The sequence below is a fragment of the Macaca nemestrina genome, chromosome 3 (genome assembly GCF_043159975.1).
Source record: "Macaca nemestrina isolate mMacNem1 chromosome 3, mMacNem.hap1, whole genome shotgun sequence".
Lineage (NCBI taxonomy): Eukaryota > Metazoa > Chordata > Mammalia > Primates > Cercopithecidae > Macaca > Macaca nemestrina.
This window is the reverse complement of record NC_092127.1, coordinates 38,347,650-38,636,007: the sequence shown is the minus strand read 5'-3', so window position 1 is coordinate 38,636,007 and position 288,358 is coordinate 38,347,650. Positions and strand designations below refer to the sequence as shown.

Genomic DNA, 288,358 nt, shown 5'->3' with positions numbered 1-288,358 from the left:
TAGAGATGGGGTCTTGCTATGTTGCCCACGCTGGTCTTGAACTCCTGGTCTCAAGCAATCTGCCTGTCTTGGCCTCCCAAAGTGCTGGGATTACAGGCATGAGCCACTGTGCCCAGCCTGTAATACTTCTATATTCAGAAAAATAAGTGGCTTTTTTTAAGCCCTTGAAATACTCAACGCTTCTAAATTATAATACGTAGACACACACAAAAAAATATGATGATTAACTTAAAAAACTGAGTACAGTCATGTGCTGCATAATAATTGTTCAACGATGGACCACATATACTGTGGTGGTCCTATAAGATTATAATACCAGGCCAGGTGAGGTGGCTCAAATCTGTAATCTCAGCACTTAAGGAGGCAGAGGCAGGAGGATCGCCTGAACCAAGGAGTTCTAGACGAGCCTGGGTGGCATAGTGAGACCTCATCTTTATTTATTTAAAAAATTTAAATTAAAAATTTTAAAGATTATATCATATTTTTATGTGGTAAAGTTGTCGACAGTATTCAGTACAGTAATATGCTGCTTAGGTGTACAGCCCAGGTGCAATAGGCTATATACCATGTAGCCTAGGTGTGCAGTAGGCTCTACCATCTAGGTTCGTTTGAGTGCACTCTGTGATGTTCCCACAACAAGAAAATCACCTAATGATGCCTTTCTCAGAACATATCCTGGTCATTAAGAACACAGGACTGTACACATAATCCAAGAATGCTTCCTGCCCAAATTCAGTACCTGCAGGATTTTTCCACACCCAGTTGAGGCCACTTATTCACTTGTTTATTCATCAATAAAATACTGTCAGGCCAGGGCTAATAGTTACAGAACTCTGGGGGAGGGTCGGGGTGTAGGGCCCATTCACAAAGAATACAGTGTGAATGCACCCTCTGGAGCTGTGTAACACTTAAGCACTAAGCAGGTACTGTTCAGGCACGGTGCAAACTCTGGAAATAAAACAATGGATAAAGCAGTTCTCACATTGTGTTACAAAGACATGTTTAATTATCTGTCTCTCCCAGTGTGAGGCCAGGAACCAGGTAGATGTTAAGTCAGATTTCTTTTCTTTTCTTTTGAGACAGAGTCTCCGCTCTGTCACCCAGGCTGGAGTGTAGTGGCACAATCTTGGCTCACTGCAACCTCCACCTCCCAGGTTCAAGCAATTCTTGTGCCTCAGTCTCCCGAGTAGCCCACCACCATACCAGGCTAATTTTTGTATTTTTAGTAGAGATGGGGTTTCACCATGTTGGCCAGGCTGGTCTCAAACTCCTGACCTCAAGTGATCCGCCCACCCTGGCCTCCCAAAGTGCTGGGATTACAGACGTGAGGCCACATGTAACATGTATGTACAGGTTACAGGCCACTGCACCCGGCCATGAACAGATTTCTGAAGGAGGTGATGACTGAGGCAGAGAAGGGATAGAGTCAAAGAGGTTTCCAATCAGAAAATGCTGCGAGTGAGAAGGCAAAACAGGATTCTGTTTGACAAGTTCTGTTTGGGAAAAAGAGGAGGAGTAAGGGAGTGGAAAGAGACTTATACTGAAGTCTCTTACATTCCCAAACTAGACAACTGGACAACTGGAATAGAGGTACATCTGACTGAAGGCAGGAAGCCCTGTTTAGAAACTATAACCTAAAACCAGGGGGTCATAACCTGGGATCTATGGTAGATTGAACTTGGATGCAAAAAATAAAAACAAACAAAACTCAGTTTACGAATCTCTAATCGAAATTTAAGATTTCCTCCTATTATGAATATAGGCAATAAACTCTAGTATTATTAACAACAGCTGTGACTCTACAACCAACAGAAGTCATTTTCGCAAGACATCCCAGTTCTTGAAACTTTTTTTTTTTTTTTTTTTTGAGATGGAATTTTGCTTTTGTTGCCCAGGCTGGAGTGCAACGGCACAATCTCGGCTCACCGCAACCTCCATCTCCCAGGTTCAAGCGATTCTCCTGCCTCAGCCTCCCAAGTAGCTGGGATTACAGGCACGCGCCATCACGCCCGGCTAATTTTGTATTTTTAGTAGAGATGGTGTTTCGCCATGTTGGTCAGGCTGGTCTCGACCTCCCGACCTCAGGTGATTCACCCGCCTCAGCCTCCCAAAGTGCTGAGATTACAGGCGTGAGCCACTGCGCCCGGCCAAAGACATCTTTAAAAAAAAATTTTTTTTTTTTAACTTTTACAGACAGGGTCTCACAAGGTTGCCCAGGCTGGAGTGCAGTGGCTTTTCACAGGCATGATCATAGCACACTACAGCCACAAGCTCCTGGATGCAAATGATCCTCCTGCCTCAGCCTGAGTAGCTGGGAATACATGTGCACTCCACCACACCTGGTTACTACAAATATCTTAAAACGTTATTTATCTTCATCGTTACTGTGAAATTATAGTAGTTATACCCACTGCTAGACCTTCTTATTAATGGGTTGACAAATACATAGATATATTGCACTTGTATTTTAAATATTCTGGTAACTGCACTGCAATATAATAGCTTCCTACTTTATACATTTAAAGCCATTATTCTGAGACAAGTGCGTAGGTTTTACCAGATGGACAAAGTAGACTGTGACACCAAAAAGGTTCAAAGTCCCTTCTCAGGCGCTAGTTCTACTGAAATACCTGTGGCTCCTCTAAAGCAGCAAGTTTCCCGGCCGGGCGCGGTGGCTCACGCCTGTAATCCCAGCATTTTAGGAGGCCGAGGCGGGCGGATTACGAGGTCAGGAGATCGAGACCATCCTGGCTAACACAGTGAAACCCCGTCTCTACTAAAGAATACCAAAAATTAGCCAGGCGTAGTGCCGAGCGCCTATAGTGCCAGCTACTCGGGAGGCTGAGACAGGAGAATGGCGTGAACCCAGGAGGTGGAGGTTGCGGTGAGCCGAGATTGGGCCACTGCACTCCAGCCTGGGGCAAAGCAAGACTCCGTCTCAAAAAAAAAAAAAAAAAAAAAAAAAAAAAAACCACAAAAGAAGCAAGCTTCCCTCTCTAACCTTCTCCTACTTGCCCAATCTCTTCTGCTTTGTTTTTGTTTGTTTGTCTATTTTGAGACCTCCCCCAGGAGGGTGTCCTTCCAATGTGCTCTCATGACAGCCTGTTTTTACCCCAAACATAGTGCTTACCAGAGAGATCCAGCATCCCGTAATTTAACATTTGAGCTTTTAAATATCACAAGTCGCCCTGAAACTCCAGGAAATGCAGTAATTTGCCAGTCCACTAAGGCATGATGTCGGATTGCTACCGCTGGGATGGAGTTACAGCTTCCGAGGCCCCAGGGGGCGGTGTTACCGTGTGCTGTTTCACTTTAGCTATCCGCAGGCGGCTTGTGTTAGCTCACTTAGACCCCTGCCTTATTGCGAGGAGAGCTTTCTGTGTCGCGGAGTTTCTCGCCATGGTGTAGCGGAAGAATCAGAGGACACGTTAGATTGGGGAATGAGTGTAAGGTTTTACTTAGCGGAAGTAGCTTTCAGCAGAGAGGAGAGCCAGAAGGGAGGTGGAGTGGGAAGTGGTTTTCTCCTGGAGTCGGGCCTCTCCTCCAACCATCTTGGCCAAACTCTCCGTGGTCCCACTGGAGGACTGCCTGCTGGAGGACGGCCTGCCGCAGTCTCTTCGGAATGGCGGAAGTAGGTGTGCTCTTCCGCCAGGGCCCAGCCGCTTGTGTGTTTTCCCGCCTGTGTGTTCCTCTCCAAGTGGAGCCGCTCCTGCTGGCTTGCCAGGGTCTCGGGTGCTTTTACAGGCACAGGATGGGGGCATGGCGGACCAGAATGGTCTTGAGAAATGCAACGTTTAGACAGGAAAACAAAAATGCCCGTCCTCACCTAGGTTCGTGGGCACAGGCCTGGTGGTGGAGCCCTAGCCAGGGACCCCTCTCTTCTCTACCTAGCACTTCCCTGCCCCGCTTTCGTGTCAGTGCTAGCCCCAGGGGCCTTATGGGGCCTGACGATAGGTGCTCAATAAATGGTTTCCTGGTTAAGGAGAGGAAGAATCCCAAGAATCTTGCCTTTTCTTACCCACAGGGAATCTCCTGGAGGTCATGGCCTCCATCTTGATCTTACTGAATTTCTAGCTCCTAGAACACTGCCTGGCTCATAAAAAGCACTCTCACTTTATTCACTGATTGCTTGCGTAAGTCTAATTTGTGTTTATCTGATACACATTTTCTTTCATTCATTTCATTCTATAAATATCTTTGAATTTTTTTTTTTTTTTTTTTTGAGACTCTGAGTAGCTGGGATTACGGGCGTGCACCACCACGCCCTGCTAACTTTTTGCTTTTTTTTTTTTTTTTTTTTTTTTGAGACAGAGTCTTGCTCTGTAGCCCGGGCTGGAGTGCAGTGGCCGGATCTCAGCTCACTGCAAGCTCCGCCTCCCGGGTTTACGCCATTCTCCTGCCTCAGCCTCCGGAGTAGCTGGGACTACAGGCGCCCGCCACCTCGCCCGGCTACTTTTTTGTATTTTTAGTAGAGACGGGGTTTCACGGTGTTAGCCAGGATGGTCTCGATCTCCTGACCTCGTGATCCGCCCGTCTCGGCCTCCCAAAGTGCTGGGATTACAGGCTTGAGCCACCGCGCCCGGCCACTTTTTGTATTCTTAATAGAGAAGGGGTTTCACCATGTTGGCCAGGCTGGTCTCCAAATCCTGACTTCAGGCGATCCTCCTGCCTTGGCGTCCCAAAGTGCTGGGATTACAGGTATGAGCCACCGTGCCCGGCCTGAGTATATTTCTTTTTATTTCTAAATATATTTCTTTTCTTTTTTTTTTTTTAATAATTGAGACGGGATCTCACCATATTGCCCAGGCTGGTCTTGAACTCCCGGCCTCAAGCAATCTGCCCACCTTGGCCTCCCAAAATGCTAGGATTACAGGCATGAGCCACCACACCTGGCCATATAAATGTCTCTGAATAGCAAAACAATGTACAAAAATATTAAAAATGGCTAATTTAACAGATAATCTGCAGTTCTTTTCAGCTTTCAACTTTTATATTCATTGAAATAACTGCAGTGAGCCGAAATCGTGCCATTGCACTCCAGCCATGGTGACAGAGCAAGACTCTGTCTAGGGGAAAAAAAAAAAAAATCAAAACATTTAGGTCTGGGTGCGGTGGTCCACGCCTGTAATCCCAACACTTTGGGAGGCCAAGGCAGGTGGATCACTTGAGCTCAGGAGTTCGAGACTAGCCTGGGCAACATGGCAAAAACCCGTCTCTACAAAAAATACAAAACTTAGCCTGGCATGGTGGCACCAGTCTCTTTCTTAGTCCCATCTACTCAGAAGCTGACGCAGGTTGAGGCTGCAGTGAGACTGCAGTGAGAGATTGCACTACTGCATTCCAGCATAGGCGACAGAGTGAGATCCTGTATCAAAAAAATACTGTGGAAAAAATAAATATAATTAGGGGAAACTCTTAGTGAAAATCTTTATTAAACTGTAGGACCTTTTTTTTTTTTTTTTTTTTTTTTTTTTTTGAGACAGGTTCTGGCTCTGTTACCCAGGCTGGAGGGCAGTGGCAGGATCTCGGCTCACTACAACCTCTGCCTTCTGGCTCAAGCAATTCTCCAGCCTCAAACTCCTGAGTAGCTGGGACTACAGGCGTGCCACACCCGGCTGATGTTCTGTATTTTTAGTAGACTGGGTTTCACTATGTTGGCCAGGCTGGTCTCAAACTCCTGACCTGAAGTGATCCGCCTACCTTGGCCTACCAAAGTGTTGGGATTACAGGCATGAACCACCGTAACCAGCCTAAATTATTTCTTCACGCAAAAAGAAAACTATTTTAAAAATGAAAAAAAAATTGTTTCTGAGGGGGATGAAATTTGATGATACTAAGTCAAAGAAAGTACTAAGTTAAAGAAAGAAGGGTGTATCTTTTTCCATGTCTAGAATGTGTTAAGTATAAACAGTATCCTATCTCAAAATGCTTCTCTTCCTGATGGATCCAGAAATAAAACCCAAAAGTGAAAGGTACAAATTTCCACTTAACAGCTCCTTGCCCTTTTCCCTCATTAGCTTTGGCTGAACTGAGTCAGACAGTCACTAATAACTATGTGTCCCATGTATATTTAGAAGCCACCTTGCAGAGGCATTTGTCTTTGCCTCTAAGTGCAGTTTCAGTAAACCTTTCAGTTACTGTTTCTTACATATCACAAAAGCCCAGCTTTGTGAAATTGGCCACTTTCATTTTTTAAAAATAATGAGTGTTCATGTGGTGAGGGATGACAAAAACATTTGTAACTATTTCTTTATATGTTTTGTGATAAAAAATACATTTACTAATGATTTTTCGATTATATAGGATAAACTATAATAAAAGAGAAAGTTTCAGGTTTGTGTGTGTGTAAAATTTGGGGATACTTTGACACATCTCAACATTTTATTGAATCTTATACATACTGAACCTACGCATAAGTGATGTGATAAAATGGGACAAAAATCATCTCCCCATCAGTGTTCTACCACACCTTCAAAGTCAACAGTGGGATTAGTCATTAAAGGCTTTCTTAGCATGCAAACACTTTAACTGTATTATGTCACTCTTGATAATTTTACCTATGAATTGTTACTACTCATGTCACCACGGTCCCAAAGAAATGGCACATATAACAGGTAAGTTTTTATGAAGAAAAAGTTTGCTAGAGACAATGGCCCACTTCTTGATATACCAAAGGAGGGACCCACCAGAGCCCTTAGCATAGGAATGAATGCTTCACCATCCTTCTCCACTGCTAGTTCTGATCTCAAGAATAAGTGACTTCGAATTAAGAAACAGGTAAAGAGGAGGAGGGTGGTGGCTTACGCCTGTAATCCCAGCACTTTGGGAGGCCAAGGAGGGCAGATCACCTGAGGCCAGGAGTTCTAGACCAGCCTGGTCCAACATGGTGAAACCCTATCTCTACTGAAGATACAAAAATTACCCGGGCGTGGTGGTGAGCGCTTGTAATCCCAGCTACTTGGGAGGCTGAGGCAGGAGAATCTCTTGAACCTGTGAGGCGGAGGTTGCAGTGAGCCGAGATCGCGCCATTGCACTCCAGCCTGGGGGAGGGAGCGAGACTCTGTCTAAAAAAAAAGAAACAGGTAGCCGGGCACGGTGGCTCATGCCTGTAATCCCAGCACTTTGGGAGGCCAAGGTGGGTGGATCACGAGGGCAGGAGATCGAGACCATCCTGGCTAACACGGTGAAACCCCATCTCTGCTAAAAATACAAAAAATTTGCTGGGTGTGGTGGCGGGAGCCGTAGTCCCAGCTACTCCAGAGGCTGAGGCAGGAGAATAGCATGAACGTGGGAGACAGAGCTTGCAGTGAGCCAAGATCACGCCACTGCACTCCAACCTGGGCGACAGAGCAAGGCTCCATCATAAAAATAAAATAAACAGGTAAAGAAATATAGCAAGCAATGTCAAACTTTGCAAACATGTCTAAGTAATAAGACCAGACATTTATTCTCTGATAAAAGTAAAACCAAAAGTCTTCAGACTATGAAAGTTCCCTGCACAGTTGAGTTATAGGTCTTATATCCCAAATAGCGGGACTTAGTGCTTATGTATGTTGAATGTTTACTGCACAGACCTCCCCACTCCTCTCCCCTCACTTATCATCCAGAATGCTAGCAATTAGGCATTTGTCCACCTAGCAGGAGATCGGAAGTTTCTTCCTGGTGAACTTGCCCACTCCAGGCACTCTGTAATGAATTGTAAAGTCAGCAAGCCCCATATGCAAGCCACACCCGGTGGCACAAGCCTGTAGTCTCAGCTACTCTAGAGGCTGAGGTGGGAGGATTGCTTAAGCCCAAGAATTAGAGGCCTAGAGGCCAGCTTGGGCAACATAGCAACACTCTGTCTCTTTAAAAAAAATAAAGCCCCATGTTTTGCACTTCCATTGAGTTTTTACTCTCTCACGCTTAATCATGGGGGTAAATTGCCATGCTTTAATCATATGATTATGTGATCAAGGATTACCAGCTTGGCACGGTGGCTCACGCCTTTAATCCCAGCACTTTGGGAGGCCAAGGTGAGCAGATCACCTGAGGTCAGGAGTTCGAGACCAGCCTGGCCAACATGGTGAAATCTTGTCTCTAGTAAAAATACAAAAATTAGCCAGGTGTGATGACCCATGCCTGTAGTCCCAGCTACTCAGGAGGCTGAGGCAGGAGAATTACTTGAACCTGAGAGGTGAAGGTTGCTGTGAGCCGAGATCATGCCACTGCACTCCAGCCTGGATGACAGAGGGAGACTCCGTCTAAAAAAATAATAATAAAATAAAAGTTTACAAGTCATTGAGAAAGTCTTCTAATATGAAAAATACAGGGAAATACAAACAGAAAGAAGCAATCTGGGCTGGGTGCAGTGGTTCATGTTTGTAATTCCAGCACTTTGGGAGGCCGAGGCAAGAGGGTCACTTGAGGCCAGGAGTTCCAGAACAGCCTGGACAACACAGAAGACCTCATCTCTATTTAAAAAATAAAAATAAAAAAACGAAAAGAAAGAAAGAAAAAGGCAATCAGGAGGAATTAAAGACTATTCAGGGAAAATAAAACTTTAGAAAGAAAAAAAAAGTCATTAATATCCTTAGAGTTATAAAAAAATATATACAGCATCTACAAAACAAGAATAGGATGCCATAGAACAGGAGTTCTCAGAGAAAAAAAGAGTCATTGGGAATTAAAGACAGATAGAAACAAAAAAACAACTCTTAGTAGAGGAGAAGATGAAGTAGTAATAAAAATAGAACAAAACAAAACAGAGGTGGAAATAGGAGAAAACAGATAACAAAACCAAAGGAACAGAAAAAGTAGAACAAAGCAAATAATCAAAATAACTTAAGAAAAATCACCAGTTTAAGAACTTGAGGGTTCCGATTAAAAGGGCCCACCAAGTGCTGAGGAAAACTGACCAAGATAGATTCATAACAAGTCACCCATTTTGAAGCTTCAGAACAACTGGACAAAGAAATTCGAATAACTTCCAGGGGCAAATAAAGGAAACAGTTTGGTTATATACAAAGAATGAAGAAACAAAACAGCTCTGGACTTCCCAACAGCAGGACTGGAAACAAGAAGACAGCTTTTCAAGAAGCAAGAGAAATGCCTTCAAAATCCTGAAAATGATCTCCAACCTAGAATTTTGTCCTTAGAAATTACCAAGCAAGAATGGAGATTGAGGACTTCCAGTTCCAAAATGGCAGCATAGAGGCAAACTGGCTTCACTCACCCCCCTCCTCCTCCGACCAGAAAACCATAAACAAATACATAGCACTGGGATTTTCACCAGCAGCAACTCAGAGGTCAGGTATGAGGATGAGATAGTTCCTGGGACCACAGCGAAATGGAAAAATTCTGAGCAGATGATAGAAAGTCAAATCATCTGTAAGTAATGATGATTTCTTCCTAATATTTATATCTCTTATTTCATTTCCTTGTCTAATAAATTGGCTATTATTTACAAAATGGTGACAGCTACCCACTTTATCTTGTTCTTGGTATTAATAATATTTTCAGGGATGACATTTTAAAAATATGTAAAAACTAGGCGAGGGCCCTGACCAGCCAGAATAGAGGCACAAGTCACAACAGATATCAGGGCCAGGTGCAGTGACCCACACCTGTAATCCCAGCACTTTGGGAGGCTGAAGCAGGAGGATCACTTGAGCGCAGGCGTTCAAGATCAGCCTGGGCAATATAGTGAGACATCATCTCTATAAAAAATTAAAAATTTAGCCGAGCATGGTGGCACACGCCTGTAGTCCCACCTACTTGGGAGGCTGAGGTGGAAGGATCACTTGATCCCAGGCAGCAAAGATTGCAGTGAGCTGAGATTGAGCCATTGCACTCCAGCCTAGGTCATAGAGCAAGACTCTGTCTCAAAAAAAAAAAACCAAAAAAACCCAGATATCAGCTGTAGACAGTCAGTACAGTTAAATCAGTGTGCAATTATGTGCCCATAGTATGCCCTCAGTGTCTTATCATCAGCAATGATGTTGTCTGCTGATTTGTAATAAATTTAATATAGTATTTTACAAAGAGAATGGGCATTGAACAAATATATTTTCAGACATTCAAGGTCTCAAAAATGTTTTCCTGTGTATGTTTTCTTTTTCTTTTTTTTTTTTTTTTTTTTAGACGGAGTATCGCTCTGTCGTTCAGGCTGGAGTGCAGTGGCATGATCCTGGCTCACTGCAACCTCTGTCTCCCAAGTTCAAGTTCAAGCGATTCTCCTGCCTCAGCTTCCTAAGTAGCTGGGACGACAAGCGTGCGCCACCAGGCCCAGCTAACTTTTATATGTTTTAGTAGAGACAGGGTTTCACCATATTGGCCAGGCTGATCTCGAACTCCTGATCTTGTGATCCTCCCGCCTTGGCTCCCAAAGTTCTGGGTTTACAGGCATAAGCCACCGCACCCGGACTGTTAATGCTACTTCTTCACCCAGGTGGTGGTTACATAGATTTATCATGATTATTTAAACTATATCTATACATTTAACACTGTGCTCCATATATATGATGCATTTCAGAATAAAACATCTTGGCTAGGCGCAGTGGTTCATGCCTGTAATCCCAGCAATTTGGGAGGCCAAGGCGGGCGGATCACCTGAGGTCAGGAATTCAAGATCAGCCTGACCAACATGGAGAAATCCCGTCTCTACTAAACATACAAAAATTAGCCAGGCGTGGTGGCGCTTGCCTGTATTCCCAGCTACTTGGGGGGCCAAGGCAGGAGAATCGCTTGAACCTGGGAGGTGGAGGTTGCGGTGAGCCAAGATGACGCCATTGCACTCCAGCTGGGATAAGAGCAAAACTCCATCTCAAAAAAAAAAAAAAAAAAAAAGAATTTAAATAGGCATTTTATTAAATTTATTTAACTGCGTTTTATTAAAAGATGCTTCTGTTTCATTACCAACTTTGATTTCAGATTTTTCTTTCTGTTTTTAAATTTTTTGAGATGGAGTTTTGCTCTTGTTTCCCAGGCTAGAGTGCAATAGCACCATCTCAGCTCATGCAACCTCAGCCTCCCGAGTTCAAGTGATTCTTCTGCCTCAGCCTCCCAAGTAGCTGGGATTACAGGCATGCACCACTATGCCCAACTAATTTTGTATTTTTAGTAGAGACGGGATTTCTCCATGTTGGCCAGGCTGGTCTCGAACTCCCGACCTCAGGTGATCCACCTGCCTTGGCCTTCCAAAGTGCTGGGGTTACAGGCGTGAGCCACCACCCCCGGCCTGATTTCAGATCTTAAAGAAATTCAGGGCCGGGAATCGGCCGTGGTGGCTCACAACTGTAATCCCAGCACTTTGGGAGGCCGAGGCGGGCAGATCACTTAAGCCCAGGAGTTGGAGATCAGCCTGGCCAACATGGTGAAACACCGTCTCTACTAAAAATACAAAATTAGCCGGGCGTGGTGGCACATGCCTGTAATCCCAACTGCTCGGGAGACTGAGTCACAAGTATCGCTTGAACCCGGGAGGTGGAGGTTGCAGTGAGCTGAGATCGCACCACTGTACTCCAGACTGGGTGACAGAGTGAGACTCCATCTCAAAAAAAAAAAAGAAAGAAAGAAAAAGAAAAAGAAATTCAGAGGCCAGAAGGGTGGTGGCTCACGCCTGTAAAACCAGCACTTTTAGCCGGGCATAGTGGCGGGTGCCTGTAATCCCAGCTACTTGGGAGGCTAAGGCAGGAGAATCGCTTGAATCTAGGAGGCGGAGGTTGCAGTGAGCCAGGACTGCGCCATTGCACTCCAGCCTGGGCCACAGGAGCCAGACTCTGTCTCACGAAGGAAAGGGAAGGGAAGGGATGGGCCACAAGAGTGAAACTCTGTCTAAGGGAAGGGAAGGGGAGGGGAGGGGAGGGGAAGGAGAGTGGAGGGGAGGGGAGGGGAAGGAGAGGGGAGGGGAGGGAAGGAGGGAGGGAGAGAGGAGAGGGAGGAAGGAAGGGAGGGAGGAAGGAAGGGAGGGAGGGAGGGAATAAAAGAAAAGAAAAGAAAAAGAAAGAAGGAAAGAAAAGAAAAGGAGGGGAAGGGGAGGGAAGGGGAGGGGAGGGAAGGGGAGGGGAGGGGAGGGGAGGGGAGGGGAGGGGAGGGAAGGGAAGGGAAGGGAAGGGAAGGGAAGGGAAGGGAAGGGAAGGGAAGGGAAGGGAAGGGAAGGGAAGGGAAGGGAAGGGAAGGGAAGGGAAGGGAAGGGAGAAAAGAAAGAAAGAAAGAAAGTTCAAGGCTGCAGTGAGTTATGACTGCACCATGGCACTCTAGCGTGTGTGACAGAGCAAGACCCCATCTCTGGGAAAAGAAAAAAAAAAAAACAGAGAGACAAAGAAAAGAGCTCAAGATCCTCTAGCCGAGTGTGGTGGCTCACGCCTGTAATCCCAGTACTTTGGGAGGCTGAGGTGGGCAGATGGCTTTAGTCTAGGAGTTGGAGACCATCCAGCAGCTGGTTGGCAATATGATGGAAACCTGTCTCTACAAAAAATACCAAAAATTAGCCAGGCATCCTGGTGCATGCCTGTAGTCCCAGCTAGTCGGGAGGATGAGGTGGGAGGATCAACTGAATGTGGGAGGTCGAGGCTGCAGTGAGCTGTGATTGCACCACTGCACTCCAGCCTGGGCAACAGAGTGAGTCCCTGTCTCAAAAAAAAAAAGAAAGAAAGAAAGAAAGAAAGAAACTCAGTGTTTATAAAACCCCTATATCCAGACCATTCCATTCAAAAGAGATACACCAATATTGCTGCTATATAGAAAACAGAAAACTCCAGGTACAGTGCCTCACGCCTGTAATCCCAGTACTTTGGGAGGCTAAGGCAGGTGGATCACCTGAGGTCAGGATTTCGAGACCAGCCTGGCCAACGTAATGAAATCCTATCTCTACTAAAAATACAAAAATTATCCAGGCATGGTGGTGTGCACCTGTAGTCCCAGTTACTCAGGAGGCTGAGGACAGAGAATCGCTTGAACCTGGGAAGCGGAGGTAACAGTCTCCATCTCAAAAAATAAATAAAAATAAAAATAAAAATTAGCTGTGGCAATCTTAAGTGAATCTGCAAATTTTTCAATTTGAGATTAGTTGATGAAATTCTGTGATATGCTGATGTCTGTGTATTGGATTTTGGTTTATTTTTAATCCCTGAATCTTTGCTGAAGTCAGGTAAAGGAAGTTTACGGAGGTTCATAAAACACACAAATATTTTTCTAGTTTCACTAAACTATAGTTAAGAAATTTTTAATTTTTCTCTGTACATATTGGCTTAGGCAAATACCTACTTTTACCTATGCCTAGGGGTTGTCTGGTCCATTACTCATTCAAACTGCAATTCACCTGATACTTGAAATATGCTGAAAAACATGTCACCTTATACTTGAAAAACGCCCCTCCACCGTGGAAGGTCTCGAAGCGCTAGGATTCAGGAGGGCTGCTGGCATATATTTTAAAAGAAATGCTGTGGCTGCTGGATTGAGAATAAAGGTCTGGGGCAAGAGCTAAAGTAGAATGGCTAGCTAGGAAAATCTAGGCAAGAGACGATGATGGCTTTGACCAGGGTTGTAGCAGCGGAAGTGGTGAGAAGCGTTCAGATTCTGAATATATTTTGAAGATGGGTTTTAGGTATGGAAAAGATAAGAGTTGAGAAAAATTCTAAAGTTTTATGCCTGATCAACTGGAAGAATTCAGTTGCCATTACTGAGATGGGGAAGGGCACATCCTGTCATGAATATGAGCCTCCAGGTTTACAAATGTTGTAATTTATTTCTAAATAACGTTTCATTACTGAGCAAAGTACTTTACAGTGAGAAATAATTATTTCTAACTACAAAGCAACTTAAATCAGAATGTGATTTTTTTTTATTCCTGAGGATCTTATAAATGAGAAAACATTCACAATCGTCCTTCTAAACAAACACTTCTAATATAATTGTTAAGTATAGTTTGCAATCTTTGTTCTAGTTGAGCTGCTCAACTCCTTGTTGACTTATTGTATTGTGAGTGATAAAGTAGGGGTGATACATGCTGTTACTGTCAGTATAGCACTTTAATTGCAGGAATTATCTCTTGGCCTATCTTCTGATTTTTTTTTTTTTTTTTTTGAGACGGAGTCTCACGCTGTTGCCCAGGCTGGAGTGCAGTGGCGCGATCTCGGCTCACTGCAAGCTCCGCCTCCCGGGTTCCCGCCATTCTCCTGCCTCAGCCTCCTGAGTAGCTGGGACTACAGGCGCCCGCCACCGCGCCCGGCTAATTTTTTGTATTTTCAGTAGAGACAGGGTTTCACTGTGGTCTCGATCTCCTGACCTTGTGATCCGCCCGCCTCGGCCTCCCAAAGTGCTGGGATTACAGGCTTGAGCCACCGCGCCCGGCCTATCTTCTGATTTTTAAATTACTTTTTTTTTTTTTTTTGAGACAGAGTTTTGCTCTTGTTACCCAGGCTGGAGTGCAATGGCACAATCTCTGGTCACTGGCACCTCCACCTCCTGGGTTCAAGCAATTCTCCAGCCTCAGCCTCCCAAGTAGCTGGGATTACAGAGGCCCACCACCACATTCGGCTAATTTTTGTATTTTTTAGTAGAGACAGGGTTTCACCATGTTGGTCAGGCTGGTCTCCAACTCCCGACCTCTGGTGATCTGCCCACCTCGGCCTCCCAAAGTGCTGGGATTACAGGTGTGAGTCATCGCACCCAGCCTTTATCTTTAAAGAGAATTATACACAGAATTTCTACAGTGACTACCCATTGCTCTATATACGTAATTCTTAAACTTATTAATTATGATGTGAATAGGACAAGAATATGTTCTCTATTGATAATTTCAGAAGGGCATATTTCACTGTAGGATCCCTTTGTATTTCTACAAATAATCTAAATCTAAAAATATATGCTCTTCTCTTCCCTTTTCATTTCCTTTTTTTAAATTTTCTTTTCAATTAGGGCCACCAATCCAGATCTAATCCCTTTTCATTTCTTATTTTTTTATTTTTTTGGAGACAGGGTCTTGGTCTGTTGCCCAGGCTGGAGTGCGTGGTGTGATCTCGGCTCACTGAAACCTCCACCTCCTGGGTTCAAGCAATTCTCCTGCCTCAGCCTCATGAGTAGCTGGGACTACAGGCGTGCACTACCATGCCCGGCTAATAATTTTTTTTTTTTTTTTTTGAGACAGTTTCCCTCTGTCACCCAGGCTGGAGTGCAGTGGCACGATCTCGGCTCACCACAACCTCTGCCTCCTGGGTTGAAGCAATTCTCCTGCCTCAACCTCCAAAGTAGCTGGGATTACAGACGTGAGCCACAGCACCTGGCCTAATTATTGTATTTTTAGTAGAGATGGGGTTTCACCATGTTAGCCAGGCTGGTCTCGAACTCCTGACCTCAGGCAATCCGCCCACCTCGGCCTCCCAAAGTACTAGGATTAAGCCACGGCCGGGCGTGGTGGCTCACACCTGTAATCCCAGCATTTTCGGAGGCCAAGGGGGATGGATCACTTGAGGTCAGGAGTTTGAGACCAGCCTGGCCAACATGGCAAAACCCCGTCTCTACTAAAAATACAAAATTTAGCTGGGCGTGGTGGTACACGTCTGTAATCCCAGCTACTTGGAAAGCTGAGGCAGGAGAATTTCTTGAACCTGGAAGGTGGAGTTTGCGGTGAGCCAAGATCATGCCACTGCACTCTAGCCTGGGCAACAGAGGGAGACTCCATCTCAAAAAAAAAAAAAAAAAAAAAAAAACAAGAAAGAAAGAAAGAAAAAGAAAACTCTTTGCTTTCAGAGATTTACTTTTTTTTTTTTTTTTTTGAGAGGGAGTCTGGCTCTGTCGCCCAGGCTGGAGTGCAGTGGCCGGATCTCAGCTCACTGCAAGCTCCGCCTCCCGGGTTTACGCCATTCTCCTGCCTCAGCCTCCCGAGTAGCTGGGACTACAGGCGCCCGCCACCTCGCCCGGCTAGTTTTTTTTTGTATTTTTTAGTAGAGATGGGGTTTCACCGTGTTAGCCAGGATGGTCTTGATCTCCTGACCTCGTAATCTGCCCGTCTCGGCCTCCCAAAGTGCTGGGATTACAGGCTTGAGCCACCGCGCCCGGCCTACTTTTTTTTTTTTTAAGCAACATGATCTTTGCCACTCAGGCTGGAGTACAGTGGTGTGATCATGGCTTACTGCCACCTTGAACTCCTGGGTTCAAATGATCCTCCTGTCTCAGCCTTCCGAGTAGCTGGGACTACAGGCATGTGTCACCATGCCAAGTTTTTGTTTGTTTGTTTGTTTGTTTGTTTGTTTTGAGACCGAGTTTCACTCAGTTGCCCAGGCTAGAGAGCAATGGCATGATCTCGGCTCACTGCAACCTCTGCCTCCCAGGTTCAAGCGATTCTCCTGCCTCAGCCTCCTGAGTAGCTGGGATTACAGGCATGCGCCACCATACCCGGCTAATTTTGTATATTCAGTAGAGACAGGGTTCCTCTGTGTTGGTCAGGCTGGTCTCAAACTCCTGACCTCAAGTCATCCACTCACCTTGGCTTCCCAAAGTGCTGGGATTACAGGCATGAACCACCACACCCGCCTAGAATTTTGTTTTCAATGACATGAAAAATATTATCTGTTTTACATTCTTTTCAACCTTAAAATTAATATGGAATCACATGTTAGAGTTGATGAGAAGCTTGAAAATAATCTGATGGAATTTAATGTCTAATTACACAGTTACCCAGCTCATTTTCTTTTCTTTTCTTTTTTTTTTTTTAAACAGAGTCTCACTCTCTTGTCCAAGCTGGAGTGTAGCTCACTGCAATCTCTGCCTCCCAGGTTCAAGCGATTCTTCTGCCTCAGCCTCACCAGTAGCGGGGATTACAGGTGTGTGCCACCATGCCTAGTTTGTTTTTGTATTTTTAGTAGAGACAGTGTTTCGCCATGTTGGCCAGACTGGCCACAAACTTGACCTCAGGTGATTCACACGCGTTGGCCTCCCAAAGTGCTGGGATTACAGATGTGAGCCACTGCGCCTGTCCGCAGCTTATTTTTTAAACCATAGAAAGTTATAGGGAGCCCTCTATACCGTATGGCAGTCCATTCATTTCTTTTTTTTTTTTTTTTGAGATGGAGTCTTGTTCTGTCCCAGGCTGGAGTGCAGTGGTGCGATCTCGGCTCACTGCAACTTCTGCCTCCCAGGTTCAAGTGATTCTCCTGCCTCAGCCTCCTGAGAAGCTGGGACTACAGGTGCCCTCCACCACATTGGCTAATTCTTTTTGTATTTTTAGTAGAGACGGGGTTTCACCATTTTCGCCAGGCTGGTCTTGATCTCTTGACCTCATGATCCGCCCACCTCAGCCTCCCAAAGTGCTGGGATTACAGGTGTGAGCCACAGTGCCCAGCCTCATTCATTTCATTTTTAAAGAGATCTAATTGCTAGAAAGTTTCTTCTCACGACTAAAGTTGGCCTTCCTATTGCTTTTCTATTGCTTCTATCAGACATCTAAAATTCGATTCCCAGATTAGCCAGTAACTAACTATGTGACATTAGGTCAGAATCATAATCATGCTGAGTCTCACTTTTCTGGTCTGTAAGACGAAGGGGTTTGGACCATTGGATCCCTCCTCTAGCTCTTAAATTCCATGTATCTAGTAGCCATTCAACAGGATCTTATGATATCAGAAAGTAGTGATTGTGTTCCCAAGTATACTTTTTCCCCACCCTAGTGCCAAAGGTTCCTTTTGTGACATGATTTCTACCTTCCTCTCAATCCTTACTGCGCCCCCCATACTCTCCAAATTGTCAACATGCTTAAAGATAGCACTCAAAACTAAATAAAATAAATAAATGTTCTAGATGTGATGTCCCTGCTGAGTTCCATGTTACTAGTACAGCTGGTCCATCATATCCACAGGTTCCATGTGGCCAGCTGCGGGACTTGAGCATCCCTAGGTTTTGGTATCTGTGGGAGTCCTGGAACCAATCCCTGTCAGATACTGGGCATGACTGTACTTCATTTTCCTTGCATTCATTACCTATTCCTGAGTAACAAATTACCTTAAAAATTAACAATTTAGGTCAACAACAAAACATTTATTTCTCACAAGTCTGTGGGTCAGGAATTCAGGAGAAGCATAACAGCTCAACGTTTCTCACGAGGTTGCACTGAAGTCATCAGCCAGGGCTGTAGTCATCTCAAAACCCAACTGGGCACCAGGCCTCACACCTGTAATCACAGCACTTTGGGAGACTGAGGCGGGCGGATCACTCGAGCCTAGGAGTTCAAGACCAGCCTGGGCAATATGGCGAAACCCTGTCTCTACCAAAAATACAAAAAGTAGCTGGGCGTGGTGGCACATACCTGCAACCCCTGCTACTTGGGAGGCTGAGGCAGGAAAATAGCTTGAACCCAGGAGGCAGAGATTGCAGTGAGCTGAGATAGCACCACTGCACTCCAGCTTGGGCAAAAGAGTGAGACTCCATCTCAAAAAAAAAAAAAAAAAAAAAAGAAAAGAAAAGAAAAGAAAATGAGCTGGGTAACTGTGTAATTAGACATTAAGTTCAATCAGATTATTTTCAAGGCATAGTGGCATGCTCCTGTGGTCCTAGCTATTCGGGGGGCTGAGGCACGAGAATTGCTTGAACCTGAGAGGGGTAAGTTGCAGTGAGCTGAGATAGCACCACTGCACTCTCAGCCTGGGCAATAGAGCAGGACTCTGTCTCAAGAAAAACAAAAACAAAAACTCAATTGGGGTTGAGGATCCTCTTTTAAGCTCACTCATGGGTTGTTGTCAGATTTAACTTTCTCATGGGCTATTAAATTGAGGACCTCAATTACTCACCACGTCACATAGGCCTCTCCATCATGTATCGTGGCAGCTTGCTAATTCTAGATCAAGGGATCCCAGAGCGAGGGAAGGAGGAAAAGAGAGAGAGACACCTAAGACAGAAACCACAGTCTTGTTATAATATAATCTCAGAAGGAGTATCCCTTCACATCTGCCATTTTCTATTTGTTAGAATAGCCACTAGGTCCAGTCCAAAGGATTACACATAGGCAATGACCCATCTTAGATGCTGCCTGCTTCAGTCCTGAATACCATCTTCTATGCATGCAGCCTAAGAGTGCAGAATGATTTTTGTGCCAATGGTTTATATTGAGCTTCTAGTCAACTAAAAGACAAAACGTTTCTACTTGTTTTATTTATTTATTTATGTTGAGACAGAATCTTACTCTGTCACCCAGGTTGCAGTGCAGTAGTGTGATCATGGCTCACTGTAGCCTCGACCTCCTGGTCTCAAGCAATCCTCTCACCTCAGCCTCCCAAGTAGCTGGGACTACAGGCATGCACCACCATGCCTAGATAATTTTTATATTTTTTTGTAGAGACAGGGTTTCCTCTTGTTGCCCAGGGTGGTCTTGCACTCCTGGGCTCAAAGAATCTGCACACCTCGCCTCTCAAAGTGCTGAGATTACAGGCATGTGCCACCGAGCCCGGCCTTCTACTTGTTTAAAAGAGCCATTGATTTAGCAATTAATCCTTTGAAGCTAAATGCAGGATATTATCTCTAATACATTTTACTTAATTTGTCTCTAACTTTTTTTTTTTGAGACAAAGTCTTTCTCTGTCACCCAGGCTGGAATGAAGTGGCGCGATCTTGGCTCACTGCAACCTCTGCCTCCCAGGTTCAAGCGATTCGCCTGCCTTGGCCTCCGAGCAGCTGGGATTACAGACGCACGCCACCACACCCGGATAATTTTTGTATTTTTAGTAGAGATGGGGTTTCACCATGTTGGCCAGGCTGGTCTCAGACTCCTGGCCCGCCCAAGTGATCTGCCCACCTCGGCCTCCCAAAGTGCTGGGATTACAGGTGTGAGCTACCACGCCTGGCTGCTTTCAGTAACTTCTGTAATACTTCCTGAGAGTTGGGAGTTTAAAGTAGTATCACGAGTAAATACAATTCTTATTAAGCCTTCAAAGTCTCTTATAAAACTAGATAAACATTCTTTATTAAATTAATAGAAGATGACTGGACACTATTATATCTGTGTTGGTCTGTAAGGGCCCTTTCAATTTCTGAGTACCCAAGCCTTGTAGGAACAGAACAGTAGTTAATTAAATTTATTTGGGTTACTTAAAATCACTGTTTATTGCGACACAAAATAACCTTACTTTCCTAATCCAGTTGAAATAAAATTAGTGTTAGATATAGTGTCCACTTGGAGATTTATCCTCTACTTGTTTTGCTTTCTAGGTAAAGGGTTTTTAGTGTGCAAAGAGAGCATACAAATAAAAAATGACACAATCATTTTTGGACTAAAAAGACAGCACAATTCACTACATTTTAAAAATCACAACTTAGCCAGGTGTGGCAGCTCATGCCTGTAATCCCAGCATTTTGGGAAGACGAGGCAGGCAGATCACCTGAGGTCAGGAGTTGTAGACCAGCTTGGCCAACATGGTGAAACCCCATCTCTACCAAAAATACAAAAATTAGCTGGGCATGGTGGTGCATGCCTGTAATCCCAATTACTTGGGAGGCTGAGCCAGGAGAATCACTTGAACCCAGGAGGCGGAGGCTGCAGTAAGCCGAGATTATGCCACTGCACTCCAGCCTGGGTGACAGAGTGAGACTTGGTCTCAATAAATAAATAAATAAAATAAAATTCACAACCTGGGCAACATGATGAAACCCTGTCTCTACAAAAAAATACAAATATTAGCCTGCATAGTGGTGTACATCTGTAGTCCCAGCTACTTGGGAGGCTAATGTGGGACAATTGCTTGAGCCTGGGAGGCTGAGGCTGCAGTGAGCTGAGATCATGCTGCTGCACTCCAGCCTGGCTGTCAAAGCAAGATCCTGTCCAAATCTATATACATTTTTCTGAAACACATTTTTTTGAAATGGAAATGCTGAGTCAAAGAGTGTACATATTTAAAATTATAACATTGCAAATTACCACCCAAAATGATCATATATTTTTATCCTCTCATGACCAGTGAAGTGAGAGTGCTTATTCCAAACACTCTCTTCCACACTGAATATTATCAATCTTTTAAATCTTTGCTAATCTGAGAGGGGTAAAATAATTTATTGTTATTATATTAATGTGCACAGCTGGACATGGTGGCTCGTGCCTATAGTCCTAGCTACTCAGGAGGCTGTGGCAGAAGGATCACTTGAGCCCAGGAGTTCGAGGTTTCAGTGAGTTACGATTGCACTGTTGCACTCCAACGTGGATGAGACAGCAAGACCCTGTCTCTAAAAGTAAAAAGAAAAGAAAAAAAAGAAATATAAGAAAAAAGAAAAAAGGCATATTAAGGTACACTTCCTTAATTTTCAGTGAAGTTTAGCATCTTTTCTGAGATTCACTTATACTCTTTTTTTTTTTTTTTTTTTTTTTTTTTTTTTTTTTTTTGAGACGGAGTCTCACGCTGTTGCCCAGGCTGGAGTGCAGTGGCGCGATCTCGGCTCACTGAAAGCTCCGCCTACCGGGTTCCCGCCATTCTCCTGCCTCAGCCTCCTGAGTAGCTGGGACTACAGGCGCCCGCCACCGCGCCCGGCTAATTTTTTTGTATTTTTAGTAGAGACGGGGTTTCACTGTGGTCTCGATCTCCTGACCTTGTGATCCGCCCGCCTCGGCCTCCCAAAGTGCTGGGATTACAGGCTTGAGCCACCGCGCCCGGCCTACTTATACTCTTATAAGTATTCATCATCTATGGGATTCTCATTATATTTATTAAGGAATGGTGGCAAATGTAATAAATGGCAAATTTAATTTGACTCTAAAGTTCCTAAAATAATTCTTTTTAAAAACCGTACTTTATAAAAGAGAAAAATATTGCATTCTGTAGATAACTAGAGACACCTTTTAAATATCTATGAAGGCTTGGAAACAAATTGGATGGAGCAGAGAAAGATGAGTGCTAATTTTGACTTCACCCTTAGTCAGTGGCAATAGATGGTCTATTACTCTAATGGTACCCTTTACCTCCTTTAGGACATTTAGAGAGGTCTCCTGGGGTAGTTACCTTGTTATTTCAATGCAGAGAACAGTAAGTACTTCAGGGAAAACACATGTGAGTATCAATCATGGGGAAAATACTTGAGAGACTAAAATGTGAACTTGTACATGATTCATTGTTGTTGACTATTTTTTTTCCATATACTTCTTATCTCAATTCTGAATATATTTCTAGAATTAAAGTTTTGTTACTGTAACAGAACCTGAATAGATATAAAACAGAACCTGAATAGATATAAATTTAATTTAAGCTTTTTTTTTTTTTAAGAGATGGGGTCTCATTATGTTGCCCAGGCTGGAGTGCTGTGGCTGTTCAAGGCACAATCATTGGCCGGGCGCGGTGGCTCAAGCCTGTAATCCCAGCACTTTGGGAGGCCGAGATGGGCGGATCACGAGGTCAGGAGATCGAGACCATCCTGGCCGACACGGTGAAACCCCGTCTCTACTAAAAAAATACAAAAAACTAGCCGGGCGAGGTGGCGGGCGCCTGTAGTCCCAGCTACTCGGGAGGCTGAGGCAGGAGAATGGCGTGAACCCGGGAGGCGGAGCTTGCAGTGAGCTGAGATCCGGCCACTGCACTCCAGCCTGGGCGGCAGAGCGAGACTCCATCTCAAAAAAAAAAAAAAAAAAAAAAAAAGGCACAATCATTGCACACTGCAGCCTTGAATTGCTGGTCTCAAGCAACCCTCCAGCTCTAGCCTCCCAAGTAGCTGGGACTATAGGCATGTGCCACCATCCCTAGTTAATTCATACTTTTAAGGTATACAATTCAGTGGTTTTTAACATATTCAGAGTTAACCATTTAGTTATTCAGATAATAGTCACTGTTATCTAATTTTAGAACATTTTTATCACCCTAAAAATAATCCTACACCCATTACATCACTCATCATGGCTCCTTCTCCCTCTAACTCCTGGCAACACTAATCTATTTTCAAACTATAGATTTGCCAATTCTGGACAGTTCATATAAATGGAATCATACAATATGTAGCTTTTTGTGTCTGACTTTTTTCACTTAGCATGCTTTCAAGTTTCATCCATGTATAGCATGTATCAGCACTTCATTCCTTTAAATGACAGAAAAATATTCCACTGTTTGTATAATACATACCACCTGTGTTTATCTATTCATCAGTTGACGGACATTTGTTTGTTTCCACTTTTTGGCTATTGTGCATAATGCTGTTATGAACATCTGTGTACAAGTTTTTATGTGGACATATGTTTTCAATTATCTTGGATGTATACCCAGGAGTAGAACTGCTAGGTTATATAATAACTCTACTTAATCACTTGAGGAACTGCCAATCTGATTTTCCCAGTGGCTGCACACCTTTACAATCTCACCAGCAATGTATGAGGGTTCCAATTTCTCCAAATTCTCGATAATTGCTATTGTCTGTCTTTTTTTATTATAACCATCCAGTCTAGTGAGTGTGAAGTGGTATCTCACTGTGGTTTTGATTTTCATTTCCCAGTTACTAATAATACTGAGCACCTTTTCATGTCTTTATTGGACACTTGTATATCTTCTTTGGAGAAATGTCTATTCAGTTCCTCAGCTCACTTTTAATTGGGTTGTTTTGGGGGTTAATTTTTTAAATTGATAACTAATAGATGTAAGTTGGTTTTTTATTTGTTTTGTTCTGTTTTGTTTTGAGTCAGTCTCACTCTGTTGCCCAGGCTGGAGTGCAGTTGTGCGATCTCTGCTCACTGCAACTTCTGCCTTCTGGGTTCAAGCAATTCTCATGCCTCAGCCTCCTAAGTAGCTGGGATTACAGGCCCGGCTAATTTTTGTATTTTGCAATGGAGATGGGCTTTCACCATGTTGGCTAGGCTGGTCTCAAACTCCTGACCTCAAATGATTTACCTGCCTTGGCCTCCCAAAGTTCAGGGATTACAGGCATGAGCCACCATGCCCAGCCTTTCATTTTCTGGATAGTATGATTGGAAGCATAAAAGTTTTTTGTGCCGGGCGCGATGGCTCAAGCCTGTAATCCTAGCGCTTTGGGAGGCTGAGACGGGCGGATCACGAGGTCAGGAGATCGAGACCATCCTGGCTAACACGGTGAAACCCCTTCTCTACTAAATAATACAAAAAACTAGCCCGGCGAGGTGGCCGGCGCCTGTAGTCCCAGCTACTCAGGAGGCTGAGGCAAGAGAATGGCGTAAACCAAGGAGGCGGAGCTTGCAGTGAGCTGAGATCGGGCCACTGCACTCCAGCCTGGGCGACAGAGCGAGACTCTGTCTCCAAAAAAAAAAAAAAAGTGTTTTGTTTGTTTGTTTGTTTGTTTTTTTGAGAAGGAGTCTCGCTCTGTGGCTCAGGCTGGAGTGCAGTGGCGCGATCCCTGCTCACTGCAAGCTTCGCCTGCTGGGTTCACACCATTCTCCCGCCTCATACTCCTGAATAGCTGGGACTACAGGCGCCACCACACCCGGCTAATTTTTTGTATTTTTAGTAGAGACAGGGTAGTAGTCTCTACTACTCACAGTAGTGAGGGCCGGGCATGGTGGCTCAAGCCTGTAGTCCCAGCAGTTTGGGAGGCCGAGGCGGGTGGATCACCTGAGGTCAGGAGATCAAGATCAGCCTGGCCAATATGGTGAAACCCTATCTGTACTAAAATACAAAAAAAAATTAGCCAGGTGTGGTGGCACACACGTGTAGTTCTAGCTACTGAGGAGGCTGAGGCAGGAGAATTGCTTGAACCCAGGAGGCGGAGCTTGCAGTGAGCCAAGATAATGCCATAGCACTCCAGTCTGGGCATCGTAGCAAGACTCTGTCTCAAAAAAAAAGAAAAAAAGGTTTTTTTAAATTTTGATGATAAATTGCTTTTTAAAAATTCCTTTGGAAATCTGGATAGAGGATAGGGTGTCCCTAACACATACTGAATAGTATCATAGAATTTTATAGCAAGTAGGAAAGTAATTCAGGAGTGTATTACAAGAAGAACAAGAGGAACTAATTGACAATTAATTGAAAGGAAAAAAATATATATATATATTTTTTAAGACGGAGTTTCGCTCTTTTTGCCCAGGCTGGAGTGCAATGGCGCGATCTTGGTTCACCGCAACCTCCGCCTCCTGGGTTCAAGCAATTCTCCTGCCTCAGCCTCCCGAGCAGCTGGGATTACAGGCATGCACTACCACCCTAGCTAATTTTGTATTTTTAGTAGAGATGGGGTTTCTCCATGTTGGTCAGGCTAGTCTTGAACTCCTGACCTCAGGTGATCCACCCACCTCAGCCTCCCAAAGTGCTGGGATTACAGGTGTGAGCCCACACACCCGGCAGGAAAAATATTTTAATGGGTAGGAAATTAAATTTCACATAGTCAACATATAAGAATAAAGGCTTGATAATATATTTGGACTTTTTTCATATGTGTAAATGCACATAAAGCAGATTGCAAAAGGTTATTACACAAAACAAAAGCCAGAGAAAAATCCATACTAACCCCTAAACCTGACTAAATGGGACTGAAAGGAAACCAGAGTTGATTATTCAAGTTAAGGGGTTGATGTCTATAAATGACAAATGGCTATATTAAAGAAGTTATTAACTTTATATAATAAGCTATTGCTAGTTATATTTTAATTAATAAAAACAGCTCTTGAGAGAAAACTTTTTTATTAATTTTTCCTCTCTCTTTGGAATATTTAGTAGTTAAAAAAACTACATTCAATTGCATCTGAAACTTTTACAACAGTTCGTGCAGAGCATACGAAGTTAACAGCTTATAAATTCTCCTTATCTTAAGAAAGAAAACAGGCATAAAAACCATGAACCAGTATTGTGGTCACTCCTGCTAAAATATTTCTCCAGTGTACTTTGGGCTATTTATTTCCTTCCCATAAATATGTTCTACTGTGCTTTAAATAAAAATGAAGATATGAAAGTTGGAGAAGGAATGGATCAGGAATTCTGGTAGGCAGGTGAGGGTGAAATAACAGGCGAGCTCTTGAAGGTAACTTTGGAAGCGGTCTCATCAGCTTGGGTCAGCAGCACATGCAAGAAGGGCAATATGGGGATGAGGAACCTATTCAAGAAGTCTAGCCAAAACGATTCGGAACTCAAGCAGACTTAAGTAAAAGATATAAGGCACCAGCAGTAAGCAGGATCTTCACACCTGGGAATTTTTACATGCTTAGGGAAAGCACTGAATTCTCCAACCTGGCCTGAGTTTGCCATGGAGGTCAGTGGAGTATCTGGCTGAAAGGAAGACAGTCGCAGCTTCTGATGTAAACTAATCCTGACAAGATGTTGAGGACTGGGTACCTGATAGAGTTTCTAAAATGTTGGAGCCATGTGTATTCTTCTGAGGGTTCTCTAACTATACTGGAAAATACAGGATGAGTTGAAGAAAGCATTTTACCTGAATCTAGGGAAAATCAGTGTTACCAAGTGGCACTAATGTTCAGCAGATCAGTTAGAATGGTTTGGTTGTAAATAATTAATAAAATCTACTCACACTATGAATAATAAAAAAAAATGAGGAAATTTACTCTGTCATACAACAAGGAAGCTCAGAGAGAGACAGAGTTGACTGATGCAGTTGTATTACAATGTCATGAAGGATCCAGGATTCATCCATCCCTTTACCCTATCCTATTCTTGGTAACAGCTTTATCCTCAGGCAGTAGCAAGATAACTGCAGAAATTATTTTAACTCAGCCATGCCAGTATGCAGAGGAAGAAGAGCACTCTTAGGAGTAAGAAAGTATTTCTTCTTTTTTCTTTTTTTTTGAGTCAGAGTTTCGTTCTTGTTGCCCAGGCTGGAGTGCACTGGTACAATCTTGGCCCACCGTAACCTCCGCCTCCTGGATTCAAGCAATTCTCCTGCTTCAGCCTCCCGAGTAGCTGGGATTACAGGCATGTGCCACCACGCCCGGCTAATTTTGTAGTTTTAGTAGAGACGGGGTTTCTCCATGTTAATCAGGCTGGTGTCAAACTCCTGACCTCAGGTGATCCACCCGCCTCAGCCTCCTAAAGTGCTGGGATTACAGGCGTGAGCCACTGCGCCCGACCACAAGAAAGTATTTCTAAGAATACTGCACAGTTGGCCACACTCCTACTCTAAAACCAATTACTGCCAAGGGGATGATAGAATAACCAGAATTGGATTAGACTAGTTATCTGAGGTGGAATAAATGACAGGGAGTCAACTACGTATACTCAATAAAACTGGCCGGGCGTGGTGGCTCACACCTGTAATGCCAGCACTTTGGGAGGCTAAGGTGGGTGGATCACTTGAGGTCAGGAGTTCAAGACCAGCCTGACCAATGTGGTGAAACTCTGTCTCTAATAAAAATACAAAAATTAGCCAGGCGTGGTAGCACATGCCTGTAATCCCAGCTGCTTGGGAGGCTGAGGCAGGAGAATTGCATGAACCTGGGAGATGGAGGTTGCAGTGAGCCAAGATCACGCCACTGTACCCAGCCTGGGTGACAAAGCAAGACTCCATCTCAAAAAAAAAAATTGAATTTTACTTTTGTTGGGATTTCCTTAAATTTCCCTTAAATTGTCTATAACTTATTAATTATTGACTGATATTACTAGAGATGTCAGCCAATATTCTTTGCTCATCTGTCTTGGTAAAGAACTATTCTTGGCCGGGCATGGTGGCTCACGCCTATAATCCTGCACTTTGGGAGGCCGAAGCGGAAGGATCAAGTGAGCCCAGGAGTTTGAGACTGGCCTAGGCGACATGTTGAGACTCCTCCTCTACCAAAAAAAGGAAAAGAAAATTAGCTGAGCATGGTGGCATGTGCTTGTAGTCCAAGCTGCTCAGGAGGCTGAGGTGGGAGGATCACTTGAGCCCGGGAAGTCAAGGTTGCAGTGAGCTGTGTTCCCTCCACTGCACTCCAGTCTGGGCAACAGAGTGAGACCCGTCTCTAAAAAAACCTCTATTTTTTTCCCCTCCAAGCTCTGAAGTCCTAAGATGCTACTGTCTATAACCTAAAAGGAAACAGATTTCTGAGTCTTTGGCTTGTAAACTAAATTTATAAAGTGATAAAAAACTATCTGGGAGATAAATAAATGAACACGAACTATGGCATACACAGATGAAACAGTCTAGTCACATGTAATCTGGTATGATTAAGATTCAGAATTAATTATTTAAATACTTACTTGTACTTAAGGGGCAGAGGGTGTCAGAGGGGGCATTGTGACAAAGTTAAATTTGTAAAAAAATTTTACATTGTGGCCGGGTGCGGTGGCTCAAGCCTGTAATCCCAGCACTTTGGGAGGCCGAGATGGGCGGATCACGAGGTCAGGAGATCGAGACCATCCTGGCTAACACGGTAAAACCCCGTCTCTACTAAAAAATACAAAAAACTAGCCGGGCGAGGTGGCGGGCGCCTGTAGTCCCAGCTACTCGGGAGGCTGAGGCAGGAGAATGGCATAAACCCGGGAGGCGGAGCTTGCAGTGAGCTGAGATCTGGCCACTGCACTCCAGCTCGGGTGACAGAGCAAGACTCCGTCTCAAACAAAAAAAAAAAAAAAAAAAATTTTACATTGTTAAATTTTCAAAGTTAATCTTTTAAAGTTGTAGTTAAATTATGACATTTGAATTTATAATAAAGACTGCAAACAGGACCAGCCCGGCACAGTGGCTCAAGCCTATAGTCCCAGCACTTTGGGAGGCCAAGGAGGGTGGATCACCTGAGGTCAGGAGTTCGAGACCAGCCTACCAAAAGGATGAAATCCCATCTCCACTAAAAATACAAAAGTTAGCCAGGCATGGTGGTAGATGCCTGTAATCCCAACTACTCGGGAGGCTGAGGCAGGAGAATCTATTGAGCCTGGGAGGCGGATGTTGCAGTGAGCCGAGATCATGCCATTGCACTCCAGCCTGGGTGATAGAGTAAGACTCCATCTCAAAAATATATAGATAATAAGAAAAAGACTACAGAACCAAGAAATTAAGGGGTGATGAGTAGTTGTTCATTGAGAGATTACAAATGGTATCTTTCAGGTGAAGTCACAGTGTCCATCCGTTGGCATGCCTAACTTTCACTCTGGAAGGAAGTCAAGAAGTTAAAGAAGTTTGAGTCCTACCAGAGATCACTATTTCCAGGCACCTAAACTCACTAGCGAATTTGTGTCTTTACTTGGGCAGGCCAAGCCAAAGGCCAAGCTAAAGTGTTGACAGAGCTATGAACTATTAAACAGTGCAAAATTTCTGAATCAAAGCACCAAAAATACTTTTGTAAGGGAGTTTATTTTTTCACAAACTCTGAGTGTACAAATTCTAAAGTGAAAGAAACAATAAAATACAAGGACCTGCCAGGTTCTGTGGCTCACACCTATAATCCCAGCACTTTAGGAGGCCAAGGCAGGCCGATTGCCTGAGGTCAGGAGTTTGAGACCAGCCTGGCTAGCATGGTGAAACCCCATCTCTACTAAAAACACAAAAATTAGCCAGGCATGGTGGCGCACACCTGTAGTCCCAGCTACTTGGGAGGCTGAGGCAGGAGAATTGCTTGAATCTGGGAGGTGGAGGTTGCAGTGAGCCGAGATCATGCCACCGCACTCCAGCCTGGGTGACAGAGCAAGACTGTGTCTCCTAAAAAAAAAATAGATAGATAAGATAGATAGATAGATAGATAGATAGATAGATAGATAGATAGATCGATCGATCGATCTGGCCAGGCGTGGTGGCTCATGCTTGTAATCCCAGCACTTTGGGAGGCCGAGGCAGGCGGATCACTTGAGGTCAGAAGTTTCAGACCAGCCTGACCAACATGGAGAAGCCCCGTCTCTACTAAAAATACAAAATTAGCTGGGCATGGTGGCACGTACCTGTAGTCCCAGCTACTTGGGAGGCTGAGGCAGAATAGCTTGAACCCAGGAGGCAGACGTTGCAGTGAGCCAAGATAGCGCCATTGCACTCCAGCCTGGGCAACAAGAACAAAACTCTGTCATACTAAGACGGACATTTCAGTTATTTCCATCTTTTGCCTATTTCAAATAGTGCTGCTATGAATATTTGTGAACAAGTTTTTGTATGAATACTTATTTTCTTTTTTTCCTTTCCTTTTTCTTTTTTTTCTTTGAGACAGGCTCTCACTCACTGTGTTGCCCAGGCTGGAGTGCGGTGGCACTATCATGGATCACTGTAGCCTTGACTTCCCCTGACTCAGTGATCCTTTCACCCTAACCTCCCGAGTAGCTGGGACTATAGGCATGTGCTAACATGCCCAGCTAATTTTTGTTCTTTTTGTAGAGACACGATTTCACCATGTTGCCCAGGCTGGTCTTGAATTCCTGGGCTCAAGCGATCCCCTGCCTTGGCCTCCCAATGTGCTGGGATTACAGGCATGAGCCATTGTACCTCGCCTTATTTTCAATTCTTTAGGATACATATATCCAGGAGTGGAATTGCTAGGTCATATGGAAATTTTATGTTTAACATTTTGGGAAACCATCAGTCTGTTTTGTAAAGTGGCTGCACCATGGGCTGAGGCGGGTGGATCACTTAAGGTCAGGAGTTTTAGACCAGCCTTGCCAATATGGTGAAACCCCGCCTCTATAACAAAAATAAATTAACTAAAATAAACAAAGTGGCTGCACCATTTTACATTCCCAATAGCAGTGTATAAGTGTTCTGATTTCTCCATATTCTCACCAGCATTTATTATCTGACTTTTTTGTTATAGCCATTCTAGTGGATAAAATGTAAAATGGGTGAAATGTGATTTGCATTTCCCTGAAGACTATCAGGGATCAGTTTTATCTCTGCATATTCATCAATTATATCCCTTTTTTTGTTTTCATTTTTTTGAGACAGGGTCTGGCTCTGTCACCCAGGCTGCAGTGCAGTGGCATGATCGTGGCTCACTGCAGCCTCAACCTCCCAGGCTCAAGCGATTCTCCCACCTCAGCCTCCCCCAAGTAGCTGGTACTACAGGCACGAGCCATCGTACCTGGCTAATTTTTGTATTTTTCATAGAGACAGGGTCTCCCTATGTTGCCCTGCTGGTACCTAACTCCTGGGACTTAGTGATACTGCTACCTTGGCCTCCCAAATTAGTGGATTACAGGCATGAGCCACCATGCCCAGCCCCATTTGTATATCTTGTTTGGAGAAATGTCTACTCAGAGACTTTGCCCATTTTAAAATTCGATTTTCTGTCTTTTATTATTGAGTTGATAGAGTTTTTTTATGTATTCTAGAGATAAGTCCCTTATCAGATACATGATTGCAAATATTTTCTCCCATCCCGTGGGTTGTCTTTTCCCTTTGCCCATAGTATAATTTGAAGCAGAAAAGCTTTTAATTTTGAAGAAGTCTAATTTACCTATTTTTTCCTCTTTTGTTGTGTGTGCTTTTAGCATCACGTCTAAGAATCTATTGCCACTTTTTTCTTTTCATTTTTTTATTTTTTTGGAAATGGAGTCTCCCTCTGTCACCCAGGCTGGAGTGCAGTGGTGCAATCTTGGCTCACTGCAACCTCCACCTCCCTGGTTCAAGTGATTCTCCTGCCTCAGGCAGCTGGTACTACAGGTGCCTGCCACCACACCCAGCTAATTTTTGTATTCTTTTTGGTAGAGACGAGGTTTTGCCATGTTGGCCAGGCTGGAAAAAAAGAGCATTCTTCTGCAGGTGGCTATCAATTTGTCCCAGCACCATTTGCTGAAAAGGCTAGTCTTTCTCATTAGATTGTCGTGGCACCTTTGTCAAAAATCAGTTGGCCGGGTGCAGTAGCTCACGCCTGTAATCCCAGCGCTTTGGGAAGTCGAGGCGGGTGGATCATGAGGTCAGGAGTTCGAGACCAGTCTGACCATCATGGTGAAACCCCGTTTCTACTAAAACACAAAAAATTAGCCGGGCATGGTGGCACACACCTGTAATCCCAGCTACTCAGGAGGCTGAGGCAGGAGAATTGCTTGAACCTGGGAGGCAGAGGTTGCAGTAAGCTGATATTGTGCCACTGCACTCTAGCCTGGGTGACAGAGGGAGACTCCATCTCAAAAAAAAAAAAAAAAAAAAAATCAGTTGATCACATACACATGGGTTTATTTCTGTTTATCTATATATTTTGCACTTCATTTATTAAAGTTATTCCTAAGTTTCTTATTCTTTTTTATGCTATTGTAAATAGAATTATTTCCTTTTTTTTTTTTTTTTTTTGAGATGGAGTCTCACTCTGTGGCCCAGGCTGGAGTGCAGTGGCCGGATCTCAGCTCACTGCAAGCTCTGCCTCCCGAGTCTATGCCATTCTCCTGCCTCAGCCTCCCGAGTAGCTGAGACTACAGGCGCCCGCCATCTCGCCCGGCTAGTTTTTTTTTTTGTATTTTTTTGGTAGAGACGGGGTTTCACTGTGTTAGCCAGGCTGGTCTCGATCTGCTGACCTCGTGATCCGCCCGTCTCGGCCTCCCAAAGTGCTGGGATTACAGGCATGTGCTACTGTGTTCAGTCCCAATTATTTATTTTATTTTACTTTTTTGAGACAAGCTCACCAAGTCACCCAGGCTGCAGTGCAGTTGTGTGATCATGGCTCACTGCAGCCTCAAACTCCCCGGCTCAAGCTATCCTCCCACCTCAGCCTCCCAAGTAGCAGGGCTACAGATGCACACCACCGAGGCTGGCCAGTTTTTTTTTTTGTTTTTTTTTTTAATCTTTGAGACAGAGTTTCACTGTCTTCCATGCTGGGGTGCAATGGCGCTATCTCGGCTCACTGCAACCTCCACCCCCAGGGGTTCAGGGGGTTCTCCTGCCTCAGAGTCCTGAGTAGCTGGAATTACAGGTATGCACCACCATGCCTGGCTAATTTTTGTATTTTCACAAAAGTACAAATTAGCTAAAAATACAAAAAAAAATTAGCTGGGTGTGGTGGCGGGCACCTATAGTCCCAGCTACTCGGGAGGCTGAGGCAGGAAAATGGCATGAACCTGGGAGGCACAGCTTGCAGTGAACTGAGATCGTGCCACTGCACTCCAGCCTGGGCAACAGAGCAAGACTCCATCTCAAAAAAAAAAAAAAAAAAGAAAAGGTTAATCTTTGGCCAGGCACGGTAGCTCACTCCTGTAATCCCAGCACTTCGGGAGGCCAAGGCAGGCACATCACCTGAGGTCAGGAGTTCAAGACCATCCTGGCAAACATGGAAAAACCCTGGTCTTTACCAAAAATACAAAAATTAGCTGAGCATGGTGGTGGGTGCCTGTAATCCCAGCTACTCAAGAGACTGAGTCAGGAGAATCACTTGAACCCAGGAGGAGGTTGCAGCGAGCCATGATCACACCATTGCACTCCAGCCTGGGCAACAGAGTGAGACTCCATCTCAAAAAAAAAAAAAAAAAAAAAAGAGTTAATTTTTGAGGTCAAATTTGGGTTTGAATTCTAGCTCCACACTTTTAACTGTGTGATTCCAGCCAAGTCACTAAACCATTGAGTCTTCTTTCCTCATTTAATAATCCTACCCTGCAGCAGTGTCCTGAGGACTAAAAGAGATTAAATGAGATCATGTAAATAATTCTACTACTGAAACCACCTTTGCAAAATTATGACTGAGACAGTGAAAGAGATCTAACTTAACTGACTCCATCTTGCTTCTAACCTCCAAGTTGTCCTTGTTCATTCCTGAGCTTAGGTTGAACTAACTTTGGAAGAAACTTGGTTTGTAGTTTATAGTTTAAAACAAAGACAGATGCCGGGCATGGAGGCTCACCCCTGTAATCCCAGCACTTTGGGAGGCTGAGGTGGGTAGATTATGAGGTCAGTAGATCCAGACCGTCCTGGCCAACATGGTAAAACCTCGTCTCCACTAAAAATAAAAAATAGCTGGGAATGGTGACGTGCGCCTGTAATCCCAGCTACTCAGGAGGTTGAGGTAGCAGAATCGCTTGAACCAGGGAGTCAGAGGTTGCGGTAAGCTGAGATCACGCCACTGCACTCCAGCCTGGGCAACAAAGCAAGACTTAAAAACAACAACAACAACAACAAACAAAGACAGTAACAGCCCTTTCCCAAAGCACTTCTCCTTCTTGCCTGGATTGCCTTTGTAGGACTAACATTAACCACAAGATTAGAAATTATGGTTTAGGATTCATGCAGCCGGAGACTACAAGATTCTGACCCTCCCTAAACTGCTCCTAAAATCAGTGCTTGAGATACTTTGAAGACGCTGCACTTTATGGATCAGCTGGCACTACCCAGATGGATAAACTGGCTCATCTGATCTTGTGGCCTCCACCCAGGAACAGATTCAGAGACAGAAGACAGCTTCGACTCCCTATGATTTCATCTCTGACCAATCAGAACTCCCAGCTCACTGGATTCCCCCTACCCACCAAGTTGTCCTTAAAGACTCTGCTTCCTGAACGCTCAAATGCTCGGGGACACTGATTTGAGTAATAATAAAACCCCGGTCTGACACTGATTTGAGTAATAATAAAACCCGGTCTCTCACACAGTCGGCTCTGTGTGAATTACTCTTTCTCTATTGCAGTTCTCCTGTCTTGAATCAGCTCTGTCTAGGCAGCGGTCAAGGTGAAACCCATTGGGCGGTTATACTAGTAGGTCAGGATTTCCACAATGTTTTCTTTCCCATTGCCATTGTGAACCCTAAATATGTGAGACAGGTCTCAGTCAATTTAGGAAGTTTATTTTGTCCAAGTTAAGGACATGCGCCCTTGACAGTCTCAGGAAGTCCTAACAACATGTGCCCAAGGTGGTTGGGGCACAGCTTGCTTTCATGCATTTTAGGGAGACATGAGAGACCAATCAATATGTGTAAGACGGCCATTGATTCTGTCTGGAAAGGTGGGACAACTCGAAGAGGGGAGGAGGCTTCCAGGTCATAGGTGTTAAGAAACAAATGGTTGCACTCTTGAGTTTCTGATTAGCCTTTCCGAAGGAGGCAATCAGATATGCATTTATCTCAGTGAGCAAGGGGATGACTTTGAGTTCTGTCTGTCCTTTGTCCACAAGGATATTCCTTGTGAGGGTGGTATGTAGCTTTTTCTTTTTTTTTTTTTTTTTTTTTTTGAGACGGAGTCTTGCTCTGTCGCCCAGGCTGGAGTGCAGTGGCCAGATCTCAGCTCACTGCAAGCTCCGCCTCCCGGGTTTACGCCATTCTCCTGCCTCAGCCTCCTGAGTAGCTGGGACTACAGGCGCCCGCCACCTCGCCCGGCTAGTTTTTTGTATTTTTAGTAGAGACGGGGTCTCACCATGTTAGCCAGGATGGTCTCGATCTCCTGACCTTGTGATCCACCCGTCTCGGCCTCCCAAAGTGCTGGGATTACAGGCTTGAGCCACCGCGCCCCGGCCTGGTATGTAGCTTTTTAATTTTAGTAGCTATACATATTTGTAAGGAATAGAATGAAAGGCAGGTGCTGGGTGGGGTGGCTCATGCCTGTAATCCTAACACAGGAGGCTGAGGTGGGTGGATCACCTGAGGTCAGTAGTTCAAGACCAGCCTGGCCAACATGGAGAAATCTTGTCCTACTAAAAATACAAAAACTAACTAGGTGTGGTGGCATGTGCCTATAGTCCCACCTACTTGGGAGGCTGAGGCAGGAGGATCCCTTGAACCCAGGAGGCGGATGTTGCAGTGAGCAGAAATTGCACCACTGTACTCCAGCCTGGGTGACAGAGCAAGACTCTCAAAAATTTTTAAAAATGAAAATAAAAAGAATGAAAGTCCGGTTTTTAAGTAGTTCCCAGCTTTGACTTAGTGATTTTGGGGTCCCAAGATTTATTCTATTTTCCTATCACACTATATTATAACGAAAGCTTCTACCTGTTTTCTCATTATTTTATTGTAACTACCAGAGGCTTAAATTACTTAAACTACTCATTTTAGCAATTATTGGGAAGGAAAAATGCACAAGCAGGAATAGGAATAGAAAAATGAGGTATGGTATTTTCAAGAAAAAGACAAATTCGGTATGAGATCATTTTTCAAGGTATTCAGAAAAATTAGTTGATATACCACCCTGGATGCTGGTGTATGCTCAAAGCCTGCAATGATAGCAATTTTTTTAAAAAATCACTGAAGGGCCGGGCGCGGTGGCTCAAGCCTGTAATCCCAGCAATTTGGGAGGCCAAGACGGGCGGATCACGAGGTCAGGAGATCGAGACCATCCTGGCTAACACAGTGAAACCCCGTCTCTACTAAAAAAAATGCAAAAAACTAGCTGGGCGAGGTGGTGGACGCCTGTAGTCCCAGGTACTCAGGAGGCTGAGGCAGGAGAATGGCGTGAACCCGGGAGGCGGAGCTTGCAGTGAGCCCAGATCGCACCACTGCCCTCCAGCCTGGGCGACAGAGCGAGGACTCCGTCTCAAAAAATAAAAAAATAAAAAATAAAAAATAAATAAAAATAAAAAAATAAAAAAAATCACTGAAAAGGCCAGGTGCAGTGGCTCACGCCTATAATACCAGCCCTTTGGGGGGCCAAGGCAAGCAGATCACCTGAGGTCAGAAGTTAGGAGAGACCAGCCTGGCCCTCATGGTAAAACCCTGTCTCTAATAAAAATACAAAAAGGCTGGGTGCGATAGCTCACGCCTGTAATCCCAGCACTTTGGGAGGCCAAGGTGGGTGGGTCACGAGGTCAGGAGATGGAGACCATCCTGGCCAACATGGGGAAATCTCGTCTCTACTAAAAATACAAAAAATTAGCTGGGTGTGGTGGCATGTGCCTGTGATCCCAGCTACTCAGGAGGCTGAGGCAGGAGAACCCCTTGAACCAGGGAGTCGGAGGTTGCAGTGAGCTGAGATCATGCCACTGCACTCTAGCCTGGCGACAGAGCGAGACTCCATCTAAAAAAAAAAAAATTGCTGGGCGTGGTGGCATGCACCTGTAGTCCCAGCTACTGGGGAAGCTGAGGTAGGAGAATCACCTGAGCCCAGAGGCAGAGGTTACAGTGAGCCGAGACTGCGCCACTGCACTCCAGCCTAAGCAGCAGAGTAAAACTCTGTCTCAAAAAGTAAATAAATAAAAATAAAAATAACCGAAAAAAAAATCACCATTCTATGTATTTTTTATTTTACTGAGAGAATGCCGATAATCCTTTGAGGTGGGTAGGACAGCCATTATTACCTCCATTTTACAGGGACTTAAAACACAGAGGGATTGAGTGACTTGTCTGTGATTATAAAACTATTTGATGAGGAAGCTGGAATTGAAGTCATGTCAATTAATTACAAATTACATAGTCTTGGAGCTTTTGATAATATCTCAAAATAAAGGTCATACTGAGAGGATAAGGGTCATTATGCACTTATAAATTAGATATTTATTTATTCAATAGCTGAATAATACTATTGTATTATACAATAATACAATAGTATTATTCAGCTATTGAATAAATAAATATCGGATTACAAACAAAAATTTTTTGTTGTTGACATGGAGTCTTCGTCTATTGCCCAGGCTGGTGTGCAGTGATGTGATCTCCGCTCACTGCAACCTCTACCTCCCAGGTTCAAGGAATTCTCGTGCCTCAACCTCCTGAATAGCTGGGACTATAGGCGCTCGCCACCACACCCGGATAATTTTTGTATATATATATATTATTTTTTTCAGTAGACTCAGGTTTTCACTGTGTTGGTGAGGCTGGTCTCAAACTCCTGACCTCAAGTCATCTACCCACCTTGGCCTCCCAAACTGCTGGGATTACAGGTGTGAGCCCCACTTCCAGCCAGTGAAAATCTTATTACAGTGAATACCATTGCATATATACAATGAATGCCATTTGCATAGGAAAGGAAGCAAAGAGGATCTCCATGCTATTTAAGATGAACTTCCTATTTCCAATACAGATTTTAGGAACAGAGAGTAGGAAGCATATGTATGGATATTTATTCTGATCAAAATTTAGCAGCCTGGGCAACATGGTGAAACCTGGTCTCTACAAAACAATACAAAAAATTAGCCAGGCTTATGGTGGTGCATGCCTGTAGTCCCAGCTACCCAGGAGCCTGAGGAAGGAGGATCTCTTGAACCTGGGAGGAAGAGGTTACTGTGAGGATCACCTGTGAGCCCAGAAGGTCGAGGCTGCAGTGAGCCATGATGCCACCACTGCACTCCAGCCTGGGTGACAGACCAAGACTCTGTCTCAAAAAAAGTAAAACAAAATAAAAGTTTAAACCAAATGAGTGAATCTTTTGAAAGCTTTGTAATTTGCCAGGCACTGTGGCTCATGCCTGTTATCCCAGCACTTTGGGAGGCCAAGGCGGGTGGATCACCTGAGGTCAGGAGTTCGAGACCAGCCTAACATGCAGAAACCGCTGTCTCTACTAAAAACACAAAATTAGCCGGGCATGGTGGCTCACGCCTGTAATCCCAGCTACTTGGGAGGCTGAGGCAGGAGAATCGCTTGAACTCAGGAGGCAGAAGTTACTGAAAGCCGAGATCATGCCATTGCACTCCAGCCTGGGCAACAAGAGCGAAACTCCATCTCAAAAAAAAAAAAAAGAAAGCTTTGTAATTTGACTTGACATGGACTTCATGGTAGTGTGTACAGAACATTGCTGTTTTAGTAAACCACGTGAAGGTATCACTGGATATGGGAGTGTGTACGTAAACAGACACACATTATTCAATATCCTTAGATTCCAGACCACAAGATCCCTGAGGATAGAGCCTGATCTCTCTCACATCCACATCACAGTACCTAGCACTAATGAATGAATACATAAATGAGTGAGTGAATAAATTCATTTTCTTTAAAATTATCCTTCTCCAACTCATCTTGTCAAAAGTACCTTTCTCTACTTCTGACCCTTTGGGCCGCTATTCTGTCCTTAGTCAAAAATATTTCCACTCCAGGACGAGACTGAATTCCCTCCAGAAACAAAATCCATTCTTCCCTTTAATCTAGGGGAAGATAAATGACAGATTCAAAGTGACTCTCACAGTCATTTGGCCCCAGACTATGTTGGGGTCTTCTGGACTGCTCACATATATTTGCTCATTACCATTTCCATTATCTTACTCAGTTTGCGTGTGTGTGTGTGTGTGTGTGTGTGTGTTTTCAGACAGGGTCTTGCTCTGTAACCAGGCTGGAGTACAGTGGCGTGATCTTAGCTCACTGCAACCTCTGCCTCCTGGGTTCAAGCGATTCTCGTGCCTCAGCCTCCCGAGTAGCTGGGATTACAGGCACGCGCCACCACACCCAGCTCATTTTTGTATTTTTAGTAGAGACGGGGTTTTACCATGTTGGTCAAGCTGGTCTTGATCTCCTGACCTCGTGATTCACCCGCCTCAGCCTCCCAAAGTGCTGGAATGTATCTTACTCAGTTTTTATAGCCCAAGCTTCTGATCGAAATCAGCACATTCAAGGTTCTTACTGCTTGTTCTATTTTCCAAGCCTTTAATTTCTGCATGTCAATAAAAAGAGTCAAACTCTGCAAAATATTTAAAGAGATTTATTCTGAGCCAAATATGAGTGACCATGGGCCATGACACAGCCCTGGAGATCCTGAGAACCTGTGCCCAACGCAGTCAGGCTACAGCTTGGTTTTATACATTTTAGGGGGACACAGGACATCAATCAATACATGTAAGATGTACAGCCCAGGCGCGGTGGCTCACACCTGTAATCCCAGCACTTTGCGAGGCTGAAGTGGGCAGATCACCTGAGGTCAGGAGTTCAAGACCAGCCTGGCCAACATGGCAAAACTCCGTCTCTACTAAAAATACAAAAAACTTATCTGGGCATGGTGGCGCATGCCTGTAGTCTCAAATACTTGGGAGCCTGAGGCATGAGAACCACTTAAACCCGGGCGGCGGAGGTTGCAGTAGGCAGAGGTTGTAGTAAGCCAAGACCGTGGCACTGCACTCCAGCCTGGGCAACAGAGTGAGACACTGTCTCAATAAAATAAAAGAAAAAGAAAAAAATTCACTCCATACAATTGTTATTGATCTGTTGTAAATGGATTGTTAATCAGCAACTACTGGAAATAAGTTGCCTTTTTTGGTAAAAGGGTAAGGGTAAGAAGAATGGGAAAAAAAATGAAAGGAAGCAACTTTTTTTGAGCATCTACTTTGTGCCAGATATTTTACTATGCATTTAATTTTCACAAAAACCTTATAAGTAAGGGAGACAGATAATAATTGTTCCTAAATATCGGTTCTTCCCTTCTCGGAAAGTAACAGAACTTTTGGTGGGCACATGGTTCTTCTGCTAAGTTCTATGATTACGTTTATCAGCCTGTCTCATAGCTAGGGACACAGGGAAGTGACATGAGCAGAATGGATGTGTATAACTTGTGGATGGTATTGTGTAAGGAAAGGAATGTGCCCTCCTCTTTGCTTCTCCCTCTCCCTGTTGAACTAAATGTCGACTTTTCTTTCTATTTTTTTAGAGACAAGTCAACCAGGCTGGAGTGCAGTGGTAATATCACAGCTCCCTCCAGCCTTGAACTCTGGGGCTCAGGCGATCCTCCTGCTTTGGCCTCCCCAAGTGCTAGAATTGCAGGTATGGGCCACTCCACACCCAGCCTAAATGTTGACTTTTCATTCCAGACCACATGGATGAGAGCACAGCATGAATAGCAGAGTAATAAGACTGATGAAATCACTGTCACCTAGGTAACTAACACTATGGTGCCTACACATCAGCCCTGGGCAGCATCCACTTGGACTGTCACATAAGTGAGAAATAACTTCTACCTTGTTTTTTTTTTTCTGAGCCAGAGTCTCGCCCTGTCACCCAGGCTGGTGTGCAATGGCATGATCTCGGCTCACTGCAACCTCCACCTCCCAGGTTCAAAAGATTCTCTTGCCTCAGCCTCCCGAGTAGCTGGGACTACAGGTGCCCACCACCACGCCCAGGCAATTTTTGTATTTTCAGTAGAGATGGGGTTTCACCACGTTGGCCAGGCTGGTCTCAAATTCCTGACCTCATGATCTGCCTGCCTCGGCCTCCCAAAGTGCTGGGATAACAGGCGTGAGCAACCGTACCCGGCCAACTTCTACTTTGTTGATGCCACTGTTATTTAAGTCTCTGTTACAGCTTCTGAACCAAGTTGTTGTGTAATTCCCTGTGCAATCTATGTGAGTGGCTCTCCTGGAGTTGTCCAACATGGCAGCCTTGACCTGAACTAATATGGCAATGAGAAAACAAGTTCAGAAAGATTAAAAATTTTTCTGAAGTCAAACTGCTACGTGATAATAGCAAAGACATGGAATCAACCTAAATGCCCATCAATGGCAGACTGGATAAGGAAAATGTAGTATATACACACCATGGACTACTATGCAGCCATACAAAAAGAACAAGAAAATGTCTTTTGCAGGAACATGAATTGAGCTTCAGGCCATTATCCAAAGCAAACTAATACAGGAACAGAAAATCAAATACCACGTTCTCACCTATAAAGTGTATAAGTGGGAGCTAAATAATGAGAACACATGGGCACAAAGAGAACACAGACACTGAGGCCTGCTTGAGAATGGAGGGTAGAAGGAAGGAGAGGATCAGAAAAAATAACTAGTGGGTACTAGGCTTAGTACCTGGGTGATAAAATAATCACAACAAACCCCCATGACATGGGTTTACCTATATAACAAACCTGCCCATGTACCCCTGAACCTAAAGTAAATGTTTAAAAACAAAAATGACAACAAAAAAAACTACTATGTGATAAGGTGGGATTGAACCTAGACCTACATGATACCAAATAGTTACTGTACAAGATTCTAGATTCTAGCCCTAGATTTTTACTTTGTGAAATGTTGCTGACCAGAAGGAAAGTTCCAGCACTTGTGCTTTTAGAGTATGAGCAAAGTGTTTTTTATTTATTTTTTTTTTCTGAGACAGAGTCTCTCTGTCACCCACACAGGAGTGCACTGGTTTCAATTCCCACGTTAAAACAGCAACAATGGCAGTGTGGATAGTGAACCAAAAGGAGTGCCCCTGCCCTGGACGTGTGCTGCTCTTAGGAACAGCAATGGTATGAAGAAGGAATCCAGTCTGGTTGCACCTCTGGACTTTTATAATGACACGAATATCACCATGTACAGATTTAATCTCAGCTTTTGTTCTCAATTCTCTTGCTTTATATCCTGGAACGAGTTCTTTCTTCCTACCTGGTAATCACAACAAACTCTGCGGGGGAGGCAGGGATGGGAGATGACTCCAACAAGAGCAACACTCGACGTAAAGTTATCACAGGGCTGAGGACAGGGAGATGCTGATATAAATGTCAGTGGGCAGGGAGAGAAAGCTAGATAATAAATCGGATTATTTATTTTAGGGAACAGAGAAAAGTTAAAGTTACTGAATGTCTACTACAGTTATGTGCCACATAATGACTTCCAGTCAATACCAGTATCCCATAAGATTATAATACTGTACTTTTTTTTTTTTTTAATTTTAGATGGAATCTCGCTCTGTCACCCAGGCTGGAGTGCAGTGGCGCAATCGCGGTTCACTGTAACCTCCGCCTCCCAGGTTCCAGTGATTCTCCTGCCTTAGCCTCCCAAGTAGCTGGGATTACAGGCGTCCATCACCATGCCTGGATCATTTTTGTATTTTTAGTAGAGACGGGGTCTCACCACGTTGGCCAGGCTGGTCTCCAACTTCTGACCTCAGGTGACCCACCCGTCTCGGCCTCCCAAAGTGTTGGGATTACAGGTGTGAGCCACCATGCCCAGCCAATGAAACAACATTGACAGCTTACTAGGTTTGATGTATTCTGACATTTTTCTGTTCCATTTTCTTCTTTTTTTTTCAGAGACAGGGTCTCAGGTAGTGGTGCCATTATGGCTCACTGCTGCCTCAACCTCCTGGGCTCAGGCAATCCTCCCACCTAGCTTCCTAAGTAGCTGGGACCACAAGTCACCACCACACCTGACTAATTTTTGTATTTTTTGTAGAGACAGGGTTTTGCCATGTTGTCCAGGCTGGTCTCCAACTCCTGAGCTCAAAAGATTCACCCATTTCAGCCTCCCTAGACGTGGAGTTGTGAACCACCGTGCCTGGCCTGTTCCATTTTATTCCATCTGAAAATATTAAATGATGGTTGAGACCCAATAAACTGATTTCACACCCCCTAAATTGTATTCAACACACTTACATTAAAACTGCTTATTGCACCATTTAATGTAACAGGGTCAGGAAAATATTAATTAGAAATTTTTTAAAGCGTTTACTACAAAACAGAGTTGAGGATTGAAATACAGACCTCTGACAAATCTCTTAGGTGTTGGTGCTGCTAAAATAAATCAGATGCAGCTGACTTCATTAAGGCCTCTCCCTGTGGCTTTCACTTTTAGGAAGAAAGAGGAATCAGACCAGCAAGAAGGTAAGTTTGGTTTTTATGCTGCAGTAAGCAGACTGGAGGCCCATTTTATCTATCTATCTATCATCTATCTATCTATCTATCTATCTATCTATCTATCTATCTATCTATCTATCTATACACACACACTTTTTTTTTTTTTTTTTTTTTTTGGAGACGGAGTTTCACTCTGTCCAGCCCAGACTGGAGTGCAGTGGCGTGATTTCGGCTCACTGCAGCCTCCACCTCCCAGGTTCAAGCAATTCTCGTGCCTCAGCCTCCCGAGTAGCTGGGACTACAGGTGTGCACCACCAGCTAATTTTTGCATTTTTAGTAGAGATGGAGTTTCACCATGTTGTCCAGGCTGGTCTCGAACTCCTGGCCTCAAGTGATCCATCTGCTTCGGCCTCCCAAAGTGCTGGGATCCTCCTACCTCAGCCTTCCGAGTAGCTGGGACTACAGGCATGAGCCATCATGCCGGGCTAATTTTTTTTGATTTTTAGTTGTGATGAGCTCTTGTAATGTTGCCCAGGCTGGTATCAAACTCCTGAGCTCAAGCAAACCTCCTGCCTTGGCCTCTTAAAGTGCTGGGATTACAGGTGTGAGCCACCACACCTGGCCAAATTTACCATCTTAACCATCTTTTTAAAAAAGAGATGGGGTCTCACTATGTTGCCCAGGCTGGAGTCCAACTCCTAGCCTCAGGTGATCCTCCTACCTCAGCCTTCTGAATACCTGGAACTGCAGGTCCAAGGAACCTGGCAAGGCTACCTTAACCTTTTTCAAGTGTACAGTTCAGTAGTGTTAAGTACATTCATACTATTATGAAACTAAGACTTTGAATTTATCCTCCAGGCAACGGAGATTTATGGAATTACTGAAAGATTTCAGGACCCTACTAGAGGTTTAGGAGGGTTGTCTTAGGGGTGGGCGTAGTGGGAGGTAGGTGATGGAGGCCAGCAGGACTGGAAGGGATTGTAAGTTTAAAAGCTTGCAGCGGGCCTTGTAAGTGAGGGTTGGTTTTTGGCTTGGTCACAGGGTTTTCTGCCAGACAGGAAGTTAGAGAAAGGAACTCAACACACCACTGGCTGAGTACCAAGCCTGTATGGGCCAGACGCTTTCCGAGGGCTGCACACTTGAGCTAGTCAGCCACATCTTGCCAAGATGTGCTCTGTTAACCCTTACAGTTAAAAAAATGGGGAAGGGAGAGGTCGGATTAATTGCAAAAATGGAAAAATTTAGAGATTTCGTTTTTTTTTTTTTTTTTTTTTGACGGACTTTCACTCTTGTTGCCCAGGCAATGGCGTGATCTCGGCTCACTGAAACCTCCGCCTCCCGAGCTCAGATTCTCGTGCCTCAGCCTCCCGAGTAGCTGGGATTACAGGCACCCACCACCACGCCCGGCTAATTTTTTGTATTTTTGGTAGAGATGGGGTTTCACCATGTTGGCCAGGCTGGTCTTGAACTCCTGAACTCAGGCGATCCGCCCACCTCAGCCTCCCAAAGTGCTTGGATTACATGCGTGAGTCACCGCGCCCAGCCAACGCCCTGCTAATTTTATAATTTTCTTGTAGAGACGGGGTCTGGCTGTGTGGTCCAGGCTAGTCTCCAATTCCTGGCTTCAACTGATTCCCCTGCCTCAGCCTCTCAAAGTGCTGGGATTACAGGTGTGAGCCACCGAGTTCGGTCTCACTCCACTTTTAACAAACCTTTTAATCAATATATAACAGACATACAGAAAAGGACACAAATAAGCGTAGAGCTCAGTGAATGTTCACAAAGCAACAACACAAAGCAACAACACCTGAGATGAACCAGCACCCACATGAACAAGCAGAACGTTGCTAGCATCTCTGGAGTGATACTCATTTAACCCTGCGAAACCTCATGAAGCCGACCGTTTTATCACCCCCATTTTACGCATCAGGAAACAAGCGTGGAGAGGTCGGTCTCAAGCAAAGCCCTGTTGAAACCGACATTTGAATCAGATCCGCTGACTGACTCTCGAGAAGAAGCCGGTTTGGGGGTTAGACCGTGAGTTCAGCTTTGAACGATGTTGAGTGGGCGTCTCGTTTTATCTCGTTTTACAGAAACTTACTTCCAGACGTCACAGCCACAGAAACCACAGGTAACCAGACGCCTGCACGTCAGGCCACCAACGCCTTGGTCTACACAGCGCAGCTTCCAGTGCCTCGGCATGCCGCGCGACCTCCCCACACACGAAGGCGCTGTCGCAACGACAGTAGCAGGAGTGGCGCTCTCTACTGTCGCGGAATTCTTGAGGCCGGAAGAATGAGAGCGCAAAGGTCACGTAGACGGCGCGCCCCGCCCCGTACGCCTAAGTTCTCGCGCGACTCCGATTTCCGCCTTTTCGGCTCTCTGATCAGCACCATGGCGGTTGGCAAGAACAAGCGCCTTACGAAAGGCGGCAAAAAGGGAGCCAAGAAGAAAGTGTAAGTGGCGACTGTCGTGGCGTCCTGCTTTTTGGATGTCTGCTGGAATCGGCAGGCTGGTCCTAGATCGCGGCGTAGGCCGGATGGCGAGGATTCCAGTCGGATTGTGCGGGCCCTGGCGGGTTGGTGCACCCAGGAACGCGGCCTGGCGGGTCTGGGTGTTGAGTAGCGGCAGGTCGGCTGCCTTTCCCAGGCCTTCTGGTCCTTGCGCACTTCGCATTTGAGCCGGCTTGCCGCCGCGACTCGGCTGGAATGTTTGTTTTGTGGGCTCACGTGCTGCCTCAATTCCGCGGGTGTTTGATGGCACTGCGACAGCAGGAGTTGAGGAAAGCATCCTCCTATCCATTCAGGACCTGTCAATCCTGCCTTTGCTTGGTCCCGCTGGAATCTGCGAGCTCCTACTAAGCTTTGAGGCCATGCAGGGTCTTAGTTACCAGTACATGCCATTACGTACCAGCAAAGTTAATGAGATTGCATGTTACTCGTACCTGTGTAGTGGAAGGACCGATGGATGTTCCTCGTGTCTGTGTAGTGGAAGGACCGATGAGGGTGGGAAGTGGACATAACCTTTCGAAGTCTGATGCATGCAGTGAAACATAGAGTGGGAAGAGCTAGGTTTATGTTTGTGCCCCTCACCTCACTGTGTGATACACTTTAGTATCAAATTGCCGGTTAGCTTTTTAAAATATTGATGGGAAATAACATTAACAGTGATACTAGAGTGAAGAAAGCACAGAATAAACACAGTAAGAATGATCTGCAATGGAACTTAAGCATTTTCTTAAAATCCAGGGTTGATCCATTTTCTAAGAAAGATTGGTATGATGTGAAAGCACCTGCTATGTTCAATATAAGAAATATTGGAAAGACGCTCGTCACCAGGACCCAAGGAACCAGTAAGTAGCTTAGTTTTGGTTTGTATTTTCCTTAAGTTGGCGCTTGTATATTGTAGCAGGCATCTTGGTCTGTTGTTGGTCCTGTGGTGGGAGACTTTCAGGGAATGTCAGCTCTCGGTTGCAGCCTTGGCTCCTGTGGTGCTTGTTTTTAGTACAGCACTTGGAGAAGCAAGATGGTGCTTTTTGAATTAAGAAAATGTGCCATAGGTAGTTCTGAGCTTCTAATAAGTACTGTCGATAAGTCACTGGTGTCTGGATTTGACCACAAAGGTTAAGGTCTTTACAATTTACCATTAACTTAATTTCTACCCTCAGTTTACAGGCTTGACTTTTGCTTATATGGTTCCTAAATGTTAAGATACTTGTTTTTTCTTTTGTAGAAATTGCATCTGATGGTCTCAAGGGTCGTGTGTTTGAAGTGAGTCTTGCTGATTTGCAGAATGATGAAGTTGCATTTAGAAAATTCAAGCTGATTACTGAAGATGTTCAGGGCAAAAACTGCCTGACTAACTTCCATGGCATGGATCTTACCCGTGACAAAATGTGTTCCATGGTCAAAAAGTGGCAGGTGAGACCCAGAGTTCCTTAGAGTGTGTTGTGCTACGGGTGTTTGACCAAGGATAGCATGGTTTGATATGACAGGAAGGAGCAAGTTCATTTTATTTATTGATTGATTGATTGACTGAGACCAGTGAAATGTCCACAAAGTTCATTTAAAATTTTGTTTTCTTGCCGTTATTGAGTGCTAACTCTGGGGTTGCCACACCATGATACTTTACTTAGTATTTAAATCTAAGATTTAATAGTGGTGTATAATCAAAGTCAGATTTTCTTGCTGCATAGATCAGTGGTTTTTTGAGGAACGTTTAGGTGCAGGTGGACGGTTTTGCCCGTCTTCAGGATATTTTTTGACCTCAGAATTGAGTGAGTGTTGATTAACTGTGGCAATAGAGCATAATTGTGGCAGAGCCTCTGGTGTGAGGTTAAAATCTTGGCTCCATTTCCCTATTGTGTTCTCTTTGGAAAGTAACTTGTTTTCTAAGCCTCAGTTTCTTTATTTGTGAAGTGCAGGTGAGAGTATCATTTTATTGAATTGTGAGGATGAAATGAAAATATTTCAGATATTTTTGGCTAACTATCCAGTTGGAATATTTTGTGGGAGTTTTTTGTTTTTGGGAGATTGAGGCTCCAGGCTGGAGTGCAGCGGCACCATCTCTACTCACTGCAACCTCCTCCTCCTGGGTTCAAGCGATTCTCGTGCCTCAGCCTCCTGAGTAGCTGGGATTACAGGCACCCGCCACCATGCCCAGCTAATTTTTGTATTTTTAGTAGAGATAGGGTTTCACCATATTGGCCAGGCTGGTCTTGAACTCCTGACTTAAAGTGATCCGCCCGCCTCAGCCTCTCAAAAGTGCTGGGATTACAGGTGTAAGCCACTGCACCTGGCATAGTTTGAATATTTTGTATGTGGGAATGAATGATGACAAAATGTTTCAGTCCCAAATGATACATACTGATTATACCGTTACATTTATCCTGACATTCCTCTAAGGCTTCATGGTTTACATTTCTGGAAATATTTTAAGGTCCCTTATCTGTAAATTGTATTTGATGAGTTTTTTTTGTTTTTTGTTTTAATACTAAGGTATAAAATTTACAAAACGCAAACAAGGTAAATCAGTTTTCATCACTACCCAAGATGGTTTTTGTTTTTTCAATGTAGGCAATAATATGACCACTAATTAGGGGTTTTTAATTATATTTTAGCTCTGAAATTGGGTATTTAATCATCAACATGGCTTTAGTTTGGAACATAAAAGACATCTTCCAAGGTGTACATTTAGAGTTATTATAGCAGTCACCCATTCACAACACAGTTTTTTGAAAAATGACATAATCACTGTAGAAGTTCATATCATAAAATACCATGGATCCTCTCAGAATCTGTTTTCCTCTGGCGTAGTTATATACTTGAAGGGGGATGAGCTGTTTAAAGGGGTGTATGTATATGCAGTGGATGCGGGTTTGGGTGCCGTCATAGTAGTAGTGATAGAGGGTAGAAAGGAGGAGGGAGGGCAGTTGAGAGGACCTGGTTATTTAATTGGGTAAGAATTTGGGGGTAACTCTTGGTAGGTTCAAGGAAGTTAATTCTGTAAACTTAAGAGATGTTATTTATATGAGGATACTTTATATTTAATAATGAATGTGACAATCCAGCTTTTTAAAATTAGAACTTCAGGGATAAATGGATAACGTAAAACCTGTTAAACCTGACAGTATCTTTTTTCTCCAGACAATGATTGAAGCTCATGTTGATGTCAAGACTACCGATGGTTACTTGCTTCGTCTGTTCTGTGTTGGTTTTACTAAAAAACGCAACAATCAGATACGGAAGACCTCTTATGCTCAGCACCAACAGGTCCGCCAAATCCGGAAGAAGATGATGGAAATCATGACCCGAGAGGTGCAGACAAATGACTTGAAAGAAGTGGTCAATAAATTGTAAGTGTTTCTTTGCTTCCTCACACAACAGAACCTTGAGTATTGATTATTCCTCAGATAAGGGAAAGCATATGAGACAAGGTAAAGGTCTGTTGAAATCCTGTCTGTGAATCCTTCTAGCTATATCCCTTTACGTGAAAGAGTAAGTACTCAGTAAATATTATTATTTGAGTCAGAGTCTTGCTCTGTTGCCCAGGTTGGAGTGCAGTGGTGCGATCCTCCTTGGCTCATGGCAACCACTGCTTCCTGGGTTCAAGCAGTTCTCGAGCCTCAGCCTCCTGAGTAGCTGGGAATACAGGGGACTGCCACCACGCCCAGCTATTTTTTTTTTTTTTTTTTGATTTTTAGTAGAGATGGGGTTTCACTATGTTGGCCAGGCCGGTCTTGAACTCCTGACTTCAGTTGATCTGCTAGTACTCCGTAAATGGTAATAGTTTTTTTTTTTTTTTTTTTTTTTTGAATGAAGCTGTCTCACAGTAGATGGAGTTGAAGGACAGGAAATGTTTTTCCCCTACTTGGAAAATAGACTGAATAAGCTGGGTGCAGTGGGATGTGCCTGGAGTCCTGGCTACTTAGGAGGCTGAGGCGGTAGGATTGTTTGAGGCCAGCCTGGGCAATATAGGAAGACCCTGTTCCAAAAAATAATAAACATACATATATATATACACACACACACAGAAAATATACTGAACAGACAAAACCTTTCATGATTAATAACACATGGGAATAAGTGATGAAAAAAGTTTCGGTCCCAGATGATGGCCAGTGATAACTTACATTTTTCTGATGTTCCCATGCAATATACAGTTAGCTAAGAGGGTGTAATGGAAAAAGCATAAGACTTGGACTCAGAAGACTCTACTAAGTGTAATTCAGATAGATCATCTATCCTTTACATGTGAAAGGAAAATAATAGCTTAGCTTACAGGAGGATTTATGCAGGTTAAATGAGGTAGGTGTTACATGTGTAAGTTTATTCCAAGGCTTCTCTACATTTAAAGGAAATGACTTATCCCCTTATATCTCATAACTAGGACTTTAAGAAAAAAAATTTACTGTTACTGGTTTGCAGGATTCCAGACAGCATTGGAAAAGACATAGAAAAGGCTTGCCAATCTATTTATCCTCTCCATGATGTCTTCGTTAGAAAAGTAAAAATGCTGAAGAAGCCCAAGTTTGAATGTAAGTGAGAAATCACATGATTCCTGTAGGGCCAAATACATTGTTTTTGGGTGGAGGAGGAGTTTGGGGCTATATCATGGCTCTTTTTCTTCCTGTCATGCTTGCATAGTACTGATGACTATTGTTTCAAGATACACTAACAGGTTTTTTTTTTTTTTGCCTTTTAGTGGGAAAGCTCATGGAGCTTCATGGTGAAGGCAGTAGTTCTGGAAAAGCCACTGGGGACGAGACAGGTGCTAAAGTTGAACGAGCTGATGGATATGAACCACCAGTCCAAGAATCTGTTTAAAGTTCAGACTTCAATTAGTGTCAAATAAAAAGTGCTATTTGTGATGGTTTGCTTCTGAACATTGTTTTTTTAAAAATGATCTGACAGCTTGGTGGATTAGATAGTAAATTTGACAGCTGGTAAACTTTTTTGACCCAGACAAATTGGATATTACTACTATGCACTTTTACTGTGAAGCTGAAATGGGGCGGAGAAGCTGTTACCAAGTGGGCATTTAGTGCTGTCCACCTGCAGTCATTCATTCATTCAGTTTCTACCTCTTCTCAAGGCTTCAGTTTTCTCACTTCTTGCTTAGCTGATAACCTTGCTTTGTATAATCACTAAAAAACTTGTAAAGCAGATGAGAAAAGAACCTCACAAATTTCTGTTACCTATACTTTGCCACCTATGCATGTGTTAAATCATACTACCTTCTGTCATACCACTGGATGGATTGTGCTAAGACATAAGACAGCCTTTTTGTTTTTGCCTAATTGGCCTCATGGCTCCAGCAGTTCACAACTTTATCAATTCCTTGCTGTGCCTTCCATCACCACACAAATACTAGTAATACAAATCCCAGAGCACCTTACTCAGCCCCTTGATAGCAAAGCTCAAAGGAATGTTTTATATATCTACCATATTTTTTTAACAGAATTATATATTTGAGGTCAAGTGTGGTAGCTCATGCCAATAATCCCAGCACTTTGGGAGGCTGAGGTGGGTGGATTGCTTGAGGTCAGAAGTTCAAGACCAGCCTGGCCAACATGGTGAGACACCATCTCTTTTTTTTTTTTTCTTGAGGCAGAGTCTCGCTCTGTCGCCCAGGCTGGAGTGCAGTGGCGCGATCTCGGCTCACTGCAAGCTCCGCTTCCCGCCATTCTCCTGCCTCAGCCTCCCAAGTAGCTGGGACTACAGGCGCCTGCCACCGTGCCCAGCTAATTTTTTGTATTTTTAGTAGAGACGGGGTTTCACTGTGGTCTCCATCTCCTGACCTCGTGATCCGCCCGCCTCGGCCTCCCAAAGTGCTGGGATTACAGGTGTGAGCCTCCGCACCCGGCTGAGACACCATCTCTTAAAAAAAAAATAGCCACCTGTGGTGGTGGTCGCCTGTAATCTCAGCTTTTTGGGAGACTGAGGCATGAAAATCACTTGAACCTGGGAGGTGATGGTTGCAGTGAGCTGAGAACACACCACTGCACTCCAGCCTGGGCTACAAAGTGAGACTGTTTAAAAATTATGTTTGAGAGACGTGATCTTCCTCTCACCCAGGATGGAGTAGAGTGGTGTTCATAGCTCGCTGTAACCCCAAACTCCTGGGCTTAAGCAGCCCTCCCTCTCAGGCCTCCTGAGTAGTTGGGACAGGCCTGTGCCACCACTTTTAAAGACAGCCTCACTCTGTCACCCAGGCTGGAGTGCAGTGGTGCGATCTTGGCTCACTGCAACCTCCATCTCCCAGGTTCGAGCGATGCTTGTGTCTCAGCTTCCCCAGTAGCTAGGATTATAGGCACCCACCACCATGCTGGGCTATTTTTTGCATTTTTTAGTGGAGATGGGGTTTCGCCATGTTGGCCAGGCTCGTCTTGAATTCCTGGCCTCAAGTGATCCTCCCGCCTTGGCCTCCCAAATTGCTGAGGTTACAGGTGTGAACCACTGCACCAGGCCCACCCTGTTAGTTTTTAAGTTCTTTGTAGGGTCTTGGCTGTTATGTCCAGACTGGTCTCAAATTCCTGGCCTCAAGGGATCCTCCTGCCTGAGCCTCCCAAAGTGCTGGGAGTATAGGTGTGAGCCATGGTGCCCAGCCACATTTTTTAGTTTTTATTTTTCTTGGATTTGTTGCAGTTGGGTTTTCCCTCCAACACCACTCCAAGAAATTTCATTGTTAAGATTAGCAGTGATTTTGTTGCTAAGTCCAGTGGTCCATTCTTTTACTCGAGGTCTTTTGACCTCTGTTAGTGACTTTTGCTTGTCACTTCATCCTATTAGTGATTCTTGACAGTTGATTTCTTCCTGATTTTAACTGTCTTCCGGATCCTCGACTCAAGCTTTTCCTCCTACATCATTGGCTACTCCTTTGCTAGTTCCATTTTTTAGACTTTTAGTCAGTTTTATAAGGCCGTAGGGCTGGTCGGGTGCAGTGGCTCACGCCTGTAATCCCAGCACTTTGGGAGGCCGAGGTGGGCAGATCACGAGGTCAGGAGTTAAGAGACCAGGTTGGCAACACAGTGAAACCCTGTCTCTACTGAATATACAAAATTAGCCGGGTATGGTAGTGGGCACTTGTAATCCCAGCTACTCGGGATACTGAGGCAGGAGAATCGCGTGAACCTGGGAAGCAGAGGTTGCAGTGACCTGAGATTGGGCCATTGCACTCCAGCAGGGGTGACAGTGTGAGACTCTGTCTCAAAAAAAAAAAAAAAAAAAAAGGCCCTAGGGCTTGGTCCTTAGACGTTTCTATACTCTCCCTAAGTTCTTGGTTTTAAATTAATGGAGATTTTTATATTTCTAGCCTGTACCTTTCTTTGGGAGATCAAGGTTTGTCTAAGTGCCAACTTGATATCCCCACTTGGATGTCAGACAGGCATTTAACATACAATGTTCTAAAATGGTATCATCTCAATTGTACCCACCCTTTTGGTTGCTTAAGCCAAAATCCTCTGTGGTCATCCTTGACCATTCAGTTGATTCAAACCATATATATCTGGAGTCTAATCAGTTATTACCACCTTTCGCTATTTGAAACTAACCACCATTACTACTTGGATTGTTAACTGCCTACCTTGTCTATGTCCTCTTTTGTAGAAGTCTTTTATTTTTTATAGGCAGGATCTCACTCTGTTGCCCAGAATGGAATGCAGTGATACAATCATAGCTCACTGCAGCTTTGCATTCCTGGGCTCAAGCGATCCTCCTGCCTTAGCCTCCTGAGTAGCTGGAGCTACAGGTGTATGCCACCATGGCTGGCTAATTTCAAAATATTTCTTGCGGAAATGGGGTCTTGATATATTCCCAAGGCTCCAAGGCTGGTCTGGACCTCCTGGCCTCAAGTGATCTTCCCAATTACAGGTGTGAGCCACTATACCAGGCCCTGAAAATCTGTTTTAGATGATTCATTCAAAGATCCATGTGATCTTGCGTCTGACTTGTCTCGTGCTCCTATTCCCCTTGCTCTTTCCTGTGCTTGAAATATTCTCCTTTACGTGGCCATAGTGTTTATTTCACCTCCTTGAAGTCTCTGCTGTTTGTTTATTTTTAAGCAACCTGAATGAGGAATTGAAGTCTGTTCTAATAATGTCTCCTCCGTAGAATCTGGTGCTGCCCTCTGACACTCGTGATTTTTTTCCAGTTTTGTTTACTTGTGTCTATGAGAAAAATTCCATGAGGACAGTGTTTTTGGTGGTGGTGGGGCACTGATTCACTGTCAGATCCTCATTGCCCAGGTGTTCCATTTGTTGAATAAAGGAATGAGTGATATTCCCTATTAATGTTCCTTAGCCAAGAAACAAATGCCTTATTTTCTACTAAAGGCTGGTTTAGACATAGATATGGGTCCCAAATGGTAGGGGCTCCCTCCCCAGGGTAGAAAAAGAGGTCATGGGACCAGTTATTACATAAATGGTGGTTTTCCTCTTGATGCATTGAGGCTGGATATCATTTAGTAAGATAATAGTATAATCCATAATCAAGCTCTAATCTGCTACACCTCGGAAGAGGGGTTGGCATAGTATTCTACTTTTAGAAGGGCTCATTTGAAAAAGGTTCCAAAAATAATGTTTTTTTGTTTTTGTTTTTGTTTGTTTTTTTGAGACAGAGTCTTGCTCTGTTGCCAGGCTGGATGCAGTGGCATGATCTCGGCTCACTGCAACCTCTGCCTCCCGGGTTCAAGTGATTCTCCTGCCTCAGCCTCCCAAGAAGCTAGGACTACAGGCACCCGCCACCAGACCCGACTAATTTATTGTATTTTTAATAGAGACAAGGTTTCATCATGTTAGCCAGGATGGTCTCAATCTCCTGACCTCGTGATCCACCTGCCTCAGCCTCCCAAAGTGCTGGAATTACAGGCGTGAGCCACCACACCTGGCCATATTTTATTTTTAAAAAATGGTTTGGCTTATTTGATGGATTTAATCCAGTTTCCTTCCCAGAGACCAACTCAAAGGTGGTTAACATACCTATCTACTGAAAAACACTGTAAGGGGTATTGCAAATTTCTCATTTTAAGTATCTGGATGGCTTTCCTTTTTTTTTTTAGAGACGGAGTTTCACTCTTGTTGCCCAGGCTGGTGTGCAATGCCATGATCTCGGCTGGATGGCTTTTCTTTATTGATTTTACTTGAACTATTTTCCCTTAGTTTCTCATAGGAAAACTTTTGTGATCAGGGATCCACGACCATTCAAAAACAGATGACTAGCTGGAGTGCAATGGCTCACTGCAAGCTCCACCTCCTGGGTTCACATCATTCTCCTTCCTGAGCCTCCCGAGTAGCTGGGATTATAGGCGCCTGCCACCACGCCCAGCTACTTTTTTGTATTTTTTAGCACAGACGGGGTTTCACCGTGTTAGCTATGATGGTCTCAATCTCCTGACCTTGTGATGTGCCCGCCTCTGCCTCCCAAAGTGCTGGGATTACTGGCTTGAGCCACCGTGCCCAGCCAAGGCATCACTGTTGTTAGCAGCAAACTGAATATTCAATTTGAAATGAGCTTTTGCTTCTTTAATTTGAACAGCTGAGCAGTATCACTAATGAAAGTGCATACTCATGTGAAAAGGGAGAAAAACTGCTAGGGAGAGTATCCTGAATTACCTGGGTGGGGCTAATGTAATGACACCAGTTCTTAAGTGTGGAAGAGTATGGAAGGGGAGATCAAATGATTACTGAAAACAGTTACAATTTTTGGGGGCATGTGCTTGTCCCAATTTCCCCCATGAAGTTTTCATAGTTGCACTGTGTCAGAACTGCTTCAGTGTACAGCCATCACTTGACTACTCTCCCTTTTAGCCTTCATTTAGTCTCAGTGCTACAAGTAACTATGTTTTGTTGTTGTTTTTTCTTTTGAGAAGAAGTCTTGCTCTTGTTCCCCAGGCTGGAGCGCAGCACGTGATCAGGGCTCACTGCAACGTCCACCTCCCCAGTTTGAGAGATTCCCCTGCCTTAGCCTCCCAAGTAGCTGGGATTACAGGCGCCTGCCACCACGCCCAGCTAATTTTTTTGTATTTTTATTTTTATTTATTTATTTTTTTTTTTTATTTTTTTTTTTGAGACGGAGTCTGGCTCTGTCGCCCGGGCTGGAGTGCAGTGGCAGGATCTCAGCTCACTGCAAGTTCCGCCTCCCGGGTTTACGTCATTCTCCTGCCTCAGCCTCCTGAGTAGCTGGGACTACAGGCGCCCGCCACCTCGCCCAGCTAGTTTTTTGTATTTTTTAGTAGAGACGGGGTTTCACCGTGTTAGCCAGGATGGTCTCGATCTTCTGACCTCGTGATCCGCCCATCTCGGCCTCCCAAAGTGCTGGGATTACAGGCTTGAGCCACCGCGCCCGGCCATTTTTGTATTTTTAGTAGACACAGGGTTTCACCATGTTGGCCAGGGTGGTCTCGAACCCCTGACCTTACATGATCTGCCCACCTTGGCCTCCCAAAGTGCTGGGATTACAGGCATGAGCCACCATGCCTGGCCACAAGTAACTATGTTTAATGCCCACCACCAGTCTTTAAATTGATGGCTGTCTAGTTATTCTGGTTGTCTGAAGCATGTTCTTTGGTAGGTTCCTTAGGAAGTTCTTATTCTTCCATGGTGAGTATAATCTGTCAGTGTACTTTCTATCTCAAAAGCACTTTTGCTGCATCCTTAGCTCACTCTGAGCATCTTAAATATGCTACTTCAAATTTTTTTAATAACATAAAGCATTGCTAGTGAAAAGTGTAAGTTTCTTTTAAAAGTCTTTGGTTTTGGGTAGAGGCTCCCCAATTTTTTCTTTTCTTTTTTTTTTTTTTTTTTTTGAGACGAAGTCTCACTCTGTGCCCAGGCTGGAGTGCAGTGGCACGATCTTGGCTCACTGCAAGCTCCACCTCCTGGGTTCACGCCATTCTCCTGCCTCAGCCTCCCGAGTACCTGCGACTTCAGGCACCAGCCACCACGCCCAGCTAATTTTTTTGTATTTTTAGTAGAAGCGTGGTTTCACTGTGCTAGCCAGGATGGTCTCGATCTCCTGACTTTGTGATCTGCCCACCTCGGTCTCCCAAAGTGCTGGGATTACAGGCGCGAGCCAACCGCGCCCAGCCTTTCTGTTTCTTTAAAATCCAGTAATTTTGCTTGAATATGTCTTGCTAGGGTTTTTTTTCTGATTAAGTAGTGTTACGTAGGCAGTATATTCTTTTTTAAATTTTTGATACAGAGTTTCGCTCTTGACACCTAGGCTGGAGTGCAATGGCGCGATTTCAGCTCACTGCAACCTCTGCCTCCCAGGTTCAAGTGATTCTCCTGCGCCAGCCTCCTGAGAGGATGGGATTACAGGCGTGCACCACCATGCCTGACTAATTTTGTATTTTTAGTAGAGATGGGGTTTCACCATGTTGGCCAGGCTGGTAATCCCAGCACTTTGGGAGGCCAAGCTGGGCCAATCACTTGAGGTCAGGAGTTCTAGACCAGCCTGGTCAATGTGGCAAACCCTGTCTCTACTAAAAATACAAAAATTAGCCAGGTTTGGTGGCATGGGCCTGTAACCCCAGCTACCTGGGAGGCTGAGGCAGGAGAATCATTTGAACGTGGGAGGAGGAGGTTGCAGTGAGCCAAGATTGTGCCACCGCACTCCAGCGTGGGAGCCAGAGCCAGAATCTGTCTCAAAAAAAAAAAAAAAAAAAAATGTTGCAGGTAAAGTTTTCCTAAATTGCAGTTTTTATAGATTTGAAAAAATATTTTACTACATGTGAAAATTATACGAAATTCAAAATAAATGTAAATATCCACAAATCAAATTGTATTGGAACACAGTCACACTCATTCAACTTTAAGTATTATCTGTTTCTGCTTTTTAAAATTTTTAATCTACTTCTAAATAGACATGGGGTCTCACTATGTTGCCCAGGCTGGTCTTAAACTCCTGGACTCAAAAGAATCCTATTCCTCAGCCTCCCAAAGTGCTGAATTACAGGCATGAGCCACAGCACCTGGCCTACTTGCTGCTTTTTGCGCTACAACTGCAGTGGTGCGGGTGCAGTTCACACTGAGGTGGTGCACTCATCACTTCATACTGAGGTGCACACTGCAAACTGCAGTGATCCTGCGCTCAAACATTTTGAGCGCCACGTTTTACCTGTGAAAACACATCTTCACAAATGAAATACAGGCGAGGTGCTGTGGCTCATCCCTGTAATCCCACCACTTTGGGAGGCCAAGGTGGGTGGATCACTTGGGGTCAGAAGTTCAAGACCAGCCTGGCCAACATGGTGAAATTCCGTCTCTACTAAAAATACAAAAATTAGGCGTGATGGCATGCTCCTGTAATCCCAGCTACTTGGCTGAGGCAGGAGAATTGCTTGAACCTGGGAGGCAGAGGTTGCAGTGGGTGGAGGCTGCAGTGAGCTGAGATGGCGCCACTGCACTCCAGCTTGGGCGACAGAGTAAGACTTCATCTCAAAAAAAAAAAAAAAAAGGAAAAAAGAAAGAAATACAGAAAATCTTGTTACGAATCACTGTTCACAGATGAAAATTTGCAACTCATTTTTATAATGGGAATCACTAAGCCCTAATTTAATGAAATGTTATTCCCCATCCCAAAAGAAAAAAATTCCATTTTTTTCCTCATTAGTAGATCTGTATTACAAAAAAAAAGTATTCAATTATTATCATCATAGTTTGAACTTCATTAATAATTTTGTGGAAATTGTTTCCTCTTGTTATATGCCTACATCCCAGTTTTGCTTCTTGGCCCACAAGGCCACAATGATTTATCAGGCTTTTCAAGAAAAAAGTTTGCCAATGCCTACTGTAAATAAGGAAATAAAGCATCCAAATTCAACTCAAAGGGTTTGGGCAAAACTTGTAGTGGAGAAAATGGTTTCTTAAATTTATAAAATAATTTTTTTTTTTTTTTTTTTGATACGGAGTTTCACTCTTGTTGCCCAGGCTGGAGTGCAATGGCACGATCTTAGCTCACCGCAATCTCTGCCTCCCAGGTTCAAGTGATTCTCCTCCCTCAGCATCCCCAGTAGCCGGGATTACAGGCATGTGCCACCATGCCTGGCTGATTTTGTATTTTTAGTAGAGATGGGGTTTCTCCATGCTGGTCAGGCTGGTCTTGAACTCCTGACCTCAGGTGATCTGCCCGCCTTGGCCTCCCAAAGTGCTGAGATTACAGGTGTGAGCCACTGTTCCTGGGCAAAAATATTGTTAAATTTAAGTGTGTGAGTCCCTTTGGGCCAATTCAGTGTTCTATTTTCCACTGCTAAATGTGAGATTGATGTGTACATGCTTGTGCACTTCATGTTTCAGAGGAGGATCTCCCATTCAGGGCACTGCTGTATTTAGAAAAGTGTTAATGGAACAAACTCCCCTGCCATTTGCCATGTGTGTGCGAGTGTTAGAATTTAAACACACGTGTTTCTACTCTCTGATGGCCACAGTTTTCACGTGAGAGAGAGGATGCTGTCCAGTTGTTTGACAACTCAGAATTCTCAATCTCATACTTTGTGGTTTTGCCACACCTCCACCAACAGGAGTGTTTGATAAAACTCCAAAAAAATTCAGGAGCCTGTTCACCAAGTAGTTTCTTGGGACTGTGTGGATGGATTCACAGTGCTTAATCCCTCTGGCAGTCGAGGACAAACTGCTATCTCTAACATTTCACTGCTTCTAGGCTTATTGGAGGGCTTTGGGTATTGGAGACCGCATGCCTCACTTAAAAAGCCTTGCTGATAAAAAATAGTGTGTTCTGGGATGCAGCTGTCTTAGGATTGTCTTGGTTTTGCATGAAGTGCTAGTAGAAACTCCTAGAAAACTGTTTATCTCACACTCCACTGCATGAAGCGTACTTGCGCCTGTTGGCTCAATGGGGTCCTTACTTCACATAAGTCTCCTATATGATTGGACCTGATTCACTGATGGCTCTGCAGAATGGCAAGCTGATACTATCCATTGTGCTGCTGTTGGAATCCAGCTTCAGTGATAGCTATGCAACTAAAGTGAATGAAGTCCCTGCTCAGTGGGCGGAACTCAGTTCTCATAGCCAATATTGCTTTTGATTAACCTTGTCCTATTTTAAAAATTATTTTTAGAGACAGGGTCTTGCGCTGTTGTCCAGGCTGAGTGCAGTGGTGTGATTGCAGCTCACTGCAGTCTCAACCTCCTGGACTAAGGGATCCTCCTACCTCAACTTCCTGAGTAGCTGGGGCTACAGGTGTGTGTCTCATGACCTGCTTTTAAAAATTTTTGTAGAGATGGGGGGGGGGGTCTCGCTATGTTGCCCAGGCTGGTCTTGAACTCTTAGACTCAAGGGATTCTCCTGCCTCAGCCTCCCAAAGTTGAGATTACAGGTGTGAGCCACCACACTATTTTTTGCTGACTTGGGCTGTTACTAATGGCCTAGACATCTGGTCTGCCACTTGAAAGGCAGACTAAAGACATCTCTTTAAAGGCTAAACTATGAAAACAAATTGTGGCTGCCAAGCGGAACATCTGGGTCACTCATGTAGATGGCTACGGTTAAGGGCTGATAACACCTAAGACTGATAACACCTTGGAATCAAGCTGCTGAGGAAGTCAGCATCACCTGGATTGTCCTCACAATGGCAACACATCCACCATGGCGGACTAGGCACCCAGTAAAGAACTTTCTCATGCATGCCAGTCTTGGTGACCCCTGCTAAAGTTATCCCATTTGTCTGGAGGTAAATAAGGCCACATTACACAGGTCATGGGCCTACTTGCTCCAAAATGACTGACTACACTGGCCATTTGGCCTCCTCTTAGGGCAACTCATGATGGAGGGGCTGACTGCTGTTGAGACATTCTTAGGCTACAACGTAGCTGTTTCAGCCTTATCAACTGACTCTGACCACACAATTATAGCTATTGAAACTAGTGTGTCATATTCTTAGTCTATCAAACTATTTGCAGTCTGACAATAGGGCTCCTTTTGTCACAAAGGCCACTCAGCAGTGAGCCAAAAGAGATTATTTGATGAATATTTCACACTCCCTACCATCTGCAGATAACTGGCATTGTTGAGCATTAAAGAGGTTACTGAGTATATCACCGTCACCTCCTCCTGTTCCACATACCTGACTATCCAGTATTTGGGTCACAGAATAGGACAGTCCTAGAATCCCAGAAAGGGATTATCTCCATTTCACTGTCTCCTGCATAGTAATCAGGACAAAGGTCTGGCTGAAAGAAGAAGGTGAAAGAAAAGGTCTGGATGAAAGATGGGACGATTGAAGAAAAATGTGTTATAGGTATTAATTTTGGGTCAGTGGAGGGAAGGCAACAACCCTGGCAACTGGGAAGAAAACAGCTCAGACCACACTAAGGAGTAAAGACAGGGTCTCATTCCGTCACTGAGGCTGGAATGCCACGCTGCTATCACAGCTCACTGCAGCCTTGACCTCCCGGGCTCAAGTGACCCTCCCACCTCAGCCTCCTAAGTAGCTGGGACTACTGGCACATGCCACTACGCCTGGCTAATTTTTTATTTTTTGTATTTATTTTTGTATTCACTGTATTTCCCAGGCTAGTCTTAAAACTCCTGGCTCAAGGATCCTCCTGCCTTGGCCTCCCAGAGTGCTGGGATTACAGGTGTGAACCACCATGCCTAGCTGGAAGGGGAATCATTAATGCAATTTGTTCCCTAGGTCAGTTTCTCAACCTTGGCACTATTAATATCTTAGGCCAGGTAATTCGTTGTTTAGCAGTTACACTGGCCTGTACCCATTAGATGCCAGTGGCACCTTCCCTCTAGTTGTGACAAATAAAAATGGCTCAGACATTGCCAAATGTCCCCTGGGGGGGCAAAACTGCCCCCAGCTGGAACCACTGCCCTTGATTCAAAACCGCTACCTGAATCAAGTGGCAGCTGCAGCTAACAGTCTGCCCTGCTGCTGGGTTTGTCCAGACCACTATGAAATGTGCTATGAAAACAGAAAATCTCTGTGGACATGGTCAGTCCTGCGCTGTTCTGCTGTGCCTGATATCATCAACAGCACCCAAATTGGAATGTATACAGACATCAGGACCAACACAACCTTGATTCAATCTGACTGATCATATGCTTTCCATGCCTGAGTGGTGTGGGTAATACTGTATATGGCTATTTGGTGACACTGCCCCTGTGACTTAACCAATGTGATGATAAAAATCAGGTTTAGCAACGAGTCCTGAACCAAAGTGGCTTGTGTCCTTTGGGGTTATATTTTTGTATGTAGGGGAAAAATGGGTCATGAGATGTCTCCCCATTAAGGACAGGGGTCACTTTCTGGCCCATTGATTGTCTAATTATTGCCATGACACCAGAGATTAACAGACCAGTTTAAACTCTCCGTGCATGTCTTAATGAATAAAATACCCTGGCCCTAGAATACCTCATGGCTGCCTAAAATCAGACTGGTACTCCCTGAGATTTATTCACAGTGAGCTGTCGGGACCCTGGAGAGGAAGACTGAGATCAATACTGCAGGTTGGCTTCATCTGCTGCTTTGAGTCTTGATAATAGACTTAATTAAACGTCATATGAGACAAATTGAGTGGATTTGGTTCTGGCTTCTATTGGTTAGATTAATCGAAGTGGTTGGTTATCAGAGAAGCACGCTTGTGTAAAAATTTAAGTTTGGCCAAGAATGTGTCAGGCTGAGGAGTGAATAGTGACAGAGGCAATGTACTGTAGACCCCAAGTGTGTCTGCACATTCTTGCTGAGTGTGCCAAGAATACAATCCCTTGACTGTTCTTTACCCTGGCCACTTCTCAGGGCTGTTTTTGCACCCTTGTGAGCAACCTTGAAGGATGAGGTAATGTCTCCCCCAGGAAAAAAGCAAGCATGCTTCCACTTGCTATAAAAGTAGTAGATCTCAGTGTTCCTCTCCTGTCACACAACTCACTGCATAATGGGCCCTTTGCATCACCTCCTCGGGATGTGGGGGGGTATAGGAAACTGACACATAAGAACATGAAACTCTGGTTCTCACTTTTGCTGTGAGTGATAAAGTCTTTTGTTCCTGGCCCAGAAGTCTTATGTCTTCTGTTAACATCCATGAAACCATGACAGACTAACTTTTTAGCTTACAAGTTGGGTAAAATGGCTAACACTGCACAGTTCCTGTCAATTTCTCCTCCCCAATTATTTGAAGCAAATTGAACATATTAAAAGTAAATATTTCATCATGTATCTCTAAAATGATTTAAAAAGAAATGTAACCACAATCCTATTAACACAACACCAAATTTCAGTAAGAATCTTTAATATCTTTAAATATCCAGTCATACCAATTTAATGAGTCATTAATTCTCTGATGTAATGCTGTGATAGGCAATGCAACTGTGACAGCTATGAAGGGTAATGGGTTGCCATTTGCTAAGATCATTTAAGAAGTCAAGGCGGGGCCGGGTGCGGTGGCTCACACCTGTAATCCCAGCACTTTTGGATGGTGAGGTAGGTGGATCACCTGAGGCCAGGAGATCGAGAACAGCCTGGCCAACATGGCGAAACCCCATCTCTACTAAAAATACAAAAAATTGGCTGGGCACGGTGGCTCATGCCTTTAATTCCAGCAGTTTGGGAGGCCAAGGTGGGTGGATCACCTGAGGTCATGAGTTTGAGATCAGCCTGACCAACATGGTGAAATCCTGTCTCTACTAAAATTATAAAAATTAGCTGGGCATGGTGGTGAGCACCTGTAATCCCAGCTACTTGGGAGGCTGAGGCAGGAGAATTGCTTGAACCCAGGAGGCAGAGGTTGCAGTGAGCCGAGATCACACCATTGCAATCCAGCCTGGGTTGACAAGAGCGAAACTCCATCTCAAAAATAAAAATACAGATACAAAAAATTAGCTGGGCATGGTGGCAGGCACCTCTAATCCCAGCTACTCCAGAGGCTGAGGCACAAGAGTTGCTGGAACCTGGGGACAGAGGCTGCAGTGAGCCAAGATCACACCACTGGACTCCAGCCTGGGCAGCAAGGGTGAAACTCCGCCTCAGGAAAAAAAAAAAAAAAAAAAAAAGAAGTCAAGGTAGAAAAATTATTGCAGGTGGCAATTCCTCGAAGTGTATAACATCCATCCTAGCCCTATTATTTTTTTGATACGTATTATTTTTTGATATATATATGTATATATGTGTATGTGTATACACACGTTTGTGTATACGTGTATGTATATACATATGTATGTGCATATGTGTATGTATATATACACACATATGTATATGTACATGTATATATAAACACACGTGTATACATGTATATATACATATACACATGCATACATATATAAATATACACATACCTACATATATGTATACACACACTTTTTTTTTTTTGAGACAGTGTCTCTGTCGCCCAGGCTGCAGTACAGTGGTGTAATCTCAGCTCACTGCAACTTCCATTTCCCAGGTTCACGCAATTCTCCTGCCTCAGTCTCCCCAGTAGCTGGGATTACAGGCCCGTGTCACCATAGCCCGGCTAATTTTTGTATTTTTAGGAGAGACAGGGTTTCCCCATGTTGGTCAGGCTGGTCTTGAACTCCTGACCTCAGGTGATCCACCCACCTTGGCCTCCCAAAGTGCTGGGATTACAGGTGTGAGTCATAGCGCTCGGCCAGAGGCCAATATTTTGGTATTGTCAGTTAATTTTTGTGAAACACAGACAGACAACCAGGAGGTAATATTCCTGCCAGAATTATGAATGTAAAACATTACTTCTCCTAAACAATATTCAATTACTGCCTAATTTACAGTACTTGAAGATAAACAATCCGTGGTATACACATAATTAGAATGCCTTTAAAAAATCAGAATACGTCTCAGACTCTGAAATATAAATCTGTTAGCTTAACAGTGCTTTGGTTAATCTATTAGACTCCAATATACTTATACAGTATTTTGTGTTATATTTTAATGAAAATCTAGATTTATGATTGCTCTACTGTTACCAAGGGTACAGCTCTACAAAATACAGCTGTACAAGATCTGATGTTCTAAATATTTGAATATTTTCTATTAAAGAGAAAAAGGAATCCCCATTAGTGGATCCATTCATGTTTCAGTTTCTAGGTGACATCAATATAAATTGTCCACATAAAACCGAGAAGCTGACAGGACTTTTCTTCCTGAAGGATAAAACTTCAAGGCTTTAATATATACTGTGTAATTCTTTCTAATCATTAAGTATTAGAGGCTGCAACCATTACAGGCCAATGAAACAGATCAATTCTTCTTGTTTAACTGCTAAAGAGAAATGTATCACGTTGCCATAATAAATGGAAAAAGAACTCGATTGGAAATCCGCAGAGACAGGTTTTACTTTAGGCTCTGCAAGTAACTGTGACCTTAGGCAAATGATTTAACCTCTGCAAGCTGAGCTCTGGTCTCCAAGCGCTCTCTTCTGTGGTGTAACAGGATGAGCTCGCAATTAAGAGAGAGGCCCCTAGATGGTGGTGTTGTTCTGAGTCAGGCTTTCTATTTTTTTTCCTCCTATAATTACAGTGAAGTAAAAAGGCACAAGTTAGAAAATGACTTCACGTTAGTTCTGAAAAAAAATTCAGTTGGCTGGGCAAGGTGGCTCACGCCTGCAAACCCAGCACTTTGAGATGCCGAGGCGAGAAGACTGCTTGAGTCCAGGAGTTCAACACCAGCCTGGGCAACATGGTGAAACTCTGTCTTTACAAAAAATAAAAAATTAGGCTGGACGCGATGGCTCACACCTGTAATCCCAGCACTTTGGGAGGCCGAGGCGGATGGTCACTTGAGGTCAGGAGTTCAAGATCAGTCTGGCCAACATGATGAAACCCGGTCTCTACTAAAAGTACAAAAAAATTAGCCAAGCACGGTGGTGCGTGCCTGTAATCCTAGCTATTCAGGAGGCTGAGGCAGAAGAATCACTTGAACCTGAGAGGCAGAGGTCGCAGTGAGCCCAGATCGTGTCACTGCACTCCAGCCTGGGCAACAGAGCAAGACTCCATCTCAAAAAATAAAATAAAATAAAATAAAATAAAATAAAATAAAATAAAATAAAATAAAATGAAAAACAAAAAGCCAGACATGGTGGCACATGCCTATAGTCCCAGTTACTTGGGAGGCTGAGGTGGGAGGAACACTTGAGGCCAGGAGTCTAAGGCTGCAGTGAGCCGAGATCATGCCATTGCACTCCAACCTGGGCAACAAAGTGAGACCCTGTCTAGAAAAAAAAAAAAAAAATTCACTATGAAGAATTCATTCAATGGCATTCAAAATGACATTAAATCATGAATCATATGGCTCATGTGCATTTTACATTAATTAAAAGAAATAAACCATTAATGATTATACCAAAGTGAACATACTACCTTATAATTAGTCCATATAGTCATCATTATTTTCTCTAGGTATATTTAGGTAAGCTTAAGAAACTGAGTAAAAACTAAGCAATGATTGTTAGGAGTACTGATTTACAACCCTATAGAAAAATGATTTTTTTTCAAATGCCAGTTCTACTAATAAATTCTGATAAGCACACTTTCTTTCATTTTGAATATTACAGACTGAATTCAAGACCTGTATTTCTATGAGCACAATGACAGATATATTCCATTACCCTTCCAGCCATGTAAACAAGGGCATCTTTTAAAGAAAAATGCTTTTAGTGTTCAAAGGATAAGAATAATATATTAAATGGCTTCTCTAGGTTTTTTTTCACCTGAGTCTGCTTGCTAGGAAAGGCTTCTCTAGGTTTAACTTATCAAAGAAAAAGGATTAAGAGATTCTAGTTTGAGGAGGTTTAGATTTTAACCTAAAATTCCTGAAAGGAAACAGAATGCATTCCTATTTCTCTCCCATAAAATTCACTGAGTATAAAAATTATGTTTCTCCTTAACCATGGTCAGTCTTGCCTTGAATTCAATCAATATGCAGAATAAGAAAGTACCTATGAGAGCCCATATATTAGCTTTTTGCTTCCTGTCAGTTGGGTGGGTAATGAGTGGCAAGCACAAAATAGAATATGAGAGTGAAATGACATAAAACTGTGAATTTTGTTTCAGTATAGATTTATGTCAAAAATTAAAGTGGAAAGATATTGAGTGAATCCAAGATGGTATCGCTGTATGTGAAAGTCATCCATCCATCCATCCATCCATCCATCCATCCATCCATCCATCCATGCATCCATCCATCCATCCGTGCATCCATCCACTCCAACCAACCAACCTACCCAACCCACCAACCAACCTTTATTGAGCCTGAATGGTGCAAAAGACTAGAGATACAAAGATAAATAAGATACCACAGGCCAGGTGCAGTAATACCAGCACTTTGGGAGGCTGAGGCAGGCAGATTGCTTGAGCCCAGGAGTTTGAAACCAGCCTGGGCAACATGGTGAAACCCTGTCTCTACAAAAAGAAAAAAAAAAATACAAAAATTAGCTGGGCACGCTGATGTGTGCCTGTAGTCCCAGCTACTCAGGAGGCTGTGGCAGAAGAATCACTTGAGTCCAGGGGGCAGAGGTTGCAGTGAGCCAAGATTGCATTGCACTCCAGCCTGGTCAAAGGGAATGAAACATGAAACCCTGTCTAAAACAAACAAACAAAAAAAAAAACAAAACAAAAAAACCCAAAAAACATATATATATATGCCACCTCTACCACCTCCATTCTCAAAAAACTCAGTCTAGTATGAGAAAGGGACTTTGAAAGTTCAGTTCAGTTTATTACAGTGTCAAGTAGATTTACAACTATTGCACTTATCATTCTGCTGACAGAAGGCCAAAATTTAAGATGGAGATTTTCCTCTAATAAAGATAGGTTTTCAGAATCTTCAATATAAGATGTTAAAATTATAAAGGCAAAGATATACACCTCATGTTCCAGTCCATATCCTTCCTGCTGTTGTACAGTTTGCTGCAAATGATAATTTAATTTGGATAATGCTTTATATAATTGATTTCTCATGAAATTACTTTTGAGTGAAATTTGACAAGAATTTTCTTTATACTCTCTTCTTTACCAAAACGTATTAGAAGTCCCCATAGTCCAAAATAAAATGTAACCACAGAATGGGGAGACAACTTTAGTCAAACACCAAGTAAATATTACCTTCTCTGCAGAACTCCAGGTGGTATTCATGTAAAAGTGTGGTCATTGGTTGCCTAACTTTTTGGACAATGGGGAAAAAAAACAATAAAAGCTAAAATGTGGTCCAGCATATGAAACTCTTCTCAAAAACAGAAGAAGGTCATGAACATCATTGGGAAAATGTTTCACATTTCCAATGAAATTCTATTCCATTGATCTGTTTGGAAGATTGTCTTCAACCTATTTGGCTCTAGTCCATAAACTGTAATTGATTCAGTCATGTAAAGAACCACTTTTGTCTTAAGCTTAGAATTTATAACAATGGAAAGCAGGAAAATGGTTTTTCATTTACTCTAATAATTGTGCAGGGATGAGCTAGGGAAAAAATAAAACAAAAAATTACCAGTCTTCTGTCCTCTTATTTTTCATTCTGATTATATCACAAAGAAATGAGCTGTGGAGGTTTGGCACTGTTTTCCGTCTTAACGGTTGTTCTGTATTCTAAGATTTTATATGTGATTCATAATGTACTACTATAACAAGACACAGTTTTTATATATTACTGAAATAATGCAAAGAAAATGAATTTTCCTTTGGGTCCAGTAATTGTCAAAGGAATGATTGCAGATTCAGAAAATGTGCTTTGTAATAACCCTGTTAACAAAGTATACACTGAGGAAAAAAATAAGTATGGCACATATATGCAAGGATTAGTTGTATTAGCAAGGCATTTCAGGGATGGTTTTGGTTCTTTAGACTAAGTAAGATACATCCAATTTAGACCCCCTTCAAATCCTTAGACAAATGGGAATCACTTGGTAACATAAGGATTGTTTTGGTGGGCAGGGGCTGATTTCGCCATGTGCTTACAAACGCTCCAACTAGTCGGTAAACTCCCACCTGAAGGAAGGATTTGCTCTGGTAATAAGGTTGATATGCTCAAGCTGTAAGAATTAATTTGAATATCAAAAATGAAATTTAGATTGCTAAACATGTCCTGATAGTTACAGCATGTAGAATATTAAATGTTCTCTTTTTAAACTAAAGTAAAAAAAATGAAGAAGCATGGTTAATTCACTTGTGCTGATTAAAACAGATGTCCACGTGCAGCTTCTGCGTGTGAGCTTCCCATGCTGCCATGCATGCCACCAGATGCTTTCCCTTCGCCTTGCTAATCCCACTAGATGTTTTCCTCGGTAGAACCCTAGCTCATGGGTTTCCATGTGCATGCTTCTATTGTAATGAAAACTATCTACAAAATCTAGACGTTTTCTGCTTTCAGAAAATTCTAGTGTACCATGTACGGCTTAGATATTTCTTTTTCAGTTAAAAAAAATAGTGCAAAAACATATCTGATAGTCAAGGTGATAGTTCAAGTGAGTTCTTGTGCCAAGGAACACAGTCAAACTTCTTCTCTAGCTCATCTGTAGAAACTGTATGTAGTTTTTGGGAAATATTCCAGATTTTCCCATTAGTTCTCCACTCATCCAGTCATCATCTACAGATTCCAGCTCTGTTATTATATCTCCAGCCTGTAAGACAAAGGAGTTAGAATTATTGGTTTCTGTTGAGAATAAGCATAGTAAATAGTGGCCTACCTAGGGCAGCATGAATAATCTCTATATAACTCATTTATCTTGATTGCTGAGAGATTAAATGACAAAGATGATCTATACCTAATGATGCCCTTTGCTTGTATGCCTCTATTCCTTAAATCTCATTCCTTTGCCATTGCCACCCTTGCTGCACTTTGATTTTCCTGCTTATATTTTGTGCCTCTCAAATTCACCACTCCTAATCTAAAATCCCTCTTGAACAAATAATACTAGTTACCACACACACACACACGATTATTTATTGAGTACCCACTATGTGTCAGACACTTTTCTGGGCACAATTAATATTCCCTCATTCTACAACGGGAAGGCAAATAAGCTGGCAGAAGAGGACAGAAAGCATGGGATCGCCAACTCATTAGGGCCATCAAGGGAGGGCCTCACTGAAGGTGTCATAAAGGCAAAGACTTGGAGATGAGAGAGAGTCATGTGCTTCCTGTATGCCTTGTCTTATTCTGTGTACTTCACAGGAACTAACTTATGTAAACACCACCACAGTCCTAGAGATGAGTATTGTGTTATCCTCATTTGAGAGATTTTTTTTGTTTTGTTTTGTTTTTTGAGACAAAGTCTTGCTCTGTCACCCAGGCTGGAGTGCAGTGGCGCAATCTAGGCTCACTGCAACTTCCGCCTCCCAGGTTCAAACAATTCTCCTGCCTTAGCCTCCCAAGTAGTTGGGATTACAGGTGCCTGTCACCACGTCCAGCTATTTTTTGTATTTTTAGTACAGACGGGGTTTTACCACGTTGGCCAGGCTGGTCTCAAACTCCTGACCTTGTGATCCGCCTGCCTTAGCCTCGCAAAGTGCTGGGATTACAGGTGTGAGCCACTGCCCCTGGCTGAGATATATTTTTATAGATTTCCTTATTTTAGTGAAAAAGAAACCAAAACTCAGATAGATTATAACTTGCCAGTGTCACATGTCTAGTTAGTGGTAGAACCTGGATTCAAATCTAGTGCGATTCCAGGGCTTGTATTCCTAACCACTAGACTATGTGGCCGCCACATTTTACAATGGTCCTTTTTACTTAGAAAGGCTTTTACTATAATTGCCTTTTATCAATACCCAGAGCATTTTGCACTTTACATTTATTCTTGCACATAATGGCATTTCTCCTCTGCCATTTGGTTTATCGCATTCCTCCTACGGCCCCAGTATCTTTTTTTTTTTTTTTTTTTTTTTTGAGACAAAGTCTCGCTCTGTGGCCGAGGCTGGAGTGCAGTGGCACGATCTCGGCTCACTGCAACCTCCACCTCCCGGGTTCAAGCGATTCTCTTGCCATGGCCCCAATATCGAATTTGCATTTTTTCCCATCTTAAAGAGCTTCACCTTGACTCAGGACACTGATTTATCTTCATCAGGTTAGTCAAAGGGGCTGTGTGTCTTATTCATGTGCAAATTAGAATTCCTTCAGCAGATGAAGACATAATTATTTTGTTCTTTATGGTTTCTAAACATTTCTTAGAATCTGTGTTTAAGATGCTACAATAGTCCAAGATGACTCTGGCTACTGTTAAGAATACCTTTATCAGGCTAACTGGATTTATTTGTAGCCTTAGTATATTACCCTCTGGAAAAAAAAAGTGGCTTGATTTAAGGGTTTTCTTTATGGAAAACGGAAAGGAAACATGCTATCAGATGTTATTAATTTACTCTGCTCTGCTAAAATCTGTAAAACTTCTGGCAATTCAAAGTTTTTGTTATAAATAAGTTCCTTCTGGTTCCTAAATTATAATTTAATAGTTAACTGAAGCTATTTTTTTAGGTCTGGTCCAAACCTACATACCATGTCAGTTTCCTGAGGGCTAGGACTATTTGTTTTTTTTTTGAGACAAAGTTTTGCTCTTGTTGCCCAGGCTGGAGTGCAATGGTGCGATCTTGGCTCTCTGTAACCTCCGCCTCCCAGGTTCAAGCGATTCTCCTGCCTCAGCCTCCCGAGTAGCTGGGACTACAGGCGTGAGCCACCACGCCCGGCTAATTTTGTATTTTTTAGTAGAGACGGGGTTTCTTCATGTTGGACAGGCTGGTCTTGAACTCCCAACCTCAGGTGATCCACCTGCCTTGGCCTCCCAAAGTACTGGGATTATAATAGGCGTGAGCCACTGTGCCCAGCCAGGCTAGGACTATTTTTTTTTTCTTTTTTTTTATTTTGAGTCAGAGTCTTGCTCTGTCGCCCAGGCTGGGGTGCAGTGGCCGGATCTCAGCTCACTGCAAGCTCAGGCTAGGACTATTTTTAAAAATGAGTTTTGGCTGGGCACAGTGGCTCACGCCTGTAATCCTGGCACTTTGGGAGGCCGAGGCAGATGGATTGCCTGAGCTCAGGAATTTGAGACCAGCCCAGCAACACAGTGAAACCCCGTCTCTACTAAAATACAAAAAATTAGCTGGGCATGGTGGCACATGCCTGTAGTCCCAGCTACTCAGGAGGCCGAGGCAGGAGAATTGCTAGAATCCAGGAGGCAGAGGTTGCAGTGAGCTGAGATCGCACCTCTGACTGTATTACAGCCTAGGCAGCAGAGCAAGATTCCTTCTCTTAAAAAAAAAAAAAATCAGTTCTATCTATTAACATTTTGTGGATATTTAATAAAACTGAAAGCAGTGCAGAATCCCTTAATAACAATAACAACAACAACAACAATTCTAGAACTATTTTATGGACAACCATTTGTAAAATGAAATGAAGATAACCTGTTTTCTGGAAGATACTGTGCATTCTGTTATTTATATTGACATAGTTTAAATGAAGACCAAAATAACATCCAAGAAATTTGAATTCAGATTTTCACTTGCAGTAAGTTTATGTAAAGATAAAAGGAATACATTTCGAGCCACTGACTCTCAAGGACTAAGGCAACCGTTTTCTTTCTTCTTTTTTTTTTTTAATTTTATTTTAAAGATCAAGACATTAAAGGAAAAAAAGGGAACTGATAGAAGGTTACGAATTTTTAATTTTGCATAGCTACAGCATAAGAAATACCTATCATTTATAGCTGGGTGCAGAGGCTTATGCCTGTAATCCCAGCTTTTTGGGAGGCTGGGGCGGGTGGATCACTTTGAGCTCAGGAGTTTGAGACCAGCCTGGGCGAGACCCAGTCTCTACAAAATATACGAAAAATTAGCCAGGCATTGGCGGCTTGCACCTGTAGTCCCAGCTACTCAGGAAGCTGAGGCTGGACAATCGCTTGAGCCCAGGAAGCAGAGGCTGCACAGTGAGCTGAGACTGCACCACTGCACTTCAGCCTGGGCAACAGAGTGAGACCCTGTCTCAGAAACAAAACAAAACAAAACAAAACAAAACAAAACAAAAAAAACAAAAAAAAAAAAAAAAAAGGAAGAAGAAAGAAAGAAAGGAACGAAAGGAAAGAAAGAAAGAAAGAGAGGCCGCGCATGGTTGCTCATGCCTGTAATCCCAGCACTTTGGGAGGCCGAGGCAGGCAGATCACGAGGTCAGGAGTTTGAGACCAGCCTGGCCAATATGGTGAAATGCCATCTCTGCTAAAAACACAAAAATTAGTCAGGTGTGGTGGCGCACATCTTTAGTCCCAGCTACTTGGGAGGCTGAGGCAGAAGAATCACTTGAACCCAGGAGGCAGACTGAGATCGTGCCACTGCAATCCAGCCTGGGTGACAGAGCAAGACTCCATCTAAAAAAAAAAAAAAAAGAAAGAAAGAAAAATATCTATTATTTGCTAACAATATATTATAACAGAAATGACATTTAATACAAAAAGATGCAATAACATTTTATTATTCAGAATAAAGTAAAACTCCACCACAAAATAGGAAGCTAGCAACCTTATGCTGACATATTTCAGTCAAGGTATCCCCCCACTTACCCCAACAAAGGCTGCACATACCTGATTCTGGTATGGCCTTGTTTTTCTCTTTTTCTTTGTTGAGATAGGGTCTTGCTATGTTGACCAGGCTGGTCTTTTTATTTTTTATTTTTTGAGACGGAGTCTCGCTCTGTCGTCACCCAGGCTGGAGCGCAGTGGCGCGATCTTGGCTCACTCCAAGCTCTACCTCCTGGGTTTACTTACGCCATTCTCCTGCCTCAGCCTCCCGAGTAGCTGGGACTACATGCGCCTGCCACCACGCCTGGCTAATTTTTTTTTTGTATTTTTAGTAGGGACGGGGTTTCACTGTGTTAGCCAGGATGGTGTCGATCTCCTGACCTTGTGATCTGCCTGCCTCAGCCTCCCAAAGTGCTGGGATTATAGGCATGAGCCACTGCATCCGGCCATTCAGGCCGGTCTTAAACTCCTGGCCTCAAGTGATCCTCCTGCTTTGGCTTCCCAAAAGTGTTGGGATTAGAGGTGTGAGCCACTGTGCTCGGCCTTTTTCTCTTCTTGTTGTAGGCAAGTGAAAACCCTGTTTGGCTGTCCACTGTTTTAAACCACATCTTGTCCAATCATTCCTTGATATTTTAATTCTTTCTACAGCATCCTTGTCTCTGACTGAATATCTTCAATGCTAGAGAATTTACCACTGTCTGACACAGGCTATTTTTACAGCAGTGACTACTAAAACCACCCTCCTTCTTCTAGCACTGTTCCCAAAGTACTTTCCTCTGACCATGGTCCAGTTGTGGATTAGGGAAATAGAATCATGAAAATATCTACTTTTGGCCAGGCGCAGTGGCTCACGCCTGTAATCCCAGCACTTTGGGAGGCCGAGGTGGGTAGATCACAAGGTCAGGAGATCGAGACCATCCTGGCTAACACGGTGAGACCCTGTCTCTACTGAAAATACAAAAAAATTAGCCAGGCATGGTGGCGGGCGCCTGTAGTCCCAGCTACTCAGGAGGCTGAGGCAGGAGAATGGCATGAACCCGGGAGACGGAGCTTGCAGTGAGCCGAGATTGCACCACTGCACTCCAGCCTGGGTGACGCAAGACTCTGTCTCAAAAAAAAAAAAAAAAAAAAAAAAAAAAAAAAAAGAAAGAAAAGAAAATATCTACTTTTACTTTAAGAAAAAATTAGGCATTTCTTCTGTGAAAAAAAAAAAAAAAACAAAAACGAACAAACAAAAAACCTCTGCAAACTAGCTCAACCTTTTGGGACTATTTCCCCAAAGCTCTGGTCACTGCCTTTGTGGACAAGAATTTAGTGTCTTATAAGGCTACTATGCTACTAGCGCAAATTGTAGCAGGTGCTATCTGATTCTCCATCAGTTTCAAAGACATGTCAATGGCAGGCTTGGAAGGCCATGTAGACGGTCATCTGTTACTAATAAAAAGCCTAATATTACTGAGATGTGATGATGTAAGACCAAGGAACAGGGGATTACTTTGGGGATGTATGGGGGTGTAAAGCCAAGGTTTTCTCTAAGTACCTTAATGCCTGGTTGATACTGTAAATTAACAGGCCTATTTGCACTATTCACTTTCTGTAATGTCTTCCCTTATAATTAGGGTCGGAGATCTCTTCATTCTTGAGTAATGATCAATATTCCATCCAAATGTTCCATCCTTCAATGGAAAACATTTCAAAAATTATAGTGCTTTATGTAGTTATGAAGAGATACACATTCTGACCTTGAAGGAAAGCTCATCTTCATTCTCCCCTCGGAAATCATATAAGGCTTTGGCCTTCCTCCCCTTCGGTACTATGGCCGACATACTTTTTGCCTCAGCTGTGAAGACATAAAAAATTTAAATATATAGAAACACAGTGGACTAAAACACAAATCTAACATTAAAAAAAAAAAACCCTTGTCGCTCTAAAAACACAGTATTTTCTCTTCAGAGGTAGTGATATTAGGGATAAAAAACATTTTTAAAAACAATATGTTCAATTAATTTTGAACTTATTTAACTTTCAAGAAGATGAACAATGTCCTCTTAGCAGGGAAAAATTACATAAACTGTTTTTATTACATGGAATATAAACTGTTTTATTAGATGGAATATTAGCCATTATTTAGTGAAGATATTTTTATCTTTTTTTTCTGTAACTCTAACAAAGTATATGAATGTAGTTTGCATAACTTCATGTATCAACTCTTTCAAATATAGACAGACAAACTGAGCATGGCCAGAGGGGAAAGGAATGTATATAGTTTTGAAGGTTTCAGGCTCCCCGTGAGGAGTAGCACTCATGTCTTGCGGTTGTCATACCCGGGCAGGGCCTCACAAACACTGCTGGGAAGATCCCCTCCCTGTCCTGCAGTCTGCCCCTGCACCAGTCAGAATCTAGACGTTCCAGAATCTGGATCCGGTCTCCCCTCTTGAAGGATAAGTCATCACTGGTCTCTGCTGTAAAACTGTGAAGAGCTTCACACCATTCTGCAGAAAGGCTGTTAACCTGTTATCAATTAGAAGTGTGGTCAGAAATGTAAGATTTTATTTGAAATTGAGTTCCACAAAGCTTAAAGAGTAGTGTGGAAAAAAAGCTAAGGGGTCTTAAGATTTCAAAGCCTGAAGACTTCTTTAAATTATCTAATACCTTATGTTGCTATCAAGTTTCAGAAATAAAAGTTTCCAATAATTTTTTCTTAAATTATAACTCTAAATGACAAGTGTGATAGAATTTGTGGCTTTTCTGCTTTTGAGGGATATACAAAGCTTAAGCAAACACTTTTTTCCTTTTCTTTTCTGAGACAAGTTCTTACTTAGTAACCCAGGATGGAGTGCAGTGACAGAATCATAGCTCACACTGCAGCCTTGACTTCCTGGGCTCAGGCAATCCCCCCTCCTCAGCCTCTCCAGTAGCTGGAACTACACGTGCGGCCACCACACCCGGCTATTTAATTTTATTTTTGCAGAGATGAGGTCTCACTATATTGCCCAGGCTGGTCTTGAACTCTTGGCTCAAGTGATCCTCCCAGCCTCCCAAAGTTCTGGGATTATAAGCATGATCCACCTCACTCAGCCAAAAAACTTTTTTCTTACTATGACCTATTATATTGTTATATTAAAGAATTAGGTCAAAGCATAAAATATTTATGCATAGTATTTGACACTATGAAAAAATTCTGATAAAGTAATTATCAGTGAAGCTCTTCTTTATTTAAATTAGGAAGGATCAGAATGGGTGGGTCTATTAATTCCCAGGTCTTTACTTGATTCAGAGACTATTAGATTCCATAGCACAGAACTTCATTAATTCACACTTTTAATTTTATGAGGTGTAGTTAACTCTGAGATTGGCAGGATAACACCCAGATGTGGTGGGCTAGTGTAAGAATGCTTTTATCCCAGGTACATTAGAGAAAGGTTTTGCTCTGTGAAGAGGCAGCTCTGCCAATTTGGGATGGGAACCCTATGTTCAAGATGCTCAAGCAGACAGTAGAGGATAATGAAAAGGCTTTCTTTTTTTTTTTTTTCCTGAAATGGAGTCTCGCTCTGTCGCCCAGGCTGAAGGGCAATGGAGTAATCTTGGCTCAATGCAACCTCCGCCTCCCGGATTCAAGCAATTCTCCTGCCTCAGCCTCCTGATTAGCTAGGACTACAGGCGGGCACCACTACACCCACCTAATTTTTGTACTTTTAGTAGAGACGGGGTTTCACCATGTTGGCCAGGCTGGTCTTGAACTCCTGGCCTGAAGCAATACACCTGCCTCGGCCTCCCAAGGAGCTCGGGCTCCCAAGGAGATTACATGAGTGAGCCACAGCGCCCGGCCAGGACAAAGGCTTGGGAGCTAGCCAGGCAAGGGTTCCAGACCCAGTTCTGCCACTTCTTAACTTCGTGACACTGGGCAAGATGCTTCTCTTTGCTGAGGCTCAGCTTCATCTTGGGGTTACTAAGAGCATTAAATGAGACAATGCATGTCTAACATTTAGCCCAGTGCCTGGCACATCTTAAGTGCTCAATAACTGATGGCTTACAAAACAAAAACAAAAAGCAAGCAAACAACACTAACCTTGCCCTCTTGCTCCTGCACCTGAGTAACCAATCCTAAAGGATGGAACTTATCATTCCTCAGAAATGCAGGCAACAACCATGTGAACATTTCCTTTTGGAGAACTGTAGTCAGTTTCCTTCCTCTTTCACTGTATCAGTGGGTAGGGACGAAATGATAAGGGGACACACAGGCCAACTACAAGTGACATTTTCACAAACACAATCATCCCATCAGGCTTAACTCTTCTAAATTTGTCACAAAAAAACAATGGAAGGCCGGATATGGTGGATCACCCCTGTAATCCTAGCACCTTGGGAGGCTGAGGCAGGTGGATCACTTGAGCCCAGGAGTTTGAGACCAGCCTGGGTAACAAAGTGAGACCCTGTCCACAAAAAAGACAAAAATTAGCTGGGAGTGGTGGTGTGTGCCTGTCATCCCAGCTACTTAGGAGGTTGAGGTGGATTGCTTGAGCCTGGGAAGCAGAGGTTGCAGTGAGCTGAGACCTTGCCACTGCACTTGGCCTAGGCATCACAGTGAGACACTGTCTCAAAAAAAAAACAAAAAAAAAAACCAAAAAAAAAACCAAACCAAAACCAAAAATAAACAAACAACAACAAAAACAACAACAAACTAAAAAACAACAGAAGGTACCACATTCCTAGTACCTTTAAGCACTTCTGGAGTCATGTTACAAAGTGTAAAAATTTTAACCCATTATTTTTCTCTTTGTCACTATACAAATGAAACAATTTTTCCTAAATATTTGGTAAGTTGAGAAATGTATAAAGAAATGGAGGAGGCTGGGCTCAGTGGTTCATGCCTGTAATCCCAGCACTTTGGGAGGCCGAGGTGGATCACGAGGTCAGGAGTTCAAGACCAGCCTGGCCAAGATGGTAAAACCCTGTCTCTGCTAAAACTACAAAAACTAGCGAAGCATGGTGGCAGGCGCCTGTAATCCCAGCTACTCGGGAGGTTGAGGCAGGAGAATCGCTTGAACCCGGGTGGCAGAGGTTGCAGTGAGTCAAGATCACGCCACTGCACTCCAGCCTAGGCAAAAGAGTGAGACTCCATCTCAAAAAAAATAAAAGAAGTTGGGGGGGAAAAAAAAACCTACCCATGTATATAATCTTACTACCTAGATGCAATTTAATACTAATAACTTGAATAATTTCCTTCCTATCTTTTTATGCTATATATTCAATTTTATATCCCCTTTCCCTATATGTTTCCTCTCATGACATTTAAAAAATGATTTTACTTTATAAATCTAGTTTTTCATAGATTTAGTACATTCTCCCAATAATGGTCATATTTAGGTCATTTCCAATTTTTTCTTATTATATTAGCACTATGCTCATCTTTGTGACTCAAACTCTTATTTTTTATCCTTTTCTTTTTTCTTTTTTTTTTGAGACGGAGTCTGGCTCTGTCGCCCAGGCTGGAGTGCAGTGGTGCGATCTCGGCTCACTGCAAGCTCCGCCTCCCAGGTTTACGCCATTCTCCTGCCTCAGCCTCCCGAGTAGCTGGGACTACAGGCGCCCGCCACCTCGCCCAGCTAGTTTTTCGTATTTTTTAGTAGAGACAGGGTTTCACCATGTTAGCCAGGATGGTCTCGATCTCCTGACCTTGTGATCCGCCCGTCTTGGCCTCCCAAAGTGCTGGGATTACAGGCTTGAGCCACCGTGCCCAGCTTTTATCCTTTTCTTAGGGTGATAATAATGTGTACTTTCTCTCTTTTTTGACACTCACATGCGTATAATTGCTTGTTTAGTGTTGAGCTGCACTGAATCTTTGTTAACTGAATAGGTTAAATGGTATTTTATTGCTGTCTTATTATATATTTTCTTGATTACTAGAAAGGTTAAATATTTTTTCAATATTAGCCACTTATTGTACCTCTTTTATGAATTCTCTAATCATGTCTCTTTTTCATTTTCTTTCTTTTTGTTTTGAGACAAAGTCTCGCTCTGTCACCCAGGCTGGAATGCAGTGGTGCTATCTTGGCTCACTGCAACCTCTACCGCCGGGTTCAAGCTATTCTCCTGCTTCAGCCTTCTAAGTAGCTGGGACTTACAGGTGCATGCCACCACACGTGGTTAATTTTTGTATTTTTAGTAGAGACAGTGTTTCACCATGTTGGCCAAGCTGGTCTTGAACTCCTGACTTCAGGTAATCCACCCACCTTGCCTTCCCAAAGTGTTGGGATTACAGGCATGAGCGACTGTACCCAGCATCTGTTTTCATTTTCTATCAGGGTTTGCATGTCTTTGTATGAGCTCTCTATATAAAATATATTAACCATCTAAGTAATTTATTATGAAGATTTGTTGTATGAATTGAAAAACTAATTCATACTATATTCTCTTAATAATTATGATTTTAATAGTCCTCCCAGAGTTTGAACCTGGCTGTCACTATAGTCACCTGTTCAAGCAGCCTACCTGAGAGTTTGAGCCAGAATCTTCTTTTTTGGTTTTCAGTGGTACCTTTGTGCCTACATTAAAAAAAAAAAAACACACACAGGAAGTCAGAACATTAGATGTGAGGGCCATATAGTATTAAAAATAAATGGTTGGGGTGGGAGTGAAGAGTCTGGGATTCCACACCAGGCTCTTCATGTATTGCCTACGTTGCCTTAACCTGTACTACCCTCACTGAGCTTGTTTAGTTAATTGTAAAGTAAGCACAATTATTTATAGTCTACATACATTAGTAACAGTCTATAGTTCATTTCTGTTTAAGAGTCTTTGCTATTTATTTATTTATTTATTTATTTATTAGAAACAGAGTCTGGCTCTGTTGCCCAGGCTGGAGTGCAGTGGTACAGTCATAGCTCACTGTAGCCTCAAACTCCTGGTCTCAGGTGATCCGCCCACCGTTGCCTCTCAAAGTGCTGTGATTACAGGTCTAAGCCACCACACCCAGCCTCTTTGCCATTTCTTGTATGAAGTTATTGTTAATTACCTAAAATACCAAAACTAGCTCTTTGAGAGATGCCCACAAATAATGTCTATCCCACACAAATTCTCATTTTAAAATCAGTTTTCCTTCTACCTTAAAAATATGGCAATATGGATTATTATACAGCTGAAATATAATGCTATTATTTGGTTTATTTGAATTAGGACATGACATAATAAAAAAAAATTCTCTATACTCACTTAAAACATTTGCACCAGAGGTGGGAGAATCCTCAACAGGCTCCACAAAGTTCAGGGGGAAAATCCCAGTTCTGCCTCGAACTTCTCCTCTGGCCCATTCCTCATTCACGTACTCTTTAAGAATAATAATTTCTCCCTCTGAGAAACTCAACTCATCCTTCTGCTCTCCAATATATTCAAACCGAGCAACACATCTTGAGCCTCTGAATGAAGAACACGTTTTGTGGATTAGACTAGAGAGTGCTTTTAAAATGCTTAAAAACCTTAATTCAGTCTTCCAATAAGTATTTATTCTTGGTTTACCATGGAATAAGGTATACTAGGCTAATTTGAAATTATTCCATGAAAAACAGTAAGTTACACTTTTAATTAACAGATATGAACCTATTCACTCAAAAAGGCTAAAGCTCAAGGTCACAGAGTACACGCAGCTGGGTGGTTAGTTTACCCTGCTGTGTCTTTTGATCATCTTACTCCCCAATCTCCATATGTTTGTATCCTTGGGCCACAGCAATCCATGGTCCAGTCTGAACCCTTTCAATCATAAATGCACTGAGTTGAGGAGTGTTAACCCTGAGAATCTCAGGGCAAGTCATCAAATTTCCTGACTACTAATCAGGGCAGAATGCAATGGGCATTAGCTGGGCAAAGTCGATGCTCAATTAATCAGTGAGTTGGCCTTAAAAACTAGGAGAAGGTTTAAAGAAAACAGAAACTCGGCATATCATAACACACAGTCTTGGACCTAACCCTGTTGCCTTTAAGAACGATTTTTGTATCGCCTTTAAAAGGGCTTCATTTCTGACATTTGGGACAATCCTTACATGATCTGCAATTCTGACTGAAAATAAGATAAAAGTAGAGATAAAATCGTGTCTCTAGAAGGTGTGCTTTAATACTAATCCCTAAATTTAAGGGTTTAGAAAGGAAGTTTCAACAGCAACAGGCCAAGGAGAAGCAATTGCCTAAAGAGAAAAGGTTGATTCTAGCTCTAACAGAATTCTGATTTAAGTCAGATCAATGGGTCAATGACTGTAAAAGCCCACTTCAAATTCAACCTGCTGAGACACAGTATATGCTGCTTAAAAATAGAGAAAAACTGAATCTGAAATAGAATTCAACTGCTGTGGATCAGAAGTTTTCTTATTTGTGATAACCTTTCCATTTGTTTTCTAAAGTCCTCTGGGAGCATCTCCTTATGTCTGACCTATTCATAGACAGGTTTACAGTCTTCAGCAGGTAATGAATTCTATTAATTTGCTCATTTAACTGGAATGTAAAGTTGCACTGTGGCAGTGTTTTAAATCACAAAGGAGTTACAACGATGCATAAAAGGGTATATAAATTCAGGGAAAGGTCCTCAACTTAACTCTTCCTTCATTTTCTTCTAGTTCCTCTTAAAAACAAAAAAATACAAAATGTCTAGCAGTTATTGTAGGATTCATATTTCTACAGGATTTAATTATTTCTCATGACAAAAATACTTGAACCTTCTAAAAACTGGGTAGATAACACCAGAAGGCCAAAATAAAATGCAGTAAATGATGAAACTATCTCTGCTCATGCTAAGGCCAGGCTGCAGGAAGCATTGGCATAGACTGTGCTTTGCTGCTTTCTTTATGTTCTGCATTGATGTTGGAGAATTGCTTAGGTAAGCTTCTATCAGCATGTTCATGATGTATTTTCATCAGAATTTTAACCCATTGTCACCTTTTAAACAAGTTTTCTTTGTAATTAAAAAGACACAGTGAGAATCGGAATGATCACCATGTGAAGTGTTTTCTTTTAAAATAAAGAATAAATAAATAATAGAGAGGGGTTCTTGCTATGCGGCCCAGGCTAGTCTTGAACTCCTGGCCTCAAGCAATCCTCCCACCTCAGCCTCCCAAAGTATTGAGATACAGGTCTGAGCCACCATGCCTGGCCTTGGAGTGTTTTAAGCTTGATAATTCTTCACGATATAGATGGTTATCTCCTTTGTATTTTGTGCAAAAGGACACAAATAAAACTTACTTAACACAATGAGATGAAACAGATTCTCTTTTCCCATTTCCTCCTTCTGGAATATCAATCTAGTAAAGACAAAATCAAGGCAACAATTATTTTTTTTTTCAGATTTTCGTAAGATAAATTTAAGGTTAAGTAATTAGAAAGTGCATGATTGAAATGGATTTGTTTAGCTAGGTGTTAATCTTATTAAGAGGAACTACAGGTGCTAACTGGTAAAAAAAAAAATCCTGAATTTGGATTAAAAAAAAGTATAACATGTGAAGTAGCCTTCCTTGAGTAGCCAATCAATTCTCTTATTTGCTGGAATAACCACATTAATATCACTCTAATTCTGACTGAATTTTCTTTATCCCCCCGCTTTTTTTTTTTTTTTTTTTTTTTTTTTTTGAGGCAGGGTCTAACTCTGTCACCCAGGCTGGAGTGCAGCGGCACAATCAGAACTCACTGCAGCCTCGACCTCCCAGGCTCAAGTGATCCTTCTGCTTTAGCTCCCCCAAGTAGCTGGGACTACAGGTATGTACCACCACACCCGGCTAATTTTTGTATTTTTAGCAGAGACGGTTTCACCATTGTTGCCTGGGCTGGTCTTGAACTCTTAGACTCAAGCAATCTGCCTGCCTTAGCCTCCCAAAGTGCTGGTATTATAGGCGTGAGCTGCCACACTCTGCCAGCTCTATCCCATATTCTCCAGGTTGAAAACTGCAGCTGAGAAGGACTTAAGATAGAAATCAGGCATTAGGCATTCACAGTGCCACACATTAGCTCTACCACACCTACTCCAAGTGTTGGTAGAACCCCGCAATACTTCTCTGACCCCAAGATAAAATATTTCAGTAAAACTTTGGATTCTTGGGCCAGGTGCAGTGGCTCAAGCCTGTAATCCCAGCACTTTGGGAGGCTGAGGTGGGTGGATCAGGAGTTCGAGACTAGCCTGGCCCGGGCGACAACTGCGAGACTGTCTCAAAAAACAAAACAAAGCAAAGCAAAGCAAAGCAAACAACTTGTGGATTCTCTTCACATTTAAAACTGGAACATTTTCCCCCTTCAACATGAATAGGGGAGGAAGAAAGGAATCTGTATTTAGCAAACATCTATTAAGTGGCAAGCACTTTATTTTATTTTATTTATTTTTTGAGACAGGGTCTCACTCTGTTGCTCAGGCTGGAGTGCAGTGGCATGATTATGGCTCACTGCAGCCTTGCCCTCCCATGCTCACACCATCCTCCCACTTCAGCCTCCCAAGTAGCTGGAGTTGCAGACACCTGACATCATGCCCAGCTAATTTTTCAATTTTTTGTGGGGACAGGGTCTCACTATGTTGCCCAGCCTGGTCTTGAACTCCTGAGCTCAAGTGATCCTACCGCCTCAGCCTCCCAAAGTGTTGGAATTACAGGCATAAGCCACTGTGCCCAGCCAAGCACTTAATGTAATATCTTATTTACAAGGCTCAGTAGAGGAGGGCTGGGTTGTGATAAAATATTTGGCTATAATGCATGCAATCTAAAACTACTTAAAGCTTGAGGTTTATATTAAATAAATCAGTGCCTTCTTGATGAATTTTAAAGGTTTGAAGTTTTAAAACAATTTTTTAAACTTGTGGGCTTAGAAATAACACACTAATAATGTGGCAGATTCTGTGTGATTGATTTCAGTGTGGTAATTGTGCTTTTTAAAGTACTGCTACATCGGGCAGAAGAAAAATGAGGAAGAGTGCTAAAACAAACATTATTCTTAATATTAATTTAGAGAACATAGTTGAACTTCTCCAAAGAATCAAGGCATAGATAAACTGGACAATTTTTAATGCCTACCCTTCATAATCCAAGAGATTCAAATTCATTTCTATTTGAAGAATTCAGATTTTCTGTTAGTCTTGTTTTCTAATTTTGTGATGTAATGGAATTTTTTACTTTTTCCTTCCAAATAAGCTGTTAATGCAGTTAGGCTAGATTTTTTTGATATTTCATAGTATCATAAGTTATATCAGGGACGGAGTCATCCTCTTCCAATGACACGAATGTGTGAGGGCTGTCTGATTTTATCCCCATATTTCACAGCCATCTGGGCTTACACACAGCTCTCACACACAAGAATGCTTTCACAAGTTAGGCTGTGAGGGTATATAAAATTCTGGTGCTTTAATATAATTATTCTAATCAGATTAGAAATTATTTTGTGGGCACAACCATTAATGAACCACTATCTACAATACAAATACTTCTGTATTCCCAAATAGATTTTTTTTTAAAAGACAGAGATAAATAAGAATGGAAAAGATGAAAGAAACCCAAACCAAAATGTACTCCAAAGAAAAGAAGTGGTACCATAACCTCAGAGGACACCTCTACAGGATAATCTAGTATCATTCAATTCATGTTCACTAAATGTCTCAAAGAATTACCATATATCCTTAAGTGCTTAACAACCCTCCAAGAACAGCTGATTCACCAGTTGACCTGTGGTGGTCTTTCACTTTAGGATTTCAGATAGCATTTAGGCATTAAGTTCTAACACCCCATAATATAATAATTAACCATCATCTAGTTGACCAAATCTTTATTTTTGAGTTTTCCAAATGCCAAATGAAAAAGAGAGAACTAGAATCTGGGTTTCTAGTTATTTTTTCCAACCTACAAGTCACATAGAACCCACTGAGTATATGACTAAATTAAAGCAAATACAACCCACTTACAATCACTTTGACATAGTTGGCAGGAAATATGCCAATCTGGTTTCTACAGTTCCCTCTGTACCAGTCTGTATCTATCTTCTCCAGAAGATAAACAGTTTCTCCAGAAGTGAGGTTCAAATCATCAACTTGCTCTGTAATATAAAATTATGGTTATGTATGATGAATTATCCTGGTTGCAGATTTGATAAAGCCACAAAGTAGCATTTAGTTGTGTCCACTGAGGCAGTTATGTTCCACCGATTCTGAGAACATATTATACTAATCAAATTGACTTAAAAAATGCTATTCTTTTTTTTGGATATTGTTATGAGCTCCCTTTTTAAAGACCAAACTAGTTACATTTACCATGCTTTGATTGATGGGAAATGGTTGAATAAAAACACTATTGTGTTAGCAAATGTTTCCTACTGTGCCAATATAAACCCATGCTGAGTACACACTGAACAATGAAAAAAGTTTATAGACATGGTATAATATTCTTATTATTCTCAATCATGCTTGCAAATCATTTTAATTTCAAATGTTAACTAAGGGAGTACTATAACTCTATAGCAAATAAGTATACCCATACCAAAATAAAAATCAGCCTATCAAGTGGATAAAAAGAGATTGCAAGTAAATCGGGAGTTTATTTGTAGCCTTGGGTATGAGGGTATTTTAAAAATTATTACAAAAGTACTTATATTATGGGTGGGCATGGGTGGCTCATGCCTGTTATCCCAGCACTTTAAGAAGCTAAGGTGGGAGGATCACTTGAGGCCAGGAGTTCAATACCAGCCTGGGCAACATAGCGAGACCATGTCCCTAAAAAAAAAAAAAAAAAAAAAAAAAAAAAAAATTAGCCAGGTGTAGTGGCACCCCTGTAGTCCTAGCTACTGGGGAAGCTGAGGGAGGAGGATCACTTGAGTCCAGGAGTTCAAGGTTACAGTGACTGCACCACTGCACTCCAGCCTGGGCCACAGAGCAAGATCTCGTCTCAAAAAAATATATATATATTTTGCTCTCATAGGTAAGTAGCAGCTGAGACAACTTTGAGGGCAAAAGAACTTCAGTTATTATGTTAGAATTAACTTTATTACGATTCTTTTTTTTTTTTTTTTTTTTTTGAGACAGGGTTTTGCTCTTGTTGCCCAGGGTGCAATGGTACTATGTCAGCTCACTGCAACCTCTGCCTCCGAGGTTCAAGCGATTCTCCTGACTCAGCCTCCCAAGTAGCTGGGATTACAGGCATGCATCACCACGCCCAGCTGCTTTTTTGTATTTATAGAGATGGGGTTTCAACATGTTGGTCAGACTGGTCTGGACTTCTGACCTCAGGTGATCCATCTGCCTTGGCCTCACAAAGTGCGGGGATCACAGGTGTGAGCCACCATGTCCAGTCATATTGCAATTGTTAATTAGTACCCACTATTTTGAAAGAGTTAAAAAGTTTGTGACTGGTAGGCAATTTGCAATGTTCATCTGTAAGGGAAAGCCTCTCTCTCTCTCTCTCTTTCTCAGGGAGCTTCAAAGGCAAGGGTATACAACTAAGCTTTCTGGAATGGCTGGTACAATCGACCCTTCTTGAAGTGGAGTCCCGGATAAGATGACCTCTCTAGTCTAGGACTCTACAGGCACAGAAAATGAAGAAGGATGCCCTTGAGAGGCTAACCCCAGGGCAGGGAGAAAGACTTACTCCTGGATCCTGTGGTTCTCCTACTGTATTATTTACATCCTTACCTGCTGGGAAATCATGAAGAACGACAGCATGAGGAGCACCACTGTCAACAGGCTTCTGAGCGTGGCTTGGATCCTTAGGGGGGAAAACAGGGCTGTGAATGAAGTGTGCAGGATAGATGGTGGATTTATTATTCACTCTGAGACCAATTTCTTTTTTTCTCATTAGAGTCCTCTTGACACAATTACATTATGAGTACAAGATGCAAACCACACAGTTGAGCCAAACAAGGGAATTATTATCAAGTTGAAGAAGAATGTGTCCTTGCCAAGGGAGGACGAAAATCTCAATTAAAATATCCCCCAGTGTGTTTTGTTTTTGCTTTTTTCAACTGAGAGAGCAAAGCAAAAGGGAACTGTTTGTTTACTTTTAAACAGTGCCTATTCTACCCTGAAGTAGTGGTTTTTGACCTCTTTCCCTTTCAAGGGTAGCTTTTTCCTTAAAACTGTGATCAAGACAGAGTCTTAAAAGTTGTGTCTTTATTAGGATGGGAAAAGGAAGAAAGTTCTATGATTTATGCTCTTGCCTTTTGTAATGAAAGGAGCTAATGACTTTCCACAAAAGTATAATTCACAAAAAGTAAAATCCATTTCATTTATTACCTTAACTAAGTGCTTTTTCTATTTTGAAAGCAATGCTACCTCCCATGCCTGGTCTGCATTTTGTATTTAATCTGAATGGTTTATTACAACAGTAGTTCTAAATAAATTAGCAAAAATAATCTAACATTCTCTATCCATCTAGCCAATTGCCTAGATTGGCCAGAGGAGAAGGCAAAGCTGAAGAGTGACCTCTTCTTATTGACTAGCAATTGTTATTCTTAGTTTCTTTACATGAAGAGACAGGCTTATCCTCCTCATCATCAAATCCCACTGAAGGATATTATTTGGAGTTATAACTTAACACTCTTCAACACTGGCAAGCCCGTGAAATAAATAAAGGCAGATTTTTGTGCCCTTTCTTGTCTCTTCACCTCCTCTAATAACTCTTGTCCCCTTAGAGACATCCTGACACTTCAATACCTCTGCCCTTCCCCTGGCCATGATGCACCAGGCTGATCAGAGTGCACGGTGAATGATGGTCCACTCCATTTCAACCCTGCAGCACCTTTGCTGAGATCTTTTCTAAATCTCACCTGCTCTTTCAACCAAAATGCCCCTGCAAAACAAAACTTACATTCTCTCAACTTAGGTAAACTGAAATATAATTTAAGTCAAGACTCTAATGGCTAATGTAGCTTACTATAGTGGCTTACCAAGATGACCCTAACATTTTTTCATGGACTGCTTAATGCTTTTCTCTAAATAAATGAACAGTGGAAATTTCATGAATTCTGAGATATTTTAGTTCTGACATGGCTTTTTTTTCTTTGGCACAGGGTCTTGCTCTGTCACCTAGGCTGTAGTGTAGTGGCGCAATCACAGCTCACTGCAGCCTTGACCTCCAGGGCTTAAGTTATCCTCCCACTTCAGTCCCCCAAGTAGCTGCGACTACAGGTGTGCACTACCATGCCTGGCTAATTTCTGTATATTCTGTGAGATGGGGTCTCGCCATGTTGGCCAGGCTGGTCTCAAACTCCTGGGTTCAGGTGATCCACCTGTCTTGGCCTCCCAAAGTGCTAGGATTACAGGCGTGAGCCACCGTGCCCAGCCTGGAGTGGCTTTTAATAATAATTCAGCATGGACAACATAGCGATATGCCATGTCTACAACAAAATAAAAAATTAGCCAGGCATGGTGATACATCCCTGTGTTCCAGCTATTAGAGATGCAGAGGTGTGAAGATCTCTTGAGCCCAGGAACTCAAGGCTGCAGTGAGCTATGACTGTGCCACTATACTCTGACTTGGATGACTGAGTGACTCTCTCTAAAAAAAAACTTTAAAAAATTAATTATTATTTACATAATGTATTACACATGTGCATGTGTGATTTTCATTTTCTTCTGATTTACATCTGTGGAGAAAAAGGAATTACTATTCAATAAGTGGTATTAGGCTAGATGGCTATCCATTTGGAAAAAATGATGTCAGAGACCTACCACACACCAAACACAAACATGAAATCTCCAAATGAACCAGAGGCCTAAACATAAACCAAGCCTTGGAGGGAGGGGATAATTTGTGCCTCCCGATCACACATTTTCCCTTCTCTGCCTTCAATGTATGGATATCACCGGCAATGCTGCTCATTAACCCAGCCTAGCAGGTGAAGGGCAAGAGGAACAGGCTAGACAGGGTTGACAACAAGGGGACCATACAATTCAGACCACACCACTGGGGTAGGTATCTGGTAGACAGATATAATATAATGCAAAGGTCTTTCTAATAGGACTATAACTGCTAATGCAAATGGTTTTGTAATATTAAGAATAACTAATATTTACTGCTCATTCACTATGTGCTACTCACTGTGTTAAATACCTTATACGCATCAGCTCAATGAATTTGTTAAAACATCTTTGAGATACAACCCACATATGATAAAATTCACCCACTGAAAGTGAACATGGCTGTAGGATATTCATAGAATTATCCAACCATCACCATAACCCAAGTGCAGAACATTTGTATCACTCCCCAAAGAAACCTCCTACTAATTAGGTGTCACTCCCCATTTACCCTCCCCTCAGTCCTAGGAAAACCAGTAGTCTACTTTCTGTTTCTAGGGATTTATCTATTCTGGACTTTTACACAAAATCATATAATCTGTCAACTCTGAAGACAACTCTGTGGGCAGTTATCTCACACATTAAAAAAATAAAGTTTAGAGAAGTTAAATAACCACTGAAGAAGGTGGAAGGGGAACCAAATCCCACCTCCCTGAAACCCAGGTCTAGGGTCTCAACCACGTACCAGGCAACAACCTTCCACTGTTCCCATGATCTCTCTGATTCAACCACAAATGGTCATGTTCATTCAATATTTTCTGTTTGCCAAGTTAGGGGGAAAGTACAACATATTCGTGGAGATATTACCTTAAAACTAGGCTTTCAAATAGGTAAGTTTTATTTTAAAAAAAAGTAACAATAGCCATTACCCCAGAAGCATAAAGAAGGATTCATTTCATTATCACCAATAGCTGCCTATCAGAGGCCAACTCTCTGCAAATCTATAGTAAAAGATGAGAAGGTGGTATTTAAGGTGGGAAGAACTTTGCACTGTTATAAAAGACTAACTTTTGGCTGGGCATGGTGACCCATACCTGTAATCCGAACACTTCGGGAGGCCCATGCAGGCAGATGGCTTAGCCCAGGAGTTTCAGACTAGCTCTGACAACATAGTGAGACCCTGTCTCTACAAAAAATTTTTAAAATTAGCCAGGCATGGTGGCGCACGCCTGTAGTCCCAGCTACTCAGGAGGCTGAGGTGGGAGGATTGCTTGAGCCGGGAAGGTCAAGGCTGTAGTGATCATACCACTTTATTTCAGCCTGCCAATGGAGTGAGACCTTGTCTCAAAAACAAAAAAACAAACAAAAAATCTACTTGCTTTTAGCTTCTATTTTTCACAAAGGAAAGCTTTTTGGCAGTATAACTCCCACTGTTGCCATGAGTGTGTTCTGAAAAGAGGAAGGACAGCTATGACAGATGGATAACGCTGTACCAAAACAGACAAAAAGAATCAGAGGAGAACTTTCCCTGTGGGAGCTAAAGGAAGGATTTTCATATGCCAACAGAAGCTACCTTAACACATATCTCCTCTGCTCTCCAAATACAATTTTTTAGTTTCTTAGCAAACTTCAAAAGATAAACTGCCTTCTAAGAAGAAAAAATTGGAAAAGATTATGAAAACTGGGATAAATGGCAAACCAAGTATTTTACTTGATTACTATTATTTTTCATATTTACTCCATTTTTTATTTGTATTTTTTTCAAGACAGAGTCTTGCTCTATGGCCCAGGCTGGAGCGCAGTGGTACAATCATGGCTCACTTGCGGCCTCGATCTCTTGGGCTCAAGTGATCTTCCCACCTCAGTCTCCTGAGTAGCTGAGACTACAGGCATGCACCACCATGCCAGACTAATTTTTGTATTTTTACCAGGGACATGGTTGTGCCATGTTGCCCAGGCTGGTCTTGAACTTCTGGGCTCAAGCGATCTGCTGCCTTGGCCTCCCAGAGTGGTGGGATTACAGGCATGAACCACTGTGCCTGGCCTATTTTTCATATTTACTACGTTAACAGATAGTGAAATTTTACCTGGATAACTTAAGAAGCTCTTTAAAAAATATACTCCTACAAATTGTTCAACATCACTTTTCTTGCTAAACAAATGACTTTCAATAACCATTGCATCTTTCCAGGTTCCACTAAATCGGGACTTGAGGTTGTTGGATTATATTTCATTGTTTTATGAGCTATAATCAGAGAAATTAGGTTTATATTAAGCTTAAATCTTAAAGGGAAGTGCTTTTTAGTGTCAGACTTCCATTCTGCTAGAAAACTATTCTCTGACACGTTGGTAAACAGGTTTACATTACTTAAAAAACAAACAGCTCTTACAGTTGAAAATTAATGACCGAGTATTCTGGTTGTTGTAAGTCAGCACATTATGAAGAAAGCAAAACACAGGGTAGTCACTCTGTATCGAAGTGATTAGTATGGCAGCGGCAAGTCTCTTAGTAGTAATTTATTCTAAAAGTGGAATAGAATGCTGCTGTAATTTTTACTCTGGTTACAATAAATGTGCTAATAAAAATCTGAAGATGAGATGTAATTAATAGTTCCATGAAATGTGCTGCTACGTGTGATATGAGGGCTGTAACAATATTAATCCCTTACGTGTGGTCTGCTTCTAAGATGTTCATCAAGTGGAGTGATAATCTTCATTTGAGACAGGTGAACTCTGCCAGTGTCTTCTCCCTTTTGGCACTCCAAGTAATTATTTTCCGTCTGCTTCAGCATCACAAGTACATCCCCACGCTGTAAGGTACAATACCACTCTCTGAAGCAATTATTATTTAATAAAACATTATTACTTTTTCACATTTTAATCTTTGGAGCCTAAAGCATTTAATAACGTGTAATAGTAGGATTAATTTTTTTTTTTTTTACATTAACCAGTAAAGAAAGAGCTCTACTTTACCTTACAAGAGAGTTCTCCAGGGTTTTGTGAGACAATATCTTCACTGGCAATTCCATGAGGCACAGACAGCTTAAATGTAAACCAATAAAAGGCTTATTCACAATCAAATAACCTCCTCTTACGTTACTGATCGTTTAGGAATTTGGCATGTGTGTGCCTAAAGAGCACCTTCTCCAGCAGCTACACTCACCCGGCTTCATCATGCTCTAGATCAACGAGGCCTGTCATTTCTCATAGATGTTAAGAGGCTCTTGGGAGTTGGAGTTGGGCCCATAGAACCACAAGAGCTGAACATGGCCTAACATTCCCTTAAAGACCATAACCAGGAAGTTCCATTCTACAGGATAAGATCCACCAAGTCCCCTGGGTTTTGAAGGAGAAATACCCAGCACTTGACCTCACAGCCAGTTCTTTAATTCAGGGTTCTTACAATGGTGGCCTCCGAGGCTGATCAGTGATTGGAGCCCTCCGTGTCCTGCCTGCCTGCCTGCCTGCTTGTTTCCATAGGCCTTGAAGCTCTTCTTCTCCTAGAGTCTCTCTCTGATACCAAGTGTCTACTTAAATCCATTTCATGGCCTGATCCCAGCCACTTCCTGGTCCACTCAACTCTGTCTGATCTTAGAATGGTTTTTACATCTGTACTGGACCTTGTCCAAGGGGCTCTGTTCCCTGCTTTGGAAAATTTTAGCTGATGAGTGCACACCAGAGGGTCTGTACTATATAAAAGGCATACCCCGGAAATGTAACCACACAAGCTCATATCCAACATGGGAAGAAGGCTGCCTGGGCCTTGGGTCACCCAGGAGCAAAGATCCACAGTGCAAGGATGTGGCCGTGTACCGCTGGCTTGGTGGTGCCGTTTCCCAGCATCTTTGTCAGATTCCTAGGGCTTCCAGTGTACCCAGATTCCTAGGGCTTCCAGTGTACCCAGATTCCTGGCTAGCAATTTAATGGTACTATAGGCAGGCAATAAATGAAAGATTTAAAGAATTATTTTGTAATGAGACATTCAGCTCTAGATGTACCATCATTTTGAATGTATTGAGTTTTTAAAAATGCTTTATTGACATTATACGACTATGCTGAGAACTGTCAGGCCTCTGAGCCCAAGTTAAGCCATTGTGACCTGCACATGTACATCCAGATGGTATGGAGCAACTGAAGAACCATAAAAGATGACGTTCCACCATTGTGATTTGTTTCTGCCCCACCCCAACTAATCAATCAACCTTGTTATGTTCCTCCCACGGAAAATGAGTCTCCTGATCTCCCTACCCTGCACCTTGTGACCCCTGCCCCTGCCCACAAGAGAACAACCCCCTTTAACTGTAATTTTCCACTACCTACCCAAATCCTATAAAACTGCCCCACTCCTGTCTCCCTTTGCTGACTCCTTTTTCATACTCAGCTTGCCTGCACCCAGGTGAAATAAACAGCCTTGTTGCTCACACAAAGCCTGTTTGGTGGTCTCTTCACACAGACGTGCGTGACAAGAACCAAACGTGAAATCTGGTTCCCCTTGAAAAAGGGCTCTTGACACAGAATGGCCAAATCAAGTAGAGGCTACAATTGGCATGATGGTCAGGAGCAGGTGTCAGAGCCAGCTGACCTGTTCTCAAATCTTGCTCCCACCATTAATTAACTGGATTTGCAACCCTGGGCATGTTACTTTATGTCTCTGTTTCTTATTTTTCTCACTTGTTCAAGGATAATAATATCTACCTCACAAGGTTGGTGTGAGGAGTAAGTGAGTTATGTAATACACACATAAAGTGCTTCAAACAGCACCTGGCTCATAATTAGTACTCAATATAATATACATCAACTACTGTTTTTATTTATTAATTAAGTAATCTATCCCAAAGAACACTCTTGGGTTTTAGCAATTAAAGTTTTGTCAGTTTAAATGAATATTAATATATATGAATATACTGCCTCCTTCTTATTTGTCTATACCCTTCTCTAAAGAGGATTTTTAAAAAACTCTGAACAGCTTAAAGAAAAAATAATTCCTGGCTTGATGATGGAAATATAGTAACACAATATAGAATTATTAATTGCTGTTCTTGTTACAAGCTACTCTGTCATTCAATTGGTAAAAAGTGTAAGCAGTCCTGCTGTCCTGATCATTTTTATTTTTTATTTTTTTAAAAAAAGAGTCTCACTCTGTCACTCAGGCTGGAGTGCAGTGGCATGATCTTGGCTCACTGAAACCTCCACTTCCTGGGTTCAAGCAGTTGGCTTCCCAAAGTGCTGGGATTATAGGTGTGAGCTACTGCTCCTGGCCTCTTTATCATTTTTATTTGTTTTACATCCTTCAGGTTAACCTGATCAATGTAGAGAACACATCAACTTTTTGTTGTTGTTGTTGTTTTGTTTTTTTGAGATGGAGTCTCACTGTTGCCCAGGCTGGAGTACAGTGGCACAATCTCGGCTCAGTGCAACCTCTGCCTCCTGGGTTCAAGTGATTCTCCTGCCTCAGCCTCCAGAGTAGCTGGGATTACAGGCATGTACCAACACGCCCAGCTAATTTTTGTATTTTTAGTAGAGACAGAGGTTTCACCATGTTGGCCAGGCTGGTCTCGAACTCCTGACCTCAACTGATCCACCCGCCTTGGCCTCCCAAAGAGCTGGGATTACAGGTATGAGCCACTACCCAGCAACTCTGTTTTTCAACTGTGGCAAACGCAGACAAAAGTTTAGGTCATTTGATGAGAAAAACATTAAAAGAGAACAAAATCAGTATCTCAACTATTGATGAAAACTTCTAACTGGTAACTATTAAATGGACCATGATAATTATTAGGCTTACAAAAGGGGAAAATGAGGGAAAAACCATCCATCTTAGTAAGAACTTTCTATTTCATTTTAAAATTTACTCAATGGGAAAAGGAGTTATTAGATATAAACTACATCAAGATATAAACCATAAGCCTGGAGGGGAGGCATGTTCCCATAGCCCCAGCTACTCAGGAGTGTGAAGCAGGAGGATCCCTGAGCTCAGGAGGTCGAGACTGCAGTGTACTATGACTGCATCACTGCACTCCAGCCTGGGTGATACGGCGACACTCCATCTCTTAAATGAAAGGAAAAACAAAAGATATAAACTATAGTATCTATCAGAGTTCTCCCATTAGTATTACCCACAGGGTCAGGTTTTTCAGAATTTCTGTTTGGTCCAGCCAGGCAGCAAGTTATAAGCCTGGCCTGCCCGGCTTTCTCTCCCCTTTCCCTACATTTCTCCTAATAATGAAACCCTGCTTTAAGACCTAGGTGTTTCGTTTGTTTTGAGACAGAGTCTTGCTCTGTTGCCTAGGCTGGAGTGCAGTGGCGCGATCTTGGCTCACAGCAACCTCTGCCTCCTGGGCTCAAGCAATTCTCATGCCTCAGCCTCCTGAGTAGCCAGGATTACAGGATTGTACCATCACGCCTGGGTAATTTTTTGTAATTTTAGTAGAGACGGAGTTTCACCACGTTGGCCAGTTGGTCTCAAACTTTTGGCCTCAAGTTGATGCACCAGCCTCGGCTTCCCAAAGTGCTGGGATTATAGGCATGAGCCACCGTGCCCAAGACCTAGAATTTATTATGGCTACTGAACTAAAGCACTCTTGGCGTCAAGGGACAATTCCACATTTGTTCCATCATCTTTTTCTAAGGAATAAATGAATCTTATATATACTTTAGGGCACATCTCTTGACCACGAACATTTTTAAAAGCTAAATTTACCATGTATTTACTGTAGAGAGGGTGTCCTGGTTTGGGGCGAGGGGGTAGCACCGGATCTTGATTTTTAAAAACTTGACTCTTGGCTTTTGAGAGTCCAGTTGCCAAGTTACTTTGTTTTTTCTGAAGATCCATGTCAGAAGAGGATCGATTAAAAGGCAGTTTCTTATTAGATCTTCTGGTTGCAGAAAGCTTTGGGGGAGGTGGTCTCTCAGGGGGCACCTTGGTTGGAGGCTGTTGAGTTGGAATGGTTTTTCCATTCACAGGTCTGAAAATCAATGTAGTAGCCATGAGTCAGTGTTTTGATCAGTATTAAATTCTGTTCTGTCCTGTCTTACACACACACACACACACACACACACACACACACACACACACACACACACACAGCTTTCTGCTAGTGGAATACAATTTACTGAAACATGCAGTGTATGCTATTTTTGAACAAACGACTGCTGCTGCATTAAACATTATATTATTAGAGGAAATGCCATGATGTTCCAGCTTCCTCTTATCTTGCACTAGAGATTCATTAGTTCAAGACAAACAAGCATTTACTATCATGAGCTCTCTAAGGTCCCATTTGCTCTTAAACACATCATGACTATTTCTGGAAACTAGGCACTTTCCACCAAAGTCTGAGATGAAAAGCCTGTAAGATATGATGTATGTGTGCTGGGGTCTTGTACATGATTAGAAAAGGAACATCAAAATCCCCTAATATTCATGTTATAGGTGTTACTATTAAAACTTTAATTTAGATTAATATAAAGAAAGCTAGTTCTGAAAGGATAGGACAACTATTACTTTGAAAGTCTTTCCTTAATCTCTATGATAGAAATAATTTTCATCCGGGCATGGTGGCTCACGCCTGTAATCCCAGCACTTTGGGAGGCCCAAGCAGCCAGATCACGAGGTCAAGAGATCGAGAACATCCTGGCCAACATGATGAAACCCCATCTCTACTAAAAATACAAAAATTAGCTGCACATGATGGCTCACGCCTGTAGTCCCAGGCCTGTAGCCTACTCGGGAGGCTGAGGCAGGAGGATCGCTTGAACCCGGGAGGCAGAGGTTGCAGTGAGCTGAGATCGTGCCACTGCACTCCAGCTTGGAGACAGAGCGAGACTACGTCTCAAAAAATAAATAAATAAATAAATTTCAACATAGTAATAATGTCTTCTGATAGCATTACAGCCCTTTATTTGAATAGCTCTGGAACTCAGACGGCAGTCACCTCTGAGCTCACAAAGCCAGTCCCCTTTGGAAATGCCAAAAACCAGTCTCTTAACCAGGAGGGTGTTAGTGGGCATGTATATGTATATTCTAGAAGTGGAGCTGTTTTAAGTTCAGAAATGAGTCTTGTTCATTTATTTGAGGAAATAAATGCTCTATGAGTTGAACTGTGTTAAAAAGAGAGCAGAGATTCCCACCACCTACCATTATAAGCAGACTGTGGATTAGGGGCCTGGGTGAACTGGTGAGATTATTTCATTGCTAAAAAAAGATCCAAGGCCAACAACACTCAATTGTGGTGGTAAAAAAGAGAGCTGGGTCTCTGAATCATTAATTTTTCTCTAACTTTTCCCACATTTACTTACCTCGGTGGCAACCTTGGGGGTCCTCGCACAAAACCTCCTGTTTGACCCGGGTGGTTGGATTCCTGCAAGTAGCAGAGAATGCTTTTTAGTTAAGGTTAATCTGAAACAAGAATCTGTCAAGAGAAATTCTGGACAACCTTTTGGCTGGATCTACAAGCAGAAATGCAGTTGAGTTATAGAAAGTAGCTTAAAAGAGTTTTCAGCATTAAACAATATTAACTTACTTCTGCCTAAATTATTCATGTCCTAATACAAGTCAAAATACTGACAGGAAAAAACCAGTCTCCTATTGTGGACCACAGCTTGAGCAATTGCACTGTATGGTCATGCACTCAGTGGATTCACGAGATATTAAGGGAAAATTTAAGCAGGCCCTAAAGAGAACTGAAAAATGTATGTTCTTGGCCAGGTGTGGTGGCTCCGCCTGTAATCCCAGCACTTTGGGAGGCTGACGCGAGTGGATCATGAGGTCAGGAGATCAAGACCATCCTGGCTAACATGGTGAAACCCCATCTCTACTAAAAATACAAAAAATTAGCCAGGCATGGTGGTGGGCACCTGTAATCCCAGCTACTCGGGAGGCTGAGGCAGGAGAATGGCATGAACCCGGGAAGCAAATGTTGCAGTGAGCCGAGACCACGCCACTGCACTTCAGTCTGGGCAACAGAGCGACACTCCGTCTCAAAAAAAACAAAAAAAAACAAAAAAAACCTATCTATCTATCTATCTATCTATCTATCTATCTATCTATCTAATCTAGATAGATATATATGGTCTTTATTCATTCCTCTTTATTCATTCCGTGATCACACATAAGAAACATACTGCTCCTAAGTTTAAACACACAGTAAGTGGGGTGGTTACTAGTTGGTTTTGCTTTGAATAGGGAGATCTTATCTCACCACTGTTTGGTTTCAACAATTTGCAGTGGGTTTTGAACTAGAAGGAGGTGGGAACGTAAAAGAAGCTTGCAGGATGGTCTGAGAGGAAGGCATGTGAGGAGAAATAGTTAAGGTCCAAGAATGCAGTGTGCTTGTACCACTCCAGCAAAGGGGCTGGATGGGGTAAAAGAGTTTTGTAGAAAAAAGGAAAAGGAGAATAATGTGAAAAGTAAAAGGTACAGGTGGAATGTTTTATTCTAATGGTAGATGAGAGAAATTGGAAGTGTGGAGATTAATAGGAAGATTTCTGTAGGGGAAGGGATTCAAACTGTTCCATTTAAACAGGTTTTCTGAACATGTTATAGCCCAAGGATTGGGAAATGAGGGTGATACATGGAGAATATTTTCAGATTCTCTGTGAGTGGGAAGCCAAAGGATCTCAAAGCCAAAATTTCTGTTTTTTTGGGAGGGGGAAAAAGCCTTCACAAAATTCTTTTTTTTTTTTTTTTTTGAGACAGAGTCTCGCTCTGTCCCCCAGGCTGGAGTGCAGTGACGCAATCTCAGCTCAATGCAACCTCTGCCTCCCAAGTTCAAGTGATTCTCCTGCCTCAGCCTCCCGAGTGGCTGACTACAGGTGTGCACCACCACATCTGGCTAATTTTTGTATTTTTAGTAGAGATGAGGTTTCACCATGTTGGCCAGGATGGTCTTGAACTCCTGACCTCAAGTGATCCACCTGCCTTGGCCTCCCAAAGTGCTGGGATTACAGGCGTGAGCCACCACCCCCAGTCCCTCACTAAATTCTTCTAATTTTGTCTTTTTTTTACCCCACTTTTCCTACTTTCTAAGTCCCCAACACTAACACTCAGGAAATAATATTTCTCCAAAACTTCATAAGAAAAAAAATGCTGACCCTTTAAATTACACTTTTTTTTTTGTAAAGGAGGTTTAATTAAAGCTTGGGATTCTTTGGGCTACTTCAGACTGTTTTCCTCCTTCTTATAAATGAGCCAAAACTCACTTTCATGATTTTTAAATTATACTGAATATTTATAACCTTTTCCTTAAATACCAAATGATTAATTGCCAATAACTGTGATCATTTAAACATGTTTCAATGTTATAAAATCCCATTTTAAAAAACAAATTAAGCTTGCCCTTAAAACTTGGTTTCACTAATGAGTTCAGTTAATGTAGTGAGGCAAGTAACCAGCTCATAAACCCTGCAATATTCCAGAATATAATCCATGCCTTATAATTACACTGCTGCCTATATTTTTCCTGACAAATATTGCTAAGATGCTTGAAAAATGCATTTATTTCTGTGGCTACCTTTAAAATTAAAACAAACTCTAGCAGATAGGAAGAAACTTTAATTGCTTTTATCAAAGCTGTAATTATTAGATACCTTGATAAAGAAAATTTAAAAAATAGATGTATAAATTTGACATGGAAAGATGCAGATGATGTACTGTAATAAATGCATAGCATATGACCCTAATTTTGTACCAAATGTTAGCTGTAGTTTTTCCTCGGTGGTGGTATTTTTATGGGAAATCTTAAACATCTTTTTAATTTCTTAATTTGCAACAGTAAGAAAATTTTAAATCAGAAAAAAAGAGTAGCACATTCAAATTCCTTTTTTTTTTGAGACGGAGTCTCGCTCTGTTGCCCAGGCTGGAGTTCAGTGGCACAATCTCGGCTCACTGCAAGCTCTGCCTCCCGGGTTCATGCCATTTTCCTGCCTCAGCCTCCCAAGTAGCTGGGACTACAGGCACCCGTCACCACACCTGGCTAATTTTTTTTGTATTTTTAGTAGAGACGGGGTTTCACTATGTTAGCCAGGATGGTCTCGATCTCCTGATCTCGTGATTTGCCCGCCTCGGCTTCCCAAAGTGCTGGGATTACAGGTGTGAGTCACCGCACCCGGCCACATCCAAATTCTTTAGGGATGTTAGGCACATTCCTAAAGGCACTTCTGTATCTGACATACTCCAAATATTGAGAGAAGGAGACAGTTCTTGCAGGAGCCATTGTCTTAGTGTTTGCTCAAGTCTGGGTTTATGTCCAGGTTCTGCTGAGTCTTTGCAAGATAACTGATTAGGGACTTCCTCCTCGTGGGTATTCCACAAATAACCTGAAGGCTCTCTGCATTTGCTTTTTGGTACTTTTTCTCTAGCTCTGATATCCCTGAACTCTGGCTTTTAATGTGTTTGGACAAGCATTTTAGTTTCTGGTGAAGTTGGTTTCCCTGCTTGTATTGTCTCCGCAGATTCCATCTTTTTGTTCAAGATGGAATAATCTTGGAACATTTTGGAATATTATTCCATTGGAATAATAATAGCTGGGACTATAGGTGTGTGCCACCACACCTGGCTCATTTTTGTATAATACTATTTCTTTTTTTGTTTTGGAGACGAGTCTTGCTCTGTTGCTCAGGCTAGAGTGCAGTGGTGCAATCTCGGCCCACTGCAACCTCCACCTCCTAAGTTCAAACGATTCTCCTGTCTCAGCCTCCCAAGTAGATGGTATTACAGGTGTGCATCACTATGCCCGGCTTTTGTACTTTAAGTAGAGATGAGGTTTCACACCATGTTGGCCACACTGATCTCAAACTCCTGATCTCAAGTGATCCACCCACTTTGGACTTCCAAAGTGCTGGGATTACAAGTGTGAGCCACCGTGCACCCCAATATTATTTCAATAGAGCTTTATAGTTTACGAAGTCCATTAAGTATGATGGACATTACACATGATGGATATTAACGAATGATGTTTTACTTACTTATCACCCTCTCACTCCTTTTTATAACTATTTCAGAGTAGAAGCCAGTAACCTTCTCAGGCAACTTTTCCTCCACGGGAATTTGGGATTTTCCTATTTAACATTAGTGTGGTAGGAACCCTACTATCCTCTTTTGGGCTTTCTTGGCCCAGATTTAATAAAAATTTATTACCAGCTACTTTGAAAATCACAAGTGATCACTAAATTTTAATTCATTCTTCAGGAAAATCTCATTAACTAGATATTGGCTAATTTAATTTAATGTCTCCTTCAAAGAAATTTTTCTTTGCCAGATGATTAGGTGGGCTTGCCTGTATAATAAACATAGTTAATGCACAATGTAAAACCATTATGAAATTTGAACTGCAAATTTGGTTCAAAGACTTTAAAAGTTAATTTCTCTTAAAACAAGCCTTAAAGATCATATGCCATATGGACATCTAACAAAAATGAGTGTGGTCCAGCGTGGTTGCTCATGCCTGTAATCCTGAAACTCTGACAGGCCAAGGTGGATGGGTCACTTGAGGTCAGGAGCTCAAGATCAGCCTAGCCAACATGATAAAACCCTGTCTCTAATAAAAATACAAAAAAAATTAGCTGGACATGGTGGTGCACGCCTGTAGTCCCAGCTACTTGGGAGGCTGAGGCAGGAGAACTGTTTGAACTCAGGAGGTAGAGGTTGCAGTGAGCCGAGATCATGTCACTGCACTCCAGCCCAGGCGACAGAGCGAGACTCCATCTCAAAAAAAAAAAAAAAAAAAAAGTGTGATCTCATATCTAGAAAAACCTAAAGACTCTACCAAAAAATCCCTCTTAGAATTGATAAATGATTTCATTAAAGTTGCAGGATACAAAATTAATATACAAAAATCAGTAACATTTCGATACATGACAAAGAACTAGCTAAAAAAAGAAATTGAGAAGGCAATCCCATTTACGATAGCTACAAAAAGAAATACTTCGTAATAAATTTAACTAAGGAAGTGAAAGACCTCTACAAGGAAAACTACAAAACACTGATGAAAAAATGGAAGATACAAAGGATACAAACAAATAGACATTCTATGCTCATGGATTAGAAGGATTAATACTGTTAAAATGAGAATATTACCCAAAGAAATCTACAGATTCAATGCAATCCCTATCAAAATACAAATGACATCTTTACAAACATAGAAAAAAAAAATCCTAAAACTTGTACGGAACCACAAAAGACCCTGAATAGTCAAAACAATCCTGAGCCAAAAGAACAAAGGTGGAGGCATCACACTACCAACTTTAAAATACACTGCACAAAGATGTAGTAGCAAAAACAGCATGGACCTAGCATAATAACAGACACATAGGCCAATGGAACAGAATAGAGAATCCAAAAATTAATCCACGTATCTACAGCCAATTGATTTTTGATAAAAGTGTCAAGGTCAGTCATTGGGGAAAGCACAGTCTCTTCAATAAAGGCTCTGGGGAAAACTAGATATTCATATGCAGACGAATGAAACTAAACCCTCCCACTCACTCAACTCAGAGACCTAAGAGACTCAACTCAGAGACCTAAATCTAAGACCTGAAACAATACAACGACTAGAAGAAAGCTGGGAAAACGCCTCAGTACATTGGTCTTAAAAAAGGTTTTATGAATAAGACCTCAAAAGCACAGGCAACAAAAGTAAAAATAAACAAATGGGTTTATATCAACCAAAAATCTTTTGCACAGTAAAGGAAAAAATCAAGAGTGAAAAGACAACCTACAGAATGGCAAGAAATATTTGCAAACTACTCATCTGATAGGGGATTAGTATCTAGAATACAAAAGAAACTCAAACATCATAACAGCAAAAAACCCAAACAATCTGATTTTAAAGTGGGCAAATAAACTTTGGGAGGTGGAGGCCGGATGACTGCTTGAATCCAGGAGTTCAAGAACGGCCTGGGCAATGTGGCAAAACTTGTCGCTACAAAAAACACAAAAAATTAGCTGAGTGTGGTGGCATGCGCCTAAAGTTCCAGCTACTTAGGAGGCTGAGGTGGGAGGATCCCCTGCGCCCAGGTCAAGGCTGCAGTGAGCTGTGATCATATCACTGCACTCCAGCCCAGGAGACAGAGTAAGACCCTATCTCAAAAAAAGAAAAAGAAAAAAAAAAAAAAAAAAGCAAATGATCTGGATATTTCTCAAAAGAAGACACACAAATGGCCAACAAATACATTAAAAAATGCTCAACTTCACTAATCATCAGGGAAATTCACAACAAAATGGCAATGAGGTATCATTTCACCCCAGTTGGGATGGCTATTATCTAAAAGATTAAAAAAAAAAAAATGCTGGCAAGAATGCAGAGGAAGGGGAATTCTTATACACTGTTAGTGGGAATGTAACCCAGTACAATCACTGTAGAAAACAGGATGGAAGCTCCTCAGAAAACTACAAATAGAACTACCATATGATCCAGCAAGCCCACTACTGGGAATTTATTCAAAGGAAAGGAAATTACATTGAAGAGACATCTGCACATCCATGTTTACTGTAGCACTACTCACAATAGCCAAGATACGGAATCAACCTAGGTGTCCAACAACAGATAAATGGATAAAGAAAATGTGGCATGTGTACACCATGGAATACTATCTAGTCATAATAAAGAATGGAATCCTGTCATTTGTGGCAACATAAATGGAACCGGAGGATATTATGTTAAGTGAAATAAGCCAGAAACAGAAAGTTAAACACTGCATCTTCTCATTCATATATGGAAGCTAAAAATAAGTTGATCTCATAGAAATAAAAAGTAGAACAGAGGATACTAGAGGCTGGGAAGGGTAGAAAGAAGGGAGAGAGAAGGAGCTTTGTTAAAGAATACAAAATTACAGCCAGACAGGAGGAATAAATTCTAGTGTTCTATACCACTATAGGATGACTATAGTTAACAATAATATATAGCTTCAAATGACTGGAAGGAAGATATTGAGCATTCCAAACAGAAGTGGTGAAAAATGTTTGAGATGACAGATATGCTAATTACCCTGATCTGATCCCTATACAGTATATGTACTGAAACATCACTATGTACCCCAAGAATATGTATGATTATTATTTGTCAATTTAAAAAAGAGGAAATAATCAGGATTCCCATAAAGTCCTCTGAAAGCCATTATTCTTTCTCTCTCTCTCTCTCTCTTGCCCGAGGCTGGAGTGCAATGGATCTTGGATCACTGCAACCTCTGCCTTCCGGGTTCAAGCGATTCTCCTGCTTCAGCCTGCTGAGTAGCTGGGATTACAGGCACACGACACCACGTACAGCTAATTTTTGTATTTTTAGTAGAAACGAGGTTTCACCATGTTAACTAGGCTGGTGTCGAACTCCTGACCTCAGGTGATCCACCTGCCTCGGCCTCCCAAAGTGCTGGAATTACATGTGGGGGCCATCGCGTCCAGCCAACTTTATTCTTTTTCTTAAATCACTTCTCTAATTACTTGTTGCATATCTGTTTCCCCAAGAAACCACAAAAGTTGGAAGACCAAAAAAAAAAAAAAGTATGAGGATATTGAGGTTGAAATGAAAAATATATATATTTACTGAAAAAAATCTTTGACCACCATCTTAACAAGTGCACAGTAAAACACTATTTTTTAAATTAAAAAAATACATTTTTCTTAAATTTCAGATTTAAAAATTCTTATGGTAATTATCTTAAATTTTGGTCACTAATTGGATATTTTAAATAAAAACCAACAAGTTGAATAAAGTTATTTCCCTGAATATTAAAGGTGTTTAGAGATTTTAATAACCTTCTCATTATTAGTTTCATTTATAAGACAGTGTCATTAAGTTGGTATACAAATTATTTTATAGTGAAGTACAATGAATTGGCCTAATCTCTCTATAGGGACTTTTAACATATTGAACACTACATTATGTAAGTACATGGGGCTTAGAGACTGGTCTCTAATAGAGGGTTCTTGTTTTTAATTTGACCAGTAATAAAATAATTTAGATATTAGCTGACTATTCAAAATTAAAGCATAACTATGTCTTCAATCTAATACAATCTATAATGACCACTTACCAAGTTTTTAGTTCTGTCAACATTACTGGGTTTTCCAGATACTGTACTGAAAGTGTTTCCAATAGGTTTTTCAGCAGGGAGAGGAGGTGGGCTTTGTGGATCCTCATGTAAACCTGGAAAAAGTAGCAGTAATTCATCAATAATTTCTAGTTTTTAGGATTCCAAAGAACGAAATGATTGCTGCTTAGTTTATTAGAAAAATGGCTATCATAAAAGATACACACAAATAGTTAAGAAAATGAGAAAGAGCTCCCAGCAAACTTCAGAAAATTGATGTGCTAGTCAACATCAGTTAATTTCACTATATGTTTTATAGAGAATGAAAATAATACTAAATAATTACAACAGCAGCCAGCATTGTTGAGAACCTTTTATGTGACAGGCATTAAGTTAGGCTCTATATTTACATACATTTCACCAACCAAGATCTATGTGCTAGATTTGTCCAGTCCACTAGCTAGTAGCTACATCTAATGATTGTCTTAAATCTTAATTAAAATTAAATTAAAATTTCAGTTCCTTAGTTTCACTAGCCACATTTCAAATACTAGCCACTGTGACTAGTGACTACTAGCACAGTTAAAGAACATTTCTATCTTTGCAGAAAAGTTCTATTGCACAGTGCTACACTAGATAATATCCTACCTGTTTTACAGATAAAGAAACTGAAGCTAAGAAAATAAATGCGCTAACCAAGGTCTTACTGCTAGTAATTGTCAGATCCATTGTTTTGAACCTAAAAGTCCATGTTCATTTTGATAAGACATGCTCCTTCTTAATAGGTGGTGTATTCAACACTCTCTCATCCAAAAATAATTCAATGTGTTTTCTTTCTTTTTTTTTTCTTTGAGATGGAGTCTCGCTCTGTCACCCAGGCTAGAGTGCAGTGGTGTGATCTCAGTTCACTGCAAGCTCCGCCTCCCGGGTTCACACCATTCTCCTGCCTTAGCCTCCGGAGAAGCTGTGACTACAGGTGCCTGCCACTACGCCCAGCTAATTTTTTTTGTATTTTTAGTAGAGACGGGGTTTCACCGTGTTAGCCAGGATGGTCTCGATCTCCTGACCTCGTGATCTGCCCGCCTCCGCCTCCCAAAGTGCTGGGATTACAGGCGTGAGCCACTGCGCCCGGCCAATGTGTTTTCTAATTCATTAGCTTCTGATTAATGAACATAACTGCCCTCAATTAAACAATACCTTTACATCCAAACCACAGCCATATCAGTGATAATTTACCCCCAACTTATTTTAAAAAGAAGGAAACAAAGATGACCAGATTTAATTAGTGACAGTTAATTAAAATGAGTGCGCAAAAACAACTGGAGAGTGGATGACTGTAACATACTGAAGGACGCTAAAGCCACCTTTTACAGTTTGGTTTAGGCATTAAAAGGAGATGAGCAGATAAGCATTCTCTCTCTTTTCTTTCTTTCTTTTTTTTTTTTTTCAAATGTACACTCTCTACTTCCATTTCATGTGATAAACCTATAACAAGAAGATGATTTGTCAGGTTTCTGTTTTATCTGCAGACAGGAAAACATTCTTAAAGGGAGGAAAATACCCAGGCCAGCAACTAGGAAAACAATGATTTAGAGCGAGGCAAACATTCTTAGTGAGAGGCAAGGCTGCTCTGGGAGTTAAGACATATATAATAAAAACATCCAACTCAGTCACCATCTTGAAGATATTTTCTGTGCTGTGGTTTCCGTATTCTTACAAGGAAATAGTTGATCATTTAGAATATAATACTGTTGTGACAAATATTTAAGAGTATATGCCAGTAATATGAAAGTAGAAAGGAGATAGCTTACTGGAAGGAGGAACACAGGGAGTATCTGGTGTGAGTATGTGTGGGATGTGGAGGAAGATTTCCAATTTTAAATAATGTGGTCAGGGAAGGTCTCTGAGAAAAAGTGGCATTACGCAAAGATCTGAAGGTTTGGTGAGGGAGGGAGCCTTGCAGACATCTGGGAAAAGGACAACCTGGTCAGAAGAAACAGGCCCCAGAGGAAAGGAGCTGACAGGTTCAAGTAAGATCAAGGACATTTGCACCATGAAGCTATCCCCTTTTTCCCAAATTCTTCAGACACCAAAGTTTAATTCTTTTCCCTCCACAGAATATATGCATTGCTTATTAACAAAATTCTGAGGAACTGATTTTTGACATAAATAGAAATAACTCTCTAGAAATCATTCTGTCATTTCAGTTCTCCTACATTTAGCAGTATAGAATTCAACTTTCTTTTTGTTTTTTTTAGACGAGGTCTTGCTTTGTTGCCCAGGCTGGAATGTGGTGGCATGATCTTGGCTCACTGCAACCCCTGCCTCCTGGGTTCAAGTGATTTTCCTGCCTCAGCCTCCCAAGTAGCTGGGATTACAGGCATGTGCCACCATGCCTGGCTAATTTTTTTTTAATTGAGCCTTTATTTTTATTTATTCATTTTTTTAAAATAATTTTTTAAAAAAATTTTACCTTAAGTTCTGGGATACATGTGCTAAACATACAGGTTTGTTATATAGGTATACATATGCCATGGTGGTTTGCTTCACCTATCAACCTGTCATCCAGGTTTTAAGCCCCACATGCATTAGGTATTTGTCCTAACGCTCTCCCTCCCCTAGCCCCTAACTCCCCAATGGGCCCGGTGTATATTGTTCCCCTCCCTGTGTCCATGTGTTCTCATTGTTCAGCTCCCACTTGTGAGTAAGAACATGGGGTGTTTAGTTTTGTTTCTGTGTTAGTTTGCTGAGAATGATGGCTTCCAGCGTCATCCATGTCCCTGCAAAGGACATGAAATCATTCTTTTTTTATGGCTGCAGCCTGGCTAATTTTTATATTTTTAGAACAGACGGGGTTTCACCATGTTGGCCAGGCTGGTCTCGAACTCCTAGAATTCAATTTTCTACCAGTTCTTGGAGCTTTGTCAAGATAATAATTAAAGTTGCTTCCTCAGCATATCCTTTTCAGGATTTCAGAGCTTATTAATGCAGTTTACGAGTGTGCAGAAAAAGTAAACATAGCAGGCCTGAGACTTCATCCCTAGGAAGTACTACTTACAAGATTGGTCCCTTTTTGTGAGTTTCGCTCTTGTTGCCCAAGCTGGAGGGCAATGGCATGATCTCAGCCCACTACAACCTCCACCTGCCAGGTTTAGGCAAGTCTCCTGCATCAGCCAGGCACACACTACCACGCCCGGCTTATTTTTGTATTTTTAGTAGAGATGGGTTTTCACCATGTTGGCCAGGCTGGTCTTGAACTCCTGACCTCAGGTGATCCACTTGCCTCTGCCTCCCAAAGTGCTGGGATTATAGGCATGAGCCACCATACCCAGCCACAGGATTGGTCCTTGACTGGCATATAGGAACTTGGACTTTGGGACAGTTCTCACCATCCTCAAAACTGATAAAACAGAATATGTGGTTTATGCTGAACATCTGCTTTCCTCCTGGAAATCTGGAATTTTGCTATGTGCCAAAATTTCTAGGAGTGCCTACATAACCAGCCCCTAATAAAAACCCTGGGCACTGAATCAGTAGTGAGCTTCTCTGGTTGACATTTCACACGTGTTGTCACAACTCATTGCTGGAGGAGTTACATATGTCCTCTGACTCCACCAGGAGAAGACTCTTGGAAGCTTGCATCTGGTTTCCTCCAGACTTCACATTTGCCTTTTCTCTTTGCTGATTGTACCTCTTATACTTTTGCTATAATAAATAATAGCCATAAATACAACTATATGTTGAGTCCTGTGAGTCCTCCTAGTGAATCATCAACCCTGTGGGTGGTCTTAGGGACAATGACACAACAGATGAATAAATTTAAAAATTTGTATTTATTACTAATTTCTGTAAAAGTTGTATTACTTAAAATCCAGGCAATATTTCTCATCATTATATGTTAGTATACCTGTTAAAATCCAGAATATATTTAACAAAGTAATAGCAAACAGGCAGACAACCCAATAAGCTATCATTTTACTGATTTGTGGGCTATATAATACTGTCAAAAGAAACATACTGCCAGTTTTTTCTTTTCTGTTTTTTTTTTTTGGAGATGGAGTCTTGCTCTATTGCCCAGGTTGGAGTGCAGTGGCATGATCTCGGCTCACTGCAACCTCCGCCTCCCGGGTTCAAGCAATTCTTGTGCCTCAGCCTCCCGAGTAGCTGGGATTACAGGTGTGTGCCACCACGCCTGGCTTTTTCGTATTTTTGATAGAGACGGGGTTTCATCAAGTGATCCGCCCACCTCAGCTTCCCAAAGTGCAGGGATTACAGGTGTGAGCCACCATGCCTGGCTACCACTGGTTTTTAAATCTAACATTAAAATATTACCTCTAAAAAATAAAATATAACTTCCTAAGAAACTAGAACCAGAATTTGATACCTCTGATTTTTTTTTCTCCTCCACATTCTTCATAGCAACTCAGTTCAATTTTCTTGCTACCTGGCTGAGATCCATCAGTTAGTAACAGAATCATCAAGAAGACACTGAAACCAAGAGACTGATCCTTCTGGGTAGTGCTTTATGGAAAAACCAAACTCCTAAAATAAAGGGAAAATGCCTGCAGTACAATCCCGGGTGCTACAGGTGAAAGAGTGGGATGCTTGTTCTGCTTTAGGAGGAATGAAGTGGGCAGAATCTCTTGTTAGACAAAGGCAAGAATGCATGTGGGCTATAATATAAAGGCATTGCAGGCATAAATGAAATTAGAGGCCCACAGAGAAAGCTGTGTGATCACTCCAAGCAGTGCCATGAACTGCTCTGGAACCCACTGTGTGTGTGTGTACACATACAAATACACATTTTTAATCACACTTTATAATAATCTGGTGCCTAAAATAAATAGTACTGGCCCTTGTGGCTTTCCCATTATAATAAATATCAGATTTCTTTTTGAAGTACTTATTAAAGCTCCTACCGAATTTCGTATGTTATACTATTAAAAAATCAAGTAAGGAAAAAAAAAAGTAAGGAAGTAAACCAAAATGTAACGTTACACTAATTTAAGAAGTTTTCTTTTTTGAGAAGGATTCTTACTCTGTCACCAGGCTGGAATGCAGTGGCCCAATCTCGGCTCACTGCAACCTCCGCCTCCCAGGTTCAAGTGATTCTCCTGTCACAGCCTCCCAAGTAGTTGGGACTACAGGTGCGCAGCACCACGCCCAGCTAATTTTTGTATTTTTAGTAGAGGCAGGGTTTCACCATGTTGGCCAGGATAGTCTTGATCTCTTGACCTCGTGATCCGCCTGCCTTGGCCTCCCAAAGTGCTGGGATTACAGGCGTGAACAACTGTGCCTGGCCAATTTAAGAAGTATTTTTATAAACTATTATTTCAAGCTTTTGGTTACTGCTCTTCACAGAATTCACACATAGCCATATTTGAGATTATGCTGATTGGAATAATATACTCGTGACTGATAGATATATACAACCTTTATTTGCTATTAGTTTAGATTACTTTCCCACCAAATTTGTACCAGAGGTGTTAACATGGGATATACTAATTGTTCTAAATTCAGTCTCCCTCTATTCTCTGTCTAAAGAAAACATTAAAGAAAAAAGAAATCCCCAGCCTGACCAAAGAGGTGAAACCCCGTCTCTACTAAAAATACAAAAATTAGCCAGGTGTGGTGGTGTGTGCCTGTAGTCCCAGCTACTTGGGAGGCTGAGACAGAATTGCTTGAAACCGGGAGGCAGAGGGTGCAGTGAGCTGAGATCGCGCCACTGCACTCCAGCCTGGGTGACAGAGTGAGACTCCCAAAAAAAAAAGGGGAAAGGGAAAGAGTAAGGTAATCCAAATTTACTGAACTAATTCTTCAAAGAATTGTGAAAAAACAACTTGCTTTTAAATAGCTTTGACTATGAATGAGAGATTATACATAATTTCAAAAGCAGACATTGATAAATTGGCATATATTTCTCCCAGGCTCTTGAAGAAGCAAATTGAAGAAAGCAGAGAAGTGCTTACATTTTCCTGGTTTGGCTGGAATTCGAATTACAGTGGGCTTCCTGGTGGGTGCTGGTTGAACTGCTCGTTCTTTCATTGGTTCTGTTTTTGCAGGGAGCTGAAAGGGATCTAATGAAAAACATAGTTTTATTTTGCATGTTTTAGTTAACATGGACTGAAACAAAAAACCTCATTCATAATTTAAAAGTCATACTTTTCATGCCCCTAGGGAAACTATTCATGGATAAACAAAATCTCAGTTTGCAGAGACAAAAACAAAGTTGGAACTCATAAAAGGAAATAACTTAGTGTTCTGTAAATAATTCATGTGGCTTTTCTTCCTCTCTGATGAAAGAAATCGAGGATGATCTTGAATTATGTAGAAGCTGATCTTTCAGGGGAGTGTAATCATTTCATACACGTCTGCCTGAAAATGAGGGGCAATTGAGATGAGGAGACCATCTTTCCCACATCCTAAAGCCTCCCAGACGCCACAGAGAGGAAAGACTCTTTCCCTGTACACCCCCTGTGCCTGTCCCAGAATATTTACTCCCAGGGCCCTCATCCTACCCAGTGCTGTGCCTGGCACAGGGAAGGTGCTTAGCAGTCTCAGATTTAGTAGTTCCGTAAAACTACACTTCAGTAACCTGAAAATGAAAAACTTTCTATCCCAGAAATAAAATAAGGCATATCCCTTCAAATATTTAATTTTGGGGCAAGGATATATGACTCGGCATTCCTCTATCTTAACCAATTTATTAAGTAATTGCAGTTTTTGCCATTAAAAGTAATGCACCAACCCAATATTTTAAATGGATAGTATATACTTAGGAGAAATACTTTAAACAAAAGCATAGTTGTAAACCTTTTTACTGAAACAGTCTTTAACATAAATGTCCTTTTTAGTGGTTTGGAAAAATGACTATAACTTTTTTTAAAAAATGGGAAATCTACAAGTAAAAAGATTAGCAAAAACAAAAGAAAATGCTCTATAATGGATATTCTACTCAGCACCCAGGATCACATGAGGCTGTCTTTGCTTTTATTTAACAAGAGGCGAAATGAGTATATGCTGTAATTCTGCACCTGTTCTATGGATCTTGCCTGTGGGGAGATACTCTCTATAAAACTATGCACTCCATAGCTCCTGTGATGAACAGCGTTCAAATTCTGCCTGTTATGAGGTGTAATTCAATAAGCACCTTTTGCTGACCAGCTCTTTGCAGGATACACGAATGGCTGAGCTAAGAATAAAAGCCCTTTTGGCAATCTGTACTTCGCCTTCTCTTCCACTCAGTTTTCAGTCAACCTCACCATCAGATGCCCTGCCAGAGGCATCACTCTCTCACTAGCCACTTGCTCATATATTTATGCCAGTAACAGTGCTGGGTGGGGAAATATGATGGTAAAGTACAATCCTAGTTTAAGTTTCTTATCTACCACTTAGGAAGGGTCCCCAGCTGGCAAGCTAGCTAAAATTATTATTATGCCACTGAGGAAAAAAGAAATAGATGACTCCTCCGTGGAATCTTACCAGCTCACAGTGAGTGAGGCGAGTCTAATGTTAAAAACACCAACTCAAGATTATCAAAAGAATGGCATCAAACTTTTAAAAAAAAAGACTACTATATTAATAATATAACTTTCTTCCACTCTGACCTGTGTCACCCATAAAACCACAAAGCTCCTGTTTTCAGATTCAACCAAATTCCTTAATTATTTAATTTTATTATAACAAATATATATTAACAAGTATAATAGTACATTTTTTACTTCACAGTAATATTTGTTGTAAAAGAAACAGTAAGAATTATATAAAATAGAAAAAGAAAACCTCTTGTAATCTCATCTCTCTAAAATCAATTATCGTCTAAAATTTGGTATATCTCTGTCCATGTATTTTCTATAAATATTACATGTATCATTATTATATAAATATTTTGAAAAACAAACCCAGGATCATTTTATATCAATTTCTTTGTAGTTTTATATCAATTTCTTAGCACTTTTATATCAATTTCTTTGTAGCACTTTTGTTCATTCAATATTGACTGGGTGCCTGCTATGCATTAAATACTGGGAATATAGCAGTGAACACAGCACGGAACTCTGCCTTCATGGAGTCTGCATTCCAGCAAGGAGATGGAGACAAGAAACAATACATGTAATAGACAAGGAATTTACGTGGTATATTAGAAGGTGAGAAGTATATTGAAAAATGAAAAAGGTGAGGAACTTCAGGTGTGGGCAGAAGGGAAACAGGCTGCAGAAGGAAACAGGAGTGCAGTAGGTGAGGCAGGTGACATTGTCTTTCCAAAAACTGGATTTTACATATTTCAATAGTTCTTCCAATAATCATTCACGGTGTCCTACCTTTCAAGTAGTATTTCTTTTTTTATTGAGACTCGGTCTCACTCTGTCCCCCAGGCTGGAGCGCAGTGGTGCAATCATGGCTCATTGTAGACTTGACCTCCTGGGCTCAAGCAATCCTCCCACCTCAGCCTCCTGAGTATCTGGGACTACAGAAATGTGCCAGCATGCCTGGCTAATTTTCATTTTCTGTAGAGATGAGGTTTCACTGTGTTGTCCAGGCTGGTCTGGACCTCTTGGGCTCAAGTGATCCTCCCATCTTGGCCTCTCAAAGTGCTGGGATTATAGGTGTGAGCCACCGTGCCTGGCCTGAAGTGCTATTTCTTAAACAGCTGCTTTTGGTACCAATAACCTGTTGGTTATTAGTTTAAAATTTTAGTTAATGATGCTTTTGGGGTGGGTGTGAAGGGGGAAGAAAATCTTGAGCATGTAATGACTTAAATTGTTTCCCAAATCAAATTAAATTCTGGGCTAGTATAAGACCTACACCTCACATTTCACAGGTAAGGGCATGGATGGGGGTAGGGGCGGGCAGGGAAAGGAGAAAAGAGGACAATCAGCACCTCTGAGGGGCTGAACACAGGAGGCGTCCAAAATGTGCTTGCTGTGGGAAGAATGGCCTCAGGAAATCCTGACCCAAATCCTGCACACAGTGTGGGCAGATCTCACCTATCGTGTTAAAGGGTCCAATCATTTTTTGTTTTAACCTGAAGGATTTAAATTGAAGTAGCATAGGTATAACTTATGAAGTATTCAAAGTGTCCTAGCTTACTCTCTCTCGTTTTTTCATTTTTAATACCGTTAGCTGTTTTTTAATAATTGGCACTCAGATCGTGTGTAATCATTCTACTATACATGTCTCCGGAAAAAAAAAAAAAATTCTTTTTCCATGTAGCGAGGCAAGGAAGTCTTCGTGTTCCATCACCGCAGGCTGTCTGGCAGGAGTGGTCTGTTTAATGATCTCCCCCAGCTGTGCTCACTGAGTCAGTGAGCTCTGCATCTGCCTCTCTGTCTGCATGTTGTCTGGGCTGTGATCCATGCGAGGAGTGCAGATTAGTGGGGAGGATAAACAGCATTACTTCAATGAGAAGGTGGAGCCAGAGGCCTGTTTTTTATCTTATGATGGTGTGCAAGCTTCTCTCTAGCAACATAAGTTCACTTTTTATGTCTTTTCATAAGAGGGCTATTTTTTTCCCAACAGAAGTTATAAGTGCGCAACCTACAAAGCAAGGCTGGCACTTCATATTGGGGTACTCCAGACACCACCAGGTAAGAAACTGGATCATTAGTACTAGTTAAAATGTTTAACGTTCATAACCTTTGACTAGTAGTCCCACTTTCAGAAATTTATTCTTCAGAAATAAAAGCCTCAGCAGAAGTGAACATGCTTATGAGGGTATTTACTACAGCATTTTTTGTAGTGGCAAAAACCAACAAGGAACAAAACAAAATAACCTCCCCCCCAACCCACCAAATAAAAAACAAACGAAACAACCTGAATGTCCATCAACAGGGGAAATACTGAAGCAGCTATGATACACTATGAGGTATCAGGTGGGTATAAGGAGACAATGAATTAGAATTAGACCTATTATCCTGAAGAGAAGTGATAAATGTCATTGTTTAATAAAGCACTCTGCTGAGTAACAGGTGTAGGATGGTAAAAATTTCTGGAAAAAGTCCATTATGTATATATGTGTAAGCTTTGGTTTGGCATGCCCAAAGGCACAGAAGGCTGCATACTTTGTTCGCACTGGTTACTGTGGGGAGATTACATTTTTTTTAAATCCAAAATCTCTGAATTGTTTGACTTGTTACAATGAATATATTTTACTTTTCTAACAGAAACAAATCCAATAAAATAAATTCAATCATAAGGAAAAAGTTACAAGACTAAGCTGAGTTAACACCTCTGCCAAACAAACCAGAACAAAACCACTTAAAAATAAGAGAACAAAAGAGGAAACTTCTGGTTTCTTTCGTTGCTTTTTCAAGGCAATAATGGCCATAAAATTTTCCATAAAGCAACTAGAAAAATAAAAACTCTTTTTTTTGGATTTAATTTAAAAGGAAATAATGCAGATATAAAATTTTGAATTTATCTAATTTAGACGTATTTAGTTCATAACAATTAGCTTCTATTTTGTAACCTTGAATAATATAACCATTTAGATAAATCACTGTTTTGTTATTTTAAAAATTTCTACTTATCAGAATCTGAGAGTCAGTGGGGGAAGCAGTTCTTCAGAAGTGGCAAAGACGACAAGAGATAATTCTCCCAGTTTCTTTCAGCCTTATTATGCTTATGTTCAGCTATTTTAAAAAGATTACTGATTAAATACCTTGTTAAAGGTAATGCCTCCACATGGTCTGAAATTCAAAAGGGATCAAAATGCTTACAGTGAAAGCCAAATTCCCTGTTCTCTTCTATCCAGTTCCTTCATAAAAGACAACCTTTGTACCACCTTTTCATACATCACTGTACATTGCATTTGAAATTTAACACAAACAATAGCTAAAATAACACAAAAAGTATCCTGTATCTTGCATTTTTCATCTAATAATATCTTGGAGGTTGGTCCAAAGTAGGGGATAACAGGTCTCTCTCCCTTTTAATTATCACACAATACTCCATTGTTATGGATGTACCATAATTTATTTAAGCAGTCCATTGACATTTATTTCCAATATTCTATAGTAGAAGTCCTTAATTCTAGAGCCCAAATGGGCCCTCGAAGCTCTGGATATTGTACCTTGAATTGTGTACACATGACTAATGGCTATTTTCTTTTTTTTTTTCTTCCCTCACAGCTCCAGTCATTGAATTAATGGCTATTTTCAAGGCGAGAAAAGCCTCTCAGGCTACCTCAGATTCTCAGAGTTTGGCAGTCTGGAAAGGGTTAAGAACTTGCTGCCATAATTCTATCACAGACTGCTCTTGCTTCTACAGAAAAACAGAACACAAAAAACACGGAGCATCTCAAGAAGAATCTCCTATCTGAATCTAAGACAAGAAAATGGCATTTTTGTCTACTTTTATTTGCAGTGATGGCATTTTTGTCTACTTATATGTGCAGTGTTTATTCTGTCTTCCCTCTACCCCTCACACCAGCACCAGGTATTCCACACCTGCTGGTGAACAAGCAGAGGCCTCTTTACACCTATACCCGCACAGTCTTCATTACCGGACTGAGAAAAACACTGACGATAAAGTAGTTTTCCACCCATTAACTGTCTCTAATAATATGCTTGTCATCACAATTAGTTTCACCATCCCTGGCTTGCTTTTCTGTCATTTCTTTCCCTTGAGTTCTGTTAACAGCAGAAATTGGCTGCTAAACTATTATTCTGGTCTGTGCAATGGGGCTGCCGGCAGAAACATTCTCCTTCTTCTGACAGCTGGGTATGATTTGTAAAGGTGTGAAGAAGAATTGCTCATACTTCTGGGCTCCATTACATTAACCTGGAAGGCATTCTACCCAAGAAATGAATCCAATATTAAATTGCCTGTTTTATGAGTTTTCCTTTAATAATTTTTCTAATCTTTACGATGTTTTCATAGCTTCAGTATTTGCGGATCTCTATTTCCTGAGATTAATATGGCAACTTCATTTTATGAATGCTACTTTATTAGATTTTCTTTAATTTTGAGGTAAGAGAAAGGGAAGGGAAGACTTATTTGTAAGTTTCTCTTCTTTCTCCTGTGTTCCTCTCCCAGTTTCTGCCTGGTGTCTGGATGATTAGGCAAGGTTTCCCAGGACCATAAACCTTTATTTACAATGACAATGCTACCAAAATACCACCAAAAAGTCACAAAGCCCCAAATCGAAAAGCAAACAAAAACCCCTCCACAGGTCAAGGCATTCAGAGGTGATCCTGAAGGCCTCTGGAGGGCGTAAGCAGGGAGGCAACAAGGGCCAGTGTGCAGTACAGAAACTCCCCCTGGGTAGCCACAGTATGGAGTGTGATAGGCTTGTCTGAGTGGGCTCAATTTAGGAGGCCACTGCAGCCATCAGAGCATAAAGGCCTAAAGTGGGGCAGAACAGGGAAGGACGAAAAGGAGAGGCAGAGTCAAGAACTATTTGGAAGGTAAAACCAGCAGGAGTTGGTAACTAATTAGATGTGAAGGCAGAGAAGTAGCAATCATAAAACTACTACTTAATGATCATCATATTTCACACAATGTGATAGCGCTTTCCTATATGATCACATTTAACCCTTGCAATATCCTAGGTGAGGAGTAGTATTATATCTTACAAATGAGGAAACAGAGGCACTGTGAGGGTAAGAAAATTGCCCAAGGTCACATAACAAATGTGGTAGACCCTGGCAGACTCCAAATCTGAACAGTTAGTCACTGCGTGACACAGTGAGAAGACTCAAGGATGATCTCTGGGTTTCTCCAGGGAAGGCTGGTGTGTGTGATGGTGTCACTAGTGAGTTGCAAAATATAGGAAGAAAGAAAGGTTTAGAAAGAAGATAGTATTCAGCTCAGTATAACTCCATAGTCAAGAGCAATGGTTAAAGTCAGATAGCACAAGCAAATTACACACTTTGCTAAAAGACGCCCCAATAATTAAATGTTGTGCAATGAAGTGGTAGAAATCAAGAAACAGAAAAGGCTGAGTATGAAGCATGAGACTGTATTTATGTTGAAAGTATATTGTTGACCTTCCTTTTTGAAGATGACTATAATCATCTGCTAGATGATACAAAATAAATTCTCAGCAATTATTAGTCAAGTTGCCATCCCCATAGAAACTAGCAAGTTCTACAAAAGGTAATATTTCTTCAGCTTGCTGCTGTTGGGTTTATCTATCCCTGTCCTTCTCTGAATCTTGTTAATACCAAAAAGGCTTATACAAGAAAATGGTTATCAAAGACTTGAAAAGTTTTTAAAGTGTTGCCTGGTTAAGGATTCATGAAAATATTGGGTAGCAACATTATACAGTGAAAAATAAACTAGACTTAGAATAAAAACACTAAGTTTGAATCCTGACTTGGACAATCGTTTTATGACACTGGGCAAATGATCCATAGATCTCCCTCAGTCTCACTGTCTTCATCTGCAAACGTAGGCAGTGATATCTCACAGAGGGTTGTTGCAATTATTAAATAAAATAATGTATGTCTCGGTATTTAGGAGAGCATTAGGTACACTGCAGAAGCTTAATATATTCAAATGTTTTTCCTTCCACCCTTTATGGACAAAAGCCATGTATGTCTTTTAGTTTATATGCTAAAATGTTGTGTGTCAGTTACAATGTTCTGTGCGTGATGAATATTTAATAATGTGTTATGTTTGCTTTCATTTTAAATACACCTGTGTTATGCAGAATTTGGTTTTGAAATCACAGAGCCTGTACTATTTTGATGCATGTTAAACATTTATACAGTGACAGTTAACCTTTTGAAAATTCTATTAAGTTTATACGTTCACAAATTCCATGCAAATAAGTAAACAGCAGTAAAATAAATCTTATCAATGACAAGTAGAGCAGCTTAGTTTGACAAATCAAAGACAAGCTTTACCATCACACTCTCCAATGGAGCAGTGAGAAGAAAGAAAACATACTCTCTACCTTCTGGGATATTTAATTGTACTGATCTTGGCAGCTACCTTACAACTGTTGTATTTTATTTACAAAATTTTTCACTCTCAAGGGAAGATGTTCTATGAAGATTAAAGGAACAATTTTGCAACATGTGGCTGGGTCTTCATTCTGTACATTTTTGAGTCCTCCCCTGGAGCTGGCCCCTCGCCCAGCACTCCCAGCTGAGGCCCATTTCATCTGAGGAGCCCCTCTGGGGCCAGGGCATGACTTCCCATCTATGAAAAGCCTCCTCTGCATCCTTCTACACATTCCCTAACCTCCCTGGATCCTTTCAATGCGAAGCCTGAACTTCCAACTGTCAAGAGTCAGGGAAGCCAGCCCCACAAGCTATTATAGTTTAGCCCCTAGCCCCTGTCTGCTTACTTCTGGCTCATATCATAGTAATTGATGCATGTGTCTCCCCCTTTCTGACTCCATCACCCCCATCCTGTATTTCCCCTTCCCTCCCTGTCTCCATTCCCCACTTAGCTCTGTGTTTTGTGATCTCTCTGTTCATTCCTGTCTGTTTCTACACACACACATGCATGTGCACATACTTGCATACACACATCTCAGTAACTTACGTACTAGAAACTAAAACAGCAAGTGCCATTTAAAATACCCTATCATGAGTTTAGATTCCCTTCCACTGCTGATTTTTCACTTACCTAGAACCATCTCTGAACCAACAGATTCTTCAGCCAGGTTCCCCGATGGGGTGGGCAAAACATCATCATCAAAGCTGATGAGATCGATGTCCCCCAAGGGCTTGCTCTGCAGAACTGGAACTGGGGGGTTGGCTGGGGGCCCTTCTCCCAGTGACTTGTATGCTTTGGCTTGTGATGCCCCTGCGAGTCGGGGAGGAACAGTGACAGGTTTCAGTGGAGCTGAAGGGTCGGTGGGATTTTCTGAGGAAACAGATTTCTTCAGCAGCAAAGGCCGCGGGGCAGGAGTTGGCACTTTCTTCCCACTGTCAGAGCTCTCAGCCAGGGGCCCTCTTCCTGGAATCTCAGGATTAACACTTCGTATAAGGCCAGGGTTTGGTTTCTTTGGCAATTCAGGTTTGGTAACTGGGAGGCTTCCTGCTTCTTGCAGGGGAGGGCATGGGGTGAGTCCTTCCTTGGAGGTCACCTTGAGTCTGTTCTCAGTCCCAGAGTCCCACTCTCCAGAAGCTCTGCTAGCAGCTGGTTTGGGAGCTACAGAAGGTTTCCCTGAGGAAACAGTAGGCTTTGGAGGAAGTGAACGTGGAGTAATTTCTGGTTTCTTGGGCAGTCCTGAGGTTTCTATATTTGCCTGACCCTCAAACACTTTAATTCTGGAAACAATACTATTTTGGCTTTGTTCCGTGTTCATAATGTTCATCACTGTCTGACTGTCTGAGGTGCTAGCGTTGTCCAGCAGAGACTGGGGCTGGCCTGGGGATGACTCCTCTCCTATGGCTGCTGGGCTGATTTTCTGGTGACTTTGCTCTTTACTGTGAGAATCTCTGAGTATTGGTCTGAGGTTGCTTTTTGATCTTGGTTTTGGCACTGGACATCTTGTAGCACTGGGGTTTTCTGGACAATTCTGTTCTTCAGAAATATCAAAGACTATTAAAGGTGCCACATTCGTTGGAAGATTGCCAGATGAGACTGTCGGGAAAGGCTGAAGAGGCTTGAGAGGTGCCTGTAGTGCTGATGAGACCAAAACAAAACCAAAACAAATAAAAACAAGCCGTAATGTTAACAATTTATAAGAAAAAAACACAGAAGATACACAGATTTAAAATTACATACCTGGAATATCAAGAGATTTTGGTTTCTTTAATTAGTTAAAAGTGATTCAAAAATGGAAATGTTTATTCTGTTTCCTGTAGGAGTGCTCTTCATATAACACATTTTTTTTTTTTTTTGAGACAGGGTCTTGCTCTGTTGCCCTGGCTGGCGTACAGTGGCTCTAACACAGCTCACTGCAGCCTCACCCTCCAGTGCTCAAGCGATCCACTCACTTCAGCTTCCCTAGTAGCTGGGACTACAGGCACACCCCACCACACTCAGCGAATTTTTGCTTTTTTTTTTGTAGAGACGGGGTTTCACCATGTTGCCCAGGCTGGTCTCTTTTTTTTTTTTTGAGACTGAGTTTCGCTCTTGTTGCCTAGGCTAGAGCGCAGTGGCGCGATCTCGGCTCACCTCAACCTCCACCTCCTGGGTTCAAGTGATTCTCCTGCCTCAGCCTTCCTGAGTAGCAGCGATTACAGGTGTGCGCCACCATGTCCGGCTAATTTTGTATTTTCAGTAGAGACAGGGTTTCTCCATGTTGATCAGGCTGGTCTCGAACTCCCGACCTCAGATGATCCGCCCGCCTTGGCCTCCCAAAGTGCTGGCATTACAGGCGTGAGCCACTGCGCCCGGCCATCAGGCTAGTCTCAAACTCCTGTGCTCAAGGAATCCACCCACCTTAGTCTCCCAAAGTGCTGGGATTGAGCCACATGAACCACTGTGCAACACTTTAAAAAAGCCTAACAGGACAACCACCCTTAGCATCCTATCAAGTATAAGTTGCTAAATATAAGATACTTCTCAGTGGGAATGAATGGAATCAGCGGTAATACCCACCATGAATTATACGGATAATGTTTTTGTGATATAAACTAGGGTAAGCACAAGAGATTGGGGCTGCAGTTTGTAAGAATGATCTATTACAATAATCACCGCATACCCAAAAAAAGCAAGCACACAGTGATCACACTGACTGGGCAGCAGACCTCAATGAATTATACACAAATTGCAAATTATTTTAAAGGCTGGAAGCCTACAGATTACTTCCCTAGAACTAGGTCAGAGTTAGGGAAGACAAATTACTTGCATTACTTTGAGGCAGATCGTTGTCTACTTCTGAAAAGTCAGTCTGAGTTGCAGAAGTAATAGTGTGCCTTGGAGTAGCAGCAGCATTATTATTATTTGTAGTATTAACTTGAACTTGGTTGATTTCTTTTATAACTTGTTCATAAGATGGTGGGAGCTGAAAAGTAAAGAATGAAGATTTTAGACATCTAAGGGCAATAGCTAAGGTGTTGACAGTCTCACTGTTCTTAGCTTCGAATTTCATTTAAAAAATAAAATGCAAAGAGATAATGTAATGTTTATTCACCTCAGCAGGAACCAGCTCATTAGGCCTCCAAGAGCCAGCTGCAGATGATGTAGGAAATCCCAATCCTGGGGGTGGGGTTCCTGGAAACCACGAGGCTGGCCTCAGCGGCTCAGCTGCCACAATGGTGATCTCTGGGCGCCTAGTGGACAGAAGCCTCAGTGAGGTTTTGCAGGATGGTAACAAGCTACGGTCTATCTGTAAATGTCCAAAGATTCATGAAAACCACCACCACCCAAAAAGTTATAAGAACTAACACAGTCACAGAAATGACCTGTCCGGCCTGGGCTGTCTCTGACAGTACACCCAGACAGGCTTCAAGGGAGCACACGACAATCATCCTCTATGACTTTGGCCTCAAAAAGTTAGAGCTGGACCCTGGGCACACTTGGCTCTGTCTTGGTTGATAAAAACTAAGTAAGGCCTATACAATCTCTTCAATCCAGAGCTATCTAGCCTTAGGGCAGACATATAGCATAAGGTATAAAAGCCCACCAGTCAAATGGAATTGTTTTTCTGTTGTTATTATTATTATTATTTGAGACAGAGTCTCACTCTGTTGCCCAGGCTGGAGTGCAGTGATGTGATCTCGATCTTGGCTCCCTGCAACCTCCACCTGTCAGGTTCAAGCAATTCTCGTACCTCAGCCTCCCAAGCAGCTGGGATTACAGAAGTGTGCCACCATACACGGCTAATTTTTGTATTTTTAGTAGAGATGGAGTTTCACCATATTGGCCAGGCTGGTCTCGAACTCCTGACCTCAAGCAATCTGCCCACCTCAGCCTCCCAAAGTGCTGAGATTAGAGGCGTGAGCCACCACGCCCAGCTTGGTTTTCTGTTATTATAAAGCGCATACTCTGAAATGAAAACTACTATTTAAAAAGAATATCCTCTTCTGCCTTACTTCATCTCTGTTACAGTTCACAGTTATGTTTAAGTGTTTTGGGTTTACATGTTCACTTCTAGACTCTGGGATGTGTCTCTGGGTTCATGGTCAGTTTTGTATATGATTTGATGATTAATCTTTAATACTGGAGAGCTGTAGTGATTTAGCATGGCTCCTTTTATCTTTTTCTTAATCTGATTCTACCTTCTCATGTTTAAAGTAATTAATTAATTTTGCAGAGACAGGGCCTTGCTCTGTTGCCCAGGTTGGACTGCAGTGGTGCAATCACAGCTCACTGCAGCCTTGAGCTCCCCTCCCCTCAGCTTCCTGAGTAGCTGGGACTACAGGCACATGCCACCATGCCTGGTTAATTTTTAAAAATTTTTTTGTAGAGAGATGAGGGCTCGCTATCTTGCCCAGGCTGGTTTCAAACTCCTGGCCTCAAACAATCCTTCCAAAGTGTTGGGATTAAAGGTGTAAGGCACTATGCCTGGAGCATGTTTACATTTTCTCTTCAACCTGATTTCCTAACAAACACCAACTGTGTGACCCTGAACAAATCAATCAACAGTTTTGATTGGAAAACTCAGTTTTCTCACGGGACATATATGGATGATAATACCTGCTCTGCCTTTCTCTAGCACTCTATGGAAAATAAAAACAAAAAAACCACTGTCATTATCAAAATTATGCATTACATACACACTCATGCTACATTGTGAAACAGTAGAAGCTGATCATTGATTAAATTTGAACTGCACTCCCTAAAAACCTCTGCTTATAGCTTCTGTCTAAACAGTAAGAGTTATTAGTTAATAAATGTTAAGCATTGTATGTACATTAATTCTTATGACAACCTTGTGATGTAGGTATGATTAGCACCATTTTAAAGATGGGACAAAGAAGCTAGCGAGATTAAGCAGCTTGTCATCCAAGGTCATATGGTAGAAAGTGGTGGTCAGGATTTGAACTTGGTTCTGACTCTAAAGTCCTTGTCCTTCATTATTCTATACCATACTGTAAGAAATTTGACAGCTGGGACCATGACTTATAAAAACCTCTCTATCTGATTGAATATTATGATGTAATGTAAAAAAAAAATCTATCCATTCATTTAGCCATTTGTCCACTTCTCCCATTCTTTTATTTGTCCATCCATCCTTCCATCCATTCTATTGTCCATCTGTCCACTGGTCCTTCCTCCTATCTACCCAAATATTATCTCTTCTTCCTTCTCTTTTCCCTTCCTTTTTCCAAAAAGCCGTCCAGCCTTTATTCATCGTGCCTATCCCCTCTTTTCCTTTCTTTATCCTTTCATTCAATTTTCTATCCTGTCATCCATCCATTTGGTTAGGCAACAAGTACTACTATGTAGCATGAGGTACAAAGCATTTCTCTGAAGCAGTTACAATGCTTTACATGTAGCAGTTGTTTAACAAACATTTAAAAAATCAACTTCAGCAAATAATTACACTCAAAAGAACATTTTCAAGCCTGTATCACTCATTCTCTCAAGCAAAATCATCTCTCAAACTTACAAGTTAATTCAGGAGATATACTGATGATGCAGAATATAAGAATACATTGCTTATGAAAGCAAAACATTTAACTTGCTACCTGATAACACACTTTTATTTCAGTTATTAGCCTAATATATGTTCTCCATTATAAATATAACCATACCTTCTGTCTCGATGAAGTTCACTCTGAATAGAAGTCCGAGAAGCTGTTGAAGAAGGAATAAACTGGTATAGTACAAAATTAGTACGTTTGGTAAGGGTTTAAATTTTTACAGATTACACAATTGGAAAAAGCTTATACTTGACATCATATAGAATGTATGAATTTTAATATCCTTAAATAAAAAAGTAAATCAAAATAATCATTTTACTGGCATAAAGTTAATTATGGTTATATATTGGAGATTGCATAATATATAGATTTCAAAAACTCCCCAAAGAACATTCTGTAGTTGTGAAAATAATTTGAAGAATGAACAGAGAAAAGAAGACACCTATTAAATATAAATTGCATGGTTGGAGCATTAAGTGATGACATGAAGTAACAATGGGCAGAAAAAATTTTAAATGTCTATTCCAATCTATATGACTATGCTTTTGTGATGTTTGTTTATAAATCTATTGTAGAATGAAACTGGTCAAATTTTCATTTTTAGTCTAACTTATCTGAAATTTTATAACCTTTAAGTTGTTTTATTATTTATTTTGAGACAGGGTCTCACTCTGTTGCTCAGGCTGGAGTGCAGTGGCATGATGTTCAGGGCTCAATGCAGCCTCAAGTTCCCAGACTCAAGTGATCCTCCTGCCTCAGTCTCCTAAGTAGCTGGGACTACAGGCATATGACACCATGCCCAGGTAATTTTTTGTATGTTTTGTAGAGATGAGGTGCCGCCATGTTGCTGGTCTCAAACTCCTGGGTTCAAGCGATCCTCCTGCCTGGGCTTCCCAAAGTGCTGGGATTACAGGCATGAGCCACTATGCCAAGCCTTTTATTATTTAAATTAAGATATAATAATAAATGTAAAAGGTGTTCAGATCACTTTTATAAACGTGTTTATAGCATATGTTATTATATATGCAGCACTGATTTTTTTCCTTAAGTCTCAAACTCAAGTCCTTAAGCTTCATAGTTTAAATTTTTCCCCAAATTTTACTTCATAAAGTAAACCAAGTCTTAATCAGATAATCTGGAACATATCACATATGGCGTCATTTTTCTTTTTTTTTTTTTTTTTTTTTTTGAGACGGAGTCTCGCTCTGTCACCAGGCTGGAATGCAGTTGCATGATCTCGGCTCACTGCAAGCTCTGCCTCCCGGGTTCATGTCATTCTCCTGCCTCAGCCTCCCGAGTGGCTGGGACTACAGGCAACTGCTACCATGCCTGGCTAATTTTTTGTATTTTTAGTAGATATGGGGTTTCACCATGTTAGCCAGGATGGTCTTGATCTCCTGACCTTGTGATCCACCCGCCTCGGCCTCCCAAAGTGCTGGGATTACAGGTGTGAGCCACCCGCCCGGCCCATATGGGGTCAATTTTTATGTAATAGAGACTATTACCTCTATTTTTCAAGGAACATATTCTAAAGATCTCTTTGGGGAAAAAAAATCTTCAAATACTATACTGTAAAGATTCGTGGCCGGGCGCGGTGGCTCAAGCCTGTAATCCCAGCACTTTGGGAGGCCGAGGCGGGTGGATCACGAGGTCAGGAGATCGAGACTATCCTGGCTAACATGGTGAAACCCCGTCTCTACTAAAAATACAAAAAACTAGCCGGGCGTGGTGGCGGGCGCCTGTAGTCTCAGCTACTTGGGAGGCTGAGGCGGGAGAATGGCGTGAACCCGGGAGGCGGAGCTTGCAGTGAGCCGAGATCACGCCACTGCACTCCAGCCTGGGAGACACAGCGAGACTCCATCTCAAAAAAAAAAAAAAAAAAAAAAAGATTCGCGCACAAAGGAAATTTGTTTCAGATATAAACTATTTTAACCATTTGCTTTCATACCTCTGTAATACTCAACTTGTTCAATTCTTCCTATTTGAAAAGATTGGAAGCATAGATCTTTCCCCTCTCCTATTAACTTCTGCTTCTCTCTGAACAAGGAGGCTGTCAAAACTGGGGGAGGCAGGGGTGGAGGTGGAAGGTGGGAATGAAATTTAGGCCGGATTGGAGCCGTGACAGGTAAACCTCTGCTGGGTTGGCAAAGCAAACCTCTAACATCTGAAACCAAAACCCCGGGTCTACTTGGAGGATGTCCTCATATTCATACCATCAACTGGTTTGACTGACCATTAACTTTTTTTTTTTTTTTTTGAGATGGAGTCTTGCTCTGTCGCCCAGGCTGGAGTGCAGTGGCGCGATCTCAGTTCACTGCAAGCTCCACCTCCCGGGTTCACACCATTCTCCTGCCTCAGCCTCCCGAGTAGCTGGGACTACAGGCGCCCACCACTATGCCCAGCTAATTTTTTTTTGTATTTTTAGTAGAGATGGGCTTTCACCATGTTAACCAGGATGGTCTTGATCTCCTGACCTCGTGATCCGCCCGTCTCAGCCTCCCAAAGTGCTGGGATTACAGGCGTGAGCCACCGCACCCGGCCCATTAACATTTTTATCAGGAGCTAAACCAAGCTGACAGGGAGGCTGGAGATCTGCATGGTGTGTCTGATTGGTAAGAATGGTTTCATTAAGTCAGAGGCCCACTCAAGTTTGCTACAATCACATCACCACCATCACTAACACTGAAATCAGCAGGGATAACACTTCTAAAGACTTCATGTTATCGTCACAAACATACCTCTTCCACGGGGCATTTTTGCTGTGTACTATTCATGAGTGCTAAGGGAAAAAAAGAAGGGGTTATAGAAGAGGAAAGGAAGAGCAAAGAGTGAATCTAGTTGTCTAATCATTAAAAGGAATTCAGGAGCATGACTGTCTTGCCATACCACTGTTTACCCCTGCTATGCACACTTAAATGGAAAAGGAAAGTTGATGATCCACAGTTTCAAAGAGTAAAGAAATATTGCTGCAAAGATTTGTCTGTGCAGACCAGGATAACCCGCTGGTAGGTTTTTGTTTTGTTTTGCTTTGTTTTGTTTTTTTGAGACAAGGTCTTGCTCTGTCACCCAGGCTGGAGTGCAGTGGCGCAATATTGGCTCACTGCAGCCTCGACTTCCCTGGCTCAAGCAATCTTCCTTCCTCAGCCCCCCTAAGTAGCTGGGACTTCAGGCATGCACCACCACACCTGGCTACTTTTTCTATTTTTTGTAGAAACGGGGTTTTGCTATGTTGTCCAGGCTGGTCTTGACTTCCTGACCTCAAGTGACCGCCCACCTTGGCCTCCTAAAGTGCTAGGATTACAGGCATGAGCCACTGTGCCTGGCCTCTCTGCAGTTTTTAACAACAGTTTTAAAAAATCTAAAAACTATTTTGCAAAATCAGTTTGCTACTTCAATAAGAATTGATTTTAAAGTATGAATAGTACTTAAAAAAGGTAATTCAGTAGTCGATTTACATTGTTTCAAATCAGCAATTTTAACTTGATTCTGCTGGTTCACACCAGAGGTCATTCGTAGCAGGCCCCCTGGCGGCAGAGTGGCGCTGCTGCTGCGGAACACAGAGCGGTTTTGCAGTCGTACTTACAGATCTCCTTCTGCACATCCTTCGAGAATCACTGCTTTCCCCTCTCCTCTGATTTTTTTCACACTCACTCATCTATGAAATCTTTCTTTTCTCTCCTGATCCTTCTGGAAAAACTGACACCTTCTGTCAGTGCTGAACAAGCTTAATAGCTATAAACACTTTCGGTTTTTACCGCAGATTTTCATGTGTTGTCTTACGCTCTTTCTGCTAATTTCTCAACTATCCGGTTATATATATCATTTTCACTTCCCCAGATTAAACAAATTTGTTGTAGTTGCCAGGAAAATCGAATTTGCCAGAGTGCTCATTTAGACAAGCATGTCCCATTTTACCTTTCTGCCATAAGCTGCTAGTCTTGTACGTTTTGGGTTAATGCCACAGAATAAAGGCAGTATTTTCAGTAAAAGTTATCCTATCATTTCACAGAATTATTTTCAAACTTTTCTTTTTTTTTTTGAAATGGGGTCTCACTCTGTCGCCCACACTGGAGTGCAGTGGCGCGACCTCAGCTCACTGGAACCTCCGCCTTCCAGATTCAAGAGATTCTCCTGCCTCATCCTCCCTAGTGGCTGGGATTACAGGTGTCCACTACCGCGCTGGGTTAATTTTTGCATTTGTAGTAGAGATGGGGTTTCACCATGTTGGCTAGGCTGGTCTCAAATTCCTGACCTCAGGTGATCCGCCCGCCTCAGCCTCCCAAAGTGCTGGGATTATAGGTATGAGCCACTGTGCTCGGCCTATTGTCAAACTTTTCTAGTTCAAGTGGTTAAATTCTAAATACAAAACATATTCATGTTAGAGTTGAGATGTAGATGTGCAGTATTATCACCAATAAAGAATCTTCTTGAATTCCAGCAGGATCTCAAGCCTGGAAAGGCCCTCAGCGATCGACCTACTCAAACTTCACAGAGGAGGACACTGAGATACAGAGGGGTTAAATGAATTATCCTAGGTCCAACAGCCCTTTAGGAGCAAGGCTAGGAGCGGTTTGTTTCTTGAAGCAGTTTAACTCTATGTGGAGCCAGGAGAGTGGGATGCTAGCTAGTCTTGATCTAAATAATTCAAAATTATCAATTAAATGATGTCAGAAGAAATAAACACATAGAAAGATTATTGATTACACATACCCTTGCCATAGAACTATGAATGAATGATCAATGAACTATGAATGAAAGATCAATGCAAATCACAATAATATAAGAAACTTACTGACTACATTTGTTTGGGACAGGGTATGAGAGTTAGATGCATTTGACATGATAACAAGAACATCTGTGAAGTGGAAAGGTGAATGGCCTTGAAGTCAGGAAGCCAGGTTCATATCTCAGCTCTACCTTGTGAAGCCACTTAACCTTTCTGAGACTCAGTTTCACTACCACATGTAAAATGGGTCAACACCTACCATGCAGAGTGCTATTCTATAATGTATGGAAACAGTGCCTGACTTATAGTAGGTAAGCAATATTAACTAAGTCTGAATTTCAGAAAACAGTTTTCTCTTAAAAAGTTAATGAAAGGAAGAACGTAAAATTCTAGATGTATCCAATTAGGATACATCAAAACACTTTACCAAAAATATTCAGGACTCATAAGAATACATGCAAAGAAAAGGACCCCAATGCTTGACTGGAACCAGAATGATTATGAAATAAGTTGAACTACTACCAGTTAAGGAATATCACTTTAAAATGGGATAAAGTCTTTCTGCTTGCCAGGGTTAGATGACTGAGTATGGGATAGTAACATATACATTTTAATGGGCTGGCTGAGATAAAAATTATTTACAGCTTTTTCTTACAGAATAGGCAAAAAGAAGAAAACAAAAGGGAAAGGCGCAATTGTTCCTCATTCTGTATTTATATGTTATCATAAAAGGATCTGTTTGGCCTTCCTGCCTAAACATCAGGAATACAAGTTTACTTTAGTGTTTACAAAGTGACTGACAGAAGAATTAAAAGACAACTGAGTTAAAACCCAAAAAACACCAGCTACTTCAAAGAAAGGGTTTTCCCTTTGTTTCATATTCTCCTTCCTCTCTCTGCTAGGGCCCTGTTTCATCGTTTTCTCTTCTTTCATGGCTCCAGTCTGATCCCTCCACTGACTGTTTCCCCGCTGCCTACAAATGTCTTCATGCTTCCTCATCCTAAGCAAGGTCAGATCTCCTCTTTCCTTAATTCTGCCTCCTCCTCAAACTACAGCCCATATCCTTCCTGTTCACCACCAAATTTCACAAAAGAGTAGGCTACCCTAGCCGTCCCAACTTCCACATATTCTATTCATGGTTGAAACTGCAGTGTGGCTTCCAACTTCAATATTTACTGAAACTGCTCTCTCATGGGTCTGCACTGACCTCCTAAGCGCCAGACACAAGAACCTGTTCTCAGCACCTTTTGCTTGGCCTGGCTGTAGTATTAAGAGCTACTGGTGATTCGCCTGTTCCTTTTAAAATCTCCTTTGACCTCTAAAACACAGCTGTCTCTTGTTATTTATTTATCTATCTATTTATTTATTTACTTACTTACTTACTCTGACCATCCCTTTTCAGCTTTTATTGCCCATGTCTTAGCTGCGCCTTGCACAGCATAGGGGTCTCTAGGTAAGCAAGATCCATCTTAGGACATCCATGGGAAGTCAGGCACAGGTTGTGATTCCCTAACAAAAAAGTCCTGAAATCCAAGGGAGTTAAGGTAAGAAGCCAGGGAACAAAGGCAGGAGCCCTATGACTCAGTGAAAGGGGGCCTTTCACAGCAGGGCTGGGGTCATTGGGTCACGCATTTTTGCCTTACGCCCCTTGAAGGCATAGCTTGTCCTCAGATGTCAGTGTCTCCAAGATTCTATCCCTTCTCATCTTTCCTATCCTGTGTACTTTCTCCCTACATGTTTGGCTACTTCCAGGATTTTGCTTATAACCGTGATTACTCTAAGTTATATCTCCAGCCAATAAATTCTTACCTAAGTTCTAGACCCTAATTTTGTATTTAAATTATCTCTCTGCCCGTCATCACCTACCACCCCCAACCCAAGGGTTATAGGCATGAAAGGCTATCAAGAAATTTTCATTTTTCATTTTTATATCTGAATTCTTTTCATCCTATACCATAGCATTCCCACATATTTATAGTTCACCAATGAAGCAAAAAAACGGAGTGGGGAAACATGGCATATTTTTCTGTATTGTCACCTTGTAAAATTTTCACTGGAATTGTTCAAATGCATGTTCTTCATGACCTGTGAATATCCTAAATTCATAGTAAATATTACAAATTATGGACCGGGCATGGTGGCTCACGCCTGTAATCCTAGCACTTTGGGAGGCCAAGGCGGACAAATCACTTGAGGTCAGGAGACCAGCCTGACCAACGTGGTGAAACCCCATCTCTACTAAAAATACAAAAATTAGCTGGGCATGGTGGTGGGTGCCTGTAATTCCAGCTACTCAAGAGGCTGAGGCAGGAGAATTGCTTGAGCCTAGGAGGTGGAGGTTGCAGTGAGCCGAGATCGCGCCACTGCAGTCCAGCCTGGGCGACAGTGAGAGACTCTGTCTCGGGGGAAGAGAGAAAAAAAAAAAACCAAGTTATGCTTCTAAAAATAGGGCACATTCTCCTCAGGGCAGTAACCTCAGTTCAAATAATGTGAAGAACATCTAAAATCCTATCTTTATCCTTTTCTAACACAGGCAATCCATGTTCTATTTTTAAAGAGACCTTTCCAGAGCTTTTTATTTAAAAAAGTGTTAAAATACCACACTAATAGCAAGTTTTGAAGTTTTAACCAAGAGATAAGGACAGAAAATAGAAATGTTCCTTTCTGATGGGAATTCTACTCTTAGCACTTCTATCTTGATGTGGCAGTATAAGCCCATCTTTATAGGCACTTATACAGTTAAAAAATAAATTGTAAAGAGGACCTGTAGAAACAAATGAACCACAAAGATTAATATTTCTTTTTTCTTTTCTTCTCTTTTTTGTTTTTTTTTTGAGACAGTTTCGCTCTTGTTGCCCAGGCTGTGAGTGCAGTGGCACGATCTTGGCTCACTGCAACCTCCGCCTCCTGGATTCAAGCGATTCTCCTGCCTCAGCCTCCCGAGTAGCTGGGATTACAGGCATGCGCCACCACATCCAGCTAATTTTTGTATTTTTAGTAGACAGGGTTTCACCATGTTGGTTGGGATGGTCTTGAACTCCTGACCTCAGGTGATCCACCTGCCTTGGCCCCCAAAAAGGTGCTGGGATTACAGGCATGAACCACCGCACCTGGCCAGGGTTTAATATTTCTTAAACCTGTAAGATACCTCTAACTCTAGAAAATAGTTACATAAAATTTATATTAGATCACAGAAACTAACTAGATAGGCAAATTAAAAAAAAAAAACAGATTTATACTATCACACTTGGGATTAAGAAAAAAAAAACCCAGCTTTGTTCTGTAAGAGAAAAACACAGTTCTGAGAAACTGGCTTATCAATAAATACAAGCTAAAAAGTAGCTGTTTGTCTGAAATGCTTTAATACTTCTTAGGAGAAGCTACTCTTGGGTTCTTTGTAGATCTGTTAGATACAATCACCTGCTGGAAATCTAAATCATCACTTAAAATTATTACAGAGGAAAATACAGAGAAGGAAAAAACAAACTTACATCTCTTGATTACCGCTCTAATGGATGACAAGGGTCCTTGGCTAGAAAAAGAAAGAAAACTTATTATACATTCATTAATCCTTTTGAAAAGAGTCATTCATAAGGCCAAGTCATTTCTGGGATTCAATATGGTGCCAAGCCACAAGTTTGATACATTATTTACTGGCCTATCCTCTTTACAAATCAAAAATTAAGGAAATTTTAAAAATTACCTTTAATTTGTTTTATGGGAAATATATTTGCGGTGTAAGTAAAATTTTGCCTTAAAATTGCTTTCATAGCTGCTTACATATCTTCCAGTGAAAACCTGGATACCACTCGTAATTAGACAGCATTACATTGTGCTCAAAATAACTTTATTCCTTATAGCTCTTTTGTGTTTGACACTGAAATTCCTGTCTTCACATATCACATCAAAGTACATAATCTATATAGTCAATTTGACCTAAGGACCAACAGCATTTCTTCTTAAGATCAGAATTTAAAACATCACCACCTAAAAATAAAATAATCTTGTGAGACTTTCCCCTCTCCCTCCCAGACTCCCTGTCTCTCTCTCCCGCTTCTTTCTCTCCCTTTCTCCCCTCCCATACAACACCCTGCTTCCTCTCTTGCTCTTCCGCCTTTCACCATAGGATGACATGGCAACAAGAAGACCCTCTCCAGATACCAGCCTCTCAATCTTGGAATTCCCAGCCTCCATACCCATGAACCAATAAATTTCTGTTCATTATAAATTACTCATTTTGTGGTATTATAGAAGCACAAAATTGACTAAAACAATACTATTGTGCTATACAGGGGGAAAGATTAAGCTCTAGGAGGTCTCTGATACCATAGAGGACTGTAATATAAAGATACAACTGTTTACAGTAATACTGATTTTTTAAAGAGTGCTTGAAGACTTTCTGTAAAACAGAACTTGAAAAAAAGAATTGGTATAAGGTACAGGTGGAATGTCCCTCATCCAAAATACTTGGGACCAGAATTATTTAAGATTTCTTCTTATTTTGGAATATTTGCATTATATACTTACCAGTTAAATATCCCTAATCCAAAAATCTGAAATCTGAAATGATCTAATGAGCATTTCCTTTGAACATTATGTTACTGCTCAAAAAATTTCAAATTTTGAAGCATTCTGGATTTTGGATTAGGGATACTCAATCTGTAATACGGAAGGGGTAACAGCCCTCTTAGTGAATACATCACAATCTCCTTGCTCACTACCACTGATTTGGCAGGGATAATATTATGAATTTAAAACATCCTTTGTTTCTTTTGTTGAGAAGGAAGACGTACTGATATGGATGGAACATGGAAGGTGTTACGGGTTGAAGCATATCCTCCCTCAAAAAGAAATGTTGGTGTCCTTACCAGTAGGACTTCAGAATGTGATCTTATTTGAAAATAGAGTCATTACAGATGTAAATAGTTAAGATAAGGTCATACTGGAGTTGGATGGGCCCCAATCCAACTTAACTGGTTCCTCAGAAGATGGCCATCTGAAGAGCCAAACCAAGGTACACCAAAGACTGTACCTCATGCTGGTCAACCTCCATAAGCTAATAAGCAAGGAAGAATTTGCCTATGAGTTTCAGAGGGGGCATAGCACTGCTGACACCTGATTTCAGACTTCAAGCTTCCAAGACTGTGAGATGGAGTCTCGCTCTGTCACCCAGACTGGAGTGTGGTGGCACGATCTCGGCTCACTGTAAGCTCCACCTCCCGGGTTCACGTCATTCTCCTGCCTCAGCCTCCCGAGTAGCTGGGACTACAGGTGCCCGCCACCACGCCTGGCTAATTTTTTGTATTTTTAGTAGAGACGGGGTTTCACCGGGTTAGCCAGGATGCTCTGGATCTCCTGACCTCGTGATCCGCCTCCCTTGGCCTCCTAAAGTGCTGGGATTACAGGCGTGAGCCACTGCACCCGGCCTAAAGGCATTCAGTTTTATAAGGGAAGCAGAGCATAAAAGTTCGGCAAATTTGCAGCCTGACAATGTGATAAAAGAGAAAATCTCGTTTTCTGAGGAGAAATTCGAACCAGCTGCAGAATTTGCATAAGTAACAAAGAGTCCAATGTTAATCTCCAAGACACTATGGGGAGAATGTCTCCAGGGCATGTCACAGGTCTTCATGGGGCTCCTCCCATCATAGGCCCTGAGACCTAGGAGAAAAAAATGGTTTCATAGGCTGGGCCCAGGGTCCCTCTGCTGTGTGCAGTCTAGGGAATTGGTGCCCTGCCTCCCAGCTACTCCAGCTGTGGCTAAAAGGGGCCAACATAGAGCTTGGGCTGTGGCTTCAGAGGGTGCAAGCCCCAAGCCTTGGCAGCTTCCATGTGGTATTGAGCGTGCAAGTGCACAGAAGTCAATAATTGAGTTTGGGAACCTCCACTTAGATTTCAGGGGATTTATGGAAACACCTGGATGTCCAGGCAGAATTTTGCTGCAGAAGTGGGGCTCTCAAGGAGAACCTATGGTAGGGCAGCACGGAAGGGAAATGTGGGGTCGGAGCCCAACACGGAGTCCCTACTGAGGCACTGCCTAGTGGAGCTGGGAGAAGAGGGCCACCATCCTCCAGATCCCAGAACAGTAGATCCACTGACAGCTTGCACTGTGCTCCTGGAAAAGCTGCAGACACTCAATGCCAGCCATGAAAACAGCTGGGAGGGAGGCGATACCCTGCAAAGCCACAGGGGTGGAGCTGCCCAAGACCATGGGAACACACCTCTTGCATCAGCATGACTTGGATGTGAGTCAAAGGAGATAATTTTGGAGCTTCAAAATCATTTTGGAGCTTTAACATTTGACCTGCCTCGCTGGATTTCAGACTTGCATGGGGCGTGTAGCCCCTTTGCTTTGGCCAATGTCTCCCATTTGGAATGGCTGTATTTACCCAATGCCTGTACCCACATTGTATCTAGGAAGTACCTAACTTGCTTTTGATTTTACAGGCTCATAGGTGGAAGGGACATGCCTTGTCTCAGATGAGACACTGGACTGTGGACTTCTGAGTTAATACTGAAATGAATTAAGACTTTGGGGAACTCTTACGAAGGCATGATTGGTTTTAAAATGTGAGGACATGACATTTGGGAGGGGCCAGGGGTGACATGATATGGCTTGGCTGTGTCCCCACCCAAATCTCATCTTGAATTTTAACTGCCACAATTCCCAAGTGTCATGGGAGGAACTTGGTGGGAGGTGATTGAATTATGGGGGTGGGTCTTTCCTGTGCTGTTCTCGTGACAGTGAACAAGCCTGGAAGATCTGCTGGTTTTAAAAAGAGGTGTTCTCCTGCACAAGGCACATAAGTAGAAAGCATGATATATCCACTGTGGCAGTACAACTGTCGGAAGAGCAGGGAATCTGTTCTTTTTTATTTATTTATTTATTTTTGAGATGGAGTCTCGCTCTGTTACCCAGGCTGGAGCGCAGTGGTGCGATCTCGGCTCACTGCAAGCTCTGCCTCCTGGGTTCACGCCATTCTCCTGCCTCAGTCTCCCCAGCAGCTGGGACTACAGGCGCCTGCCACCACGCCCGGGTTATTTTTTTGTATTTTTAGTAGAGACGGGGTTTCACCATTTAGCCAGGATGGTCTCGATCTCCTGACCTCATGATCCACACACCTCAGCCTCCCAAAGTGCTGGGATTACAGGCGTGAGCCATCGCGCCCGACAAGAGTACAGAATCTGTAGTCATTTAGAGGTGTTTTCTTATTTGTGTGAGCTGGCCAATTTACTTACTTGCTGGAATTGTTTCCTTGTCTGTAATATGAGGATACTAGTGCCTATCTTTTGGCTTGTTGCTAAGACTGAATAAGAAAACTCTGTGAAATATATATCATAGTACCAGGCACATATTAGAGTCTCAAGGTATGTTAAATTTCCTACCCTATTTTCCAATATAAACATTTCTGTGGTTCACAATACATATGGCTGAAATTTTTGGGACTATCCTGCCATCACCAGTGAGTTAACCTATAGTTATTATAACCCTACCTTATAAATTTAAATGATCTGCATTTCTGCAGAATTATTATTTACCATTTACAATCATTCTGAGTTTCACAACACATACTTCTCATATACCCAATCTCCTATGAAGCCAAAGCAATAACAAAACCAAGAGAACAAAACAAACCTACAAGCTTTTGTGAACACTATATTTCCCCCATTGAAAACACAGACCTCTGTTCCTTTAGGTCATCCTTCTCAGGATGTTTCCCAGAAAATGGGCATGCTGATCAAGTAGCTGTGTATATTTAGTTTCATATTTAACTCTATTAAAAAGAAATTCCACAAAAAAGTTCAAAGATCTTGGAAAAGACTTTCAATTATGTTATTTATAACTACAGCCAGTTTAAAAATCAGAATATGTTGCCCCGTCCTTCTCAATTCTTCTTCTTTTTTTTAATCACACATTCCTGTCTTGACTCTCTAATTAGGCTGCAAGCTTCTCAAGGAGAAAGAATGTATCACGTAACATGTGCCCACTACTGGACTAATGTGAACTCAACTCTGCTCACAGAGAGAAAGAAATATTATAATTTAAATAGTACTAGTTATTCCACCTATAATCCACTTAATAAGCAAATCCCCAGGGATAATTTTGCTGCTGGTTTTGTTTTGTTGGACTCAATGCCAGTTACATCTCACTGTATGCACGTCTTATCAAAAGTGTTTGGTCTAATGTTTAAAATAGTTTTTTGTTTGTTTGTTTGTTTGTTTTTTAAATACAAAATGTCATCTTGATGAGCATTTGGTGTTAACTAAAGAACAGCACTCACTTCTAATGGAAAACTGGCCAGGTTGACCTTATTTAGAGATGGTACAGTAGACTTCACCAAGGCACTTAAATTGGCAATAAATCTTGTACTTTTAGTATCAATTAACAGAATTTTGGAAGTAATTCTGCATATTTGGTTTTCTCATTGTACACTTTCTTTAGAACCTGTCTCTTCATAAGTTAACACTCTGGTAGTTCCCAAGCAACAAGCAGCACAAACTCTTCACTGGTATGCTGCTAAATTTCAAACCATGTGTAATATACAGTAACATACAGTGATGTTAATCAGATGGAACTTGTCTGAGTGGGTTATGTTACATGACGTGGAACAGACACAACTTGGTTTGGGAAGAGGTATGGTGCATGTCAACCTAGCACCTAACAAATGTGGCATTTACTGCAACATATGAGCACAGAACCTAACCCTTTCAAATGTGAACACAGAAAGGTTAAGAACTGTGGGTTTGATGTATAACTGTGTTCAATGAACACCTGTTCAATGAACCAAGGAATTAATAACCAGAATAAACCTTTTCTGGGGTTATATCTTTCCTCCACAGTCAACCTAAGTGATCTATAGAAAGAGTTTATACAGAAAACCTAAAAAGACAAAAAAGGCTAAAATCTAATCCTCTCTTTTCTAGATGTGTAGCAGTATAGTAGGATTAATTTTTTTTTTTTTGTCACTCAGCTCTGTCACCCAGGCTGGAGTGCAGTGGCATGATCTCGGCTTACTGCAACCTCTGCCTCCTGGGTTTAAGTGATTCTCCTGCCTCAGCCTCCCAAGTAGCTTGGATTACAGGCGCCCACCACCACGCCTGGCTAATTTTTTTGTATTTTTAGTAGACGTGGCGTTTCACCATGTTGGCCAGGCTGGTCTTACACTCCTGACCTCAAGTGATCCACCCACCATGGCCTCCCAAAGTGCTGGGATTACAGGCATGAGCCACCACCCCCAGTCAGTAGGATTAATTTTTATGATTAGGAGTTATTTGTTGGTAAAAGGCATAAAAAGGATAGCACAGGTCTAAAGAGGTGTCTATTAAATGCCAGGAAAAAAATAAGAGATAAAATATAGACAAATATATGGTAGTTTCAGTTTGAAGCATCCACAACATCTACAGACTGATTTTTCAAACTTTTGTCTTTTTCAATTCTCCTGCCTCAGTCTCCCAAGTAGCTGGGATTACAGGCACCTGCCACAACGCCCAGCTAATTTTTTGTCAATTTAGTAGAGATGGGGTTTCACCATGTTGGCCAGGCTGGTCTCGAACTCCGGACCTCAGGTGATCCGCCTACCTCAGCCTCCCAAAGTGCTGGGATCACAGGCATGAGCCACTCTGCCCGGCTAAACTTTTGTCTTATTAGCTGATGATTTATTTATTTTTCATCAAACGAGTAATGTGCATTTAACTGTTAAGAGTTAACTTTAATTTTCAGCTGGGCATGGAGGCTCACACCTTTAATCCCAGCACTTTGGGAGGCTGAGGCGGGTGGATCACCTCACGTCAGGAGTTCGAGACCAGCCTAGCCAATGTGGTGAAACTAAAAATACAAAAATTAGCCAGGAGTGGTGGCACATGCCTGTAATCCCAGCTACCCGGGAGGCTGAGGCATGAGAATCACTTGAACCTGGGAGGCGGAGGTTGCAGTGAGCCAAGATCGTGCACTGCACTCCAGCCTGGGCGACAGAGGAAGATTGTCTTTAAAAAAAAAAAAAAGGCCAGGCATGGCAGTGGCTCACGCCTATAATCCCTATAATCCCAGCACTTTGGGAGGCTGAGGTGGGCGGATCACGAGGTCAGGAGATCGAGGCCATCCTGGCTAACATGGTGAAATTCCGTCTCTATTAAATATTAAAAAAAAAAAAAAATTAGCCAGGCGTGGTGGCGGGTGCCTGTAGTCCCATCTACTAGGGAGGCTGAGGCAGGAGAATGGTGTGAACCCTGCAGGCGGAGCTTGCAGTGAGCCCAGATCGTGCCACTGTACTCCAGCCTGGGCGACAGAGTGAGACTCTGTCTCAAAAAAACAGAAAAGAAAAAAAGAGTTAATCTTAATTTTCAACCAAGAAACCTAATGCCTATGCTATTCCGGGCATTGTGCTGGGCACCAAAGAACGAAGATTAACTAGGACATGGACCCTGCCCATTGGTGCTCATGGTCTAGTGAGAAGCCTGTAGATAAGAAAAGAGCTTATGATTTGAATTTCTGCTTTTCTTAAAATTAGAACATTTATATATGTTTTTTATCTTTTATCAGAGAGGTATTTTTACATATTAGTTCCTCTACTAGAATATAATCTCCTTCTCAGGCCATATACATGTTGGAATGATGTTGCACATAAATCCTAAATTAAAAAAATAATTACAGCAAATTTTAAAAAATTGAGGCAATTTAAGAAGTCCTCTTGACATGCCCAGATTCCGTGCCATAAAATACTTTAGATCATATGTAAAGAAAAACTTTCTGAAAAACAACTGACTCATCCAGTTACACCCTACTCCCTACTTAACAATGACTTTAAAATATGTGAAGAGAAGTTCTTAAAAAAAAAAAGAAAAAAGAATTTTCTCAAACCTGTCATCCTGGTTTCAAAAACTATACATATGCAAAGGGGTGACACATCCCTTCGGACACTTCCTTAGAACGTTTGGGGAAAACCTAGTATAAGCTGCTGCCACAGACATGAGACTGGCAAGGGAACACTGCCTGGCAAGAGAAAGTAGGACACAGGAAGCTGGGTGGAAATTCAAACAGGAATCATTTGGTCATATCAAAAAAGGAACATCAAAGGCAGATGTTTTCTACATCACAGTCCATATTTAGAGTCTTAACATCTATACATACAATAAGAAACAAATCTGGGCAACATAGTGAGACCCCTATCTCTACAAAAAAAAAAAAATTAACTGGATGTGGTGGTGCGTGCCTACCCGTAGTCCCAGTTACTTGGGAGGCTGAGGCAAGGGGAAGGCTTGAGCATGGGAATTCGAGGCTGCAGTGGGCCAGGATGGCACCACCACAGCCCAGCCTGGGCAGCAGAGAAAGATCCTGTCTCAAAAACAAACAAACAAAACATAAAACACAAAGTAAAAGCCCTCTGTCCAGGGACGAAAAGGGAAGGAGAAAAGATACTAGCTTATCACTACCTAGAAAAATCTGCTATTTATAGTATTAGTTTTTTTTTTTTAATTAAACATATACTGAATACTCCAATATGCTGGTTCTCATCAGAACATAAAATCTATTTTTCTTGATGGGACTTAATTAAATTAAAAAGCTTCTGCACAGCAAAAGAAATAATCAGCAGAGTAAACAACCCACAGAATGGGAGAAACTCTTCACCATCTATACATCCAACAAAGGACTAATATCCAGAATTTACAAGGAACTCAAACAAGTCAGTAAGTAAAAAACAAACAATCCCATCAAAAAGTCGGCTAAGGGCATGAATAGACAATTCTCAAAGGAAGATATACAAATGGCCAACAAACATATGAAAAATGCCCAACGACATTAATTATCAGGGAAATACAAATAAAAACCACAATGTGATACTCCCTTACTCTGCAAGAATAGCCATAATCAAAAAATCAAAAAACAATAATAGATATTGGCATGGATGCAGTGAAAAGGGAACACTTTGACACTGCTAGTGGGAGTGTAAACTAGTATAGCCACTATGGAAAACAGTGTGGAGATTCCTTAAAGAACTAAAAGTAGAACTACCTTTGATCCAGCAATCCCACTCCTGGGTATCTACCCAGGTATCGTGCACTGCACAGCCTGGGTGACAGAGTGAGATGATCTCAAAAAAAAAAAAAAAGAAAAAAAAAAAGAGTTAACCTTAATTTTCAACCAAGAAATCTAACGCCTATGCTATTCTGGGCATTGTGCTGGGCACCTTAGAGTAAAATAAGTCATTATACCAAAAAGATAACTGCACATGCATGTTTATAGCAGCACAATTCACCACGCCCAGCCTTCTAATTTACTTTGAATTCGTCAGAAGGGATAGTTGCATGGCCTGGGTGTCTAATATCTACTGATGATGTGGCAATCAAAATCAGCAGGAAAATTCAAATGTTCCAGAAGCAGCTAATATTTGGAACTAGGTTAGCAACAAATGTTACAAACAAAGGGGTGCGTGCATGCATGTGACTATTTGGGAAGATGTCTTAACCTTAACATGTGATATTTTCAAATGAGAGCATATTCATCTCACTTAACCAGTGCAATATTCTGTAAAAAATAAAACCCTACTATTAATTCTAAAACATATGAAAAATCAGTGTGTTTAGAAGGCAGAAGGGAACGAAAAAAGGTGAGAACCACGATTTTGTTTCTCTCCATTCTTTACAAGATTAAAATAAAACTACTGTAAGGGATAATAGTGGTCATTTTAAAATGTAAAAACAAATACATATTTTAAGCATCTGAAAATGATCAAAACATTAATTAAATGACACTTCTAAAAACTTAGAAATTAGGTCAGTTTGAAGCCAAGGCTTTATGTGAAATAGTGAGGCAGATACTTTTTTAAAAAGCAAAATTTAAATGTTATTAATAAAAATGCATAAATTATTTAAATTGTTGTGACACTGTAAGATTTTTTCCACATCACATAACTTTAAAAAATATATCTTTCAGGCCAGGTGCGGTGGCTCATGCCTGTAATCCCAGCACTTTGGGGGGCCGAGGTGGGTGGATCATGAGGTTAGCAGATTGAGACCATCCTGGCTAACAAGGTGAAACCCCATCTCTACTAAAAATACAAAAAATGAGCCAGGCCTGGTGGCACATGCCTGTAGTCCCAGCTACTTGGGAGGCTGAGGCAGAAGAATCACTTGAACCCAAGAGGTGGAGGTAACAGTGAGCTGAGATCATACCACTGTACTCCGCCTGGGTGACAGAACAAGACTCTGTCTCAAAAAATATATATATAAATATATATATATTTCTCTATATATGATATAATATATATTTCTTTATATATTATATAAATATATATAATATAATTCTTTATATATTATAAATATATATAATTCTTTATATATTATATAAATATAATATATTTCTTTATATATTATATAAATATATATAACATATTTATATATTATATATAAATATATATAACATATTTCTTTATATATTATATATTTATCATTATATATTATATATATATTTATCTTTATATATATTTTATATATATATATATATTTCAAATGTGAATGCCCTAGTCACCCATTTCTTAGTTTGTATCACTTGATCAAAGGTTTTAGGTTAGCTAAGCCTTCCTTTGACCTTTTAGAGGCTCGTACATCATTACATTTCTAGCTTTTCACCAAATATCTAGTGATGTCTAAGCCAAAATAAAATACGTTCAATCAACGGTTGAGAAAATAATGAAGCAAAAAATATATACATAACAGCAAAACTTAAATTCATAAAAATGCATAAATTATTTAATTACCAATAAAAACAAACACATTTTAAACATTCATTTAATTGAGTCTTTCAAAAATAGGCAGCTCTTAGGGAGTTACTGTTATAAAGCTGAAGCCTTTAACCAAGAATATAAACACAACGTGGAAACAGCTGAATTCATTCTTAACAATCAAAGATTTGTTCTCCTCTGGAAATTGCAACAGAAACTTCAGCAGTGGGTAGGCACAAAACCTTTACTCTAAATATTCAACAATTTCTCCATGACACAAGCAGGGCTAGCAGCCTTCCCACTAGCTAGTATCTCTTTTTTTTTTTTTTTTGCAAAGTCACTGGAGAACTTTCCCATTAGATACCAAGAACATATTTGGTAGCCCAAGGACATTAAAGTGATTTAAAATTATAAATACCAATAGTTACATGAAATTACCCAAAAGATACAGTAAACTTCTAGATTTGGGAGCTCACAAATAAGTATGTTTTAGGATATTATTAATATATGATGTATCTGAGGATACCATCATTTAAGGGGAATGACTGACTGTTCATTAGGACTATAGACACTGAGTCTGAGTACATCTGTCCCCAAACAAGCAGTTCTCTTTTCAGGATATTTAAAAAGATTCACAGAGAGGAAATGTGCCTTTTATCAGCCTCAGTTTAAAGAAGCAGACAGGAGAGACGCAAGAAGGTACAGCAGAGAATGTAGTAGAGAACGGCAGGTATCGAGTTCAGCAGAATAAAGGATGGGGCACAATATTGTGGGTGGACAGAGCAAGGTTCCAGATATTCTCAAAGTAAGGACTCTGCCTGAGAAATGACAAAGTTCATTTGGCAGCATACTTTGAAATAACTGGCCTGCTGCACAGGGGGGCATATGCTGTCCCATCCCCACTCATTCCCTCTTCTTTCCTGCCACACTGGAAGCATTTCATTCAGCTATTCTCATCTAACCTCCCCTTGTGACCAGCTCCAACCACTGTGAAATGGCCTGAAGTGCAGACTGTGCCAAAGCACAAGAGTATGCATGACCAAATGACACCGGAATCCATGTCTACAAGGTAGATAAACAAGTCCCCAAACTACGAAACAGTATAATCCCAATATTATTTGTAAAATCTTACTTTAAAAAATATATATTTCTTTTGCTGTGGTCTGAATGTTTGTGTACCCATCAAATTCATATATTGAAATCCTAACCCCCAAGGTTTTGGTACTAGGAGATGTGACCTTTGGGAGGTGATTAGGTCACAAGGGTAGAGCCCTCATGAATGGGATTAATGTTGTCATAAAAGAGGCCCCAGAGAGATCCCTTGCCCTTTCTGCCACAAGAGGAAACAGTAAGAAGATACTGTCTATGAACCAGACTGCAAGACCTCATTAGACAGGGAGGGAGTCTGCTGGTGTCTTATCTGGAACTTCCCAGCCTCCAGAAGTCTGGATTTTTTTGTTTGTCATTTATAAGCCACCTGGTCTATAGTATTTTGTTACAGCAGCCTGAATGGACTAACACATACATACACACATACACACACACACACACACACACGCACACACATGCACACACACCCCCCACACACATACTTGTATAATTACATTTATACAAAAAAAGTGAGAATGCATCTACCCAGTGATGTGCTGGAGCCAGCTCATACTGGCTCATGTGAGCTGACAATTGAATTTTCAGAAATTTTGCAAACCAGTTGTTAAATATAACCATTATGAAAAATTAAGTTATATACACTTACAATTAAAACAAAGCTAATATTAAAGGTTCATCATTTCCTACTTATTTTCTTAAACTTTACTACTGCTAATGATGTGCTACTGTGCATCTCGTCCCAATCCATCACCAGCGGTATCATATTGGTAGCTTTAAATTGGCCATGGTGGTAATATTTATACCACAAAACTGGCAAATTAGGGCTTAATTTATCATTTTATTGACTGTCTAAATTTAAGAAAGTGACAAAGAAAATGTGAGTAATAATAATGCACGTTCAACCTAAAATATGTGGCGCTGTTACATTATGACAAGAACAAAAAAACTGAGGGAACATTCTTCCAGTATTTGAAAACTATCATCTGAGACAGAAAAGAGGTTGCTAATGCAATTGACAAATGAATAGAAACCTTGACTTATATTTTGGTTTTGGTTTTTGTTGACACATATTTTGTTTCACATTTATCTTACTCATTAATATAAACAAACATATCAACTAACATTCATACTGGAATTACACTCACAGAGCAAGTTGCTCACATTTATCACCATACCACTGCACAGGCCCCAGATGTTAACAATAGTTGATTCTAAGAGGTAGAGAATTAGGAATGATTTGTCATCTACCTGTGTCTCTGAATTTTTCAAGCTTTATAATTACTTTAATAATTTGTATGCTATTTTTAAAAATTGCTATAGCAAAAAAAAAAGCAAAATAAATTCACTGGTTCATGTCAAATTCATGACCTCTAAATAATGAAGATTACAGCCAAACCACCAGCCAATCAATCACTTTCTGGAAATAGCAGGCTGAGTTCAAAGTCACATGTAGATGCCATTATAGGGCTGAAAATCCCCCAGAATCCTGATGTGAATAACAAAAATGAATTAGAGCCTGCACACAACTTCAAATCTCTGTATTTCCCATACCCCTAACGCTCTAACATACAATAAAAATACAGGGCGTTAATAATCCAATTAAATCCATATAGACATTTAGAAATTTAAAAGCATCAATTTAGATATTATTTCCCAAGTGTTTTCTATGTTCCAGCAATTTTCCTAGGTGCTGAGAACAAAAGTAAAACAAGATGAGTCCCTCTATTCAATGAGATTACACTTAAGTACAGAAGACAGAGAAGTAAACAACTTTTTTTAAACAGGTAATTTTAATACAGATTAGAAAATGTGGAACCACCTAGGAATATCTGGAGTGTTTAAAAAATAGTATCACAAATATAGAACTAACCATGAATGCCAATTTCAATGAAATACAATTAAAGGAGAGGGTAAAGTATAATCAAACTTTAAAAAATAATAAATTAGGCTGGGCGTGGTGGCTCATGCCTATAATCTCAGCACTTTGGGAGGCCGAGGCAGGAGGATCACCTGAGGTCAGGAGTTCCTGACCAGCCTGGGCCAACATGGCGAAATCCCGTCTCTACTAAAAATACAAAAATCGGCTGGGCATGGTGGCGGCCACCTGTAATCCCAGCTAATGGGGAGGCTGAGACAGGAGATTCGCTTGAACCTGGGAGGCAGAGGTTACAGTAAGCTGAGACTACCCCATTGCACTCCAGCCTGGGCTATAAGAGCAAAACTCCAACTCAAAAAAAACAAAACAAAACAAAAAAAGATAACAATAAGGCCGGGCGCTGTGGTTCATGCCTGTAATCCCAGCACTTTGGGAGGCCGAGGTGGGTGGATAATGAGGTCAGGAGATTGAGACCATCCTGGCTAACACAGTGAAACCCCATCTCTACTACAAATACAAAAAATTAGTGGGGTGTGGTGGTGGGCGCCTGTAGTCCTAGCTACTTGGGAAGCTGAGGCAGGAGAATTGCTTGAACCCAGGAGGTGGAGGTTGCTGTGAGGCACCTCACAGTGACACTGCACTCCAGCCTAGGCGATAGAGCAAGACTCCATTTCAAAATAATAATAATAATAATAATAAAATAGATTCTTAGTGGCAAGACTATGCATACATGAATAGTAACATCTGCTTCTCTATAGCAGCCAAAGCCAGAGTTGCTCCTCAAACTCCCAGCTAGTCCAGTGCTGGCATTTTTAGAATTGACGTGGCACTACAGTCCAGTACTAATTCCAACTTTTAGTTGTACTAAAGATGATCCTCCTCACACCTGTAACCAATATCTGTGTCACCATAAGAATGTCTATAAGATATGCCAACTGTCTCTTGTGTCATGGCCCTTCATGTTGGAAAAATTCCTAATGATAGAAATCAACCGAAATGAAGGTGTGAATGGATAGATGGAGGGACAGGTACGTAGGCAGACAGAAAGACTTCTTTTTAACCACCTTACTTTCAAAACACAAGATACAGTCGTTAGTAATTTCCACTACCTTTAGGTTCCATCTATTTAGGTATCAAGTATTTATGTTTTATTAATGGAGTAACAGAGCATGAGGGCCCTTCTAAACACCCAAAACTAGTGTGATAAAGTTGTACGTTTTGCTTCCAAATACTCTGACGATTAAAACCGGGGCTTCAATTTTCCCAGGAGAGATTATAAAACTGTTTCGGTCTAAGTTGAACTATGTCAGAGGCTATTTGGAATTCTGCCTAAAATTTCAAGAATGCTGGGGGGTTGAAGGGGGAGAGGAGATGGAGACAAATGAGTAAAGAGAAACATGACTGTTGGTGGTGGGGTTAGGATCTAAGACTCACTTCCAAGCTTTACTCCTAATCCCACCTCATTCCCACAGGCCACAGCCCTAACACCAAAGGCCTGAAAAAGACAGGTGGAATTCCCATGACAGGACCCCAAGCAATCGCAGCGTCAGTGCCACTGGCCCCGTCATCGCCACCAGCCCTTTTCCAGGAAGAGTCAGCTGACGCGGAACAATCCTTGGCAGTGGGGATCGGGGCTACTGGATGACTTCAGCAGCCTGAGAAGACAAACAGTGTGAAGATCACCAATGCACAGATCCTAACCAGACAGGTTTTCTTTAGCTTATTTATTTTTGCAAGTAGCTTCAAAAAGGAATAAACTTCTAGAGGTCCTCAGATTCTCTGTTGTTTTTATTTCATGTGAAAATGTTTCCTCTCCACTCAGTTCAGGAAACATTCACTGATCGCTGATAACCTCATGGTGTCGGACCACAGCTGGAGATACAAAGATGAACCACTGCCCTCAGGTGGGGATGCGAGCCCCACCAACTTATGACGGTCATTTGTGCTCTAGATAAAAGTATGCCAAGGAACTGTCTTTGGTTTGTTTTTGACCCTGAGGCATCAAAATGTTTCAAATAATAATTTTAATCTCAGTTTTAAAATTTTAACACCAAGACTTTGTACTTGTATTCCCTTCTAATTCTATTCTGCTGTTAGAGATGTTTGTTTTCAAATGAGGACTTTCTAAAGAATAATGACCTTTCTCTTACTGAAATAATTCAGCCTTGATCATTTTATTTTATATTATTTGGGGAAACAGAATAAAAGCTGGTCACCATACTAATACTAAATTGCTGCAATTTATTTCATCGTAGTAATTTTGTGTGTATGTTTTTGGGGGAGGATTTTTTTTAAATAAACTTTTAATTGTAAATTAGTTTTAGATTTCCAGAATAGTTGTGAAGAAAGTTCTCATATACCCCACACTGTTTTCCCTACTATTCTCATCTTACATTAATATGTTACATTTGTCACAATATGTTTTTAAACTAGTCTGGTATAAATTCTACTTTTCCATGTTTTATCTGTAAGAGGTTTATAGAAAGTAATAGAAAAAAGTCCTACACGAATTAGCATAACACTGAGTGACAGTATTGTTAGCAAAAATGATGTCAAAACCTAAATATTTTCTTAAGGTAAAGTCATGTCCAAATTGAGGAGTGAGGTCAAGTAGGCCCATTCACAGGACTTACCACTTTGACTAGCTAGCTCCATACAAAGATAGACTATCTGGGTTGGTATTTTACAAAGAAGTACTAGTAAAAGGAAGAAAAAAATCAGGAGGCAGGAAGACTGCTAACCCTTAATAGGGTTTATATAGTAAATCAGGGTGAAGCGAAAATTTCTGTAGATTTATTTTTTAGGGTTCCAAGTCTTTACATTTAGTATAAACTACCTCAGTGCCTAGCAAAATGCTATTCACACATGATAAATATCTTTTGAATATAAGTGAATCTCACTTTCAAAACATATCATAGCACAGAAACTCTAGTATATCTGCTGTTTGATGTCAAATACAGATTCATCAATGTTTCATGGAGATGTTATTTTTAAAATCATGATCTTTCCCACATCAGGCTTACATAAATTAAGTTGCGGTTTTGCCTCAGGCTTAAGCAGAACAAATCTATGGGAAACTCAAAGGTGGTATTTTTAACAATCATTATCTAAAGAAATATAGCAGTACCTTATTTAAATACTGAGATCAAGTCTGTTCTTTTTTTATTTTTATTTTTTGAGACACAGTCTCACTTTGTCGCCCAAGCTGGAGTGCAGTAGTGTGATCTCCGCTCACTGCAACCTGTGCCTCCTGGGTTCAAGTGATTCTCCTGCCTCAGTCTCTCAAGTAGCTGGGATTACAGGTGCGCACCACCACACCTGGCTAATTTTTACATTTTTAATAGAGACGGGGTTTCACCATGTTGGCCAGGCTGGTCTCGAACTCCTGACTTCAGGTGATCTGCCCACCTCAGCCTCCCTAAGTACTGGGATTACAGGCATGAGTTACTGAGGCCACCCGGCCAAGTCTGTTCTTTATGCAAACCGAAGGCCAAAGAGAAGAGGGAAGAGGTGAGCATATAAAGGTATCCTGGGAATTTGTACAAACAGGAAGTACAGCTTAACTTTGTGCAGTGCTGGGAAACACGGCAGCTTTTCATGCAAGCTCTCATTCTTCCTCACTTTCTCTCTGAAAACACATAATTTCTGCTTCAGTCTTCACATCTTCTGCTACACTTGAACTCTTCTTGATTGTTTGCTGGCATTCCTGTCTTTGTACATAAACCATCTGTTTGTTTTAGGCTATCAGTGAATTCTTGGAGACACAGAGAATGTAGGACCATCCCCGTGATGGTTGTCAGACACAGCATGAACTGTGTGAGGAGTCTGGGGGTCTGACAAGCCCAATTTCAGCTCTGCCTTTACTCACTCCATGAGTATAATCACATGTCAGTTTCCTTATCTGTAACATGACATTATTGGATTGGATGATCTCTATTCTACCTACTAGGTCTAAAATTTTTAAAATATGAAACTTAAAACACTCCAAGATTCCAATTTAAATTCATTTAATAAGAACCAATTACTTAATCCAACTGCAGTAAAGGGAGCTGGACTTGATATTTAATCCATTCCAATAGTAATAAAGAAATAACTAATCTAATTGACCTATGCTAATGGTTTTACATCTCTTAACTCACTTAATCCACATATCCACCCTTACAAGAAGGTACTGTTATTATCCCAGTTTTAGAGATGAGAAAAGAGTTTACATAATTTAAAAGTCAAAGGACTCACAGCTGGTAAATGGTGAAGTCAGGATTGGGACTTGGACAGTCTGGCTCCAGGCAGGGCCAGAGTTCTTTGCCACTGCGCTTTACTATCTCACAAAAAGTTCACATACAGTTGAATGCTGAGAGGAAAACACACACACACACACACACACACAACACATTAAGTGAGAGTTGTGATTTAATTACCAAAGAATCTTAAGTACTGTCTTCTTTCACTGAACATCCCATGGCTGGAAGATTTAAATCAGAGGCAATGGTGGAGGAAAGGGGACAGAATCTTCAATAGTATCAGAAAATGATCTAAAACTTTTATCACTCCTGGGATTTATTCATAAAATATAACATGTCAGGGAGTATATACAAATAAATGATTGGATATTTACAGGTCTGGCTGTATTTTGTGTTGTTTTAGAAAATCCTACATTAAAGAAGGGTTTTGTGTGTGTGTGTGTGTTTGTGTCTGTGTGTGTGTTTTGCCTTTTGTTGATGAAAAAAGACAAAACAATAAAGTCTTCTATTGCTCACTGGCATAGATCTGATGTCATTGTTCATAAGACAAGCAATACACTTCCCTCTTCACACAACATATTATATGGCATGGCTTTTGTTTCTCCATAAATACTGTAAAGTACTACCCTACTCTATTTTCTCAATATATTCATGGCATCCTAATCTATATGGAAATAAATTCTAGAATCAAGGCTATAGTTTTGGTAGTCCTAAAACCAATGTGAGTATGTTAGGTATGTGACTTTCAATTACAGTAATTTTATCATTATTTCTTCTAATGGTATTGCATTGTCTTATGAGGTTAAAACAACCAAAACCCCTTTAAATTTGAATTAAATTAAAGGAGTTTTTATTATGAGCACACAAAGGTATCCTGGGAATGGGTATGAACAGGAAGTACAGCTAAACTTTGGGCAGTGCTGGGAAACAAGGCAGCTTCTCGTGCACGCTCTCATTCTTCCTCACTTCCTCTCTGGGACCACATCATCTCTGCTTCAGTTTTCGCAGTCTTCTTCACTTGAACTCCCTGTTCATTCACTGGCATCCCTGGCCGGTGTTCATCAGCATGCATATCCTACCAACCCCAAATCTAAATAATTTTAAAGCTCCAGAAACCATGGCTGTCAGCTCTGTCTTTTAGTTTAAACTTTCAAGAGAAAAAACTTGATTAGCACACCCTATAGGATAGAGTTCTATCAACTATGGCCAAATGGGGTAGGACCATGTGGAAACCTGGCCACAGGTGCCTTTCCTTCAGCTGAGATTGGAGGCTTGGGAGGCAGTTCTCAGGGATGCAGTGCAACCACCACTACTGCATGAGATACGATTTAGTAGTAGTGCATCACCATCTTATCGTTCAAAACTATGGAAAAAAACTAACACTGAAATGCAGGCCTAGAGAATCTACAAGAGGAGCAATTACAGGGGTTGTTTCCTGAGTGACTGGTAAAAGCTTTGAAACCCAAGGCCACCGGGAAGTAGCCTAACAGTTTATCATGCTTTTTCCATTAGCTGTTTTACTTCTGAGTGGTCTATCTTTTCCTACGTTGAGTGAGAGGGCAAAGATGACATCCTACATTCAGAATGAGAGGAGGTTAGGTTATGCTCAAAGAAATGCAATGAGCTTCCCAAAAGGAAGTTGATCACTGTGTGGAAAAATTAGCACTAGTGAAAAGAGAGGACCAAATCTGTATCTTTTCTTCAGGTAGCCAAAGGTAATATTTTGCCACTATGTCAGAGGCCTGCGGGACTCTCAACAGTTCCTATCAACTCCAGACTTTACCAGTGCATATAAAGCAGGCATGTGTAACAGTGTGCTTATCCAAGCACGAAGGGATGGCACAAATGTATAAGAGCAAATAGCGCCTGGATCAAGGTGTTTATGCAGATGCTGGCTTATGTTCCTTCACAGAATCCCATCATGACCACACACCCTGGCTTGAGTTGAGAATCCTTGAGGACAATAATAATGCAATTGTAGTTTCTTATGACAAAACTAACAAACATCAAACTGATATGTCAGAAAGAACTTCTGGGTTACAGAGACTTGAAGAGCCCCGACCTTGAAAAGCAGAGATAACACTGAAAATCATTTCCAAGTGGGTTTAGTCTGCTTAACTGAGGTCCAAAGCAACTATGATAATCAATGTTATGTGTCAACTTGGCTAAGCTACAGTCTCCAATTATTTAATGAAGCATTAATTTACATGTCGCTACAAAGGCATTATGTCAGTGTGATGAAAGTCTATCAGTTGATGGGGCTTTATCAGGGTATGGGAGATTGTCCTACCAAATCTCTGTGGGCCTGATTTAATCAGTTGAAAAGCCTGAAGAGCAGAGCTGAGGCTTCCCTAACGAAAAGAAATTTCACCTGTGGATGGCGGCGTCCATCCATGGACGAGAGTTCCAGCCTGCCCTTCCTGGGGGCCTGCCTTACGAAATGCTGACTTGCTTAAATCAGCTCCAACAATCACATAAATATTTCCCTGCAATAAATCTTTCTCTCTCTCTTTTTTTTAAAAGATGGAGTTTTGCTCTTGTTGCCCAGGTTGGAGTGCAATGGTGCCATCCTGGCTCACTGCAACCTCTGCCTCCCGGGTTCAAGCGACTCTCCTGCCTCAACCTCCCAGGTAGCTGGGATTACAGGCATGTGGCACCACACCTGGCTAATTTTTTGTATTTAGTAGAGACGAGGTTTCACCATGTTTATCAGGCTGGTCTCCAATTCCTGACCTCAGGTGATCCACCCACTTTGGCATCCCAAAGTGCTTGGATTACAGGCGTGCACCACTGCTCCCGGCCCCAGTAAATCTCTTAATATACATCTCCTACTGGTTCTGTTTCTCTGGTTGAACCCTGACTGATAAAGCAACTAAATAATTATAATAACCCCAAGAGATCGGTACTTTAATTAGCTCCATTTATAGATGAGGAAACTGAGGTAAAGAAAGATTAAGAAACTTGCCCAGGGAACCCAGCTCCCAAGTGGTGAAACTGGGATTCTAACCCAGTCAGCCTGATGCCTGGACCTAAGTACTTCACACACTGTTCCACAGCTTCTCTGAGTAGTTCTACCAATGCAGGCAGAAACCAAACAGCTGAAAAAGTATTTCTTTTTTTTTTTTTTTTGAGAGAAAGCCTCACTCTGTCACCTAAGCTGGAGTGCAGTGGCGCAATCTTGGCTCACTGCAACTTCTGCCTCCCGGGTTCAAGTGATTCTCCTGCCTCAGCCTCCTGAATAGCTGGGATTACAGGTGCCCACCACCACAGCCAGCTAATTTTTTGGTATTTTTAGTAGACATGGGGTTTCACCATGTTGGCCAGGCTGGTCCCAAACTCCTGACCTCAAGTGATCTGCCCACCTTGGCCTCCCAAAGTGCTGGGATTACAGGCATGGGCCACCGCACCCAGCCTAAAAAAGGATTTCTTAAAAATCATTTTGGATTGCCCTAAAAAGCCTCCAAACTTGGACATGACCTGAGAGTATTTTTAAAATTCATTTTAGATCACCCTAAAAGTTCCCCAAATTTGAGCACAGACAGTCCAGATTTCAAATACAGGCTTAAGGGTTATGCACTGGTGTCTATGCCTTGAATCCAGGTGATCTGACTCCTGAATGGCTTCAGAAAGGCCTCTGAAAAGCTCCGAGCATACAGATTTCCAGAGGCTGTGGATTAGCACAAGACCCCTTTTGGAAAGCACTCTTTTGGGATCAGAAATAAAAATAACAGAAATGGGTTAAAAAAATCTGAGCATTCTAACATAAAAATATGAGTTACACTGGAAGAAACACTAGTCTTATTGGACACCTTCTAGAACAGAGTTCTATTAGCTATGGCCAAATGGCATAGGACCATTTTCTTCTGGTTCATACATAAACAACACAGGGAAAGGGAAGAACCTCAAAGAATGTTACAGAGGTAAGAATGCAACCCTTCATTAAGACAATTTGGTAGTATATATGAAAAGCCTTAAAATGTTTATATATTTTTTGTTCCATTAATTCTACTGCTAGGAATTTATCACAAGGAGACAATCAGTGATGGTCCATAAAAATACAGGCATAAGAATCTGATTACAGGATTATTTATAATAGTAAAATCTTGAAATAACCTAAACGTCTGATAATAGAAAAATAAAGTTTGGTATACTGCATGATGAAATGCCATGAAAATCATGTTATGGGAAAATGTTTATATAAACTATTGTTTTATGAAAATAAGTTTATACATCCCATCCCGAGTTTTGTTTTGTTTTGTTTTGTTTTGTTTTGAGACAAGTCTCACTCTGTCGCCCAGGCTGGAGTGCGGTGGCATGCATCTTGGCTCACTGCAAGCTCCGCCTCCCGGGTTCATGCCATTGTCCTTCCTCAGCCTCCCGAGTAGCTGGGATTACAGGTGCCCGCCACCACGCCCGGCTAATTTTTTGTATTTTTAGTAGAGACGGGGTTTCACCGTGTTAGCCAGGATGGTCTCGATCTCCTGACCTCGTGATCCGCCCGCCTCCGCCTCCCAAAGTGTTGGGATTACAGGCGTGAGCCACCGTGTCTGGCCACCCAATTTTTTTTTTAAAGTACACCAGGGATGCACAAAAGAAAGACTGAACCACCAATATACTAATAGCAATTATCATTGACTATTAGTGATTTTTTTCCCTTTTTTGTATTTTTACAAACTTTCTATAATAGGCATGTTTTATTTTGTTTTTTGTAGTAACAAAATTTAATTGTTTGTTGCTGCTGCTGTTGTTTTTTCTACTGAAACTGGGTCTTGCTCTGTCACCCAGGCTGGAGTATAGATCATAGCTTACTGCAGCCTTGTGACCTCCCAGGCTCAACCCACCCTCTCATCTCAGCCGTCAGGAGTTCAAGAAAAGCCTGACTATCTCTACTAAAAATACAAAATTAGCCGGGCATGGTGGCACATGCCTGTAATCCCAGCTACTCGGGAGGCTGAGGCAGGAGAATCACTTGAACCCAGGAGGCAGAAGTTGCAGTGAGCCAAGATTGCACCATTGCACTCCAGCCTGGGCAACAAGAGCAAAACTCTGTTTCAAAAAAAAAAAAAAAAAAATAGTGAACTTAATGGATAAATGTTGTGTGTGTTCTGACTGTTCCCCTGGCAGTTCCCCCATCTTTTCCCCTCTCCTTGGGTCTCCTTATTCCTTGAAACAATATTGAAATTAGGGCAATTCATAATCCTACAGTGGCCTCTAAGTGTTCAAGTGAAAGGAAGAATTGCACTTCCTTCATTTTAAGTTGAAAGCTAGAAATGATTAAGTTTAGTGAGGAAGGCAGGTCGAAAACTGAGATAGGCCAGAAGCTAGGCCTCTTGCACCACACATTTAGCAAAGCTGTAATTTAAAAAAAAAAAAAAAAAAAAAAAAAAGATTCTTGAAGGAAATTAAATGTGCTATCCCACGGACCACGTGAATGATAAGAAACTGAAACAGCCTTGTTGCTGATATAAAGAAAGTTTTAGTGGTCTGGATAGAAGATCAACCCAGCCACAACACTCCCTTAAGCCAAAACCTAATTTAAAACAAGGTCCTAACTCTCTTCAATTCTATGAAGGCTGAGATAGGTGAGGAAACTGCACAAAAAAAGTGGGAAGCTAGTAGAGGTTGGTTCATGCAATTTAAGGAAAGAAGCTGTCTTCAGGACATAAAAGTGCAAGGTGAAGTTGCAAGTGCTGATGGAAAAGCTGCAGCAAGTTATCCAGGAGATCTAGCTAACATGATCGGTGAAGGTGGCTACACTGAACAACAGATTTTCAGTGTAGATGAAGTAGCCTTATATTGGAAGAAGATTCCATCTAGGACTTTCCTAGCTAGACAGAAGTTCATGCCTGGCTTAAAAACTTCAAAGGACAGGCTGACCCTTGTTAGAGGCTAATGCAGCTGATGACTTTAAGTTGAAGCCAATGCTCATTTACCATTAAATAATTTTTTATCTTTTAGCGACAAGGTCTCACTCTGTCATTTAGGCCAGAGAACAGTGCTGTGATCAAGGTTCATGGCAATCCTCCTGCCTCAGCCTCCCTGGGACTACAGGCACATGCCAACATACCTCGCTGTTATTTTTTGTAGAGACAGGGTCTTGCTATGTTGCCCAGGCTGGTCTCAAACTCCTGCCCTCAAGCAATCCTCCTGCCTTGGCTGCCTGAAGTGCTGGGATTATACGTGTGAGGGGCATCTGGCCTCATTTACCATGTTGAAAGTCCTAGGGCCCTTAAGAATTATGATAAATCTATTCTGCCAGTGCTCCATAAATGGAATAACAAAGCCTAGATGACAGCATATCTGTTTATAGCATTGTTTACTAAGTATTTTTAAGCCCATTCCTGAGACCTATTGCTCAGGAAAAAAGATTCCTTTCAAAATATTACTGCTTATTGACAATGCACCTGGTCACCCAGGAGCTCTGATGCAGATGTACAGGGAGATTCATATTGTTTTCATGCCCGCTGATACAACATCCAATCTGCAACCCATGGATCAAGAGTCATTTTGACTTTGAAGTCTTATTATTAAAGAAATATATTTTGTAAGGCCATAGTTGCCATAGATAGTAATTCCTCTGATGAACTGGGGCAAAGTAAATGGAAAACCTGGAAAGGATTCACTATTGTAGATGCCATTAAGAATATCTGTGATTCACGGAAGGAGGCCAACGTAACAACATTAACAGGAGTTTGGAAGAAGTTGATTCCAACCCTCATGGATGACTTTGAGGGGTTCAAGACCCCCATGGAGAAAGTAACTGCAGATGTAGTGGAAATAGCAAGAGAACTAGAATTAGAAGTGGACCCTAAAGATGTGACCAAATTGATGTATCCGATGATAAAGCTTCAGTGGATGAGGAGTTCCTTCTTCTGGATGAGCAAAGAAAGTGGAATTTATTCCCGGTGAAGATGCTGTAAACATTGCTGAAATGACAACAAAGGATTTAGAATAAATTTAGTTGATAAAGCAGTGGTAGGATCTAACAGGATTGGCTCCAATTTTGAAAGAAGTTCTACTGTAGGTAAAATGGTATCAAACAGCATTGCATGCTACAGATAAATTGTTTGTGAAAGGAAGAGTCAATCGACGTGGCAAACTTCATGGCTGTCTTATTTTAAGATACTGGGACCAGGAGTGGTTGCTCACCCCTGTAATCCCAGTATTTTGGGAGGTAGAGGTGGGTAGATAACTTGAGCCCAGGAGTTCAAGACCAGCCTGGGCAACATGGTAGAACTCTGTCTCCACAAAAAAAATACGAAAATTAGTCAGGCATGGAGGCATACACCTGTAGTCCCAGCTACTTAGGGAGCTGAGGTGGGAAAATTGCTTGAGCCCAGGAGGTCAAGGCTGCAGCAAGCCATGATTGCACCACAGCATTCCAGCCTGGGTGACAGATCAAGATCCTGTCTTGGGTCGGGGTGGGGGGGAGACAGGAATTAATAATATGAATTTATTTATTTGACAGAGTCTTGTTCTGTTGCCCAGGTGTGTAGTGGTACAATCCTAGCTCACTGTAGCCTCGAACTCCTGGGCTCAGGGCTTAATCCTCCTGCCTCAGCCTCCTGAGTATCTGGGACTACAGGTGCATGCCACTGTGCCTGGCTAATTTTTAAATTTTCTGTTGCCCAAGCTGGTCTCAAACCCCTGGCCTCAAGCAATCCTCCTGCCTTGGCCTCCCAAAGTGTTGGGAATACAGGCGTGAGCCACCACATCCAGCCTCATGAAAATATTTTGAAGACCGTAGTTCAGTCTACAAGGCTTCTTCTACCTTGAGTTTCTCTTCAGAATCCGTAACCAAGAGAAACTACTGGGCAATAGATAGTGATAAACTTTAAGTCCTGCCTGTCATTCCTTGATAGCATCCCTGAACTGCCTGCAGAAGGCAGTGTGCCAAGGAAAAACATTATCTTGAGGAAACAGGTTTATAGTTGAGGGACCGTTTGTATTGTAGACACAATGTTACTCTGAAGGCTTCAAACAATCGATACTTTCCTTTCATTTTTTATTTTTTTAATTAACAAAGGATACTGATTCTCAATCCTCCTGTCCAAAAGGAAGGAAGGTCACCAACGAGTCCTTTCAGATTCCTGCCTTAAATTTTGCTGCATTTAGAAGTGTTGCAAAAGAGCCGGTTTGCTCACTCTGCATTTCTGGAAACATGGCCTACAACTAAAATGAGATTAGAAGTGGCAAAAACTTATTACGAGGGCAGAAATGAATGCTCGGATTTATTATGCAGAGGAGCTGCTAATCAACAAAGATACTTCTAACCTTGAAATTGAATTCTTGGGACCAGGCCTGATTTCTGGTTTCAGGAAAGGGTTTTACCTTTTTTTTGACGGAGTCTTGCTCTGTTGCCCAGGCTGGAGTGCAGTGGCACACTCTCGGTTCACTGTAACCTCCGCTTCCTGGGTTCAAGTGATTTTCCTGCCTCAAGCCTCCTGAGTAGCTGGGATTACAGGATTATGCCACCATGCTCGGTTAATTTTTGTATTTTTAGTAGAGACGGGGGTTTCACCATGCTGGTCAGGCTGGTCTCGAACTCCTGACCTCGTGATCCGCCCACCTCTGCCTCCCAAAGTGCTGGGATTACAGGCGTGAGCCACCGCACCTGGCCAGGGTGTTACCTTTAAGGACAAGACTGAATTCCGATCAACAGCAGTTTACTTTTGATGAGACAGGAGGTGACTGAGCTAATGAACGACTGTTCAGCAATTCTGTCCTAAGATTTTTCCAGGAATTACCTGGTACACTTCTGTGGCATACAGTCATAATCAATACATTTGAAGAACATAATGTATGCTGTGTTCAATAAGGGAAAATATTTGAATAAAAATTTAAAGTCCACTTACACAAGAATATTTATTAGTTGGAGTAAAACCATAACCTAAGGACAGACTGAGGGCCACAAAGGTGTATACAAATTTCACTTGACTACAGGCTGTTTAACCGAGATTCTGTAGAACTGTATAAACAACTACTTCTAAATTACACTGCAGAAAGGTAAATAACTAATATAAAATATAACCCAAGGGAAGAGAGGAAAGAATTAGGATGAAAAAAGTTTAAGGTCCAGGAGTTCCATGCGCCCTAGACTGCTGAGAAATGGGTGGCCAACATGCCCATCTTGAGAAAAAGCAATAAACACAGGACCAGCTGCTGTTCCAAAGTTAACTGCCTGCTGATAGTTTAATTTGAAACAACTTCAGAAAAGCCCCACACTAAGTACCATGGCAGTGGTAGACCAGCCAATAAAACTTTTCAATTACCCAACTGATACACCATATAAATGCTTCATTTTCATTCCCATCACACTAGGGAGAAATGCTAAAGTTACATTTCTGAAAACCACAACAAAACAACACTGTGTGTGTGTGTGTGTGTGTGTGTGTGTGTGTGTATTCTCTGCAGGACGACAAAAAAATGTTAATGGTCCTTTCACATCTTCCTTTGCAAAAGAATTTCCCGCCCACAAAACCTGTATACATTGAAATGTTTCACATTGTTTATGGCATTACAGATGCTGCAGCAAAAGTAATGTTTCTCTTATAGCTTAGAAAACATAATGCCAGAAAGTAATTACACACAGCCATAGTTTATAGAGGTACAGACATCAAAACATATGGTCAGGGAAATACTACAGAATTACAGTATTAAACTAACCTCAGCAGAGCATGGTATTTTGATAGATATACTTAGAAAAGAGAACAGCTAAAATAAATTAAATCTTTTGCTTTTAGCTAATCTATTTAAACCACAATGTGATGATAGTTAAGTGTCAAAATAAAATCTTCAACAACATCTTCATAAGATCAACAACAGGATACCAATGCAGAGAACCAAGACCCTTTCAAATTCTTTTTTTTTTTTTTTTTGAGATGGAGTCTCGCTCTGCCGCCCAGGCTGGAGTGCAGTGGCCGGATCTCAGCTCACTGCAAGCTCCGCCTCCCGGGTTCACGCCATTCTCCTGCCTCAGCCTCCCGAGTAGTTGGGACTACAGGCGCCCGCCACCGCGCCCGGCTAGTTTTTTGTATTTTTTAGTAGAGACGGGGTTTCACCGTGTTAGCCAGGATGGTCTCGATCTCCTGACCTCGTGATCCGCCCTTCTCGGCCTCCCAAAGTGCTGGGATTACAGGCTTGAGCCACCGCGCCCGGCCGACCCTTTCAAATTCTTAATGATATAATGATTGCTATAAGTTTTAACATCACCAACTATTAACTAGGAGTGTACTAAACTATGCGCTACAAACATTCTGCATGTTGTTTCAGTCTCTCCCTGTGCTGGGTGACATTGCAGGTCACACTATGGGGAGGGAAGTTGTAATGGGCTCTAGAGAACTTGGAACAGTACCAAACACCAGGAAGCTATCTGAGATTTGGGAAGAAAACAGACATGTACGGTATATAGTATTTAAAAACTTAAAGTAATTGTGAATGAAAACAAGAACTTAAAAAAATCTATCTTGGAAGAACAATAAAGGTTTTCCTACATATCTATACACAAAGATATGAACATAAAGATGCTTATTGCAACATCATTTCTAACTGCAATGAATTGGAAACAACCTAAATGCTATCAATAAAGGGCTGGTTAAATGAATTATAATAAGGTTACACTGGAAATTTTTATGCAGTAGTTAAAAAAATAATGAAGTGGAAACTGACATGGTAATACTTTCTAAATAAGTGAAAAAGGCAAATTGACAGAAATACATATATATGTATATATATAGATATACAAACATACATATAAGCACACATACTACACATACACACATATAGCCCCATTTTTTTCTAAATATTATTTAAATATATGCTATATATACACATAGAAAGCAGACTATGACAGACACTGAACCACCACTCCTAAGTCACCCATGGGATAAAGACAGACACCACACGTTTCTGTACTACTAAAAAATGTTTTCATGAGATACTCGTAGAACTCTTAAGTGACAAAAAGGAGACAAAAATTCTCAGAGAAATACAAGATGCTTCTGGTAAAAGGAGACATGGGAGCAGGACTATAAGTAGAGGTAAAATCTGAAAAGTGTTTAATCAATTGTTTTCTGAACATTCCTGACTATTTCCTCTATTTAATTTTTCTCTTTAAAAAGAATTCACTCAATTTTATACTCATGCCCTATAAAAACATCTTCTTCACTGTTATAGGATTCAAGGTCTCCTGATGGCATTTTTTAAAAAAAATTATGAAAATATGCAGAGTTTTTTTTTTTTTTCCTTTGTTAAGAGACAGGGCCTCAGTCTGTCACACAGGCTGGGATACAGTGGTGTGATCACAGTTCACCACAGTCTCAAACTCCTGGGCTCAAGCAATCCTCCTACCTTAGCCTCCCAAGCAGCTAGGACTATAGGCATGAGCCACCATGCCCAGCTAATTTCTAGGAGTTTAAAAAAGTATAGATAATACTGCAAATCCTATCACTTAGCTTAAGAAATAAAGCAGTAAAGATACACTTGAAGCTCCCTGTGGATCCTTTCCCGGCCCATCCATTTGATAATCAATATTCTAATTTCACTATTTATGACTTCCGCACATCTTTTCATACTTTTAGTACCTATATGTAGTCATAAAAATATACAACAAACAATGTATTGTTTGTGTTTTGCCATGTGGTCCTTGTTGGTAACAACTGTCCTGTTGTAATGTGAAAGCAACCCAAGATGATATGCAAATGGGCATGGCTGAGTTCCTATAAAATTTTAATTACAAAATGGTGGCAGGCCAGATTTGACCCATTTGCTGACCTCTGCTTTATATAAATGGTATTATACTGTATCTATCCTTCTACAGCTTGCTTCTGTCATCCAAAATTATGTTTATGAGATTTATCCATGTTCTCACATACTACATATCCTTAATTCAAACAGGGCTACTCTGAACTGACAAAGATTCTGAATCTCTTCCTAGTCCCATCTGTGTACTTCCTTGTAAAATCCAGTTTTGGCAGTAAGTCAGTTTAGCAAGAATCCTCATCTTCAATATCAGATTACTCTTAACACCTGATCAGGTTCAATCCCCCACCATCCTCCTGGTGATGTCTAATTACCCTGGTCTGACTTCAACAAGAATCCTATTATGTCAGCTTAGCCTTAATCCCCTTGATCCCCGATGTTTCCTCTCAGTAATTTTCTATCCACTGATCCCCACACCCTGCTCCTTTACTATAAATTCCCACTTGCTCATGAGTTGAGCCCGACCTATCTCCCCCATTGCAAAACCTCATTGCAGTTGTCCCTATACCTATCATGATGGTCCTGAATAAAGTCTTCCTTACAGTTGTACCAAATTACATACTCTCATATGTACTTGGTATTTTCAGTCTTTGAGATTTCTGTGCCAATTCCATGGAAGTGAAATGGTATCTCATTATCACGTTAGCGCACATCTTAATCCTAGCAAGGTGAAGAATCTTTTCCTATATTAACTGGTTACTTAGGTTTCATCTTTTATGTGTCCCCTACCCATATTTACTTGTCTTTTTCTTCCTTATACATAGTTTTTCTTTATCCTGGATACTAACTTTTGTCGCCTACGTGTACTGCACAGTCATTACTCCCCTTTTCACGTGCTTCTGATGTATTCATGTACATACATTTTAAATTTTCACATAGTCAGATTTATCAATCTTTTTCTTCATGGTTTGTATTTGCTGAACCTTAAGAACTCTACCTCATAAAGATATTCTTATACATTTCTTTAAAATGTTTCCATTTTACTTCTTTCATTTCTTTAGATTTTTATCTCATGTCGTAAGATAAATCAAATTCTGTGCAGATTAAAAATATGGATAATCAGTTATTCAAGCACCATCTGTTGACATCTGCTTTCCCTCACTGATCTGTAATGTTGCCTCTATCATATCACGTGACACAGAACTCTATGTATTCATCTATGTCTGCGGGCTCTTTAGTCTGCTTCAGCAACCTATTTCTATGTTTGCTGACAAAAAACTGTCTTAATTACTTACAAGAGTCCACCTCTCCTCTTTGATCTTCAAAATTGCCTTGGTTAGTCTTGCTCTTCCTTACACATTTTAGAATCACTTTGCTGAATTTCCATTTTCTTCTATGATGTTTTTTAAATTTTATTTTATTATTATTATCCTTTAAGTTCTAGGGTACATGTGCACAACGTGCAGGTTTGTTACATATGTATACTTGCGCCATGTTGGTGTGCTGCACCCATCAACTCGTCAGCACCCATCAACTCGTCATTTACATCAGGTATAACTCCCAATACCACCACCCTCCTCCCCCCTCCCCATAATAGGCTTCTATGATTTTTAATGAAATTTCATTTAATTTTATTAATGGATATCAAAGGGGATTATGACAGCTGACTGTAAGAAGGCTTTAGGGAGGCCAAGATTCAAATGACAATTTTTGAGAAATAGAGTTAAGGTTCTTTGTTTTGCCACCTTCTTTTTTTGCTTCTGTAAAATATTTCCTTGTAGTAGGTAAAACATTTGAGATGAATTAGGTGGTAATTCAGACCCCTAAGTCATCAAGATCTATTATTTAGAGCTGGTGGGGTGGTAAAAAGAGCTCTTAATTTTCTGTTCGTGGCACTGACTGCCATAGGGCTTAACATTCTTATTATCTTTAGCTCCTACTTCCCTCTAATTAGTTTCCCAAACTGCCATTCCATGGTACTTTTTTCTAGATGTTATTAATAGCTATGTCTGGGAAAAGAAGTTATAAATTCAACTAAATTTTCAAATGGGTGTGTAGTATAGCTCTCACTTGGAGTTTTATAATGTACTTGAGTGTATCAAAGACTCTGAGGAGCATCACAGTAAAGAAATATGTCTAATTTTCTTTAACTCGCCATTTCATAAGCTTTTCTGCATATTAACACTTATTTCTTGACATACTGATTAATAATCTACAGAAGAGAGTTCTGTGGGACATCAATTTGGGAAATGGTGTGTTTAAACTAATAAGGTTGAGACAAGAACAACTTAGATATTTCTCACATGTATATCAATCAATCGGCAGCAAGCAAATCAACATCAAAACAAAGTAATCAAAAAACACCCAGGATGCCTTTGGCTTGGGGTCTTGGTGTTGGCCTACATGTGATAAAACTTTTCCTTTAACTTGACAAGAATTATGTTTTCCTTCTTAGTCTAGCACTGAAGTGAAAGAACAGGCAGACGTCCCAGATTTATTCACCTCTTACTATGAAAGCTATAGGAGTGCGTGGTCTCTAAAAACACAAACAAGAGAAATGCATTTCTGTTATCCCTGCGGGGCTTTGAGCCCATCATTCTTGTTGCTGAGTGGCCTGAGAACCGAAAAACATACCAAAATTAAATGACTTTTTGTTTATATTTTCTTCTTTCTGCTCTGTTGATGCAGCAGGTATTAATCTGCTTGATGCACTGCTGGCCTGGCAGGGTAGCCCTGCTCAGCTGAGGATGGCAGGAGAAGAACAGGTCACCGCCAATGTCAGTAGATACCCTGGACAGAAAACGAAGGCCTTTCCTGAAAAAAACATTTCCCCTTTCTTATAGGGCATTACTTCTTGCTGTTGTAACACACATATCCAATAATAGTTGTGGGCGAGCTTTTGAGAGTCAGGTTCTTCCTGATTTGCAAGGGAAAAATACTGCCATTTCCCTTTCTCTCCTCAAAATACCTTTGGCATTTATTTATTCAACAGTTATTTATTGTTTATTGTGGGCCAGGCAATCTACTAAGTGCCAGGGTTACCAAGACCAGTAACACAGTACTAAAGAACTTGTTTATACTAAAGTATAAATAAGAGATTAAAAATACAGAGAATACTTTCCGAATACCCTCAAAAGTACCACAGCATTGCCTAAAATATAACTGTAAAGACTGGGAACTTCACTTTAGGGTCAATAGATTCTCAGAGATTGGGAGTGTAAGTCCACAATAATGGACCCTACATCAACCTGGAGACTTCTTCTGATATTCTATTGTATCCTTAGCCAGAATAGAGACTCACAAGAGATATTTATTGGCTATTAGTGTGCAAGGAGCTGGAGCCATCTAGAATAATGACTTAGCCATGCGTCAATCTTCTCTATTTTTATTTCCAGTGCTAGCTTGTTTAGCTTTTCTTTGACAGTATTACTTCACAGAGTAGCCCATTCCATTTTTGACCAGCTCTGTCAGGAAATTCTTCCTCATTTTGTGTAGAAATATATCTCCCTCCAAGTTCCACCCACAGAGGTGCATTCCGTCCTCCGGGACTCCCAGGAACACACACAACAGTTCTCTCCACTGTTTCTTTCTATTTTGAAATTTTCATGTCTACAAAAAAGCTGAAGAAACAGTATAAGTAACACCGATATGCCTTTCATCTATTCACCAATTATTAATAGTTTCCAATATCTGCTTCTTTATTGCTCATCCTGGGTTTTTTCCCCCTGAATTGAGATTTAGTTGCTAACATAAAACTCTATCACCCTTATATTAATACTTTGGTATATATCTCCTAAGAATCACATTCTCCTGCATAATGACATTTCTATTCTACACCTTAAAAAGTAATGTTTAATAAAATATTATTTAAAATAACATCCATGTTTAAATTCTCTCCTCCCCAACCTTTTTTAAAGTTGGGACTTTTTAGTCCTAGATTTTTTTTTTTTAATTCACATATTAGATTTGGTTGTCAATATATCTTTGGTCTCTCTCTCTCTCTCTCTCTCTCTCTCTCTCTCTCTCTCAAGACAGAGTCTCACTCTGTTGCCCAGCCTAGAGTGCAGTGGTGTGATCTTGGCTCATTGCAACCCCCGCCTTGGCCTCACAAGCAGCTAGGATTACAGGTGTGGACCATCATGCCCAGCTAACTGTTAGTAGAGACGGAGTTGGCCATCGCGTTGGCCAGTCTGGTCTTGAACTCCTGATCTCAAACGATTCACGTGCCTTGGCCTCCCAAAGTGTTGGGATTACAGGCGTGAGCCACCGCGCCCGGCCTCTTTGGTCTCCTGTTATCTGGAATATTCTCCCAGCATTTTTTTTTTCCCTAGGACTACTACATAAGTGTACTACTTATCTCACTAGTGATAATATACATGTTGACCACTTGATTTAGATGGTGACCACTAGGTCTCTCCATTGAAATGGTAAATTTTCCCCCTTTGCAATTAAAAATTGATCTATGGGGTGATATTTTAACAACTTTTCCCAATAACCTTTTCTTCTTCTTTTTTTTTTTTTTAACAGCAGCTGGTATCTTTTGGTTTCCCAACAACTTTTTACAGAAGTTTTAGCTGCCACTGATGATCTTTGCCTGCATCAACTATTACTTTGAGAATTACAAAATGATGATTTTCTAAGTTCTGTCATTTCTTCTACATGGGATCCATTATCATCATTTTTTTGGATACTGAAATTACCCCAAAATTTGGCCAGTGAAAATCCCTTGATGCTACCATCTCTCTTTTCAACATGACCCCATTAGTTGAGCACTTCCTAGCTTTCTACCACAACTAGATGTCCAGGATCATCTTGATTTTCCCTTAGCTCAGACCCAGAATCTGCCATTCCTCCAGCGGCCAGGGTTCCTCTTAGTAGGGAACAGTATTTATTAGGAAGAATTCTGCTAGTTTCCTCCACGTATCAGCCTCTGGGTGTTTGAAGTCAGTTATCATTTCCATCCCATGCACTTCCCCAAACTTCTACATCTGGGTTAAGTTCTCCCAATTCCTCACACCAGTCTTCCTATGGTTTAGCTTTGACTTTTATCTTACTCTTCTTTTTCATCTTCCCTGTCCCAACTCCGCTGCTATATTCTAGACCAGTGGTCCCCAACCTGACTACGCATCAGAATCACTGTTTAATATACAGATTTTGAGGATTCATTCGAGACTTATTAAACAGAATCTCTGGGGTGGGGCATGGGATTCTGTTTTGTTTTTTAAGGTCCCCATGTGGTATCTATATAGCCAATCCACTGCATACTTAAAATTTTCAAGGTCTTATGGACCCTGAATTGAATGGAATATCAAAAACATGATCTAGGCCGGGTGCAGTGGCTCATGCCTATAATCCCAGCACTATGGGAAGCTGAGGCGGGTGGATCATGAGGTCAGAAGATCGAGACCATCCTGGCTAACACGGGTGAAACCCCATCCCTACTAAACACACAAAAAATTAACCAGGTGTGGTGGTGGGCGCCTGTAGTCCCAGCTACTTGGGAGGCTGAGGCAGGAGAACGGTGTAAACCTGGGAGGTGGAGCTTGCAGTGAGCCGATATTGCGCCACTGCACTCCAGCCTGAAATACAGAGCGAGACTCCGTCTCAAAGAAAAAAAAAAAGTATGATCTAGAGCTACCACTTTTAGACTGAACACTAAACTTCTTTCAGTGTAATCAAATCAGTGCAGACTTTTTTGGGGGAAGGTAGACGTAATGACATAAGATTTTTGATTCATGGTGAATTTATGAAGAACTAAGTCCTTCAGACTTTTTCAAAAATATTGCTAAGTCACATCTCCCTTATCTTTTTATGTTCCACTGGTGTTTCATTCTAAGGATTTGCATTTGCACCTATTAAAATTCATATTGCTCAGTTCAGTCCAATCTTCAGAATGTCAAAGTTCTTAGGGATCCTGTTTTTACCATCCTAAGTATTTTTTACCCTTCCAACTTTATGTCACTCACAGTTAAGCATGCTGTCAAAGTCCTTTCTCTAACATTGCCTTATTTTTATTTTTAACAGAGATGAGACAGTGTTTTGCTATGTTGCCCAGGCTAGTTGTGAGCTCCTGGGCTCAAGCGATCCTCCTGCCTCAGCCTCCCAAGTAGCTGTGATTACAGGTGTGAACCACCATGCCTGGCTGCTATTTTTCTTTAGGTATCTAAAATAAAAGAATCTTATGAACTGTTTAATGATTATGGTGGTAGATACATAATTGTACATGCCTGTCAAAACTAATAAGATTATACACAAAAAAGAATGAATTTTAACATATGTAAATTGTACCTGGAAAACAAAAATCAGTCAATATTCTAAATATCCAGCTATATTCTTCTCTCAGATTAGGTCTCACTAACTTATTTTGATTGACAATTTCTGCAAAATGCATTGCTATTCTAAGTAATGAAATGTTTATAGATTTTATATTTTTATTGATTGAGGTCAATGAGGATTTGGTTTACCAAAGCAGTCAACCCAATGAGTACATTAACAATTCCCACAACATAAAATATTTTTAAAAGGTGGTGGAATGTGGAACAAAAAGAAATAAATATTAGAAAAATTATAATCTTTCATAGTACTGGGTTAAAAATATTAAATATAGCCTGTCAGTCCTGCCTATGAGAAGTCAGACAGTATTTCATCTCTAACTTTGACAAGGATTTTTTAATGTACTCTTCAGTGTCAGAGAATTCTAATGAAATACACTCAGTGTGGTTGAGAGCTTAAGTGATACAACCTTCCCCGCCACTTGAAATACCTAACAAAAATATAAAATAATCCATTTGAATATATATACACACATATAATCTAAAAGTCTAGAAAGAAACGTACCAAAATTTTAGCAATAGCCAGCCATCGCTGGCTGATGGAAGGCAGTCTGGGTTTTGTTTTGTTCTGCTTTTTTCATGCTCTGTATTTTTAAAATATCTTTTAAATTTCTACAGTGAGCCTATATTCATTTTATGATTAGGAAAACAGCAATACACACTTATAAAAATACTGGTTACAGGGAGGGGAGGAAAATAAGTCACAAAAATAAAGAAATGAGAGTAAAATAATTTTTATGAAAATATATCTGTCACTGATAGGAATTCTTAAAAAAAACATGTTTTCCAGGTAGTCAATAGTTTTATATGAAATTTTTATTCAGAGAACGAACAAGATTTCCCTTATGAAGCTTCTCTGAATGCCACAGAAGATTCCAATAGACAGTAACTCTAAAGAGGACACTTACATTGCCTCCCAACAATACTTTTCAAATAAGAAACTTTATACAGAATTATTAGATACTGTAAATTCATACCTTGAAGAACGGTGTTCTGGTTTATTTCGTTCGTTGCGATCTGTAGAGAAAGAAGATGGTTACATGTGAAAATGTTCTTTAAAAGCTCTGGAAAGAAGTTTTTAAATACCAGCTGCCATACCATTAGATTTCACAAAGGACTGTTCAAAGGCAGTTGTGTCTTCCTAACTATAAGGCTCTTCATTACAGTTCGCCTGACAGAGGCAGAAAAGACACAACGAAGGACAGGCATAAAAGCTTATGGTTTGTTAAAATCATCTACCTGGAAAACGTATCGTTACATGTATTATTTCATTTTAAAAGATCTTTCCCGTGCTAAATACTTTGCTAACACTAGAAGAGATTTAGCTAAGGAAAGAAAGCAAGGAAACTGCAAAGCCACAGATTACTCAGCTCAAAAAAATCATTCCATGAATCATGGTTGGCAGAAGCTTCTAACAGAATGGGGAGGGGGAAAAAATGAACAGTCAGCTACAACATCTGCAAATACTAAGACCAATACAGCTTCACCCTTAACTATCTATCACCCAGAATGTTTCAGAAGTTGGATTTCAATGTTTCTCCAGTAATTAGATATAATGTGCCCTCCATATAAAATTTTTGATTGTCACAACTGGGAAGAAGGGAGCTCTTCATGGGTAGAAAGCAGGAATGTTGCTAAAGGTCCTACAATGCATAGGGCAGTCCCTTTCACCAAAAGAATTATCTCATCCAAAATGTCAGTAGTGCAGAGGTCAAGAAACCCTGCTATAGGGTAAGAAATAAGAGCACAGATGCTTGAACTTTTCAAAAGTGCCTCTCTAGACTGCTGTAAAATGCTATTAATCAACCTTGAGACTATCATATATAAGAGAAATAATCATAAAACCCACAGGTTGTCTTTTTTGAATCTGAATAACAATTTTTCCTCCACTATATGCTTAAGATTTAAAAATAAATGAAGTAAAAGGCCACAGTGTTATGCAAAAATAAACAATGTAAAACAATATACAAACCACAACATATCCTAAGCAATGACTTTAAGAAAAAATCCTATGGAATATTATCAAAATACAGTTTTCTATAGTATCTTCTGAATTAATGCTAACAAGATAGAATTTAATGGCAACGTAAAGATTAGACAGGAATTCTTTTAGTTTTTCCTTAATTTTATTGCTGGTGGAACAGAATAAGAGGATTATGAAACATACTCTAAAACTTCTAGAAAGAAATATGGAAGAAAAGGAATAGGATTTATACAGTTAAACATATGTAACAATTCTTTCTGAATGAGTTCATAATAAAAAAGAAATGTTTGTCAAAGCCAAAGAGTTAGTACTCACGAAAACACTGTTCTCTGAAAGACTAGTAAGTAAAAAGATCCACAATAAAGCATGTCTGCTTAGATATAATGCTTTCCAAACACAGAGTGTTAGCACATTTCTGGTTCCAATTTCTCTACACTGTGACTTAGTATTACTGCAGCTTTTAAAACTTTTCTGTTTTAATTTAACTTGGTTTTACTCCTCCCTTAAATGAAAATATCATGTTTTTCATTTGATGAGCATTAAGATTTTAAAGTCATAGTAACGCAGGGCACATTTACGTCATTTCTTTCAATCATTCTTCTCCAGTTTTTAGCCTGCTAACTTCGCTACAAAAATGAAGTATAATGTCTCAAAGTAAAGCCAGAAACTGAATACAGATTAGCTATCCTCATATAACAAAGCAACAACTCTTACCTGTGGCTAAAGTCGAGCTAAAACTCTGTCCAGAACATCATTTGCTGTGGCTGTGATCCTAGCTTCATAGTTTATTTAGGCATGTAATAGCAAATTTCCCCACTAATCTTCCTAGTGGTACAACACACAAGAGGAAGGGAGAAACAGAGTCACGATGCGTGTAAACAAGACTCAGTATCCAAGGGCTTCCCTCCAGGGCCTGTTCTGATTGGCAGATGTGCTATGACCAGTCTGCACAGCTGGAATGTGGCCACTCAGGAAGCAAATGGCTCATAGCTCTCCTTCATTCTTGGTTAAAACAGGAAATTCTACAGTCATTTTTACACTTTCTGCTCTAAGAAAATACGAATGCCTTCTCATAGCACTTCTCTATTGAACCAGTAATTAAAATTCAAGAAAAGACTTGATTATCTGCTGGGGGAAATTTTAAAAATTTTCCCCCAAATTCACTATTAGTGTTATCTGTGTTACATTCCTGTGTAAATATAGATACACAGTACTTATAAAATGTTACTCCTAAGAACTCATATAGTTGATAATCTGAGGGTAAGGGTAAATTATCCATTACTCACAATATTTCCCATCCCTCACCTCTTGACAATGAAAAACAAATTGAAACACATGTTCTTGGCTTGATCTTTTCCCTCAAAGTATACAAATATTTTGATTTCACATTTTGCCATAGAGCCATATTTTAGCTTAATACATATAAATAATGGTGTGTGTGTGTTGCGTATCTGTGTGTCTTATCTACTTATACTTTTTCATATACTTACATTTTAAACAAAGTAATTTTCATGACAGTCAAGATTATTGTGCAATTGTCAAGAAATATATTAGCAGAAATAAATTTTTGGCAAAATAGTAAGTGGTTATTATTTTGTTCCAAAAGCCAAGACTGAACAAAACAAATCACGAGGGTGGATTCAGAATCTGCTTTCTTGCCAACAATAACAAAACATTTGGATAAAATCCCCTTAAGAATGAGAACAGATCTACAGCAAACATGGAAATTTAATTTGGCTATATAGAGTGCTTTAAGTGTATGGATTTTCTTTCAAACCAAATACTCTTCAGCACATTCTCCGAATTTTTTCTTTTTTCTTTTCTTTTCTTTTCTTTCTTTCTTTCTTTTTTTTTTTTTTTTTTTTTTTTTTTGAGACAAGGTTTCGCTCTGTACTCCAGGCTGGAGTGCAGTGGTGCAATCACGGCTCACTGCAGCCTTGAGCTCCTGAGCTCAAGTGATCCTCCTATCTCAGCCTCCCAAGTAGTTGAAGTAGTTAGGATTACAGGTACATGCCACCATGCCCAGCAAATTAATTTTTTTTTTTGTAGAGACAGGGTCTCCCTATTTTGCCCGGGCTAGTCTCAAACTTCAGGACTCAAGCGATCCTCCTGCCTTGGCCTCCCAAATTGTTGGGATTGCAGGTATGAGCCACCATGCTCAGCCTTCCAATTTTTTAGAGTTTCCAATTTTCAAATAATTGGGGAAGAATATTTCTAAAGCTTTTCTGAACTTCCGCATATTTAGAAATCATATGAATAACTTTCTGGCCCAAAGTCTCACCATTTCTATGAAAAAAAGAGTTATTAAAAATAAAATGCCTTAACTCTAAAATTTGCCAAATGCTACACATTTGCTATGGATGATATACTTATTCCAGGGGCCCGCCCAGCAGAGCATGATGGTTTAGGTCACTCAAAGACCAGCAGGACATTCTCAGTGTGAGGGTAGCCATGGCTGGGTAACCATGTAATGGTTTTGTAGATATGTATGACAGACACACACATACACACACACACACACACACCCCTCTTGTATTCCTTGTCCCTCTCATCCATGCCTCATGGTTAACAACGCTAACTGAGGAATAGAAGAGTACTCTGTAAGTAGAACAAAGCCAGAAAATAAGGCAGAGGCTGGGCGCCATGGTTCACACCTGTAATCCCAGCACTTTGGGAGGCTGAGGTGGGTGGATCACCTGAGGTCAGGAGTTTGGGACCAGCCTGGCCAACACGGCAAAACCCCATTTCTACCAAAAATACAAAAAAATTAGCTGGGCGTGGTGATGCACGCCTGTAATCTCAGCTACTCAGGGGGCTGAGGTGGGAGGATCACTTGAGCCCGGGAGACAAAGTTTGCAGCGAGCCAAAATCACGCCAATGCATTCCAGCCTGGGTGACGGAGTGAGACTCTGTCTCAAAAAAAACCCAAAAAAACAAAAAACAAGGCAGAGCTGGCACAAAGACTGTTGGTTGTATATGTATAAATGCTGTGAGGAAGATGTGAGGGATGCAGTGGGGGAACCCATGGTTTGTCAAGGGGACTGAAGAACAGTTAGGAAAGTGGTAGGATGTTATCATGGGTTAAGGACTCTGTGTAAGAACTCCAGATTATCCATGTTTTCTTTTCATGTCAACTTGGTTCCATGTAATCTAGACACATGATTCCAATGTTTATGTATTTAGGTGTTATACCACTTATGCAGAAATGGGCCCCTGTTCTGGCAGGGACAGCTTTTGGGTACGGCTATGCAGATCCTACTGATGTGGAACCATTCAGGGTGATTCTGACTCTAACAACACTTTGAAATGGAAATGACAAAAATGCAAATGCCATCTTTGCTTTGATTAAAACTAAGAAGAATAGCCAACTCGGAGCTTATTAGAATCTGTTGTAAGACATTCAGGCTTTGATGATTTAGCTTTGATCACTTAACTGGAGAGAAAAATCAAACCCCATTGGGTAGGGACTTACTTTACTAACTTAAGTTGGAAATGAAAGACCTGAAATCATTCTTTGAAATTAGGGGGGAGGCTCAGTCTATATGAATGAATATACACAGATATACTCACAATGGAGTAAGAAGTGGTTTAAAGTGAGTCTATCTTTTTTTTTTTTTTTTCTTTAATTGAGACAGAGTCTCACACTGTCGCCCAGGCTGGAGTGCAATCGGCTCACTGCAACCTCTGCCTTCCAGGTTCAAGCGATTCTTCTGCCTCACCTGGGACTACAAGTGCATGCCACCACACCCAGCTAATTTTTGTATTTTTAGTAGAGACGGGGTTTCACCATACTGGCCAGGCTGGTCTTGAACTCCTGATCTCATGATCTCGGCCTCCCAAAGTGCTGGGATTAAAGGTGTGAGCCACCGCGCCCGACCAAAGTGAATCTCTTATATCTCATCTTGGCATATCAAAATATCTTTAGCAGGAGCATTACCAATGAAGTGATTCTGCAGCATACTCCCAAGCATTACTGTTAAGTTCCAGCTTGGGAGTATATATAGTAGATATCATTTTTAAAATATGGATGAACCCTACATAAACCCTTTGTGCCATTCAGAATTAACTAAAGGCTCCTTGGGGCTGAAAAGGAATTATTTGCAGCAGCAATGTCATTACATCTTTACTTATGACAAGCAGAATAAATAAAACAATGAATTCATCCATTATAAGACAAAAGATACCCAGTGTTCATACATCTTACTCTGGTGATTCTTTAGAAGATTGCATAATTGATTCCAAACAAATAGAACATGGATGGGATTTTACTTATCAGATATCAAAATTTCAAATACTTTTCTAAACACTTTAAATGGTTCTTATATTTAGAGAGAGAAAACTGCAAATATATATATATAAATATATATTTCAAGTATATACTTCAAGCATATATATATATATATATACACACACACACACACTTGAAAAGAAGGCAGTGCTCATTCTACAAAGTTACTGACACCAACTAATATGAATCCACCTCTGCTTTCTATTTGACAGCCTTGTTTAGGTGTGTCTCCAAACAGATTTTTATTTATATTTGAGATTCCCACAGTGATGGCCTATTCTTTAAATGAGAGCTTTTCAATAAATATGTATTTGTTGTTGCTGAACTAACACATTGTTGAACTTAAGTCAGAAAGTTCCTCCTCTCTTGGTTAAAAAAGCTAAGAAATTAAAGAGGGTCTCTGTCAGTTACCACGGCAGGGGAGAAATAAGACATGTGACAGAGAAGTTTACATGGCTGCTGCTGCCCACACTTCTATGGATAAATGGGAAAGTCTGGTCTACAGCACTATCAGTGCTGACACCATTCATTAATTAAGATGCCTAAATTCATTACAATTCATTAAAATGCAGTAACCTAATCACCCAGGAAGGGAAGAATTGATTGGAGATGGAAAGGAAGTTTTTTCAAACAAGAATTTATGTCTTGGCTGGGTGTGGTGGCACATGCCTGTAATCCCAGCACTTTGGGAGGCTGAGGTGGGCGGATCACTTGAGGTCAGAAGTTCAAGACCAGCCTGGCCAACATGGCGAAACCCTGTCTCTACTAAAACTACAAAAATTTGCTGGACATGGTGGTGCACATCTGTAATCCCAGCTGCTTAGGTGGCTGAGGCAGGAGAATCGCTTGAACCCCAGAGGTGGAGGTTGCAGTGAGCTGAAGTCACGCCACTGCACTCCAGCCTAGGGGATGGAGCAAGACTCTGTCTTAAAAAAAAAAAAAAAAAAAAGAATTTATGTTTCAACAAAGAAGCAGACTATCTCTGGAATGTTTTCTCCTTCCCATCCCTACTGTTTTTACCCTCATTTTAGGTTCTCATCAGCACTGTCTGGACTCTTAGGTCCTGACTGGATTTTCTGGCCCCAGTTTCTTCCCCTTCAACCCAATCATATTGCTGGTCAAATAAATCTAGGCCTCAGAAAAAGTATAAATCACTTAGATCTTGAGAGGATTAAATGAGATAATGCCAGTGACATTCTTAGCACCCTGTCTGTACACTTAAGCATACCACAAACGTCAGCTGCCATCATGTTGTTAAAAGGCCAGCTATTAACTAGTTGTAGCAAATGATACTGCATCATAGTGACTGTACAAGTTACTTAACCTCCTTAAGCCTCAGTTTTCTCATCTACAAAATGGGAAAATACTATCCTTATGGAGCTTTTATGAGGATAAATGAATTAAAGGGTATGACAGGTTTAGCTCAATATCTAGACTATCAATTCTAGGACTCTCATTCTGTGACTACCACTCTTAGTATCTTTAATGCATGGCTCAAGAACCACCTTCTCCATGAAGCTGTCCCTGATTCCTCTCTCTCTTCAGCATCCTTGTATTCATTTCTTATTGCTGCTGTACCAAATTACCACAAATTTAGCAGCTTAAGATAACAAAAATGTATTATCTTAAAGTTCTAGAGGCCAGAAGTCAAAATGAGTATCACTAGACCCATTAATGTGGGGGTCCTCAACCCCTCTGCCATGGACTAGTACCAGTCCATGGCCCGTTAGGAACTGGGCCGCAGGGCAGGAAGCAAGCAAGAATTACTGCTGGAGCTCCGCCTACTGTCAGATAAGCATCCACATTAGATTCTCACAGGAGAGTGAACCCTATTGTGAACTGCACATGGGAGGGATCTAGGGTTTATGCTCCTTAAGAGAATCTAATGTCTGATGATCTGTCACTGTCTCCCATCACCCCCAGATGGGACCACCAGCTCAGGGCTCTCACTGATTCTACATTATGGTGAGTTGTATAATTATTTCATTATATATTACAATGTGATAATAATATAAAGTACACAATAAATGTAATATGCTGGAATGATCCTGAAACCAGCCCTCTGCACCTGGTCCATGGAAAAATTGTCTTCCATGAGACCAGCCCCTGGTGCCAAAAAGGTTGGGGATCACTGCATTAAGGTGTTTGCTAGGCTATAATCCCTTTGGATGCTCTGGGAGAGAATCCATTTCCTTGCCTTTCACAGTTTCCTGAGGTCACTTGCATTCCTTGGCTTGTTGTCCTTTCCTCCAATAGTGTAGCATTTAAAAATCTCTTTATGACTCGGCTGGGCGCAGTGGCTCAAGCCTGTAATTCCAGCACTTTGGGAGGTCGAGACGGGTGGATCACGAGGTCAGGAGATCAAGACCATCCTGGCTAACACGGTGAAACCCCGTCTCTACTAAAAAATACAAAAAAAAACAAAAAAAAAAAAACAGAAAAAAACTAGCCGGGCGAGGTGGCGGGCGCCTGTAGTCCTAGCTAATGTAGTCCCAGCTACTAGGGAGGCTGAGGCAGGAGAATGGTGTGAACCCGGGAGGCGGAGCTTGCAGTGAGCTGAGATCCGGCCACTGCACTCCAGCCTGGGCGACAGAGTGAGACTCCGTCTCAAAAAAAAAAAAAAAATCTCTTTATGACTCTGGTTTCCTCATCTACCTCCCTCTTCTACTTTAAAGGACTCTTATGATGACACTGAGTACACCAGGATAATCCAGAATAATCTCCCTATGTCAAGTTGATTCACAACCTTAATACTCCTTTGCCATGAAATGTGACACATTTGCAGGTTCCAGGGATTACGATGTGGACATCTTTGTGGGGCGGGGGATAGCATCATTCTGCCTAACCACACCCTATCTGAACTCTCAGACTGTCCGTCTATAGCACTCACTTCACACTAAGCATGATAGTGTGCACTGCTGTTTAAGGTTTTGGGCATGTGTCTGTCCCCTTTATCTAAGCAGTGTCTGATGTAGGCAGGGTCTCTGTGTTAGACTCTCACAGTCAGTACTCTGTAAATGTTTGTTCATAATGGTACTATCCAATGCCCTCCCATTTCCTTTTCTGCCCTGCATCCTTTATGCTATAGTTGGTTCATGGATATATCCAATATTGCTGCAAATGATGTGCCTTCTTAAGAATTACCATACATTTTTGACTTTTTAGAAATACAATAGTGATTTTAGTGTCAACTTTCTCCTAAAACAATTCACATTTGGTCTATTCTTCTGCTGAACATAGTCCTCGCCAAAACAAAAAACGAACAGGAAAACACTACGGCACATTTGAACTGGAAGAGAAACCAGCTATTTGGTGACAGGCTGCTAATTCTTTTTAATAGTTCTTCTTCGAAATGGTTCAAATGAATCATTTTGATTGTTGAATTCAACTGACTATTGAATCAGGCTTTTAATGATTTGGGGTTCTTATGTTAGTTGTTTCAGAGATGAAAAATCAAAGCCACCATCTGTATTGCCCCTTTTTACCCCAGGGTGAATTTGGTAGAGACTTTAGGAAAATGAACATTTAATCAGTGTCACCTGGGTCCTGGGAAGGCAGGGAGGGGAGCAGCAAGGGAAGCTGGCTTAGAGACAGGGGGTCATCAACCCTTCCTGCTGCTCCCTCCTCAAGCTCCTTAATGATTCCCTTGCCTTACTTTCTTACCTCTTTTTGTTACTTTCATACCTCTTTTTGTTACAAAATATTTTTCAGTAAGCAAAATTTGTGATTTAAGGAGGGATAAAAGGACCTTTTAGTTCTCTATCAAATTCAAAATATTGGGCCATTCCTAAGGGTTTTTCTGTTTTTTGGTTTTTGTTTTCTTTCCAAGTTTTTTTTTTTTTTTTGAGACAGGGGCTCACTCTGTCACTCAGGCTGGAGTGCAGTGGTGCAATCTTGGCTCACTGCAGCCTCGACCTCCTGGGCTCCGGAGATCCCACCTCAGCCTCCCCAGTAGCTGGGACTACAGGTGTGTGCCACCATACCCGGGTAATTAAAAAAACTTTTTTTCCTGTAGACATGGAATCTTACTTTGTTGCCCAGGCTGGTCTCGAACTCCTGGGCTCAAGTGATCCTCCTACCTCAGCCTCCCAAACTGCTGAGATTACAGGCATGAGTCACCACCCCCGGCCAACTTTTATTTTAGGTTCAGGGGTACATGCGCAGGTTTGTTACATGCGTCAAAGGGATTTGGTGTACAGATTATTTTGTCACCCAGGTAATGAGCACAGCACCCAACAGGTCGTTTTTCAATCCTCCCCTTCCTCCCACCCTCCACCCTCAAGTAGGCCCTAGTGTCCATTGTTCCTTCTTTGTGTCCAAGTGTACTCAATGATTAGCTGTCACTTTTAAGTGAGAACATGTGGTATTTGGTTTTCTGTGGGTTTTTAATAAGGATCATAAATTTAACCTGGAAAAAGATATGCTATAAGAAAGGCAATCTGAAAAAGTGACCTAATAACAGATTGCTTTCAGTGTTTCTCACATTACAATAACCTCTCAAAATCCTGCAATTAAAAAAATTTATTTAACTTTGTTTAACACATTCCCCTAACTAATCTGAGGATAAAACATTTCTTACAGGCTGGGTGCGGTGGCTCGCACCTGTAATCCCAGCACTTTGGGAGGTTGGGAGGTGAATCACATGAGGCCAGGAGTTCAAGACCTAGCGTGGCCAACATGGTGAAACCCCGTCTCTACTAAAAATACAAAAATTAGCTGAATGTGGTGGTGCATGTCTGTAATCCCAGCTACCTGGGAGGCTGAGGCATGAGAATTGCTTGAACCTGGGAGGCGGAGGTTGCAGTGAGCTGAGATCATGCCATTGCACTCCAGCCTGGGTGAAAGAGCAAGACACTGTCTCAAAAAAAAAAAAAAAAAAAAAAAATTTCTTACAAAATCAGTTTGGATCAGACTTAGTATCTGGTACCTAAGCATAGACAATATTATCTCATTATCACCATCCGCTCTCCCAGGAAACCAAAGTCCCTTATACAGAGCTTAGTCTTAGTCATCTCCATGTCCAGCACCAGGCCTGACCCATAGCTACCACTTCTCAAATGAATTGAACTCCAACTGCTATAGGGTCAGGTACAGGCTCCAAGTGCCAAAGGGAGTGGGAAGCAAAGATAAATCAGTCTCCCCTCCAATCCAATCAGGCAATCAGGTCACAAACCTTTTAAGATCTTTTAAGATTATATTAATTATACATTTTCTTTAATTCTATCACTTACATATCTTTGATTTTGCATTGCTTAGGTTAATTTGTACATCTCAGAATTACAGGTTTCACAAAGAAGGTCAGCACCAATTGCTTACCATCTCCAGGTATCTACTACTGGGGTGTGCCTGCAGTGGAAAATCAATAAATATTTCAGTATGACAATCTACGTAGATGTTAAAAGCAGGAACTCTACATCAGACAGGCCTTGTTTTGAGTTCTTGCTTCACTACTTATTTATTACCTGAAGGACCGCAACAAACTGACGTCTCTAAGCTTCAGGGTCCACATCTGTAAAAGGGGGAATAATAGTAATACCCATCTCATCAAACTGAATGAGGATTAAATGAATAAAGTTATATAAAGGGTAGTATATTTGCTATGAATAAGTGCTCAATAAACATCTGCTATTATGATGATAGTATCAGGAATACAGAATATTTAGCAAGTTCATAATATTGTGGGGAGAATTACCTAAAAGGGTAATTTTCCTTTGTCTAACAGGGATTTCTTAATCTGTAGGATTTTTCTTTCTTATTACTGGTCAGGAGGACAGCAATGTACTAAAAGTAATTTTTAAACCTTCCCTTATTCAATGATTCAGCCTATTTTTCCTTCTCTTCTTTCCCTTCCCAGCCCTTCTGAACCAGGGGCTATTACGAAAATTAATAAATCTGATTCTCATTTTCCCACTGTAGCCTCCGGCAGAAGTAATAAATAAGCCCTAAAAGTAAGCAGAAGAGGGAGAAAGAGAGCTAAAAGGCAGACAGATAAACTGTGCCGACCAGAGATCACCATCCCTTCCATTCTCCCTAATGTCTTCCCTCATTCCTAGTTCCTCATGTGGGTTTTAGTCCTCACTGTCATTTTTTAAGACTTAAGAGAAGAGTCCCCAAATGAATTTTCTGAATAGGATGAATGAGTGGCATAAAGCAAGGAACTGGATAGATTAAATGTAAATTTTTTATCTATTTATGAAATTACCAGAATCTCTGATATTTCATGGTAGTATGGAATCCTTAGACAATAATACAGAAAACAAAAATTAAAAGTATTATTTCAGGTGCCAAAGGATGAATACCATCTCTGTACATTGGTTTTCAGCTGTTAAGGGTAAAAATAAAGATTTTATTTTCTTTAAAGGGCAAAAGTCCCACTTTTTACTGTCTTTTCTTCTATTAGTTTTGTTTGTGCCACAGAGCTCATAACATAAAGTTATACCTTTGTGTAGCTGACCTTGCAAAATGAACAAATATCAGAAACTGCTGTAACCAAGAGACTCCTTCACGGGCTCCAAAGACCAGGCACCTCCCTCTGGTATAAGAACACTCAGCTCTGGCAACCTTTTCTACTTGGATGAGGATTCTTCTGATCTGTGTCTTCAAACTAAGATTTTTATCCACAGTGGGGCAGTCTTGGTCTCTAATCTAGAGGGATAAAAAAATAATCTTTTTCTTTTAATCAAGAAGAGGTAAAGCCACAGCCAGGCCTTGACAAACTACCTGAGGATAGGGAATATATTCTCTGTGCAATACAACATCTGTTGCAAATTCAAGCCCACTCCTGTCATTCCTCTCCACTTCATTAACTTCCATCCATACAACACTTTCAAAATGATACAGAAATACAAACAAGGAGAATGTCCAATTGTTTCATTCTATTATTCACTGTGTAGAATGCTTCTAAAGTAAGTGTTCAATTCTGATTTTTCACAGTTCTAAAGATTCACAGAATTCTTGAGTGAGAAGAGACACCTGGAGACATCTGTCACCTTTACTTTGAAGCCTTATTTGATCTTCCACAGGCAGAAATAATGCCCTCCACCTTGGCATCTATATATTCAGTGCTTAGCACCTATGGGCACTTACCACATTTTGACTCACATTATAATCCTCCTTATGGCTTATTGCTTCTACTAAGATAAGGTTCTTTAAGTCAGAGCCTTTATATCCCTTGAAATGGATGGCAGAGCACCTTACACAAAATAGGTACAACATAAGTGTCTGCTGTTGAAGATACTGGTATGAGTCCTCTCCACACCTCTGCAAGCTGGAGATCAACTGAGCTAAAAAGCCTCTGTGTTGTTTGTTTTTGTTTCTTTTAGGGGTGGATGTTATTAATTCATAGAGAAGAAATACTGTGCTTACCACAAGGCTTCAAAAATTTTTTATTTGGAAAGAACTCATTTTGAAGTGCTACTTCAGAATTGCAGAATTACTAAAAACATAATATTCATGTAATGAAAAATGTACTATTTTGGGAGGGGTGGGAAGCAATGCAATCATGACAAGGAAGCATAGGAAGCTACACGAAGGATTCCCTTCTGTGGACTAGATATAGATAAATGTAATCTAAAAAATACGTTGACAGAATTTTAAAGAACACAAGTCAAAAACACAGAGATAGAAGACATAAAAATTAAGAGCCAAGAAAAACAGATTCAGGAGTTCCATATCATTCATTCTTTTACACTTCTCCTGAAATGCTAGTTCAGCATAAGATTAGATAATAGAGCTAATAGAGGGGGTAACATGTTCAAAGGTATGGCAGCTGAAAAGTTATAAATAGGAAATAAGCTACCCTGAGACTTTAGTGGATAAATGACCAGGAGATTTATCTTTAGAACATGCTCTAAAATTCTGTTATGAAAAAAACTCTTGGGCCAGGTGCCATGGTTCACACCTGTGATCCCAGTGCTTTGGGAAGCTGAGGCAGGAGGATTGCTTGAGGCTAGGAGTTTAAGACTAGCTTGGGCAACATAGGGAGACCCTATTGCTACAAAAAAATTTTTTTTTTTTTATTAGCTGGGCACAATGGTATGGGCCTCTCGTCCCAGCTACTCAGGAGGCTGAGGTGGGAGGATCATTTGAATCCAGGAGTTTGAGACCAGCTTGGGTAAGATGGCGAGATCTGGTCTTTACAAAAAAATTAAAATTAAAATATTAGCCAGGTATGGTGGCATAAACCTGTAGTCTCAGCTACCTGGGAGGCTGAGGCAGGAGGATCCCTTAAGCCCAGGAATTCAAGGCTGCAGTGAGCTATGATTGCACTACTGCACTCCAGCCTGAGTGACAAAGGAAGAATATGTCTCTTAAAAAAAAAAAAAAAAAAAAGTCAAGGGAGGTTTTCTTCACTACGTGTTTCATAAGCAGAAGATTCTGCAGATGAGGCTTCATTTCTCAGTCATTCTCACCGTTGACCAGTTGTCACCAAAGCATGAGCAATATAATTTGTATATATTTAATTTTAAGAAGTTACTAAGAATACACAGTAAGATGCCACTTCACACCCACTAGGATGGGTATAATGAAAAAGGCAGATAATATTAATAACAAGTGTTGGCAAAGATGTAGATAAATCAGAACCCTCATACACTCCTGGTAGGAATGTAAAATGGTACAGTTGCTTTGGAAAACAGTCCAGCAATTGTCAAAAGGTTAAACATGGAATTATTATATGACTCATACATTCTACTCAGATTTATATCAAACAGAAATACAAACATGTCTACACAAAATCCTGTACACAAATGTTCATAATAGCATTATTTATAATAGCCAAAAAGTGAAACAACTCCAAAATCCATCAACTGGTGATGGATAAAATGTGGTATAGCCATACAATGGAAGGTCATTTAGCAAGAAAAAGGAATAAAGTACTGGTCCATGCCACACATGGATAACCCTTGAAAACATTAAGTAAAAGAAACCAGCCAGGTGTAATCCCAACACTTTGGGAGGCTGAGGTGGGAGGATTGCCTTAGCCCAGGAATTTGAGACCAGCCTGGGTAAGGTGGCGAGACCCGATCTCTACAAAAAAGAAAAATTAAAAAACTAGCCAGCTGTGGTGGCACATGCCTGTAGTCCCAGCTACTCGGGAGGTTGAGGCGGGAGGATTCCTTGAGCCCAGGAATTCAGGGCCGCAGTGAGCTATGATTGTGCCACTGCACTCCAGCCTGGGTTACAAAGCGAGACCCTATCTCTATAAATAAATAAGTAAATAAATAAATAAGTAAGCAAGCTAGTCACAAGAGACCACATGTTATATAATTCCATTTATATGAAATGTGTAGAATAAATAGGTCTATTTATAAAGACAGAAAGTATTATAAATTAGTGGTTGTCTAGAGTTGAAGGGCATAAGGAGTGAAGGCTCAAACATTCAGGTTTCTTCATGGATTATGAAAATGTTCTAAAATTGATTATGGTGATGACTGCACAACTCTGTGAATACACTAAAAACCACTTTATTTATTTATTTATTTATTATTTATTTATTTAATTTATTTAAGACAGGGACTATGTTGCCCAGGCTGGTCTTGAACTCCTGGGCTCAAGTGATCTGCCCAGCTTGGCCTCCCAAAGTGTTAGGATTACAGGTGTAAGCCACTGCGCCCAGCTAAATTGTACACTTTAAATGGATGAATTCTATGGTATATGAATTATATCTAATAAAGCTGTTACCAAAAAAAGAATAAGCCTGATTAAATGAGTGAATGGTTGAACTGTTCATTTTAATACTTATAGAAGTATACAACTATATGAATTAGAACTCTTAAATATATTTTCAATGGATACAATTTGGTATGATATTAAAAATTTAAAGTTCACATTTCGACCAGTGTTGGTGGCTCATGCCTGTAATCCTAGCATTTTGGGAGGCTGTGGTGTGAGGACTGCTTGAGCCCAGGAGTTTGAGACCAGCCTGGACAACAAGTGAGAACCTGTCTCTACAAAAAATAAAAAATTTGGCAGGCATGGTGGTGCATGCCTGCAGTCTCAGCAACTCAAGAGGCTGAGCCAGGAGAACTGCTTGAGCTTGGAAGGTCAAGTCTCCAGTGGAGCGTACCACTGCACTCCAGCCTGGGCAACAGAGTGAGACCCTGTCTCAAAACAAAAAAAAAGTTTGTATTTTCAATTAACAACATTCTAGAAGTGGATTTCTGGTTCTTTATGAAAATGACTTACAAATTTCATACATTGGCTTGGCCAACAAGATCTATGCCAACCTGAAAAGTAATGCTAATAATTAGGCCTGTGTTTATTGACTTCCATTCTGTGGGCCATGTGCATCAACTCTAATCCTCACTGTCCTACAATTAGTCCTATTTTAGAATGTGGAAACTGAAGTTTCCACATTCTAAATAACATGCCCAGAGTCACAAAATAGGGGATAAATAACATGCCCAGAGTCACAAAACCAGCAAAGGGCAGATCTGGGACTGGAACCCCACTCAGCCTGACTGCAATCCCATGATCCAAATGCCTTTTCAGGCAGCACATTCCTGACATATCTTTAAAAACAGATAGTGAAAGAAAGTAAAAACATCACATTTTTATTAATAAGTAGGAGTTTTGCTTATAAAAAGGAAAAACTGAAATGGAATGAAAAGGAGAAAGTATATTTAGAAGCATAGCTTTTATATGATTTTATATAATTCTTTATACCCTTGGGTGACAGTTGATTAGGAAATTAATGATAATATTCTAAGACATAAAGCGTCTGGTTATGAGAGCTTTGATAATAAAGGGGGTTATATTTAATGAGGGATATAAGATTCTAAGCCTCTAAATATGATACATGGGAAATAAAAAAGATAAATGATCTTTCAATAAAAACCTGTAAGAAAATCTCCCAGATATACATAGGAAGCTGAACACAGATTCGGCATTGATAGTACAACCAAGCTGTATGAATCAAGAGGGAAAAGAGAATATGCAGAAGAAATTTCCCAATAACAACTCCAGGGGACAGGTGCACTGATAATTCTATCAGGTAATTCTATTAGAAAAATTGCAAAAAGATTTACAGGGAAGAGAACATTCCCAAACTTGTCTTCCATTTCCCTAGAAACAAATAGCACAATAAGAAAGAAAGACCTATTCCTGGCTATCTGTCCTCAATCTTTATGATGCTAATCAGCTTGGAGCGGATAAAGAATCTGTATACTTCCTAAGTAATCTGTGTCCAAATATTTGTAAGAAAAATCATTTAATATCTAAGTTGAGAGTACTCTGTTATGAGCAATAAAAAGTATAATAAACAACAAATGAAAATTTAAGCTTTTATATGATAAAGTAGAAAAAGAAATGTCACTTGCTTTCTATTTCCCTCTGTAAATACCGTTAAGACGTGGGAGTGAAATTGTATAAGTTGTTGACATGGGCCCTCAAAACAAAATGAGAGTGAATGTAAGTGATCCCTGTCTCTTACATGTCAGGATGCCACTGACAATATGGAAACTCTTAACTGTTTTAAGTATTTATATTATGTTGCCAAGTGGCAGAAATTAAGTCCTATATGGACCAGAGATTAAGCAAGATAATGGGTATGAAGGTCCTTCATAACACAAATGACTAATTATTAGTGTTATTATTTTGAAAACTGAAACAGACCATGAGACACTAGATCTGTATCATACGTCTCCAGTGCTATTTCCTAAGTCAAAGCATTACAATTGTTGGGATAAAAGCTGGACATTCCAAAAAAACTACTTATTTTTCTTGAGTATTGAGGAAAACTGCTATTCTTTGATATAAGCTCAGAGAAGACTGAATACTGCAGTTTGAGAATTGCAGCTAAAAAGGAGACAAAACATAAACAGAGATTTTCAAACTCTTGCTATACCAAGAACTGAACAAGGAGGACATCTCCAAATATCATACCTTCTTCAAAGAGTAAAAAATTCCGTGGATCTTGAAGACTCACTGTGGAATTTCCAAAGCCTTACATACATTTGTTCAAAGCATTATCAGGTGTTGATTGGAAGGGAGGCTGAGTTATTTCTGTGACTTGATAAAACAGCTGGCTATTAGCCTCTGAATTTAATAACTAGGGAATAAAAGTTTATTTGACCCTTAAGGGTCTATAGTAAACAAGACACAGACATCTTACTGTAATACCACAGAATCTTCCTACATCTCAAACAACAATAACAACAACAACAACAAAAATACACCAAAAAACCCCAACCCTGCTTAAGGGTTTTTTGTTTTGTTTTGTTTTGGTTCAAAGATATCTTAGTACATGAGTCTGGAGAACAAGCCTTTAGATTTTAGAGAAATTGTTCCAACGTTGATAGGGCATAGAAGGAAAGCTTAACGTTCAATTTAACCCAAGGAAAAGAGAATCTGCAACAAAGTCAGCAAAGGAAGATTCTAATACTTGCTTCTAAGTTGTTTCTTCTTACATCTGAGGATCACAAAAGAATGACTTTTTCTCAGAATTATCTTGTAAATAAAAACAAACAATAAAGATTATTCAAACTGAGATTTAAATGTAAATCCAGGTCTATTTTTATGGGGCCCGACCAAACCATGTTATAGTGAGAGACCACACAGAACAGTCAAGTGAAATGTACATTCTGAGACCGCCTGAGGTGCCAATGTACCTCGGAAGTGTGGTAGTCCTTTAATCGTGCCAACTATTTAAAACAGTTCATCTGTACATAAAACATGTTTCCAATATTGAATTGAAATGTTAACCAAGTGTCACTGGGTGTAGCTGTCTCTAAAACATAGCCATAGCAAAAATGACAGGTAAAAATATTTCTCCATTGTAGAGAATTCAAATATATATAAAAATAATTGAGTGCAGTGGCTCAGGCCTATAATCCCAGCAGTTTGGGAGGCCGAGGTGGGCGGATCGCGAGGTCAGGAGATAAGAGACCATCCTGGCTAACACAGTGAAATCTCGTCTCTACTAATACAAAAAAAAATTAGCCGGGCGTGGTGGCACACACCTGTAGTCCCAGCTATTCGGGAGACTGAGACAGGAGAATCATTTGAACCTGGGAGGTGGAGGCTGCAGTGAGCTGAGATCACACCACTACACTCCAGCCTGGGCAACAAAGCAAAACTTGGTCTCAATAATAATAATAATAATAGCAATAATAATAATAATTAAGTTGCTTAGGAGTTTTATCACTACTGACCTTTCTTAGTTAAAGCCTTTAAAAATCACTAATATATTAATATTTTGTTCAAGTCTTAATTAAGTAGTATAACTAACTACTCAGTTCCCTGACTCAGTTCCCTGTTAATTTTTTTTTTTTTAGGGGAAAAAGTGAGGAGACACTGTTTGGCAAGATTTACACATCAATGCTTGATTAAGGAAAAGGTACTCCTCCCTTAGCAGCGTGAAGCCCGGATAGAGATGGGTTCTTTCTACTTTCCAGACTTTAATAGCAACTGTGCCCAGAGCTTCTCGATATTCCTTACACCTGTTCCCTGTAAAAGACCATAAACATTCCTGGTTTACTGTAGCTGAAAAGTCATCTAAACTCAAATTTATTGGATGGCTTTGCATTGGTCCAGTGTGGTCTTACAAGTTTTTTTTTTTTTTTCTTTCTTCTTTTTGAGATGGAGTCTCACTCTGTCACCAGGCTGGAGTGCAGTAGCACGATCCTGGCTCACTGCAACCTCCGCCTCCCAGGTTCAAGTGATTCTCCTGCCCCAGCCTCCCGAGTAGCTGGGATTACAGGCGTGCGCCAACATGCCCAGCTAATTTTGTATTTTCAGTAGAGACAAGGTTTCACCATGTTGGCCAGGCTGTCTCGAACTCCTGAACTCAAGTGACCGCCTGCCTCGGCCTCCCAAACTGCTGAGATTTACAGGCATGAGCCACCGCACCCGGCCCGGGTTTATGAATCTTTCACTGGGACTTGACCCATTCTCACTTCCCAAAGAGTTTAAAGATTGGGATGAAGTTAACTGGAGTGGGAAAAATAAGTAAGATTGGAAAGACATATGACTTTATAACCCCATTGAAGACATACAAAAAAAAAAAGTAAGGCTGAAATATAAAGTTTTCCCCAGTGGCATTTGTTTTGGTACGTTATTTTTCAATTTACGTTTTCAGGAAAAATTCTCCATCAGATTAAATAGCTAAAGTTACAAAAGGCAAATACCCTAACATCACATAAAATTTGAATCTGAAAAGGTAAACCTAAATATACTATACAGTTATTATCATATTTGACATTAAGTGTCAGGCACTTTCCTAACTGCTTTACTCACTTGGCCTTCTCAAGAGCCCTATGAAGTACATTCTCTTACTTAGAGTTCCCATTTTATTGATGAGAAAAGAAAGAAGGGAAAAATGAACACTGAATATCTTATGCCCTATAATGGATGGGTTCATTGTTTTATTTATTCTGCTTATCATAAGTAAAGAAGTAATGACATTGCTGATACAAATAATTCCTTTTCGGCCCCTATAGGACCTTCAGTTAATACTGAACAGCGCAAGATTTATGTAGGACTGATCCATGTTTAAACTTGCCCAAGGTCATGGAGCTAGGAAGTGATGGTGCTGGGATTCCAAACCAGCAGTCCAGCTCCAGAGCTGAAACTCTTTAGCATGACACCATGTTGCTGCTTTGTGTATTACTTTTCTTACTTTTCTTTTGTGTATTATTTTTCAAATGTGATCCTGAATTCTATAAAATGATAAAATGTTTATAATTTTTCTCTCACAGATTTTTGTTTCAATATTCACACACAAAATTGGTCTCTGGTCTTCTTTTAGGAGAAACGTATTTTGCATGTTTCAATATCAATGTTATTTCGCCTTCATAAAAAGGAACGAACAGGAGGCCTTCCTTCATTTTCTATGTTCTAGGACAGTTTAAAATAGCATTAGAATAATCTATTTCGTAAAAGTTTGGTAGAATTTCTTTGCAAACTCTGAAGGACAGGGAAAAGAGGGTAGCTCTATGACAACTTCTTTGTTACATCAACAATAACTGTTCTTTCAGATTTTCTAAGAGTTCTGGAGTCAGATACAGTCATATTTTCTATTTATTTAAAAAATTAAACAGATTTATTGAGATATAGTTTATATTCCATAAAATTTACCTGCTTGAAGTATAGAATTGGATAATTTTTAGTAAATTTACAGAGTTGTGCAATCATCATGAGATCATTTTAGAACATTCCCATCACCCTAGAAAGATCGCTTGTACCTAATTGCAGTCAATTCCCCGCTGCCATCACCAGCTCCTCCATTTTAATAGTTCAGCTCTATAACTTTAATGTATATAAACAGACGTGTTTATTTTATGTGGATTAAATAAGATAGTGGAGGCAAATCTTGGATGTATTGTATATAATGTGACTATACTACATAAAAAATATTTAACTTTAAGAATTGAATGTGGTACTCTGCGCAAATAGTACAATTTTCTTATAGCTCATTAAAGCTACCTGGTACTTAGGGAAAAAACAAACAGTATATGACTGTTTTCATTTTCCTATGATCAGTGCTGAGACTTCCATAAACACATATTCCTTACAGCTCCATTGGCAGCAAGTAACAGGAAGTAAATACCAAAATATGATCACAACAACCACCCTGCCTACAGATGAAATTGCCATTTTTCTTTACTTCATGTTGACCATATTTTCAAAGTATAAGATATTTTTAAAAATGTTTTACTTTTTCTTTTTTGTGTTTTTAGAGATGGGGTCTTGCTATGTTGCCCAGATTAGTCTTGAATTCCTGGCCCCAAGCAACCCTCCTGCCTCAACCTCCTGAGAAGCTGGGATTACAAGTGTAAGCCACCGTGCCCGGCTTTATTTTCTTAATTTCTTCTATTTTTCCTAATGAGAGTTTAGGAAAAGTCTAGCTATTTCTGAAATGAACAAAGTGTTTTACCCATAGTGTTCAGAATTTAGGGCTTAGAATTAAGCACAGCTGATTAGAACACCAGCCAATATATTTTTAGTTTGCACTGAACAGAGATTTCTCTAATTAGGAAGCATTAGGGTCATTTGATTTCTGATTCTTGCTTCAAAGTTCTCTCCATAAAACAGGGAACTTTAAGTATCAGATTAAACTTAATTTAACAAGAAAATATTTTTACATGTTCAAACATGAATAATCCAATCAGTAGCATTTTTAGATCTAAAAGTATTGGAAAAAATTGCTCTCAGCATTGAGAAATTCTTCCACTGATAAAGGTCAACAGAAAGCAAACTCTTGGAGAGGTGGAAGGAACATGGACTTTGAAGCCATTGACATGGGTTCAAATTTCAGGTCCACCAACCACTAGATAGGTGTCCCTATTCTTCCTCTTGCCTCTTTCTTTCCCTCCTCCCTGCCTGGCATCCCCTTGTAAAAACAAAACAAAACAAAACAAAATACAAACAGCACACTTCAATGGAAACATACTCCCAAGATTTCTTTAAAGTGAATTTACACTGATTAAATTTTTTTAAATTCAGGAACTAAAGTAACTAAGTTAAGTTCTTCTCTTGTCAACTCAATATCCTTGTTGGCCATCTGTTACTTTTCTATCATCTTCTACTCAAAGACATAAAGTGAGCCTCAAAAACATTTAAGTGCATATTGCAAGATTGTTTTGAGATTTAAACAGATGTGTACTTACATGAATGCCCAACTATCAAACACTCAAGGGTATGTAATTATTGTGCTGACAAGTATAAATTCACAATAAAGGTATTCAAAACACACATATACTCTCACAGGTATTCAGAGTCTGTCCATACACTTCATGTTAGGTATATATTGATTACATCTATAAAAGTCACAATATTTAAAAATATTTTCTTAGTTAAATAAAAGAATTATAATTGGCTCTTCTAATTTCATACTTAAGACTTGTTTTCAAATGTTTCTGTGAAAGAAGCATTAGAAAGTTATCAAGTGACCAATAAGAAATGTGAATTTTAATTGGATGGAGATCATAAATAAAAGATTCTGTATAGAATAAGCACGAGCAAATGAAAAATGCTATTAACTCTAAATCTGTACTATTATATATTAAACATATACTATTACAGGTCCTTCTTTCCAAAATAGGTTAAAGTTTAAGGATCCCAAAAATCTGAATATTGACATAAAACTTCTTTCCAACTTAATCACTATAAACTTAGAATTAAACTCATATGAAATCTGAAATCAATACCTCATAAGGGTTTAGCACAAAATTTGCAATTTTTGTAAACTTCCTGCAAAAAAAAAAAAAAAAAGATTTAGAAACAAAATTTTCAGGAACAAAGGAACAGAAATCAGATCTGACCTTTTTTAATGCTTTGATGACTTTCATTACTCTCCATCTCTTCCCCTGATCACTTTCCTCTTTAAGAAATTAGTTAAGGCCAGATCTACTCAAGTCAAGTCTTAAATTAAATTTTGGAGAAATATTAATATTCAATCCTCTATATAAAAAAGAATAAAATATATTCCTATTTTCTAATTCCTGAATTTCAGTTATTCTTCCCAAATTGGTGCCGTATGCTCTGGTGAAAATATTTTCTCCTGATGGTCCCATCAAATTGGCCAAAATGTAGGGGTTGGGGGAAGAGATAATCAGTGTGAATGAGCACATGGGAAAAGGGATGTTCTCCATCAATGTGAACAGATGCCAGCTGTTTGGAGGATAATGTGGCAATAGAGGTCAGATTTTTAAATGCACATTGTCTTTTCTTTAATACTTCCACGTCAAAGCAATTCTTGTCAAAGCAATTGCACAAGTACTCAAAAAGAGGGGTAAAGAATATATATACTGCAGCATAATTTATAATAGCAAAAAATAAAGAAAAATAAGTGTCCATCAACACAGGCATGATTTTAATGTTAGGTTACTTCCGTATGTGGAATGTTATGCAACTATTTTAAAGAACAGTAATCAGGTCGGTACATACTAGCATGGAAGGACTTTGAAAAAAGTTAAGTTGCATGTAGAATGATATATAGAATATTCACATGTTTTCCTGTGATGAAAATACATATTTTACTTATATATATGTGTGTGTATACACAGACATGTGTATATGGACCCCACACAAATATATATGGATCTAGGCAGCAAGAGAAGAAAAAGAAAGTGAGAGAGAGAGAGAGAGAGATCGATCTGGAATGATGCTCACAAACAACCCATGAGTGCTAGAAGTGGAGATGGTAAGTAAGTATATTTTACCTTATACATTTCTCTGCTGTTGAAATTTTTTTAGTAATTGTAAAGAAAAAACCCAACCAAATATTATGCCCAGCAGGCACCAGAAGAAGAGGGAGTCAGATCTATTAATATTTTAATAACAGTTATTAATTCTCAGATTTCTTTCCATCAGTCTGCTGGAGAGAAAGAGCATTCTGCTTTGGTTGTCAGTACACAATTCCTAACACAAGGTCTCCCAGCACGGTTTCATGAATCAAATGGAAACCTGTGGCCCAAAAAGGAGCACAGTTTAGCTGGATACATTGTTGGTTGAGGATCAGTCAACAAAGACTGTTCGCCGATGGATCCATTCCAGTCTCAAGTTTCAGGGGCTCTGGCGGGAGGGAGGGCACAGACCCCAGAACACTCCTGAGAAGCCCTCGCCTATCCCTCCTCCATTCACTGCCTTTTCATCATAACCTGCCTTTAGAATTAAATGATCTTTCACCAGACCTTAGGCACTACTTCCATTGTCTTCCTGACCTTGTTATCACCAATAGCTGCACCCTTTCCAGAATCTCAATTTTAAGCATCCCACCTTGCCAACCCTTCCTTTCCTTTCCTCTCCTTCCTCTCCTTTCTCTTCTTTTCTCTTCTCTTTTCTCTTCTCTCCTCTCCTCCCCTCCCCTCCCCTCCCCTCCTCTCTCCTCTCTCTCTCTCTCTCTCTCTCTCTCTGAGAAGGAGTCTTACTCTGTCATCCAGGCTGAAGTACAATGGTGTGATCTTGGCTTACTGCAACCTCTTCTTCCAGGGTTACAGCGATTCTCCTGCCTCAGCCTCCCGAATAGCTGGGATTACAGGTGCATACCACCATGCCCAGCTAATTTTTGTATTTTTAGTAGAGGCAGGGGTTTCACCATGTTGGTCACACTGGTCTCGAACTCCTGATCTCAAGCAATCTACCAGCCTTGCCCTCCCAAAGTGCTGGGATTACAGGTGTGAGCCATTGCACCTGGCCCATTTGTTCTTTCTTGAACTCCTTACAGCAAGAAGGCCAGTTCCAATACTTTTCTACTCCATCAGGATTTATCATCTACTAACTTTATCTCGCTTTACTCTCTACACCCCCTTCATTCCTTACTTTCCTCCTTTCCAGCTTAAGTTCACGATTTCTCATTGTAATCACTCCCCTGTCCCCCCTTCATCATACCTACCTCTGAAAACCTCACCCTGCTTGCAGACAACCCTCTGCTCTCTCCATGTCTCTACCCATGTTGCTGAGCAGCACTGGTGAACACACAACTATGCCAATTTCACTTGAAATTCAAGTGGATCCTTTCAGCTGCCCAGCAGTCACGCTATTATTTTCTTAGTTCATTCATCTCCCACACTGCTACATGACTAGCACACTTCTCCATAAGTCCTCAATACCTCCATACCCATCCTCGTTCTCAATGGATAATTTCTATGCTTCACTGAGGAAACAATAAGCAGAGGAATTCCACCACCACACCTGCTGCCAAGTCGCATCTGTGCCCATTGCCTTTGCTCCTGTTTAGGAAAATCCACCTGTGTTCCAATCTAAGCATTCTCACCTTCCAGTTGGCGAGTTGGGATCTGTCCCCTGCTCAAGGACACCTCTGCAGCACTATTTGCTTTCTTTCCTGTGTCATCAATTTCCTCCTCTTTGCTGGATCATTCAATTTGCACACAAATGTAATTTCTCTCATCTTAAAACAAAACAAAAAGAACAAAGACAGTGCCACCCAGCCTCTTCTGCCAGCTGTTTTTCTGTTCCCTTTATAGCAAAACTACTTTTTCTATCTCAAAGCACTCCCCTTTTATCCTCTCTTGTGCCTGTTCCATGATGCTAAATCCAATGGTCAGTTCTCAGCCATTTGCAGCATTTGGCAGCCTATCACTTTCCTCCTCGAAACACTCTCTCTATTCGGCTTCCAGGATGCTAATCTCAGTTCTCAGCCTACCTCACTGCTATCCTCTCAGTCTCTTATTGGTTCTTACTCATCTCATGAAACTTAGGTGGGCTCAATCCTTAGCATTCACAGTGCGCTTTATTTATACTCACTCCCTAGGGGACCTTATCTCATCTCATGGCTTTAAATACTATGACATGCTGATGACACTCTTATCTAGCCCTAGTTTGGGCCAAGTCTCCAAATTCCAGATTTATATATTCAACTGCCTACTGGACATCTCCAGCTGGATATCGATCAAGTATCTTAAACTTATGCTACCAATGAACACTTTACCCTCCGGAAACCTTCTCCTCCTACAGTGTGCTCCATTTCAGTAAACAGTACTGCCACTCTTCCAATGGCTCAGGCCAAAAACCTTGGAGTCATCCTTGACTCCTGTCTTCTTCTCACAATCACATCCAATCTATCAGCAAGTCCTGTGTGTTCTACCTTCACAATGCAACTGGAATCTGCCACTTCTTACCACTTCTCTATATCTCTGGTCTCCAAATCCACCACTACCTCCTGCCCAGATTACTGCAATAGTTTTCTGCCTGGTTTCCCTGCTTTTATCCCTGACCATTATCAATCTACTTGCCAGTTTGATTCATTTAAAATTTAAGTCAGATCAACTATCTTCCCATACTACTAAGAACAAAAACCAAAGTCCTCACAATAGTCTGCAAAAGCCTACATCATTTGGTCTCCATTCCCTGGCTGACCTATTTCTCACCACTGGAGCCCCTCACTCACTCCTTTGCTCTGGTCAAAATGTTTCCTAAACGTCCCAAGCACACCCGTGCCTCAGGGACTTTGTACTGCTCTTCTCCATGCTTCAACCCCTCTCCCCTCAGTTATCCACCTGGCTCATTTCCTCTCTTACCTCTCATGTCTCTGCTCAGAAATCACCTCAGTGATGCCTTGTCTGACCACCCTATTTAAAAGTTATGCCCTACTCCAGCATCCCTATGTAACTAAGCCTGTTATTAAACAAAGCACTTGTTGACTGGGTGCAGTCGCTCACGCCTGTGATCTCAGCACTTTGGGAGGCTGAGGTGGGCGGATCATGAGGTCAGGAGACCAAGACCACCCTGGCTAAAACAGTGAAACCCCATCTCTACTAAAAATACAAATAAATTAACCGGGCGTGGTGGCGGGCACCTATAGTCCCAGCTACTCGGGAGGCTGAGGCAGGAGAATGGCATGAATCCGGGAGGCGGAGCTTACAGTGAGCTGATATCGCGCCACTGCACTCTGGCCTGGGTGACAGAGCGAGACTCCATCTCAAAAACAAACAAAAACCAAAGCACTTGTCATGATCTGACTTACAACTACAATACAACCTCTACGAGGACAGGGGTTTTTTCTATGTTGTCATACCTCTATTCTAGAAAACAGTCCCTGGCATGGGTATTGAATAAATGATTGCTGGATGAACGAATGAGGTTTCCTGGACTTCGGAGGCTGCTGTAGCAAGATAACCAGATGATGACTCAGAAGATCTGGGTTTGAATATGATTACAGACAAGAAAACAGAAGTAACGCCCATCTTTGTTACTGCACAGTATAATTAGTTAAGCCATTTAACCTCCAAGGGCCTCAGTTTCCTCATCTATAAAGGGAATGAAAACATGCTTTACCCTCTGTGTGAATGAAAATGTCAGGCAGGCCGGGCGCGGTGGCTCAAGCCTGTAATCCCAGCACTTTGGGAGGCCGAGACGGGTGGATCACGAGGTCAGGAGATCGAGACCATCCTGGCTAACACGGTGAAACCCCGTCTCTACTAAAAAATACAAAAACTAGCCGGGCGAGGTGGCGGGCGCCTGTAGTCCCAGCTACTCGGGAGGCTGAGGCAGGAGAATGGCGTAAACCCGGGAGGCGGAGCTTGCAGTGAGCTGAGATCCGGCCACTGCACTCCAGCCTGGGCGACAGAGAGAGACTCCATCTCAAAGAAAAAAAAAAAAAAAAGAAAATGTCAGGCAAATGTAAAACACCATCAGGCTTCTGTAACTGATCACATATGTTAAACTATTTAGAATTAACATTTTTTTAGACAATAGTTTATGCTTAGAAGATTCAGTCACTTTGTAAACCAAAAGGATACCTTGAATTATAATAAAGATTTCAAACTGTTTTTCCCTCTCTCGAGTTTGTAATTGTCTCTATATAAATTGTATGCTTTAATATCATATAAACTTCTGGGCATTATGGCTAACATTATTTTTGTTTTCTGCCCTGAGGCCTTATCCATTCTCTTCTAAACAGGGGGATATGAGACTTGTCATCTTGAGATCTTTGATACTTTCATTTGGCTCTGGAACTATCCTTCCCACAGGTGCAGAAATACAAGTCAGATTCCAAAGTTTATGTAAAATGTCGAGAAAGGCCAAAGGCCATTGAGAGAACATGGGCCTTGCCAAAGCACAGCTGGAGGTAGTTGTATTTGAAAGAGGAAAGAAGCATCTTCTATTAGGTTCCACTTTTGTTTCAAGTTACATAACAAGAAATATAAATACTTCAATTAAATTAGTTTAACTCTTCACAGAAATGCCTTAATCATGATTCAAAATGATAGTGTTCGCATTCACTGAGAGACAATATAAAAAATGAGGAATGTTTCTCAGTCCCCTATAGAACTGTATATTATGTTAACCAATGTGCTTTTTACAAAGATGAAAAATTCTTCCCCTGACTAAAGAGTATTGTTCTTATTATCCGATGACATAAGGTGTATGGCACACTTTTTTTTTTTAACTTGGCCTCTAGAAAGCTTCAAGTTAAGTTAATTATTATTATTATTATTATTTTGATACAGTCTTGCTCTATTGCCCAGGAGTGTCGTGGTGCTGATCTCAGCTCACTGCAACCTCTACCTCCTGGGTTCAAGCGATTCTCCTGCCTCGGCCCCCAAGTAGCTGGGGTTACAGGCATGTGCCACCATCCCCAGCTAATTTTTGTTTTCTTAGTAGAGACAGGGTTTTGCCATTTTGGCGAGGCTGGTCTCGAATTCATGGCTTCAAGTGATCCGCCTGCCTCAGCCTCCCAAAGTGTTGAGATTACAGGCATGAGTCACAGAGTCAGGCTGGCCTAGTTAATCTAGTTAATTTCTTTTCTTTTTCTTTTTTTTTTTTTTTGAGATGAAGTCTTGCTCTGTCATCCAGGCTGGACTGCAATGGCATGATCTTGGCTCACTGCAACCTCCACCTCCTGAATTCAAGCAATTCTCCTGCCTCAGCCTCCCAAGTAGCTGGGACTATAGGACCGGGTCACCATGCCTGGCTAATTTTTGTATTTTTAGTAGAGGCGGGGTTTCACTATGTTGGCCAGGCTGGTCTCAAACTCCTGACCTCAGGTGATCCACCTGCCTTGGCCTCCCAAAGTTCTGGGATTACAGGCGTGAGCCACTGTGCCCAGCAGTTCACTTTTAATTGTAATAATTATAATAATCCCAGCCTTGATTTTTGGAAGTATAATCTTCCCCATTTTTTCTATGGCCTTTCTAACTCTGCTCATTTTTACTATACACATGATGCCGTCCTGTGCCAGGCACTGGGCTTGGAATATTAAACTGTCTCAACAACTATTTCTTCTTCTTCATCATTATGTTATTAATCATCATCATCATCATCATGCTATTAAGAATAGTAACCGTGGCTGGGTGCGGTGGCTCATGGCTGTAATCCTAATGCTTTGGGAGGTTGGGGAGGGAGGATTGCTTGAGTCCTGGAGTTTGAGAACAGCCTGGGCAACATATTAACAGCCTATCTCTACAAAAAATAAGCCAGGTATGGTGGCGCACGCCTGTAGTCCCAGCTCCTCCATAGACTGGGGAGGGAGGATCACTTGAGGCTGGGAGGTCTAGGCTGCAGTATGCTATGATCATCCCACTGTACTTCTAGCCTATGTAACAGAGTGAGACTCTGTCTCAAAAACAAACAAAAAACAACAACAAAAAAACCCCAAAAGCAACAACAACAACAAAGCCAGTCCTTGGGGAGAGCCAGGAATGAGGCTGAACAGTCTGTACCACATATACAAATGCTCTGTCATAGTCCCATGTCACAGTCCCTTGTTTAGTTTCCATAGCCCCTTGTCCCCCTTTTCAAATGAACAGGATATAAATTATAAGTAAAAACCTCCTGAGTTATTTCCTTATTCCACCTCTCTCCCACTAGATGTAAACTCCTGGAAGACAGGCAGTTCCCTATAGATCCCGTTCCACATTTTAACACAATATCCTTTAACACAACAAAGACCTAAGACATATTTGCTACCTAAAGAAGGTTAAGAGCAGGTAACGATTGAGGCACAAAGGGAAAGAGAGAAAACAGAAAACACTGGTCAGAGAACTGACTGGTTCATTTTCCCTTTATTTTCTCCTGTCAGTCCTGTCAGAACCATTCTAGAGGCCAAGGACCTGGGGTGGCCAGTCGGCACAGCCGTTTGAGATCCCAACTCAGGGATCTGCCCTCCATTGGTTCACCTTTGGTCAAGGCAGAATTAAATGGGCGCACCAGGGCAGGTCCCTGAGATGTTGCAGGTTAGACAGAGGGAAGTGTGTTAACTTAGATTTGTTCAACACCCGGGTCACTAAGCACTGAGCGAGCCCTGCTCCTTCCAATGCCCACCTCCAACCTTCCCTTCTTACCTCCCATCACCCACCCTCAGGCTGAATCCCAGACACCCTGCTCTTCCAGGACAGCAGGGGGCGCCGCAGACCCCCCCCCCCCCCCCGTTCCTCCCTTGGGTCCTGCAGCTGCACTTCTGAAGTCTGGTCCCTTCAGGATCTGGCAGGGGGTGAAGACCACAGGAGAGGAGGGGGTGAAGCAGAGGAATCCATCTAAGAGGAGATGGTCCTGCCCCCCCTTCTCTGGGTGCTCTCCACTGGCCTCTCCCTGGGATCCTGAGTCCAGGGGGCAGGGAGTGCTGGCCCTGAGAACAGAGACATGGCGCTGCTGGCTGTGCATTCACGCTATTCCTTCTGCTGGGGATTTCGTGTGAGCTCCCAGAGCGAGTTAAGCTCTAGGTAGGGACAGGGGCTTCAGACCAGGAAAGGCTGCACAGGGCATGGGTGAGCGCCCTCTGTAGCAACAAGAATTCATCAAGAGTGCCTCCCACATTCCCCATTCTCCCACTAGGAGGTCTAGGCTGCAGTATGCTATGATCATCCCACTGTACTTCTAGCCCAGGTAACAGAGTGAGACAAGGTCTTCCCCATTTCATTCAACGATATAACCAGTTACTCAAGACAAATATTGTATCTCACTTCCGCTCACCTTCCACATCCAATGTATATACCATTCTTGTCAGTTCTACTTCCAAAACTGACAGATAAGGATGAACCAGAGAATCTCTTGAAGTCAAGTAAGACACCTCAGGCAGGGGCAGCATGCCTGGATGGACTGAGGGAAGGGAATCTGTGTACAGAGGAAAGAGGACCTGAGTTTGGGAAATGACCATGGAGGGGTGAGGGCAGAGGGGCAGGATTCCAGGCTGCATCCCTCCAAGTTTTCTTGGCCCAGTCTCATCTGGCATTGACTCAGGCTGGGAGGCTAGTGTGGGACAGTGGCCCTGGCAGGTCAGCATCCGCCAGGGCTTGATTCATGTCTGCTCAGCCACCCTCATCTCAGAGGAGTGGGTGCTGACAGTGGCGATCTGCTTCCGGTGAGTGCTGGTCCTGCTGTGGGGAGACCTATGAAGGCACCTGGGTGACTGAAGCGCCTGAGCTGAGGCTGGGCGGGGCTTATCGTGCACTGCCCAATACACTTGTTGTGCGTTATTAGTGGGTTCAAATATGTCCTACTCCAGCTCTCAGTTCACTACAACTACTCTCAGACTTTAGGCTTCTTCAAATGTAACATCATCTTGATTGACTACCTAAAAATAGTTACATTCTCCTACCCCATTCCTCAAATTGAAGCCTCTACCCAGGAGACATCCCCCAGGAAGGGCTCCTTCCCTTACAGCATGCCTGCACCTCATACCACTCTTCAGATGCACAATCCTGAGCCCTCTTCACTATCCCTAAGTTAACTCATCCATCTTTTTTTTTCTTTTTGAAAGAAAGTGTGCCTCTTAGTTTAAAATATTTTTATTTTATTTGTATGCATTTATGGAGTACAACTGTAATTTCTGTTATATGCCTAGACTGCATAGCGGTGACATTAGAGCTCTTAGGGTATCCATCACCCAAATAATGTACATTGTACCCATTAAGTAATTTCTCATTATCTACCCTCATCCATTTCCCTTGGTTTAAATGTCATATATTTGCTGATAACACTCATACTTGTATCTCTAGCCCCAAACACCAGTCCTGATGCACTTCCATTTGGCATCTCAAAGGTAACATGGTCAGAAAAGGTAATTTTACCACCATCACTGTCCCCTAGTCTTTTTCTCTCTCTCTTCCTCATTTCATTCAACAATATAACCAGTTACTCAAGACAAATATTGTATCTCTCTTTTTCTCACCTTCCACATCCAATGCACATACCATTCTTGTCAGTTTTACTTCCAAAATATACTTTGACTCTAACATAGCTACCCCTGGACCACTGCAACAGTATAATAGGTTTTACTACTTTCAATACACATCAAAAAGTGACTTTTTAAAGTTAGGGGTGAAATAATATCACTCCCTGCTTCGAATCCTCCAGTGGTTGCCCAGGCACCTATAATAAAACCCAAATGCCACATTGTGGCCTACAAGCCATGAATCACCAGGTGTGTGCCCACTTTTCCAACCTCATCCCATTCTCCAGTTTTTCTTTCAATTCCTGGAGACTGCCAAGCTCTTTCTCACCCTCAAGGCCTTGCATACTCTATTCCCTGTCTGGAATGCTTTTATCACTCTTACGGCTGACTTTTTCCTTTTGGGACTCAGTTGAAAGGTTACCTCTTCAACAAGACCTTTCCTAACCATCCAATCCAAAGACTCTCCCCGATTCCTTTACTCTCTACTTTAAAATTCTGTTTGTTTTCTTCATAACATTTATCACAATTGTAAATTTTGTATTTGTTTGTTGTTTCTCTTGCTCTGCCCCAACACACATACACACAAACACACACACACACACACACGCACCCCTTAAAATTATAGCCCCCTGAGGGCCAGATCATGTCTATTTTAATTTCTTTTTTTGTTTTTTGAGACAGAGTCTCGCTCTGTCCCCCAGGCTGGACTGCAGTGGCCGGATCTCAGCTCACTGCAAGCTCCACCTCCCGGGTTTACGCCATTCTCCTGCCTCAGCCTCCTGAGTAGCTGGGACTACAGGCGCCCACCGCCTCGCCCGGCTAGTTTTTTGTATTTTTTAGTAGAGACGGGGTTTCACCGTGTTAGCCAGGATGGTCTCGATCTGCTGAGCTCGTGATCCACCCGTCTCGGCCTCCCAAAGTGCTGGGATTACAGGCTTGAGCCACCGCGCCCGGCTTTTAATTTCATTTATCAGGAGATGCTCAATACTTGTTGAAGGAATGAAAGCCTCAGAAGAACTAGAGGAAAAATGCCATATCCAGAACAATGGGCTCTGCTATGATGACCCAGGGCAGAGTCACAAGAAACCCATGGTATCTCTTCTGCTTCTCTTCTCAGGTCTAAGGATGCCAGGAAATACAGTGTAGTGGTGGTAGATCATTGGTTGCGCAGACTCCAAAACGATAGTACATGTGTCCCAGATTATCCCCCAACCCTGATTTCCAAGCAAACACATCTAGTGCCATTGCTGTAGTAAAACTGCCCTCCCCAGTTTCTGTTAGCCCTGTTGTCCTGCTCTTCTGCCTTCCCTCGTCTGAAGTCCACCTGAAGAAGAATACAACCTCCTGCTGGGTGACTGGATGGGGCTATACTGGAGTATTCTGACGTGAAGATACATAGATTTTCTGTGTTCTACTTCTTCGACTGACATTCTCTCCGCCTGCTCTCTATCCTAGCCCTAGAGCACCAGATATACTGCAGTAATCTGAGGTACTTCAGACTTCAAATTCTCTGTGACCCTTTGCCTCTTCCATATTTCTTCTGCTATAATCTCTTTGCTTATTGATACCAGCTTTTGTTCTTGTTTAGCAATAGTGCTGAGACCTTAAAAGTAAAAAGGACAGAACAATGAATTTAGAGATAGGATAGTTCTGTGCAGTCTAAGTAATATAGTTCTCCCTCTGTACCTGGGTGGAGTGTGTGTGGGTAGGTGGATAGGGAAAGGAGACATGAAGATGTGCTCAGGAAAGGAAGGCCACTCAGCAAAGGTTCCTGAGTCAAACTAGCTAGGAAAGTACAGCTTCATTTCTGGGTAATTCTTCTTACTAGATCTACCCCTTATTTCTATGGAAAAATAAATCTATATTCTGAAGACAATTTAATTCTACATTCACTGTTTTGGGTTTTCCTAAATTACAAGATTTTTCTGTTATTAATTTGTGCTATATGAACAGGAGCCAACTGCCCACAGCCTCGTCCAGGGCCGGGGAGCTCAGCCTTTAGGTTGTTTCCCAAACCAGAAATCAGGATGGTATCTAACACAGGGCAGAATATTTGAAATTAGAGCTTTCTCTGAAAATCAAAGGCACAAAATCTGTATCCATAGCTAGAAATCACTTTTTAATTAAGACAGCTTTGACTCTTTTTGGCCCTACAGATATCAAGCCTTCTTATACACTGATGGAGGTGAAAGTGTCCCTCACTGATCTCCAGACATGCGGTGACTACTATCAAAATGAAAGCTTGCTGCACGCAGTTGAGCTCATCATCAGTGAAGCTATGATCTGCTCCAAGCTCCCAGTGGGGCAGATGGATCAGTGTACTGTAAGAATCCACCCCTCAGGCACCTTTCACAGGCCTTGCCTTCCCCACTGTGCTTCCTCCACATCTCATATCTTCGGAGACCCTGGGTGAACCCAGGAGTGTCTGGACAGGCCTAAACGCACAGTTCTTGGCTACACTCTTGAAGAGTTTCACCTCCTTCCCTTTGCCCTATGCACTGTCTGGCCAACTTTCCTCTCTCTCTCTCTTTAGGCAGTAGAGGAGACCCCCTGATGTGTCAAGTTGAAGATTTCTGGGTCCTGGCAGGAGTGGTGAGCCGGGGATCAAACTGCATCCAAACCAATGGGCCTGGAATATACACAAACATCCATTTCCACAAGTCTTGGATTGAGAAGTCTGCCATCTCGCTTGCTGAGTTTTCTGCTACCCTCAGTCTGGGCCTCTCTAGGCTCCTCCCTATTGTGCTTCTGCCTCTGATTTTCCTGGGGCCACCTTAACTGGCTGAGGTCAGTATGCCCTGGGTAAAGTGGCAATTGAGAATGAGAAAAGGAAATTCCAGAGCTGAGATTCTGAAGACAGATTTTGAAGAGTCAGCAAGACAGATGCAGTTCTGCTGTCCCATAAGCCTAATTTGCTTGTTGCCTTTCCCCCGTACAAGTCAGTCTAGTAAACAAGATCCCCAGAGTGAATAAAATTTGGTTGATTCTAACAATTATTTCTCATATTCATTCTTTTGATGAAATTGAAGACAGAGCCTGGGGAAATGCAGAAGCAGAGAACTTGAGGGCTAAAAGGAATCTGGACATCACTTAGCCCAACAAATCCCCACATTCTACAGGTGAAGACACTGGGGTCCAGAGGTTAGTTTGCCACTGGCTTAATCCAAGATGAAAACCATCCAATCCTGGAATTAGACTGGATTCTGAGGAAAAAGTAGGGACTTGGAAGATTAGAAGGTTTCAAATAAAACAGGCCAGGCTGGAGGAGGAACCCAGGCAGTATATTAGTTATCTATTGTAATACAACAAATTACCCCAAAACTCGGTAGTTAAAACAATGAAGATTTATTATCTCATAGTTTCTGTAGGACAGTAATCTGGAAGACTTAGCTGGTTAGTTATGGTTTAGGATCTTTCAAAAAGCTGCTGTTGTGTCAGCCACAGCTACAGTCATGAAGGCTCAACTACGAAAGGATCAGCTTCCAAGCTCACTTGTGCCTGTTACCATTCATGTGGGCCTCTCTGAAGGAATGCCTTTGGCAGCTGGCTTCTCTGAGAGTGAATGATCCAAGACAGAGCAATAGAGAGCACCCAAGATGGAAGCTACAGTCTTTTTTTTTTTTTTTTTTTTTTTTTTTTTTATGGACAAGGTCTCATTCTGTGGCCCAGGCTGGAGTGTGGTGGTAAAAACACAGCTCACTGCAGCCTCGATCACCTGGGCTCAAGTGATCCACCCCACTTCAGCCTCCTGAGTAGCTGAGACCACAGGTACACACCACCACTCCCAGCTATTTTAAAATTTTTGTAGAGATAAAGTCTTGTCACGTTGCCCAGGGTGGTCTTAAACTCCTGAGCTGAAGCGATCCTCCTGCCTTGGTCTCCCAAAGTACTGAGATTACAGGCATGGGCACCCATGCCTGGCCAGCCACAGTCTTTTTATAACCTAATCTCAAAACTGACATCTTGGCCAGGCGTGGTGGCTCACATCTGTAATCCCAGCTTTGGGAGGCTGAGGCGGGCACATCACCTGAGGTCAGGAGTTCAAAACCAGCCTGGCTAACATGGTGAAATGTCGTCTCTATTAAAAATACAAAAATTAGTCGGGCTTGGTGGTGGGCATCTGTAATCCAAGCCACCCAGGAGGCTGAGGTAGGAGGAGAATCGCTTGAACCCGGGAGCTGGCGGTGAGCCAACATCCCATCACTGCTCTCCAGCCTGGGCGACAGAGCAAGACTGTCTCAAAATAATAATAATAATAATAATAATAAAACCCTAACATCTCATTACTTCTTATAGCATTCTATTCTTTAGTAGTAAGCCAACAAGGTGTGACTATCAGGAGTTGAAGGTCATTGGAGGCCGTCTTGAAGGCTGCCTTCACAAGTAGAGTACGGGAAGAGTCTGGAATGAGAGCCTGAGAAGCTAAGGCTGACTGTGCTTAGTAGTCATGGATTAAATGTTATAGTTGTGTTCTCAGGAGTGTTGGCGTTAATGAAGGTATTTACTAGGGTTATTTCCAAAATGTAACATCCTGTAACCAGAGTAGTCTAAGAATATGTTTCATATGAAGAATATATGGCTGCCTTATTTTCTTTTTTTTCTTTTTTTTTCTGATATACAACGAATGGTTAAAAACATGGGATCTGACACTGACCAGAGCTGAGCTGGATTTCACAGTATGCAGATTAAAATATAATAATAGACACAATGCTCTACATTACTTGATGAATAAAGAGTAAAAAATAAGGAAGGAGTTTTGGCAAGACAGTGGAACGAACAACTGCAAAGTGAATATTCCTCACTCTAACTGAGTACTAATAAAATCATTGTTTGAAAATAATTTTCATAAATAATCACAAAAATAAGGTAATTACATAATAATAAGTTAACTAAATGTGGGCCACGAAAAAGCTTTCGATACATATAAAAAAAGAATTCAGAAGAAAACAAATTCCCAAATGCAAAAATTATCAAATTATAAGCAGGATAAAGAACGATTACAATTTATTCTCAAAGGGATACTGTTTGTGTCAGTAACAGCTTGTTAGAATTTTTGTAGATGACACCACCACAGAATTTCAAACAAGGCATACTTGACACTGTGGAAAATGCTTCAGCAAAAGAAAATGTAAATTCACAACCCACATGGGATGCTAAATCAGTTGAAAAAAAAAAACACCGGATAGAATGTGAGAGAAGATGATGGATCTAGATAGTGGAGCCAAAAAATAGGAGATAAAAGGAGGTTATAAAATCACAAAATATAACAGTTGGAAGGCACTTCACAAATTATTCGATACTACTCCAAGCTCAAGGCATAAGTTTACTTTTTAATAGAATGATCAATTAATCTTTATATTTCTTCTATTTCTTTTCTTTTCTTTTTATTTTATTTATTTATTTTTTTTAAAGACAGAGTCTTGCTCTGTTACCCAGGCTGGAGCACAGTGGCGCAATCTCGGCTCACTGCAACCTCCACCTCCCGGGTTCAAGCAGTTCTCCTGCCTCAGCCTCCTGAGTAGCTAGGATTACAAGAGTGCACCACCACACCCGGCTAATTTTTATATTTTTTGTAGAGACATGGAGTTACCCCATGTTGCCCTTCCCCAGGATGGTCATGAACTCCTGACCTCAAGCCATCCACCCGCCTCAGCCTCCCAAAGTACTGGGATTACAGGTGTGAGCCACAGTGCCTGGCCCCCTTATACTACTTATTACAAGAGCTTTGGAAAATTATTCATTGTTGGGAATGAGGGAATGGGAACTATTTTCACTACACAGTATTGTCCACCCCTTGCCCACAAGAATCCTCTAAAACTGAAACTTAACAAGTAAAATAACACACATAATGGATGAGATAGTTACATGTAGGACAAACCCTGAAGTAAATACATACCTCATATTTTAGGAAGAAGGTAATCTTGGAGACTTGGGTATACCCTGAAGTAAATACATACCTCATGTTTTAGGAAGAAGGTAATCTTGGAGACTTGGGTATAATCTTAAGGCTACGTACTAGGAATGAGATCGTACCAATGAAACTTTAAATCTAATCAATAGTATTATGCACTGGTTGAAGAAAACCAGGATTAAGACGGGAGATAGCATAGAATCTAAGAAGGGAAAAGTCCGTTAACTATATATGTTCATCAGATTCTAGGCTGTTAAGGGAGAAAAACCCTGAGTCTAATGAATATAAACTTTACATTTACTTAGAAAAACATGTTCTGTTTTAGAAAAGTGGTCTTTCAGTTTTTGTAGACATGAGATATTTCATCTTAGTAAGTGAAATGCTCCTGGAGATGAGCCACCTCCATTTATTCTCATTTTAAACCTCTTTAAACCACAACACATTTGGCTTCTTGACTCATGTGAAGAAGAGGTGCCCTGGTAGGGAAAACTGAAAATTCCAAATAATGGAAATGAATAGCCCTTAGTGAGAATAAATATTCTGGTTCATACATAAGCCTCAGAGTTTAGTGAGTCAGTCCCTTGAATTTGATCTCTTCTAGGTGCTCTGACAAGGCCTGAAGTCCAGAAGCTAAAAAGCTAAGAACCCAGAAACTAGATTGAGATTACTTGAGTCAAGTCATGTTGCTTGTGGAAGAGCTGCCTAAGTGAATTCTCTGGATAACATGACATATCTCATCTCTTAATAATGGCAGGAACTCATATTTACTTTATGACTCCTCTGTGTTAAGTACTATGCTGGTCACTTTAAATATTATCTTATTTAGTTTTAACAACTCAAGAAGGTATTATTTAGCCCCATTTACAAATGAAATAAAAACACACAAAACTGAGGTTCAAAGAGGCTAAGTAATCTGCCTAAGACTAAACAGCCAATATTTAATTTAACAGATCTATCCAGGGCTGTCAGACTTCAAAAATACGGCTTTTTCAGCTGCGTGTGGTGGCTCATGCCTGTAATCCCAGCACTTCTGGAGCTCGAGGTGGAAGGATGGTTTGAGGCCAGGAGTTTGCAACAATCCTGGGCAACACAGTGAGACCCTCCCTCTCTCAAAAACAAAAAACAAAACAAAACAAAACAAAGTTGGTCCAGCATAGTGGTATGCGCCTGTAGTCCCAGCTACTCATGAGGCTGAGGTGGGAGGATCGATTAAGCCTGGAAGGTCAAGGTTGCAGTGAGCTGTGATTGTGCCACTACACTGTAGCCTGGGCGACAGAGCAAGACCCTATCTCAAAGAAAAAAAAAAAAAAGGCTCTTTCCACTATACCAAATTACCTCCGTTCACTGTTGGAAAGCTGTTAAGATTTTTCCTTATATTACGCCAAAATAACACTTGGCCTTTGGCCCTAGTTATTTGTACCTCTTGTATTTCTTGTCTTTATTTGTAGTTCCTTGGGTGCACATAGCTTTTACTTTTCCTTCTGAATAGATAAAAACAGACTTGAGAAAATAAACTAATGTCCTATTCATCTTTCTGACCTTCTAACAACATGTAGTATCCTGCAAACAAAGTATTGAATCTTGTTTTTTCAATTAACAAAATGAGAACTATAGACTATAGAAAGCCAGCTGTCAAAATTATAGGGAAGAATTCCTTTAGTATGAGTAGAAGTGAATAAACATAAAAAGGGAAATGTATTTTGTTAGTGATCAAAAGAACAGGTGCATTAGTTGGTGATCAAAATAACCAGTCCTCCCTGTAAAGGGGGGACTGGTTTTAAACGGCATTAGTGTTCCAAGCAAGTAGGATGGTGCTCAGAGCAAGATTAGTCCCTGTCGAGGAGATGAGTGCAGTCCAGGGAAACCTGTAGACTGGTCAATAAGGCAAAGAGTTGGGGAGAGAAAGAAGATTATCTCTGAAAGGTTGTCCAGGGCTTGGCCCTGACATAACAGATGCTAAGTACATGACATGTTGCTTAATGATGGAGATACCTTCTAAGAAATGTGTCATTAGGTGATTTTGTCATTGTGCGAACATCGTAGAGTGAATTGACACAAAACTCAGTGATACAGCCTGCTACACACTTAGGTTACATGCTATAGCCTGTCGCTCACAGGCTACAAACCTGTGCAGCAAGTGACTGTACTGAATACTGTAGGCAACTGTAACACAATGGGAAGTATTTATGTATCTAAACATAGAAAAGGTACAGTAAAAATATATTATAAAAGATAAAAACTGGTACATCTATATAGGGCAACTTACTGTGAACGAAGCTTGCAGGACTAGAAGTTGCTCTGGATGAGTCAGTGAGTGAGTGGTGAGTGGATGTGAAGGCTTAGGACATGATCGTACACTACTGTAGACTTTATAAACACTGTACACTTAGGCTACACTAAGTGTATTTTAAAAAATTTTTCTTTAATAATACATTAATCTTTGCTTAGTATGACTTTATAAAATTTTGATTTTTAACAACTTTTGACTCTTCTAATAACTCTTAGCTTAAAACACAAACACATTGTATAGTTGTACAAAAATATTTTCTTTCCTTGTATCCTTATTCTATATGCCTTTTTCTCTTTGTAAAATTTTGTTATTTTTACTTTTTAAGCTTCTCTTAAAAACAAAAAAAACTAAGACGCAAACACACACATTAGCCTAGGCCTACACAGGGTCAGGATCATCAGTATCACTGTCTTCCACCTCCACGTCTTGTCCCACTGGGAGGTGTTCAAGGGCAATAACATGCATGGAGTTGTCATCTACTATGATAACAATGCCTTTTCCAGAATACTTCCTGCCAGACCTGCCTGAAGCTGTTTTGCAGTTAACTTTTTTTTTTTTAAAGTAGACAGAGTACACTGTAAAATAATGATTAAAAGTATAGCATAAAAAATACATAAACCAGGGCCGGGCGCGGTGGCTCAAGCCTGTAATCCCAGCACTTTGGGAGGCCGAGTCGGGCGGATCACGAGGTCAGGAGATCGAGACCATCCTAGCTAACACGGTGAAACCCCGTCTCTACTAAAAATACAAAAAACTAGCCGGGCGAGGTGGCGGGTGCCTGTAGTCCCAGCTACTCGGGAGGCTGAGGCAGGAGAATGGCGTGAACCCGGGAGGCGGAGCTTGCAGTGAGCTGAGATCCGGCCACTGCACTCCAGCCTGGGCGACAGAGCGAGACTCCGTCTCAAAAACAAACAAACAAACAAAAAAAAAAAACAAAAAACAAAAAACAAAAAATACATAAACCAGTAACATACTCATTTATTATGATTATCAAGCATTATGTTGATATAGTTTGGATGCTGACCTCCACCCAAATCTCATGTTGAATTATAATCCCCAGTGTTGGAGGTGGGGCCTCGTGGGAGGTGATTGGATCACAAGGGTGAGTTTCTCCTGAATGGTTTATTACCATCCTCTCGGTACTATCCTCAAAACAGTGTGTGAGTTCTGGTCATTAAAAGTGTGTGGCACCTCCCCCACTCTCTCTCTTGCTTTCACCATGTGATGTGCCTCCTGCTCCCCCTTTGCCTTCTACCATGATTGGAAGCTTCTTGAGGCGTTCTCAGAAGCGGATGCCGCTATGCCTCCTGTACAGCCTGCAGAACCATAAGCCAATTAAAGCTCTTTCTTTATAAATTACTCAGTCTCAGGTATTTCTTTACAGCAATAGAAGAACAGCCTGCCACATATGTACTGTATGTAATTGCATATGTTATGCTTTTATACAACTGGCAGTCAGTAGGTTTGTTTGTAACAGCACCACCCTGAACATTTGAGTAATGCATTGCCCTACAACTCTAATGTCACTAGGCAATAGGAATTTGTCAGCTCCATTATAATCTTATAGAATCACCCTAGTATATGTGGTCTGAAATGTCATTATGAAGCACATGACTGTATATGGACTAATTCTAGCACTTACTGATTTGTGAAAGAAAAGTTTCACAAAAAATGTCTTGTCCAAGTTCAAAAACTAAAATTAGACTGGACCTTTTAGTAGAGGGAACACAAAGGCAAAAGCCAAGGCCTGATATACATATACTAGAGAAGTCAATTATTCTTTTTTTTTGAGACAGGGTCTTACTCTGTCACCCAGGCTGGAGTGTAGTGTCCCAATCACAGCCCACTGCAGTCTCAAACTCTCAAGTTCAAGCAATCCTCCCACCTCAGCGTCTTGAGTAACTGGGACTACAAACATGCAGCCCCCACTTGGCTAATTTTTTAATTTTTCTGTAGAGATGGGGTCTCACTATGTTGTCCAGGCTGGTCTTGAACTCCTAAGCTCAAGCAATCCTTTCGCCTCGGCCCCCCAAAAGTCTAGGATTATAGGTGTGAGCCACTATGCGTGGCCTCAATTATTCTTTAGGAGACTGTTTTATAAGGAGATCTATTCATTTTCCAATATAATAGATTGATTGATGGGTTGAATTATAAAATAGACAATGGTGTCCATTTGCCCTTTCTGTTAATATAGATAAAAAGCTACAAAGCTTGCAAATCTATTGTTTTCCCTGTTTTATCCTCAGGGTGCTCAAAAGAAGACTGAATTCTTGAAGTAGCATCTTTGCTTTACAGCAGTGGTTCTCCCAGGGGACATCTGTCAATGTTTGGAGACATTTTTGGTTGTCACAACTAGGTGTAGTAGGTATGACTGGCATTTAATAGGCAGAGGTTAGGGATGCTGCTTAATATCCTACAGTGAACAGGCTAGCTACCCCACAACAAAGAATCATCTGGCCCAAAATGTCAATAGTGTCAGGGTTAAGAAGCCCTGGTCAATAGGTACCACCACCATCAATCCAAGCCATCACTACGATAAACTGTTTGGGCAGAATCAAATACTTAAAGCTAAGAAATGAGTTCAACAACAATAATAATAAAAATAGCAGCTGCCATTAATTATCATATGCTAAATAGGCCAAACCCAAGCTAAGTATTAGCTCTATAGTATCTCATTTAATTCTTATGAAGCTCTTGTGGGATATTATTATTCCCATTTTGCAGAGATTATTATTATTATAGTTATTGTGTACAGCAGAGGTATTTAAAGATAACTTTAATGACAGCATAGGGTAATAATCTGGGGACAGAGAATCTAAGACCTGAAGACACGGCATGATGAGAGAGGCAGGAACTGTAAGAGCTGTGTTCAGGGAAGTCCCTGGGGTGGGCATTAAGCACCCACTCTCTTGCTTCCAACTCTTTGGCACTTCCTTATAAGAGTCAATGAAGCAGTAAAATGGCAGATCCAACATGTTTCTTGATTACTGAATGAAAAGGAATATTTATAGACAGATAATGTAGGCAAAAGGCAAAGATAAATAGATAAAACATGGTGACAAACAAGCAATGCATAATTTAATCTTTGAGATCATGAACTGATTCCAGCGCCTTCATGGTACAATGGGAAAATACAAGCCTTAGGGAAAAGGTGACTTGCTTAAGGTAATACAACCATACCCACGAAAATAAAAGAATAGCACTGTGGGCTGAAAAACAGAAGAACTTTTCTTTTTTTTTGAGATGGAGTTTCACTCTTGTTGCACAGGGTGGTGTACGATGGCGCGATCTCGACTCACTGCAACGTCCACCTCCCAGGTTCAAGCGATTCTCCTGCCTCAGCCTTCCCGAGTAGCTGGGATTACAGGCATGTACCACCATGCCCGGCTAATTTTGTATTTTTAGTAGAGACTGGGTTTATCCATGTTGGTCAGGCTGGTCTTGAACTCCCGACCTCAGGTGATCCACCCGCCTCAGCCTCCCAAAGTGCTGGGATTACAGGCGTGAGCCACCGCACCTGGCTGCAACCAGAAGAACTTTCTCCAAAATGATAAATCATTTTAGCTTAGATTTAGAAACGGTTAAGAGGGTCCCACCTTTCTCTTTAGGAATAGATAGTTTCTTAAAAAGCTAAATGCCATTATGACACCTGCCAAGATTAACAATAAGTTGGTTTGTTAAATCAGGATCCAAACACAAAGTTTCTTATAATCTAAATCAGCCTCTCTCCCTTTTTACCCTCATAACATGGACTTACAACAGTAACTGGGTCAGCTGCTTTGTAAAATGTCCTACATTCCGGATTTGACTATTTACTTCCTTAAGTTGTAATTTGACTTACTCCTTTATCCCTTATATTTGCTGCAAGGGAAAGGAGCTTTAGAGATTCAGGTTTCACTTTTCTTTTTTTCTTTTTTTTAACAAGGATACTTCATAGGGGGTAACATCAGGAGGCACATGTCTGCCTTGTCCCACTTTTAGTGATGCTAAGATTGATCAGAGGGTTCAAATGGTAACAGCCTAAGCTCTCTATCAACTTTTCATCTAAAGATTTGATAATCATTCTTTGAATCAATTATTTCACGAGGGGCTGTAAGTGGTGATTTTCTAATGCTACTGGTCCAACTACATTTATTAGTTGGAATTTTTCCCTCACCAACTAAACCTATTTTGATACTCTGAATGACAGTTTATACAGGAAAAGTAGGATAACTATTTAATTATCTCCTTTTACCTTCCAATTTTCAAAATAAAGTACTGGTGCCTTATTATTTCCAACTAAATTTAACAGACACCAAAACTGAAATATATATTTACAAAACATTTAAACAAAAGAGAGGAGAGATTCTGTGAGCAATCCAACTAACATATAAAAGGTATAAGCCAGTACTTCAGATGTGTCCAATGATGTATTAATAAAAGTCCCGCCGGGCACAGTAGCTCACGCCTGTAATCCCAGCACTTTGGGAGGCCGAGGTGAGCGGATCACAAGGTCAGAGGATCGAGACCATCCTGGCTAATATGGTGAAACTCCATGTCTACTAAAAGTACAAAAAATTAGCCAGGCTGGTGGCACGCACCTGTAATCCCAGCTACTTGGGAGGCTGAGGCCAGTGAATCGCTTGAACCCAAGATGGGGAGGTTGCAGTGAGCCGAGATTAGGCCACTGCACTCCAGCCTGGGCAACAGAGCAAGACTCCATCTCAAAAAAAAAAAAAAAAAAAAAAAAGGAGTCCAAAGACCTGGGACAACCACAAAATCCTCAGAGGGAAAAGACTGTCCACTCAAGATTTTTGCTCCTGTGGTAAGTCAACAGAAAGATCTGTCCAAAGCTTTCAGGTCTCTGCAAAATGAATAATAAGCTACCCTTACTCTAAACATGATCAGAAGGCAAATCTCAAACTGAGGTCTGACTTTTTAAAAAAACTATATTTAAGTGAGTTAACTCAACAGCTAAAATTGTCTGTGAATACCATAAACTAATTGGAATACTCACATAGATGGTTGTGCTATGAATAAGAAATCTTTTTCTTCAATGAAATGAGCTGGAGAAAACTGCCGGTTGTAATGTTAATTTCAGAAAAAATTAAGGTGAAAAATACTAAGAGTCATTATATAATGAAAAAATCACAGTTAGTGGCAGAAAACCAGAGTGAATACATAAACCAAAAAAAAAAAATTGGATATACAAAACAAGAACCATTAAAAATGTATACAGAAACCATCACAAATGTAATAGTAGTAGGAGATTTTCATCCCAGTCAAGCAGACACAAATGAAAACAAGTGAATCTGAAAAACATACATTTGGTAAAAATTCATGGTGTAGCAGTGTTTGCTTAAAAAAGCAAATGAAGAGATTTCTTTTCATGTGTTCACTTCTAAAATCTTTTAAAATGTATTTAAAGAGGTAAACATCTTTATGCTACTTTACTGAGATATAGCAAACCTGGCATCTGCCCTGCCACAATAGCACCTGCTTCTAAGATGGCCATATTTCTGCATCTCCATCTTCTCACCTTCCCATATAAGGGTACTTACCCCAAGGACAGTTAATCTATGGCCATGAACCTATAGCCTAGTTAGAAAAGATAATCTGTACCAAATAAGACGTCTTGGGAGTCTGAACTGAAAACAGGGAACAACTTGAGCAGTTTATAGTAGGACAGAAAGAAACGACACGGAATGTGGTTGAGCCATATTAATAGCAGAGAACCAGAGAGAAGATCCTGCTATGAGCTCTTAAGCTATCAAGAATCCAGAGCTCCTTTCAGCTCTGGTCTTCAGGGTTGTCCTATGGCAGCTCCAGGTGTCCTTGTTATCCTGTTCTTATTGTTCCATAGACATCTACATAAGTTTGCTAGGGCTGCTGTAACAAAGTACCACAGACTAGATGAACTTAACAAACAGAAATTTATTTTCTCACAGTTCTGAAGCATGGAAGTCCAAGATCAAGGTATCAGCATGACTGGTTCTTTCTGAGGGCCATGAGGGAAGGATTTGTTTCAGGCATCCTACGCTTGTAAATAGCTGTCTTCTCCCTCTGTACATGTAACATATATGACATTTCCTCTTCGAAGGACATCACTCAGATCAGATTAGAACCCAACCTAATGACCTCTTTTTAATATAATTACCTCTTTAAAGACCTCATCTCCAAATATTGTCATACTCTGAGGTATGGGAGTACAGTTAGGACTTCAAGATACATTTTTGAGGAGACATAATTCAGTTCAAAACAATAGCTTTAAAATAATCTCCTCTTGATTTAAGCTAGCTTAAGTGAGCTTCAGTGGCCTGTAACTGAATAGTTCTTACCAAAATAGCTACATTTTCTGGTCTTCCATTATTATTTGAGACAGGTTCTTTCTGTCACCCAAGCTGGAGCACAGTGGTACAATCATAGCTCATGTAGCCTTGAACTACTGAGTTCAAGTGATCCTCCTGCCTCAACCTCCCAAGTGGCTGGGGACTTCAGGTGCACGTCACCACACAGGCTAATTTTTAAATTTCTGTAGACATAGGTATTGCCCAGGCTGGTCTCAAACTCCTGGCCTCAAGGGATCCTCCCAGCTCAGCCTTTCAAAGTGCTAGGATAACAGGCGTGAGCTACCACACCCAACCACCTCTATTACTGTTATTATTTTTTTACTTTTAATTTTTTTTTTTTTTTTTTTTGAGATGGAGTCTTGCTCTGTCACCACGCTGGAGTGCAGTGGCGCCATCTTGGCTCACTGCAACCTCCGCCTCCCAGGTTCAAGCAATTCTCCTGCCTCAGCCTTCCAAGCAGCTAGGACTACAGGCGTGCACCACCATGCCCAGCTAATTTTTGTATTTTTAGTAGAGACGGGATTTCACCAGGCCAGGATGGTCTCAAACTCCTGACCTCAGGTGATCCACCCGCCTCGGCCTCCCAAAGTGCTGGGATTACAGGTACGAGCCACCGCGCCCGGCTTATTACTTTTAAACTATTTAATGTTTCTTTCAAGCATCTCAATATTTTAAGTTGCAAGACAGCAGTAACGTTTTAATAGTTCATTGAATTCTGCCTCTACAGACTTAGCACCCTATAAACAATTGGCACAGAAAGCAAAAGGCACAGTGAAGATTTCCGAGGCCGATGTTGTGGTGTACCACCCAGACCACCCTTTGTAACTGAAACATTCATTCCCCTAGCAGCTAGGAGTGTTGGCTGCTGACAGTTCACAGATAAGTCCTATCCCAAGAACTGCCAACAGAGCCACCTCACCCAACGTAATGCCCCCTCCTAGGAAGTGGCCTGCATCCAATTGTGCAGACTTCTAAGAGCCCATCCTTCTTAGCTCAGAACAGAAAATCTCTGAGGGCCACCTCAGCTTCAGAGAAACTTGTGAGATAGGCTGAGGCCTCTGTTGCAAATGCATCACAGTTCAACTCTCCCTCTAACCAATCCTACTACCCACCCAAGAGGTGCTGATCCTGAGACCACTCTAAAATAAATTTCCTGCACACAAATCTCGGTCTTAGAGTCTATTTCCCAGGAAACCTGACTTGTAGTGCAGCTAACACTATAACAGAAATGAAAACGAACAAACAAAAAAATGCAGAAAAATTCACCAGATACTGGGTTCATTTCCTCTTTTCCATTTCTTGCTTTTAGAGAATCATGTCCACCTTCTATCTCCTTGCTAGAGACAGGGTCCTGTTCCTTCCAGTGCCCTCAAGCAGCCACTCCTCAACACCACAGGCAGAAACCCCAGACAGCAGGGGGACAGCAGGGGGTACCGCAGATCCCAGTTCCTCCGGGACAGCAGGGGGCGCCGCAGACCCCAGTTCCTCCCCTGGGTCCTGCAGCTGCACTTCTGAAGTCTGGTCCCTTCAGGATCTGGCAGAGGGTGAAGACCAAAGGAGAGGAGGAGGTGAAGCAGAGGAATCCGTTTAGGAGGAGAAACTAGTTCTGGTGGCTCCCCACTGGCCTCTTCCTGGGAGCCTGAGTCCAGGAAGCAGGAAGCGCTGGCTCTGAGGGCAGAGACATGGGCCCTACTGGCTGTGCCTTCAGGCTGCTCCTTCTGCTGGGGATCTCAGGTGAGTGCCAGGGTGGGGTTGGGAAGGAAGAGGCAGAGGATTTTTACTCAAGAAGGCATCATATACAACAATGTGACACTTCACCCATGGGATGTAACTTATGAGTAGTATGGCCTGAGAAGGTCCTGAGAGGCTACTATATACCCAGCACCGTTCCAATGCTCCTGATTGGAAATAGCAGTACACACACACACACACACACACAGGATCCCTATCTTCGTGGGACTAATCAATGCACATATTAAATGTATAAATTATAAGGCATGTTAGAAGGTAATAAGTACTATGAAAGGAAAGGAGCATCTGAAGTACAGGGGCAGGAGTGTTGCAATCTTTAGAAGGGTAAAGAAGGCCTCACTAAGAAGTCATTTGAGCAGAACCGAAGGAGATAAGTAAATTAGCTAAGAGGATCCAGGAGAAGAGCATCTCAAGCAGAGGGAACTGGAAGAGCAAACACAGTTCAATGATTTCAGGTATACACTTGAGCAAACACAGTTCAACGATTTCAGGTATACGCTTGTTCATTTATTTTTCTGGTCCACAGGGATTTATAAGAAGGGTATACTGGCCAGGCACAGTCGCTCACGCCTGTAATCCCAGCCCTTTGGGAGGCCAAGGTGGGCAGATCACCTGATATCAGGAATTCAAGACCAGCCTGGGCAACATGTCGAAACCCCCATCTCTACAAAAAATAAAAAAATTAGCGGGGTGTGGTGGCAGGCACCTGTAGTCCCAGCTACTCAAGAGGCTGAGGCAGGAGAAGTGCTTGAGCCTGGGAAGTGGAGGCTGCAGTAAGCCGAGATAGCGCCACTGCACTCCAGCCTAGGCGACAGAGTAAGACCCTGTCCCCACAAAAAACAAAAAACAAAAAGGGTATGTCGAGAGAGCAAAAAACTTAACAGGTGGCAAAGAAGAAAGATACACAAATACTGCAAAATGCCAATTCAGTTAAACCAAATAGCACAAAAGTAAACAGCTTGCAAACCTCAACTGCATCTGAGGGCATCATTGTATTTATAAACTAACACACTTCATATTCCTGATGGTGACTTTGAATCAAGTAAAAGTTAAATCTGAATCTTCACAGAGCATATATATATATTTTTTTAAGAGACAGAATCTCATTCTGTCACCCAGGCTAGAGTGCAGTGGCACAATCATAGCCCACTGCAACCTCAAATTCCTGGGTTCAAGCAATCCTCTCACCTCAGCCTCCCTAATGGCTGGGACTACAGGCTTGCGACCACACCTGTTGTGTTTGTGGCCCAAAAGAGCTGAAGGCAAAAGAAAAAAAACCCTGACTGGTATTTAGGAAGTGATTTGCGAAATATAAGAAAAGTCTCTAATATAGCACCTGTCTCCAACATTCCTTTTTCTACTTCTATGCCCTGTCTCTGGTCATCCCTAGTTTGGGAGTCCGATGTGACCTAGGGTTTCCTTCTGCCCTGCCTATCTCACCACCATTTTTTCCTTTTTTTTTTTTTCCAGACAGGGTCTTGCTCTCTCGCCCAGACTGGAGTGCAGTGGCATGATCCCAACTCACTGCATCCTCCACCTCCCGGGCACAAGCAATCCTCCTGTCTCAGCCTCCCAAGTAGCTGGGACTACAGGCATACACCATCACACCAGGCTAATTTCTTTATATTTTTTTGTAGAGACGGTGTTTGGCCATGTTGCCCAGGCTGGTTTTGAACTCCTGGACTTGAGCAATCCACCCGCCTCAGTCTTCCAAAGTGCTGGGATTATAGGTGTAAGCCATGGTGCCCAGTCAATCTTACCACTTTCATTTGTCTGTTGGTTCATTTATGTAGTCATGCAAATATTCACTGAGAACCTGTCGTGTGCTAGATACCAGCTAGAGCTCACACTTGTATGCAGTGTGCTGTTGTCAGTATCCACTTCTCATCGATGAGGGAACCTCCACAGATAAAGCTGTGGTCCAAGTGTAGGCTGACCTGCCAAGGCCAGTGCCCTGCAGCAGCATCCTGGCCACCTACAACACGGCTTGAATATACAGGTCACCAGCACACTGGAGAAAGCAGAGAGAGGGAAATGTGGAAATCTTTTTTTTTCAATTTTTTTTAGAGACCTGGTTTCACTATGTTGCCCAGGCTGGTCATAAACTCCTGGCCTCAAGCACTTCTCCCACCTCATCCTCCCAAAGCACCAGGATTACAGGCATGAGTCACTATCCCTGGTTTAAAAAATAATAATAAATTTTAAGTTAAATTGTGTTTCATGTATGCTGCTAAAGGCAGCTAAATATGTTTGTGAAGGTTCCCACTAATAGGTAGAAGCCATTTGAAAATGTTGGCCTTTAACACCAATCTGGAAAATTTAAATATAAAGGAAGGTTCTCTGTTCAGTGAATCTAGATATTAGATGTGTTATTATGTATTAATGATACCCTATTTCTTCCTTAGGGTCTTGCTCATGCTCTTTTCCCAAAAAGAAAGAGCTGCAATCAGGTGAGTGGTCTCCATTTTGAGCCCAAGACTGCTGGGTGTGGAACCAGAATAGGATAGAGTATGGTGTCTAGGGAGGGTTCAGGTCCTAGGAATAGATGGGAGTTTGGGAATGATGATAAGGTGGGGACCAGAGAAAAAGGACTCCTAGGTTTCCACATTTCCCTTTCTTCTCTTTCTCTAGTGTGTGGGCGACCTGTATACTCAAGCCGCATTGTAGGTGGCCAGGATGCTGCTGCAGGGCGCTGGCCTTGGCAGGTCAGCCTACACTTGGACCACAACTTTATCTGTGGAGGTTCCCTCGTCAGTGAGAGGTGGATACTGACAGCAGCACACTGCATACAACCGTGAGTTCTAGCTGGCAGCCAGCACACAGACAGGTTGTCAGTGAATATTTGCAACACTTCATGGATGAACCAACTGACAAATGGAAGTGGTAAGATAGGTAGGGCGGAAGGAAACCCAAGTCATGTCAGACTATCAAACCCGGAACATCTAGAGACAGTGCATAGAAGTAGAAAAAGGAAAGTTGGAGACAGGCACTATATTAAAGACTTTTCTCATTTTTTGCCAAATCACCTTCTAAATACCACTCAGGAGATTTCTGTCCTAAGTTTTTTGGGGTCATAAACACAATCTGAGCTCTAAGAGCCACTGCTGTGAGATAAGCAACTTGTGATGTGGTCAGTGTCCCTATGGAGAGGCCCATGTGGAACCTACATCTCTAGTCAACAGTGAGAAGACCCAAAGCCTACCAACATAAGTGACTTTGGACCCAGATCGCCCCAATAAGATGACTGCAGCTCACCTTGATTGCAGCCACATGAGAGACCTTGAATCAATGGTACTCAACTAAGTCACACCTGATTCCTGACCCATAAAAACTATGAGATAAATCTTTGTTGTTTTAAGCCACTAAGCTTTATGATAACTATGCAACAATTGATAACTAATACATACAGAAATTGAAATTCCAGGACTCTTCAATAACAACACCAAAAGTTCCAATAAAATAAGCCAGGTGTGGTGGCGTGCACCTGTAATCCCAGTTACTCATGAGGTTGAGGTGGAAGGATCACTTGAGCCCTGGAGTTCAAGGCTGCAGTGAGCTACGATTGCGCCACACATTCCAGCCTGGGTGACAGAGTGAGACCCTGTCTCTAAAAAAAAAAAAAATTAAGTTTTTAAAAAACTCAAAAAAAATAGAGTAATAACTTCAAAATGCTAAAAGAAAATTATTTCCAACTTAGAATTCTACCCATATGCAAACTGTCAATCAAATGTGGGATAGAAGTAAAACATTTTCAAATATACAAAGCAGCAAAAATGTTACCTCTCATACACATTTTCTCAGGAAGTCATAGGAGAATCTGTTCCACCAAACTAAAGGGGGAAAATAGGAAAAACAGGAAAACACAGAATCCAGACAAAAGGCAAATGAAACACAGAAGACAATCCCTAAGAAAGTCATAAAGGATAAAGAAAGTGCCAAGATGATGGCTGTGTCGCAGCCCGGCTTAGAACAAGAGGGCAGAGGGCTCCAAAAAAAGGTAGTATTGATAGAATGCCTGACAAGTTTGAACAAAATGAGAGGAGATTTACACTTCTGGTAGAGAGTCTGGGGAATGAGACTGGTGATGGGTATAAAGATAAAAACAAAAAACCAAAGTGAGCCCACTTACCAACTCCAGGAGAAGCAAAAGGTTTTACAAGAAATGTAATCACCCAATAGGACCCAGTAGTGAATAATGTTTACATAGTCACAAGAACAAACACATTAATGATCTAACAAAAAGTTATGATAACACTGGCTAGTAGGAAGGGTGGAATGGAAGTGGGGCGGGGGGGGGGGTAGAAAGCGATGTGTAAGAAAGCTCAGTCCTCACCTTCCACACTAGGAACTCAGGATTCTAAAACTGAAAAAGAAAAATCAAGAAACAGGTATACACAGGGTTTCTTGAAAACACTTGAAAATTACTAAGAGCTAAAAGAGTTGAAAGTCATTGCCTCTAAATAGTTTGAACTGAGGGTGGTGGGGCAGATAACTTGTTATTCATTATTTATTTATTTATTTTGTACATCTTATCAAACTACATACAAATAAATACACTATTTAACTGTGTATATGTATTAACTGTGGTTACATTTTACTTTAAAATTTTATTCAGAAATGAAGGTCTAGTGCTCAGAACAGGAATCAGTATGGACAATAAACAGCAATGTCTATTAAGCATACAGGTGATAGTTGAAACCATGGAGAATGGGAGAGGTAAATGAGAGAACCGGAGAGAAAATACAGGACAAAACTCAAGCCACAAACCTCTAGGAAGAGACCACAGAAAGAGTGGTCAGGGAAGGACAGGGAGAGAGAAAGAGAGGAGAGAAGGAGACAAATCAACCCTAGTTGAGGTTGGAAGCACCACGGTTAATTCTCAGTTGGCTACCCTCCTTTCTTGACTAGATACTTAGTGCTACATATAGGCAGCTTGTTCTGACCCAGCTGCAGGCCATAAGCAGGCCTCCTTTCTTTTCTCCATAGGACCTGGACTACTTTTTCATATACCGTGTGGCTGGGATCAATTAAAGTAGGTGATTCAAGTAAAAGTGTGAAGTACTACGTGTCCAAAATCGTCATCCATCCCAAGCACCAAGATACAACAGCAGACGTTGCCTTGTTGAAACTGTCCTCTCAAGTCACCTTCACTTCTGCCATCCTGCCTATTTGCTTGCCCAATATCACAAAGCAGTTGGCAATTCCAGCCTTTTGTTGGGTGACCGGATGGGGAAAAGTTAAGGAAAGTTCAGGTGAGAATGGGCAGAGAGAAGGGTTGTTTTATATGTCACCCTCTTGTACTCCAGAACATTCCTATTCTAGGCATATCCTTACCATGGCAAATATTTTTCAACAAAACCAGATCAATCTAATGATATTATCTAAAAGTTTTTAAATAAAATATCTTTTTTGACATTTATATTTTTATGTTATTTACTCTTACATCTTGCAGAGTCTGGCTATAGCTGGAAGAGCAGATACTAAGAATTTAAACAAATAACTACCTCTCTCAAACAGAGGTTAACAAGCCTGATTTAAAGTTTGGAGACAGTTTAGTGTTTTTTAACTGTTTTTAAAGTTTTGTGTCAACTCTTTTCCAGGTTGGAGTAGAGACAAGACAGGAACTGATCTAGAAGCAAAAAAAAAAAAAAAAAAAAAAGGGAAAGGAAGAAGTTTTAGAATCCTTTAGAATACTCATACCTTTACTCATTCAGAATTTGTCAGCAGTACTCGTTATTTAGAACAATGACTCAATTTAAAAAACCTCAAAGCAGCAGAAATAATTTAGAATTACTGAGTTTTAGATGTAAGTGTACCAAAAGATCCAACCATAAGCAAATATGATGGGAAAGGGATTGTAAGCTGCTTTTGGATTCCCATTCAGAGACCTCTGCACATCATGACTGAGTGCTGCCCCTGCACTTTTCCAGGTTGCTTTAATCTTTTGTTCCTGTCTTCCTCCACAGATAGTGATTACCATTCCACCCTTCAGGAAGCAGAAGTACCCATTATTGACCGCCAGGCTTGCGAACAACTCTACAACCCCATCGGTATCTTCCTGCCAGCACTGGAGCCAGTCATCAAGGAGGACAAGATTTGTGCTGGTGATACTCAAAACACGAAGGATAGTTGCAAGGTCAGGGTGTGCTCTTGAGAATTTTTTCTTTTAAACATGAGATCTTAATTCGGACCAGGTTTTCCTATCTGTAAATAACAGTGGATTGGGGGTCAGGAGATGAAGGTTCTAAGAATAACTCTTATGTTACCCTGGACAAATCACTTAACTTGCATCTGTGAAATCAATTTCTTCAACTATAAGACTATTGATCTAGTTAACCACTGGTCATTGGACTTTTTTTTTTTTTTTTTAATTAGACAGAGCCTTGCTCTGTCACCCAGGCTGGAGTGCAGTGGCATGATCATAGCTTACTACAGCCTCCAGCTCCTGGGTTCAATCAGTCATCCTCCCACCTCAGCCTCCTGAGTAGCTGGGACTACAAGCTCACACCTCACCAGGCCCACATACTTTTTTCATTTTTCTGTAGAGATGAGGTTTCACTATGTTGTCCAGGCTGATCCCAAATTCCTGGCCTCAAGCAATCCTTCCTCCTTGGATTGCTGGACTTTTATAGACTTGTATATTTTCATAAGTATATTATGAGGTTGAAGCAGAATTGCCAACTTTTAAATTTTTTCAAGTAAGAACATTTCATTCTATGCCTAAAAGATGTCGTTCTATTGTCTCCTGGTCATAACTGATGAAAAATCAGCCATTATTTGCATCTTCATTCCATTGAGAGTAATGTGTTGTTTTGCTCTGGCTGCTTTCAGTATTTTTTTCTTTACCTTTGATTGTCAGCAGTTTGAACATGATGTAGTAAGTGTGGTTTTCTTTGCATTTATCCTATTTGGGGTTCACTGAGTTTTTGGTTTTTTAAATCTATTCTTTAACACCTTTCACCAACACTTGGAAATTTTTCAGTAATGATTTCTTTGAAAACTATTCTGCCTCATTTCTCTCTCCTCCCCTTCTAGATGAAACCATAAACTTGTTAAGTTATACCTTTTGGTATTTTCACACAGGTCCATTTTATTTTTATGTTTTTCTCTCTGTTCTTCAAATTGGATACTTTTAAATTGATCTATGTTGAAGATCACTGCCTCTTTCTGCTGTCACTTACATTTTACTTTAAGTCCGTCTAGTGAAATTTTTATTTCAGATTTTTTATTTTTTAGTTGTAGAATGACCATTTGGTTTTATTCTCTCCTTCTCTCATCCACACATACTTTCTAGATCTCTGCCAAGATTTTCTATCTGTATATTATAAATATTTTCCTATACATGTGTTGATCACAGTTATAATAGTTGCTTTAAATCCTTCCTGCTAATTCCAAAATCAATCTGAGTTATCTCAGGGATATTCTCCAACAATTGCTTTTTCTCATGAGTAGCATTTTCCAGTTTATCTTGGAAAATATTTTCCTGTTGTTTTGTTTGTTTATTTTAATACCTAATCATTTTGGAATATATCCTGGACAATGTCAGTAGCATGGTGTAAGGAGTACAGATTGTTATGCTTCTCTAAAGAATGTTGATTTCCTGTTTCAACAGGAAGTCAACTTGGCTGACCTCAAAATCCAAACTCGATCTCTCCTGTGATAGGCATCAGCAGTTATTTTAGCCTTAGCTGAGCTGCTTGGAGTCTAACCTACACGTGTGTAGTTCAGGGTTTATTCAGAAATTTGAGCAGAGTTTATATGCAGAACTTGGGACTCTCTCTCTCTGTGGCTCTCTCTTTTCTGGTATATTTCCCTTCATTTTCTGACTGCTAAGGTAACTTTAAACTCTATCCTCTGATTCCTCAAGTCAGTAAGACTGTGGGTTTCTGTCTAAGTTCCAGTTACTATGCATGATAATAACTGGGGCCTGCTTTAAGGGAAAAATCATTTTTTTAAAAAAAGAATGTCATCCTTTTCTTCCAAGGATTGACTCTAGTTTCTGCCTATCAGCCACTCTTCACTGCCTTCAGAGAGTAGCCTTTTATATGCTGTCCACAATTTATAACTGTTATCCGAAGCAGTTTGTCAGAGACAAGTCACTCCCATAAGAAATTTTAAAAACAGAAAGAGTCCTAAGAAGCACAGAATATACTTTCTTCTTAAGTGCCCATGGAACATTCTCCAGAATAAACCATATGCTAAGCTGTAAAACAAGCCTCAATAAAGTTGGAAGGATTAAAATTATACAAAGTATATTTTCTAATCACAATGGAATGAAATTAGAAATAAATAAGAGAGAAATATGGAAATTCACAAGTATGTGGAAGGTGACACACTGCTAAATAACCAGTGAGTCAAAGAAAAAAAGAATCATATAAAAAAATTAAGAAATATTTTGAGATGAATAAAAATAAAGAAACAACATACCAAATCCTATGGATACAGCTACAGCAGTGCTTAGAGAAACATTTATACATGTAAATGCCTACATTAAACAATAAATCTCAAGTCAGTAACCTAATCTTCCATATAAGACACTGGAAAAAGAAGTTCAAGATCAGCCTGGGCAACATAGTGAGACCTTGTCTCTACTAAAAATTAAAAATTAAAAAAATTAGCTGGGTTTGGTCGCACAAGCCTGTAGTCCCAGCTACTTAGGAGTCTGGGGCAGGAGGATCCCTTGAGACCAAAAGTTCACATATGTAGTGAGCTATGATCACACCACTGCACTCCAGCCTGGACAACATAGCAAGACTCTGTGGCTCTGTCTCTTAAAAAAATAAATACATAAATAAAATTTTAAAAGCCTGGGTGTGATAGCTCATACCTGTAATCACAGCACTCTGGGAGGATAAGGTGGGAGATTTTTTTTTTCAGCCCAGGAGTTCGAGACCAGCCTGGGCAATATAGTGAGACCCTGTCTCCACAAAAAAAAAAAAAAAAAAATCAGCCAGGCATGGTGGTACACTTGTAGTCCCAGCTACTTGGGAGGATCATTAGAGCCCAGGAGTTCAAGGCTGCAGTGAGCTATATTTGCACCACTGTGCTCCAGGCTGGGTGACACAGTGAGACCCTGTCTTAAAGGGGCGGGGAGGAGGGGAGGGAAATAAAAAAACTAAACCTAAAGAAAATACAAAGAAGGAAATAAGGGATATAGTGGAAATTACTGAAATACAGAACAGAAATACAATACAGAAAATAAACAAAAGCAAAAGATGGTTTTTAAAAAGATCAATAAAATTGAAAAAAACTTTAGCTAAACTGAGCAAGAAAAAAAAAAGACTCAAATTACTAAAGAATAAAACTGGGACATTACTACTAACCTTACAGAAATAAAAATAATTTGTAAGACACTACTATGAATAACAGTATGCCAAAAAATTAGATAACTAAGATGATATGGACAAATTCCTAGAAACACATAAACTACCATAATTTACCTAAAAAGAAATAGATGGTCTGAATAAACCTAATAAAAAGTAAAGAGACTGCATTTGTGATTGAAAACAAAAAAACAAACAAAAAAAACTACCAACAAATAAAAGACCAGGTCCAGGTAGATAAATTCTACCAAACATTTAAAGAATTAATACCAATTCTGGCCACATGCAGTGGCTCATACCTGTAATCCCAGCACTTTAGGAAGCCAAGGCGGGCAGGTCACTTCAGGCCAGGAGTTCGAGACGAGCCTAGCAAACATGGCATAACCCGTCTCTACAAAAAATACAAAAACTAGCCGGGCATGCTGGCATGTGCTTGTATTCCCAGCTACTCGGGAGACTGAAGCATGAGAACTGCTTGAATCTGGAAGGCAGAGGTTGCAGTGAGCCGAGGTCACGCCACTGCACTCCAGCCTGGGTGACAGAGTGAGATTCTGTCTCAAAAAAAACAAATAAATAAATTAAAAAAAATAATAATAACAATTAATACCAATTCTACACAAGTTCTTTTGAAAAATAAAAGAAGGAACTGGGCACAGTGGCTCACACCTGTAATCCCAGCACTTTGGGAGGCTGAGGTGGGCGGATCACCTGAGGTCAAAAGTTTGAGACCAGCCTGGCCTACATGGTAAAACCTCATCTCTATTAAAAATACAAAAATTAGCCAGGTGTGGTGGCGCATGCCTGTAATCCCAGCTACTCAGGAAGCTAAGGCAGGAGAATCACTTGAACCTGGGAGGCAGATGTTGCAGTAAGCCAAGATCATGCCACTGCACTCCAGCCTGGGTGACAGAACAAGACTCTGTCTCCACAAAAAAAAAAAAAAAAAAAAGAAAAAAAAGGAACACTTCCCAACTCATTCTGTGATCAGTATTACCGAGACCAAAACCTGATAAAGGCATCACAAGGAAGCTATAGACCAGTATCTCTTATGAATAGAGGTGCAAAAATCCTCAATGAACCAAATCCAACAACATATTAAAAGGATTATATATACCTGAATGCCAATTTCCTGTTTCAACAGGAAGTCAAGTTGGCTGACCTCAAAATCCAACTGCGGGTAATTACAAATGGGTATGTGGATTCTTTTTAGGATGTGGTGACTCAAGCCTTGTAATCCAGCACTTTGAGAGGCCAAGACGGGAGGATCACTTGAGGTCAGGAGTTCAAGACTAGCCTGAGCAACACAGTGAGACCTCGTTTCTACCAAAGATTTTTAAAAATTAGCCAGGTGTAGTGGCATACACCTGCAGTCCCAGCTACTTGGTAGGCTGTGGTGGGATGATCACTTGAGACTGGGAAGTCGAGGCCACAGTGAGCAGTGTTTGTGCCACCACATTCTAGCCTGGGAGACAAAGTGAGACCCTATTTCTCTCTTTTTTTATTTTTCAAAAAAATAAAAATAAAAAGGATATACCATAAACAACTGGGATTTATCCCAGGAAACTTAGGTTGGTTTAAAATCCAGAAATCAATTAATGTTAATATACCATGTTCTTAGAATAAAGAGCAAAAACATATGGTCATGTCAATAAATACGGAAAAAACATTTGATAAAAATCCAACAACCCTTCACGTTAAAAAACAAAACAAACAAAAAAACACTCAACAATGAGATGAGTGCAGTTTTTCTACTCGATCAAGTGCAACTACAAAAAAACCCCAGCTAAAATACTTTGTGGTAAAAACCTAAATGCTTTTGCCATAAGGTCAGGAAAAAGACAAGAATGTCTACTCTTGCCATTTCTATTCAACATTGTACTGGAGGTTCCAGCCAGAATTAAGCAAGAGACAAAAAAAAGACATCCAGATTGCAAAGAAGGAGTAAAACTATCTCTATTCAAAGATGACATGATTTTATAAATAGAAAATCTAAAGGAATGCCACCTCCCAAAAATTAGAACTAATAAACACATTCATCAAAACTGAAGGATATAGGGACAATATACAAAAAGCAACTGTAGGCTGGGTGTGGTGGCTCATGCCTGTAATCCCAGCACTTTGGGAGGCCAAGGCAGGTGGATTGCTTGAGTTCAGGAGTTTGAGACCAGCCTGACCAACATGGTGAAACCCTGACTCTACTAAAAATACAAAAACTTGCTGGGCGTGGTGGCGGGGTGCCTGTAATCCCAGCTACTCATGAGACTGAGGCAGGAGAAACACCTGAACCCGGGAGGTAGAGGTTGCAGTGAGCTGAGATCTCGCCACTGCACTCCAGCCTGGGCGGGGCAACAAAGCGAGACTGTGTCTCAAAAAAAAAAAAAAAAAAGGCAACTGTATTTCTATGTAGTTGCAATGAATAATCTAAGGAAACATGTAAGAAAACATTATTCCATTTATAATAGTTTTAAACAGAGTAAAAGAGGCCGGGCGCGGTGGCTCAAGCCTGTAATCCCAGCACTTTGGGAGGCCGAGACGGGCGGATCACGAGCTCAGCAGATCGAGACCATCCTGGCTAACATGGTGAAACCCCGTCTCTACTAAAAAATACAAAAAACTAGCCGGGCGAGGTGGCGGGCGCCTGTAGTCCCAGCTACTCGGGAGGCTGAGGCAGGAGAATAGTGTGAACCCGGTGGGTGGAACTTGCAGTGAGCTGAGATCTGGCCACTGCACTCCAGCCTGGGCGACAGAGCAAGACTCCATCTCAAAAAAAAAAAAAAAAAAAAGTAAAAGAGGAATAAAGTTAATATTGTTTAAATTGCAGTATTATCCAAATGGATCTACAGATTCAATGTAATCCCTATGAAAACCCAGCTGGTTTCTTTGCAGAAACTGGCAAGCTGATCCTAAGATGCATATGGAAATTCAAGGGGCGCGAAACAATCTTGAAAAACAAGAAACAAGTTGAAGGACTCACATTTTTCATATTTCAAAACTAACAGTAATCAAGACAGTGTGGTATTAGCATAAAGAGAGACATATATAGATCGATGAAATAGGATTGAGTGTATAGAAATAAACCCTTATACTTATGGTCAATTAATTTTAAACATTGGTATTGAATCAATTCAATGAACAAATAATAGTCATTTCAACAAGTGATGCTGGGACAAATAGATATCCACATGCAAAAGAATGAACTTGGACCCTGACCTCGCCATATACCAAATTAACTCAAAATGGATCTATGACCTAAATACAAGAGCTAAACTATAGCACCTTTAGGAAAAAACATATAGGTAGGTCTTTGTGACCTTGATTAGGCTACATTTTCTTAGATATGTTATCAAAAGCATAAGCAACAACAAAAAAAGATTAGAGTTCTTCAAAATTCAAAACTTATGCTTCATTGGACACCATCAACAAAGTAAAAAGGTAGCCTATGAAATGGAAGAAAGTATTTGCAAATCATATATGTAAGGGATCTGTATCTAGAAAAAAGAACACTTGTAACTCGATCATAAAAAGAACACAATTTTTAAAAGAGCAAAGAATTTGAATAGATTTTTTCTAAAGATATACAAATGTCCAATTGTCATAAAGATATGCAAACGTAGAGAAATTGGAGCCTTCAAACACTGTCGGTGGTAATATAAAATGGTGCAGCCTCTTTGAAAAACCGTTTGGCAGTTCCTCAAAGGTTAAATATAGAATTACCATATGACCCAGAAATTCCACTCCTAGGAATATGACCAAGAAAGATAAAAATATGTCCATACAAAAACTTGCACATGAGCTGGGCACAGTGGCTTCCACCTGTAATCTCAGCTACTCAGAAGTCTGTGGCAGGAGGATCGCTTCAGTCCAGGAGTTCAAGACCAGCCTGGGCAAAACAGGGAGACCCTGTCTCTAAATAAACAAACAAAGAAAAAACTGGTACAAAAGTGTTCACAGCAGCATGATTATTATTTTAGAAACAGGGTCTTGCTCTGTCACCCAGGCTGGAATGTAGTGGCAGGATCATAGTTCATTGTAAACTTGGCTCAAGCAATATTTCTGCCTCAGCTTCCCGAGTGGTTGCGATGACAGGCATATGCCACCACAGCAGTTATTTATTTATTTATTTATTTGTTTGTTTTGTAGAGACAGGGTTCCACTAGGTTGCCCAGGTTGGTCTCAAATGCCTGGCCTGATCCTCCTGCCTTGGCTTCCCAAGACACTAGGATTACAGACATGAACCATCATGCTGGGCCATAGACGCGTTATTTATAATATAATAGCCCAAATAACGGAAGCAATCACAATGTCCATCAGGTGATGAATGCAGAAACACCAAGTGGTACATCCATACAACGGAATATTATTCAGCCATAAAAAGGAGTGGAGTACTGATACAACATGAATAAACCTTGAAAAGAATGTGCTAACCAAAACAAGCCAGACACAAAAGGCCACATATTACATGATTCCATTTATATGAAATGTCTAAAATAGGCAAAATCATAGAGGCAGAGAGTGGACTACTGGTTGGCCCAGCTGGGAGGGCTGGGAAGAAATGGGGGTAATTATGAATGGGTATGAGGTTTCTTTTTAGGGTGATAAAAATGTCCTAAAATGGGTTGTGGTGATGGTTGTACAACACTGTAAATATACTAAAAACCACTGAATTGTGTAGTATGTAAATTATATGACAGTAAAGCTGTTATAAAAAAGAAAGAGAACAAGACTGGAAGACTACTACCAACTTCTATCACTATCATTTTAGGTAAGAACTGATTACTTAGCACTAAAAAAGAACAGTAAGAACAGGAAATTAAGGCAGTTCATTCATTTGAATAAATTTATCTTTAGTGAAAAAATCATCCCATTAGTTTTATTTCTCTTTTTATCACAGATAAATATTTTGAAATTACTCATCTATTTCACTAAGGTCCCTGACAATTTCAATTCTATGATTCTAAAATTCCTGTGATCTCTCCCTAAAGCAGTGATTAGTCTAGCTCCCTGTAGAGTTCCACAGCTGCATGGGTCTCATGGCCAGGTTTTAAAGAATTCTCCACCCCTTATTACTACTCTCTTCCTCATGCCTCTTTACACTATGCTCATTACCTTTATTTCTTCCTTAGGGTGATTCTGGAGGGCCTCTGTCGTGTCACATTGATGGTGTATGGATCCAGATAGGAGTAGTAAGCTGGGGATTAGAATGTGGTAAATCTCTTCCGGGAGTCTACACCAATGTAATCTACTACCAAAAATGGATTAATGCCACTATTTCAAGAGCCAACAATCTAGACTTCTCTGGCTTCTTCTTCCCTATTGTACTACTCTCTCTGGCTCTCCTGCAACCCTCCTGTGCCTTTGGACCTAACATTATACACAGAGTAGGCACTGTAGCTGAAGCTGTTGCTTATGTACAGGGCTGGGAAGAGAATACATGGAGGTTTAGTCCCAGGGGCAGAGAACTCACAGGAGAACCACTGGTAACCCTGGATGACTTTATTCACAATTTGAAATGATTTTGTTTTTAAGGTTCTTGATTTTGTAAGTTTTGGGGTTGGAATGTGAAGAGTTAAGAAATAAAGCTGCCACTTTGTACATTCTATGTCCCTGACTAATGAGTCTTCCAAGGCAGGAAGGATGTCCTTTATGAATAAGTATTTGTAGACACAAATTAAATAGCTACTACAGAGGCAGGCAAGTATCTGTGATGACACAAGAAAATATAATAAGGGTCCACCTCGTGCCCATGGGTTGCATCATGGGATTTTAGTCTATTATTTCTCACCTCCTCTACTATCTTTAACTTCCCTTCTAACCCCTGCTTTACCCCTCAACTGTAACAAGAGGGCTAATAAAGAATTCATATAAAGCCAACTCTGGGCACACTGCCTAGGGATTAGCTAGCCCTGCTCCATAAGCAGCAGTAAAAAAAGAAGAAAAAAGAGAGATGCAAACATGGGTCAGGCATGTTGGCTCACACCTGTAATCCCAACACTTTGGGAGGCCAAGGATCATCACTTGAGGCCAGGGGATGGAGACCAGCCTGGGCAACACAGCCCCTGTCTCTATAAAAGAAATAAGAAATTAGCCAAGAATAGTGGCTTGTGCCTGTGGTCTCAGGTACTTGGGAAGCTGAGGTGGAAGGATAGCTTGAGACCAGAAGTTTGAGAATGCAGTGAGCTATGATCACATCACTGTACTCCAGTCTGGGTGACAGATCAAGACCCTGTCTTTAAAAAAAAAGAAAAAGAAAAAGAAAAAGAAAAGAAGGAAGGAAATGCATATATGTAGTTCAGCTCTGTATTTTTCTGAAGTCTTTACTTTTTAAAATACCAGTGTGACCTACTACCAACAATGGATTAATGCTATGATGTTAACAGCTAATCTGGACCTATCTAAGTGGTTTAACTTCACATCTATTAAAAAAATACTTTAAATATTTAGAACAAAGGAAATTATAGAAAAGAGCATTATATCCCATGCTTCCTTTGTTAAACAATCACATGACGTATCCTATTCCCTTCTATACCTAGGCCGCCAGAAACTCAAGAGCTAACTTTTGAACTCAACTATAATCATTATCTTCACCATAGATTTTTCTGGTATAATTTCATTCATATTTCTTTAAGTCATCCTTTATTTCTCATTTAAATGAACTTAAGTTTTATTGCATCTGTATCTTTTACAAGATATGGCTCCTTTTATAAAAAAAATTTGAAAGTTTTTGAAAGTAAGTACACTTTGGCTTACTTTAAGCTTTAAGCTACAGGTGGCTCACACCAGTAATCCCAGAACCTTGGGAGGCCAAGGAGGGTAGATCACTTGAGGTCAGGAGTTCGAGACCAGCCTGACCAACATGGTGAAACCCTGTCTCTACTAAAAACACAAAAATTAGCCAGGCATGGTGGCGGGTGCCTGAAATCCCAGCTACTTGGGAGGCTGAGGCAGGAGAATCGCTTGAACTCGGGAGTTGGAGGTTGCAGTGAGTCAAGATCCCGTCACTGCATTCCAGCCTAGGCGAGAGAGCAAGACTCTGTCTCAAAATAAAATAGAATAAAATAAAGTACATTTAATGGACATACATTTAATAGACAGTAACGGTAGATTTGGGAACTTAAAATTCTTGCTAACAGTTAACCCCACCTGGGTTAGTAGCATCTGGATTGCCTTTATAGCCTCCTAACTAGCATTTCCACATCCTTTCTTATGCCTTCCATTTACACCCAACTCCATTTATTCTCCTCCACAGCATTCAGATTAGTGTTTTAAAAATAAAAATAATTTTTATACCTCTCCCCTTTTCCCCTGCTTACAGCACTTCAAAGGCATCCTCCTGTTGCTCACAGAATAAGGACCAAAACCCTTATTGTGGCCTACAAAGCCCAGCCAATCTGACCCCAGCCTGTCTCTTCAGCCTCATTTGGCTCACTTTCCAGCCTATTCTCTATGCTTAAACTTCTTTGAACGTTCTAAGCACCCTTTCAGCACCAGACTTTTGCATCTGCTATTGCCTCTCTCCTGCTGCCCTTGTCTAGTTAATTCTTACTGTGCCTTCGGATCTCAATTTATCCTTCACTTCCTCAAGGAAGCCATCCCTGTCTCTCCTAACCAGGACAGGTCCTCCTAATTCTCATAGCACTATGGAGCCCTCCTTTACAGAACCCAACATAGCTATAATTGAACATTCATTATTTGTTGTCTAATTAACATATGTCTACCTTATCAAATTGTAAGTCCACAAAAAAGAATTTTTGTTTTTATCCACCACTGTATCCTAGTCTCAATAAATATTTGTTGAAAAAAATGAATGAGTAATAAACATCAATTCAGCTTATTTGTCTCCCTAACTACACTGTGAGAACCTGGATATTGCTTATGGAGGTAGCCCAGTACCTGAAACAATGTTTTGCACAAAGTAGGTTTCAAATATCAGTTAAATACAAGGATGAAGGATGAAAAGAATGTTCCAATGCAATTCTCTTCCTCAGGCCTCTCTGGCCATAAGGAACAAAGGATGGAAAAAATTATACAAAGTAGGTAAATTGAAAGGTAGGTAAATTGAAAGGTTTCTCAGTTGCCAGAACTCAAGCTAACCAGGATCTGGAATGATGCAGAGGGCAAAGCAAAATGGCAGCTGAGAGGAAAGAACAAGAGACAAAGAAAGGAGGGGTAAAGACAGACTTCAAAGAGAAAAGAGACTATCATCAAGAACCAGAGAGGAACAAAGAGAAAGCACACAAGTATGTGGGCCAGGATGACACAGCAAGGGGACATAAAGATCAAGAAAGCCAGGATTCCTATCAATCCTATCACTGTTGAGTTTGAAATTGGAAGCAACTGTTCCACATCGTAGGATCTGGCAACATTTTTCTCATCAACAAGGAGTAGAAACTTGGAGGGACCAGGCCATGCAAGCGGAAAGAAAGGAGTATCAAGAGAATAGGACATAAGATCTCACTATCTTGATCACTACTGGGTGGATGCACCAAGGGTACGCACCTAACATAACAGTTGCCCAGGGGGTGGTGGGGCAGTTAGCCCAGCATCATAGATGCACTCAGTATTGGACAACACAACAGACCCTCCTCTGGAGAAGTTCAAATGTGAGCCATATAGTATGTCTACGTGCACTCAACAGTATTAAGTGCCCTCCATGTACCAGGTACCATTCTAGGCATGGAGGACACTACAGTAAATATAACACGTCAAGCCGGGCTTCAAGTAGTTTACATTGCAGTGGAAGACAGACAATAACCAAATGCAAAATAAATTCATATTATAATGTCATGTACAAGAAAGGCTGATAATAAAATAGAAGAAGCAGATAAGAGTATCAGGATGGGAAATTCCACCTTAGGGTGGTCAGGGAAGGTTCTCTGAGGAGGTGACATTTGATAGAGGCCTAAACAAAGGAGGGAAGCAAGGACTAAACGAAGGAGGGAAGGTGCGGCCGAGTGAACAGCGAGTACAAAGGTTCTGAGGTTAGGTGGGTGTGAGGAAGAACAGGCCGGTCAGCGTGGCTAGGACACTGTGAGCAAAGGTGGAAAGGTGTATGAACTGAGACCAGAAAGAAAGGGAGCAGGGGCTAGGTCCTGCAGAAGCTACTAGGCCTCAGTAAGGACTCCGAATTTCATTCTTAGTGACATGAGAAGCCACTGGTGAAGTGAGAGCAAGGGAATGATTAAAGAACAGAAACGAATCCCACACCACTGCTCATGGGAATATGCAGAGGCCAGGAAGGGGCCAGGATGGCAAAGAGGGCAGTCAGATGGTAGCAGAGTCAGAACAAAAAGCTGAGAGAAAGAATCAGACACCAAGGCACTGAAGTAGAGCTGAGTAAAACAAGGACTGCTATAACCTGAACATCAGTGAGTTTCCACATGAGGCTATGTGCTATCTTACCATCTTCCCCTATTCTTTATCTGCACTGTCCTTAGAGTAAGGCCCCTTACTCTAAGTGACTTGAGAAAGGTACAGCCCAAGTTTTCTAGCATTGACTTCGGAATTCATCACCAAGACAGCTAACTCACTTCCTGTTTGTTTTCTTCTTATCCAGACAAGTGTTCTCATTTCTTCATCCCATTTCCACCTCAAGGCTTTATTTCCTCTGTCCTCTACACCTGGAATACCTTTCTTTTGATACCTCAACCCACTTATTTCTGCCCATTGAGTAGAAAAAGGAGGCAGTGAACATCTAAAAAACACATTAGAAGAACCCTAGAAAATGGTTTTTAGGCTGGGTGTGGTGGTTCACGCCTGTAATCCCAGCACTTTGGGAGGCCAGGTGGGCGGATCACGAAGTCAGGAAATCGAGACCATCCTGGTTAACATGGTGAAACTCTATCTCTATTTAAAAAAACACAAAAAATTAGCCAGGCATGGTGGCGGGCATCTGTAGTCTCAGCTACTCAGGAGGCTGAGGCAGGAGAATGGTGTGAACCCAGGAGGTGGAGCTTGCAGTGAGCCAAGATCACGCCACTGCATTCCAGCCTGGGCGATAAAGTGAGACTCTGTCTCAAAAAAATAAAATAAAATAAAAATAAACATTTGCATTCACAAAACAAAATTATCAAGTACTTACTGGTAACTAATTTAATCAGTAACACCACAAATGAGGAGGAAATAAAAGGGACATCTTTACTTTTATGGGACTCAATACAGCATTTCTGCCTTAAAAATGAATATAAATTTGCAGAATATTTTATTCCGTGGAATATCTGATTTTAATATGCTTCAATTTTCATTTCACACATCTTGAGGAATTTTAATTAAGGTGAGATTTTAACAAATAAAGGTTGCTAAAAATCCTATGAGCAATCTTTTTCCTAAACGTGGGGAAAATTTGTAAATTCAGTTATTTCCTGATCCTTTCACAATGGACTACTTCAAGTATGACCCATTTTTTTCCTATATTCCACTAAACTGTAATGTTACCCCAAAAATGTGAGGACATAACGGAAAAAGGATTCAGAATAATAAAATGTCGAAGCTGTATTTTGATAATATTTCGACAGTGAATGTTATATCTTTTCAGATGTCTGACTTCATCCTCTCCGCCCAACTGTGTATAGTTTATCCACACACTAGAAATCAGCTCCCTGAGAACTTTTTAAAATACATTGTTTCAGGAAATGGAGGAAGGGGAGGAGTCATTCAAAATAATCAGAAATCAGATTACTTCATTCTCTGCTATTGATAATTGAGAAGAAACATTCACTGTCTGAAGAATAAAAAAAATAGAAATCTTTAATGGAAATTCTATTTGCCTTCCAGGATAATTATCCTCTACCAACCTAAATCCTCTCCACTGTCTACTACTATGTAAGCCTTCACTTTCCATCTCCATGTAGTTGGATAAAGTAATTGGAATCTAGTCCTGTGGCATTTTGTGTACCATTCTCATGACACTCAGCCTACATAGCCTTGTACTATAATTATCTCTGAACACCAAGGAGTGAAAAGAATAGGATAGGATGAGGGCCTGTGGCTCCAGAATGCTAATTCTACTCTGCTTTTAGTGAAAATTAGTGAGAGGAAGACAAATCTAGAGACAGTTGGGTAGTAGAAGCAAGATAACATATTGATTGGATTTGGATGTAATTTAATGAATTGGATGTAGATGGTAGAAGGAAAAAATAAAAAGAGAAATCAAGAATGACCATAGGTTACTGGCCTGAGAATGTTGTACCATTAAATAAAATGAGGAAGGCTAGAGGAAGAATAGATTTGCCAAGCTAAGAAATCAAATGGTGGGCTAAACAATGGCCCCTCTAAGGATGTCCATGTCCTAATCCCCAGAATCTGTGAATATGTTACTACATCTAGTAAAGGGGATTTTGCACATATGATTAAGTATCCCGAGATGGGGACATTATCTATATTATCTGGTGGGACCAATGTAATCAATCACACGGCTTCTTATAAGAGTAAGATAGGAGGATCAGGGTCAGGGATACTAGTGAGAGTATGCAGAAGACAGAAGGATGGAGGCAGAAAGAAGAGAGGAATGAAGATGCTACACTGTTGGCTTTGAAGATAGAGCAAGGGGCCATGAGCCAGGGAATACAGGTGGCCTCTAGGAGCTAGAAAAGGCAAAAACAGGATTCTCCCCTAAAGTCTACTGATGGAATGCAGCCCTTCCAGTACCTTGATTTTAGCTCAGTGAAACTGCTTTCAGCCTTTAGACCTCCAGAATTACAGGATAATAAATTCTTTTTTGTTGTTTTTTGAGACGGAGTCTCACTCTGTCGCCAGGCTGGAGTGCAGCTCAGCATACTGCAACCTCCGCCTCCCGGGTTCAAGCAATTCTCCTCCCTCAGCCTCCCGAGTAGCTGAGACTACAGGTGCCCGCCACCATGCCCAGCTAATTTTTGTATTTTTAGTAGAGAAGGGTTTCACCATGTTGGCCAGGATGGTCTCAATCTCCTGATCTCGTGATCCGCCCGCCTCGGCCTCCCAAAGTGCTGGGATTACAGGCGTGAGCCACCGCGCCCGGCCAAATTCATCTTGTTTTAAGCCACTAAATTTGTAGCTAATTTGTTATAACTGCAATAGGAAACTAAATGCAGACATTTTAGAGTTGAGAGGCCTATTAGATATCCAAGTAGAGATGCTGAATAGGAAGTTTAGGGTTCAGAAGAGAGGGCAGGACTACAGAAATAAAAGCCTAAGACTCTGTTTGCATCATGGACCCTCTTCTCCATATCACCTTAACACTGCATCCAAGAAAGCCCTCATGCACATTTACAATATTTTTTCATATAATTTCAAGATGTTCAAGAATACCCTATATTCATAGAACTCCCAGAACATTATGTATAATGACAAAGCAGCCTATTCTAACCCTAATAAGATTGCTGCCTCCCTGTGGAGGAGGAAATCGAATATTGTTTCACTTAAAAAAACTTAAAAACCCCAGCCGGGCGCGGTGGCTCAAGCCTGTAATCCCAGCACTTTGGGAGGCTGAGACGGGCGGATTACGAGGTCAGGAGATTGAGACCATCCTGGCTAACATGGTGAAACCCCGCCTCTACTAAAAAATACAAAAAACTAGCAGGGAGAGGTGGCGGGCGCCTATAGTCCCAGCTACTCGGGAGGCGGAGCTTGCAGTGAGCTGAGATCCGGCCACTGCACTCCAGCCTGGGCGACAGAGCAAGACTCTGTCTCAGGAAAAAAACAAAAAAACAACAAACTTAAAAACCCCTTTTCTACTTCTACTTATTAAAACAAAAAACAAAATGTCACAGAAATACCTTACATAAAAAGTTCAAATCCCCCACATAACCGTAGTGTTCCTCACCATCACCCTCTAACCTTTCTCCTCATACTTAAGGATTTGGTCATGGTCAATATGCCACTGATTCCTTTTTAAATGTTTAAAATCTTGCTTTTTTAAATTAAGCTTGCTTTTTAAAATTAGTTTACGGTAACAGAAAGCTGTGGTTGCAACAACTGCAAAGTTTCAGAGTTCAGAGATTTGATAAATTGTATTAAAAATTCCATATTACTAGGCTAGATAAAAATAAAAAATAGTTGGTTGATCAAAGAAATCTGTGTCAACAAATTTTAAAAAATGAAAACATTGTGGCCATAAAAAATTAAAATCATGGCTGGGCGCGGTGGCTCACACCTATAATCCCAGCACTTTGGGAGGCCGAGGTGGGTGGATCACCTGAGGTCAAGAGTTCGAGACCAGCCTGACCAACATAGAGAAACCCCGTCTCCACTAAAAATACAAAATTAGCCGGGGTGGTGGTGCATGCCTGTAATCCCAGCTACTGGGAAGGCTGAGACAGGAGAATTGCTTGAACCTGGGAGGCGGAGGTTACGGTGATTTGAGATTGCACCACTGCACTCCAGCCTGGGCAACAAGAGCGAAACTGCATCTCAAAAAAAAAAAAAAAAAAAAAATTAAAATCACTGTAGCATCTTCAAAGCCAAGTATTTGGATTTTAGGACAAATCTATTCCCTTATGAGTTCAATGAAGTTATTTTTATTTCTGAAACAGCAGGCTAATATGAAAGACCTCAAGGAGACAGTGGCATAAACAAGAAAAAAAATGCACTTGTGTCTCACATTTTTTTTATCCAGAAGCTGCTAAGTGTCATACAAGGAAAAATATGTTTAACCCATTTAAAGAGGTCTAATAAACAACTAGTTCCAAAATAGGCCTATTTTAAACTTCTAAAAAACAGGTTGCAGAGAAAGAAATAAAACTAATGTCGGCTGGGCGTGGTGGCTCATGCCTGTAATCCAAGCACTTTGGGAGGCTGAGGCAGGCAGATCACCTGAGGTCAGGAGTTTGAGACCAGCCTGACCAACATGGAGAAAACCCCGTGTCTACTAAAAATACAAAATTAGCCGGGCATGGTAGCGCATGCCTGTAATCCCAGCTACTCGGGAGGCTGAGGCAGGAGAATCACTTGAACCCAGGAGGCGGAGGTTGTGGTGAGCCAACATCATGCTATTGCACTCCAGCCTGGGCAACAACTGAGGCTGTTTGTAACCACAGCATTAACAACAAAATATGACAGGTACTGGTGGCTAACAAATAAGAATGTATGACTTATTAGTGTTTCCCCTCTTCAAGTCAAATTTTTCTAGTGGTTTGCTAAGAAGACCTGATGAAAAAAAATACTTGGCCCAAGTATTCCAAAACTAGAACAAAGAATTTTGAACCTGAAAAGAAACTTGACAGGAGTTAGGAAACTTTTTCTGTAAAGAGTTAGATAGTAAGTATTTTAGGCTTGCAGACCACATGGACTTTGTTGCAATGACTCAGCTCTGCAGATGTATGACAAAAGCAACTACAGACAATAAAACTTTATTCACAAAAACAGTCAGTGAGCCTGGGCTCTGGGTCTAAATCTTTCATACTGTCAATGAAGAATCTGAGAGATTAAATCAAGGTCATGCAGCGGGCTAGTAGGAGGTTGAGCATTAGAAAGCATGTCTTCTGAATCTAGTCCTCTAGAGCAGGTTCTGTTGGGTCACAAGATGGAGATGAAATGCACACAATGAATAAAGCAGGGAATGCTAAAGATAGGTTTTGATTATGTTAAACAGCTTTCAACAGTTTGGTTATAAATGAGGATTTGGGGTTTTGATTATGTTAAACAGCTTTCAACAGTTTGTATATAAATGAGGATTTGCTTTTTGAGTGATTATAGTTTTCATGAAAAGAAGTAAATGTCATGACACCAAACAGGTAAACAAATGATAAATTAGCCAGTGTTTTGAAAAACGATCTTCAGAGGAAACACAATTATATACTCCTTCCTACTACCATTTTCTTGAATAGTTTATCAATCATTTCTTTTATTAACAGGATGGCATTTGCTATGATCATTATAGTAATTCATTTTAGGGAAAAATAGGTTTTTAAAATACCATAATATGAACAACAAATATACTGGACCAGCAGCCAGTTATTTCTCCCAGTATTTTGAATTTATTTTTCTTTAATTTTGAAAGTAATAAACATTCATTGTAAGTAACTGAAACAACTCAGAAGTATAAAGTGACACATTCCAGGCCCTCCTCAATTCCACTCCTCAGAGTATTAGCCATACATTATTTTTTTAACATGACTGATTTGTTCAGAACGGTGCAGTAAAGCTATTTCCTCTGAGCCACTTTAACGACAAAGAGGAATATAGAGTTCCCCTGGCCAGATATCCCATGGATATCATGTTTTGAAAAGTTACAAAGAGGTTTGGGGTGGTACATGGCATAGAAATGAGAAAAGCAAGCTGCCCATTCAGAGTCTGAACATGAACGAGGGGTTTGAGTCCAGCACTGTAACCAGCTGAGTGAGGTTCCTCTTTATAAAAACACCTTGATAATTCTACTGTAGAATGTAGAAAAACTTCAAAAATGGGTTGAGTATCCCTACCTCCTCTCGCTCTCTCTTTTTTTTTTTTTTTAACTTGCATAAAAACACTGATTTTTTTTTTTTTTTAAGAGAGAGGGTCTCACTCTGTTGCCCAGGCTGGATTCAAACTCGTGGGCTCAAGCAATCTTCCCACTTCAGCATCCTGTGTAGCTGGGACTAGAGGCACATACTATCCAACACAACTCTGATTATCTTAATCAGTTTTTTTCTTTAAGCCATATTTGACATATCTGAGTGACATCAGAAAAAATGGCAGAGTTAAGACCTCCAAAAGTCTATCCCTCCATAAAAGCAATAAAAACCTGATAGAAAATGGTAGAATCAACTTTTCAGAACTCTAGAAACTAACCAAAAGCTTGTAGCGACTAGTGAAACACTGAATCCAGAAAAACTAGCTGGATTTTGGTTAGAATATCAAGCTTTGTGGCATTTTAACTTACCCTGGTCCCCTCCCTCTTCCCCAGCTCAGTGGGAACCTTAAAAATGTTAGCCTGCATTCCTGCTACCAATATCAGGACCAGAGGGAGCAAAACGAACCTTATTCGCAAAGAACTGTAATCATTTGTCTTGACCCGTCTGGTTTCTCCCTGGAGAGGACTTTCTTATATCTTACCTAATTTGGAACTATCAGTGCAAAAGTGGCTAGCTAGAGGGCACTTGCTGAAAACACTGACAAGCAAATATATTAGTTGCTGCTGCACGAGGATAGGAGTTGGGGCAAACAATAAACTAACCAAAAAGGTTGGGAAGATAGGCTAGAGAATGAGATGCTTTGAGGAATACAGGCTTCGAATAGCTCCCACATATTCCTGGGAATCTAGAAGGCCAACTGCATTACCAGGGTGGGCATATGCTCAGAAAAGACCTGAGAAGGCCTTAAGCTGCCATTTCTGGCTAACCGTCAGAATATGCACAAAGAAGTAAAGGCAACGCAGAGTTGTAAACTGCCTGTCTGAGTATTGAAGGTGTGTCAAAACACAACAGAGCCCATCTGCATAAGCTGGAAGGTCCTTTTTGGTTCTGGGCATAAAACAAAACAAAACAAAACAAAAACCTCTGTCCAATCACTAGCTGCCTACTAAGCTAATGAAATTGAAACTTCAGTGTCATGCATGACAAAGAATATATGATTTACAAAATTAGTTTAGAGAAGTCACTAAACAAACAACCACCACCATAACAAGCAGCAATAACAAACCCTGGGGAGGGAGAAGAATCTGATTTCCAAAGCTGTTACATTATAATATTCAAAATGTTCAATTTTCAACTTTTAAATACGAGGTATGCAAAGAAATAAGAAATATGGCCCATACACAGAAAAAAAAGTAATCAATACAAACTGTTCTTTCTGAAGAAGCCCAGACACTGGATTTACTAGACAAAGACTTTATACTTCTGTATTGTTATTTTGGGAGCTCTTTATGTATTCTTTTTTTTTTTTTTTTTTTTTTTTGAGACGGAGTCTCACGCTGTTGCCCAGGCTGGAGTGCAGTGGCGCGATCTCGGCTCACTGCAAGCTCCGCCTCCCGGGTTCCCGCCATTCTCCTGCCTCAGCCTCCTGAGTAGCTGGGACTACAGGCGCCCGGCACCGCGCCCGGCTAATTTTTTGTATTTTTAGTAGAGACGGGGTTTCACTGTGGTCTCGATCTCCTGACCTTGTGATCCGCCCGCCTCGGCCTCCCAAAGTGCTGGGATTACAGGCTTGAGCCACCGCGCCCGGCCTTCTTTATGTATTCTACATTCAAATCTTTTGTTGGATATATGATTTGAAAATATTTTCTCCTATTCTGTAGCTTATCTTTTTATTCTATTTAACAGTGTCTTTAGCTCTTTGAACATATTTAAATAACCCAATTTTTAAATGTGCAAAGATTTGAACATTCTTCCCCAAAGATGACATATGGATGGCAATTAGCCATATGAAAAGATGGTCAATATCATTAGCCAAAAGGAAAATGCAAATTAAAATTACAATGAAATATGACTATACCTCTATTAAAATGGCTAAAAACAAACAAACAAACAAACAAAAACTAGAAAAATCGAGCAGCATCAAGGGCTGGTGAGAACACAGAGCAATGAGAACTCTCATACATTACTGGTGAAAACACGTAACAGGACAGTCACTCTGGAAAACAGTTCGGAAATTTATTATAAAGTTAAACGTATATTTACCATATGACCCAGCAAACCTGTACACAAATGTTTATAGCAGCTTATTCATAATCACTAAACACTGAAAACAATCTAAATATCCTTTATCAGGAAAATGCATAAATAAACTGGTACACTCACACAATAGACTACTACTCAGCAGTAAAATGGATCAAACTATTGATACAGTAACATAATGAGTGAATGTCCAAGGCATTCTCCTGAGTAAAAGAAACCAGTCTCAGAGGTTATATATTAATACTTTATGAATTCATTTACTTAATATTCTAGAAAAGACAAAGTTATAGAGACAGAGAGCAGATCATTGGTTGCCAATGGAAAGGCGTGTAGAGAAGGTCTGACTACAAAGGGCAGCAAAGGGAATTTCCAGGTGAAGGAACTGTTCCGTATGGTGACTACGGTAGTTGTCACAAGAAACTATATGTGTAATAAAATTCATAGAACTGTTCACCAAAAAGAAGTCAAGTTTACTGTATGTACATTTAAAAATTAAAGAAGAAAAGACTACAGGGATTCAAATCTCAGCTGCACTTAACTTCTCTTTACGTCATTTTTCTCCTTTTAAGAACAGGATGACAAAAGAACCTGCCTTCCAGGACTGTTAGGAAAATTACATGAGTTCCTGACATATATTTAGTATAAATAAATGATTGGTAAATATTTTGTTCAGATATGCTAAAAAGTTGGTACTTTAAAAGTCTACTGCAGGAATAAGTAAGAAAACTGGGGACTCAACTAAAACAGAGGGGAAAAAAGAATATTGGAAGTAAAACCCCAATTCTTCATTAACTTCATTAAACATCCATTGGAAACCTATGAGGTGAGCAATACCAAATTACATTCTACAAGGCTGGCAAAACCCACGTGCTCAAGGAACTACTGAAAGGTTTGTTCTAAATGCTACATAAGTAATCGTCATTAAATTGAACACTAATAGCAAACGTGCTGTAATTAAGGTTTAATAATAAATGTTCAGTGTCACTGTCCCTTTCCTGAAGAGGCTGTCAAATGGTAACCACCTTTTTCCAAGTCACAAAACGTTAGCAACACTGGACTTGTCCCTCATGTTGAGGCCCTGCATCCCATGTCACTAACCCAGTAGATTCCTTCTCAAATATCTTTATCATCCACTCTCCCGCATCACTCCTTACAATTTTCAGGGTTTGGGGTTTTAAAAACCAGCAGCTGCTGCAATCACTCCTGATGACGACTTCTATCTTTTTAGTGTCTCCCTCCTTACCTGAACATGAACCTTCTTTGGCCAAATATCCAAAACTACATTTAAGCTTCAAAATCCAATTTAATCAGGACCCAAGGTGGCGCCGCCCTCATGAGCCCAACAAGCCACTCGCATACGGGCGCCAACACTTAGGCTCTGCTTTCCCAGAGTTCCTGGCGCTAGACCCGTCCGGCAGGTGTGCGCCCGCGGGGCCTGAGGAAGGGCATCATGTTCAGGAGTTCGAGGCCCTGCAAGGCCCCTTTGCTGACTTTGAGGGCAGTCGGGAAGGCCTCTGGGCACTGGATTTGACATCCATGAACTGTGCAGCAGCCCAAAGCCTGGGTCGGTTGTATGGACACCAAATGGCAAACATCTAAAGCGCTCAGGAGTAACAAAGAAACAGGAAAACGTGAAGTTTTGCATATTAGCATGCATGGTTTCCCTTCCACAGGGCGAGCCATGAACAGAGGAGGGATTTGCCTTCCAACCTTGTGTACATAAGAGTTCCAGTTAGAATGAAATGTAATCGAACTAAAAATAAAGACTACATTAAACCATCTTTATTTATTATTATTATTATTATCATCATCATCATCATCATCATTATTTAGACAGTGTTTTGCTCTTATTGCTCAGGCTGGAGTGCAATGGCACGATCTCACTGCAACCTCCACCTCCCAGGTTCAAGTGATTTTCCTGCCTCAGCCTCCTGAATAGCTGGGATTACAGGCATGCACCACCACACCCAGCTAATTTTTGTATTTTTAGTAGAGATGGGGTTTCACCATGTTGGCCAGGCTGGTCTTGAACTCCTGACCTCAAGTGATCCACCCACCTCAGCCTCCCAAAGTGCTGGGATTACAGGCATGAGCCACCGTGCCCAGCCTAAAACATCTTTTAAAAACCTCAAGACTGTCCTATTTGACAGCTATGTACTGAGCACATGTGTCAAGCACTGGTCTGAGTTATGAGGGATATGAACAAAGTAAGCCTCTTCCCTCAGGAAACTCACATTGCTGAAAGTCAGAGTGGTCAGTTTATTCCTGGAGCCTACCAACTTTACCCTCTTTCCATTCTGAGAAACCTCAAGGTACCCCCCACAGGCTCTAGGTCCCATCAGACAGAAGCAATTGCAGGCATTTCTAGTATGTAAGTGAGCATGTGGGTACCACAAGACTCCGCCATCTTGCCCCAAAGGGACCTGGGACGGATCTGAAAAGGCAGCCCTCTATGGGTTTGCCATAGACCTCCATTGTAAATGGGCATAAGAACCCTGCTGCAAAACGCCATCCTGTGCAGAACTGTGGCTGACCAACCTACATAGAGACTGTTTCTTGGGGAGGCTGCCTGTGAGAAAAATAAAAGACAGCCAATTATTTAGTACCTTAGAAGCCATGGAAGCAGACATCAATAAACTGTAGTGTTACTAACCATAAGGAGCAACAACGTCGTTCCAACTTATTAAAAACTGTTCTCCAGAGTAGCTATTTGCTGTCAGTTTTTTAGAGTTACTCTCATTTTCAAATACTTTCTGAAACTGCTTCCTGCATCTTTTTTATTTTTTTAGACGTCTTGCTCTGTCACCCGCTGGGGCTAGAGTGCAGTGGCGCAATCTCGGCTCACTACAGCCCCCACCTCCTGGGTTCAAGCAATTCTCATACTTCAGCCTCCCGAGTAGCTGGGATTACAAGTGCACACCACCATGCCCAGCTAATTTTTGTATTTTTTAGTAGAGATGGGGTTTCGCCATGTTGGCCAGGCTGGTCTTGAACTCCTGACCTCAAGTGATTCACCCTCCTCGGCCTCCCAAAGTGCTGGGATAAGAGGTGTGAGCCATCGTGCCTGGCCATATTTTCTGTGTCTTTCAAATTACATGTGTATCCTTCCAATAAGCCTCCATCAGCTAAAGTGAGCATGCCTGTTTCTTGCAAGCTGAAAGAACATCATGAACACATACAGTGCTTTCCAGTTACTTCAATGATAACTCACTACACCATTCTTTATGTGGAGCCTACTTAGACTATAAAATAATATAGGAGTTGACTAAAATTCATGTATAAAATTCATGGCGGGACTAAAAAGTTTCTGCAAAGCAAAGGAAACCATAAAAGGAAACCCAAGGAATGAGGAAAAATATTTGCAACCCATATATCTGATAAAGGGTTAATATCCAAAATATATAAGGAACTAATATCACTCAACAGCAAAAGAAACCCCAGATTTTAAAATGGGCAAAGGATCTGAATAGACATTTTTTCAAAGAAGGTATATAAATGCCCAATGGGTATATGAAAAGGTACTCATTACTAACAAACAGGGAAATGTAAATCAAAACCACAATTAGATATCATCTCACACTTGTTAGGATGGGTATTATCAAAAAATCAGCCAGAGGCTGGCTGGGCATGATGGCTCACTCCTGTAATCCCAGCACTTGGGGAGGCCGAGGCAGGAGGATCACTTGAGCCCAGATGTTCTAGGCCAGCCTGGGCAACACACTGAGACCCAGTCTCTACAAAAAATTTAAAAATTAGCTGGGTATGGTGGCACATACCTGTAGTCCCAGCTACCTGGAAGGCTGAGGTGGGAGGATTTCTTGAGCCCGGGAGGTCAAGGCTATAGTGAGCAGAGATGACACCGCTGCACTTCAGCCTGGGTGACAGAGCAAGACCCTGTCTCAAAAAGAAAGTCAGCTGGGCATGGTGGCTCATGTCTGTAATCCCAGCACTTTGGGAGGCTGAGGCAGGAGGATAACTTGAGGCCAGAGTTCAAGACCAGCCTGGTCAACATAGCGAAACCCTGTCTTTACAAAAAAAAAAAAAAAGAAAGAAAAAAAGACTGGTAGTGCACATCTGTAGTCCCAGCTACTTGGGAGGCTGAAGCAAGAGGATTGCTTGAGCCCAGTGGCTTAAGGCTACAGTGAGCTATGATCACACCACCACACTCCAGCCTGGGCAACACAGCAAGACCCTGTTGCACCAAACAAAGAAAAAAAAAATCAAAAGATATGTGTTGGCGAGGATGTGAAGAAAAGGGAACTCTTATATGTTGTTGATGGGTGCATTGGTATAGCCATTATAGAAAACAGTATGGAGGTTCCTCAAAAAAATGAAAAATAGAACTACCATTCAGCAATGCCACTTCTGGGTATATATCCAAAGGAAATACATCACTCTCCCTTTTTTTTTTTTTTTTTTAAGACTCTCACTCTGTTGCCCAGGCTGGAGTGCAGTGGTGGGATCTTGGTTCACTGCAACCTCCACCTCCCGGGTTCAAGTGATTCTCAAGCCTCGGCCTGCTAAGTAGCTAGGAGTACAAGTGCACACCACAACACCTGGCTAATTTTTGTATTTTTAGTAGAGACGGGGTTTTACCATGTTGACCAGGCTGGTCTCGAACTCCTGACCGTAAGTGATCCACCCACCTTGTCCTCCCAAAGTGCTGGGATTATAGGTATGATTCACTGCACCTGACCAATAAATCCCTATCTCAAAGAGATGTCTGCACTCCCATGTTCAGTGCAGCATTATTCACAATAGCCAAGATACATAAACAACCTAAGTCTGATGATGAATGAATGGATAAACAAAATGTGGTGTACGTGTATATACATATATAAATGTATATATGTATACACACACACAGTGGAATTTTATTCCACTGTATATATACGTATATACACACACAATGGAATTTTATTCAGTCTTTAAAAAGAAGGAAATCCAGCCTGGGCAACACAGTGAGACTGCATCTCTACAAAAAATTACTATAATAATAATTAGCTTGGCATGGTGGTGAGCGCCTATAGTCCCAGCTTCTTGAGATGCTAAGATAGGAGGATCGCTTGAGCCCGGGAGGTCAAGGATGCAGTGAGCCATGATCATGCCACTGCACTCCAGCCTGGGTGACACAGCAAGATCCTGTTTAGAGAAAAAAAAGGAGCAAATCCTGCCACTTGTGACAACATGGATGAACCTGGAGGACATTATGCTAAGTGAAATAAGCCAGACACAGAATGCATGATCTCACTTATATGTGGAATCTAAAAAAGTCAAACTCATAGAAGCAGAGAATAGGCTAGGCACAGTGACTCACGTCTGTAATCTCAGCACTTTGGAGGCCAAAGTGGGAGGATCACTTGAGACCAGGAATTCGAGGCCAGCCTGGGCAAGAGAGCAAGACCTTATCTCTACAAAAAGTTTTTTAAAATAAAAAATTAGCAGGGCATGTCCCTGTAGTCCCAGCTACTCAGGAGGCTGAGGTGGGAAGACCATATGAGCCTGGGAGGTCAAGGCTTCAGTGAGCCATGATTGCACCACTGCATTACGGCCTGGGCAACAGAGTGAGACCCTGTCTGGAAAAAAAAAAAAAAAGAACCAGAGAGCAGAAGGGTGGTTACCAGGAGTTGTGAGGGTAGGGGAAATGGGGAGGTGTTGTTCAAAGGTCTAAACTTTTAGTCATAAGATGAATAAGTTCTGGAGACCAAGTACATAGCATGGTGACTATAATTAATAATAATGTATTATATTTAAAATTTGCTATGGGAGTAGAACTTAAGTATTCTCACTATAAGAAACAAAAAAAAAAGGTAGCTATGTGAGGTGATGGATACTCAAGTTAGCTTGACTGTGGCAATCATTTCACAATACATACATATATAAAAACATCATGTTGTACATCTTGAATATATTCAATTTTCATTAGTGAATTATATCTCAACAAAGCTGAAAAAGGGGGAAAAAAGAAAAATGCATGGTGGATTCTGTTTATTCTGTTTGAATAAAAGTTATCACAACATGAATTATTTAAGATGGAAAAACTAAGTTCAAATTATAAGAAATCACACTGAAACCAATCAACATCATAACATCATTTTTTTTTTTTTGAGACAGAGTCTCGCTCTGTCACCCAGGCTGGAGTGCAGTGGCGAGATCTCGGCTCACTGCAAGCTCCGCCTCCCAGGTTCACGCCATTCTCCTGCCTCATCCTCCCGAGTAGCTGGGGCTACAGGCGCCCACCACTATGACTGGCTAAATTTTTGTATTTTTTTAGTACAGACGAGGTTTCACTGTGTTAGCCAGGATGATCTCGATCTCCTGACCTCGTGATCCACCCGCCTGGGCCTCCCAAAGTGCTGGGATTACAGGCGTGAACCACTGCGCCCGGCCAACATCATATTTTTAAATACGATACTAAGGCAGTGATTCTCACCTTAAGTACAACTTTAAAAATCCAGCTCCTCAGCACCTATTATAGAAGTAATGAATCTGGAAATCTGAGGGTGGGGTCATGAGCACATGTCTTTTTTAAAGTTTCAAAGTTGATTCTGATGTCCTGCCAAGAGTTGAGAACCCTGGCCCTACAGTAGAGATAACTGAGCGCCTTGTTACTCAAAATGTGGCCCAGGGACCACCAGCAGCAGCAGCATCAGTGCCCTGTGAGAAATGCAGAGTCGCCGGGCGCGGTGGTTCACGCCTGTAATCCCTGCACTTTGGGAGGCCGAGACGGGCGGATCACGAGGTCAGGAGATCAAGACCATCCTGGCTAACACGGTGAAACCCCGTCTCCACCAAAAATACAAAAAATTAGCCGGGCGCGGTGGCGGGTGCCTATAGTCCCAGCTACTTGGGAGGCTGAGGCAGGAGAATGGGGTGAACCCGGGAGGCGGAGCTTGCAGTGAGGGGAGATCGCGCCACTGCACTCCAGCCTGGGGGACAGAGCGAGACTCCGCCTCAAAAATAAGGAAAAAAAGAAAAAGAAATGCAGAGTCGGCCAGGCATGGTGGCGCACACCTGTAAACCCAGCACTTTGGGAGGCCCAGGCGGGCGGATCACATGAGGTCAGCAGTTTGAGATCAGCCTGGCCAACATGGAGGAACCCCGTTTCTACTAAAAATACAAAATATTAGCCGGGCGTGGTGGCGGGTGCCTGTAGTCCCAGTTACCCGGGAGACTGAGGCAGGAGAATGGCGTGAACCCAGGAGGCGGAAGCTGCAGTGAGCCTAGATCGCACCACTGCACTCCAGCCTGGGCGACAGGGCAAGACTCCACCTCAAAAACAAAAAACAAACAAACAAACAAACAAAAAATTAGCCGGGTGTAGTGGTGAGCACCTATAATCCCAGCTACTTGGGAGGCTGAGGCATGGGAATCGCTTGAACTTGGGAGGCGGAGGTTGCAGTGAGCCGGGATCATGTCACTGCACTCCAGCTTGGGCAACCAGGGGGACTGTCTCAAAAAAAAAAAAAAAAAAAAAAAAAAAAAAAGAAATACAGAATCTCAGCTCTACCCAAAACCTACTACATCATATCTGCATTTGAACAAGATCTCCAGGTGATCTGTAGACAGATCAAAGTCTGAGAAGCACTCTTTATAGAGTTCCCATTGCTACAGAGGTGTAAGAAATACCGAACCACGTTACAAAGTTGAATACCTCATGAAACTTTCTATGAAGGAGAAACAGGAATGGAACAAGGTGGGAGATAAAATGTTACTTGTGATATAAAGGAATGTCACGTTATGCAGCATCTAATTAGGAGTAATATTCAAATAGAAGTCTGCATACTTTATTTGTTTATTTTAGAGATAAGGTCTCACTGTCACCCAGGCTGGAGTGCAGTGGCGCAATCATGACTCACTGCAGCCTCAAACACCTGGGCTCAAGCAATCCTCCTCCCTCAGCCTCCTGAGTAGCTGGGACTACAGGCACACACCACTGCGCCCAGCTAATTTATTTTTTATAAAGACAGGGTCTTGCTTTGTTGCCCAGGCTGTGCACATTTTAAAACTTGCAATAACATTCCTTATTCCAAATGAATCCCACTTCCAGATGCCCCCTCCACTGGCAATAGTTACACTTTCACTGAGAGAAATGAATCTACCTTGTAATCTCCAGGTAGCTTCAGTACTGTCCACTGAGCTAGTGTGTATGTTGAGGGGAATCCTTGTGAAGGAATGAAGAAACAAAGCGTGTGGTGGCAAGATAAGACAGGATCATTTACATGGGTGACCCTATGCTGGGGGCCTTGGAGTGTTATGTGAACACCTCTGCACTAGTTTCAGAGGACTATTTGGAAATGGTGACATTTATTGCCAGAAAAACTAATTCTCCACATCTTGTACAAACATTTTCTTCTGAGCCCTTTGTTCTTGGCCAGCTCTCAGAGAAAAAGCGGTTAACTGTCATCCAGTATAATGATTCCTTGATTAATATATCTTCTGGAAACAAAGCTCCAGTATAATGAAGGCAGCCATATTGAAAACAAATGAACTCTCAGTCCCATGCAGCAGCCCTGGCATGCATTCTAGGGCTCATCAGCAATGCAATTGTTAATCTGCTCATATGCATCAGAGCAGGGACAACATCACCTCCCTTCACAGCTTCTATTTATTTATTCTGAATTAAGTTGGCACTAAGCAAAATAACAAAACCAGAAAACTACATTCAGATTCTAAAGGTTTCCTTTTTGGTACCCTTCAACTTGCCCAAGGATGGCCACAACCACTTCAAAAACCACACATCATACATGAACACTTGAAGTTTACAAGCATGTTCCCCATAATGAGCCTGCAGAGTAGTTAGAGCATGAATAATTCCTATTCCAAAGATGTAAAAAATACAGTGGAGCGGGGGCCTCATAAAACCTAACCAACGTGTCCAAGGTCACACTACAGTAAAGTACAAAATAGCAACAAGAATCTAGGAATCTTAGGGTAACTTCATTATAACAAAATGTATTACAGCTTGGTGGTAAGAGGAGGGAAACAATAAAATCAAGTTAGAATCTATCAGTTAGGAATTGCCTTCAGCTGCCAGTTGAGGCCTACAATAACAGTGGCTTAAACAAGGTAGAGTTTCTTATTCCTTCCTTCTAAATAAAGGAGGAGGCAGGCAATCAAAACTCATTTGGTGACTCTTTTATCAGCAGTGACTGCAGGGCCATCTATTTTTCTGCTCCACTATTCTCAGTGCTTGGGTTCCAACCTCAAAGTAACCTCATGGCCCAGGGTGGCTACCGTGAGCTACACAGCCTTGCTCCTGGTAGCAGGTGGGAGGAAGGTGGTAAGGGGAAAAAGGTATTCTGTGCAGTTGAGTGTGAACCCCCTTTAAAGAACTTTCCTGGCAACCCCATTCAACAACTTTTACTTGTATCTCATTAACAGGCTGGAAGAAGTAGCTTCATAGGCGGGTACATTGCTGCATCCAGAAATACAGGGGTTCCGTTGACCAAAAAAGGAGGAAATGAGGAAAAAAGGAGGCAACCAGGAGTCCATGCTACAGAATCCTATTCTGTCACTCACTTGCTGTGTGACCTTGAGGAGATTATTCACCCTTTCTAGGTCTCAGGTTCCTCATCTGTTAAATGAAGGAAACAATCACACCTACTGCATAGGATTGGTACCAGGACTAAATGAGAAAAACACACCGAAAACAACTGGAATTGTCTCGGCACCCAATGCACAATAAATATTAACTTGTTATTTGATTATCTTAGCCCAGTGCATTTCCAAATTCCTTTCCTACTCTAGCTTCCCCTCCATTTCCAAAATTGGAAAGGAATTTACATTAGTTATTTGTACCTGCTGACAGAGGACTCTAGTGTAAATGAATCTCAGTCACAGGTCACCTCAATCAGACAAATGCATTTCATGCCTTTCCTTTCTAATTATACAATGAAATTATCTCCCAGACATCCACACAGATCAGATATTTTGGACAGAATTGGATGAAGAAATTGAGCTTACATTCTCCAACAGGTGGGGCCTAGAGACAATCCTAACCAGATCTTTGGAGAGACCAAACAAAGGGAATATTAAAGAATTTAGGCTGGCACAGTGGTGTGTGGCTGTAATCCCCTCTACTTGGGAGGCAGAGGCAGGAAGATCCCTTGAGCCCAGAAGTTTGTCGAGCCTGAACAACATAGCAAGACCCCATTTCTACAAAAAAAAGGTCTCTCTCATGCAAAATAATTCCAAAAAAAAAGTATGTAGATACTCTACCCTTGAAGAGGTATAGCATAATTCTTTACTCCTTAAGTGTAGCATAACTCTTACTCCATAGCGACTTCCTTCACTTTCTACAGTATGGAAAGAGAGGAAAAAGGCTGAACTTTTAAAAAAAATTTCTTTTTAAGAACTACTGCAATGGGGTCTTGCAGTTGGGGAGGGAGAGTGGACGCCAATGCCAAAAAGAGTAACTGTAAAGCAGAGAAACTTCACAAACACTACCTCTGCCAGGTAATCAAGGTCAGTATCAATAGAAAAGTCATGATAATAATATATACCCTTGAATTGTGATAAAAATGGCACTTTACCTCTGTGATCTTCTTCTCAAACATCCATAAGCCAGTCTGATCATGAGAAAAACATCAGAGAAATCTCAACAGGGGAACAACATACAAAACATGTGACCAGTACTCTTCAAAACTGTCAAGTGTCATCAAAAACAAGGAAAATCTGAGAAACTGTCATAGCCAAAGGGAGCCTCAGGAGACATGACAACTAAATGTAATACAGTCTCCTATATGGGATACTGCAACACAAAAAAAGGACCTTAAGCAAAAACTAAGAAAATCTGAATCAAGCATGGAGTTTAATCATATATCAAGGTAAGTTCATTAATTGTGACGAATCTACCATACTAATGTAAGATGCTAATAATCAGGGTGTAGGGTATATGGGAGCTCTTTGTACTATCCTCACCATTTTTCTGTAACTCAAAACATATTCTAAAAAACAAATTTTATTTTTTAAATTTACTTTTTCTTAATTCATTTTTTGTCCTTGGTATAACTTGGAACAATTTTTTTTCCCTTGGTATAACTTGGAACAAATTTTGTTTTTAAAAAGAAGAAAGAAAGAAAAGAATGGTCCACAGCTCCTACCTCCACCCCCATGAGCCCATCCCCACCACAAGGACAAGCTTACAGTTCCTGAAGGTGAGGCCGACAGCTGCGGAGGAGCAAGGACTTGTTCCAGTTGCTTCTAAACAAGGGGCCAGGCCTCCGCCAGAGCCTTCTCCTTACTGCCCTGTGTCAGGCTATCCAAGCTTCCTCCTCAACCTTTACCCTGCCCTATGCCCTGAAACTACCAGACACGTATTTTCCTCTTGTACTTAATTGATAGCAGCATTTCCCTCATACACGTGTCAAGTACTATAAATTCCCCTAGAACACATCCCATGTCTTCCATTGATGAAGGGGAACACTGCCACATTATCAGTGCATGAAGCTACTATCTTGAAAAGGGGTCTGCATGACAAGTTACGCTAGACTACTTATGCCAATGTAACTGCCCTCACCAGAGAGACACTGTCTTGAATTTTGCCCCTTTGGCTTCTCCCACACCAGTGGAGCAGTTCACAAGGAGCCTGGGAGAAACTCTCCAAGATCTAACTTAGCACATGGGCAAACTTCTGTAAATTATGTTGGAAGTTATCTTTCTGCTTATCTCCTAATATCGTAAAATGTAAAGTTGGAAGCCTCATCCTTTCAATCAATAAAGCAAAAGCTAAGGCCCAGAAAGATGCTATAAATTGCTGGATGCTACAAAGCTAATTGACAGATGGGATTAGAACCAAGTGTTCAAAGGATTAGTCTCTAAGCACCATTGGATGAAAAGCTGAAATGACCTAAGGGAAAACAGTGAATGCGTTGTCCTCAGAATATAATATGCCAGTGAAGTTATAGAACCGCTGGATGAATAGGGTCAGAGAGGGAAAAAAAACAGAACGAAGGGATGCACTCTGGTTAAAAATAGGTCATAGGATGATCAACTCACCTCTGATTTGCTCTAATCACTTTGAACATAATTGCTTATGTCACAATAATGAGCTTTCAATGGACAATTAAAGAAAAGTTGAACGTTGGCTGGGCACAGTGGCTCGCACCTATAATCCCAGCACTATGGGAAGCTGAGGCAGGCATATCACCTGAGGTCAGGAGTTCGAGACCAGCCAGGCCAACTCAGCAAAACCCTGTCTCTACTAACAATATGTAAAAATCAGCCAACATGGTCACAGGCACCTGTAATCCCAGCTGCTTGGGAGGCTGAGACTACTCGGGAGGCTGAGACTACTTGGGAGGCTGAGGCAGGAGAATCACTCGAACCTGGGAGGTGGAGGTTGTAGCGAGCTGAGATTGTGCCACTGCACTCCAGCCTGGGCAACAGAGCGAGACTCTATCTTAAAAAAAAAAAAAAAAAAAGATGGGCCGGGTGCAGTGGCTCACGCCTGTACTCCCAGCACTTTGGGAGGCCGAGGTGGGCAGGTCAGAAGGTCAGGAGTTCAAGACCAACCTGGCCAATATGATGAAACCCTGTCTCTAATAAAAATACAAAAAAAATTTAGCCGGGCATGGTGGCACATGCCTGTAGTCCCAGCTCCTTGGGAGACTGAGGCAGGAGAATTGCTTGAACCCAGGAGGCAGAGGTTGCAGTGAGCCGAGATCGCGCCACTGCACTCCAGCCTAAGCGACAGAGGAAGACTCTTGACTCAAAAAAAAAAAAAAAAAAGAATAGAAAAGTTGAGCATTATTACCAGGCCATGTTAAAGTAATTCATATGGCTTAAGAAATATCAAAGGAAGAACTAGCCTCAGTCTTTGGGAGTCCCCTACAATTAAGATATTTCTAAGAGATACATGAACTCCAAAGAAAAGCAACTACATTTGATTATTAAATGATGACACTGCAGATTTACCTTTTTCCTCTGCCAACATGAAATTCATAACTATTCCCAAGTGAAGAAAAATGCAGACTCAACTGTGAAATATTTTATCAATAATAAGAAAAAGGAGACATAAAATAAGTGCTAATAATTTTATAGGTATTTACTATGGGCTTGGCCATGTTCTAAGGGCACTATATACATTAACTCATTTAGTCTTCAAACCCAATGCAATAGGATTTACTATTATTCAAATTTAGAAATATAAATAAAGAATAGAAGAGAGGTTAGATAACTTGTCCAAAGTCACACAGTTAGCCACTGGTGAGCCAAAAAATGAACCAAGGCAGTCTGATTCTCTCATATCAAACTGATATCCACCATGGACTTCTTTATATTCTTAATTACCTTCTTTAAAGTGTAATAGTCTTACCTTCCCTAATTCTATGGCATAGTCTTTAAAAGCAGAGAGCCTATTTTATATATCTCTTTATATTGCCAGTATTTTAGGCACCATTTTGCACACATTATATTGATGGGGATAACTAGACAGGTGTTTTTTTCTTTTTGAGATAGAGTTTCACTCTTGTTGTCCAGGCTGGAGTGCAGTGGTACGATCTCAGTTCACTGCAACCTCCACCTCCCTAGTTCAAGCAATTCTCCTGCCTCAGCCTCCCGAGTAGCTGGGATTACAGGTGCCTGCCACCACGTCTGGCTAATTTTTTGTATTTTTGGTAGAGACGGGGTATTGTCATGTTGGCAGGCTGGTCTCAAACTCCTGACCTCAGGTGATCCACCTGCACTGGCCTCCCAAAGTGCTGGGATTACAGGCGTGAGCCACTGTACCTGGCCCAGTTCTTCTTAGAGAATGTGATAAGTACAGGATTTTTAAACAACATGTAAATATAGTTTCCATGGAACTTAAAATAACTTTCTCAAAATAAATTAGACAACTTTGGAATTCAAATAACGAAACACAGTAAGCTGGTGGTCCCGAGAACTAATGCAGTTTTCAACACTATCTAACTAGACAAAGCCACAGACTCTGAGAGGATACGACTTGACATGTTATATGAATCAATTAAACAAAACTCTACGACTTGCAACACACAACAGAGGCGACTGAGGTTCAGCTATACCTAGTTGCATAATTTTAGATAAAACCTAACATTTCTGAGTCTCAGTTTACTCATCTTTAAGATGGAAACAATAAAACTTACCCTCTTCCCTCTCAGTTTGTTGTAAGAATCCAATTAATTGCAGTTGTGAAAGCCCTTCATAAGTAGAAAAGCACCACATAAATGTAAAGTACTTCTAAAATACAGCAAGCAGCATGCAGGTATAAATGTGCGGAGCATCAATAGTAATTGACTTGTATTAGCAGTCATTGTGATCACCTGAAAAAACACGGACTTCCACTTCAAAAAAAACCTGCATTCAAATCACCATTCCAGTATTTATTAGCTGAGGGACTGTGGATAAGTTGCTTAAATGTTTGTGAGCATCAGTCTTTTCAATGATAAAATGAAGAAAATAATATCTACCTCACAGGTGATAACATTAAGAAGCACCTGGTACACAGTGAACACAGTGAATGTTCTTCTGTGCCCTCGTACTGATGACATTAAAGTTATTTTACTCAAAGCAGAACAGACAACAGTTATATCAGTCCTTCCAGGGTTTACCATAAACACATCAAAATATAGAAAGAGTAAATTTATTTCGTATTTAATAAGCCCTATTATGTGCCTACTACTCTTCCAGATATTGGAAGGAGGATCCACAATCTTGCATATCTTCCCTTTGGAGAAATAATATTAAAATGTTGTATGTCAGGCAGAGATTCTCAAATCTTTTTGAGAATCTGATGAATGCTATGGCATTTCTCCCCAAGGAAAGCTACAAAGCTTTTAGGGGACAATAAAAGAGATATAGGAGAATATTTTCATGACCTTGGATAGAAATCATGTTCTTAATGAGGGTGAGGGGGGAAGAGACACAAATTATAAAGGAAAAGATTCATAAATTCATCTATACTGAAATGAAGAATTTCCACATCAAAAGAAACCATAGAGAAAATGAAAAAGTAAGCCAGAGTTGAAGAAGATATTTGTAACACACATAACGAACAAAAGTTGAGATTCCTGGGTAAACAAAGAACTCCAATAAATCAATAAAAAATAATAGGCAAAATGCTGTGGTATATATTTATACAATGAAAACAAAACAAAGAAAAAACCGACCAGGCATGATGGCTCACGCCTGTAATCCCAGCACTTTGGGAGGCCAAGGCAAGTGGATCACCTGAGGTCAGGAGTTCGAGATCAGCCTGGGCAACATGGCAAAACCCCGTCTCTACGAAAAATACAAAACTTAGCTGGGCATGGTGGCATGCACCTGTACTCCCATCTACTTGGGAGGCTGAGGCAGGAGAATCACTTGAATCTGGGAGGCAGAAGTTGCAGTGAGCCGAGATCACACCACAGCACTCCAGCCTGGGCAACAGAGTAAGACTCTGTCTCAAAACAAACAAACAAAAACCCACAGCTACACGTAACAATACAAATAAATCTTACAAACTTAATGTTGAGTGAAAAAAGGACCTGGACTAAAAGAGGGATGTTAGTATAAATAACATTATCAGTAGCCTTTATCCTCACTTCTTCCCCCACCCAAGCTACCTTTCCACTATGGTGACTATCCTTGATTTGCCTGGGACTGAGGAGTTTCCATAAATGGGGCACTTTCAGTTTTAAAAGCTGGAACAGTCCTGGGAAACTGGGAAGAGTTGGTCACCCAATCTTGTCTGCCTATTCCCCCCACCCTCCACTTCTTGCCCTTGGCTAGCACTAACTAGCACTAACGCAGTGGCACTAATACACCAATCTTAGTTGTGCAGATAGAGATGAAGAATATGCAATCAATAACAAAGAAAAAAAACAAGAAACAAAAATGAAGTTGATCATAATTGCCAGGCTGTATAAATCAACCATGAAATCCTTTAAGCTACTGAGGAAATCCACAATGGAAACTAAGTCCCATATGTTAGTCTGTGGAAATCTCCATGTTTGTCTCATGGGTTTTCATCTGATCTACTAAAAAGGACAAGTTAGCCAAAGGAACTATTTCTTAGAATTTAACAATCAGTGTTGGGGTGTGATTTCTCTCCTAATTATGTGGAGTTTGCAAAGTGCATCATCCTTTTGAACCAGCAACATGAATATTATCTGGGAATGTGTCAAAATGAAAATTCTCAGGCCCTATCCCAGACCAAGTGATCAGATACTGAGTGTGTACAAGGCCTTCAGGCAATTCTGATACATGTGGCAAAAGTTTGAGAACCACTGGATTACTATACCCACATCCTCTCTTCCTTTTTTGTGATGGGCATTCGGTGGATTAGTAAGACACCCCCAAGAATTCAGGTGTTGTGTCTAGTTTTCATATTACCACTCTCTCTCAGGTCAGGCAATTAAGGATCTTGGATACCACCATCAACAGTAAATATTTCACATAGTGCCAGATGTACGATACCTTAGCCTCAGCACATGAAACCCAAACAAGGGAATACTCTCTGCTCCCTATTTACTTTCCTGCATCTGCTTATTAATTTCATGCATCATGAACTGCTACAGAATTAACTTTCACTGGCCGGGTGCAGTGGTCCCTGTAATCCCAGCACTTTGTGAGGCTGAGGTGGGAGGAGTTCAAGACCATCTTGGCCAACATGGTGAAACCTCGTCTCCACTAAAAATACAAAAATTAGCCAGGCATGGTGGTGCACACTTGTAATCCCAGCTACTCTGGAGGCTGAGGCATGAGAATCGCTTGAACCTGGGAGATGAAAGTTGTAGTGAGCGGTGACCACGCCATTACACTCCAGCTTGGGCAACAGAGCGAGACTGCCTCAAAAAAATAAAAATAAATAAAAAATAAACCTTCACTGAATTGACCTCAGTACTTGATTGCCTATAATTCTGCAAAAATAAAAAACAAAAAATAATAATAATCAACTGAACTTTTAATTTTAGAATCATGTATTTTATTACTTTAAAAGCTGGAAAACATAACAAATACATTTTATAAAGAAGGTGAGCTCAAGATCAACTATCATCCTTTGTTGTAAGATGAAATTGTGATTAATCAAACCCAGTTTTTTTTTTTTGAGACGGAGTCTTGCTCTGTCGCCCAGGATGGAGTGCAGTGGCTCCATCTCTGCTCACTGCAAGCTCCACCTCCCAGGTTCACACCATTCTTCTGCCTCAGCCTCCTGAGTAGCTGGGACTACAGGTGCCTGCCACCACACCCGGGTAAATTTTTTTTTTTTTAGTAGAGATGGGGTTTCACTGTATTAACCAGGATGGTCTCGATCTCCTGACCTCATGATCTGCCCGCCCTGGCCTCCCAATGTGCTGAGATTACAGGCTTGAGCCACCGCACCCGGCCAAACCCAATTTTCTTAACATCATTTTAAAAACACACACACATTTATTTCCAAGGATGCCCTACAAGGACTGTCCTGTGCTCAGAACCTGCCTGGGGCTCTTGGCCTTTGAATGAAAAGAACCCATTCCAGACATTTCATAATCTCAAGTCATTACTTGCTTTCTGCTGGGTAGATAAAATACAGGATGATTCCACTTATTATGATTTTAAAAAGGTAAAACTAAACAATATTTTATAGAGATGCATATGTATATGGTAAAACTATACAGAATAAAAAGGAAATAATAATCACAAAGGTTAAAAAAAAAGGGTTACCTGTAGGGGAGAGAGGAGGCTAAGTCTGGAAGGGATGGGAATCCATTTTTAAGGAACTGACTATATCCTATTTCTTGACTTGAGCATGAGTCACAAGAGTTTTTACTTTATAATTTACAAATTTTACATGCTCTTCTGTATGTATGTTGCAAAAATAAATAAATGCACTTACACAACCACTCCAAAATTCAGCAGGGAGAGAAGGAAGAGTTCACAGACTACCTTAAGTTCATAAACCCCAGGTTTATGGTTATCAAGCTATGTGAGATCAGAGAAAAGTAAACTCTTTAGATTGTAAAATGGTAAGGGTAGGAGGGAGCACTGAGAACAGGAAAAGTGAAAAACTGAAAAGGTGATGCAGAAAAAACATGAAGCTTCTGCGTCAGTTCACACCCTCTCACTTGGAGGAGAGCAACATCTAGCACAGACATAACTAACAAATGCCCAAGCTTGGTAAGGAATGTGTTAGTGTCTGAAAAACATGTTAACTAATAAGGGGAAAGTGGAGCTCAGCTTGTAAAGCAATGTAAACTATCAAATAATTTCTTCTAAAAGAAATAAATCCAAAAATTGCAAGTTTAACCCTCTTACTCATTCCATAACATCGTCCTGACACCCTTTAATGAAAAAAGGGCACATAAATGGTTAGAAAACTACAAACACCAATTACTGAATGCAAAAAATACACAATGTCATGTCTCAGCAAAATATTATCAAATAATCTAGAAAAGCCTTTGCCAGCCTTGGGAAATTAGGGAACTGGTGAAAACTAACTACAAAATGTCATTTCCACATTGGAATAAGTACACATATTGCAGCTAAATGATAAACACACATCTGGATCACATCTAGTCTGAACTCCAAAAGAGGTCTTCACTGTACAGTCTTGTGAGAGTGAAGCTTTCTGCTGAAGGTAACAGGAATCTAAGGTGGCCCACCCTGTTTAAATCCACAGGTCAGACATGGCGGTATATCTTTGTAAAGTTTTTTTCATTGTACTCTTGCAAGAAATATTCACTTATATCCAGCAACTATTCATTATTTCACTAGCTCTGGGTTTACACTGAACAAAATTACCAATTATGTTCAAAACTGGTGTTCACATAGACAGCCAAATGCCTTATTTTGATGAAAAGTTGTAGTAATGAGCATGGAGATTTATTTTTATGGTTCCAAGATTCTACCAAGGGCATTAAATTGACTATTTCTTCAAGATGTTCTTCTCAAGTTTTCCTTTCACCTACTTTCTACCCTCCATTTGTTCCGCACAGATACAATATCTTCCCTATTTCTCCAACTTTCTCTTAGTGGTTAAGGCAGTCACACAGAAAAGGTTCTCCACTTCATGGAACATTCACTATATTCCACTTTCTAACGAGGCTCTCAGTGAATCGTTCTCCCCCGACTCTCTCACTTCCCTATCTCCCTTTTGTTGTCAGTCCCCCCAGGTTTGTTCTTCCCTCTTGTTTTCAGATAACTCGGATTACCCAGTTGGAACCAAAGGCCAAAGAATTTCCTCTCTATTATGTTTGATTGAAAAGCCGCCCGGGAAGAGGGAAGGGGTGTGGATCTACACGTATTCACTCTTTCACTAATGCGCCAAACTATTTGATCCGTGCCGCTTTTGTGTACCCAAAACACACTATCATAAAAGTAATTATAGGCCCGAAAATGATTCTCAGCCCAAATGAATGGCCTTTTGGGATGCTATATTCTGGACTTCTCTTTGCGTGGGGGAGGGTCTCACAAATAACGAAAACAAGTCCTACAGAAAATTGGTGAGCTCGGCGGCTGGGGGAGGGAGGGAGAGGGTCACAGGTCCGAAGTTCAAGGGACGCCGAAACAGGACTTGACTCACTTATGAGCACGTGCTCTGACTTGGCTGGGGCGTCGCATGCAAACCCCTCGGGAGGGGTCGCTGACCACCGAGACGGCCACTGGCCTCTGACTCATCCAGAGATAAGTCATCACCTAGGCCACAAGTCCCAAGCCAGCAGCTCCTGGATTTAGTGTGCACGGAAAATCTGGAGTTTCAGCTGCACGACCACTAGCAGTCAGAGACGGGTCTGAATTTCCTCGGGCTCGGCCGGAAAGTGTGGATGGCGATGGAAAGGCCACCCTTCCCGAGTCTGGCCTCCGAGAGTTAAAGCCGGTCCCATCCCGGCGCGTGAAGGAGCAGCCGCTGTGTGGGGCGGACCCGAGCGGCCCCAGAGCGCGCTGCTCCGGGTCCCCGCCGCCCCGTTCCCCGCGCCCGCGCCTCTCACCTGCGGCCGAGTGGCCCGAGAGCGCACGGCCCCGGGCGCGGCGCTGGCCACCAAGCTCGCGGCGCTCGCGTAGCTCTTCCTCCTCGTCCTCCCGCCGCCGGCCCTCAGCCATGGGCGAGGCGCGGGGCGCAGCCGCGGGATGGCCGGCGAGCTGCGGCCCCGGCGCCCCAGAACGCGGGTACCCGGCCCCACGCCACCGCCCTCGGGCCGGGGGGAAGGCGGCTCCCGGAGAGGAGGCGTCGGCGGCGGCTGTGGAAATGGCCACCTCCGCGAACTCCACCTGCAGCCGGCCCGGCAGCGGCCGGGCGCGGGCCGAGCCGATTCCCCGCCTCCTTGCGGCGTCCCGGCGGCCTCTCAATCCCTGGCCTTTCCCACTCCCACTCCCGCTCTCTTCCCCCTTCCTCTTTCCCTTCCCCGCCCCGCAGAGCTCCACCGCGGATCGGGCGGGTTCGGGCCTGGCCTCGCCTCCTCAGGGAGGGGTTACCGGCCCCTAAGGCCGCCCCATGGCCACACACGCTAGAAACACCCGCTCGACCCAAACAAACGTATGCAAAATAAATAAACGGGATAGGAAGAGGGGAAAGAGGAGGTGGCCTGGCGTCTTCCTGCTTTTTCACGATATTCCAGTGTCAACAGGAAACCCATTTGTTTGACACTTAAACAAAAAGAGGACCGGGGCCGAACGGGGAGAGATGGCACAGCTGGGAGCTGCTGAACTTTGGAGCAAACTTGGCTTGGTGTTGGGTCGAGCTTCTGCGATGCAAACTTTTTTCTTTCCCTCTCTTTTCGCCCTTAAAAATCTAGCCTTGCTGGAGCACAGAGGATTTTTAGGGCAGTGAAACTACTATGCGTATGATTCTGTGATGGCGGATGCCTTTGTCCAAGCTCATAGAATGTACAAAACCAAGAGTGAACCCCAATGTAAACTATCGACTTTGGGTGATTATGAGGTGTCAATGTGGGTTCATCAGTTGTAGCAACTGTGGCATTCTGGTGGGGGTGTTGATAATGGGGAAGGCTATGCATGTGTGGGAGCAGGGAGGGTACATGGGAAATCTCCGTACCTTTAGCTCAGCTTTGCTGTGAACCTAAAACTGTTCTTAAAAATAGTCTAATAAGACCGGCGCGGTGGCTCACGCCTGTAGTCCCAGCACTTTGGGAGGCCGAGGCGGGCAGATCACGAGGTAAGGAGATAGAGACCATCCTGGCTAACACGGTGAAACCCCGTCTTTACTAAAAATACAAAAAAAAAAAAAATTAGCCAGGCGTGGTGGCGGGTGCCTGTAGTGCCAGCTACTTTGGAGGCTGAGGCAGGAGACTGAAGCTTGCGGTGAGCTGAGATAGTGCCACTGCACTCCAGCCTGGGAGACAGAGCGAGACTCCGTCTCAAAAAAAAAAAAAAAGTCTAATAAAAATGTTTAATAATAAATCAAGCCTCACTGTATTCCAGTTCGTTTAGGGCTAGGATATGGCTACAATTCTCAGAAGAACAGGAAGAAAATGTGTTAAGGAGACCCATATGTGATTATTTGTAGACAGGCAATTAGGAGAAGTGGAGAGAGCACTGGCTCTGGAGTAAGAAACTGTCATTTGAAGCACTTAGCTGTGTGAGCTGCCCCTAAGAAAGTTTTTCAAAGCTGGAAAGAACCGTGTAACAAAAATTGTGTGTACCTGTATAATACACATCTTAGGTTCAGTAGGTACACGTACCTCCTTTCACACAGAGAGGAACAGATTCTGGAATTTCACCAGAAGATACCCAAGTAGCAGGCAGAAATATTACCTGGACATGAAACCTTAGGAAACTCCTGAGTGCGATGAACAGGCCTTTATCTTTGGCGTCTTGCTCTATTTCTGAGACAGTATGACAGCTCCTAATGTTCAGCAGGTAGGAGAGAAAAAGAAAGAGAGAAAAGGGTCACTGAAAATAGAATTGCCTGCCACACCTGAGTGCCGTTTCTTTGCCTTTTCAGTAGTGGCTGTTGCCGCCTGAGAAAATCTTTCCGCTTTTAAGAAGATAAGAACCACAATCGATTCTGTGGAATTAAGGTCAAATCCACAAGTTAAAACTTTATTACTGCATAAGCGATTAAATAAGTAGACACTTAGAGAACTGGAAATTAAGCCAACAACAACAAAACAAAGGTTCTGGACCTTTAGGGTTGTTTTAAGTGTTTGGTAAGTGAAACCTTATTTGTCACTTCCCTTCAGGGATGAATAATTTAGAAGCCCCTAAACCAACGGTACCATTTCATTAAGCCATTGGAGTCAGTTTCTACTATCATTGAGTCTTTTTTTTTTTTTTTTTTTTTTTTTTTGAGACTAGAGCCTCACTCTATTGCCAAGGCTGGAGTGCAGTGGCGGGATCTCGGCTCACTGCAACCTACGTCTCCCGGGTTCAAGGGATTCTCCCGCCTCAGGCTCCTGAGTAGTTGGGTTTACAGGCATGCACCACCATGCCCAGCTAATTTTTCTAATTTTAGTAGAGATGGGGTTTTATCATGTTGGCCAGGCTGTTCTCAAACTCCTGGCCTCAAGTGATCCACCCACCTCAGCCTCCCAAAGGGCTGCGATTACAGGCATAAGCCACTGCGCCCGGCCATTGAGTCTTAATTTGGAAAGGCCTGAAAGTTGTTCTGGGTTTCCCAGCCAATTAGAGCTTTGGGAATCCACATTTTTGTGGTGGGTGGGTGGGTGGTGCATGCCCAAGCCCACTCTACAATTAACAAACATTTATGGTAACTGTTGTGTGCCAAGCACCATACTAGGTGCTGTTGGGAGACTCAAAAGAAGGAAAGAAATATCCATTATCAGATCCTACGGTAGGTGCTTTTCACATATGTCTTCTCATTACAAAAGAACAAAACAGATTCCCTGTCCTCCAATGAGAGAGGAAGGTCTATCCAGTTTACCACAAAATGAGACAAAACTTGGTAAGTCCTTCAATAAAGATATAACTTTGGACAGGGTGCCAACATAATTCAACAGGGAAGGAATTGTCTTTACAACTGGATATCCACATGCATACGAATGAATTTGAGCCCCTATCTCATCCCATGTGCAAAAATTAACTCAAAATGGATCATAGACCTAAACATAAGAACTAGAACTATAAAACTCTTCAAAGAAAACATAGGATTAGATCTCTGTGACCATGGTTTAAAAAATAATTTTTTAGATATGATACCAAAATACAAAAATATCAGAGGAAAAAATAAATTGGACTTAGCAAAATTTAAAACTTTCGTGTTTCAAAGGACACGATTAATAAAGTGAAAAGACAGAAGGGGAGAACATATTTTCAAATCATATATCTAATAAGGACCTTATATTCAGAACATATAAAAAACTCAACAATAGTTGTTTAAAAACCCAATTAGGCCAGGTGCAGTGGCTCACATCTGTAATTCTAGCACTTTGGGAGGATGAGGTGGGTGGATCACCTGAGGTCAGGAGTTCCAGACCAGCCTGGCCAACCATGGCCAACATGGTGAAATCCCATCTCTATAGTGAAAATACAAAAATTAACCAGGCACGGTGACACATGCCTGTAATCCCAGCTACTCGGGAGACTGAGGTACGAGAATCACTTGAACCCAGGAGGCGGAGGTTGCAGTGAGCTGAGATCCCACCATTGCACTCCAGCCTGGGCAACAAGAGTGAAACTCTGTCTCAAAAAAAAAAAAAAAAAAAAAAAAAAAAAAAAGATGAACTTTGAAAACATTATGCCAAGTTAAAGAAGCCAGAGACAAAAGATTCCTATGATCTTGTTTATGTGAAATGTCCAGAATAGGCTAATCCATAGAGACAAAATGTAGGTTGGTGGTTGCAGGGGAGGGGAGAATGGGGAGTGATGGCCAATGGGTATAAGGTTTCTTTTTGAGGTGATCAGAATATCGAATATCCTAGCATCAGAAGTGGTGGTGGTTGCACAATTTTGTAAATATACTAAGGGATACATTTTGGGTGCATGAATTATATCTAAATAAAGCTGTTTTTTAAAAAGATATAACTAGTTCCCTGCAAAAGCACAGAAAACAAACCAGGGAGAGGACTGCACTCTGAAGTCATCATACTGAGGAAGAGAAACCAGATAGAAGTTACAAGCCAGAACAATGTAATCATATGAAATCAAACTAAAGGTGTGGCCAACTAGTAACTAAATAAACATGCTCAAACATCCTACCCACCCAACTGACACAACAAGAGCCAAACCCATAGAAGGAAAGTGATAAGAAACTTGGAAAGAAAATTTACATCCTAAGAGTAAAACAAGATTCACCCTCAAAGCTTGAAGGTATAAGAATTTTTTTGTAAGAGATATTGAAAAAGGGCCCCCATTTTAAAGGGCAATGTTCTTGGTTTCTCACTTTAGATATATAATCTTACCTGAAGCAAAGTGGTCTGCAAATAGAACACTATAAAAAATAAGAATATACTATATAAATATATATGTGGTACAGTGTTTAGCATATAGAAGCACAATAAATATTTGTTTAATGACTGAACGAACATAATTCCAATTTTTTCTTGCTGAATCACCAGAAGGCATGAGTCTCAAGGCTTTTAACTTAAAAAGTAACTATCTAGAGTTAAAAGTTTACAGTTGCAGACTTCAATGGAGAAAAAAGAAGGAAGGCCAGGGATATACAATGGATTTTAAAACTACAGCATGTCCAAAGTTTTAGCTCTTCACGTGACAGAATTTTAAGATTAAAGTAGGAGAGTGAGTCCATGAGTGGTTATTATATTATTCTCCATATTTTCTATTTGCCTTTAATTTTTCATTAAAAAAAATAAAAGCAGGTTGGGTTCCATGGCTCACACCTGTAATCCCGATGCTTTGGGAGGACAAGGTGGAAGGATTGCTTAAGGGCAGGAGTTCAAGGCCAGACTGGGCAATATAGTGAGATGCCATCTCTATTTAAAAAAGAAAAAATTAGTTGGGCCTGATGACATGTGCTTGTAGTCCCAACTACTCAGGAGGCTGAGTTGGGAGACTGACTGACTGAGCCCAGAAGTTGGAGGCTGCAGTGAGCTATAATTTTGCCACTGCACTCCAGCCTGAGTGACACAGGGAGAACCCATATTAAAAATAAAAATAAAAATAAATGAAAAGCTAAAAGTACAGTATAATAGATTGAGATAGCTATAGTTTCTGTTTGTCCAGTGCTGTTTGTCCATAATTTCTGTTTGTCCACTATAATTCTGTTTGTCCACTTTAGCAAATTCTCCCTGTGGCAGATTATTGCAAAACTGTTCCAAAATCTTTATGCCCCCCTTTATTCATACATTTCTAATGTACATTTGCATCTTCTTCATCAAGAAGTGGTTCCAAATTCCAGCTACTCAGGAGGCTGAGGCAAGAGGATCACTTGAGCCCAGGAGTTTGAGGCTGCAGTGAGCTATGATTGTACCACTGCACTCTAGCCTAGGTAGCTGAGTGAAACCCTGACTCTAAAAAGTAAACACAAAAAAAATGGGGTTCCCTGTCTCCACGAAGCTGAGCTGGTCCTTAGATTTGCTTTGGCCAAATAGAATATGGCAGAAAAGACAGTATGTGAATTCCAAGTCTAGACCTGAAGAGGCCTTGTTTGCTTCAGTTTGTTCTCTTGGATGATGTATTAGTCTGTTCTCTCACATTGCTATAAGGAACTACTGAGACTGGATAATTTATAAGAAAAGAGGTTTAATTGACTCACAGTTCTGCAGGCTGTACAGGAAGCATGGCTGGGGAGGCCCCAGGAAACTTAAAATCATGGCAGAAGGTGAAGGGGAAGTAAGTATATCTTCACATGGCCAGCAGGAGAGGGAGAGGGAGAGCGAGAGGGAGAGGGGGAGACAGAGAGAGAGAGAGAGAGAGAGAGAGAGAGAGAGAGAGATGGATGAAGGGGGAAGTGCTCACACTTTCAAACAACCAAATCTCATGAGAACTCACTATCATGAGAACAGCAAGGGGGAAATCTGCCCCCATGATCCAATCACCTCCTACCAGGTCCTTCCCCCAACATTGGGAATTACAATTTAACACGAGATTTGGGTGGGACACAGAGCCAAACCGTATCAGATGCCTTCCACCACCATGTGATCAAGCCAACGTGAGCCAGCTAAAGAATGCAACACTATGTGAAGGAAAGGTCAGCTGTCCCAGTTGAGGCTTTTTAGACCAGCATGTAGCCAACCAACTCCCACACATGTGAAAGAACCCAGTTAAGATCAACAGAAATGCTTATCTAACCAACAAATGACCACAGACACCTGAGTGATCCAGCTAAGACTCAAACCACTGCTGCCTGGCCTGTAAACGCGTATGTGGTAAGAAGTGCTTACTGTTTTATGTCAGTGAGGCTTTGTGATTGTTTGCTATGCAGCATGTGCTGGTTTGGGATTCTCCAGGAACCACTGGACTGAAAGAGAGTTCTAGTACAAAAGTTTAGAGGGTAACACCTGTGAAAGGAGCAAGGGAGACAGAAAGATTGGTCAAGGGGAACTGTCATACCCCTATGCAGACCTGACAAAGCCTCTGCTAGTCCAACAGGAAGCTCTAGAATAAAGATCAGAATTCCACTTTTAATGTAAATAGGTGGACCCTTGAATCACCACCTTGCTCAGTCATTGACTTTGACTGCATGAAAGCTGAGGCAGACACTGTTGGAGACATAAAGAGATGTACCACTCAAATCTCCCCCCAACAAAGCCTTGCTGCCCAGGTATGCTGAATATGGTATGCTATATCAGTATGCTGACAGTTCCTAGCTTCAGTGTCTGCCTCAGCTTTCATGCAGATCTATTCCTTGTATCATGCAAATCTTCTTTCCCATACATGTTCAGGGAATAGCTCAGGTTACCCTCCATCACTGCAGTTGGTCTCAGGGCCTCCAGTATAGTCTCCCTTCTCCACCCTCCATCTAAATTCCTCTTGCTCCCAGCCACCACCTCTGCTGGTCTTGGCGGCTTATCTAGTGGTATGACTCAAACCTTCATTATTGAGTTTTCTTAGCCCCTAGTGATCATATCCTTCTCAGGTGGGAGTTGCTTCACTTACCTGTTCACAGTTATGATCTATCAAGGGAGAACCAACAACCAAGAAGCACCCAAATGGGTCATCTTGAGTTCCATGCATATGTCTCCTCTTCCCATTGTGTAAGATCAGTCTTACCTCCCACTGTTGATCAGAGTTATTATTTTTGCCAAGATGGTTAGTCTTCTTACCTGCTGGCCCCAGTCACAAGAAACTCAGTGCCCAGATGGCATCCATAGTTTGTAATCAATGGGACCTTTGCTGCGTCCTCTGGTGAGCATGCGCCCCTGCTGGCAACAGGACCTCTAACCCTATGGAGCCCCGGAAGCAAAACGTCCCCAGTAGGCCACTGGGAGTGATTGTAACTGCAGCCAATCCTGGGTCCACCCCTCAGATCCCAGATTTACAGATTCTGACTGGAGATACAGCACCATGTAAAGGTCTCTGATACAATGTGTATACTGCATTCTGGAAGATTAAACTCCATATTCTCAGGGTATTGCCTCTGATTTTGCACTTCATTTATGCCTTCAGCAGGAATACACATATATAAACTAGAGGTAAGAAGTATAACAAATAAAACATTTTTTTTTTTTTTGAGATGGAATCTCGCTCTGTTGCCCAGGCTGGAGTGCAGTGGCACGATCTTGGCTCACTGCAACCTCCGCTTCCCAGGTTCAAGCGATTCTCCTGCCTCAGCCTCCTGAGTAGCTGGGACTACAGGCACATGCCACCACACCCTGCTGTTTTTTGTATTTTTAGTAGAGACGGAGTTTCACCATGTTGGCCAGGCTGCTCTTGAACTCCTGACCTCATGATCCGCCTGCCTTGGCTTCCCAAAGAGCTGGGATTACAGGCATGAGCCACCACACCCAGCCAAAACTTTTTAAAGTGTTATTTCACCCATCAAAAACAAATCTATAAAGCATGTGAACATAAATTCTAAACTTCTCAAAGTTACATTCATAAAACATGTTGTTATTAGTCCTTTCTCTCAAATAAAAATGAAGCCTATATTGCAAAATCAAGACCAGGGCTCTTAAGAGCTGTAGCTTCAGGTTTGAAATATAATAAAACACCTGCAAGTGTCAAAAACGAGGGAGCATTTCCTTACTCCTTCATTTCGAAGAGTTCTTCAGACTCATCTAAAAAGAAAAATGTTAGTGACACATCTGAAAAAGAAAATGTTAATGGTTTATATAGTGACCTAGAGCTTCTAATGTTCTTAGAAGGTCGTGGCAGGTCAAGTTTTAATCCTTTTCCTTCACTATTTTTCTTTCTTTCTTTCTCTTGATTCCTGTCCATCTTTTAAGTTTTTTAAGTTTTTCCCCTTTCTTCTTCCCTTCTCTCTGTCAGTTTGCCTTTATCACTGTCTCTTGATGCCTCCTTGGCACTCTTTGGTTTTCTTAACTGCTGTGTGCCTCAATTTCTTCAACTGTAAAATGAGGATAATAATAGCTATCTCACAAGAAAGCTGTAAAGATTAAAATGAGTTAATATGTTGCATTGGTTTGCTGAGGCTGCCGTAACAAAGTACCACTAATTGAGTGGCTTAAACAACTGATATTTATTTTCTCATAGTTCTGGAGACTACACGTCCAAGATCAATGTGCTGGGAGGGTCCTGTTCCCTCTGAAGGCTCTGGGGAAGGATCTGGTCCAGGCTTCTCTTCTAGCTTCTGGTAGGCCCTTTGCTTTTAACTCAAATCTTTTTAATCTTGGCTTTTTAACTCAAATCTTCACATGACGTTCTCCCTGCATGCTTGTCTCTGCGTCCAAATTTCCCCTGTTTATATAGACACCAGTCATATGGGACTAGGGCCCCACCCTATTTCAGTATGACTTTATACTAAACAGTCACATTGGCAGCAACCCAATACTAAATAGGGTCACCTTCTGAGGTACTGGCACATTAACATAGGAATGTTGGGGGAACAAAATTCAACTCATGATATATACATAAAACCCTTAGAACAGCTCCTGGCATATAGAAGCACCACATATTTGCTATTTATTGAATACATCCTGTACGTGCAGCCCTGTGTGAGATACTAAAGATATGACAGTGAATAGACACAGATTTGTCCTTAAGGAGCTCATGGTGTGATACGATCCATGGTAGAGGTGATGCAGGGTGGCCAATCATCCCAGTTTGCCCAGGACTGATGTGTGTTTGGGAGGTTTTGAGACACAAGACTTTCAGTGCTAACTCCATAAAAGCCCCAGGTAAACCAGGCCAAGTCATTCACCCCAGAGGTGAACAAGATAGGGAGGATACACACTCTTAGAGGGAACATAGAAGAGGCATTGTGGCAAAAAGTGCTCGTTTCCCCCAATATCTGTTATCTCCTTGGCATTTGGTGGGTGGTCAAGAATAGAGACGACATTCTCCAGTGTCCCATGGCGTTACGCACGGCCATGTGATTATGTTCTGGCCGTAGGAAATGGTACGAATGACTTTACAGGAATGTATTAAAGGGAAGAGGCATTTCTTCTTTAGCCCTTTCCTCTGTTGACTAGAATTTGGATGTAATAGCTGGAACTGGAACAGTTATCTTGGATCACAAGAAGGCCAAATTTTGAGAAACTGAAAAAAGACTGGACTCTTGGGAGAAGGCATATCTGCTATGGGCCTCATACTTCTAGACTTCATTTATGGGGGAAAAAAAGAAACTTCTACTTTTTAAAGATATTTTTGGGTTTTCTGTTACATACTTAATATATTTCAAACTAATACAGACATTAAATTGTGTCTTAAACAGTCATGAAGGGAGCTAAGAGGGAAAGAAAGTGTATCAAACAATAGAAACTGTGTATGTCATGCTTGCAACAAAAAGAGAATCTGGGCCAGGCAGGGTGGCTCATGCCTGTAATCCCAGTACTTTGGGAGGACAACGCGGGCAGATCACGAGGTCAGGAGATCGAGACCATCCTGGCCAACCTGGTGAAACCCCATCTCTACTAAAATACAAAAAATTAGCCGGGAATGGTGGTGTGCACCTGTAGTCCCAGCTACATGGGAGACTGAGGCAGGAGAATCGCTTGAACCTAGGAGGCGGAGGTTGCAGTGAGACGAGATTGTGCCACTGCTCTCCAGCCTGGCGACAGAGCAAGACTCCGTCTAAAAAAAGAAAGAGAGTCTGGAATAACTTTGGATCTTATAGAGTGGACTAAATTATTACAAAATATCTCTAATGAATTGAGGGAAATCTCCAAGGGCCAAAAATAAATAAGGAGCTAAACCAGAGTGTCAATAATAGTTGGCACACATATGATGCCATTCTAAGTGTTTTACATAGCTCAACTCACTTAATCCTAACACAAACTCCATGAGGTAGATAGTGTTTGTATCGTCATCTTACAGAAAAGGAAACTGACATAAGAGTTATAGAGATATAATGATAAGGTACAATGACTGTCCAACCAGAATTCTAGAACGGAAAAGAGAAAAGAACTGAGGAAAGGCAACATTTGAAAAGATAATGACTGAAAATTGTCCAGAAATAATAAATGTCATGAATCTTCAGATAAATGAAGTGTGATGAATCCCAATTTGGTCTCTAAAATAATACTAATACAAAACACAATAGCTAAATTTATTCAATACTTAAGAGTTAGGTACTATTTTAAGTACATTATATAAATTATATCATTTAATCTTCACAACAACTTTAAGGGATAGTTCCTGTGATTATTCCCACTTTGCAGAAAAGGAAACTGAGGTGCAGAAAAGGAAACTGAGGCACAGATAAATAACCCTCCTAAGATCACAGAGCCTGCAAACAATAGAGTTGGATTCAAACTCAGACAATTTGATCCCAAAGAAGGCACTTTTCACATCACTTCTTTGCAAAATCTCCTCTGGGGGAGAGCAATGAGTTTAGGTTATTTAAGTGGAGCAGACCAAATGGCAATTAAAGGTATAGGTCTTTTCATGGTCCAATAGAACTTCCTGTGATGATGGCAATGCTCTATATCTGTGTTTTCTAATGTGGCAGCAAGGAGCACATTGACTATTGGACACTTGAAATGTGGCTAGTGCAGCTGAAGTACTAAATTTTAAATTTTATTTATTTTTAATTAATTTAAATTTAAATTTAAATTTAAATCCCTACATGTGACTGATTGGACAGCACAGGTTCAGGGTTAATGCAGAAATCCAATGCGAAGGCAAGGTTAATTCACTACTCCTCTTGATTTCATACTGAAATAGCTGGGTGCCTCCCAATTTTAGATGAGAAAAACTGATAAAGCGAAGTTTCTTCTTAAGCAAGGAATAGTCAAAAAATTACCTTTGAATAGCTTTTTATTTATTTTTTGAGATAGAGTCTTGCTCTGTTTCCCAGGCCGGAGTGCACTGGTGCTATCTTGGCTCACTGCAACCTCCACCTCCTGGGTTCAAGGGATTCTCCTGCCTCAGCCTCCTGAGTAGCTGGGATTATAGGTGTGTGCTACTACGCCTGGCTAATTTTTGGATTTTTAGTAGAGACGGGGTTTCATCATGTTGACCAGGCTGTGATCTCAAATTCTGGACCTCAAGTGGTCTGTCCGCCTCAGCCTCTCAAGGTTCTGAGATTACAGGCATGAGCCACTGAACCTGGTTCCTTGGATAGTTTTCAATTGCCTATAAAGAACTGTATATATACATTGTTTATGCCACCACGTCAGGTAATGTATATGTGTAGTGTATGTAGGAATGTTTAGAATTAGGAAAGATAAAGAGAAATCTGCAAAGGCGTGAAAAGAAGTGTCCAGTGAGGTGGGAGGAGAACCAAAAAAGGAGGCTTTTCATTAGGCAATGTGAAGAATGTGTTACAAGAAGAGAGTGCGTTCTGTCTGATATTGCTGATAGCTTATAGAATGGGATAATTGAGGTAGGGTTATTGTTCATGTTGTTTAAATTATTGTTCTCTCCTTTCTTTTTCTCTAGTACATATAGTAGAATACAGACAAGTTAAATGCACATACCATGTGAATACATGATAAATACATATGTATACATGTGTACATATACACTGTAAGCTTCCTTGAGGTATAAAGCATTATATTAGTTTTCTATTGCCTTATACAAAATTACTACAAATTTAGCAGCTTAATACAGCATCCACTCATTAGCTCACAGTTCTGCCTAGGCTGGGTCAAATAGGTTTCTGGTTAGAGTCTCACAAAGCCAAAATCAAGGTGTGGCCTAAGGCAGGCTCTTATCTGGACTAGAATAATCTGTTTCCACGCTCATTCAAGTGGCTGGCAGAATTCACTTCCTCATGGTTGTGGGACTGAAGTTACCATTTTCTTGCTGGCTCTCGGCTCCCAGCAGCCACTCTCGGGTTCTTTCTACGTGGCACCTCCATCTTCAAGTCAGTAATGGTACACTGAATACTTCTTGTGCTTTGAATCCCGGCTTCATCTTCTGCAACCATCTAGAGAAAATTCTCTGCTTTTAAAGGGTTCATATGTCTATGTTAGGCCCATCCCAAATAATCTTCACACAACATAGCATAATTGTAGTAGTGCTGTCTCATTATATTCTCAGGTTCCACCCACAGTCAGAAGGATGAGGATTGTTGGGGATCATTTTAGAAATCCATCTACCACAAACATTATCTCATCTACCTTCAAAATTTGTCAGTTGAGAAAGTTCTTCAACCTAACACATTTCCTAAACGGAGTGCTTTTCTGAATTCATAATGTCTTAAAAATCAGTGAAATACAATTATACAAAATCTGTATTTAAAAGCCAGCTGAGATTTGTTGAACTCCTGTTATGAATTAGGTACTATCTGAGGCATTGAGGATACGGAAGTGAATAAGGCAGACATAGCTCCTAATGGCTCCTCCTTACTACTCTATCTTTGACTCCTTGTTTGTTTTGTCCCCCATTTGTATCAGACTGCAACCTCAAATGCCTTCAAGGATCAAGATAATATAACTGAGCAAGACAATGAGGAGCTGGGAAGATCAGGTGAATGGGAGAGCCAACGCCCATTTGAAAGGGGCAGCAGCAAGTCAGTTGCTGTAGGAATGTGGAACCAGTCTTTTCTTTTCAATTTTCTTTCTTTCTTTCTCTTTTTCTTTCTCTCTCTTTCTTTCTTTCTTTCTTTCTTTCTTTCTTTCTTTCTTTCTCTTTCTTTCTTTCTTTCTCTTCCTTCCTTCCTTCCTTCCTTCCTTCCTTCCTTCCTTCCTTCCTTCCTTCCTTCCTTCCTTTCTTTCTTTCTTTCTTTTCTTTCTTTTCTTTCTTTCTCTTTCTTTCTTTCTTTTCTTTCTTTCTTTCTTTTCTTTCTCTCTCTTTCTTTCTTTCTTTCTTTCTTTCTTTCTTTCTTTCTTTCTTTCTTTCTTTCTTTCTTTCTTTCTTTCTTTCTTGAGACAGGGTCTTGCTTTGTTGCTCAGGTTGGAGGGCAGTGGCATGATCACAGCTCACTGCAGACTTGACCTCCTGGGCTCAAGTGATCCTCCTACCTCTGTCTCCCAAGGTATTGGGATTACAGGTATCAGCCACCACACCTGGCCTGGGACCAGTCTTGACAGGTATTCTGGTGATGACAGCAGAACTCAACAGAGTACCCAAAGCAACAGGTCACAAAAGGATTCTTGGGGCCAATGCAAATAAATCTATTAGCAGATATACTGCCCCAAAAGTGCCATGACAGAGAAAAAGAGAAAAGCGCTGTACTGGGAAATAATAGGGGCCCGCAGGTATCAGACAGTAGCCAGAGGAGCTGGAACACAGAGATGCCTGAACTGGACACCACACAGAGCACTGAGCAATAAAGCAAGGTATTGCGTGTTACGTATTCAGAGAAAATGAGGGGTCTTTGGGTCCATGCGTAGGAATGCTGAGGTTGGCCTTGCTGGGGGTTCTCTATTTTATGGCCTTATCTTTCCTGCTTCCCTGAATGGAAGAGCTGCCAAACAGGACCACTAGCTGGTCTCTATGCTGACCTACAAAAACTCCAACACCAGCAGGGCACGGTGGCTTACGCCTGTAATCCTAGCACTTTGGGAGGCCAAGGCAGGCAGATCATGAGGTCAGGAGATCAAGACCATCCTGGCCAACATAGTGAAACCCTGTCTCTACTAAAAATACAAAAATTAACTGGGCATGGTGGCACACGCCTGTAATCCCAGCTACTCAGAAGGCTGAGGCAGGAGAATCGCTTGAACCCAGGAGGCAGAGGTTGCAGTGAGCCAAGATCTTGCCACTGCACTCTAGCCTGGTGACAGAGTGAGACTCCATCTCAAAAAGCAAAAAAGAACAACAAAAAAAACCCCAAAAAATAAAAACAAACAAAACCAAAAAACACCAACACCAATGCTCAGCCCTCAGCCTGCAACACTATCCTGCTCTGCTCCACTGGTAAACATCCTCCACATCTTCCTGGCTCAACTAGAGACTCTGCCTTCCTTAGGAAGCATCTCCCGAACCCCCTCTTCTCCCCAACCTAACTCCTGTTTCTCCTCTCTTTAGCCCCTATGCCACTTTCTACCTCCCCTTGTGAACATTTCACACTTGTCTGGTGTAATTGTCCATAGATGCATGTCATTCACCAAAATATTACCAAGTGCTCTATACCTCCAGAAAAGAAAAATTACTAATCTTACTCTATGCCTTACATCTTAGTATTACTTCTTACCATCTTTCATATTAATATTGTATGCCCTTGCTACAAAATGTGGTCCATGGACCAGCAGCGTCAGCATTACCTAGCAGCTTATTTAAACACAGAATATCAGCTCCACCCCAGACCCATTGCATCAGACTCTACATTTTAATAAGATCCCCAGGTGATTCACATGCACAGTAAACTTTGAGAGGCAGTGTTCTATGCACTCACCAGTGCAAACCTATTGCAACGTAATAATAAAAACGTCTAACTTGAACCCTTTGGTATAATTTTCTGCTATTACCAGACTGTAAACTCCACCAGTGCAGGGACTGTGTTTGCCTTTATCATGACTGCATTCTTAGTGCCTGACACCAAACTAGGCACAGAGTAGGTCCTCAATAAAAACTGGTTAAGTAAGTAAATAATATTGGCAGAAAATATGTAAGTTTTTATTATGGGAACAAGAAGATATGCTATTAAAATGACCTGGGCACGGTGACTCATGCCTGTAATCCCAGCACTTTGAGAGGCCGAGGCGGGTGGATCACTTGAGGTCAGGAGTTCGAGACTAGCCTTGCCAACATGGTGAAACTCTGTCTCTACTAAAAATGCAAAAATTAGCCGGGCGTGGTGGTGTGCACCTGTATTCCCAGCTACTCAGGAGCCTGAGGCAGGAGAATGGCTTGAACCCAGGAATCGGAGGTTGCAGTGAGCCAAGATCCTGTCACTGCAATCCAACCTGGGTGACAGAGCAAGACTCTGTCTAAAAAAAAAAAAAAAAAAGGCCTCTTTTGGTTTGCTTTAATCAAAGTTATACTTTAAAATATATCAGATTAAATAGGTATTGATAATGTTCTTGAATTGTTCTTAATTGAAACTCAATGCTAATGCATTTTCTGTTATATTAAAATCAATACCAAATGTATTATTTAAAAAGCTAGCTGGAAATAATATTCTTCTTCCCCTAGTAGAGTACAAATAGCATACTGCTCCTCCACTTTAAATCATATGATGTTTTCAAGGGTGCAATAGAGATCAAAGATAAATGTTCTATTTATTTATATTTCTCAAAATAAAGAGGCCATAGGATGATGAAAGGAAATGTCCTCATTTGTAAGCAGTCCAACAATCTGGGGGAAAAGAGTGAGTGGGTCTTCTTTAAGGACTTGTTCAATTTCAACATTATTTTCTGAACCTTCTGTTTGAATTGGTGTTTATTCACAAAACTTATTATGTATGGAATCTTGATTACTGTGCTTCCCTCTAATTTTGCTTCTGAAAGACAAACATTTTTGCTTACCTCTGCTTATGTAGTGTCTCCATAGTAATTGTCAGAACTCTTCCTCAGCAACAAACCCACCACATTGACCTTAGCAAGACCAAAAATGTCTTACACAGAACTTGTCTTATTCTGTGCATTCCAAAGGGAATGTTCAGCTTCAGCAATTCTTAGAGCTAAATATCATGAGCAAATTAGTGGGACTGACACATTTTACGAATGTTAGTACTTGCAGGCCCCTCATAGCCTGGCCATGACCAGCATCCACTGCCCACTGGTCCCCTCCCCACCCTCTGCTGGTCACTGTCCTCAACACAGCCTTCTCTTTAATATCTCCACCTGGGCTAAGATAGCAGGAATGAAGAGAAAAGATGGACTTTGGACAAACTCAGGTTCACTTCCTCATCCTGTGATTTTTCAGTAAGTTAATTAACTGCTCTGAACTGTTTATTGATCAGTAAAGTAAGAGATAGCAATATCCAGGCCAGGCGTGGTGGCTCACACCTGTAATCCCAGCACTTTGTGAGGCTGAGGTGGACAGATCACCTGAGGTCAGGAGTTTGAGACTAACCTGGCTAACATGGTGAAACCCTGTTTCTACTAAAAATACAAAAAATTAGCCAGGTGTGGTGGCGTGCACCTGTAATCCCAGCTACTCCGGAGGCTGATGCGGAGAATCACTTGAATCCAGGAGGCAGAGGTGGCAGTGAGCTGAGATCGCGCCATTGCACTCCAGCCTGGGCAAAAAGAGAGAACCTCAGTCTCAGAAAAAAAAAAAAAAAAAAAAGATTGCAACATCTAGCATTCAGAGCTGTTGTAAGGACTAAGTGAAGTAATAATGGTTAGCATTTAATGGGCACTTACTATATTCGATGATTGTACCAAATGCCCAATATTTGGAATTCTTTTTTTTGAAATGGAGTCTGGCTCTGTTGCCCAGGCTGGAGTGCAATGGTGCCATCTTGGCTCACTGCAACCTCCACCTCCCAGGTTCAAGCCATTCTCCTGGCTTAGCCCCACAAGCAGCTGGGACTGTAGGCATACACCACCATGCCCAACTAATTTTTATATTTCAGTAGAGAAAGGGTTTCACCATGTTGGCCAGGCTGGTCTCGAACTCTTGACCTCAAGTGATCCACCCGCCTTGGCCTCCCAAGTGCTGGGATTACAGGAGCGAGCCACCACGCCCTGCTGGAAATTATCTTCTTACTGATCTTTAAACCAGGCAAACACTATGCCTGACACCAAGGAGGGGCCCAATAAATGCTTATTTAATGGATTGATAGTATAACATTGCTGATAGTTTGGCCACCTCTACACTGTCACTTCCCTTCACCAAATCTCAGGTATTCCTTTAGTAAAAATATTTACCTTGCATAGTTATTTTGAAGATTTAAAATAATAGTGTGGGCCAGGCTCAGTGGCTCATGCTTGTAATCCCAACACTTTGGGAGGCCAAGGTGGGCAGATCACATGAAATCAGGAGTTCAAGACCAGCCTGGCCAACATGGCAAAACCTGCTCTCTACTAAAACTATAAATATTAGCCGGGCATCATGGGGATGCTTGTAATCCCAGCTACTCGGAAGGCTAAGGCAGGAGAATCACTTGAACCTGGGAGGTGGAGGCTGCAGTAAGTTGAGATTGTGCCACTGCACTCCAGCCTGAGTGGCAGAGCTAGACGCCATCTCTAAATAAATAAATAAATAAATAAAATTAAATTAAATTAAAATAAAGTAATACTGTGACACAAAGATACATGGAGAACATGTAAATGCATATTGCTAAGTGAAAGAAGTCAGTCTGATAAGGCTACATACTGTACGATTATGACATTCTGAAAAAGGCAAAATTAGGGGTATAGTAAAAAGATCAGTGGTTTCCAGGGGTTGGGGGTGCAGGAGGGGGAGTACAGTGGAGTTTTAGGGCACTATTCTGTGTGATACAAAGGTAACTATTTGTTAAAATCCACAGAATGTACAATACAAAAGGTGAACCCTACAGTAAACTGTGGACTTTAGCTATTAATAATATGAGTATTGGCTGATCAGTTGTAACAAATTTACTACATTAATGCATGGTGTTGGTAATAAAGGAAACTATGGGGGCAAAGTCAGCAGGTGTATGGGAACTTTGAACTTTCTGCTCACTTTTACTAAAATTGCTCTAAAAAATAAAGTCCACTTGATGTGATGGCTTATACCTGTAACTCCAGCACTTTGGGAGGCCAAGGCAGTAGGATCGCTTGAGTCCAGGAGTTTGAGGCCAGCCTGGGCAACATGGCGAGACCTTGTCTCTACAGTATAAAAGAAAATTTTTTTTGAGACAGAGTTTTGCTCTTTTGCCCAGGCTGGGGTGCAATGGTGTGATCTCGGCTCACTGCAACCTCTGCCTCCTGGTTCAAACAATTCTCCTGCTTCAGCCTCCCGAGTAGTTGGGATTATAGGCGCATGCCACCACGACCAGCTATTTTTTGTATTTTTAGTAGAGACAGGGTTTCACCATGTTGGCCAGGCTGGTCTTGAACTCCTGACCTTGTGATCCACCTGCCTCGGCCTCCCAAAGTGTTGGGATTACAGGTGTGAGCCACCGTGCCTGGCTCAAAATAAAAAAATTTTACAAATTAACTGGGCACAGCATTGCATGCCTGTGATCCCAGCTAACTGGGAGGTTGAGTCAGGAGGATCACTTGAGCCCAGGAGGTCAAAGCTGCAGTGAGCCATGTTGGTGCCACTGCACTTCAGCCTGGGCAACAGAGCAAGACCCTGTCTCAGAAATATAAATAAATAAATAAATAAATAAATTAATAAATAAAGAATACATAAAGCCTATACATTATTTTTAAATAAAAAATTAGAATAATATAAACATAATAGCTTTAGAGTAGATGACAGGCTCTATAATAATTACATTCAGCAAATATTTATTGACTATCTGTTCTGTGCTAGGCTTGGTGCTAGGTACTGGATTCATGTAAATGGAAGACCTTGTCTTTTCAGGGGATTTAAGTCTTATGCGAAACAGAGATAAAGAGAGAATTTCCAGTACAGTGTGACAGGCTCAGGTATGCACAGAGGAAGCACATCTAATCCAGGCTGAGAAGGAGTTGTGGGTAGGGCAGGGAATTCTTGCTGGAGGAGGTTCTGCCTGAACTGAGTCTTAAAAACAAGCAGGCATTAACCAGGCGAAGAAGAGAGGAGGGTCTAAGAAGAGATTTCTAGCCATGATCAAAATAGAGAGTTATGAACACAGTATTCAGAGACTTACAAATAGTGGAATGTTGCTGTGGCCAAGAGAAAAGGATTGTATGGGCAACAGGTGAAGCTGGTGAGATAAGCAGATGTGAAATTATAAAGAGCTGTGTGAGTACCACGCGAAGAGACCCATTGATGCAGCATAGAGATCCATGGAAGGGTTTTTCGGGGGTTTTTGTTGTTGTTGTTGTTTTGGTTTTTTTGAGACACAGTCTTGCTCTGTGGCCTAGGCTGGAGTGCCGTGGTGCAGTCTTGGCTCACTGCAACCTCTGCCTCCTGGGTTCAAGAGATTCTCCTGCTTCAGCCTCCTGAGTAGCTGAGATTATAGGTACTTGCCACGACGCCCGGCTAATTTTTGTATTTGTAGTAGAGACGAGGTTTCACCATGTTGGTCAGGCTGGTCTCAAACTTGTGACCTTGTGATCCGCCCACCTCAGCCTCCCAAAGTGCTGGGATTACAGGTGTGAGCCACCATGCCCGGCTTTCCATGGAAGGGTTTTAAGCAGCAGAGTCAACGCGTAGCCAGGAAGGGCAATGAGAAAGGCTAGTACTTTTTTGTTTGTTTTGTTTTGTTTTGTTTTCTTGAGACAGTCTCACTCTGTCACCCAGGCTGGAGTGCAGTGGTGCAATCTTAGCTCACTGCAACCTCCACCTCCCAGGTTCAAGCAATATTTGTGCCTCAGCCTCCGGAGTAGCTGGTACTACAGGCACTCGCCACCACACCTTGTTAATTTTTGCATTTTTTAGTAGAGACGGGGTTTCGCGATGGTTGGCCAGGCTGTGGACTCAAGTGAACCACCCGCCTCGGCCTCCTAAAGTGCTGGGGTTACAGGCGTGAGCCACTGCGCCTGGCCAGGGCCAGTATTTTGAATTCATCTTTCTCTCTTTATCAAACCCCCATGTCTGGCAGCATTGCTGCTATCACTTGGTCATTTATTTCCTTGGAAAATGTCTAGGAGCTGGCAGTCTATGAAAATTTGGATTGGAGATTTTGGCAGCCAAATGGGGATGGAGTTGGGCATGAAATAGAGGCAGAGAATATGGATGCTTTCTCTGGCTGCTCATGGCCCATAGAGGCTGCTTTTCTACAACACAGACTCTTTCCATGTCAATCCACGACTCATTGGCTCAACCCTGAGGATGCCATCTCCACAGTTCCAGGAGAGGACATAACTGAAATATGTAAGGAATATCACCATAAATTATTCTTTTCTTCTCAAATATTTTATCAACCACTGTATGTGGTTATTAATATAGAAACTGAACAGCAAGCACAAAGCCAGATGCATACAAAAAAGACATGAAAGTACTATTAAGCAAGATCTTGTAGAAGATAAATGGAATAGAACTTCTGGGCCATAAACTGGCTTCAACTTCCATGAAAGTGTGTAAGAGCCACTTCTGGGGAAATCAGTGGGCAAGGTCATGGGTGAGATCTGGGAAACAGAACTTAACGAAGGTTGGAGCAATGGGAAGGCGGCCTGGGTGCAGGACATCTGGCAAGACTATGGTCAGGGAGAGGGTTGCTGTATATTTTCTGCTTCTAAGTTCACCAAAGCCCATCTCCGGTTCTGGAGTACAGCGAAGAAGACAACTTCTGTGGGGTTTAATGAGTGTCCTCAGCTTATCCAGGCAGTAGGTCATAGTCGGGGACAGATGGGTAGGCGAACAGAAACGCCATCAAAACATGAATAAGGCAAATCAAATACAAACAGCAACCTGGATTAGGCTCATCCAGGCATTCGATCTGCAGGTTTTAAAAAGTACTAAAATGGCGGTTGACATCTTAGTGATAGCCTCTGCCGGTGCATCTTCTTTTTGGCATTGCATTGTTCTAATTTGGAGTTGTTGCTCTCTACATCTGATATACAGCTAGTAGACCATCATCCTCAGGACTGCCTTCTATTTCCTTAGCGGGATCTTCTGTTTTCCTGTAGTGCATACCTTCTTTCTTCTTTTCTCTGTCTTTTTAATTTAGCACATCCTACCTTAGCTTCTTAAGAAAGGAAAAGATTCTTGAGAATTTATGTATATTTTACCTTTATTCTTTTTAAAAAAACTTTTTTTTAGAGACAGGGTCTTTCTCTATTGTCCAGGCTGAAGCACAGTTGTGCAGTCATAGCTCAGTGCAGCCTTGAATGCCTGGACTCTGCCTTGAATTTATGTATATTTTACCTTTATTCTTTTTTAAAAACCTTTTTTTTAGATACAGGGTCTTGCTCTATTGCCCACGCTGAAGCACAGTTATGCAGCCATAGCTCACTGAGCCTTGAATTCCACCTCAGCCTCCCAAGTGGCTAGGACAGCTGCTGCGTGCCAGCATGCCTGGCTTCTACCTTTATTCTTGATGAACCATTTGGCTGGTTGTAGAATTCTATCCTGAAAATAATTTTCCTTTAGAAATTTGGAGGCGTTGCTCCACTGTCTCTAGCTTCAGGGTTGTTGTTGAGAAGCCTGATGCCATTTGGATGTCTACTTCTTTGTGCTTTTCCTTTTCAGAAGTTTTGGCTGTTTTGTCTTTGTGCCTGGCATTCTAAAGTTTCAGGATAACATGCTTTGCACGGGTCTGCTTCCCATCACTGAGCTGAGCACTTAGTGGGTCCTTTCAATCTGGCAATTTAGGTCTTTCTGTTGTCTTTCATGTTAGAGGATTTCCTAAGGTGTTTGGGAATCCTGATTGTCTGCTTGTATTCAAGGGTGAGACAGCAAAAAGCTTCATAGTAGAAGCCCTGTGCTTTGGGGAAGACCTGTTGGCCAGCAACTTTATTGTAAGATGAAATGGGTAGGCTCTTTGTTGGGGAATTCTACCCACACCCTATCCTACTTCATATTACCCCTTATCACTATCTTTGGGGATTTTTTTTTTTTCCGTTTGAGCTGGTCACATTCCTTTAAGAAGGCTTTTCCAATTTTCCGCTTGGAAGGTAAGGCTTGACTTCCAGCATTTTAGGAAGTGGAGAGGATCTGAGCATTTAGCATGCCTACGTTAATTAATTAATCCCAGTTTTCTCTCTAGAGTCCCTAGCCGCTTCAGCTATGGCTAAAAAGTGGACAAACCTCTGCATCTGTTAGGACGGAGGAGGGGCGATCACCCACTAGAAAGGAGTAGAGAGCGCGAATATAAGAAGTACTGCTACTTTTAAAGTAGTTTCCAGCCTCCAACTAGTTCCCTTATTTTATTCCTTCTTCATCTTCACTCTGTATCCTGATGATTTGGCAATGCCTCTAACTTAGCATTTGGTTTTCTCAGGTCTGCTAAGTCCTTTATCACTATTCTCTGGCCTACAAAATTCTGTTGCTATTGCTTCATCTCACTCTCTTCTCGTTCTTGAGGGTTTTAGTGGGGTTCTGGAGGGAATCAAATTAGATGCAGTTGTTTAATCCATCATCTCTACCTGGAATCAACTGTCAAACATTCCAAAAAAACTGAGATTTATTTATCTACTACATACTGAGTGTCTGTGATGTTTCTGGCACTTTGATAAATGCAGGAGATGAACTATGATTTATCTTCATAGTGATAACTGATGCTCTAACATAGTGTTTTGAAAAGAAAAATATGCCTTTCCTTGCTACCACCCTGAAATTCTATTTTGTGAAGATTGGTAAATGCTGGGGTTGTTTTGGGCTAGGGCTGCTTCATAACTGATACTGATTTTAAACAACATCTAGAAGATTTGGATCATTTCTGATATCACCCACCCACTCGTCCACCCTGGATGTATTTCTGAGTGTCAGTGAGTGCACTGGCCTAATACCTAATTCCAATAGCATATGCCAACTTATCTTAAAGGCCATTCATTCTGAACACTGCATAAGCAAGATCAAACACTTCAAGCTCTGACTGAAGGGTGAGTATGCAGCTGTCTTAACAAAATTTTTATATACTCTCGATTGTGTCTCTGTTCCTGGTGACAATTTATTCTAGATCTTGTCTTCAAAGTTTGGCAATCACAATGATAACAGGAGGGAGGTTTAACATTTATTGAGTGCCAACTATGTGTCAAGCAGTGGCCTTGATACTTCATAATTAGTAACTCATTTAACACTATCCCTTAATAAATTCATAAGCATAGCAAAACTCTCCTGGAACAAAGCCAATAGTTCAAGCATTTGTCACTTTCTTTTCAATGTTCTCCTCACTCAGAATTCAAACTCCAATTCTACGTTTTTGTATTCTATTGTATAAAATCTCTTGATGCCAAACAGACATATTACCCCTTATCACTATCTTTGGGGATTTTTTTTTCCTTTTGGGTTGTATATTTATACAAATCACATGCATATGAGGGTGTGCCCTCAGACATGTTGACAACCCTACTCTACCCTGTTTTTATATTTCCAACAGATAAACCGCATACACCTAGCAGCATGGCCCAGTTGCTCTGGTGGCAGGTTTGGTGCACCCATGGAACAGAAAGATGCCAGGCAGGCTCCCATCAGGACCAACCTCCATGAGCTACAGTGGCTGCCATCTTTTGCCTGAAACACCAGTGTCCACGGTGATAAGGTTTTACTTTGAGAAAACGTTCTTTTGGCCTTCAGACTTTGTCCTGATATTGAGAGGATGCAGAGTTTTGTTTTGTTTTGTTTTTTAATGGATTGTGTCATTTTAAATTTCTGGCCTTGACTATTGATCAGAGTCTATGATGAATTGGCAAAGAGAAAATTATCTCTTGTTACTGGTATCTTACATTGGCAAAGAACTGAAAGATCTCTGGAGTTCTTCCTCTTTTACCTGAGTCAGGAAAATCACACATTTGGAGCAACTATCAGTAATAATGACATTAATAATTACATTTTATTTTTGTGAAGGTTACAAAGCAATATTTTCAAACTAGTCCCTATCAATATCCTTGAACTTGGTATTCTTTGATTTATAACTGTGTGAGTCAAAGATTATATGTAAAATCATTAAAGACTAACACAGTGAATATCAACTAATGATTTTCCAGTCTCAATTTAACGGTATGGTTTATGTGGGAAATTCCGCACCCCCGTAATAGAACCCCCTCAAAAATCATTAGAACAAGGAATTGTAGCAAATAAGCTGTTTGAGCCTTAGAAGCAGTACCTTAAGACAGAAACATAAAATCTCAGTGACGGAAGAAACGCTGGAGGTCAAACCTCTACCTAAATCCTGTTCTACATTCAAATATTCCTCCCCAGGGGAAGGCT

General features: G+C 41.3%; 3 protein-coding genes, 2 long non-coding RNA genes and 2 other non-coding genes across 27 annotated transcripts; 5 read left to right on the top strand and 2 right to left on the bottom strand.

Annotated features, from left to right (window-relative positions):
* Window positions 1–15,797: 15,797 nt before the first annotated feature.
* On the bottom strand, window positions 15,798–45,456 carry LOC139362306 (uncharacterized). 2 transcript variants are annotated; one of them, XR_011620913.1, is made up of 3 exons: window positions 45,280–45,456; window positions 18,762–21,183; window positions 15,798–18,402 (listed from the first exon to the last, which is right to left on the bottom strand). It is a non-coding gene; the product is annotated as an uncharacterized lncRNA (long non-coding RNA). The 2 variants fall into 2 exon arrangements; XR_011620914.1 differs by having other exon boundaries at window positions 15,798–18,145.
* A 22-nt stretch (window positions 45,457–45,478) lies between these two features.
* Window positions 45,479–50,562, top strand: LOC105463469 (ribosomal protein S3A). Its single transcript, XM_011710560.2, has 6 exons — window positions 45,479–45,634; window positions 46,427–46,530; window positions 46,911–47,098; window positions 48,824–49,032; window positions 50,105–50,214; window positions 50,382–50,562. The coding sequence occupies exons 1-6, from the start codon at window positions 45,573–45,575 to the stop codon at window positions 50,501–50,503; spliced, it is 795 nt and encodes a 264-aa protein (XP_011708862.2). The 5' UTR covers window positions 45,479–45,572; the 3' UTR covers window positions 50,504–50,562.
* LOC112423459 (small nucleolar RNA SNORD73) lies at window positions 48,003–48,074 on the top strand. Its single transcript, XR_003013938.2, has one exon. It is a non-coding gene; the product is annotated as a small nucleolar RNA SNORD73 (small nucleolar RNA).
* LOC112423460 (small nucleolar RNA SNORD73) lies at window positions 49,758–49,823 on the top strand. The gene has a single exon (XR_003013939.1). It is a non-coding gene; the product is annotated as a small nucleolar RNA SNORD73 (small nucleolar RNA).
* Window positions 50,563–67,340: 16,778 nt separating the features above from the next.
* LOC105463471 (SH3 domain containing 19) lies at window positions 67,341–264,388 on the bottom strand. Of its 20 annotated transcripts, none has more exons than XM_071092929.1 (25): window positions 206,903–207,245; window positions 180,813–181,018; window positions 179,836–179,882; window positions 170,800–170,910; window positions 169,079–169,118; window positions 132,619–132,659; window positions 127,140–127,180; window positions 124,513–124,555; window positions 121,947–122,085; window positions 121,658–121,817; window positions 119,486–120,490; window positions 110,875–110,982; window positions 104,909–105,021; window positions 97,178–97,239; window positions 95,580–95,844; window positions 91,853–91,921; window positions 91,549–91,689; window positions 86,774–86,846; window positions 85,055–85,185; window positions 82,366–82,424; window positions 80,353–80,555; window positions 79,633–79,685; window positions 75,465–75,651; window positions 74,883–74,980; window positions 67,341–69,261 (listed from the first exon to the last, which is right to left on the bottom strand). In XM_071092929.1, exons 7-25 carry the CDS (start codon window positions 127,153–127,155, stop codon window positions 69,145–69,147), a joined length of 3,042 nt encoding a protein of 1,013 aa, XP_070949030.1. In that variant the 5' UTR covers window positions 127,156–127,180; window positions 132,619–132,659; window positions 169,079–169,118; window positions 170,800–170,910; window positions 179,836–179,882; window positions 180,813–181,018; window positions 206,903–207,245; the 3' UTR covers window positions 67,341–69,144. The 20 variants fall into 20 exon arrangements, with proteins under 20 accessions (XP_070949030.1, XP_011708869.1, XP_070949033.1 ...); XM_011710567.3 differs by having other exon boundaries at window positions 180,828–181,018; XM_071092932.1 differs by having other exon boundaries at window positions 121,667–121,817; window positions 180,828–181,018; window positions 206,903–207,225.
* Window positions 217,030–232,063, top strand: LOC105463470 (serine protease 48). The gene is made up of 6 exons (XM_011710562.2): window positions 217,030–217,209; window positions 219,633–219,677; window positions 219,859–220,021; window positions 222,214–222,479; window positions 223,194–223,363; window positions 231,674–232,063. The coding sequence occupies exons 1-6, from the start codon at window positions 217,158–217,160 to the stop codon at window positions 232,061–232,063; spliced, it is 1,086 nt and encodes a 361-aa protein (XP_011708864.1). The 5' UTR covers window positions 217,030–217,157.
* A 627-nt stretch (window positions 264,389–265,015) lies between the features above and the next one.
* Window positions 265,016–288,104, top strand: LOC139362305 (uncharacterized). The gene is made up of 3 exons (XR_011620912.1): window positions 265,016–265,208; window positions 272,627–272,726; window positions 287,529–288,104. It is a non-coding gene; the product is annotated as an uncharacterized lncRNA (long non-coding RNA).
* The last annotated feature ends 254 nt before the right edge of the window (window positions 288,105–288,358 follow it).

Coding starts and splice junctions, on each gene's coding strand:
- LOC105463469 (XM_011710560.2), top strand. CDS start 45,573: ATGGCGGTTGGCAAGAACAAGCGCCTTACGAAAGGCGGCAAAAAGGGA. Junction 46,531..46,910: donor CACCAGGACCCAAGGAACCA/GTAAGTAGCTTA, acceptor TTTCTTTTGTAG/AAATTGCATCTGATGGTCTC. Junction 47,099..48,823: donor CCATGGTCAAAAAGTGGCAG/GTGAGACCCAGA, acceptor TTTTTTCTCCAG/ACAATGATTGAAGCTCATGT.
- LOC105463470 (XM_011710562.2), top strand. CDS start 217,158: ATGGGCCCTACTGGCTGTGCCTTCAGGCTGCTCCTTCTGCTGGGGATC. Junction 220,022..222,213: donor GCAGCACACTGCATACAACC/GTGAGTTCTAGC, acceptor TTTTCTCCATAG/GACCTGGACTACTTTTTCAT. Junction 222,480..223,193: donor AAAAGTTAAGGAAAGTTCAG/GTGAGAATGGGC, acceptor CTTCCTCCACAG/ATAGTGATTACCATTCCACC.
- LOC105463471 (XM_011710563.2), bottom strand. CDS start 264,136: ATGGCTGAGGGCCGGCGGCGGGAGGACGAGGAGGAAGAGCTACGCGAG. Junction 80,556..82,365: donor GTTTCATCTCATTGTGTTAA/GTAAGTTTTATT, acceptor TTCTTCATTCAG/AGGCTCAAGATGTGTTGCTC. Junction 79,686..80,352: donor CTCTGGTGCAAATGTTTTAA/GTGAGTATAGAG, acceptor TTTTTAATGTAG/GCACAAAGGTACCACTGAAA.